Raw genomic sequence first — 288,358 nt, 5'->3', positions numbered from 1 at the left:
CTATGATCATACCCCCCACAAAGGGTGGCAAAGGGGCCATTGCTCCTACTGGAAATTTTTATTTCAAAACTATTGTTAATTTAACACCACACATATTAATTGTAACATCATTTTATTGAGATACATTTATGACGTTTAGTAAAATTTATTATATTTCTAGATAATTTAAAATATATAATTTTGAACAAATATATTAGTTTATAATGTTTACATATGCATATCGCCTAAAACTATAAATTCTCCCGAGCATCAATTTCTATGGTATTTGATTTTGTTCTCATATATTTTTAGATACACGTTGTTTTGGCCCTTAAAATTTTAAACTTGCCCTGGGTGAGATTTTATCCAGTGGACGCGCTTGGCTATGATATCTCCTAAATAAATAATTTAATTACATTTTGATTTATTTTGTATTTTAGAGTATTGCTAATGTTACAATTTATCGTCATGTTTTGTGTATCTTCTTTTTTTGAAGATAATATTCTAAGGGATTTCGCATTAAAAAATATTATTGTTCGGTGTTCCGTGATTTTAAAGAGTGACAAAAAAGAGAAACAAAGAGAAACATTGACCTAACGGGTCATATGTGACCCGATATATTTTCCGTAGACTACGTTAATTTGTCCTTTTCTCGCTCAGTGCCTTTGTGGTAATATTTGTCTTCAGCGCTTTTCCATGTAGGCACAATAGGGTCGGAACAATGACTATATGTATTTTAATTCAGTTTACGAGAAGATCGATTTTTTTCGTTCACCTCACAAGATGAAAATTTTTAATTGGAAAGATAATTGCAATAAATATGAATATAATTTTACATGTTTAAATTATTATTTTATATGTTTTAATATGTTTAATTATGATTAGATGAAGATTTGAAGACAATTTCAAATCAGTTATTATTTTCGGTAATAGTGTATTGTATTGTAAAATAAGAAAATTCACATTTTAAAATATAACATTTAAGAAAATATGATACATGATTAAATTACCAAGACCCTTAGATTTAGCATTCAGCAGCATACCCGCCAGTAAATAGATTAAAATAGTTAATTAGTACCAGTAAAATGATTTAATCTTTAATTTTTTTTCACTCCATATTCTAAAAGCAGACATAGCATATATTTAAATTTCGAATAATTACCATACAATTTTACATGATAAGAGAGGGGATATTGATAATGTCGTTAAAGAATAACGCCGTCTCTAAAATATTTACGTTGAATCCCCTTAACATGGACAATATCCGTTTATATTTTTTAGGATTTCAGTTAATTACTTTTATATCTAACCATATGAGCAATTATTTAAAGGAGTCACGTTTTTGATGTCAACAGTTTCAAGAATTATAACATAGCGCTCCACAATCCACATTGCTAAAATCTCGCTCAATGGAAAATTTCCGGAGTTGGCCAGTCGGCAGCCAATCAATAAACTTCACCACGCTATTCAAAACAACTAATATCTATTGGCAACTAATAAAATATTTTGAAACAAAATATACTGATACGTTTATTTAAAATAATGACTTTTTCTACTTGTCATGCTTAATTGTTAGTTATCCGTACATTTGTATATTTATATTAAAATAAATTATCTTCTTCTTTCTTCTTTTTCCTTGGTTTCAGCCAATCAAGACCATACCTCTAGATAAACATACTGTCATCTATCTCTATCTTCTGCTACTTCCTGCCAATGACTCTCCGGCTTTACTGTTTCAGTTTCTCTCTTAATACAATCCTCCCATCTTAAACGTGGTCTTCTAAGAGGTCTCCTTCCTACTGGGTTTTCCTCTATTACTCTTCTTATTAGTGAATCATGCTTCCTCCAGGCATGTACTGCCCAAACCAGCCTTCTTTTTTTTATCTCTTTCAGTATATTCGGTCGCTGAAAAAGGGATTGCAGTTCATCATTGTATAATTTCCTCCATTAATTTGTGAGAACATCAATGTATGCGCTATAATATTTCCTGAATACTTTTCTCTCAAACACTGCTATCCTTCGTTCTTCAGTCTTTCTCAGAAGTCATATTTCTGCTCCATACAGGACAATTGGCCTTAAGAAAGTTAAGTACATCCTAACTTTTAAGTTCTTAGAGATTGCTCTTAATCTAAAAATTATCTAAAATCTAAAAGTCCAAAGAAACATTTATTAGCTAATATATAAATAATATCAATTATTGCTTTAACAAATACTTGTCCCGTTGGAAACTTGGACATAATACGTTTTATAATACCATCCCTCAATTGATCATGAGCGATAAAGAATGCGATTGCTCACTAAAAGTCTCAAATAAAATCGTACACACAACATAAATGGTGGATACTAGTGTTAACATAAAGAGATACATTTACTATTAACATTTAATCATAGAAGCGTGCACACAACATGTGTCTGGATAAGACAGAAGTTAAGTCTTCGGGCTAGGAACCTGCATGTTGTTTGATATAACTAAATAAAATACAATTATTCCTAAATTATGATATTAAAAATAAACTGATGTTTAGAGATATTATACATAAAGAAGTATAATATGTTACATGTACGCGTAAAAAAAAATATTGTTATTAATTGAATGGTCACAAAAACAAACCATGAACTTACAAATTTTAAATATAACTAATTTATTGGTATAAATAATATTAATTATCGGAATTTTTTAAATTTCCATACAATTAATAATTAATACAATTATTGACTTCCTTTATTCGAGCTACTGACTTATTTCTCAATTGTGTAAATTTAAATCGAAAATATATGCAGCGTAGTATAACGTGATAATTTTAATATTTGATGCAAATTAAGCAATTAATTAATTATTTATATTGTTTGTATTTATTCATTTTATAATTTCTACTAATTATTGTATTATACTATAGATAAAAACACATTCTAAAGCTGAAGGTTTATTTAAATTAGCTAAGCCCAATACGATAATTACATTTTAACTATTAGTAACTTATTGTCTATCATAAGTATAAAACAATTATTTGGTAATAATAAATTGTAGAAATTCATATTCATATTGTCTATGTATAATTCTATTTGTGGATATACTAGCCAAATAAAATCAAACAGCCCAAATCAAGAAACTAAAAAATCAAAGTCAGACAAAGACAAAATTATCTACAACCGATTTAAATATAAATGGTAAAATGAATGGTTATCAATGAACAAAAAATTAAATTAAATTAAATCAAAAGAATAACAAAAAAATAAAATATCTTTAAATCCCTTTAATGAAGAGAGATGCAATTGTATTAAATCGCCCAGAATAAGTCATACATACTATACACATATCTATCTTACGGAAAAAGAGCCACTAAAAACATGTCAAACATACGGCTACCAACTTCAGTCAAACACATTATCTCAGAATGTGTTTGAAATTGGATATTATATCCTATAAGCAATAGAAATATAAATACGTATTTATTGTGTAAAATGACCAAGCACAGCTAAAATGTAATATTATTGAATATTATTTATTTGTCTATGTATAATTTTATTATTAATAATAATTATGTTATCAAAATATCGGTTGAATATAAAATTTTGAACATGAAAATGATTTATTTTATACCTAGTGCCGAGACCATGTACACTTTGGTAATAAGCGTCCGGTCCGGTCCGAACCGGACCGGTCTAGACCAGACCGTACAAAGCTCTAGTCGGAGCACCTTCACGACGTACTGGTCCCCGACAAAAAGAAACTACCAAAAATGTTTATTGTTCATAAAGTACTATTATAGTTCTTCATATCGTTACGTAATATGGCCTATATTTTTCTTTTAAATATGGTTTCAATAAAAGTAGTTGCTTGACCGTCTGGGGATAACCAATTTCTTTTTTTGGTAACGTCTTGAACAGCTTTACTAAATAAGAGATCGTATTGCTCATCGCTTATATTTAATCGTTATTTGAAATTGATTCACTTACATTACAAATACCTACTTTATTTAATAGAAAATGGAAATTTCAAATTTCAACGAATTGGTATCGATTTTCGATATCGTTATCGAAATACGATATCGTTGTGCATCACTATGTTCATCATTCCGTCATGCTACTGTTGTCCGTAATTAAATCAGTTACAATATAAAATATGAAATGTTTTTTGGTAGCTAAGTCTTCTACAGAAAAAAATAATTCAATAAATACTACTTTGTTTAAAAGTCATACAATGCCAGATTAATTGAACTGGAAATTGTCATTTAAAGGTATGTTTTTAAATTTTCTATCTAATAATTAATTTTTATAATAATTATTACTTATTAAATAATAATTACAAGTAGATGTATATCCTCATTGATGAATTATGAATGTTCTGCTAACTTCATATTTTAATTTAAAACGGAATAAATAATAATTTTGGTACCAACGGCTAACATTATTTTCAGTCTTTGGAAATAATACCGACTGTTAAAAAGAAATACATAATAAAGGTAATTTAAATTGAAATTCATATTTCACAATAACTGTTGAATAAAAACAATATGTACAATCATGTAGTCAAATATTTATTACTCGTAATATTTATGTTAACAATTTATAGATTATAATAACCTGAGTCACAGGTTTGCGTAGAATTTCAAGTCGGGAGCAGCGAATATTTTTACCGGCCCATACATGAGTATTAAGTTAACATTTTTAAGCTCAAATTTAAACTTCAAAGCCTATTTAAAGTCTAAACACAGAAAAGATTAGCTTGGTAGCAATACACTTTTTGGATAACCAACTCATTTTGTATTAAGAATTACTGGTGTGGTGGCCCAGCTTGGACTAGTTCGGCCCTTACAAATATATTCAAACCGTCCAGGGGCAGCAAGAGCACACCTTGCTGCCTCAGTGCGCACGCCTATGATCTGAGTCATCACAGTTTTCTTTTGTTGCGCTCAATATATCTTTATTTCTATTTTTTATATTTATTTGAACTTCAATTAATAACCTTGATAAAAATAAAAATAAGAAAAACGCATTTTAAATACCAAAATATGTTATTTGGTTTATTTTAAAAAGAACTGAAATATGAGTCACCTATTTTCGGTGCTTGTTTTTTTAGTACGATCGGTCTTACACCGGAAAGCATCAACGCTTAAATGAGATTTAGAAATAAGTGTATATAAATAAATTTTTACTTATATTTTTTAATTTTAAAAAAATAAAACACTTTAAAATTGAGACACATTTCAAACGCCTCAAACGAATACAAAATGTTTTACTAATGATAGGTTTGATAATTTTTTTTGGTTTTTTTTGTAGATTTAATATAAAATCGTTTTTTAAAGATTTATGTGTTTTTTATCTAGATAAATGATGATTATTTTTCATCTTTATTCAGATAGATTTTTGTTTACTGTTTTTATCTAAATAAAAAAATATTTATCTGGGCTCAACATAGGCTATCGAGGCTTTAACTTTAAACACTTTCTGACGGTAATGAACATTTTAACTATCCATTAAAGGGATATAAATTTTGAATAAACTCAAGAGTCAACTAATAATATAATATAGTAATATATTATATAAATATTATAAATTATATTAAAATATAGCTCAAAAATAGTTTTAAATCTGGTTTCACCAAACACGAATATAGTCATTAGCCAAAATTAATTTCAGAGCAATTTTTTCATTTTGAAAGTTGATAAAATACTGAAGAATGTCACTATAGTCATCTTTTATATCAAAAGTGTTGTAATCACAACAATAGGAAGTATAAAAATTAATTTTTTTCGAATAATCTTATAAAGTAAAGGTATAACACACCTAATAATTATTACTTTTCAAACATAAACATAGATGAGAGAAGTATTTAATACACACCCATGGTATTGTATTGTGGTAATAAATAAAATACAGCTTAACAAAGCTTTCTTTATTGTTCATTTTTTTTTTATTTTATTTTTCTGTTACATACTTTTAGAATTTATTTATTGTACTTTAAATAAAATTAAAATAAAAAAAATATATAGGGAAAGGTCATGAATACAAAATACGTGAAGTTATAGGTATCAATTTCTTCAGCTCGTAACGGTAGCGCGGGGACTGGAACCGAACCGAAAAGAACCAGTTCTGAAACCCAAAAACCCCTAAAATATTAAGAACCGGAACCGAATTTTTAAATTTTGAAATAACCGAAATCGAACCGGAACCTATACTTAAAATAAAAAATATCGGGTTTCATAAAAACTATCCATTTCATTTATTCTTAAAATATTGAATTTTTAGTTTAATTCTTACTTTTATAATATTTTATAATAAAAGTAGGGAATACCCATTGATAAGCATCGATCGACGTATGGCCATACTGGTGGTGTTGTAATGCTTCGTGGTAATACGTGGTATTATGAAAATGGCTCTGAACCTAATAATAGTATTTCAGTATGTTGAATTATTGTTGTTTTTATATTTCTTGTGAACGTGATTGAGTTCTTATAATATATTATACAAGTAAGTGGTTTTAATTGATAAATTTTGAAAAATTGTTTTCTTATTTATTGATATTAGTAAAATTAATGTATGAATCACGATTTTGAAAATGATGCCTCAACTTATGTATTTTTCATTGCTAGCTTTTAACTTTAGCCAGCATTGATTTTGATGTAGCAATAGAGTTAATGAATGTTATTTCGAATTACATGTGTTTTTCATCCATATTATATGCCATATCTATTGCTCAGTCTAGGGCATAAACAATAAAAATTATTATTTGTGTATAGGAATGTATATATTATTTTCAGATATACATTTATTCATTCATAAATGAATTGGTATTTTTGTACCGTACTACCTACTCTGTTTATAATTATGGCATATTATATAATATCTTGACAATTTAAGGATTGACTTGTGAATGGTTATTGTTTATATTTTGTATACCTAATTCGTAGACAATAGACATGATGATGGTATTATCGATATTGCTGATTGGTAACACATGTAAAACTATTTTATGTATAGGTACCTACAGTGGCGTAGCCAGGATTTTTAAATGGGTGGGGGCTAACCACTTTTTTTGGATAAGTAAGGTAAGAGAGGATATGAGAATTCACCCTTAACCCCCCCACCATCTACCACCAAGTTTCTAAACGTAATTCAAGCATTTTAGTATAGTTTTAAAAATATTTATTAATATATAATTTATAATAATAATAATAATTTTAGTTTCAGTGTTCAGTCACTTACTCCACTCTGACAGCGATATCCTCTTAGGCGAATTTTTGGCAAATTCAGTTATTATTTCACTTTCATCGAATTGCTCTTTTTTATTTATATTAGCCATAGCTAACCCATTCAGTCTGTTTTCCAACATGGTGCTTCTTAAAACAATTTTTAAGCGATTAAGTGCTGAAAACGTTCTTTCCGGAGTGAAAGAGGTAACTGGTAACGTGGCGAATAATTGTAAAAGTATTTTGATGTTAGGTTGAAGATTGGTGCGATGTGAATCAAGAGCAGAATTCGGTTTTGGAATAGTATTTTGACTCCATTGTTGCTTCCATATGAACAGGTCAGTTCTGATTGTAGATGAGGTATCATCATGGAGATCTTGGACATATATTTTAGCAGCTTTTATAATATTTTTATCGTCATACATATTTAAATTGGCCGGAATAAGTCCTTCAAGTGGCATAACATCAATAAGCCTTTGATTAAAACGAGCATCTATTGATTCTATTAAATAGTCAAGATACATTATACATATAACCACGGCCCATGGGGGGGAGCTATAGCCCCATTAGCCTTCTCCCTTGGCTACGTCACTGGGTACCTATTAAAAAATTAAACACGTCATACTATAAAAATTTCTTTTTAAAAATAACTTTTGGAACCCTATTAAACTCTAACCCTTATTTTGAATTTTTCAAAAATCGGAACCAGAACCAGAACCTTTAAATAAAAAAATTGAGTACCAGAACCGAAACCATAACCGAAAAAACTAAAAGGTACCAGTCCCTGCGGTAGCGTGCCTTTATAAAAACTATATAATTACTTTAATGACAGATTAGGTTAGGTTTTAACGTCTACCATGGGAAGTGAAATGTCAATGAAATGAACAAATATATAACATATATCTAATGTCTAAAAGTGAAAGCTCTTGTTTTTCAGTCTTCATATCTTCAGTTACTTAAGGTCAAAGTTAAAATTGTTTAAACCAATGTTAGTCTAAGAAAATTTAGCTGTGAATGAAATGTATGGGTGACGAAATAGTAGAATATATGTTTTATTGCCTCAGGCTGATACAAGAAATTATGGATGTATAAGTAAGATGAAATCAGGAGCAATACAATTATTAAGTTTTATCATTCATTTTGTTGCGAACAAAAATATTAATCAAGTGTTTAGAAAATGTATAAAGATATGGTGAATACATACTTGTAATAGACGCCATGGCCAATTGTACTTACGGATAAAATTTCATCTGCTCTGTGATAAAGTTAAAAATAATAATATAAGATGTGATTAAATAGGTTGGGTCTGACTGAGTAATTCACCAGTCATTCTCACTAATAAATAATTATAATCACTTTTACACTTATTTATCAGTTCACCACTCATCAACATAACTACAACATTTACTCTATATTTGAACATTGAACCCTGAACTTCTAACGAAATAGTTAATAATACATAATATCATTTGGTAATTTTCGTTACCGGTGTTATTTAAGAATTCAAATTTGTATTTTACTTTTTTCTATACAAATTTATCTATATAAAATAATTTTTTTATCCAAGATAATTATTTAGATAACGTGGAACTATTTATCTAGATAAGATAAAGATAACTAAATAATTATATAGATAAAACTCAAAACTGCTTATATTATATTGGATATAAATATTTTTATTTTAATTTATAGTTTGATATAACTATAAACCTCACAAAACAATGTTTTTTTAATTTTTAATTTTGAAATATAGTTCGATATATAACTATATTTATATATAATATAAATAATAATTAATACTTATTATTGTTGTTTAGAAAAAATAACTTTTCACAATAGGTGTTAGAACATTAGGTAATATAAGTAATCGTGGATATTTTTAAAATATGTCTACATAATTTAATTTTTGAGAAAAGAAAATGAAACATATTACCAAAAATTAAAAAATATATTTAAGTATCCATTAATTTACATTCATGTTAGACTACATTTTTAATATTGCTTTTGTATACGATATAAATTACAAATTTCCCATGACCCTATGTAATATAGTATGAATAGTTTCAAAACTTCCGAGGGTCAAATTGGGGTGCTGTCTGTCAACAGATATTTGAATAGCCTATTATAAATATAAGATGGATAGGGGAGCAAAAACGCTACATCATTCTGATTTGAAAATACACATTTCATTGTGAATTTGTATGCATGTAAAGTAATTCTTGAATAATAACAGTAAAATTGTGTAAAAATCGGAAAATAGTGGTTTTATCAATTTTCTTTGGTAATTAATATAGTTGCTGTACAGTGGCGCTGAGAACACGTACTACGTATAGTTCAATTGAACTGCCTAGAAAATTGGAAAACTAAAAAAATGAAAATTGTAATTAAATTTTTTTTTTATTACTTAACAAGTATTTTCTATTTAAAATAGTATATTTTAATAATTTAATATAGTATAACATCTTTAATTATTAAAGATGTTTAAAATAAATGTTTTGGTTTTTGAACAGGTGGTACATCGGAAGAGTAAATCTAATTATTTGAATTGGTAGTTTCAATTTCATTCGGTGCCATTATTGCCGAACATTTAAATAACGTAGGGTTATGGTATCAGGTATAGATATAATAAAGCTCTTGTTTCATTTATTTTAAGAACCATCTGTTTTCTTATCTTTTGATTGTTATTTTAATGGAGCTTTTACTTGTAAATATTATATGAATTTATTCATTATTCAGACAAACACTGTGATTCATAATTTATTTTTATAAGATAAAACTCGAAAGTTTTATTACTATAAATAATAAAAAATTAAAAACTAGTTAGTATATAAATTATTACAATTTACTTGTTGGTCTGAGTTCAAATAAAAACATTTTTATTTTACTGCAAAACTAATAAAGTTTAAAATAGCAAATATATTTTTGATTATTGCATGAATATATCAGTAAAGTGGTTGTGCGTAGTAAAATCTTAGCATAACCTAATCTATAGGGATTAAATTTAAGTCATGATTTATTTTATTTATTAAGTATGTTTGAAAAAATACTATATTCTTTTAACATATACTATTTTTTCAAACATACAAAAGGGAGGGTTTAATCCACGAATATCATGCAGTCATGAACTGGATAGTAAACAGTATAGATGTACACTGTGATGTACATTTATAAATATGATTATAAATTTGCATTTTCTAAAAAAACTTGATGTAAGATAACTTAGATGACTCAAAACACTTGATCCGTTGAAAAAAATACTACCTATATAAACAAATGATGCATTAAAAAATCGTCCACACTCAACAGGTTGTACGATTTTTATTTGCGTTTTCATTTCAGTTGTATGTGTTGAATAAAAAGTTTCAATACCTCTGTACGCAGTACACAGTACCTAGTCAATTTGATGGAATCGATAGTAATAATTTTTTTTAGTTTTTCTACCGGGTGCCGTACAGATCGTTACTTACGCTCATTTCCCCATACCGCGTAGGATAATTTTCGGATTGGAATAAGTATCGTAGTAACGTGAAGAGCTCGAACTCAACGCTTGTAGGCCGTAAGTAATGCTCGTGGCACGTCAACGCATAGTGTACCCACCGATACATCACAACGCGGATAGCTGAGTAAACTTGTCGTTTTTATGATGCACGTCTGCCGAGAACCTGATGCACTCGATATAGGTGTCTCCGTGTCCGAAATCGCCGTTCACACGGCGTGCGTTTTTTATTGTTTTCTCCTGACACTGGCCGCGGAGTCATACGTGCAGCTCGGACACTCGGTAAAATTACCCGCGATTGTTATGGAAATGGCCTACGTCCACCGCGAACCATATTATATCCAAATATACACGCACGCACACGCACACGCACACGCGGGATAATTTATGCGTGAGGGTTGAACTACCACCACCGAAACCACGTCGGAAGCGCAGGTGATGCGAACGTGTGTTTACCGTAAGCGGGTAACGAGTGCGCAATAAATACCTGAGAAATGCGTTGTACGACCGTAATAATCGTCCTGTGTACATTCGATAATCCTGGCGCACGGTATACCGTCACGATGACTGCGTACGCGACGTCCCGACGGCAGTCCGAAGCCGACCGTAAGTTGTCATCGGTACACGAACGTGCTTGCGAAAAAAATAAAAACAATAATAACGATAAGTAAAATAAACGCTTACCGCACGCGCCGTCGGCTGAGAGAGGGGAGGGGAATATAGATAAGAAAAAAAATAAGGACGGTAGTAATAACGGGAAGACGACGAAAAAGAAGCAGCGGAGCAGGACGAAGAAGAATAGGTAAAACAAAGTTGCCCGTTTGCCAATTTCACCTCTCCCGACCGGCCGGCCGGCCCCACTCCGGTCGTCCGCCGACCTTTTTCCACCCGATTGGAGCGCACGAGACCCGCTCCGCCCCGGCCGCGCGCCGCCAGACGCGCGGCACCGTGTCTGCCGCCCGAGATCGCGGCAGTCAGTCTCCGGTCCCGTGCATCATCGTCGTGGTCCGCGCGCGAGCAACCCATATACACGCCGCTGATAAACACCCGCCGCGCGGTAACCTACTGGTAGCCTAGTGTCGTACGGTTTCCGCGGTGTTCCCACGACCGCTTGTTATACGCGTGCACCACAACACCTCGCTACCGTGCGTGACGACCGGGTGTTCGCGAAAACAGTGCGATGTTCGTCTGGCGTTCGGCCAACTGCGCGTAAAAATACGAAAACGCTATCGAAATACGGACGGACCGCAGCAGCAGCAGCAGCAGTGTTTGTGCGCGAGAGAGAGAGAGTGAGATAGTGAGAGAGACAAAAGCGATCGTCGTCGTAACCGCAGCCGGTTAAATGGGTGTTTTTTGCCGATCGCGTTGAGGTGTAGTGAAACGCGCGGTTCCGACGTATAGTACACGTTTAATAGCAGAACAACAGTGCGTCAACACAGTTTCCGAACACGATACGATGACGCGTCCCTATCGAATGTACGTGGTCGCCGTGGTTCTCGCCCTGTGCGCCGCCGTCATTTCGGCGTCCGCGGACTCGGACATGGACGTGGACCCGACGGACCCGTGCTACGACGGCGAGCGGGCCCGCCGGTGCGTGCCCGATTTTGTGAACGCCGCGTACGGCGGTCACGTGGAAGCGACTAGCACGTGCGGCGTGCGCGGTCCCGAGCGGTACTGCGAACTCGGGCCCACGTCGCAGGGTGTGTGTCACGTGTGCGACGACTCGCAGGCCAGACGCCGGCACCCGGCCGCCTACCTGACGGATGCCAACAACCCGTACAACACCACGTGCTGGCGGTCCGAAACGCTGTCCGCGCAACCGGTGGACCCGACGTCCGCGCTCCCGCCGCCTGACAACGTTACGCTCACGCTGTCGCTGGGTAAGAAGTACGAGCTCACCTACATCAACTTGCAATTCTGCCCGAAGGCCGCGAAACCCGACTCGATAGCCATTTACAAGAGCATGGACTACGGCAAGACGTGGCAACCGTTCCAGTTCTACTCGGGCCAGTGCCGCAAGGTGTACGGCCGGCCGAACCGGGCCGTCATCACCAAGGCCAACGAGCAAGAGGCCCTGTGCACCGACTCACACCGGTTCAACGGTGCCGGGTCGTCGGCGTCTCGAGTCGCGTTCAGCACGCTCGAGGGCCGTCCCAGTGCTATCGACTTTGACAACAGCCCCGTGCTCCAGGACTGGGTCACTGCTACCGACATCAAGATCATTTTCAACCGGCTGCACTTCCCGGTCGGCTCGGACCCGCCCTCGGCCGCGTCTGTCAGCACCACCACCACCAGCACCAGCACTACTAGCACCCCTAGCACTACTGGCGAAGATATAGGTATCAGGTCGGATTCTGAAGAACTGCTGAACGGTAACAAGACTAGTGCGAACCTACTGATGCTGAACCCGGACCAGGAATTGCAAGGACACGAACCCGAGAAGACTACCGCGGTACCGGTGATCACTACCGCGTCTTCGTCCACCGGTCGCACGTACCATTACGCGGTTTCCGACCTGTCCGTGGGCGGTCGGTGCAAATGCAATGGACACGCTTCCAAATGCGTACCGTCCGGTCCCGGCGGCACTCTGGTATGCGATTGCAAGCACAACACCGCTGGACGAGACTGCGACCGTTGTAAACCATTCCACTTTGACCGGCCCTGGGCCAGGGCTACGGTTCGCGACCCTAACGAATGCAAATGTGAGTACCACTAAATTCGTTCATCGTATAGGCCTCGCGTAGATTGTTCGCTTACGAGCAAAATTGTCAGTCGAGTATACGTTTCAGACGTGATACGACTGCAAAAAGAGCAGTAGACGTTCATGTGTGTAGAAAAAATTAAACCTGAAAACTGTTAACACGCCATTATTAGGTTTAAGTATTCATTTGCGTTGTGTACGCTGTATATGGCGGGTTAGACGCGTTCACATTGGTTCCACAGTGGTTACACGCGTTTGCCTCGACCGAAGTATACCGAAGTGAAACGCATGACATAGAAGGATATGTGTAAAAGATGTAAAATAATTTCAAATGTTTTTTTTTTTTCAAAACAATTTTTATTGATTTTAAGCATGCAAAATTACATTTTCAATATTCTTTGGTATAGTTCACGGATTCGGTCTGATTAAATTAGAGTTGATTATAAATATTCATGTAGGATTTTATAGTTTTATTTAAGATGCAGAAATCGATAGCTTCATAATAACGTGATGCATTTAAATTACAACATTTACGAGGCTTTTTTATAACCACTGATTAAACCATTTCATGAAAGTTGTGCGATTTCATCAACGTCACGACAATGACAAACGTTTTAATTTTAATAAATGTTAGTGTTTTAACGGATTTACATTTGATTTGATACAAAAATTAGCAGCTAAATCGATAAATATGAAATTACTATATTTATATTTAAACATTGAATTTAAAATAATTCAGACCGTATTGTTTGTATTTTATTATTGAGGTTTAAATGTACCGTAAAAAACCATCAGTAATCGCGCTCTATTAGTAATCCACAAAGGCGGCCAAATCGAATTTAGTTACTTTACCTATACGGTTTTCGATCATGTTATGTAGGCTGTGTTGACTGTTGTGGACGCCAACGTATTAATAATGTGTACGTAATGTTTATGGTCATGACCATTGTTGTTCGTGGTGAGTATTTTCAAGGTGTTAAATTTAAATACACTTCAGGTTTCGATGACGTATGTACCTACAGTGAAATTATAAGATAATAAGACACATGTTCAAAATGTATTGACACCTCCTTTCTCGGAAATTATTTTGATATTGAAAAATAACTGAGGGGTCGCACTGTAATTTGTCGAGAGATCAATAATAATAATGTTCATTAAATTCCCGACAGACCTCATGTAGAAACTGATGATTACAGGTTAACAATACACAATGGTGATCCTTTTTTTTTCTATTTAACAACTCTACAGAATTGTATTTCCTAAACTGTTAACACTTATGTTTTTCGTTTTACGATGGTTTGACTTTTAAAAGAAATAAAAATATCTAATACCATAATATCTAATACCATAGTAATCTAATACCATAGTTGTGTTAATTTGACAACGGTCAAAAAACATTACAATTAATATTTCATGAATTAGTGATTCTTATTATACATTATAATTCCAAATAATTATATTTTACGACACGCAGACGCACACATACATGTATTCACATAATGTATACAGTTTGTTGTATAAAATAGCTACTATATACGAATTCCTACTACCGTCTACCTACATATATTATGATGTTATCGGTGTGAAAAAAAAAACCGAAAAAATGTGTTTACGAAATGCATAAGCATAAAAAAAGATTAGTAAGGTAGTTAAAATAGTATTAAAATCACGATCATAATAGTTTTGAACCCGAAAGGCTGTACCGTTTATCAAATTGGCGGCTGTATAGTTTGATCTATATATACCTAATATTTCGATTGTAATCGTTCAGTTTCGTGCAATCGACTAACGTTGAGATTTAACAATAGATGGATTGTTATTTCTTTCTCTCTCTCTCTTTTTGTCATTGACCCCCGTGAGTTAGCTGACGATACCCCATGGTACAGCATCACAAACGTAGACGGACATAAGATAAAAATCTGTTTTCGTGTTATTTTTTTCTCTTCCTCCTTCCCGTCTTGCTCGCTCTGTCTCTCTTTCTCTCTCATATAAACGCGCGCGCTCGATCGCAGCACATGCACCATCACTATCCTCTTCCCATCTGGCCCAGGGTGTTTTGTATAATGTTATGTACCTACTCCTCGTTTTGGAATCTCTTTATTTATGAATCGATTCTGGTCACGCCGGCTAGCGTGAACCGGTTGCATAGGTGAGAAATAACAGGGCCGTTTATTAACGACGACGTCCGCACGTGCGTAGACTTTTCAATTTTTACCCAAGATAACAGTTGTCTCCCAAGATGTGTATACTCTTTGATGAATCACATATTATTGGAAATGTATTGTAGGCATGATCAATGTTAATAAATAAATGAATATCGTCAAATATATCGTTCGTCATCGATAGAATCTATGAAATATGTAATATATTCTTAGGAAAAAATCGTTATTTTAACGTTTGGTGTACTCAATATGATATTATTAGATACATTTAAAATTATAAAAACAAAAGATTAATAAAGATAAAAATTAAATTAAAAACATTTTGCGTGTAAAAAAAATAAACAATTTAAAAAACGATTTTGTAATTTATTATGTCATTCATAAAAAGTGATCGGTAATGTTAATAATATTTAATAAGTACTTAAAAATGTAATTTGTTACGTCTGTGGTTGACAAACGAACACCAACCTAGTAAATTTATTTTGATAATCCCTATTTTTTTTTGGCACTTATGTTTATGTTAATGCCTTACATCTCATTATAATGCATAATGCCTTGTTACTATTTAAAATTGCCATGTTTATGTTAAGAGTAAATGTACAAATTATCTTATCATCATAATACATTTTAATTAATACAACAGTATAATAATATATACTTCTTAACACAAACCGTTTAAATTTAGCTATCTTGGATTTTTTTTGACATTTAAACAATAATTTAACAATTTATGAGTAAAATTAAAAACAACAAAATTGTAATAATTTACATAATAAAACATAACGGATTTAAAAAGTTTTATAGCTGGTATTAAATTTGTAGAAAAACACGATTAACAATGTTTTCAATTCGATTTCATTTAAAAACATAGACTTTTGTGTTGTAAATTATTATTTTGTTAACATAGCTTTATCTTATACCACATCAACAATTCAACATCGCATAGTTCTACGTGCGCATGATCTTTTAAACATTTAATGACGTGGGTCTCAGACAAGTTAAGGGGATGATAATTATTTAGGAATTCTCTTACTCGTCAGATTTTTAGGTATAAATACATACGCATGTACGTAGTAGTACCTTGACTACACCGTTAATACAATATAATTATTAGGGTCCGTAATTTATTGCTTGGAGCTATTGTAACATACATGTACATGTTCTAAATGTTATCCAAATATTCTATTTTTCTTCTTGAAAAACATATTGTGTTTATTTTTCGTGGGTTTAAACACAAAAACGAATAACTAGATAAATATATTTTATAATCTTGTTTAAATTTAAAACTTACGCATAATCTATATTAAGATTATGGATAACACATTTAAAATTATTTTTTTACATCAAATTTTAACTACAATTTGTTCATTCATTTAATTTTAGTTGAAATTTTAATGTTTTATTATCATCATATTTTATTTTTAAAACTTCATTGGGACATTGTTCATTTTATGTAGATATTAATAAAAATAAATCTTATTTAAATGGCTTCTACCCGCACGTTTATTGTATAGACTAATCAATTATAAAACTAGTTTTAAGTTTAATTTTAAAATACTTAAAAATATATTGTTATAACTGTTTATTATTACTATTTTAAAGTAATTAAACAGTACCAATGAAAATAATTTAAATTGTTCAGTATTTAAAATTATTGTAATGTATTACTTATATTTATGTCTATCATTGTATTCACCAGTAAGTGGGTAATGATAATTATTCTGTTTACTTATTTTAGGAGAGAGTCTAAAAATTAAAATATTTTTAACGAGTTTTATTAAAATAAGTGCTTGGAATTCATTCACGGTTAATTAATCACTACTGTTTCTATATAAGTTACAATACACAGATTTCAAATATTTAATTAATTCAGATAATGCTTTATCGATAAGTAAAAAGAATAATTATATTTAATAAATATGATACAAACAAATTTAGTGATTGCCTGCTAATTTTGAGTTAATTCAAAACATTAATCGAATTCTTATTTGATAAACATCGATATCATTGTTGTACCATACTATATATTTTTTAAAAATAAATATTTGGTACGGTCATAATAAACAAATAGTAAAGTTATTGAATATATCAAGACTTACAAATCCGAGTACTGTGTGTCGTGACTGCCGCCGTGTGAATATCGTGTCGGCAAAAACGGATTTGCTAATTTGCAAACAGGATCCTGTCCCCCAGTGCATTTTTGCACTTATCCGGACGCCGCCAGACAGTTTTGTGTGTATACAAGAGTTGACATTGAAAGCTGTATAAATCTCTATACACTTCTCCCCTTATTGGATACATTGTTTTAGTAGGAAAAAATGACACGACACGATCCCTATATGAAGAGATGGTTGGTTCAATGAGATGTAATTTGATATCGGTGTACGCTAACGTAAGCTTTTTAATATTTTTCTTGTGACACTCATTAAAATGTTAATCGTTTATAAATGAAATTATTATTTTACACCAATGCGGAGTAGGTACCTATACAAACAACATTTAATTTGTTTATTTAGTCGATTTTAAATAATTACAATTAAAATAATATAATAATATAAGCAAACTAATTATAACGATTTAGTTATATACAGTTAAATATAGTTATTTCGTGTATGCAATTGTAACAACAGGGTTGGTTAAATCGTAAAATGAGATATTAAATTAATATTAGATTATCCAGACGTTTTCGTTAGTTGAATATGTTATATTTATTATTTATTTTGATAATTTATAACTTAAAACGGTGTTTGCGTATATACACGAGTACTTGTTTAATTGTATTGATAGCAATAAGTATGTATTTGTTGTCAACACTAGGACGTCGTAAAATTTTGTGTAAAGGTTTTGTTTTTGATCGTATTGAATCAATTTTTTAAAATGGTTTTATTTATTAACAGTTGTCTCGTAATGAAAATGATCCGTATATAAGCCCGAGTATTGTGAATGTGCGATGAAATGTTATGCCAATTATCATAATAGGTGCCACCACTGACAACACTGGCCACTCCCATTTCAATTTTCTCGATTGCTCGACCGAAACGTACGCAGTGTATTGATGTAAGGTGCTTTTTTGTCAGTTGTGTCAATAGTTACATTTAACATGGGAGTGTTAGAGACATGCCAGCGGAATTTATCAGACCAAATACAAATAAATATCGTGATTTAAAAAAAAAAAAAAATAATTAAAAATAATATTTTCGCATCTACAAACGTATAAAAATTATAATAATTCATGTGTACGTGTTGCGTAAATTAAATATTGAGTACGTATACCCACTCCGCTGAACAAACTTAACTGTGCTGTCGCATAATCAAAGTAAATGTCGTTGACAAGGCGTTTTCTGAACGCAATAATTGTCCAACGCCGTTAGTGAGTTGATACAAAATAAAACTTAATTCGGTATGCGGTTTAATAGATTTTTCCAGATGAAATCGGGGTGTATGCACGCGCGGGTGTTATGCAGTACGACTAATGAGTAACTCGTTCCGTTGCGAGATTGAATTATTGTTGTTATTAATTTCGCATCGTTATGATAAGCGCGCGCACAATATTATATTCCTTTTATAATTTTGCATGGCAAAATAATAATCGCAAGATTGTGAAAACGTATCAACTACATTATCGACGAACGCCACGTGTGTACACGCATACATAGTGTATGCGTAAAGGTACAGCGCACTCGTGTTACACGAGCCGTGTAGCTGAAACGTGTTGGGAATTCGAAATGTTCGAATCCGAGATTGAACTCCACGCGAGATTAGTTAGTTATTCATTGATGTGACATTTCGAGCGAGTGCTGGAGACTTTTGCGTGCCCGGTGTAGTCGCGCCTACACTGATGTACGACTACGCAGAAAGGAAACTTATATTGTTATACCTGGGGCGGATTAGAATAATAATAATAATAATAACAACAATAATAATAATAGTAACAACAGCAACAACGGCAAAACCATATTGCATTGTTATTTCGTTGCTCAACCTTTGGCCTCCGGAGGATTCCAGACGATCAGACGACCGCTGCCGAGCACTGGACGGGCCCAGTGCTTGTCCGATTGAACTCCGATGATGTAGCACCAACCAGTAGCAACCTGCGTCGTGTACATAGTTTGTCCGGCGAACGCACATCTGCAACGAGTCGTGCGGCTGCACAGGGGCGGAAACGGAAAACGGTTTATTTTCGACCGTTTCAAATGTTATAAATTATAACACTTCAGTGCCGAATCCATCGGGGATGTTGGGAGGGGGGAATTAAATGCACCGGGGCCTCTAGAACCAAAATCTAAAAATTACATTGTTTCGTTATTTTTATTTTTTTGCTTTTTCGTGCTCTTATTTTTACACTCATTCGTTGTATTTCATTCAACAACTTTTTATAGTGCACTTATAAATCGAAATGTCTAAACATATCTGTATTTGAAAGTGGTTCATGAAAAAGAAAAAGGAATTAATTTTATAAAAAAATGTTTTAAGAGGTTTCTTATCGGCATTTGCACACCGGACTCAGATCCGGCACTGTAACGCGTACACGTGTATTTAAATTATTATCATTATTTATCATTATTGTTATTGTCGTATATCATGAGAGTAGTAGTAGTAGTTAGTGATGGGAATAATCGAATGATTAGTAATAGAAAAAAATAATAAAAAATAATTAAACTGTATAGTTTTATAAATTTTGATACATTTTTATCGTGCAATATATTCGTGTGATTCGATAAATATTTCTATAGACAGTAGAGCAGTATTGTCAGTGTACTGTTCTTCTATTGTTGTCGATTCAAAAATATAAAAACATTTTTGTAGCTATTTTATAATTTAAATTTGGATTGTCAAAATCATTCGATTATTTCCAAAACTAGTGGGTACTTGCTCATTTCTTATTACGGTATAAGGCAACGTTTTCCGATTTATGGGTCGGAAAATATTTTTGACGAGTTGCTGTTCGTAAACTAATGACGATAAAAATATCTTAGTTTTCAAATCATAAATGAATATGTCGGAATTTAGTTTTGCAGTATTGCATTAAATTATACGATAAAATTCCTTTTAATAAAACTGTTGGTAATGTTATCATATCAAAGCGTTTTAGGTTGTTTTTTTTTTTAGAAGGTTCGTCCACCCAACACAAATAACGTTTTTGTGCCACGGTAACGCAAAGGTTGGGAAACACTGGTCCAAGGTATCGGTATAAATAATTTAATAAACGTACGCATCCGAGTAGAGACGAGCACGAGACGCGGTCGCAACGGATCTTCCGTCGAAACACGCCGCGCGTATCCGTGATCGTTTCATCAAACCGTTCGTATCGTCGTCGCCCGTCTGAACGCAATAGCGACGCACGTGAATCGCTCTAAAAAAAAAACTGTTAACTGCTGCAGTACAGTTGCCTCCACCGTTAAGTACCTTCGCCGCCGCCTCTTGTGACAATCGTATGGCAGCCGCGGCGTGTTTGTTGGCAAACGACTCGCGCGGGCGGCGATCTGGGTTCAGGCGCTTACTAAAACGACCGCGCGAACAGTAAACAAATCGGTTTATTCGCCGTACCCATTAATGTGCCCGCGAAACGCTACGGCATCGCACGGCGACGTATCTACGTAGGAAAAGGAGCCCCGGTGCGGTGAGTAAACCAGGTCCCCTGACCGACGTTATCTGTGCATGAAAAATTCAAAGTGCTTATATTGCACATCATATTGCGAATACTTATTATGATGAATCGATAAACGAAAATAATTAACGATGAAATTGACAGTCGTGCAAAGTGAAATGTGAAAATCAATGTTTATCGCTGTAAACAAACATAACGCATATTGCATCAATTCATTTTTCTATCATAATTTTTCCGCTTTGTAACTGGAATCACCACTTATCGTTTGAAAATTTAAATCAGTATTGTGAATTATTTTAAGGATTTTGTTTCAGAAATGTCTGTGTCCCGGAGCATTCCCCCACTTTGCCATTTTGATAGTAGCGCTATTGATATCGTACTGGTACACGGTCGTGTTACTCGTCCATCAAGTGATTTGTTGCGCAATCGACAGGACAACGAAAATGACTCGTTTTGATTCTTGATAACAACATTGTCGCACGTAAATTGTCAATTGTGTTTCAATAACATTACACGGGCGCACGTCATTACACCCGTCATCCGTTTATTTATTAACCTCAAACCGTTTTTGCATATGGTCCTTATTGCGTTGCCGAGATGTCGAAAACGATCTTTTTCCCCCCTCCTCTCGGAACTTAATTTTCACTAATTTTTTTTTTTTTTGTATTTCTTTACGGATCGAACTGATCGCGCGCATACACATTTCGTCGATCCGTATGATCCTTGATTCAGCAAACAACGTAGTGGCTTGTACAGCCGTTTAACAGAAACACGCACATCTGATTTGATATTTCTTGTTATTGCGCTGTCACGTAAAATGGTAGAAGCAACAATAGACTGATGATATCAGTGTTCAAGAAATGCTCGTTTTGCGAACAATTTTTACATGAAATTTACCCCCGGTTTTTGAGATCTATCCGTCCGGAAAACATAAGGAGTCCCTATCCCCGACAAAACAGTCCTGTTAAACATTTCCCTTCCGGTAGCTTTAGTATGGTTAACTACAACATTACGGACAATCGAGAATCCGGCTGGATCCGGGAACATATGCGGAACGTAACGACGTCGGGGCAGACAGACCACCGATCTCTCCGAGTATCGTGCAGAACGGTGTGTGACTCCGTAATCTCCTCGTTCGAACGCTGTCCGGCGTCACCGATATCCGCATGCAGCGCCCTCCCACCTCACGTAATGTATTTTTAATGTATATAATAATAATTTTAATTTCTTCTTCATTTAAAGTTCTGGTTCAAGAAATATGCAATATACATCTTTTTTACATAGATTATTACTATAAATTACTCTACACTAAGTTACTATCCTTTTTTTAACAACAACACGAATATCCACCTGCACACCGGCTCGCACAATTACGTTCATTTGTGAACAACACGTCGCGCAATTACACTTTAATGCGATCATGTGCGGACACTGCATGCGAACACGGTGAGACGCTTCTTTTATTTTTGCGTACCGTTTCGCAAGGCACACTCATTTCTGTTATTTATTAGAAATATGTGTTATATATTTTTCATTTTTTTTTCTGTCAAAAATAACGCAGACGAAATTAATCCTTATGTTCTCCCTTCCCCCTTATTCTCACATCAGCGCTTTTGGCAAACACTATTTAAATTAAATATATAACGCTTATTCGTTTAAAAAAACAATGGTCGATTACGTATTTTTAAATGTTTTAATATTTCATTCGCTGTATCGATGCAATCCGACGAATATTTCATCGAAACGCTTTTTTTTGTTCAAATGTTGGACGAATTACTATTTTAATCTCGCGTGGTACATTTCCTTTTGAATCTCACATTTTTTTCTCGATTACTTATCATGTTTTATAAATTTATCGTATTAGAATTTATCAATGTCATTTATCGAATCCCGTCCTGGTGAGATTTAAAAAATAACCATGTGATGTTGTCATCAATAATTAAATCTTGAGAAGAAATATGATGTAGATGTCTGTCAATATAAGCTAGTAAGTATATATACTTGAACTATATGTACCAATTTTTCCGAATTTATTACCTTATCTTCTAGGTTTTTGTAAGACATTAAAAATCTTGGTTATTGGACGAGGTAAATTTCATACCAAATTGTATAATCAAGTGTTTTGTATAAAATCTGTTAAATATTTCACTCAGTTTTTTTCGTTTGATTTATACTTGAGATTATGTCGAAACGATACTGAATATGTTTGGAGTTGATTCTCATTGATAATTTGATTCGCTTAATTCTTCAAGGCTTATGAGTTATGACTTTTTTTTTTATTTCTGTTTAATCTTGTATTATAAAATAAGAAGTAAAAAATAAATGTATAAGATAAATTAAATATTCTAGTTTTTGATAAATATGATTTTGGAACAATCTCACAAACGATTACATTATGAATATTTTTATCTGTATTTTTCATGAAATATAATAATTATAAATTATTTTAGCTTTTATCGTTATTATAATATTATTTTGTATGTTTTCATTATTTGATTTTTTTTTATGGCTTTTTACGTTGTTTGTATTAATTGACAACCAATACAACTTTTCGTGTTTATTAATTGTATACATAATAACTATACGGTTTTTACTACGGGTATGTAAAACTAAAATGCATATGTGTATACAAGTTTAATTATATTTTTCATAATGATGACTCCTACAGGTTTAGACACATGTGGTGATACCTCGGTCAGTTCTCACATGCACGTCAGTTCGATTTATCATATTTACTTAATGGCAGCTGGATTAGAGAAATTTTCATTATATGGCAATTATTTGTTGAATGAAATTAATGGAAAACCATATCTTGTACTTGCGTGACCCAACCAAACATAGTTGGACAGTCATAAATATTTCAATTTTTTACCTGATCCTACACTTATTATTTTGTGTTATGGTGAAATTTAATCCCTAAAAACCAATCATAAACCAACGGTAAAGTGAATAAAACGTGCGGCACTTTGTACGTTTATAATTTATGAACCGGTATTTTTAAATTTACAATTCACACCTACGGACCTGTCAAAGAGACCAAAAGACTCACTTGGTTCCGAATTATGAGTACGTCCCATTTACTTTGATACGTTCAAGGTACCAATTCCACGATACTATTTTTTTTCGTTTGTCCGCTAGTACCTCTCTCTTCCTCTATTTCCCTCTGAACCTATTTGAACTCTATTATAGCAGCCTAACGATTGTATGATACTAGAAATTATGAAAATGAAACGGAAATATATATATTTAATACATTATACTTTAAAACTTGCCATGCACATGTAAATAACAGGCCTAAAAAAGTATTTATATGATTTTGATTATTTATTATAACCAGTAACCACTTACATGGATCAAAAATTATATAATTCAAAGTGGGTATCGATACGTTACATGGTTAGGTATTAAATTAATATTGTCAATTCATTTTTCGTTTAATTTTAGTTGTTAATACGTTTACAAATGGTAATAATTTTTATGTACTTGTACGTACAATTGATTTAGTTCACAAAGTTGATAAACACTATTTTTATCATAACTAAGAAAACATAGATTTAAAACCTACATAAATACTAAATTACATTATTGTTATTGAGATTATAATTTTAAGATTTATGTACTTGTTAGGTATAATAAAAGTGTATTAGTTATTTATATAAAGAGTAGATAAGCGTGATACTTGTGGTATGCTCAAATATTGTAACTAAATATAATAACCTATTATAAAAGTTTTATTTCCCTACCGTATTTTGTGTTAAGATTTATTTTCTACTAAAGCAACAACTATATATTACACAATATACCTATTAAAATAAATATTATTAAACTATTAACAGTTTAATATCCATTTTTTAAATGTTCACAAAGAAATACATAGCATGAGAAGTAACATTTTAAAATTTAAATAAGTTTACAAGACATTTTAAATTTAAATTCGTTTAATGTAATATGAAGTACTAAAAATTAAATGGTAAATAGCGAAATTATAATAGTGATCTACAGTATACACGGTATACTATTTATTTCATTATGTAGTTGTGAGGTTTCGTTCACTTTGGAATTCATCCGATAAGTTTTCTCAGAACTATATCGTATCGTGCGTTATTACTGTTATTACAATGAATGTTTCGTTTTGTGTTTAATATTATTTTGTATTTATACATTGTATAATAAATATAATAATTTAATATAAATACATTTAAATTCGTAATTATACTTCGTAACTGAAAATTTAAATACTATAAATTATGTGTTTTTATGCATTAAAAGTAAACCATTTAATAAAGATATCGATGATTAAATAAACTTCCTTAGTGCCGCTATAATTACCTATACAGTTGTAAATATCTGTTAAGCTTAAATTATTATTGTGAAGGCTTGTTATTTATTCAAATATTTTATACTACACTTTTTTAGACCATTATTTTTAAGTAAGACATAGTAACAATATGTGTTAACCTTTAAGTTCAAATGTATGCAGTTATGCATTACCATTATGTCCTCTCTAGTGTGTGAAACCGGGAAAACAAATGATTCTTGATAAAGGAAAACTTGAAGTGGGGAAGAAAATGTTGTGAATAAAAAATAAACTAGCCATGTTTTTGTGTTACATTTCACTTTTCGGAACGTTTAATTAGAATGGGGAGACAAGTCTCTTCCAAACCTTCCAGCTTTGAAATTTTTCTACTAGGGTTTATTCTCCAAACAATGATAATAATAATATTTTGATAATCATAATTATTACGAGGAGTAAATGTAGCGTTAGAAACAGTTATTTTAATTATACAATTTTTAAATGAAAAATCAATATATCTTAAAGGAATAGTTTTTATACACTTTGATTTCACTCTTGAGTGAATCTCAGAAGTTTGTATACTAATTTATGAAATAACTTATTCTTGTATTTTCTTAGCGAAAAGTTAATAACAATATGATAATTTTATTGGAAACTTGATAATAAAATTATAGCTGTCGAAATATATTTTAAAACTTATAATTTTTAAGTATACAATTATTTTGTATATGAAAATCTTGACATGCCTTATGTAAAGAGTTATAATCATAGTGTTTTCTTACTTTTTTTATTTTTTGGTTTTTATTTATTTTATTTTTTATTATTAATTTGTTTTATAATGAAAAGTAAATTTACAGTATTTTTAGGTTGATTACAAAACTTTTATTTAAAAAAACTTACATGTCGTGAAAAAACTTTTTGTTTGTACTAAAATGCAATATAAAAAAATATATGAAAAGTATCCAAAAATAAAATATTAAAACTTTAAATTCTAGTTTCAAGTTTTATTTATAATCAACCAAATAAATTATCCTTTTCCCAAAAATTAAACTGTAAAATCAATCAGAATTCAGTATTTATTAAGCTTTTAGCCAGTATGTAACATACAATGTAGCCAGTATACACTTTGTTCTGTAAAAATTAATTTTTTTATTTTTCAAGAAGGTTAATTAAATTTGTTATTTTCTTTAACTTTCAGAATAATTATTGAAATGAATTATCTAAATTATCATATAATTTTTATTTTTTTATTTATAGTATCTAGTACAATTTATTATAAAATAATATCTTTTTTCCTTTAGCGATATTTTTCTGCTTATCGATGTTATCATCTTTATACATAATTTTTATTTAAAATCTATACTTTTTATTAGGTAAAAAAAAAAAATATTTATAAAACCTTTAAAACTAACATTATTTAGATTTTAAACCAGCAATTGCATAGATTAACCGAAAATACTTAAAAATAATAGATTATTATTTCCGATTACCACCACAGATATAAGAAACATGTTTTTTTACCCTTCGGGGACTACGATATTTATGCGTGAACATAACCTATTCTTATCAAGCGATTTCATTATTTCTAAAATAGTTTTATGCTAGAATAAATCATAAATATTAAGTTTATCAAGGACGATTTAAGATATTTGAAAAATTATCAGTAATATTATAGTTCAAATTATAAACGCAATAATTGTTTTAAATATATTTTTTTTTAAAGCCTATGCAATTATTGTACAATATGTTATTAAGCGTTTTGGTATTATTTGTAATCAAAAAACATTAGCAAAAGAAAAGGATGAATTAAATTTTTATTTTAATTTATTCATTATTTTAGTATTTTATACAATGGTTACCAAAAGTAATGATTTATTGATAGTTTCACTTGATGTGAAATTTAATAATACATTTTTTTATATAATGTTTTTTTATCTTAAGTAAGTTAATTATATTCAATTCTGTATGGAAAAAATAATTATTCGATACATATGATAATCAAGTAAAAGTCAATTATATTGACTCTATATACTATATACTATATATACTCTATATAGTTACTCTATATACTCTTTATACTCTAGAGTATATTATGTTTGTTGATTTATATCCCGGGATAAATATCTTTCCATTACGAATGCAATGTACTCCTTGGCGATTTTTGAACTAACATTTCATTGTGCAATTAATTTAAATATTGGAAAAAAACAGTTATTATTTCTACATATCTATTACTATAATTGGTTGCGTTGCTTTGTTGATCTGTTTAAATAGATTCCTATAACCAATTTATTTTGTAAGTCTTCTAAGAAATCGGGAAGAAACGAATTGTTATTATTTTTCAATAGGGTTTATATATTATTATTATATGCTACTTATCCCGTGCATCAAAGAGCCTCTGGACCTCATGGGGTAATTATTCCAAGCCATAATAGTAGTGCTTGTGTTAGTATACGTTTATAGCAAGTACTCGCAGAGGGGGTTTTTCTTGTCTTCAATTTTTATTTATTGTTGGCGTTCACCGGTTTTGACAATCAACATTTTCCCGGTGGTGGTGTCTTCCTTGGGATAAAATGGATATTCTAAACTCCCACACACAAACGCTTCTACGTCCGGTCATAAACATATCGGGTTTGTTTTGTACACATAAGCGTGTAAAATACTATTAACAAAATACTAAATAATATACTATGTACTCCAAAGGTACTCTGGGAAAATTATATGTTCGACGGAAAAACAACGGTATAACGTAAGTGTGATCTCTTTGCCTGGATTAAATAACGTGATGGTATTTTATTTCTGTACCAGTAACATATTTGTGTGGTATGAATACTTAATAACACCTAAATTTGAATAATCGAGTTAAATTATATTTCAAGCAAAAGTATTAATGACACTACAGTACAGTATGATGTTGTACGGAATGTTTTATGTTTTGATAAAACTAGTTAATAAGAGTATAAAATCAAGTATAACAATTTTTTTTCTTAAAATCAATAAATAAAAAATATTTGATGAAGATATTTCATTAATATTAAGTTATAAACATCTTATATTCTACAGTAGATAGGTAGTAGTTTTAGACAACATTTTAAAATATAATCAGTACTTGATATCTTATTTATACATACGATTTTTATGATTAATTGGTTTGAAAAATATTGATTAAATTATATGGTAGTTATCTATAAATTAACACATTATAAAATGTTCAATTAATTATATTCTTTCTTGAATACCCATTTAATAAAACAGAAATAATGTTTTACAATTTTTTTGTTGTTTATGTCTAGTTGGAATGTTTTTTTTTTTAACTTTGACATTATTAAGAAATGTTTTACGTGTTTTCAAGTGTCAACCCAAGTAACTTATATTGTTTTCTTTTGGTCGTTGTTTACACGCATATTTTTCTAATATGTACATAAATTATGTTAGGATTTATTTGTATCACACTAATCAAGTGTAGAACAAATTAAAACATCACACAAACTATTTCAATTTAGTTTGTGTCATTTGGCTGTGGTATTTTCGTTGTTCTTAAAACTGATTTATTTTAATCTCAACATCTTATATTCTTAGCGTTCTATATACATCATTTTGTATTTCTTTAATAAAGAAATTTAAAAATAAATAATCTTAGAACTAAGAGGCCGATATTTGGTAAGATATATTACTATCGAGTTCAGTGTGATAGTATATATTATTTTGTATTTGTCTTATATTATTTGATTGTATTTTAACGAATAAATATTTGATTATGAAAAATGATTCTAGATGTGAGTTGATATGAAACATGCGTAGGTAATGACCATTTGAAAGATAAAAAAGAAAAATGTTCATCAGAAAAAAAAATTAATATTTAATAATCGCTAAAAAAAAAATTAATCGTCAATATTTATAAAAAAAATTAGTTTTGCTGTATTTTGAAATCAAATTTTTTTTTTCATAAAAAAGGCTAAATCTTATTATTTTTTGAAATAAATAAAAGGACTTAGCGATGTACTAAGATAAAATTATCAAGTTCTTTAATACAAAATTATTAATATTATGTTTATAAGAAAAGTATTTAAAAAATCTAAATACCATTCGATTCAAATATCACTATTTAAAAACTGTATTTCCTGTAACTGTATGTGTGAATTTACAATCCAAAAGACAAATACCAGAAACACAAGTATCATAAAAAAATCAATCGGTCCATCTGAAATCATTATTTAACATAAAAATTAATTTTAACAAAAATATGATTGATATTATGGAAAAAATGATGATTTAAACATAGGTACGAATTCTTAAAAAAAAAATCGTAAAAAAATGCATAACCCATATTTGTACATTTTTTCTATGCTGTTTTGTCCGGACCGTTTCCTCACAAATATTATTTTACAACTAATAAAGTCTGGTTTTATTTTCAACATCCTGACGTAAATTCGTAGGAATAACAATCGTAAAATGCGTTTTTCTCCCCGTTTCAAACACACACACATATGTCTATACTCGATAATTGCAGAGACACGTTGCTCCTGGAGAGGAACTCGTATTCAAATTTAAGGATAAATAAATATGCGTATGCAATTTATTATAAGCATGTATAATGTATATAGGTATTATACATGTGGATATTATTGCATACACCGCTTGGATAATGGGCTCGTATTTATCACATAGTGCGAATATTGTCATTCACGGACAATGCAGCCCTGCGGATACTCTATTAATAACGTCCGTGTTTGACAGCACTGTAAAATATGCGATATGGGGTCGTGTTGGGGATCGAGTGAGCACAGAAAAAGACGGAGTGCAAGAGAGACGGAGAAAAAACAGTGGCTTTGTAGAGATTTTTATCGGCTGTGAGCATACGTATACACCGGTACTTGGGGTTTTGTAAGCGGCAAGATATTATAGTAAACCGGCGGACCACCTGCGCTACCATATTCTTGTCCATCTGATAGTTCTACAGTTCTATACTGAACCCGACGGAGAGAGAAATCTCAAACAAAATCGAATGGTTTTGAGTTAGAAAATTAAAGCATATTTACGCATACCAATATACCAACATAAATTATATAATTAATAACAAAACATTGGTATAAAAAATATTGGTATTGAAAGAAAAAATAACACATTTTGTTATATTGCTTCTATTAATTTATGCTGTTGTTATAAACGATTTTGGAACAGAGATCAAGATTATTTTCACACATATAATTACTGTGTATAATACCTATGAATTCATAACGTTTTTAAATTATCACATTTCCAATCATGTAGGCAATATGGATAAAAATCAATTTTTTTTTACAAATATGTATGAAATATATTACTATACAGTTGTTTGAGGTTATAGCCATATGCGTATTCATGCATATTTTATGTATCTACAGATTATGGATGAAAAAAAATTTGGTAACCAACACTTGAATAAATTGCAAATTGTGGTCCGTAAAGAATCTCGTAGATATTACATTTATTATTTCAGACAAAATACCATCATAAGTAATTCAACCTCTGTGCACGCTGCCGCATCAAAGTGTACAAATGATTCTATTTTGGATTGCATTGTAGATATGATTAGTAGAAGGAGAGAGAGATTAGTAGAAAATGGAAATAGCATACACCACTATTATACCGCCTACACAAATTGCAAAATATACCGGCACGAGTTTTCGTTTTTAATATTATCACAATTCGAATATATTATACGAGTGCCATAATGTACATGTACATGTATGAAAATTATTTTTCTTCGTTTTTAAACCTCAATTTGTTACTGAAAATAGGGTTCATTTTTACAGAAGTTTTTTCGATTTATCATGTTGCTTAATTGTTTACTTTTTTCATCCTTTTTGACATGGAGTGATCTATGGTTGGTTTACTTTCTTAAATTTAAAAAGTTCAGTACTCTTTAAATCAAGGATACACGCAATCTAAAAGTCATTCAGCTTCTATATGAAAAGTACCTATAAGTATTTTAATACACTTGGAAAAACACAGTTTAGATAATAATTAAAATTATATTTTCACTTTTTATAAAATATTTGATATAAAAGATAATCATTAAAATATAGTAATAATCGATCTTTAAAAATATTTGAAATTTTTATTTTTAAAAATACAGCTAGTATCTACAAGATGAGCATATTGTGCATATGTCATACGTAAATAATTTTAACGTTATAATTATTTTTTAAAATGTTTGTCTACAATTTTTATATTAAAACGATTTTTAGACAAAATTTTTTAAATGTATATATGAATGCAAGGAAAAACTATATTCAACAAGTACCTGGATTTTTTAACTATAGTTGAAAATCTTAAACGCTCAACTACTGTTTAAGTGTAATTTGTTTGCTAATTAGGTAACTTCTTATTTATTATATATAATTAATTTTATACATTTAAATGCCGAATTATATATATATACATATAGAACTCACATAACTGCGTTTACAGTTATTTTTTATGAGTATTGTAACAATTTTGTTTTATTTCGTTTAATTTTTAGTGCCAATTAAGTCTACAAAAGACTTAATCTATATTGAACGGAGAAAAAACATGTTAAAAAATAACCTTCTATGTATATATTTTACCATGGATCAAAACCGGCCGTGTTCCAATTTATATTCAACAAGTATTCAGACGTAAAAGCTGTTTTTTATTTTTACGTTTCATTAGCGTCTCGCCACTCTTGTTGGCGATTCAGATAGCAAAGAAAAATAACTTATTCTAAGTATACTTCATGCGTCTGAAGTCCAAATACAAAATCGAATTTTTTTCATCCAAACAATTCAATCGTCGGGGTTAAGGTCCAGCACATTCAGGATTTCGTAGTTTTGTCAGCAAAACAAAACTCGTTAGTTTCATCATAAATTTTGCTCCAGCCGATCGTTTTCATCCTCAATACATAAAACGCGCGTTCTAAATACACTGCAATGGATGCGTGAAATCAACCATTTCGTCATGGAACGAAGTTTTATACATATGGAATATTCATTGGTCGCACATGTGTTCAAATACATCACGTGTCTTATTTTACTTTATTGTGTTTAAGACAAACGCTATAGTATCCTATTCGTATATGTACACATAATATTATAAACATGTACAATAAACGATAAATCAACCATTGTTATATGTCGCGCCAAGCAGTCTAGTCCTACGGTCGTTTGTGTTGGTGATCCTTTTGACCCTATGGTCCACAACCAATAGGCGTCGATTTTTTTTCTCTCTTTCTCTTTCTCTATTTATCTCTTTCTTTCTCATTCTTTCTATTTCATCATCTTGACAATATAATCGCAACCCAGTAATCAGGGATGTTTTTCGGAAGGATACATTGTTGTAAAAAACATCAGAACAGATCATGGTCAACGCATTGTTGAATTTAATGTTTTTATACTAAAAATTAGTTTTAGTTTTTAAGACATTATATCTGAATATAGAAAATATGTAAGAAAAATGCAAAAACTATGGATACTTATAAAAACAGATCCTCAACAATCCGTTTTTTTTAAATTTTACTGTGATTTTAACGGTTTTTTTTTTTTTATATATATATATATATAATTATTCATTTAACTTTTTATTATAGTTTAATATGCATAAAAATTATACTTTAAAGAAAACTATTAGTAAGTTAATGATGATAATATTATTTGTGAAGGAATAGTTTTTATTTATATTCAAATTTAAATTCGAAGTATGATGGTCTCTATTTAATTTTTCATTTGTATGTATATATATGTACATAGCAAATTCTTAACATTTGATTGAAAAATAAATATAATTTTAAATAAAAATGTATTTATTTTGATTAATTTGATAAAATTAAATAATATCTGTTTAAATAAACTCAACATTATGTTATGTCATGTAGTTTAACGTAGGCCACTAATATTATTTTTGAACTTAAAACTACAAATACTGTTCTAGATATTTAAAATTAATAAGCTATAATATTTATTGCAATAGTATCCATATGTTAAACAAATTATCGTTCGTATACATTTGATTGTTCTTTGTTAGAGAATTTAATATACAGATTTTTTATTCAGAGAAAAAATATTCGACAGTGCATTGTAAATTGACCGTCACAGTTAAGTGTAAAAATGCATGTTCTACCTTCAACGTTTCAAAGGCTTACGGTTTATTTTCAAAATGATTATTATAGACAATGAATTTCTTAAACGTTGTAGCGACACTAGTAAAAAATTACTTTTTGGTTCTTTGAGATACAAATCTATATAGACCACTTTCATAAAAAAAAAAGAAAAACAATTGACTACTTCCAAATTCCTTAAATACGTAGTCAGTGTTTTTTTTTTTAATGAAAACATGTTCTCTTCGTTAGTGATTCAAGTATTGTCCACAGCGGCTACTACATATGGACTTAAAAATATATTTATCATTTTTATAGTTAATTTTTTCCAACGGAATTCCGATTTTATTATCATTTTAAAGCAGAAAGTTTCAATGGAATTTCATTCCCGTTTCGTATTTTAACAATCTTTCATAGCAATGCAATATTACGTGTATAATGAAGTTCGAAAAAAAACAAATGATTTATTAATAATCATATAAATATAATATATATTCTTTTAAATGGTACTAAAAAATTAATTTATATCTTGTTAAAATCCGTCCATTTGTAGAAAAAACCGTATTATTAGTTTACCAAAGTAGATACCATATAATGTCGGAAGAAATGCAATATATAGACACTCATTAGTTTTAATTTAAGCTCGATAAATCTTAGTTGACACAAATATAAGCACATGGAATTTGTACTGCTCTGTTACTACGTTTATGACTTAAAAACCTTTATATTTAATTCGGTTGTTTTTAGACAAAACTGGTATAAAATATTTTGATGGTTAAATAATCAAATAATTAATAATAATCAAAAATCTACGGATGAGATTAAAACAGTATTAGTTGAATATTATACAAATTATTTACTGACATCATCTTAACAGTAGCTTATATTTAGTCGCTGTTAACATTCCCACACAAACTAAGCATAAATACCGAGTATTTTAATAATTAAATAACAAAAACCTATTTCAATATTTGTAAAATTATTTTCCAACAAATTATAATAGTTCCTATTTTAAGTTTGTTAACAACCGACGAGTATACCATAGAACTAGAAAACACGAAAATCGCGTCTCACCGTTTTTTTTTCTTTTTTATAAAAACATATTTTCCCTTTTTTTTTGTATTTATAAGTTAAAGACTGCCATCGTAAATTTAAAAAAACGTAACAAGCGAGAAGCGAACTTTTTTTTCTTACTTTGTATCTGAAACATTCTATTTATAATGAGTGAACGGGCGGATTTCGCTCCTTGGTACCGAATAATAAAGAATTAACGAACTGGATACTAATTTAGACAAAGGGAGTCGTAGGATGGATTTGAAACAGTGCAAAATACTTGAATGTTTTACTAAATTTGCGGGCCGCAAAGACATAGAAACACCTTTTGGTCACATAGCGGTAACCAACGGCCGGATGCTTGTAATATTTTTGCTCCACGCCTGTTAGCCCTCATTCACCTGTCCTCGCAGGCTGCCTATTGTTTCAAGCAATTACAACTGGCTGGGATTTATTTAATTATATTTGTCCGGACGAACGAGCCTTTTGTGGTTCCACTTTGAATACTTGCTCGCCCTAATGAGATCTACACTTCCTATCGACAAATCAATTCCAGCCGAGTTAATGCTTTCGTTGGTTTTGGTATTTATACAATAATAAAACGCAACGGGTGTGCTCAGGTGGAGTAAAATTTTTTGCAATTAATCGCTTGGTATTGCTTTTAAACATTTATGAATGTGTGCTAAATATTCAAAGTACGAATTTACGCAATTTAATTACGACTTATATTATAATATAAGTATAATATAATTATAATTATAATAATAGTATAATATAATTATAATATGTACAATAATATATATGTTGAGTGGTTGTTTAAAAAAATTTATTAAACTGCTAAGGCAACTATAGTAAAACATAAAAAAAAAATGTATCGTTTTGTAAAAATTATTGCAATGGCAGTTGGTATAACGAATTTATCTTTTCATTTAAAATGCATGTATTTATTCAAACCTACGGGCGAGATGATTGATAACTCGTACCTATTTGTTCACCTATTGTTAATATACGAGATTAGGATTATAATATTATTACTGGTTACATGGTCCTATTCATGTTGATACTTCTATAACAATATTTGTATGACATGCACACAAATTACCGACTGTTAATCCATGAACATAAATATTTAAATGTTTGGATCAGTGTAGGTTATATCGATGATTTATGGCTGTTATTAAAAAAATAAAATGTTAAAATAAAAAAAACATATATTAAAAATTCACGTTTTTAAATTATTATGTTTTCTATTGCTTTGGTAAGTGACACTTCTGAATGTTTTACTTTTAGTTAATCATCTATATTTAAAAAAAAAGTTATACAATCATTTATTTATCTGAGACAAAAATAATAAAAACAAATACAATACGATTTTTGAATGTAATACATACATATAGTATTAATTAATATGTTTAACAATAACAGTAGTTAAAATAAACAAATTGTTAACTTCAAAATTCTATATAATTTTTAACATTTGTTATTATTCAATTTAGATTCTGTTTCGTATCAAATCGTAGATTATACTTTAAGTACCACTAAAATAGTTTAAGTAAAAATAAAAATCAGTGAAAAATCCTCTGTAAATAAATTCGATTTACAAATATTGTATTTGGGTTTTATCCAAAATTTTAGCATCAGAAAATATAAATTCTTTGATTCTTAACTAATAAATTTCATGTGTCCGGAAACGGGTCAATGATTTACGAACAACCTGAGAGAATCCCAGTGCGAGCAAGAAAATGCTTTAAACTATATACTAGAACAGTGCTTCCCAAACATTTTCGACTCACGGCGCCCTTCTCTAAGTCATAGCATGACTAATCATAAGGAAAATGTTAGACCCGATAGTATTTCATGACGGCGCGGTGCCCTTATACACACATCGCGGCGCACCGGGGGCGCCGCGGCACACACTTTGGGAACCTATGTACTAGAGGTTTAATGGGTTTTTGTAGTCTCTAGTTTGGTCAGGTTTTTGACTAACAAATATCGTTGGGATAATGCTGCAAGGGATGATCCAGAGTTCTATCGTGCAGCTGTATTTGTATTGTATTTTAATTTGTATAATATCAACACGATTACCGTTTGACGATAGAACACTGGTCTGCATATTTTTATAAAATTATCCTCACAAAACTATGTTTAAATGTTGTGAGTCAAAACCATTGATCAATGCATTAACTATTTTCCTTGATGGATGGTACCTATGTATTATAATACAGTTTATATATTTTTTTCCATCCATATCGTTTTTTGAAAAGGGCGAAAGCAATATTACTATTTTAATCCACACGATTTCATCCGGGTTTCTACGTATTATTAGTATATACAACGAGCCCGCGGACTGGGGAGGCAACCGATTCGATTTACATGTTATTGTATTTCAACTGAATTAATTAAAACGATATTCGTCGGGAAATGCGGTTGTGTGTGTGTATGAGCACGTGCGCTTGTGTACGTGTTTGTGAGTAAGGGCGGTACCGGCTTCTGCTGGGGTGAATTTTGAACCCACCCTGCGGCCAAACATGCCCTTATCCCCTTTTTTGATGAACGCAGTGCCTCCGCTGTCGGGAGTACGACCCTCACCGGATGAACACAGACGTCTTGGAATCCATCTCCCGACGATAATTATAAAGGCGGCATAATTGAGTCGTTACATTATGACTCCCCGAGCAATCTCGACCGGCACAATGGTACTCTTAACACGGACACACAACGTTTATCTGCCTCGTATATATTTCGTTTCCAGCTCCCCCTTCTGTACGATTTGGTTTTTCGTAAACACGATTCGACAATTGCACCGGTGAATAAAACTTATTAGTTTTTATTTTTATTTTTCGAGATTGCAAAATCCCGCATGATTGCTTTAATTTGAATCGACACTAATCTTTTAACAAGTATTGCATGGTACGTAACATGTCGAGTCATATTGAAGTGATTCGCAAAAATGATATAACACACTGTTGACAAGTAATAATATAATATTATACTTAACTGACACGTTTTATTCGAATGAAAAAACGGATATAATCGTTGAAACAGCTTTTCTTGATGTACCAATTAACCATGAAATTTGTAAAGAAATATCACAACACTAATAAAAGATCTTATTTCTTAATTATAGATAAGTGTAAACATTTTTATTTTCGTCTTTAAAATCTAAATATATTTTATCGATAGACACACATATTATGTTTAAATAAACTATAAAGATGTTTCTTGGAAGTACGAACGATTAGTTTTGTTATTCATACGATGCATTGTAGCGGCAGTAAAATGTGGGTGTAGCATTCTTTTAAGTCAACTAAACTACTAAAATCAAACGAACTATGTCCAGATTTTAAAATTTATATCAATTTTTAAATTTAAATTTTATTATAACGATGTAACTTGTGAACCATTAAAAGTACATTAATAATTTTTATGAAATGTTAACTAGTTTATTTTAAGACTGCTAGAATTTATTAAAATTAAAGCAAAGTTGTAATTTTATTTCCATGATTTTATAAACGTTCTTAATTTGATAGATAACATTAAAAATGTATTATTAACCTTATATTTGTTTTGCCTTTTTGTTATAATAATAAATTATTAAGCTTTTATCTCTCTCTCTCTTTCTCTCTTATTTACATAACTAAACATTTATATTTTAAGCGTAGAGATCATAATTCTTTGTAACCAGTTTAGATACACATCTATAGTTTCTATACCACATGATAAATTGATAACGTATAGAAAACTTCTTTAAAGATTTCTAACCAGATATCATGAAATATAATATTATTGTATAGGAAACTTGAAATTTCGCAATAAATTACAACTATACATCATACGAACTCGCAACCTCGTACTATACCTAAACATTAAACATACGTAAAATACTTTCAATAACATATTCTATTACAATAATATTACATGCGATGATTTTAATTCGAGTATATTCGTATCGTTCATGTAGCAGGACCACACCTGAAGTCGTCTTCATAAATACTCATTTTTATCTTTACTTATACTTCTCTACGGCTTTTTGCATATTAATTGGTCACATAGACTTAGCAATTTAATAACCCAAGGAAGTGTCGAGATTTATCGCTATAGACTTGCCAAAAACTACAACCGTAATCATAACTATATATTATGCATATTTTAACAAAAATTAGACTGATAATAAAGCACATATTGTAACGGAATTTATCTAGGAATGAACATATTGACATTACAGTTATGTTATGAAATTATTAGAAATAATAAAGCCAATTCTAATGGTGTTTGAAATTAATAAAGATTAATTTTTAGGTACTTTTATTATTTATTATTCTTAATATAAAATGATTGATTGCAAATCAAACTTTTAATATATTTATCATTGAATTATTCATATTTTAAAATTAAATGTTTAATATAATTTTTTAATCAACATTTTTTTTTTTTTTTTGGTTTCAGGTGAGTTTGATGAAATTTTTTTCTTCGTACCAGTAGTAAGTTATCGTAGTTAAGTTTGGATATGACATTGGATTTAATTTCTTTTATGAATCATCAATCTTTTGTTTTTAAATATAAAATGAGAAAATTAGTTTGGGCTAGTGAATTCATAAATGAGTTTTTAATTAAAATTAAAAAAAAAAACATTATATTTTATTGTTTGATTTAAAAATGATCATAAAATTAATAAAATGAATGCATTTTTGATAACTAATTAAAAAATAGAGCTAAATTATTCATTCAACTGAAAAGATTGTTTAATAGCTATTATTTTTTCAATAAAACCATATTTATTTTTTATAATTATAAATAAATGAATGTTAGTTATAATTTCAAATAAAATTTTAAGATTAATAATATTTCAGCTGAAATATGAAAATTATTTTATTTTTAATCACAGAATTATTTATAAACAAAAATCTTGTTTAATTATTGACAAAGTTGATTTTAAATCATTTATATTTGACGCATTGATTGCACTTTAAGAAATTAAGTTTAAACAATCGTAAAAGAGTATCATATAAGTCAGTGTAGTTTTTAAACTAGTCAGCTTGGCGACACAAATGTCACCCAGTAAAAATATTTTGTCAACTAGTTAATTGTATTCGTATTTTAATCGTATTTTAAAAGACCTGGTGGAATTATATGAAGTGAACCTGAAATACTATCATCCTTATTTAATTCATTGAACATTTCGAGAGAAACAAAATGGTTTTTTTCCCAGTAAGAATTCCTTAAAAAATACACTGATGTAAGTAGTAGTCGTAGTACAGTTATTGTTAAAGAACTATAAATATACAAAGAAACATTTTTTCAAATCATTATTTCTTACTTTTTTTTGTCATTTTTAAGACGGTGAAAATTCAAAATATTTCCAAACATATGGCGCCTATTATGACATTGGAAATAGCCAAAAATTTATCGTTGAAATGTAGTTTTTTGGTTCAAAAAAGGTATAAAATTTAAAGAACCAACCAAACTTTAATACAATTGAAAATTAAATAATTTCGAAACTGAAAGAAAGATAACTCCAATGAAAAATCTGATAGAAGTTTACTCTTAGAAATAGTTTCATTAAAATTTCATGGCCACCCTGTAACAATACGAAACATGTTATTTTATGAATCAGTTATTATTGTATTAAAAAATGTATTCAATAGTGATATGGTAAATTATAAGAGTTTTTAGTATATTACTTTAGGTAAGATTATATAAAAGTAAATATAATACTCAATCAGTGTTGGGAAAATCGTAATCTGATTAATGATTAACGATTACGATTACAATTTATAGTTATTAATCATAAGATAAATTAATGTAATCAATAATCACAATATCCAGTTATTTTAAATTATTAAAGTAATAATGTAATCATAATATTGATTACAATTACAAAATTTGTTAATTTGTAATCATGACTAATTTTAATTACTCATGATACTTCAACAACGGGTTTAAGTTGAATAATAGCTATATTTTGAGATCAATATTTAAAAATATGCAGTGTATTGACCATTATAGTATATTTTATATGTGTTATCAGTGACGCCCACAGGTTTTCCATGAAAAAGTGCAGTTATAATTATAGGGCACCCAAATTTATTTTGGTTTACATCCATACAACCATATTCGTTTGATTGAAATAATTTTTTTTCCACATGTATTTTCAAATACGTATTTACCTTAAATTTAAAAATATTGTACATTTCTGTACAACAATTTTTTAATAGGGGTTTGAATTTAAAATGTTATAAAAAATTTATCTTCACTGATTGGTATTGCTTAGGACTTTTTTCAAATACAATAACTTATTAATTATGAAAGATTTCAAAGATAATACTACAATATACATAATGATTTTGATCAGTGATTTAATCTAAGGCATTGAATATGTGTTAACTTGTTTTACAAAATTTATCCATTACTTCATCGTAATTTATTTCTATATAGTAGTTACATAACATATTAACTTAATAGCATATAACTCTTGGGACGGCTTCTGACACTAACTTCAAACACAATCAACATTATTATAGTTATCTATATTAGTTATTATATATTTATATTATAAATCGTATTATATATCGTATTTGGCACTGCCAACTCTTTATATTTTATTCAACGATCTAAAGATCCAGATGAATAGTTATGCATTTATAGTATTTGTTGCAGAGACCAGAGTGGGGCCCCCAAACGTATGTAATCCCCACGAGAAATCAGTGCAATTGCATCACTTGGTAGGTACCCTTCGTTGGTGCCACTGAATATTATACTTATTGGTTCTAAGTAGGATATTAAAAAAAAAAGATAAAACAGATAACGAGTAAATATTGTTATATATTATGGAAAAAAATAACGATTAACAATACAAAAACATATTATTTTTATAACTTTTTATAATAAATTTAATTAATTTAGATAGGTGGTACCTCAATAGTAATAATTTAACAATAATAATATAAGTATAATAATGAATAATGTAAAATCATAGGATTACAGATAAATTCGGATAAAGGAGTATTAGGAACATACATATATAAATGTTAGCTTATCGGCAGGTAATAAGTGGCTCGAAAATGTATAAATAGTTGACGTTTTATAAGTCTCTAATTTTAATAAAATATAGTATGTTACCTAATACAAGATTTTAGTTATGTGATATTTTTTGCGATAGTGATTATCAATTACGAAAATGTAATCATGATTACTGTTTACTTTAAAAAATGATTGAATGATCATTCATCGATTACGATTCATTCGATCGTAATCGATTACATAATTTAATTGTAAATTATTCGATTACGCCCAACACTGTACACATGGCATTATTTGTATATAATAATGGTCGGTGATAACAATTATACGACGTATGTAAGTAATATCTTTAACGCAGAATTTATATTAAATGATACTAGTATTTCGATGAAACAAAACAGCATTATCGTCTTTCATTGATATTAATTTATTTTGTTGTTGGAAAGTTTCGTTTTAGTCATTGTTGCTGCACAATACTTTATCCTATATCTAAATTCATCAGTACAATGATATATTTAAATGTATTGCGATTTGAGAGGTTCACTATTTTATTTACATAGTTCGACGTCGATCTTGTATCCAGATGTACACTTTGTGTGGTAAATTATTCTTTCTACAAAAGAGGGTCATTTACTCGTAGGCGCTTGTATACTTAAAAATAAAATGTGCGGTATCCACATCTGTCGAAATCCCAATTTGGAGTGCACGTCATACAACAATGAACACTCAACGATATCGGTCAAGTGCGAACGTAGGCTCGGGCGATATGCTAATGAGAACGAGAAGCACCTGTATGACGGCGCATAATAATTTAAAGCGCACTGCGAAATAGGCGTCAGCCCTCCAGGGGAGGTTAGTATTCGGCCGTTAATCGCACCCCGAGCATTTACCAGACTTTTCAATTAACGACCGTAAACCTTTGACCGTTTTGCCTCGAGGTCCGCATCTGAACCCTTTATGGGAGGTCTATTGCCCTGATAATTGACAAATCATTCCGTGTTTCTACAAGAAATATATCTATTGCAGTTGTATAATGTTCCTTCATAAACCATAAAAATGAAGAAATACGAGTTAAACCTTCTGCCTCGTAGTTCTCACGTTCAATTTGCATGATAATAATGTAAAATTTACTATGAATAACCATCTAAAAGTACTTAATGGTTGATTTCGGAAATTAATAATAAACATTAAGCGATGTACAATAAACGTACACCCTTCGTTTGCTGGATTCGATTATGGAGCCATATTTTTTATTCATAAACTGAAAGTTGAATTTAAAGCTGTTGATGAAAAAAACGTCACATGAGCACTAATCAATTTACATAGGAAATTATGGATAGTAATTATTACATTTGTTTTTAATAATTACACTTGATTCGTATATTTTATAAGGTTGTAATGCATTTGCAGTATTTTTGTAACTCATGAATGGTAAAACTAGTGAGTATTTATTACATTTACTTAAATTGGCCATTGATAAAATCAAAACGGTTTATATTTATATAGAGAAAATAGTGGGAATACATTAATACACATTTACAGCCAAGTGGTAAAAAAAAAAAATGATTCGATATTTTTCATACTTACATGTAAGTAGACTTAATAGTTTACTTTAACTTTAAGGGGGTGGCAAATAAACATTTCTAGTTCTTATTTCTGTGCTCACACAAAAGGGAAATATTTCCCCCGGCAACTAATTTCACCCTCGAATGATCTCGGAAATCCATAAAAATCTTTTTACACGCATCGATGTATCCTACCGCACAAAATTCACCATGACCTCCTCTTCTTACCCTTTTACATCTATGCCGAAAACAACTTTTAACTATTTTATGTATAAACTAATAATGTGCGCAGTTTTCTTGAAGTTTTCCATTGCCCACTAGATATATGAAAAGCTATTAGAGTCGATTTGGTCATATGAATAAACGTATTCCATTTTTTGGAAAGCTAATATATTATTAAAAAGAAAATAATAAACATTTATGATATACTGTTTGTTCCTAAAAAAAAAATACTTAAAGTTAATATATTTTCACTCAAATTGTTTTTTTTAATGTACGAAGCACGCATTAAGTATACAAAATATTAAAAAGTTTATTCAGCTATTAAAATGATAAATAAATTATATCTTGTACCTTTAATTTAAACAGATAATGAAAAATATACTTAAATTATATTAATATGTTGTTTTTGGTAATTATTAGAATAAGCCTTATTATTATACCACCAACTTATAAATATAAGTAAAATATATTCATTAAAAATTATACAGATTTTGGTAAAATGAAAAATCACAATAATTATGTTGTTAATATATACGTATAAAAGTAATTAGATTATAAAGTGTTGATGCATGAAAGATATTTTGAGAATTCTTTTATGTATATGGTAAAAAAAAAATATATATATATTTTATTTAAAAAAGTATTTTTAATATTCCCAAAAAGAAAATTATAGGACGGATTTTTATTTAATTCTAAATTTGAACATTTTACACATATGCAACTGTCAAGGGACTTGCCTTAACAGATGGTAACAAGAAGAATTCCTTATATTCTGCATATAGCTTATAAACTAAAACATATAAAAATAATCGAAGTGCACTGTTGGATAGTACTGTTGATAGTACTATGGTTCACATTAAAGTTTTAAATGTAATTTAGTTTCATGTAAACTATCGTTATTGAACTTCAACGGTAGCTTAAGAGCGAAGAAATATTTTTAGTTTTTTAACAATGATTACGTTTCAAAAAAAAAAAAAAACAATTAGTTGTTTTGTTGAGCTTTTTCATTTGTGTTACTTTTGAATAGGTAACATCGTACTTGATGCGATTGGCTTTTAATCTTCGTCAAATAAATTCTATTGTCCACCAGCTGTCCAAATGTTATGGAATTTTAATTGAAAAAATATATTAATATCCCCGTTCATAAAGTGTCAAATGAAGTTTTTGACAAATACCATGTTGACAAATAGCCTAATAACGCCGTCTGTCTTGTTTCCGGGACCAAAAACGAAGGGCGGATATTTTATCGAGCTTTCGAGGGTCTCCCAAACCTCTATTTTTTTCCTAGGTCATTTGTTGTTCTTTGGTCTCTATATTCTATAACAACTCTTGTGCATATGATGTTATCATTAATCAAGATCAATGCAGATGTCATAAAAGGGCCCAAAAAGAGTAAGAGAGGAAAGAGAGAGAACGGGAGTGAGAGAGTGGGAATGGACAAAAAGCCACACTCTCTGTTTCCTCAATGGAAGATAGCCAAGCCAGTGTCTCGAAATAGATATGTAAGGATTTTTTTCTGTATCCCAAGTACCTCCACCCGACGTTTTTAGCAACCGCCATAGACAACAACAGCCAATGTTCTGCCAAATAATTAATAATGACCATCTTTTGTAAAGTTTGCTAACATAACGTAGTTCTTGAGATGATGAAAACATTGAAAACAAAATTTAAATGGATATATTTTAATCCCCGGGTACACGTGTAAATGTAGATATATACATACATAGATGCTATGTTAAGACATTTAGCAATATATATATATATATATTAACCATGACCTATAAAGAGTAATAATCCGTTTAATGATAATTCGTGTGCCTTAAATTAAACTAAGGAATAAAAAAAAAACAAATTTTTCTATTTGTATAATGTACCTATACGTGTATACCATTATTATTTATTTTATTTATACTTGATAGGTTGATGAATGTGTTAACAACAAATCGTTTTTATAATGGGCTTATATTATTTTATTCACAAAAATACTCAAAATTTGTATGCTCTATACGCAGTGTAGGACATTATTAAACTCATACATTTTTTCGAAATTGTAAATAAATATCGGTACTCGTTTAATATATAATATCACATGTAAATATTATAAAATTACAATATAGTCTTATATCCAATATATCAGATAAGTTGATAATTTCCAGTTTAAATATGATATTTGTAATATACTGTGTAAGTGTGTACAAAAATCTTGGGAATTTGTAGTAGAAGAACTTACATTTTCTGAAACAATAAACTTAAATTAGTTATCCGCCTCGTGTATATACTGGTTCTTTGAACTGTGTCTTACAATATTTTTACTCTTTAGTTAGTTTTGTTTATATTTATATACGTACAAACCTTTCGTTACTTTCAGCACTAAAATTAATAAAATATTGTTGCTCCACTCCAGTTCTTGAATATTACATCCGGAAGAAAAAAACGTCTATTACCAAATATAAGCGCATATTGTTTTACAAAAATATAACCATAACTTTGCTGATACATAACAGAATTCATAACATCAAACTTTACTCTTTTCATGTTGTTAAATTTTATTTGAATAAATTTAAATAGTATGGTTCAGAGGTATATTGGTATAGCTTATACTTAATTGCTATTACTATTAGTTTTTTTTCTTTCAACATTATATATTATTTCAGCTTTTTTAATAATTTACAAAATAATATTGACTCAAGAGGCAATTAAAATTATTAATTATTCAACTTGAAAATGTTCAATCAAAAATGTACTTCATAATTAATACATTATTTTAATAGTTTTAATTTATAACTATAACAATATTTCAGGTTTATTAAGTATAGGAGAAAATTACTTTTAAAATATATGTTGGTACAGTAATATTTGTCACAAATAGTAGAGAAAACAGATGAAATTACCAATTTTTTTTTTTTATGTATTTTTTTGTAAATCTCTTTTAAATTTTATTAAACCACAATTTATTATTTTGATTATGAAATCCGTGTAAGTATTTATTTTTTAGATGTTTAATATTAAATTCAAACGAAGCAAAACCTTAACATATTTTTATATTACGAGTATACGATAGTGCAATTAATACAATTATCTCAACTTATTTCAAACCCTATATGATTAAATGTAGAGTCAGTTAGTGATAATAAATTTTATTGCTTCCGTCGCAATTTTTCGTATTTTTAATGTTCTTCGAATAATTTCTTATACTTGTTGACTGTACGATGGATAAATAAATTAATTTCGTCGTCGGAAAAGAGGGTCAAACATTCAGTTTTAGTTTCGCTCTCAAACTTAAGTCCTTTTGGTGTTTGATTCAATTTTCCAAGTACTATACATACATACATATATATATATATATATATATATATATATATATATATATATATATACTGCTGTGTCACAGCACTACGTGTATTGCAATTTTGATTTGAGCGAATGTACAAGTAATCCGTTTCCTTGCCTCCAGCTTATTTAATTCTCTTTCTATACGGACATCACTTACCGTGTTTTGAGTCAAAGAAGAAGTCAGTTTCCGCTTCACGAGATATTTGTCACTGCACTTCATCTCCTTCTGTCTTACCCATCCGTGCATGTCGCCGTTGCGCAACCCACTCGTTGTGCATTTTTCTATGACCGTTTTCAGTTATGGATATATCCGTACCGTATTATATTACTGTACTCACTGTTCTACAACACTCGCAGTCGTAATATAAATAGTAATAATAATAATAATAATAATAATAATATATTGATTTCTACGGTTTAGTTTCATAACCAGTAACACGCATCCATAATTAATTTGTATACCTGGAATGTCTGTACATTGTGTACGTATGGTGAGGTGTCGTGTATGAGTATGGATTTTAACGTACCTATGGGCATTACTTTTGAAAGTACCAGATAGTAACATATTCTGTCAACGGTTAAACTATTATTATTATTATTATTTCGTCACATGTCCCCGTTTCAGTAACAAATAAATCAACTATTAGTGTAAATCATTTAGTTTTGAACATATTTTTTCAAAATAAAATATTGAACAAACAAATAACTCCGGTTGTTTATCGTTTAAAGAAAAGAAAAAAAACTATTGAACACTATAATTTAGTATCATTCATCTTATATTTTGGGCGATCCATAGGAATTCTCTTTCATCCGATGTCTTGTTTATTATTTCGACTTATATCTATATAGGCTTTGCCAAATGTAATATTTTATGTCGTTTTCGAGGCACCTAAAGATTACAATTTTAACTTTCTTAAAAAAAAAAAGTTTGAATAAAAATCCAATAAATTATAATGTTTATGTGTCATAGGGATTTTAAAATACGAATTTATATATTTGTTTTTGTTTTTTAGATTAAATTCCTGAAAATAAATTACCGCTAATATATAAAGCTTAGTATACTTTTTTTAAAATATACAAAAACGGTCCTTTATTATAAAATAAGACAATTTCATTGTTAGTATTTGATAAGTAATACAATTATATTTGTATGTTTATTGCTGATGTATACCTACGTCGTGTAGTTATTTTTTTTTAACAATTAGATAATTCCACGGGCTAATTATTTTTGGTGATTGATTATAAATGAATGCATATTATGATACTAATTTTACCTAATTTATTAGTTTATTAATTTTAATAAAATTGTTTTCTTTGATTTAACGCATAGAAACATTTTCTAAGTTGACTAAACGTTTCTTGAGTAAGTATATCTACATAAATAAATAAAAAATTGAAAATAATTTATGAAAACGATACGATTATCTCGTTTAAATTTACTATTATTATTAATAATAATAATAATATATGACATTACCGTGTTGGATTAAGTGACTGAGCAGATGATAGATGCTTAAATTACATTGTTTAAAAAATGGTTTATGAATCGAATATGATCGGATGTAGTTCAAATCATAAACTTTTCGGTTTGATATAATATTTTTCTTCGTTTGATTTTCATGATTTTAATCTCGAAGCATTATACCAGCAGTGTAAACATTATAAAATGCATATCCTGCTTCCTGCGAAGTTAATATTTATTTTAACGATTTTCAATGGGTAAAAACCGAATCTCGCTTGTGTTATTCGAACGGTGTCTTATTTATTTATTGGTTTACCGTTTACTAACCGTTGGCGCAGATCTGAGCGATGCGATGCGACAAAACAGTCACATATTGGCACGACCACGCCGCCGTACCTAATATCCGACTACGTCTTACACTGCGCACCGTCTCGATTTTAATTTATACGTTGCGTTTGAAATGTAGTATCGGACACCCGTACACGGATGTTTTTACCCGTTAGTACCCGTCTAGTACGGCCGACTATCATTACAATCATATCGTGTTGGCCGAGCCGTCACTAGAGAATTCAATTACACGGAAGGTTCGATACCCAGAGCGATTGAACCGAGACGTTATTGACGTCTGTATGGACTAGAAAATACGTGTTGACCTGCACCGCGGATTTCGCTCCCGAAGACTTGTACTTCGAGTCATTTTTCTCTCGTCCACATCACTAGCGCATGCGGTACCGTTCTCCTGTTTCGCCGTATAAACGTATACGATTCCAGAGGCTTTTTAAATCCTACCCGAAATCCTTCCACTACGTTTCAATTTAATTAGTTAATTGACCATGATTTCGTGGTATTTTAATCCGCCTCCGAATAATAAATGTACGGTCGTATTGATACCTTCGGGCCATACGTGTCATAGCTGTCCAGTGTCGGCGTCGACCATGATGATTACGCACGTATGGTCCCGGATTACCAAAGATACATGCACGCGCACACATCGGACATGGTTTTGAGTAGGTGCGATATTACACAGTGTAATCCATTTTGCATTTTTAATTTCCATTGTACCACCATTTACGATCAGGTCTTTATTTCGACGGCCGCAATCCACATTAGTGTATGGGGATACTTACCCACTTGGTACCACGACAGTGTTAACGGATTTCGGGTTTGTCCGGCACAAAGATTGTACGATTTAATTTCAAAATTTTGTCTGCCGCATGGTATATACGTATTAAGCATAATAACATATACGAGCTTTGTTTCGTTATCTGCGCACCGTTTTTTTACCGATCGTGTATTATTTGTTTTTTAACATGATCTATTCGTTCTAGTTTTTTATATACCTCTATGCGTAGGACGTTGATTATAATACTTACACGAAATACCGATACAGTTCCAACGCGTCTATAGGCTATGGCCTATACCTAGTGGTTTTCGATACATTACAGATAATATTTAATTATACACGTCGGAAACAAGAGTTTACCGGGAAACACCAATGCGAACTTTCGGCCCTACCGTTATCGTTAACAATCATTTCAGTAACATTGAATACATTAAATACTAAACATTTCGTCCTCCGAACTGCTGGGTTACAAAAGTGTTCTGATATGATCTCATTTCGGATTACGTTTAATGGATATAGTATGTTTTTACCTATAGAATAATTTCAATACATTATGATGATGCAAAAATACACATCTTTAATACAAGTAGGTAATTGCACTGTTTATCATAAACGATTATTTAGCTCTGGTATTGTTGATAAAACTTAAACACATTGCAATGTTTCAATATCCAGCTATAATGAAACTTAACAATGAATATCATTTCATTACACTCAAACATACTGCAATGTATACAAACTTATTTTTGGATGAATGTATAACTGTGTATTGTGAATTACCGGGACTCTTTAAACCTTAACCCTTACAGTTCCATTCATTAACCGACCCCAAATACCATGTCTATATATAGAAAGTATATTAATATATGACAACTCTTGACTTTTCTCATCATCTTACGCCCGTCGTCGTTCTTCATAAACGTTTTATTCCTTTGAGTACTGCCCGAATATTTGTGTTTAATTATAGATCTGATCGAATTAAAAAAACATTATTAAAATTGATGTTTTATATTTTTGATATTGGTGTCAAAGATTAAAATATATCCAATCATAAATTATTATTTTTATTCATAAGCTCTATAAATAATAAGTTATAAGTTATATATTGGATATAAGCTCTACCTGTTTAATTAATAAGTTCTAATATATTTGAAATGAATATACATCCCTTAATGGTAAGTTAAAAACTATAAGAATTGTTTATATTAAGCCGATTAGTTCCCATATTGTATGATAAATTTCGAAATATTTATTAACAGGGTTTGGAAGTTTTAGCGAATCCATATTATTCTTGGTTCATCCTAGAATATCCAAAGTAAGATACAAATATGTTTTACGTTACAAAGATATCATACACAAAATTTAATTTTGCTATTTTTTGCATATTTACGGGTTTTACGTATTGCTATTTTGTTAATTTAGGGTTTATAGTGCTATTTTCGGGTATATAGGAGTACATTTTTACAAATATATTTAATTAATTTAAAATTGTTGTTAACAGTTTATAATTCAACCAGTCCAAACGTCTATGAGCCCAAACATTTGTAAAATTACATTTAATTTTTTTTCTAATAAATTTTTAATTTTTTTCAAGTTAAATGCATATTTAAGAGCTAAAAAGTAATATTTTCAGTGCTACAACTTCTGATCCCTGTTTATTAATTATTTGTTTAGAAAATTTAAGACTCATGTATTTTCATTTAAATAATAAATCGCATAAAGTATACTTATAAGTTTCATATTTTAAAATATATGTATAAAATAATATTTTAACTGTTACGATTGTGTATGTATAGATTAATAAAATTATAGGTTGAAAAAATAAAAACCTATGTACCTATTTACCATATTTACCCCATAGTCCATTTACAACATAGGGTAAGAAAAACCAATTGTTTTGAATTTGAAAAAAAAAGTGTAAATCGTATAAAAATTTAATCATTTCCAATTACTACATTACTGATGTTTACGTAATATAATTTTCCTGTAAACTTTTAGATCAAAGATGAAAAAATAATTTTTTTATTCTTATGCATCAGTAAATATTTAAGGTAAACGTGAAAGTAAAAACTCGACAGTAATCGTTAGAAGTTCGTTTGTAATGATTATATACCACCAGAAAGTGTAACAAACCATAAACGTGAGTCGAAAATTAACGACCTAACGAAAGTAAATTTGTCAAGAAGTCAGAACTTTTTGATATGTGAATTTACAATAATTAACCTCAAAAGCAACTGCGTACAATTATAACAATTAGCCTTTTTGGGATAAAGATTATAAATACAAATTATTCACATAAACAAATTTAAAATGTAAATAATTTTACCTTTTGTCATTTAAAATAATAACAAAAATAAAGTTCATATATTTAAAATTTCTATACATTCTTACATATACGCTAACATAATTGTGTGTGTTTTTTGATCTGTATTTTCAATTTCTGTAAAATTTGACTAAATAATATCTACGAATGGGTTGTAGCAAATTTAGATATTAAAAACTCAACGAAATATTGTATCCCTCAAAATAAATAAGTTTGACAATTTTCTTTGCTTTATAAAAATAATAAAATAATTAATAATTCAACATTGTTTATATTATTATAATATTGTCTAGTGTGGTATTATATTTATTGTCAAATAATATCTTGACAAATATTTATTCGCCGATATTAAATATTGAAGAGAAATTAAAACGTTCTAAAAATGAGCATTCAGTTAAAACATTGAAATTATAATTATACCAACCGCAAGAGTTTGAAATAATATAAATAATATTTTAAATACAGAATCTCTAAATTGAATCGATCATTTCGAAAAGGCCATTTCTTCACACATTTTCAAAACTAGTTTTATATGATATATGTTTTTAACCAATAATAATGCATATTTCCTGTAATACCGCCATATCATAGTTGGTTTTATTTAAGGGAATTATATAATTTAACAATTTTTCAATTTTTATCTAAATTTAATTTTGATCTCTAAAAACAGTTTCTTATGTTTCCTGACAATTTTTATTTTATGGAGATATGGCCTTTTCGAAATGATCGATTCAATTACGAGGTCTGTTCAAAAAGTTCCCGAACTATCGTTTCTAAAAATAGAAAAATTACATTATTGTAAATGTTATTATATCAAAATAAAATACAGATAAGCAGCTATCTTTTCCATTAAATCTCAAATGTTTATTGCTATCGAATCATTAACTGTGCGCGTTCAAAGTAGACGAGTCGTGTGTATTGTGCGATTTTTAAGATGAGTAATTTTCACGAACAACGTATTAATATTAAATTTTGTGTTAAACTTTGTAAATCTTTTACTGAGACTCACAAAATGTTGCAAAATGCTTATGGTGATCAGTGTTTAGGACGTACACAGTGTTACGACTGGTTTAAACGCTTTAAAGACGGTCGGGAATCAGTTGATGACGACCCACGTTCAGGACGTCCGTCGACATCGACAGACGATGCTCATGTGACAAAAGTCAATGAAATTGTGCGGTCTAATAGACGTTTAACTATTCGAGAAATCGCGGAAGATTGTAACATATCGGTTGGTTCATGTCATGAAATCCTGGTCGAAAAACTTGGAATGCACCGCGTTGCAGCAAAATTTGTCCCTCGGTTGATGTCGCAAGATCAAAAAGACAACCGCGTAACAATCTGTCAAGAATTGTTAGATCGCGCTAACGATGATGACATGTTCATGAAGCAAATTATAACGGGTGATGAGATATGGGTCTATGGCTATGATGTTGAGACAAAAGTCCAATCATCACAGTGGGTTGGTAAATTTTCTCCAAGACCAAAAAAAGCTCGTCAGGTCAGATCAAACGTCAAAGTTATGCTAACAGTTTTTTTCGACAATCTGGGAGTTATTCATCACGAATTTCTACCTGCAGGACAAACTGTTAACCGATGGTACTATCTAGAAGTATTAAAACGTCTTCGAGAAAAAGTGCGGAGGAAAAGGCCTGAAGTGTGGAAAAAAACTCATGGTTTCTTCATCACGACAATGCTCCGGCGCACACTTCCCTGTTAATTCGTGATTTTTGCGTGAAAAATCACATGACCGTACTTCCTCATCCACCATATTCTCCCGATTTGGCACCAGCAGACTTTTTTTTATTTCCAAAATTAAAATATCCGTTAAAAGGACAAAGATTTTCTACGATAGACGAAATAAAAGAAAATTCGCTAACGGAGTTACGAGCAATTCCAGAAACCGCTTTCCAGGATTGCTTTCAACAATGGAAACGTCGTTGGCAAAAGTGTATTAACCAAGAGGGAGAATACTTCGAGGGTGATAAGTCTCAATAGCTTGTAAGTAAGCACCATAAATAAAAAATTGAAAAATTCGGGAACTTTTTGAACAGACCTCGTATATTTTCTTTTAAATACTAGCATATCTTGAATACTCATATAATACGATTTAAATTTGCTGATGCTATATTTTTATTTTTACTTCGAGAATTATATAAGTGCTTATTAACACTTTTTACCTTTTATCTATTCTTTCTTCTTCAAAAATTTAAAATATTGCCTTACCGTAAAATTGTTCCTCTTCGCCCGCACGTAAATATGCCACTGATTATTAGGGGTGTTTTTGTTTTTATTTCAAAAACAAAAACCTTTTTGTACCACTACGCAGCTTTTGTTACGTTGTTTTGAATATGTAGATAATAAAAATAATAAACATTAATTTGTTTTCGCTTATATGTGATTAGTGTTATGGTCATTATTATACTGATAATACAATTTTATTATTATGCAGTACATGGGTAGGTACACCGTACACACAACTATCTATGTTACCGACGTTACCTTTGCAAATAAATAATGTGTACAATGAACGTGCTAATAATATTTTGTTATGATTGCAGCTTGTAATTGCAACGAGCACGCAAAACGATGTCGATTCGATATGGAGCTATATAAACTGTCTGGTCGAGTGAGCGGTGGCGTATGCCTCAAATGCAGACACTTCACGGCTGGTAGATACTGTCATTACTGCAAGGAGGGATACTACAGGGATCCTACTAAGCCCATGACACACCGAAAAGCTTGTAAAGGTAGATAATTATTTTTACTTCTTGTAACAATGACAATGACGATGATAAAAGATTAATGTTACAGTTGTAAGCAATCCAGTTGCTCGTTTGATATCAAGTGAAATTCGAAAGCAAAACATAATTTTATACAAATTACGCTTAGGTTGAAAAAAAAAATTACCCATATAATTATTAAGTTTAACAGTTTTTTTTTTTCCAAATTTTTCTTGAGTTAATTAAAATTGAATATAAAAGTTAATTTGTGAACACATTTAGTGAAAACGTTTTAACGTTTTAACAGAGTTATAAAGAAAATCAAGTAAAGTGAGAGCAAATTTTTTTATGGATTAGATGGTTTTATTTGATCTACCCTGGTAATATATTAATGATCAGACATTATCTGATCTTGTACATGTCGTATTATAACATACCCGCGTATAGCATGTGCACACTCGTTAACAAACATGCATAAATATTTTTTTTTATTTTTTTTTTATATGCAATGTAAGTTTTAATTTCTTCTCGACTTCACTTACCTGTATTTAGAAATGCCTGGAATTGTAAAATATATTCCGTTCATTATTTTAGTTATTTTTTTAATATAGAATTCAAAGAAATTAATTACTTAAGAAATATATAAAAAGTCCAGCACAATATGATATGCGTATTAATGGCTTTAAGATAAAGTTATATATTGATCGATAAACATATATAATAATATATAATTGATGATTCCATTATTAATATCATTTCTCATTGAAAATGATTAATATATTATATTGCATGATCGGTTTTTTAATTAAATATATATATTTTTTGCGCGTTGCCTTTATTTGCAATATGTTTTTAACACGAACGTCGGTGAGATTTTGTGTTCGAGTTGGTTCATCCAACACCCTATTATGAGTTGGCAGAACAGTTTATTTATGCAGACATCTCTTGTGACTTTAAATAAAAAAAAAAAATAATATAATATAATATTAATAATAAAGAATGGAAAATTGAAAAATCGTGAGGATTTAAAGATACGGGGCATATAATATGATGGCATGAAGAGCGATCCTCGCATATGATTCACGAACACGGGTGAAACGCTATCAATAAACCGGCCATGTTATTCGGGTGAAAAACAGTCGGGGGGTTGCATTATTGCCTAAACGTGACTTATAGCGTGAGATTAAGAGGCTAAAGTCTGACTACAACGATAAAGGATCAAAGTAATCGAATGACATACAAAAAAAAAAAAAAACGGGCAATAAACGAGACAATTAAAACTGTGTTTTGCATACGAATTAAAAATAATATTACATTGGTATTACATCATATTGATATTTATAATGACCAACATAAGCACGTGATGTTTGCATTTTTTCGACGTTCATAAATGTATGACCTATGTATTTATTTATTTTATACTATGTGCAATTTATAACATTCATTATAATTACAATACGGTTAAGTCTAACTGGCTCAAATATTAGACCTAATAATTTTTTAATTTAGTAAAAAATGAACCAAAATGTAATATAGTTTAAAACAACTAGACCCATTTTTGCACTAGTTTATTATTTTCTATAAATCTATAAATGTTAAAATATATTGAACACGAGTAAATACTTACAAAAAGAAGAATATTACTATTTATTTGCTTGCAAATTAATCGTTAATAATCTTAGAACGTGATCTTGGGACGTGTTTCTAAAATTTAAATTTAAATACATTATTAGAAGAAACAATTTATTGGATTATATAGTATATATTTGAAAATGCAACGATAAATATAAGTGTAGACATCGTAATTAGCATATAAAGTATAAATGCGTAATTTATTCTATTTTATATTTAAAACGCCTCTTATAATAATTTTTGCGCCAAGAAACTAAAATTTAATTACGCTTTTTAATTCATTTTTATTCATATATTTTCTTGTATATTTTACAAATTAATCCAAAACATTTAAAAAATTAAACTAAGGTTAAATAAAACAAAAATAATTTTAGTTTTATTTCATCTATGTAATAAAATAATGATTAGTAAAATATACTGTATATTTTTAAAAATAGTATTAAATTATTCTATGTTAATATTTTAACCTATAAAGTTGCATCACTAAAATATGTAATTGGCTTTAATTCATCCATAATAACAAAGTTTTGAAAGCATAATGGCAGAAGACTTCTTGAAGTTTGATTATTAATAATATATTACCGTATCCCCTTCTTAGCCTTTAACATTTTAAACCTCTGAGGTGAGTCGGTGAGTCTTTCCGTAATTAAACACGGATTATTTGATTAAAATTTAAATTAAGAGCTTTGAGCTGATAATTAATTTTGTTTTCTAATATATTCCCCTGTTAATCAAATTTAATAAAATATCATATTATACCTCATAATTCTGTAAACCGCGTTTAGTATATAGTTTATACTATTACTAATTTTTAAATTTGCATGTAATATTTTATTAATATTTTTATTTAAATAACCCGAAAAACCATTTTACAATTTAAATTTGTATTATATTTTTTAATGTTATTTTGCATTGAATAATTTTATGTATATTTCTAAAATATAAATATTTTGTGCGTTTTTTTTCTTTTTTTAAAATCTATAAAATATTATAAAACGTTAGCTCGTTCAAATCAATATTTAATATAAACTTGTTTTACTTTGTTCACACTCAAACAAGGTATACATATTCTAAATATGACAAAAACCAATATATAACCACTATTTTAAAAGTTATAGAATTATAATTATTAACCAAAAAAAACCTATTTATTCTGAAATATTTCTACACTATTCAATTTTATTATATCTAATAATAAATGCAACACAATATCTAAAAATACTGATTTCAATACAATATAAATAAGATATATTTTAAGAGTATTTATTGAATTTGAAAATCTACTAAGAAACGACATGATATGACTGAATCGTCTTTCTCAGTTTATCCTTTCAACTAAACATTTACTTTTTCCGCAAACAGGAAAATTCGGTTTTACTCCGGAAGTTAAGACTTATCCGTTTGTTACAAAACGGATATTGCGTAACAAAAACAAACGAAATGTCAATCGCCGTGTGTCTTCAACGTAAAATAAACGTATTTCTGGGTCCTCTGGAGAATTCAAACATCTCGACAAATCCTTTCGCTGTACGAATGCGCAGTTTTTGGAATCCGAAGCGATTTATTTCGACCGGATGTATCCGGCTGTGCAGGAGTGAGAGACCAAACTGGACGATATTTACCGTGTCCCGGGGCAAAGGTTAGACAAATTGATCCGTTTCCAGTAAAAACGGATTACCACCCCCTACTCCATCACTACCGCACAACACTACTTTCTCTCCGATCCCTATATATGGCCACCGGCGCTATGTACCCTGTGTATACGGGCTTCTTTATCTCGAGGGGGGTCCCGGCCATTGGGCCAGTCAAAATTGCCTTCCTCCCGTCCTTTTTTCTCAACACACGGTTACATGTGATATATACAATCGTTATACTATTGATTTGAGGGGGCTTGCGACTCTGATGGATGTGTGCAAGACCTGGGTGACTAATGGACTTCTACGCGGAAACAGCTATAATACTAGGTGCTTAAAAAGGAAAGGGATATAATATATATCGCTGCCCTCTGGCTTGTTTTTTTTTTCGAGTGGTCCACTCATCCACAAGCACCGGTAAACCTATATGTAGGACCTATATAAATAATAAGTATTCCCAACATAAAAAAATGCATTTATATATGTATTTATTTTATTTATTTTTGAAATATAAATCAAATTTTAATAAAAAATATTTTTACCGTTGAATAACTAAATATTACTTTTTAGTGTATTCTAATAATGTTAATTATTGGAATACCTACGTAAAGCATATTTTATTTATGGAAATCATTACAATATTATATATCAGAGGTGGCCAAACCGCGGCTCGCGTCATAGACTTTTGCGGCTCGCATCTTATCGCAACATTTAAAAAAAAAAATTTTAATATGAATTTATGTATTTGAAAAAGTATAATATTTTATTAAATTTAATTTAATTATTAAATTACAGTGTATAGAAAAAAATTTGTAAAAATAAAGTATTCTTGATATCATGTTTCTTAATTGACTATTTTCTTATTTGTTGCGTGTTTATTTTGCTTGTAAGCTTTTTTTAAAATCAGGACTATATGTTGTTAACGCTAGGACTATAAGTCCTTAACAATTCAGTTAAATGATCATCCGTTAATGTTGATCGATGTTTAGATTTAATCATTTTCATGGTTGAGTATAAAGACTCGCAAGAATATGTTGTTCCAAAAATCGATATTAACTTTTGAGCGCAAAGAGTAATTTTTGGATATTTAATAACAGGCACATGTTTCCAAAATTCCAACAAAGAATGACAACTGTATTTGAACTGCTTCAGTCCTTCATCTTCCAATAATTCCAAGAGTTCAATTTCTAAAGCTGCCGTATCCATTGAAATTGATTTTAATATTGGACATCCATTTTCAATAACGTTAATTACAAAGGGATTTTCTAGGAATGCAATCGAAGGTTTAAGTAATTTCAAGTCTTTAAATCGATCTTCAAAGTGAGTTGATAAACACTCTAATTTTTGTACATAATCTTCACAATTCAATTTTGTTGCTATTCCAACCAAATAATCCTCAATTTTTTTTAAATACGGAAAATGGTTTAAATTATTTGTTCTTAAGTCTCTTTGAAAAAGTTTAAGCTTATTTTGGAAACTAAAAATGTCTTGTACTAGGTTATTTATAAATTTATTTTTACCTTGAAGAGACATATTTAATGTGACTAAGTGATGCACAACGTCAGTACAAAATGACATATCTCTTAACCATTGTGGGTCTGAAAGTTGTGGAAAATTTTTATCTTTTTCTTTTAAAAATGTTTTAATGGGTTCTAATAAATCGAAAAATTTTATTAAAACGTTATTTACCGATAACCATCGAACTAAACAATTCCACGGAACATCATTTGGAATATCATCCTCTAAACTTTCAACAAAGTTTTTAAATTGGCGATGTATTTTTGAACCTGAACGTATGTAATTCACAATTTTAAGAACAATTTTTTTAGTTAGTTAAATTAGTTAGTTTTAATTAGTTTCGTTCTATGAAAAAGAACTCTTCTTCCCATTGTAATTTGAATTCTCTGTGTTCTTCATACTTGCGTTTCTTAGACATAATAATTATTTTATTAATGTTGTGTTGTTACACGCATGACGTCAAAAAACACTATGAAGACATAATATCCATTATCCATGTGTGTCTATGTCTGTATGATATTTTGATATTTATGGTATTTATGAAGATAAAATTTAATTTGAGATTATTGTACAATTATTGTTATCTTATTCTTCACATTTTATTAAATACCATACCTTAACTTATCTTATTTACAATAATACAATATCATATACATAAATCATATAATAAAATGACCTTTTTTTTTTTTACATTTTGGCTCTTCCATATTTATTAATATATTTGGTGGCTCGCAAGTCTTTTCTCGCTGGCCACCCCTGCTATATATGGTTTTAAAATTATTTGTCATATTGTCATTGATTAAATGAGTTTTTTGAAGTTATTACAGACACAATAATTCAATATTATTATTCATTGATGGTAATCGGTCAAATGTCCATGTTTTAAACTCATTGGATAATATTTAAAGTGCTATAGCAGTATTATATGCCTGATATATAATACTGGTAGGTTAAATGTATAGTGGTATGTACACTAGGTGTGATATATTATATCATAAACATTATAATTAAATCATTACCAACAGCTAGTTATTTTTAAATATTGTTTATAATTTATGCTAGGGCTTTCATAAGTAAATTAATTTACTGTGTAGCTGACGGAATTTTGTTTAGTCTGATATTCAGATCATAAAGATTTAACGACTATCATCAAAATTGTGTGTACTAAATTTGGCGTTAATGAACATAAAGTTAACACAATCAAAAATATTTATTCATATTTTAATTTTTTTTTCTCAATATTTAAAACGTTCTGTGTATCTCAAATGTTTATACTGCATATGAATTATGTGTTTCATATTATTTAATTATTTATTGGTGCTTATAATAAAAATGTAATAAATAAATAATAAATAATTTTAATGTAATCTGATATTTTCATCTCCGTGATGCATTTAGTGTAATGACCGTTTATAAAGCGATTGATGAAATAATTACTTATACAAGAAGTTTTCAGACTGAGATAAAATTTTTAAAAAAATTAATTTTAACAGATGTTTCCAATGAAAACGTAAGAATGTTATTAAATAATGAATTTGTTATAGCAACGTAACGTACTTCTGACAATACTAAATATTTGTTATCCTCTAAAGGACGGTGAAATATCAAAGGATGTTTTAATATATTGTTGATCACATTGTAAATGACAAGTTGTTAACACGTTACCTCAATTTGAAAACCGTTAACTCACTACTTTTCTGTATAACGTTCAAATACGCTCAACTAAATATGAATAAAGAAAAATAATATAAGATTTATTAAATTTAAATTAAAATATCATACTCGAAAAATATATTATCTTTTATTTCAAGAAATTTATTAAAAAATTATTCAACAATTTTATAGGTTAATTATATTTCATTTTTTCCCTTCCGGTTAGGGTTAAGTTGGTATTTTTTTATCTTTTTCATATATTTCAATCATAAATACGCTATTAAAATAACATGATGGTTTTGATCATAATACATCAGTGTCAACGTTTAATTGAATTGCGTATAATATTTTTTAAAAAAATATTACAAATTATAGTAACACTCATTTTTACAGTACTCGTGTATAATTCTGTACTGATCTATTTACCCATTAAAACGAATACACAATAATGCACTTTAAATACATAAATATGAGTTTGGCTGCGTATGAAATAAAAATCTGTACATAAACAATGGTTCATCGTAGAATATTTAAATTCTTATAACGTAAGTTAAACAGTTTTTGAATTAAAAATCATGCACATCATGCGTTGTTATTCAAAGCGCGCGTACCATAAAAAGAAATATTTTTATTTTTCGTTTTCGTTTCTAACGAGCACGTGTGTGCTCGTGTATGTGTAACTTGTATAATACGAGTGTACGTTTTAATCGGGTTAAGATTCGTTATTATTAGGTATACATATATTGCTGTTATCGTACACACGATCCGAGGGCAGTTACCGGATTTTAAAAATTCTATTTTTCACTTTTATGTACGTACACGGAGTGCATTAGTGCCTCCGGCACGTCCACAGCGCAATGTGCTACGAGGTATACGATGAGTCCATTTTTTTCCGTATAAGCAAAACTTCTCTTAATTTTTTCCATAACTCGGCACAATCATTTTGTCCTTCAGTCTAACACACGTTTTCTGATTATCGGTTAAAAAAAAAAAAATTAAAATAAAAAAAAAATTAAAAAAAAAAAAACCTATAATTATGTAAAATATGAAAAACGGCGGTGAGCAAATTCTGCATTTTTTTTAAAAACATTATTACTACTAAACGAAAAAATATCCATTCATCAATATCGAGTCCATCGATCGCACCGAGTGTTTCAAGTCCCGTATATTTTGTTCACACACACACACACACATCATGTATAATTTAAATATTATCAACATGCGCCTTATAGGAGTAGAGTGTGGGCTATACAAAGGTACCGCCGTGGCTACGTTCGTACAACGCAACACATGGTGTAGTATTATAATTTTGTATTTGATGTGCGTGCGCGCCAAAACTGATAACACCTACGATTCAGCCAGAAGCAACTTAGCGCTACTCCCTCTTGCAGCAGCCGAATCGCTGCTAACCAAAACCCGTTTTATCTGGAGCAATAATTATACATAATATAGTCACACGTTAACATCGTCATTAGCAATAAACCACTGGTCATTATTATTTTCTTTGCTTTCCGTTTACGGGATGATGTGGTTTTTTTTTAAAAAAACATTTTTTAAACGATTCCTACGCAGAAATTTGTTGTTTACATACATGCGTTTTCTATTGTTGTGTGTTCGACTAATTAAACGCAGGGGACGAAAGATAAATGCGCGGATACCGCAACGTTAATATTATACAAAAATCCATTTTACCGTAAAATATATAAAAATAAAGCTGGTAGTGTAAAGAAAAAAGCTCTATTGTTCTTTATGTTAAAATTAGAGATTTTTTTTGTTATTTATGATATCATATACTATATAGTTTTATGGCAAACAGAAATTATTACCAACACAAGAACTTCATAATATTTATGAGGTGCACAATCTATTATATAACATTCCTGAAGAAGCTTTGTCCAATTATTGCATGCCAAGAAAATAAACATAAATTGGATTGTCCGAATTGCATGCTACGTCTTATAGGAGTCTGTCCGAATTATACTTATGTATTGAACTTAAACTTTATTTTTTATTTTTCTAATTTTTTAAAAAAAAAACATGAATAGAAACTGATAAGTACACGAACGTTCAAAATAAACCCACCTTTTAATATCATTGCACAATAATTTTTGAAAACAAAATTTGAAATCATCAATTACAAAAAGGGTTTAGTTTTTTTCGCTTAACATATTTTGAACTTGTGGTTCTATGATCACCCTACAGTAAATTTATTGTGGATAAGTTATCACAAGTTATTACAAGTTAGTATGTTCTAAAACATATTAATATTATAAGACACAGAAAAACACACAGGTTATATCTTCATTTTGATCTAAATTATATTATTATTATTATTATTATTATTATTACTATTATTTATGATCGTAACGGCGTAGATCTACCTTTATTATCTTAATATTATTTCAGATTAATATAATAATGCTTATAAAATTGAGCAGCAAATATTTAAGTGACCAATACGTATGTCTATGAAATACCACAATACACATACTAAGTACAGTTTGGTAAAATTTTTACTCAGATGTAAAAAATATTTCAATCTAGAAACTTATCAGTTGCAACAACCATATCATAAAGAACTTAAGTCAAAATAAAGTTAAAATTGTTCACATAAGTGTATGATAAATAAACTTGTGGGTACACGGTATACCCATATGACATGGCATACAATTCGGACAAGCTCCTCTATAACGTGGCATGCAATTCGGATGCAGCCCATTTATTATACTTGAATAAAATTACAGGCAACATTTTATTTGCAAACATACAATTTTTATTTAAGAATTCTACGATCATGAATACAATAGGTATAGCTTTTATTAACACTCCTCACTAGCATCCAGCACTTGTAATGTTATTTATTATTATGTTTGTATGTATTCAAAAAAAAATGTAAAATGTAACAATTTATGCATAAAACTTCAACACATTTATATTAAATCAATTTTTTCTTTTATATTCAATAAAATAAACGCAAAATTAAGAAACAATATTATTATTAAAATTACATTATTGAATGTTGGATATATCATACAACTAATTTTAAATAATACTAGAGAACATAAATGTATTAGGGTAATAGTCTCGACTATGGATTTTTATCGTATCAACGGATTAAATATCGATATCTTAGTAAACAGTTAAAAATAAGATAAAAGGAGAACCTAAGAATAATTAATCTCAAAACCCTCGGGTCCAAAAACCGAACGAATCATGATGCATTGACAATTGTATTTATCATAGTTGACTGCACTTTTGATGAATGGGGAAAACGGGAGTGAAAAATCGCATCAGTTTCTCGACTATGTACACTCCCTAAACCCAATTTCAACTTATTTGGTTTTTCAAGTATTCAACAAATGTATTTTGCACATGGCCCTCAGTGAAAAATGATACAACAATGATGGATTACGAGACGTGTGAACTCAAATGTCTTAAGGTTAAAATGACATGGCACTTAAATTTAAATGGGTTTTTGTACACTAAACATAAAATGGCTTTTAAAATTGGTAAAACAGCAGCAGAAGATACTAAACTCTAGTTTTAACACATATTCTCCATCATCCCATGTACATAATTACCGTCATTTATAGGTAAACGCAATGTCCACTGCATTAAAACAATTCTGTATTACATATTTGTAATATACTTTATATAGTTTATACTTATCTCACCACGACAACTCATTTAAGAAATTCGATACCTAAGTTTATTTGACAAGAATATCATCAACTGTTTTTTTTTTTAATTTTAACCATATTCAGATAAATTATTATTCTTTCTGAAGACTAAGTAAAAAAAAAAATATATATATAATTTATATGCATTTTTATGTCGTAAATAATAAATATACCACAAAAAAACTTTCTCTCATTAAATGCATAAATATTTCCTTTAACTCGTCATTACTGTCGTTATCATTGTACAATTTATCTTTTAAAATAATTGTGTATCAATAGATAATTGAATTAAAGATAAATTATTATTATTATAAATGTGACGATCCAGTGAACATCATTGCACCAAATGATTGATAGTCCGTCAACACTTGTACAAAGTATACGGTTTATTTAATTATAGCGTCAGTTTGAAAAAATAATATAAAAATCGAATATTATCTTCCGAGTGTGTGCGTTTTCACGAATAGCTTTTTTGTTTAGATTTTTTTTTCTTTTTTTTAGTTGCTGAGAACTCGATAAGAACATAAACTCAATAACTTCTATGATTCTTTTTCGTTCAATATATTTTCATAAAGAAATATTTAAACTTTTGATGCTTTATTTATGTTTATAGTACTCGATAGATCGAGTTTTAATATTTTTAAAATGTTTCATTTTAAAAGTTTATTATTCTTGCTCTTTTGTTTGAATTGATTTTTTTTAACCTTAAAATAAAATACATAGATATAGCATGTTATATTTTAAAGGAAAATAAATGTGTAGATGAAAAATTTAAATAAATAACGCGCAAAAATATAGTTATTTAAAAATTAATATTAATAACAAATGAAAAGTTTACCTATGGTAGTAAAGTACATCCATATATGAGTGAAAAATAATAAAATTATTATAAGTACTAGTATATAATATCTTATGCAATATAAGTACAGTTTATGGATTACTATATAAGACGTAAAAAAGTTAACTGCTTTTTGTAACAAACTATCTCTTTGATGTTTATTAAACACCATTACAATCAAACATTAAAAAGTATTATAAAATGATATGCATTTAATGGGTATAGTTGGTTTCTCGTAATTATAATTATTAATTAACTCTACTTTTATTGTGATATAAATAACACTATTTATTAATATTTAATTGTTATGATAGTATTTTTATACGGTTTTTTTTACTGAATGGATATAGTTTTAATTTTTTATTCTACGGATAGTCGATTTTTTTTTTTATTAATACTAAACTCATTAGCTTAAAATGAATCATTAAAACAAATTGTTAAAGCTGTTAAAATGTTTAATAATAATTTAACAAAACTATTTATGAATATCTAATAAGTTAATGTTGTAACTTATTTGGAATTTCATATTCGTTCTTTGTGTTTATAAAATTAAAAAGTAGTTAGACGGTGTCCAAACAGGTTCCTTCTATTATTTTGTAATAAAATTTAATATTCACAGAAAACCTGATTCAACTTGGATTCCTATTTTAGAATTTTTTCGTTTTGTACACCTACCGTCATTATAAAATTGTCTTTGGGTATATTAATTACCTAAAGAATATTTCAAAATTATAGCTACGTAATTGTATCACACATTAAATATAATATTTCTATGCATAATGGACTTAAAAAAGGTAAAATTTTAAAATAATCACTCTTCAAAAATCGTTTTTTCGTTTCTTTTAAATTGAACAGAAAAATTTTGTTCACTCATTTTGTTAGTTTAATACGATTTTTATTGATGCTCTTTACTATATGATTATACATATAAATATAACAGCCTTAAATTAGGTACATGTTTGGTATTTTATTACTTGAAAATGTTTATTTTATTTACACAAATCCTTTTATTTTGAATGCTTTGTGGTAGTACTTAAATTTATTAACAATCATAATAAATATAAATTACGCCGTGAGTCGAAAAAAAATAAATGAATAAATAAACACCTCGTCCGGCTTGCAGCGGCAATGAGATACGCTAAAAATACCTATTTCGAATGCATATTCATCAACGGTGGTCCCGCGGTATTATTAAAAAACATTTCGATCCGTTTCCCTAAATGATATTCAACACCTGGGTAACAGGGCTCGTGGATGGAGGAGGGGGTCATCCATCAATGGTGACTGTCACGTAGCATACTTCCCCTCAGCGATTGAAAAAAACCGGCAACACGATAAGCGGTATATTAGAACCCCAACAGCTTACACCTTGCATAATTATATGTATATAAATTTCAACACAAAATGTATATACTTATTTATACACCTAAAAGTAATCGCGAGTGTATAATAATAATATATATATATATATATATTATTATATTATGTATTTTTTTTCTCATGCTTTGTCACGCGGATCCTAATTAATGCAATAACAGAAGTTGCTATCCGCAGTGTCAAATCAACGAAAATAAATGATCATTGTCCGCGTGTGTCGCTTTGGTCGAGCGAGTGCCACGTTCTGAGTTTTTTTTATTTTTTTTTTCTTCGGAATTTATGAGCCAACGTTCATTCGTTGAGGCGGACGACGCGTAATATCTTCGCGATGGAAACCAGTAAACGGCTCTCCCGGGACAATTTCCTGCCCGGGGTAGACTGTTGACCTACACGTACGCGTATACCGTTCGCAGTATCCCTTGGAGAAATCTTATACTCGGCAAGAATGGCCAGAAAACATTATCGTGGTTTTCGCGATAAATCGCGATTCTCTCGTTTCTCTACATTTTATTTTCCTCTTCCGACTTAGTGTCTGCAGGTCTTTTTCTTTTTTTGACAAATTGAATGTGTATAATTTAATATCAATAAGTTTATTTCCGACGATAGCGAAATTGACAAGGGAATACGCAATAAAACTTTATAATAGTTCATTAGTGTTGCCGGACCATGGGTATGTACGAATTGCCGAAAAAAAGTCCAAAAATCCGACGCGTTTTGATAGCTTTTTACTATAAATATCACTATGGTGTGGAGTTAATCAGCTCAGAAAATTGTGCTATTCCCATATTTTACATAGGATTAAGTATATAGGTACTTATTCGAAAAACGATAGTATTATTATGTAATATCTATAATATATATATACATATATAAATCTGAAAATTTTAAATTATATTATCTTCGTCGAAGACCGATACTTCACTTTAATATTTTCAAAAATAATAATACTTTTTACTTCTAGGCAAATAATGCATACCTCAATAATTTAATTTTTTTTTTAATGATACACAGTGAATCTGTATAACACTAAATAATTACAATAGTTAGCTGTAATCTAAATTTATAGTTGTCAAATGTTTTATAACTGTATTTGTGTAATAAAATGGTTGATGTACTAAATGAAACCATCAATTGATTCAATCAACTATAACGATAAAACATTAATTTATTTAATTGTTATTTTTGATTATTTCTATTTTATACACAATATGCATATCACTAATTTTATAACCTTTTAAATTCTAATAATATTATACGTAAATTAAATTACTCACAAAACGCTTAATATTTGCCTTACCGACTTTCAAGTATGTATAAATACGTAAATGTATTAATCGTGAGTATAATTTTCAAAACAAAAACATAAAATCAAAAAATATATATATATATATTATATGAATTTACAACTCTAAATATACTCGAAAACATTTGTTCGTGGGTTTAATGTGTGTACGCAATCCTTTTCAAATGTCTCCCCTTCTGTTGCATAAAACTGTCGAAGCCCGGAAATACACTCTTACCGGACGTCCCTTCACAAATATTGGTGGGGGCGCATATAAAGTGGAATAATATTTGGAATCGAGAAAAAATTACTGAAATGGTGTAAAGCAGCACGTGCTCCGATTTTGCGGTCCGATAAGTTCAATATAAATCGGCTTTTTTTCATTTCCCCCACAACGTAAATATTAAAATGTGGCCAGAATGGGGGAGGATAGGGGGAGCAATTTTGCTTTTATAAACGCGCTTATGCTTCCGTATCCCCCCCTCCGTCTAGTATACCTGGGTACCAACTACTATTGTGTCGCCCTGGTCCGACTTAGTGTCATTCACAGGAACGGGCCCCGATCACCGGCAGATGTTCTCGTTTTGTTCAACCCGCAATAGCCTGGTGATTGGCTGATTTCAAAAGTACTGTTTATTTATAATAAAATCGTTAATGTTATTTCGGACGTTATTTGGAGAGAAAAAATAAACCATCATTACTTGGATCCGTTTTAAATCTTTCTTTAGTCTACAAACGACTACTATAATATAGATGTAATGAACTCATTTGTATAATTTTCATTATCAACAACTCAGGAATTTTTAAATATTGTGCGTTTAAAAATTATATTTTATTATTAAAAACTTCTTACAATACAGTGAACATAACCTTCGTACAGAGTATATTGATGTAATTACGTAATATTAAATTTAATCATAAAATTCAAAAATTAAATATCAATCATTTGTATAAAATTAAAATATTATTTAAATATAAGTGTTTATATTTTATATATTAAACAATAATCGTTCATTGTTATAGTAGATATAAAAATAAATATTTTATTTTATCTTAATTATACAATAATCATAAATATTTTTTCTTATGTATTAAATTAATTAATTTATCAACATTTTATAAATTTGCAAAGTAAACAGATTATGTTTGAAAGGTTCATATACAACTTTAATTTACATTTATTCTTAAATCGTCCGTTTTAAATTAGTTAATATTTATATAGACTATTAAATCTGAATAATTTCTAAGAAGTATTAAATATTATACTGAACAATAAATAATACATAACTATTATAGAAATATAGAAACAGAAAGTAATGAACTTATGTATCATCGGATGATAATATGTAAATAAAAAATGATATTAATTTATTTTTATTTATAGCTTTAAAAAAGCAAATAAACAAATTTGCATGTTTGTTAAATGGGTCAAATCCTTTTAAAATATTGTAATACGTTAGAATAATTATTACAGCCGTAATAATATTTATCTTTTATGTAAATTATACGTTTAAATTGTTTTATATCGTTAATGTTATTTTATTTGTTTTTATTAATTACTTATTTTTTTTTTTTTTTTGTTAAATTGTTCTTATGAAAACATGTCATAAAAAATAATCGTAACAATTATAAAATATGTACAAGTGAATATGTTATAGTCAATAAATAAATATAATTCGTCTATGAAATGCAGCTGCAGTAATCGTTTATGTACATTATTAAAACGTATCTTCGGCAAATTAACCAACACTGTACACGCTGTGCTCAAAGAGCTGCAACAAAAGACTATAGCTAAAAATCTATAACTATAATGCCATAGTGCAAAGATTATTAGAATAATTTATGATGAATACTCGTTGAATAAAAAATACAGCCCAGCATATTTCTTACGAAAGAATCGCACTGCAGGAAACCGACGGTTTTAACCCGATGAAAACTTAGTGAGTCACCTCTCCCTTGTTTACACCGTGTTTGGGGGCGTCGGGGATTAAGCGAGGAACTCAATTACGATTCAAACTCCCTCGCTCTGACGGGGAAGGAAAAAAAATAAGGCGCAACAACTCACACTATACTATATATATATATACATATAATAGTATATTGTACATCACGATTTCTTATTAAATATGTGGCTGTGGCCTGACGGCTCGTCCAATATTATGTTTAACGTTTGACAAATGGTGCGACCTGTATTGAGCACACGTAAATTGCTGCAGTTTGCGTAAAAATTGAACTTTGTTGGCAGATTTTCATTTTGTACCAACTAAGTGGTTTTTAAATTCCGTGCACGAAGATTTTCCCTCTCGCGAAGGTCAAACGGTTTCCATTTAACCGTTCTGCAGTCACTGTTATAATATAATGTATTATGTACTCGTGCCGAAAGAATAATAATAATAATATTAACTTACTCCCTTCTTATCTCTCTCTCTCTCGCTTACTCTTTTTCTCTCTCGGAATACAAAAACGACTTTTTCCTATTAAGACGAATGCGGGCATTGATATTGCCGGGGACAACAATAGTAATAACAATAATAATAATATATACTTGGACACAATGATTTATTGGCGTAGGGTAAAAGCCGTATCAATAAGGATAGGATCAACGCGCATCCCATTCGACACCAGACTTGTATATATGCATATTATATAGTTTATTGTAGTAAGAATAATGGTTGACAGTTGACGAGACTGCAGGCGATGTACGATTTCTCTATTACGCTAAATAATAATTACACAATTTCAGTAGGCTTTTTACGATTTTACCAATATGTTTTATATTGTTTTGTTAAAGAGTAGTGTGAAATGTTAAAAACAGTGTTTCGCGACGGGTATGTAATGTAAAATAACATTATAATGATCAAACGAAAATGCGTCTAAAAATACGATTTATTTATATTTTCAGGGATTCAAACGTACGAACACATCATACGTAGTATACATTTTATAAGGAATCTTTTCAATATTGTATACGAAAAATATTTATTTTTTTCATCTCATATTTAAATATGTTTACGTAAATTACTTATAATACATTTGAATAAATAGTGTAGGCATGTATGTTTCATCATACGCTATAATTATTATAATTACGAGAGGGATATTCCATCAAGCGTTTATAAATGAATTGCGGTGAATTTTTACTAGAGCATTTCGTAAATCTTTGATGGGTACGAATGGGGTTCGATCATAGAGATGAATGGGAAAAAAATCTTAGATAAATAAAATAATAATTTGACATTCAATTGAAATTTCGAGTTTTTCACGAGTTCGGTATTTGATGGGTATTACTAAACGAATAAACTTTTAAACTCCAATGCATTCGTTTCAATATTATTGACTTATAAAATATAAAATGTATATCAAGTTATTTATATTTTGAAATATTTGAAAATGAATTTAATAATTTTATTAATTTTGAAAATCATCTTTTGCAGTACCTATACTAATCAATGAATAAATACGTTTTATAAAAAATTATAAAAATGTTGTAGACCGTACCTAAATCGCTGGGAAACTCTGTACGCCGTTATGGATCCTATTCGAAACGTTGAAAGTTTTTACTCGAACGATTACAAACGTGCACGTAAAAAATACGCATTAACCGCGTAAGACCCGTTGCGTGGGGACTTTATGCCTCCGAAACGGTCGCCGTTTTTCTGTACATTTCTTACCCGCCGTGCGCATTTATCGTACGGCTCGTCGATTCGACGCGATTTAAATCGTATTTTCGGACGCGGTTTCTGATTGCTATGCGGCTGCCGGTCATCTTTTACAGGCCCGTCCAATTTCGTTTATCGCCGTGCTACGCGGACGGAGAAAAAATACGTGTAAAACCGGTAGTGTGTGTGCTTGCACGTATGTATTTGTATACGTACAATAAATATGCATACGTGTGCGTCGTGCACGCGTGCTGCGTATACGTACGGACAATAAATCGACAACTTATTAATGAGTGCGCCCTCGTGCGTGTGATAGTTTGTCTGCGTCGCCGTACGCCGACATTCCGGCGTGGGCTATTATGTAGGCTCGTTTGGAAATGCAGATTAACGTTGGATAGTGCGACGGGATAAAATACGTTTGTTTTTTTTTTTTTTTATTTACTTATTTTATTTTTATTTTACTTTTTACCACGGGGTGCGGACGAGGGAGGGGGCCATCGATTACGGAAACCCATGTCCGGAGACGTGTTTGAGATTGCGGTGTAGGTTCCTTTTTACGGTTTTATTTCACTCGAACGCGACAAGAGATAGTAAGTAATATATATAAATATATGTACGTATCGTTATAGCAAGTGAAACCCGCGCCGCTGGGCAACGTTCTATCATTCAATAATAAAATACAGTTTTATGTAATATTGTCGTCGCACGCAACTTATATTTTCTTTTTTTTTTAACGGATTCGATTTAATAATATGCGCATATAATCATCGTGCATCAAGGCTATGAGCAATGGAAGCTGAACGTGTGTAATAACTTAAAACTTATTATTATTAACACGTATTATGAGACTGTGATCGGTAGTGACCAAATTGTTACGAAATCAAATTTAAGAGACCCTCTTTTTTCCTTTTTTTTTTTTTAACTATCTTACATAGTACATCAAGTCTATTGCTCTTTTTAATACCGTGACAATTAGCCATCCTACGAAGATAAATACTTAAATGTTTATACCATCATCAAACTAATCGTGTCGATTGAGTTAGAATGAAACCTAACGCGCGCGTATTATAGGCGTGACTGCGTGAACATGATAATTGTAGCTGCATACCCGACACGTAAATTGAACATTTATTTGAATAATTTAATAATTTAATTACAATAATATAATAATAAAATTTCTCATTTTCATATTTCTTATTCTTAATACGTCACGGTATAAATGTTGTTTTGTTGTATACAAAATCAAAAATTATAAAATAAACTTAATTTATACATGATCTATAATACATTCAATGTTTAATTTTCACAGTTTTCGGTTGGTCAATATTTTGAATGACAAATCAATGATTTTAAAAGTTCTATGATGTATAAAATTATATTATTTACGAAGATAATAAAAGTAAGGGAACTTTTTATTTTGTTACTTGAAGCCGCTGCAATAAAATGCATTGTAAAATACTCCACTCCGATTAGTTAATTCTTGAATTATTTTTTGAAAAATTAAACCAAAAATTTAGTTAGTGAAATATATGTTTATATGATACATAATTATATTATAAATGGTGGGAGGAAAAATATATTTTACTCTACTTACCAATAAACAAAAAGTATGCACTCGTTTATGATTATTATTTATAAATGTATTGAAAGAAAAAAAACTAGAAATTATTTGATTTCAAAACTCATTTTATATAACAAATACATGTGCACATTATTATAAAACCTAAAGAGGGAATAACATTTTTTTTAAAATATTAAAAAAACCTCGATACAAATTTGAATATTGAATAAAAATAACATAAAAATATACTACTCGATTCACTTGAAGTAAATGTAATAATATATTTTCGATAATAATATGAAGAAATGAGTGTAATCATAATTATTATTTTATTTAAATGAACATAAAATATTTTTATTTTTAAATTAATTAATTTATCGAATTTTTGAAAAAACATAAATTTATGTTTATAAAATAAATATATGTATAGTTTCAAGAAACGATATTCTGGATGAAAACCAACTTCAATATTTTATACCACTTAAACAATCAGATGGTCCATGCACTTAAAATACCAACGTTTATGCCATTCGTTTTTTCTCTTAATGGTGGTGTCCGTTATACGAACTATGTAAAATGTAATAACTTATAACATTTAACGTTCCCTATAATAATTCAATTTACATATTTCATTATTGTTCCCAACACCACATTTCTGCATTTAACAAACCAAACGGTTTGTTCGTTTGTACACGCAATAGTAAAACGATGACGTAAAAATGTATAGATAATATGAATAAATTCGATTACGTTCCGCCGGCACCTCGCGCGTTCAACGGATACTCTCCGAATGTTTCGGTCGCACGTAAGAGCACGGTTATTCTCTTAAAGAGCCTTTGGGGGGTCAAAAGAGCCCGTCTGCAGGATTTAGCTGATTTATGGAAGTTGCCCATCGCCAGAACACCGTTATTTACGCACTCGTGGGGTATACCCCGGCGGACGCGCGTAGCCGTAGTCTTCCTTAAATCTTTCAGAAAGGTCGAAAAGTGATGCGATTTTTCACGAGCTTTAATACTTTGCGTCTCGGTCGGATTTACGTGGTGGTATTATGATGCGTGCACCACTACCACCGCCGCCCAGCGGCATTGTTATAATAATATTAATAATACTATGCGCTGTTGTATACTTCGCAAATGTTCAAAAGCAATTAGGCAAAATATCTCATGCGACCCACCAGCACCACGTGCGTTGTACAGCAGCAGCAGCAGCAGCAGTAGCTTAGAATCGTTTCAACGGTTTTAGTTAGATGTTTTCCAGTAATCAGCCGCAACGGTAATAACGAGGGTCGTTAGTTGTTCAACCGCTGTGCGGCGGCGTCGGCAACGCGTCCCATTACATAGAGTCTTCTTCGCCGTTAGATTAGGTGTCGGTCCGCGCCTTCGGGGGGCTATATTAATTTCCACCGGGTGGGTTATACAGAACGGTTTATTAAAAAAAAAAAAAAATCCCCAAGCCCTAAGTCTATTAACGATAAATTAAACGAGCTTCCCGTAATACTACACACCCGTCGTTGTATACAGCCTGCATCTAAAGACAAGATGGTCTCGGATGTTGTCAATGCATTGTTTATTTACACTCATTATACACTTATTTCGTTATATGATAACCGATTTAACATTATCGTTATCACTCTAATTCAAATTTTTATAGATTGATTTGATTTGAACATCATAAAACATACTGAATTAAAACATATAGGTATATCTATCATATCACGTTTTTATTATAATACTAGCTAAATTACCCGGATAATTATTACTGTCTCGATGTGAAAAAAATATTCGGTTGAACAAAGTGCATAATCATCGTAATAATCCTATTTTCTAATAATATTTAAATGTAATTTATTTCAACACATTTAACTAAATTACGAATTTCTTATGTTATAAAAAAGTGAACAATTACATACATTTTACCCAAAATTGTTTCAACCTTTAAAATTGAGATCTTCGAAAAATCCTTTCTTATTGCATGTCTAAAATATTAGAAAAACCATTTTTTTGATAAATTTCAAGAGATGGGAGTGAATGATATTCGAATTATATATATATATATATATTAGTGATGGGTCGAACCTTAGTTTTTTAAATCGAACCGAACCGAACTGAACCTATTATGATTTTAAGTCGAACTCGAACTCTAACTCAATACTTTTTATCATGTACATTGTACTTACCTACAAATTAAATCAACCATAATTATTAATTACTATTGTATTTTAAGTTTTCGTATTAACTATTTTACATTTTAACTTTTAAGTCTAAGTAATTGTATAATTTACAATACATTTAAATTTTGGATAATTTCTTATTATTATTATTTTTCAAAACCAGTATTGTGCTCTCTCGTGTTGTCTTGTAGCATATAAAATATTCATTGAGTATTGAGTATTGAGTGTAATATGAATACAATCAATACATTTTAATAATGTATAAAAAAAATAGTAAAAATAATTATAATTTACAAATATAGAATGATTAGTAGAATTTATAATGTAAGAAGTAAGTTTTAAACATGTTTTTATTAACAGCACAGTCGCGATATCGGAATATTACCATGGATTTACCCAAAATAGATTTTAACTTCTATAATAAATATGATAAAAACAAAAATAGCTAATTTGTGAATGTAGATACACTGCCTCTATTGGTGATAAACAACTTATTAATTTTTTGGTCGGCGGTGGGTAGATGTATAACATGTCACTGGAAAAATAACATTATTATTATAAATAATGCATAACCTACCCTCTACAGATTATCACTTTCTATCGCCAATAGTCTAATTATTTCTAAATAATCATTTTCAATTTTTAAAAAAATAAAAATTAAAAAATTAAAAAATAACTTTTGAAGAATTGTACAAATATTTGGTTTTCGAATTATCGTGGCCAGTAAGTCTGGTTTGACAAATATTTTCAAGTTCGATTTTCGAACAGTAAAATATGCTTGATAGTTCGGTTCGATTTTTTTCACGCCGAGTTTGAGTTTCGAACCGAACCGAAAATCAAGGGTTCGGTTCAATTCGATTCGAAATTCAAACAGTTCGACCATCACTAATATATATATATTTAATGATTGTTTTGGTTTTAGTACACATTATTTCAAATACGTTTAAATAGATATTCTATTATGTATTTATGAATTATAATTTGTAACCATTTTTAACAACACATTAGCTTATCTACTAGAAAATAATTACATACCCAATATATTTTGTATTTTATTACGCTGTATAGGGACCGATATCTCCTCGTTATTAACATCATTAAAACCATATAGATCTTCACCGTGCGTATATCCTATGGATTACCTTGTACGTTTATAAATATAATCGATATATTGTACCAGGAACAAAAGAAAACCCGTTACGCAGTTGAACGTACGTGCAGTGGGGACGAGAGGAAACTGCAGCCGGGTAAGAGGACCAATAAATATATGTGTAATGTTTCTCGAAGTGGGGATTAAGGGTGGTATACGACGTGTGCGCGATCGGTAAATTTCATTAAAAAATAAACGTGAACGTAAATTATTGGATCCAAACGACCCCCTACGCACGGGCTTAACCCGATTTAAGACTAATTGGATAACATTACCGGCTGGGAAATAATAATCGATTTTTATCCGTTTAAAAACTTTCGAAGAGTTCACCGCGAAACCGAGGATTTATTGGTCGAACGGACTATACTACCTTTATGGTACCAATACATAGTTAAACTGGTAAACGAAAGTGTGTTTCGTGCTCTGCGTCCCAAAAGAGACACAAATGAAATTATTTAAGTACCTATATACTTCTTAATAATTGAAACGCCATGAAAATGTATTCTTCTCGTGCTTTTCTTCTTTTTTATTATTTTTTTTTTTTTTTTAATAGAATTTCATTAACACTTCATTATTTTAGCCTCCGGTGAATACTGCAGGCTATCGGTAGCACATCGCATTGATTATTATTATTGTTCGTTCTAATTATCATACCAATAAAATGTTATATTTATTATTATCCATGAAATATCTCCAGGCGTCTAATCTGTCTGACGCGTAGAGAAAAAGTTAGTTAAGAAAAACATGAATTTTCGATAACCGTTTATGATTGATTGCGGTTTTAAATGTTAATGGTCGTAGAGCATATAATTTACATAATCATATTTTGACATGAAAATAAACTTACGGTAACATAACAATAAAGATGTGGTAAGAAGACTACGCCATGTATTTCTGTAATACGCCCAAATATGTGTAATGAACTTCTCTTAACGGCTGATAAACAAATTTAAATATAATATAACAACTCCGAAAAGTCATACGCGCGCGTAATAAATGTATTATATTATAACTATACTCCGTATGCATATTATTATGTTTCTGTATCGTGCGCAGCACTTGAATATTAAAGAAAAAATGTTAAACATCTTTCACAACCTGTACCCAAAGAATTGGGTAAAACCGCTTTAGGCGATAATGAAGTGTTCAATGATGCAATACTACTTTTTTTCCTTTTTTTTCACCAAAGTATTTGCACGTAGTCTTTTTTTTCCTCTTAAAGGATGAGTGGATTTATTAAAAAGCCCTAAAGGTCCGTTACACTTGTACCCAATCTCTTTCACCTTTTCGTCGTATGTTTGCTTTGCTACTGAAACCTTTTGAACTGTAAACTAATTTTACTGCTTATGTTTGTAGTTGTGTCTGCGCGCATAATCGTCTCAGACGTCTGCCTGCAACCGGCAGCGACGACCCTTTTTCGAAGTATTCGAATTGAAAATTCATTAAGAAAAAAAATAAAAATTATTTTAGTATTTCTTTATGCAAAACCTCTTTGATAAAAAAAATTATCTTCAACAAAAAAATTCTGTCAAGAATAAACCAAAAAACATTTTGGTTTTTTATTTATTTTTTTTATTAAATTCGAATAAGAAAAACGATGAAATTATTACACGAACTACACGACTGCAGACAATTTATTCTACTACCTATTTATATACTAGCTATTTCTATTGACACAATGTTATTATGCCAGTAAATCAATCGCAGTTAGCAACGGGGAGTCATGACAGTCGACAGATCGTAGACACTCTATAGGTGCAGTCCATTAAACGTTTCACACTGTGTTTCGTTTTGAAACAAATTGGTTTCAAAGTTTCGAAAAACAATACGTACCTACCTTAGCTAAAAATTTATATTTTTATAACTCGCACTTGAAAAAATTTCAAAATAATATTTTAAACATTAGTTTTATATTTTAAGTAAAAAGTTAACACACTTAATTCGTTCGTCATGCACAAACTAACATTAATATCGTACATGGTTTTAAATTAAAATCAATAAATATTTAACAATGTGATACTCGGTATCTATCTATACATTTAAATAATGGTCTCCATGCGAGTGAATTATATTGATTAGAATGTTTGATAGCTCTAAAAGTCCTAGTTGTAATTGATAACATTATTAAAAAACAAATTTTCTCAGGAGGTAGTTATATTCAAGTTTTAGTTAAAGTACAATAAAATTGGATAAGCTATTTGTGCATTATTCTTTAGTTTAACCCTTTAAAAAGCAACCTTGGAATATGTAAATGCACCTCAGGTAGCAGTTTTGCATTTCATGAAAGCAGTTCATAGAAATATTCCGAATAATCGTTAAAATTTCAAAAATTCGTTGAATTTATTTATGAAATTATTTTCAAAAATAAATCACCAATAAAATCAAGATTCAAATGAACAAACAAAAATTGATTGAACTATTTAATAGCAGTAACTAAATAATGTTGGTACATTAAGATTCGGTAAAATTTTAATCCTCAAAAGAGTTAAAAACATCCTTTTTCGGCTGATTGTACTATGTCGCAATGGAAACAGCTCTCGATATTTTGACACAACCCTTACACGCACTTTTATTGTTCCCGTTATCCTCGTGACTATATATACAATGTATGTTTTAATTTATGTGTTATACAGTCAAAACCATTAATTTTAATGCATACATTTTATAAACTGATAATTTATTGATTATATAATGTGTCTAAATAAAAAGTGTTCAAAAGGAGCACTACTTATAACAACTATAAATACGACAATATATGATCAAAAAAATTATAGTATACAATTTAAAAAATAGACCATTTAGTATACATATTAGATTATAATATTTTTACCAACTAGTTTATTACGTTTTATAATTATGTTGTAATACTTTTAAGTGTAAACTAAAAACAAGACCTAAAGCGAACCAACAAAATTATGTTATTGTTGGTGTATATCGTAGGCAGTATTATAATAAATATTAAGTAGTTGTGAATAAAAATAAATTATAATAACTATATAATGTTAAAAGTCTATATACAATTTATTATTTATTGTTATTTTGAAAGACAACATCATTATTAAAAAATGTTCGAGGGTGTTTGATGGGTTTGTCCCTAACTAACCGACGGCGGCTCGGCAACGGGATTATAGGAAATTCTTACAATAATTAATTACATTCGGTTCATAAAATCACTATAATATCCTATTTATTATGGTAATTTTCCAGGAAATTAAATTCACCAATCGTCTGATTGGCAATTAAATATTTAAAAAAATAAATACTTTTGAAACTTTTCCCCAGGATTTGTACAATAGGAAGATAAATTTCAGCTGTAGGAACTAATTTCACAGTACATTTATATCTAATATTCTAGTTTATCTGGTCATAGTAATACAAATTTATCCTTTACCAGACCCTGATCTGTATTTGGACACCACTAGCGCAACTCTTCTCGATATACTATATAGCCACCCTCCGTTTTTTCATCCCTTGAGGCACCACCGGTGATTTAGCATCTCCTTAAAAAACTTCTATCTCACTGTACGTATACTTATCTCAGGTCCCCTTTGAATTTACAATTCTGTAAATTTATCGCTAAGAATATATCGATTTCAGTTAAGACTCTGCAGAATCGCTTTCCTAAATTTGTTTTTAAATCACTTGCTATATACGCATCGATGATATTGCAATCACATAAATATTTAATCTAGGTATTTATTTGTAAATTATTCCATTTCATTTGTCGTAAACATACTTTTCGCCTAAATTTATTATTTTTAATATAACAGTTTTACGTAAAATTTAACATATTAAATGTCAGAACTGAAGTAAAATATAAATTTTTTTAAAATGTAGCTTAAAACAATTGAGGTATTTTTACTACCAAATAGTGCATTGATTATTGTTATCTAGTTAAAAATTACTAATAATTAGTAAATGTTCATTGCTAAATTTTTATCTTGTAATAATTTTTCTTTCTGTGATCACCATTCATAAAATTAAATAAATGTCTAGCTATCTAATAGGTATATTTTTATTAAATTATTTTATTTTATTAAAAACTTGCAGCGTGCAATTGTCATCCAGTGGGTGCATCCGGAAAAACATGCAATCACACTACTGGACAATGTCCTTGCAAAGACGGCGTGACCGGAATAACATGCGACAGATGTGCCAAAGGATATCAACAAAGCAGATCACAAATTGCACCATGCATAAGTAAAATTTTATATGATTCATGTTTATAAAATTTGGTATTCATCTGATATAATATATCGAATATAATTTTTACAGAATTACCATCAAAGATTTTTGTGAACCAAATGTCGGCAGATGCTCGTGCAGCTGAAAATGACAGAGGAGACGAGGGGGACTACGATGAAGACGATGAAGATGACCATAGAGGTATTTTTAAAAACAGTAATATTTAATTGTATAGTAGTAATTTTATATTACATCGGGTATGATTGTGTTCTGGAGTAAAGTTATTTAATCTTCCCGCAGTTTGATTTGAAACTTTTTTTGTGTGAAATATATAGTCATTATATTTTTAATTGATCTCAAAATAAATAAGTGAAAACAGAACTAAAAATTAAGGAAATTGAGGAACAAGCATGACGAGTCATAAACATAAACATATTTTGAAACGAATAAAAACAAATCTTTTATTATACATCCGTTAATCAAGTTATACCGATTTAATTTTATAGTTTTTTTATTTATATATATAAAAAGGAATTCGTTGGTTTTTTGGCCACCAGCCACGTGTTAATTTGAATAAAAGCGTTCAAAATATCGTCCTCGAGGGATTTAGGAATTCATGGGTAAATAGCTAGGTTCGGATCGGGTACGTCCAAATTGTTAATGGATTACGGGCTTGTTCCGACCAAGGGGTTGTGAATTCCATTTATCAAAGTCGTATTCCTTTTCTTAAAAAAGATAATCGACCAATTTAACACGCTTATCGCGATAATACTAACACGATTATTTTTCTTACGGACACTCATTACACGACGGAAGAATGTTTAAGGACCTCTGGCGAAAAAAAAATACAATACATTGGAACGTGTTTCGTGTTAATGCATATATTTCCTTCTAAACGTATTGACCGTAAATAAATCACTCATTACATCGGATATGAATATTATAAGAGATTCTAATGTAGACACTTGACCGAGATAATTTTTTTTCAAAACCTCAGAATCTGTAGCACGTGAAATCAAATTTTTATCTACACCTTTATATTAGTAATCAAACTTGAGGTTTCGATCATGTGCGTATCAGTTATCAAAGATAGATCGTTAAAACTGCTACAGTAGTTCAATCAACAGCTCATCCGCAATAAGAAAAAAGTACGGCCGATAACGCGTTATTGAAGAGCAAGAGGGTTAACTTATTCTTGGCCGGACGGCCAAATAAATAAGACCCTTACGCAATTTAACGTAGATGTTATCATCATTAAGAGGAGGCGTATAATGACCAGCAGCTATCAATATATATATAGCGTAGTGCTACATCTCACCCCTCTCGACTTGAATGCGTTTTCGTGCGGAGAAACTAGATTCTTTTCCGATCTTTTGCAATGCATTACACAGATACGCTACGACATTTTATCGCACATCGTACTGGTTACTGGTGAGCACTCAGAATAATAAATATTTTATATGTATATACTATTCACCGGTAACAACGTTCTTTGAAAACGCTCTCGGGGGACGCATATTGTTATCACAGTATACATAACTTGAGAGAAAGTTGGTGGAAGAGAAAGAGAGAGAATGAATGAGATGGAAATGTATTTTAAATTTAAAACATAGGTATATTATGTGCCGTGAGTAATTGTGCGGAGACAATAAAAAAATGAATAAACTCCTCGAACGTACAACAACCACGACAAATGACTTTTGGATGTTTATGTGAGTCCTCGCGCGCGGGTGTGTGCAGCGTGTATACGTAGGTCAAGTGCTTTAAGCGGAAACCTGACACCGATTCGACAAGGAGATTGACAGTTATTATATGGTCGTCCGCGACAGTGGTGCAATATACATATACCGGGTTAATGTGCGTAAATTTATATATGTATATATATATATATGTTATACCTACCGCGAAGGTGATAACTGGACTATTAATTTATCCTCGTTTTGGGGTGGTCTCCGTTTAACAGGTTTATGTGGTTCTTCATAAATTATACACTGCCGAGTGGTTGGCCTGAATAATTTCTACTGCCTACGTGTATGTGCACACGCGTATTTGTACTTATTGTACTTGCCGATGATAAAACGAAATAAAAAATTGGGTACAAAAAATAAAAATAACGAGTGCGGGGCTCGCAGAGATTGAAACTCGTAAATTCCCCCATTCCCTCTCAACAATTCGGCGGCGCAGGTTTTCGGCAGAATTTTTACCGTATTTACCGTCCATAAACGTCCTATGACATTATTACACAGGGTACTTAGTGTTTGCACTACGTAAAATATATGCAGGTATATTTACCCGGAAAACGAACGACTCTTGTCTAGAGTTGAGTTTATTTTTTTTTTTTTTTGTTTTTATAACGACCCCATGTGTAGAAGATCGTAATATTATTCTATATCGTAAAGTATGTACAAACATTTTTTTATTTAACAGATCAGTGCGGAAAGTGTCGATCCGGAACCAGGAGACTGAACTTGAACAAGTACTGCCGTAGAGATTACGGTACGTATATTACATTAACCGGATTTTCCGAGTGAGCGGTGCGGGGGGAGGCGTACTGTTGGTTAAATAACAACGACAGATACGAAGTCAACATCAAACAGGAATCGGGTGTTCTTGAAAAAGACATAAGAGAGATTTTTTTTTAAAGGTCCATAAACAAAAAAAATCGAAAAACTGTTCTATGTAACTCCGTAATGCAACTTAATAACTTTTCACGCATTTTTGAACACGACAAGTATAAAGAAAAAATATATGGGAAAAAAATGTAAATTCGCTAAACGTATCCGTATATTATAATAAATTGTACGTTTATATATTATACACCTTGTCAAGTAAGTATTTGATATGCCATGACAACAAGAAAAAACTATATTTCTGTACAGATGCACCTTAAGCTAGTCATATCGCTTATTTTTATCCAACTTCAAAATAAATATAGTTAATCAAAAATGAATAATAAATACAATGGGGACTTTATTTTTGTATCACTAGTGCACGCAACAATTACAGTTGATAATAATTTGATCTTTGCAATTAAATGAGTGTGAATATGTTAATTATTATATATTATTTATTACTATTATTGTTATTATTTGTTATTATTATTACATCGTTATAAGAGTTTACCTACATATATCAATTATTGGTTTATTATAATATTTTGGAGTATAATTATTATAGTCATTAACACTAAAGCCATGTCGACTTTTACATATAAATTACAATCTTATTGGATATAATTAAAATTCCGTTATCTTTATAAATTTAATTAACAGAATCATTTTATTTGCAATAATTCAAGTGATTGTGAAGATTTAGAACATAAGAACGCTCTTCTACATCGTTTAAGTTAAAATATAATTACCGGTTATGGTAGCTGCAGCACTATTAATTAATACAGTAAAATGCTGAACTTAATTTAAAAAGTTTTTTTTCTTTTCTTCCAAAAAATATAATATGCCTATTTCAATTAAAAGTAAAGTTTATCTTTGAAAAAATTAAATAAAAATTGGAGTATTAAGACAAAAACAATACCATGTTAAATAACATGGTATTGATTTAACCATTTTCCAGATTATAATCATTTAGCAATAAATAAATAAACAAAAAATAATGGACCTGTTAATGCGAAAAAGAATACAATATAATACTTATATGGCAATCTTTTAACTGTCATTAATGATCTACGATAAAAATGACTAATTATTGAACTGCGTATAGTTTTATTATTTGCAAATACAACTGCAGTTAACGTACATTTTTTTCACACTAAAATTAATGAGATTTCGAATAAAATTTTAATATTTTACTATGTATTAAATAACCCTAGGTCATCATTAGTTAAGAAATCCAAAGCGTTAGTAACTTACATCATATATAAGTATAGATACTTGTTATTACAAAATTACTCTAATAACTTATAAATAAATCAAATACTTATATAAATATTATTTTTCCCGATGTTGTCACTGCTAAATTCTTTATACCTGATGTTTACAGAAAACTTAGTAATTCATAAAATGCCATTCGACTTCGTTATACATTTAGCTACGATTCGAAAATGTTTTTTTATCTTTGCGACTGTATTTCATTTAAAATGGAAACGTGTTAAATTTTCCCAGTCTAAACATTTTTTACAAAAATCAATCAACTGTACAACATGTAAGATAATAAAAATTCAATAGGTAACATAAAAATCTATTTGACAAGACTCACATATTGAATAAAACACTAAAAAGTTAATAAACTGCTACTGCGTAAAATATTGATTTATATACGTCAGACAATTATTAGACTAGTTTGGAGTTTGGATGTCGATAAAATATAGAAATTCCGACGATACCTCGTTGTAGTTCAAAATGTTCAAATATAAATTAAAAATTACTTACCTAACAATTAAATAACACGTACCTACGTCCAGTAACGTTCTTTAAGTAAGTGATTGCAAAACGGAAGCCACTGCATTCGAAAACAATATTTTTTTAATCGAATAGATGGTGCGCATGCAAATGAATATTGTGTAACGTAATAATAAACAGTATACAGTACTATGGGATTTCATTTGCAGCTATTTTGGGGAAAATGTCGGAACCAACCATCTCGAAGAACTGGGCAAAGTTCACGATGAACATACAGTCTATTTACAAGCGCGGTCATACGTCGAGACTTCGTAGGGGACCGGCCACGCTTTGGATACACGATAACGACCTGAAGTGCAAGTGCCCTAAGATCAAACCCGGAAGGTACGTGCAGTTGAAATAATTTCGTTTTTCTGCGTTTAATAATAATTATCAATGCCCGGATGTTGACGGGACGAGTATCGTATTGACGAAGTACAAAACTCGACCTTAAAATGCACATAAATCGATCGTTGAATAATTCCATTCGAAATCGAAGAAAATTTATTTATTTTAAATCGTAATTTTTTTTCATCGTATTCATTATAATTTTGAAGTTAAAACACTAAATCTTAAGTATTAACATCGTTGTGATCAGGACGAATTAAAATTAATGTCAGGAAAAAAAAAATACTCGATGATTATGCGCATCGTCTAAACACATATTTCGTTATGGAAAACGTGGTTTGAAAAATTTTCGCAGAAACGGCGCAAAAGTCGTAAACAAAAAAAAAACCATGCCCTGTACTGTACGGAAGCGGTCACAGATCACGCAGTGGCTTGTCATCAGTTCTTCGTATTTTATTTATGTGTGTGTGTTACACGTGCCCCCAGGTTGTACCTGATCCTCGGCAAGGAGAACGACGGCGATCGGCGCGACGGACTGGTGTTGACGCAGAGATCGATAGTGATCGAGTGGCGGGACGAGTGGCACAACCGCATGCGGCGATTCCAAAGACGGGCCCAGCACTGCGATTGAAGCACGCAAAGACAAATTCAACGAACCCGCCGCCCCTCCCGAGAAACCACCGCCATCCAATCCCGACCAAATCCTTTTCCTCCGGTATATACGTACAACATACGTGATGCACCACGGTTAACTCGCGCCCCTTGCCCGCGCGTGCGGTCCTCTTCGTCCTTACATTACAGGCACACCGTATACACACACTTTTTTTTTACTATACGTATATACACGTATACATCATTATAAAATATAACACACACACACCCCAACAATTGGTGCGTGCACGCGTACGGCCGGATACGATCGAACGCGCGTTTGTGCGTTCCGTGTTTCGGTCGGTCGCGGCGTGTGCTGATGGTTTCCGTTAGACGCGTGTAGAGAAACGCACGTTGTATAGACGCATAGATCTTCTACGGCGGGGATCGAGCGAAAATCTTAGCGGACGGTTACGATTTCTTTCTCCGTGCACGAGCGATTATTCGGTCGTGTTGCTCGTGACACCCAACCGCCGTGCCAGCCTGGACATTTTTTCGGCAACCCATGGCGCGACGATGTCCGCGAGTGACTGCGCGAGTGGCTCCGCTACCCGATCTCCATCCGTGTGCGTAGACACACCGTTCCCACTACTTCCCTCGTCCGTACACCGCCATGTACTCATAACATACTTTATAACATGACCTATTACGTATTCTATAGTTCTTAAGTCATTAGTTTAGCGTCCAGTACGTTTTTCGTTCATAATATTCGTACATTATAACATAATATTATATTAAACATTTTTATTATACAAAAAAAAAAAATTATCAACTATTCTATCAGTAGAGAAGCCCGAGAATACATAATTAATAATAGTATATAGCAATAAACGATTCCATTATCATATGAACACTATTATTATTATTATTATTATTATTATTATTATTATTATTATTACTATTATATATCATATACTATACGATAATGTTTTATAAACTATTACAATTACCTAGCCAAGTGTTCTAGAACTATTCAACTACCCTTCCTACCCCATCCCCTTCTTTTAACAATCATCCATCAATCTCGACTTCGTGTATATAATAGACATACACGATGTGTGTTCGTTTTGCTAAGGTAGAGATTATAATATTATTATGAAGTGTCCCATACAAAAGACATCCACTACCGCTTTCACCATAGTTATATAAAGTACTCTTCAATTCGGCTTTCGACCTTTTAATGTTTGCATATAGTTAAGTATACATGACATGAACCAAAAAAAGATAAAAAATAATATCTTTAGAGTTTTTTATGTTCGACTTATAAAATATAATATATAATATCTTATTTATAAAACATATATTATATTTATATATATTCATATCGGGTATTACGGAGATCTGACATTTTTCAATGTAAAACTGTCATATTTTTATGATACGCCCGATATTATAATATAATTATACACTACAGTCCTTATTAAATTATTATTATAATTATATCATAGTTATAGTAATCCATACATAGTGATTAGAATTTTATGTAGAATCGGTAATTCCTATTAATTTACATTTTAAGACACCTGGAGTTTAATTTTTTTTTTATTTATATATTTATATATATGCGCTTATTTTTTTCTTTACTGCGTATTTGATACTTGTAAAGTGTACGATTATTTTATTTTTGTTTATTTTTATTTATAAATTAAATGATGTTTTATTTAACATATTTTATTTTATATTTCTTGAAAAATTATTTATTCACATATACACCTCCTTCTTGATACAATAATGTAAATATAATTATTATAAAGATACAGCTATTTAATAATAATTTTTACAGAAAAAAAATATGTATTAATCATTTTTTTTTTTTATATTAAGTATATTTGTTATTTTATTTTGTGTTATGTACATTTTAATTACCCTTCCCATCCACTCTAATTTATTTGTAACATTTCACTGTAGAATTATGTATAATCTTTTTTTTTTTTTTAATTCAAGTAATAAAAGTTTTTCGTGGTTACTATACAGTTTATTAATTTTTAATAGTTTTTTTATTATACAACTGACTAAAGAAATTAAGTATAACTTACAAAAATGAATACTTTTTCATTAAATTTTTTAGAGAAAAGTGAAATACTGAAATGTAACCTAACACTATAAAGATTATAATTATAATATTAAAGCCGTTTCATAAATAATTATTTGATTTTTCATTGTATTATAATAATATATGCTTGTTTCTGAAAAAATTAAAAAAATTTATTTTCTGAAAATTTATTAACATATATAAATTATGAATAATCATCAGTTATTTGATATGTAACATAATTTATTAAAGCAGCAAATCTATAGTTATGCCGTTTTTATAAACGTTTTAACAATTTTGTTGATCATTAACTGATCAAAACCCCATAAAAATTATAATTCTTTGATCATATTATTTAACACCTTGGTGGTTATCCAGGGGCGAGAAAAGGTTCGCATCCCATATTCTGGAAAATTATTTATCACCTTATTATATGACATTGTGACTTGACAAAAAATAATTTCATAAAAACAAAAAAAAATTCTCCGACGTTAAAATATGTCCCAATCTAGCATTTTTTGAAAACTTACGGTTAACCGAAAAATGTTTTAATACATCTGATACACGTTTGTTACATAATTTTTATACATGACCAATTCTTGAAAAAGGTATAAGGTTCAAATAAAACTTCGGAAAAACATGTTAAGTCTTAAAAAAAACATTAAAAGTAAAAATATAGTGGAACTAAAATTATTTAATTCATAAACTAATATAATCATTCATTCAATCATGTATTGTAGAAATAATTCAACCAATAAAGTTTTTCAAAAATTTTATAATAAGTGACAACAATAATCGGACGTATTTTCATCGCCGTGTTATATTCTATTAAATGGATAATAAATCAAATGCAGAGGCTTATGAACGTAAATTTAAACATTTCATCTACGGAGTAAATTTATTTCAAATTCTTATCTAGTAAAAATAAATATTTAGATATTTAAAATTGTAATCGAAAGTTGTATTCTAATATTTACTTTACTGGATCAAAACAGTTAAATAGGCCACTTCATATTTTCAAGACTAGATAAACAGATTTTAATGAGACTATTTAAGACTTTTTTTTTTATATTCTCAGGAATGTTAGTATTAATTTTTATTACAATAACAGTTTTTTAAATCATTCTTCGTTCAAATTTATAAAGTGTGTGTAAAATATTTTTAAGATTATTATAAATTGAGTTGTGAATACTTTAGGTTCACGACAATATTATATTGGGGAGTTTGTTTTCCCAGAGGAGAGAACCGAATGAAAACTACTTACAATAATTTATAACTGAATTTTCGTTACAGACAGAATTTGTTATAAGAAAACATTTACATTGTTATTTGGTTAACATTACTGTGAGCATTATATTCTTATTAAATCACTCTCTCAGCACTATCATCAAATAAATATCCCTCGTTCATTGTTTGCAGTCGGTCGAATGAATGTTAACACATTGATGGTTTAAAAAAAAATTCATTTTCATTTTAATACTAATTTTTTGATTTATTCGTAGATAATAAAATAATGGCATTTTAAATAAAATATTATACTTTAGGTTATTGCTTTTTAATAATAATTGTACATCTTAAAAGTGTTAGTGTTTCGTAAATATTCAGAGTTCCAATACAGTAAGCAATGGCGCGTCTTGTAAAAACATAAAATGGACCGCTTCATTGGAGCCGAAGTTGGCTGTCAAAATTTAAACATCAAAATTTTTTTTATAGTGAAAACTAATATCCCTCTCCACCTTCGATATGCCATTGAGGCCGATATTTAGTTACTGTAGTATTTTTAAATATTTTTCATCCGACTAAAGTTTTAGGACTTCAACGCCACTTCCCACACATATAGCCTGCAGACAGTTTTTTATATGCCACTATAGTCAACTATGGAGTTGATGTCTTTTTTTCAAATCCCATCAAATTCTTAGTCGATTTTTTATATATTTTAATGTTGAAAATAATCTTTCACACGCAAATTGTGTTACGGATAATTTCAATAAGAACTGGTATGCTAGCGTCAAAGTTGGATATGTGTTGGAAAATAAACTATATTTAATAAAGCCCTCGTAACAACAAAAAGGACAATTTTGACAACTTCTGTATTTTTTTATTTTATACGAATTTGAATCTTCATCATCTACAGTATCTTCGCCATCTTCACAATATTTCATATTATATTCGTCATTTACTGATTTTTTTAAATATTTCCATGAGATAGAAAAATGTAATAATTTTTCATACAAACTACTTCAATAAATGATTTAAGTTTTGAATATAATGTAGATAAAACATCATTCGGCATTCCATTTTTGAATGACTCAAAATTGTTTGGCGATAAAAGAGAAAGATCAAAATACAATGCATTATTTTTAATAAATCTTGTAATCATACTTTGTATAATAGCATCAAATACTTTATTATATACTTCAACTACAAATGTTTTTGCAGCATTAATGATTGGTTTGTATTCTTTTTCATAATCGGCCATCCTTTTTTTTTCTTCTTACACGTTTATTTTCACACGTTGAATATCACACATATCTAAATCTTCTTTAATTTTTTCATCGTCAGTATTTTCAATCTCTAGATCAATTAAGTATTTTGCCTTTTCTATGAACTTATCACATAAAATTTTTGTATTTTCCATACCTCGTTATAGTTTCTTTATTTTTTCTAAAATCCCTTCGACCATTTATAGACATTTTAATAAATTTAAGCCACATATTTGTAAATATCTGGATTAATGGTCTGTTATGGAAAATATTTTCATAAACATATGTACAATAAACATATGTACAATAAGAATATTTTCATACTTCAATAATGAAGATAGTAAACCATCAGCTTTAGATCTAATATCGGGTATAAAACTTTCATTATTGGATACAAATTTTAGATAGAGCAATAATCAACTCGGTATACAAAGCATCGTCTAATTTATTATAAGTACTATGATGTATATGATATGTATCACCCTAACCTAATGTATGCTGTCAAATTTCAATAGTCAATTTTTTGGAAAGGCTAGGCATGGTTGTATAAAATATATACATTAATTTTTTAACGATAAACCCGTATTTTTATTAAAAAAAAAAAAATTGCTTTAATCAACCTCAGTTTTATTTACAAAATATAAAAATTATAAAATTAAAAATGTTCTGAAATAGTACAAGTCATATTTATAACCGACATTAATACATCTACTATCTTTATCATATATTAACAATAAGTATTTAATTATACATTGAAAAATATATTAAATGAAATTTATTTTGTTAGCCTTTTCTTGTGCAAAAATAGACAATACATTTTTTAATTCAAGACTTCATCACTTATTTTTCAATAGAAATTATCACAAGATCACTTAACTTTTTTGGATCATAGAAGACCTCAAGTTAGTTGTTTATTATTTTTAATTTGGAAAAGTTTCGTTCACCTGATGCGACCGATACAGGCATTGTTAAAGCAATTCGGAGTGTTACAGCTACGTTTAATATAAAATGTGTTTTAGCACATTTAACAATAATTATCTGCTTACATAATAATCTTGTATTTTAGTATTTTATCTATGTAAACAAAGAAACATTAAACGAAGTTTAAGCCAAACTCAATATACATTACATTATAAACATTATTTGAAATAAATTATGTTGATTCGCATCATGTATCTACATACAATATTCATTTCAATGAGCATTAAATATTATTTTTCTTATAAAAAAAGTTAATTGAAAAAATTGATTCATAATAAAATACAAATTATATCTGGTGAGTTATATACAACATTGAGGTAACATTAAATGAAAGATAAATGTCTAAAATTGGGTTGAAACAATATAAAAAATGATTTAATGACATCTAAAGAAATTAAATCTAAATATATTTTAATGTATGGCTCAAATTAAAATATTATTTACCATCAATATTCGCGAAATTGTCCATAGCAACGGATTATTTATATTATTTATTATTCGTTTGATCCTTCACTCTTATTTTAGCCTTTAACCTATAAACATACACTCCATTATTTTTTGAAAATTTTTTTTTTTATTATAAGAAAACAATTATGGACACTTATACTACGAATGAATATTCGAATAGCATATTGTAAGTATTAATTTTGAATGTTATTGGAATAATGTTTGGAAAGTACATTTTGTAAAACATAAATACAGTGCAATTAGTCTAACATTATGTCTAAGATGGAGTCTAGATAATACAGAAGCCAGTCTTCTAGATCTTGTATGTTCAGCACTAAACCAGACTCAAATTGTCTATTGTTTTCAGTGGCGTAGTCAGAAAATATTTTTGAGGCGTTTTAAATTTTCAACTCCGATATTAGTAACAATTTTTTAATTTTAACAAGTCGATTAAACATAAGTTAAAATATAAAATTTTTTATTATTTAATTTATCGAAACTGAAAATTGTTATATATAACATACCTATTTCTTAAAAGTATTATATATTTTACAAGATAAAAGAGACTTTTAGGGGAAGGATTCATAATCCGTAACCTCTCCCTGGTTATGCCACTGATTGCACTGTATTAATTAATTAATTGAATATTATATGTATGGTTTTATAAAAAATTGATTTTGCCGTTTTTAAAAAATTAATTATTGTAATTGTAAATAACTTGAAACTAATCATCTATTGCATCGGTTCCCAACCTTGGGTACGCGTACCCCGAAGAATACGTGAGATCAGAGGTGATATTAGGGAATCTGGATCCCCTCAAAGGTCACGCGTTTAGGTTGTGATGTATTATATTTTATATATTTTGTTTAGTAACTAAAATGCTATGCTATGCTTTTTTTCTTAGTGTAAGAATTACATATTAAGACTTAAGATTATTATTATTATTATTATTATTTAAGTAATAAATTATTAATGAGTTAAACATTGTTTGTCTTCATATATTATAAGATAATGTAAAAGGACAACCCCCAGTAGGTAAAAAAAAAGGTTAAGAACCGATGAACTATTGCGTTCACAAGTTGTTGTCTAACACGCGTCTCAATTATGTCTATATACTATAACCGTACCATGGTCAGTGCTGGATTAAGGGCCAATACCGCCCTGGAGCAAACAATGTTGCCCTCTCCACCTCAAAAAAATAAGGTTAAGTGAAACCAAAAAAAAAAAATCCTGGTTTTTATGTATTAATTAAAAAAATAAAATACTATTATAAAATATAAGTTAAATATAATAATTAATCTACATAAACCCAGGATTCATTTAATGGGGGTGTTTTAAAATTGAATAGACTTATGATAAGTGGGGGCTCTCCCCTTCCCGTATTACATTAATGAATACCATGTATTTATATAAATTATTATATAAATGAAAACGATTATATTAAGACTGTATAAGTAAAATCTACAAGTTGTATACAACGTTTCTTCAAATTACGCTGTAAGTAATTAGGGGGTGGGTGTTCTAACACCCATATCACTCCCCTAAATAAGCCCCTGACTTAAACTAAAAAGTATAATTAGGTATATGATTAATGTCACAGAATAGTTTTGCAAAGAATTTTTTTAAACAGAAAATATTGACAAAATACAATTATAATATTTAATAGTTACAAGTTTTTATGTTTTTCATATTAGTTCTTCTCACTTCATTTCCTCAATCAAATCAGATTCTGTGCATAAAATTGATAAGTTGGACATTTATTCTTATATTAATGACGATCTTAAATAATTTTTATGAGGCTATTTTATTTATGCCGCCCCACTAAATTTGCCGCCCCGGAGCAAATGCTCCTTTTGCACCTAGGTTAATCCGGCCCTGACCATGGTGTTATATAATAGTTATTTAATCTGACAGAACACCGTTTTCGTGTTTTCATTTTTAGGATGCCATGCGAACATGTTTTGGTGAAAACACTCAAGTGCACCAAAAAATGTTCCAAGTGCAAACAATTGAAGTGGCCGTGGTCCAAAGCTGTCGGCTGCATCAGTGAGTATATATGAGTTGTTATCGGCCGCGCTCAGTGTTCCGATACCGATCATAAGACAACGTGCACACTAACCATAACGGTCATTTTTTTCTTTTTCGCAGAATGCATGAAGGTCTGGCACCGGCGGTGTCGGCCAGTCAAACACGAAGTCGTCGACCGCACGGAAGAACCGGTCGTGGTCGCTTCTGCAGCAGTCGCTGAGGAATCGAAGGGGTTGGAAAACTCGATTTCCAGCACAATCAAGGCCGTAGTTAAGTTTTCGGAGTACCCGCGCCGGCGGATCCGCAGCATCCAGACGGCCGATGTCGCCCAAGAACCATCGCTGTACGCCTCGTTGGATCTGTGCCCGGCGACCGCTCCCCGCCTGATCGTGGCACCCGCAACGGAAAACGTCCGCATCGCACGGGCCGTTTCGCTGGACGCGTGGTCCATGTTCGGCCACCCGATCAACTGGCCGGGACGAACCGGCGCCGGCGTATGTCTGGAACGGCTCTTTGCGCTGAGATTGTGGCCAATAGCGGTTCGACCGGTCGCACCACCAAAGTCGGAAAACGATGTATTATTCGCACGATCCGTTCCGGACGAACACCAAGTCCGAGTGATCGTACGGACGGCAGACGTCGAAAAGTCCGTGGTCACCGCGGACACAGTGGTCGAATTGTTTTCGCACCACCCTCGGACGACCGCAAGCGCCTTAGATTGGTATGGCCAACTGTTGCCGGCGGGCTGCTGGTTGCTTCCGGCCGTTTTTCAATGGGCTCGGCCAACGATCAACGCCGCCGCCACGGGGAACGTATTGCTGGCCACCGTCGCAAGTCCGTTGGCCGCACCACTGGCTGGTCCAAAGCGCAACTAGTGTCATTGTATGGATTGCAAAAGCCGTCGATTATACATTGCGGCGTCTGATAATGCGGTCAACAGTTGTTGGTTCAGTTATTTATTTATTTTTGCATTAATTGCATTTATTTTTTCATTTTCCCATCATAATATGGGAAAAACTATTTAATTGTTGTTTCGCATTTCAGTCATATCGACTATACAAATTTGTTTCCTTCGTTTTTTTTTTTTTGTTCGAACTAAACAATTATAAAAATATATTTAGTGTTTATGTTTATTTTATGATGTCTTTATTCGTTATTAATAGGACCAACTTTTAACTAAAATACATATAAACAATATAGCGTATTGATTGATTTTGAACAACACTTTCAGCCATTATTCAATTTGAAACTAAATATAAGTTAACCAAAGCTAAAGCATGAACTTAATGTTTAAGAACAGGAACGTTTCTGTAATTAGTGGCATAAATTACCTCTAACCAGCGCATTTCGGTTTCGAGTATCCAAGTGATTGCGTACAATGGACGGTTTTGTTAAGGTACAGTAAAGTAAGGGGACACATTTAAATTAAATCAAAATTAATTTTTTTATATAAAATAAGGTCCAAAATAAAATTCGCCATAAACACTATGGAGACGGCAGTTTGTATCAGCTCAACCAAATTTATATATGGGATTAATACATACATGCATATAAAAAAATTGAAATGTATACAAAAACTAAATGTTTTTCCTTCAACAACATACCATAAAAGTATAATTGAATGCATAGAGGGCAGGAACACGCATAAAAACTTATTTAAAATATTATTACGGCAGAGTAATATAGTTGAGTATTAGTACATATATATCTAAAAAACAATGATTATTCATCATATTTAAAAAAAGATTTTGAGTTAAGGTTAGAGTAATTTACATTTTGTGTATTTTATCCAAGTAAAAATAAATAGTATATTTATTTGCTACCATTATACCTTAATAAGAAATATACTGTAATGTTTCAAAGATATTTTATTCATATTAACATGTATAAAAATATATAATTAAATAATACAGTTTATACTTGAATTATTATGTATGTGTGAAAATATAAAATTAATCATTGAGTAATATTAAGATTGAGTATTTCCAAAATATGAACCTGTCGGAACTTTATTAAAAATTATCAATGCACTAATAGTTACATAATGACTAAACTATTTCATTCACAATAAAAATATTTTATCAATTGTCTCACTTAGGACCGTGTTAAGGGGAGGTCAAAGGAGGCAATTGCCCCCTGGCACTGTAATTTTTTAAAAGTAAGGGGGCGCCCTTAGCTGCACTTAATATGCTATCTGTGCCCAGTGGCCCCGTAGAAAAAATTTTGCCTCGAGGCGCTGAAATGTTTGACACGGCTCTGGTCACACTATAATCACCCATAAATATTCATGATATTTCAAATATAAGCATACAAAAAAATAAAAATTTTAAACACACATTAACAGAAAAATATAATTGTAAACCAATAAGTTTTTTGATTTGCTTAATTTAAAATAAATATTAAGTGATTATACACATAGATTTTTTAATTTTGATTTATTGTAATTGATATTGGTAGTATTTACTGTAGTAGTAAATGTATTGAAATACTTATAACTAGGGAACGGATTTATATGTAATAAAAATATATAAATATGTACATATTTATGTAAGTATAATTTATAAAATATGTGCTAAAACCATCCAAATATGTAGGAAAAAAATTTAATAAAAAAAAAAAAAATTATAATTATTAAATTATCAAAATGATTTGTTGCATTGAATTATTACAATTTTAAATTATTAAATATTAAATATCGCCTATTAGATCTGAAAATATTTTTAAAACTGCTAAATGATCATTCCACATCAACCTACATTGGTTGATTTAAGCATATTTGAAGGGCATAATATTAGAAGGCGATAATTCCAAAATTTTAGAAGGACGTCTGCCACTCTATGTCATTGATTGATTTATAATCAATATGGCCCGAAATTTTTCTCTGTAACAACATGAATTTTCTTTTTTACAACTTCGCCTATTGGTCCGTTTACGAGTTTTCATTATGCAATCGTTGATTCGACAATTTGCATACTTTCATTCAAGGACATATTTTTGTTTCTTATTTTGTAAATGTATGTGCAATAAAACTAAAATTCACTGAGATGAAAATTAAATTAGTTTTCAATGTTTCATTTTGCATAATATTTTGAGCTTTTCTAATAGCGATATAAGTTCTGGATCTAAATTTGAAATAATTTCTTGTATTTTTGTATGAAGAAGACGTATGAATGATGAAATAACAAAATATGTTTAAAAATATTTACAAATTAGTGATATATGTAAAAATATGGAATTATACCAAAATATGTAAAAATATGTAAAATAAAAGTAGCATCATATTAATAGAAATGATTTAAATCATGAACATTTCTTATCAAATTTTAAATATCTCGTTTTAATAAAAATATGTATTTACATATAAATCCGTTCCCTACTTATAACACTTTTTTTCAATTAAAAAGGAAAGATTTTTTTTTTCTCCAAATGATTTATATGTATTTTTACTGTGTAAAATTCTATCTTAATTTTTACATATTTTTCTGTTTTATATTAAAATATTTTTTTATTTTTATTCTTTCTTCATTAATAACATTTTTACAAAATATTTACACAGCATAGCTGCCTCATTAACCTGAAACATATTACATCTTACTGAGTAAAATCATACATAATTTTATTCATTTATATTATAATATACTAAAGTTTTAATACGAAATCATAATATTATTAATAATTTATCTCTCACAATTTCATTCATAAACAATATTAAATAATAATAAAAATCTTTACCTGTAATTAAAAAAAAATTATCAATAAAAAAATAAAAAAATCCTTTATGTAGCTTCATACTAAAAAAAATAGGAGCAGCTACAAAGGATCATCATTTATAGGTAAATTGTTTAATTGAGCTTCAAAATGATAAACTAATAAATTCTTAAAATAATATATTTTTGAAATCTATTTACTATAATAAAAAAATATATTTTTTAAGTGTAAAAACATTTGTTTAATTGATTTTTTTTACAAAATTACCAACTATTAACAATAATTATGAAATACATAGATATAAATATTTGAACAGATATCAATAATTAATTATAAATTATACTTATAAAATTTATGATTAATAATTAATTGGAATAGTTTTGTCGAATATCATGATAATGCAACAAATATATTTGCAATTAATAGAAGAATGATTATCACCCAAAGTCCTGCAAATTAATTTAAACAAAATAATATTTTTTAACATTGATTATTTAACATATACATACCCCGAGTTGAATCTTTTTTCAATATTTGACCAACATTCTTAGTCTCATTTTCAATTCCAGCTGTTGTTTTATCCATTTTTACCAATAAATCATCAACCATCTCTACAATATATTATATACATTTTAGTAATCAAAAGTATAAAATAAAGTTACTATTTTACTAACCGTTTTGCATATCGACTTCACTGCTTATGGTAATAGCTATATTTTTCTGTCTAGATACAATTGATGCTAATTCGTCTAACCCATCATCTTGCTCTATAAAGATACAGATTAAGTATAATTTAAAAACCTTACAATATTTTTAACTCAAACCTTTGAGCAAGTATTGTTGCTGTTGTTTAAGTGCATTTTCATTAAGCAATGGTTTTTCATCATCGTCACTATCCAACCAACCAGTAATTGGTGTTTCAACTTTTTTGGCTGCTACCTTACTGGTACTAGGTCTCATTAATTCCTGACGCTCTAGCATATTACTATTATTTCTAGAAAATATATTAATGTATTTCAACAAAATTGACCATTGATGATTTACAGTTATAATTTTGAGGTAGCCATTTCAGATATTTTAGAATGATGGATGCATAATTCAGGGTAATGGGTAAATACTGGGGAACTAAATCTAATAGATCTTGATAAATTTGAGATATTTAAGCAGGACAAAATCATGTATAAAAATGTATAACATTTTTTTAATCATTTCTATTTATATCAAATATTACTATCTATAAAATAATTTAAACAACCAATATGACTTCATTGGCTAAAAAATAAATAGGCCTTGATAGTCTTATTGTTTATTCAGTATTGGTTACAAATTCCATTGCTTCTAGGTAGTAAAGTTAGATGGGTGATAATAATTTCAAAGAGTAAATACAGAAAGAAAGTAATCCTACTAAATACATTTGTTACCATACCACTGAACTATTTGAACTTTGTTTTACAAAAATAACACCGACAATATATTTTATTAGTACCTATTCTGAAAACGTCGATTTAATAAAATATTTCTACTTTGGAGCAGCTCAATCATACGTTCACGTCGTTCTTCTTCATCCATTGTACTATGTTATATAACTCAGGAAAATGTAATAAAATATTGTTAAATTACTTGGAACAATTTATTGTATACAGCGTACTTTGATAACAATAGATCTATAAACACCCTCCGTATTAATTAATAATAGTTTGGAACAGTCACTATACGTACAAGGAAACAAATAAATGATTAGTGAAATAACCATGTCCACATTATTACACAAACATCATTCAAATAAGGAAATGATTATCACATTAAACACATACGCCATCACACACACAAAATTCAATAAAGATTATCATTTTTAATTATAATTTTGACATACACACATACTTGCGTCCATCAGGTATATAAGGGACCTGGAAAAAAGGGCAAATCAGATGAGTTTTTGATATGCGACATTGAGCATCTTCATGCTAGTGTATGTTATAATTTGGATTAGAATCTCAACAGTTTATTTAATTATTAGAACTTAGAATATTTCACCACAGTTTAAATAAATCATATAACCACAACTAGTAGTAATTATTTTACAACATCCATCTACATTCAAGCGTTGAACAGACTAAGCGAATAATTGAAATACGATCAATCGGTTGGCACGCAACAAATTTTATATAATAAAGGATACATGGCCATAGATGTAGAAAGTCCTCTTAGTTTATGTAACAACTGTTGAACTTCATCAGCATACTGTTTAAGTCTAAGCCGAATTTGGGATGAGTATAAAATATATTTTTCAGAAGACTTATGTTCCAAATCTCTTACATTTAACAATCCTTCAATTTCTCTGTATAATTTTTCACATGATTCATGTTCGATCATCCTAAAAAAAAACCAAATTAATTAAATTTCCAGAATTAATTTAAGTTCTATTGATACAAATACTAACTAGATAAATAATAAGGTTATATTAAACGATTCATATACATGTATAAAAGGCTTTATATTTTTATTATTACACATAGATAGATATATCTTCATAAACATAATCAACTGTCCATGATTATCACGAGGGAAATAGAATAAGATAAGGGTAAAAGAAAATGACTAATATAAATTTCTCTATTTTTCACTTAAATAAACATAAAAACTTGACAATTAATAGTTATTCCGAAAACTATATAAGACAACATAATAAAAGAATAATTTTATTTATAATTGTCGAAAAAATTAATATTAATAACCTATATATGAATAGTTGAAGTTATACCAGAAACAAGAACATTTCAAAACGACAGTTCATACGTGCAAACTATTAATAATAGAAGATAAGTATAGTACAAATTAAGCTTCAATGTGATTTATAAAGAAATAGGGTTTTCTAAATATAATTGTGCTCATTAATATTATATGTAAATTTTCATCTAACAAAATCATTTATTTTCACGATTTAGTTTTCATTACAAGGAATGCTAACATTTCATTTTTCCATATATTCTTTATTACAGAATAACAATTGTTCAGCCTCTAAGGCAGTGCTCGAATTGGGAAAAATTAAGTAGAGGAGCTCAGTTCAACGATTTGAAAACTGCGTTCTACGTGCGCAATTATTTAACACATATCCGTGGGGGCTTCGCTCCCCCTCCACCAACCTTACATATATTTTGAATACCACTTTTCAGCTAAATAAATATTTTAATTCCAAATATAATATATTTTGATAGCAATACCAACATCCTACAAGTTACAATAGAAAATAAAAATAAAATAATAATTAACATAATTTTAGGCGATTAGGCAGTTTCATGAATCGGATGATATAATCATATATTTGGTTTTTGTTTTTATCTATTTTTACTCTTTAATGCGGGCCACAGCCGAAGATTAATCGTGGTGCGGGCATTCATTTTTTTCCGAAATGCCGATATCATCGATCGCCAATATCAATAACTGCGCAATGAATAAAGTATAATACACCAAATTCACAGACATTGCTATTTATATTTTTCTAGAAATAACGTTGTCCCTTATCATTACCACCATATAATCTTTAATTATGAAAATAATTTTGATAATATAAATCGTAAAATTCGTTTTCAAATTGACGTAAATTGAAATTGACATAAAAATTATTTTGGACATCAATTAGGATGAACGTGGCGTCACCCCGTTCCGGTGAAAAAATATAGTTGGGGTACACAAAAAAAAAAAAAAATAGTAGAGCTCCGTCACCTTGCGCACCACCCCCCCCCCCACTTCGAGCACTGCTCTAAGGTGAGTACGAAAATATAATCATGAAATATCAATATGGACATACAAATTTGGACGACCATATGCAAATTAATTCCGCTGTAGATCTTAGACCACTGCGTATTTAATTAGGCCATAGTGCCATGATGACTGAGAACTAAATCAATCGATTTTTAACGTTGGATAAAAATGATCATCTTACCAAGGATCATTATCACCGTTAGCGATGTTTATGAGCGCCATGATGTCGTGTAGCTCGATCGTATAGTCTTAGGCAATAATCATTATGTTCCCACCGACGATACGTTGGATAGTTCACGGAACGACGGACAATAATAATCTGGCCGTCGAACGTACACGCCGCAACGGTAAAAACAATAACAACGTTGTTACGATTTCATTGCATAATCTTGAAACGACACGGTCATGGGGTATGATAACGACTGGATGAGCGAATCATAGATAAGATGCGTTATCACCGTTGATAAGAAGCGACTGTTATGTTCCATGGTCGTCATCTGTTGCCTCCCGCTCTGCCGGTACCCCTGTCGCACCTCCTCGCTATCACCCACCGCGGGCCTTCGATCAATTGTGTGCGTGCGCGCGTGTGGTGCGATCGTGTTTTTGGTTTTTTTTATATATTTTTTCTCCTCTCCTTCCGCCACGTTCGTCGTCGTCTTCACCCGTCGCCCTCGTCAGTTCTGCTCAGACCGATCGTTCCGATCGTTCTGCGTACGTGTGACACTCTGACGGCGCCGCGCATTGTACCGTATCCGTGCTCCGTTTTGGCGTACATTCACTTTTTGCGTCGTCCGTGACGTGCCACTCACCGAGTTAGAGTTAACGGACGTGTCGCCTCGCGTCCAAGCCACGTTTTCGCGGGTCATGTGAATGCCGGACATCCGACAGGAAATCGACCAAGCGAACATCGCCGAACAATATGTCAGTTTTGCCGCGTGCACTCGCCGCAACAACCACTAATAACGCCTTGGCCGCTCTTCGTCCCGACGGACGCTAAACGGAGTAATAACAACGATTACCTCTGCTCTGCCTGTCGACTTCATCTCGCCATCACCTTTGCGCTGTCACTAGCCGAATAGGTGAGATATTCAAGTCCACTGTCACTATCGACTCAAAACTTAATCGGCCACAGCAGGTCCCCGATGGACCACTCATTTAACCGACTGCTGTGTCTTTGTCCATCTGACCCCATGATTTATCAACCTACACTTTTGATATGTTCCACCCGCCTTATCTGTTACTAACTATCATCATAGCGATATCTCCTTAATCGTCTGCTTATTAACTATAACACTATTTAAAACTCATATGTGTATCAAGTTGTTTATCAATGATTTAATTATGGTCTTGTCTATTTATTATGCAAGTAGGTTTTTAAATAATCAATCTCTTGAAGCAACGTGTACTATTGGTGTTTAAAATAAAATATCTTCTGTTTTCAATCAAAACAAAGTGTTCCATACACCTACACTTGTTAATAAATATAAGATTTTAATTAGTGTAACTTTAACCATTAAAATGTCCCATTTGCCTCTTTTTCCTTAACATTTTAATAATTTTTAATTTATTATATTTTTAAGCAAGTTGATATTTACTTAAAAGAACATAATCATCTGTAATTTATAATATTTTCCTATAATATAGATATTTTCTATTTGAATTTCATAAACTAATTGCATATAACACTTACTCGGGCTTTTACAACTTTACTTAATTTTATATGTAATTATATTCTTATGTTAAGTACTATTTTCAAATTGTATAAAATAATAAAGGTAATTAAATCTTAAATCATGTAAAATAAAAATTAATTTCAAGTTGTCTTTACTACTAATTACAAAACTATTCATCATTCCCATAAGTGAATTTAACTAATTCTGCAAATTATGCTAGAAATTATGTTATGTAATATACTATTGATCTGTTGATAATTTTGCAGTTACATAAAGTATTTAAATTAATTGTATGTTCAGAAATAAATGCAACCTGATAATGAAAATAGAAACCAATTTTTGAATTTACCTTCTAACATTTTTTTACGAATCATTTAAAAAATTTGAAAATATAAGTTTGTCTTTTAATTTACACATATGGTGTTAGTTATAGTGTTATAAATATGTACTTCATTTTAAACAATATGAGGATATCAAAACAATTTAAATTGATTAAATAATTTTTTAATAATTTTGTCCTTAATGATAAATAATTAATAAGTTAATTGAATAAAATATGTTTGTGTTATTATCAATTTTTTTTAAATTGATATTATTTGCTTATCACTAAAGTCACAATACTTTTATGACCTATTTTTAGGTGGTTAAATCTGTATATTATAAGTTTGAAAGTATATGAGTAAATTTATTGAAATCTTGGTCTAAATTAATTTCTTCACTATGATTTAATAATAGTACCTATTTAAAAAATACATTGAAAATAAATAAATGAATTAAAATACCTTTTATTGATGCGTTAATAATTTTTATACGTAAAAAATGTCTAAATTACTTTTTGTTAGTAAGAGTTCAGGTAATATTTTTATATGTATTTATTTTGAGTTAGTCTATTCCTAATGAGGCCTAGATATTTAATATTAATGCTGAGAGAAACATAATGGTTGTTTATAGTTTATAGTGCATTTGTTTATCTGGTTTTTATTAAGTATACAATTTCAGTGTTCTTTAGTAGTAGTTGTATATTTGGTATAACTAAAGTTATAGGACAGTATTAGTATATTTTGAGTAGTATATCTTCTTATAGATGAGCTTGATTACCAAGATGATTACTGAAAATGAATTTAAAAATTATATATAATATAAATAATTGCATTATTTAAATACTCAAAAAAAAAAAAAAACTATATTTTGGAATAATGTAGTAAAATCTTAAAAATATTTGATTAAAAAGTATTAAAACTATATTCTTATAGGTATAACATACAATTTCACCAAACTTAGATTTATGTTGAATTTTTTTATTTATTTATTTATACAATTAAAAAGGACACTTCCTTTGTTACTAATGTAGGTACTTCACTATTATTATATCTTTTTTTGATACAAGTCATTGATTCAATTTTTATAATTTTTAAATATTTATCTATTAAAGTTTTTACTCTAATTTTGAGACTTTCCTTTTTATTGATCAAATAGTAATTTTAAGATATGATTTCTTTTTAAAAATATCTGAACTTAATTTCCTTAGTTATAATTTTATAATAAATTATTTTAATTTTATGCCTAATGAGTCTAAAAAAAATACATTGTACAATTATAAATATTAAAGGCTTAATATATAAACAGTTTTTTCAAGGTTTTTTTTTAAACAAAATAATGGACCAAACCATCTTCTCATAATTAATTTTCCTACCATTTCTATTAATTGCCAAATCCTTAAAGTTTACTCCTAATTCTTCTACATTCCTCTTAACTATACCCTCCCATCTTAATTTTGGTCTTCCCAAGAGTATTTTTCTTACTGGATTCTGTTCCAATACTGCTCTTAATACAAAATTCTTACTCTTCATTGCATACTCTGCTCAGCACAGTCTTCCATTCTTGATATTGTTTTCGTTATACATATTTTGTGATTCTGTTTTTTCTTCTCCTCTACTCACCTATATTATTATCTTTTATTGGTTCAAACATTTTCCCCAATATTTTTCTTTCTAGTATCAGGAATTAATTTTCATCTGGTTTCTTTAGTGTCCAGGTTTCTGACCCATACAATACCACTATTAATATTAGGATGGTATACAATCGTCAATTTCTCTTGTTAGTGACCTTGTACTTCATAGTTTCACAAGTTCATAATACACCTTTTTTCTTACTTGGATTCTCATGACTACTTCTTTAGTTATATGATTTTTTTCACTTACAGTTGTGCCAAGATAGAATAGATTATCTTTCTTAAAACTAAAATGATCCACTTCTATTGTGCAATCCACCCAATCTTGTCTTCCTATAATAATATATTTTTAAGAGCCGTTTTACCCCTTGAGATTTATCCATCAATATTACATCATCTTCTTATGACAATAGAGAAATAGCTGAGTTCTGGTGTTTTATTCCTTCATGAAGATCAATTTTCATATCTTATTTTTTCCAAAAACAGTTTAATAATATGGAACTACCCTGTCAAATTTTATTGTACCAGGATTTGACTTCATGCTTCAGACTTTCATTTTAACCATGGTTTTCATAATGTATTGATTATTTATATGTTATCTGAACTCTCAAATCATAAGAGCAAAGTAGTTCAAAATTATTGTTATATTGCCAACATAAAAATAATTAAAAATATTATCAGTGTCAGCTTTTTCTATATAGTTAATGGAAAACTAAAACTTGATTTAATTATTTTTCCCTATTCTTTTGAAACATTGCATCATAAGAATATATTTTCAAGGATTGTTTTATTAAATTTATTAATCTTGTAAACCTGAGAGTTAAAATAATGCCCTGCTTAAAAAGTGAAGTAATATAAATATCTTGTAATGTTATAAATATTCTTTTTTATCGCATTAATGATTTTATAAATGTATCAAATTCTATCAGTTGTTTTTTCAAATATATTTTAGGTTAAAACTATTGTGAGATCATTTTTAGTAACTTGTTAACAATTTTAGGAACAAGGGAAAAGTTTTTAGGATATAATAATTATTTTCAAAAAATGATGTTATGTGATTTATGCTTAGATTTATGTAAATATTATAATTACTTATAGACATAAGTACCTATTTGTCTTAATCAATTTTATATATATTATTCTAAATCATATTTATTTTAGTTAAAAATGGCATCCAGTAATAACACAGAGACAACAACTGATACTGTAGAAATTATCACTCAGTGGGTTGCTCAAGCCCAATCAAATCCAATATTTTTACAAACAACTGCTGCCCAAGTAATTGCTGGATTATTTGTTTGGACAGCCGTGTTTGTTACATGTCAACAGGTAAAATATATTTATTTTAATTTTATTGATAAAAGTCAATCATTATAAAATATGCATTGTTTCTGTTTATAATCGTTTAATATTATACAAATAAAATATACAAGTAATTTATGAAAAACTTAATTACTAAACTAAATATAACCTAAGAAAATCAATTATTTTATACTGATTTGAGTTATTTAACTATAATTAAATCAAGGTATAAAAAAATTTAAATTGTTATTAAAACAAAATCAATAGAATATTCTAAAAAATAATGTTTCAACCAGAAATTCTCAATTAATTTAGTCTTTAATATTTTATTATAAATCAAATACACCTTCTACGAGTTCTCAAAATTATGAATGGCCTATTTTTGTATACGATCCAGTAAAATAACCATTGATCCAAAATAAGCAGTTTAACAGACATATTATATAAATTTCTCTTTATGTAAATTATACTTTTCTTTAAACCTCTTCATAAACAAATTCATAATTTTTATTTTAATAAATACATTTTTCTTAAATTTTAATATATTATAAAAATATTTCAAGAAAGAGAAAAATGAAGTTATGTACTTATTTAATTTACTATCATAGTTATGATAATATAATTATGTATACAACAAATATTATTGATTAATAACAAGCTATTAGTTATTACATTGTTGGGTTACTACATATTTAAAGCAATTATTTCATTACTAAATTAATTTTTTCTTAACTTCTATATAGTTATTTATTTGAATAATAATATTTTTCTAGTTTCAATATAATAATATCCTACCCTTATGAAAACACTAATCAGTTAAGTATAACAATATTTTTAAACATTTAACTTATTTACTAAACTGTATTGTGCCATCATTTAAAATTATTATAACATTATTTCTTAGAGTTCCATTAGTTCAATATTATAAAATTTAATTGATATTTATAAATTTCAAAACATACCTTTTAAGCATTATTGTTTCCTGTTTATAAAATAAGAGGATTAGAAATTCTTATTTTTTTTATTTTATAGGAAAATAGTTTTGAAGAAATCAAAGTACATATCACAATAGAGGAAAAAAATTTGTTGTTGACAATTTATACTTAACCAAGTTTTCACAATCATATTTTGTAATATTTATAATTAAATTAAATTTTCTAATCATTCTTACATAATATTTTATCCTACAAAAATAAATTAATACATTTTTATTTTCCACAATTATATTATAGTGATTGATGTTTTCAAAAATATTATAAAAGAAACATTAAATTTCATAAATACATTTTTTTTTTATTAACATGTCCAACATTAAATTAAGTTATTATAATCAACACCTTAACAGTATTTAAAAGTATATAATAACCTGTAGGTAATAAGTAATCATAATGATAGTGTATCTAATCATAGTAATGATTCAAGGTTTTGAGTAATAACTGCCAAGGTGAACTGTGGCTCAGGATCCTTTTTCTTCATGATATTCTAAGCAAAATACTATTATGTTTTTATTAATATAAAACCACATAGTATAATATTTTTGTCTGAATAGTATTTATTTATTTTTTGCTTTTGTAGCTATACTTACCTTAAGTAATGTCATTTACTGTAGATAAATATCAATTGAGTTAAAAAAAAATTGAAAAAAACAAATTGTATTCAACCTAGTACAGTTACCTACTCTACAGACTAGACATTACTACTGCTTGCATTCTAGAATTAGTTCTGGGAAATAAAACGAAAAGTACAGTTACTTTTTACTACAAATATATAGCGTTAAAGAATAATAAATATAGTTTGAACATATTAAAAAAATATACTTATAATAAATGGCTTTATTACATTTTATTATTTATTATTTTAATTTCCATTTAAAACAAATTCAAGAATATTGAATTAAAAAATTGAGTGTTAAAAATTCATCTTGAGCTTGTTTTTGTGAATTTCTTGACTTTTTACTATAATCTCTAAAAGTGAATTTTGCAATTTCATAGAAAAGAAAATGATGTTGCTGTATAAAATTAATTAATCAGTTTCATTAAAAAAAGCTATGCATTTTTATATTAGGACTGTTATCTTACTTTTAAGTTCTTTATTTAAAAATTACTTTTTTCATTGTTTTTACTTTAAGCAAGTACGAAATTAAATTCTAGGTTAAATAATTGTGTTAATACAATTTAAATTTATTTTTATTTTTAGTATTTCTACAACTAAAACAAATAATAATGTTTTTACAGTTGTTTTTTTTCAATTACGAGTAGGTGTTTATTATTTTTTTTTTCATTATTCATCTTCTGGAGAAAGTATTATATTTTACCTAGCATTGTGAGTATCATTTAGATACACAATATTATATGTTATTAAATGTTGAGTACTTTAAACTTCATGGAAAAAAAAAACTTAAAATAGTTTAAAACAAAAGATTTGTCTACTCTATTATTAGACTAATTATGCACTATTATTGAATTAAAGTTTTGTTTTTTCTGTATTTTCATGATACAAAAATTGTATGTTTATCTCTTTTTTCAGTTTTTATTCATAAGAAAATAAAATAAGTTTTTAAAATGTACTTATTATCTAATTATTTCTAACACAGTTTATTTAGTTCTCCTGAGTACTTTTATAAAATAAAATATATAAATACATTTCATTTTATGTATGTCAATAAAAAAAAGTTTAATTAATTAATATTTATGTGACTGAAAATTTGCTAAACGAAACATAAAAATATAATAGATCACTAAGAGACCAATGAACTTCATGATTAACCATAATAAAATTCCAATTATCAAGTACTATAGTCTGTATTATAATAAATATTTATAAAACTTAAACTTGTAAATTACCCTTATGTTACAAATTATATTCTACATACACTACATTATATCGCTATGTTAAAAAAAATATATAAATAGAATAATTAACACCAGAGAATAGGGGTCACTAAAAAAAAAATTCGCATTGAGTTCGAGTTTAATTAAATATACCTGTATAAAAATTATAAATGTGTTTCTCTCTGAAAATTAAAAAGTATGTTCTCATTTTTAATTTTAATATGCACAACTCTTAATAAAAACTTAAAAATACTATTAAAACGTATGTATCATATTTCTTAAGAAACCATAAATAAATCAACCTTTTCAGAATTTATAAGACGACATAGAAGAGCTGATCTGGTACTTGTTAGAATTTTATATCACATTTCGTTTATTATGCTTAGTGTCCCACTCGAAAAGTCCCACTCGACAGTTACGACTTTCTGATTACGTCAATAAGTAATTAACTGCGTTCCGCAAGGGAAGATTTTGAATTATTACTGCTTTGTACGTATACACAAATCGAGACGATGTATATTCGTAAATACTCAGTAATTGAACCTATCAATATTTATTTTTATTATGTTTCGTAGACTTAATTAGATGTACCCGTACTGACCGTGTATTTTTAATTATATACTAATGCACTATGAAGTATGTTTTATGGAAATATATTTCTAAATACTTTCATATAGATACAATACATAGAGTGATAACCGAGGTGATTACATTCTAGCGTTATACATGTAATTAGACGTGGATACCATTCTCGTTTCACACGATTTCATTAGTATTTACTATACATAAATCATATGCTTGTATAAAGACGTATTCTAAACGATGCAATATTATCATGACTTAGAAAGTTTGAATTTTTTGCGATGCATATGATTATTAACGATTGTTTTTACTGAAATTCGCTTTGTTATCGTGATCATTGGATCGTAACATTTGAAATTTACTTGTGTATCAAACTATTGTCCATAATTAAACATTATTTTTAATTTACAGATATATCATCACCTCCAATGGAATACGAATCCGGCCGAACAACGATGGATCATCCGAATATTGTTTATTGTACCCATTTACGCACTTCATTCGTGGGTCAGTTTGTTGTTCTTTAACAACGAACACTACTACGTGTATTTCTTTACAATTAGAGATTGCTATGAAGGTATATAAACTACTATTCAACAAACAAAAAAAAATAACATACACCGACCTGTTAGTAACACAAATTATATTTTATTTTTTATTTTTTCAAATAGCTTTTGTGATTTACAATTTCATGAGTCTATGCTACGAATATTTGGGTGGTGAAGGTAATATAATGAGTGAAATCCGTGGGAAACCCATTCAGTAAGTGGCAAACTTATGCAAAATAACGTCTTATAACTTTGTAAACATTCTACAATGTACATGTTATGCTAGCGTAGTATTTGTGGGTAGATTTCAACAGTTTCAATACTTATATTTAAGCAATCATTTGCATAATTTATATTTTACAATTGTATTCGTCGTTTTTATTAGGTCTAGCTGGCAATATGGAACTTGTTGTTTAACAGGACGTACTTACACAATTGGATTCTTACGTTTTTGCAAGCAAGCAACTTTGCAGTTTTGTTTGGTAAAACCGTCAATGGCTTTTGTTATTATTTTCCTACAGTATTTTGGACACTATCATGATGGTGATTGGAGGTAATATTGCGATTAATCCAATGTATTATACTTAATATGTGTCTGAATTTGTTTAACTTAAAACTATTTTTACAGCATGAATGGAGGGTATTTATATGTAACAGCCATCTACAATTTATCAGTCAGCTTAGCCCTTTATGGACTGTTTTTATTCTATTTCGCTACTAGAGATCTCCTTATACCTTATGAGCCTGTTCTAAAATTTTGCACCATAAAAAGTGTAATTTTCCTATCATTCTGGCAAGGTAAAATAAAATTCTCCTGAGTATTAAGTATTTAATTTTTAACTGGTGGAATTTTTGAAGGTGTATTACTGGCAGTTTTAGAAAAAGCAAAATTCATTGATCCTGTCATCGATGCTAGTGGTCAACCCACAAGTGCTGGTACAGTGTCTGCTGGATACCAAAACTTTTTAATCTGTATTGAAATGTTATTTGCTTCATTGGCACTTAGAGCTGCCTTTCCGTATGAGATTTATGCTAATAACGCACAAACAGGAACAGGACATCCCACTAGTTCGCGTACTGTTACCATGCAAAGTATTTCCAGTAGTTTAAAGGTATATTTAAAAATTAAATTATACTCATGAACTATACTGATGTGTGTATATGTAAGACTCAATAATTGTATGTGACTCTTATTATATTGGTTTCTATGTTTTAGGAAACAATGAATCCCAAAGATATAATGACAGATGCCATACATAATTTTCATCCACAATATCAACAATATACACAATATAGTTCAGGTAAGAAATTTAATCATTACATTGCATATGTATGTATTTAATTTTATTTATTACATATCTCTTACTAATAATTATTATTTTAAAATTAGTTAATTTCTGTTTTGATTCTGCTTGTCAGCATGTTTTTTGTTAAAATTGTTGTACGCTTTATAAATAAAAATATTCTTATATTTATATTGAAAAGTACCTATTTTCTAGCACATTTGAATATTTTATAATGCCAAAAGCTTTTAGCCAAGTGGGTATGTCTACAAAAGTTTTCGTATAGGGTATTTTAGTTTTTGTTTATAGTTATTAAATTTTTAATTTCACATATACATAATGGAACATTTTAATTTAGAGTGAGTGGAGGAGGGTTAGAGGTCTAAGGTTTTAAACAGCTGTTTAAACCGTGCAAAAGTATATTTTTATAATATTTCAGATTTTATTTCATTTTGGAAATACTAAATTAAATATCCATGTTATGTATTATAACATACACATTTAGAATATTACTATAATTTTTAATATATTTATAACTTCTAAAATAATACAAAATTTTAATCAGCCATATAATAATATAAACAACATATTATACATACATTAACTTAAGAGAAAATAATCATATTCTGTTTTATAGTGAGTGCATTAACTATTGTTTTTAATAGTATTTATTGGGGTAGATGTTATGAATTTAAAATGTACATAACTTACAAAGTTAGTTTTATTTTTATTTACAGACGTTGGTTCCTCTCGGCCTTATGAAAAGTTATAAGCATGGACAGTTGTTTTAGTTGTATTCTGCTCTCTTTATTTTATTTTTAACCATTAGTAACCATTTTTATTTTTTAGCTATCATTATTTAATTTTTTTATTTTTATTTTTAGATATTTTTCATTATCATGTTTAAATGTTTTTATATATATAGGTATATATATATATATATTGGTATAATATATTACTTATTATTTATTAAAAAAAAATATATATATATATATATTAAATATTACTTTTTTGTAATACAAAACTATAAAATCACTTAATTTTTCATAATTGGGTTGTTGCAATATTATTTTGTTAAACATACTATGTTCAAATATTTTTATTTTATTTTTTTTGTTATTAAGTAATTACTCTAATTTGAATATTTTCCTTGTTTGTGTCATTTTTTTCTACTTACTATATTGTTAATTATATCATCAATATATATTTTCAATAAATAAGTAGGTAATTTTCCCCTTGTTCTTACTAGTCAACATTTTATTCAAAATAGTAAGTACATTGTCTTGTTTTGTAATATACTAACAAAAACTTGTTAACAAATAATTTTATATGCATAAATTATTTATAAGGCATTAATATATAAGCCTGTGATCTGTATTTAAAAAAAAACTAGTAGTTAATTCTTAAACTATAATAATATTATACCTATTTAAAGTATTTACTTATCAGTTTTTTTTTTTTTTTTTATAATATACTAATGTAATCAATAGGTATTTATTTATATTAAATTAGTTTTATGTGACTTAAGTTGTTTATAATATGATAAGTTTTATTTTAAGTTGAGCACTTTTTTATTACATATAATAATAAGTGTTTGGGGAACGATCCTCGCAATTTGTATTTTATTTTTTATTAAATGTAAAATTTGATTAAACACTGGAATTTCTAATTACATTTTATACTTCACCTTACAGTATGCAAAAGAAGTTCGATTAAATACTCTATGTTAAAAATGTATTAATAAGTTTTTTGATAAGTTCTGCCCATTTTGTTTTTTGTCAGTTTGCTCCATCCTAAAAAAAAATCCTGGTTTGTATATAGTGTGTAGACTGACGACTAAATGTCTAAATTCATTATGATATGTTAGGTAGACACAATCAGGTTTGTTGATATAAATTTAGATTTACTTTTTACTTTTAAAACAAAAATTCCTCATCACTGTTTCAATTATTACAGGTGGCCAAAAAAATTATGGATCCAAAAGCAGTGGAGTTAATGACAACAATGGAAGATCAAAGACAGCAAAAAAATCAACTCCAGTGTATAATGAAAAGGCAATGCTGCTGAGCTCTGATGAAGAATTACCTTGAATTACCATAATCTAACATTAATGTATACGTATAATATTCTTTTTGGTTTTATTTCATTGCTTTAAACTCGTGTATAACCGATATTCTGAAATGCCATATAGCCTGTAACAATTGTGCAATTTTCTAGTCTAATACCAATCGCAGTGCAATATTTTTGAACCTAAATTTTTGTTTCTTGTTTTTGTTACTCTATTTTTAACATAAATTTGCAGTATTTAAGCTTAAAAGATGATCAACTATGACTAAATATATGCACATCTTGTCCTTAATTATTTTTGTTTTTTCAGTTATGATAAAGTTTTTTTATGATTTTTTTTTTTTTTTAATATAATTTAAATTAACTCATGCCGTATCATTCTTTCATAGAAAGACTTAATCTTATACTTCCATAAAATAATCTTCTGTGATCACTGTGTGACAGTATGATTTCATAATTCTAGTCGTTTTAACATATTACTATTATTTTGTTTTTATTTTATAAAAATCACTTATAGACTGTAATATTGTATGTTTCTAGTTGTCTTAAAAACAAATTAATATTATTAAAAATATGTTTACTATTCATATTTAATTATTATATTATGTATTAATATCTAAAGTTAAGATTGACTTATATAAAAATCCTATTCAAAATACTTTAAGGTATAAATATTATTGTTCTATGCATACTAATGCAATGTGATTCAACTGAGTATTAGAAATAGATATTGAGATTCATTTCATCTTAATTCACAATTATTAGTATAACAATATGAACATATTATGCCATCACAACTGTTTATGTTATATTCATATTTAAAGTATATATAAAATTTTATTATTATTAATAATATAAATATATAATAATTTTAATATAATGAGTGTTTAACATTTATTTTTATTTTTTGTAATATAAAAAAAATAAATATAATATGTACTTTTGTACCTAGTACACAAAATATTAATACACTGTTGATATTTTGAAACAAAAGTACTTTAATTTACATTTATGAACTGCATACTATTAAAATCATTGATTTTACCGATTATATGATATTGAATAATATTTATGTATTACTGAAGACTTTTCATTTGAAATATACAATGTACAACAATAATGATTCAATCAATATTTATTTACAATTATTTTATACTTAAAAATAATACTCTCTACAATAATAAATGTATTAGGCTATTGTAGTTTTTAGCATAAGTGAACTGATATTATTGATTACATTTATGAGAAATTAAATATACATTTTATTCTCTTGTAAAATAAACATTTTGGACTACATTTATAGTCGTATGTCTTCTTCAAGACTTTAAAAATATAGTTTATTAACTCCTTGTTTTGAATTCAACTGTTTCTAATGAAATTGTGACAACAGATTCTATAGTTTTTAATGGAATAAACATATCAATGTTTTACAATAACTGTCATTCAAGAGCCACAATTTTTTATCTACTGATTTAATAAAAGTATAATAAAACAATCTGCCACAACTGTCATCATGGTTATACTTAACATATTAACATGACCATGGGCATCCTCAGGGGGGTGGGAGGGTAAGACGGGGCAATTACACCCTCCCTAGAATTTTAAATTAGTTTTCCAAAGCATTATCTGTAACGCGACAATTTAATAAACATAGATTAATATAACATATATATATATAGAAGGAAACTATCTTTAATAATAATTGGATTATTTTAGTTTTTTTTTATTTAAATTGGTCCAATAATCAGTCCTGCCAGTGGCTTAGCTACACATTTTTTTCTGGGTAGGCCCAATATTCTTATGAAAAAGGTTACCAAATACCAATGAATATATTTTATGTTATGAGTAACATATTGTTAGGTATTAAATAAAAATAAACAGAATATCACATTATTTATGTATTGAATACTTTGAATTCAACAAAATAATGTTGATTAAAATGTAATTTAATGATAAAATAAAAATGTTTCTTTAAAAACTTATAATATAAAATCTGAATACTGGGACTACCAAAACATATTCAATTATTTTTTTTTATTCTTCAAATTCAATTTTAAATTTTTTTACTTCTTGGTATAATTCAAAAAGAACAGATCCAAAAGAAAATAAGGTTTTACTTAAATGACATTGAAATATTAATTTGGTAATAAATGCATTAGATCAATAAGTTGGAAATGTTTCAGCATACCTAATGTCAAATTATTTTATCATCTAAAAGTTTTGTTCTAAAGCTTCTGAAATAGTGTATATATTATCATTTTTATTAAAACGCATGTTTATTTTAGAACATATTACGTCTAAAATGTTATAAAATATTCTTCAGATCAATAAACTTTTTTTTACCAGTAGGAAGTTAAGTAGTTACTTACATTTTTTCATGATCTATTTGACGATGAAAAATTCTTGCTTGACAACGTATGAATTAAATTTGTCACTGACATCCAGTGTCTTATTTTAATATGTGTATAAGTACCAAAGAAATAATGTAATCGCAGTCATAGTTATTCCACAGACTAAATGAAAATAATTATTTATAGCCTATGGGTCTTTCTTCAAAATATTTGACAACTTTTTAGATCAATATTGTAGTGTTCACTTTATTGTAGACTCGTTATAATTACACAGCTTACGCTATTCGAATGCAATTACCGCACAAATGAAGAACGTTGTGCGCGCGCATGATTATTGCGATTGTTTTCTTCTTACTTTCGTGCGCGTGTACTTTGACGAGTAACCATAGGCGGATCTACGGAGTGTGTCTTGACACACCCTAATGTGAATAAAAAAATTAAATAATAACAATATGCATACACATTAATTAAATTTTAGTTATTTTAAGTAATACTGCAAGTGTTCAGAATAAGTCTGAAATAATAATTACCTAGATGTATTTTTTACCAATTATTTTATATTATTAACGAAGCTTTTATTTTTAGAATTTAAATCATTTCATGGTCTACACGTACTTATTTATTGTTATTGTTAAATTATATTCAATGTTAGGCCGTATCTAGAAATTTTTTTCGGGAGGGGTCCAAAACATGTATATTGTAATTTTATTGAATTTAGATTTTAAATTTTGATATTTGGTTAAAAATTAGACAGAAAAAGATTTAATCTTTGTTTATTAAAATTAAAAGCAGTCAATGATTAATTGGAGCTTAAGTTATTTTTGACTGAAAATATTTATGTTGGTATTAAAAATAAATAAGTATTTTAAACATTCGTAAAATATTGAAGAAATTTCGAGAGGGTTCCGTACCCCTCTCCCTAAATAAGGCCTTGTAGGCCGGATTCACATTAGCGAGCAACTGGAAAGGGCGTATTTAATAGGAGGCGAAGGGGATATTCACCCCCCCCCATTGCTTGTATTTTTTTTGAATATAATACACTGATTTATTTAAAAAATGTAATGTAGGTATAAATAATTAAGAATATAAATTACTAGTTTATCATTACAATATGATAATAAATTCAATAATGTCAATTTGATCACGAGTATTAATTTTTGTTTATCTTCATAACATTTTTGGTTATGGAACGAATAGTGGTATCTTCCACAGATATTGCTACGGTTATAGACATTTACAACTATAACCGAGGTATTTATCAAATAATATAAAGTAATTTAAAGCAACACTTTTTTTACCACATATTTACTAGTTAGTAATTTTATGATGCATTTATGTATATTGTATATTTATTTATTTATTAGAGCTATATATATATAAGGACTTATAAGTCCTGAATAATTTTATTCACCTATTTTCTTTTTACAACATAATATCTGGTACTTTGTTGTTATGCATAAGTTAGTCATTTTTTTGTGCACAAATGCATGCATATTTGTATATTTTATAGCTAGAAGTCCCTAACCCAAATAATAATCATAATAACTGACAATATTTGTTTCCCTATTCTTGAACTTGCAAAAATCTTCTATAAAGATCTTTACACCCATATTAAAAAAGTTTTAAAAAAAAGCAAGCATGGTAAGAAAAACATTACTTTAATTTTTATTATATTTATATTAGTTTTAATAGTTATAATTATAACTTTAGTTTTAACATTTTTTATTAGTTTTAATTTTACAGTTTTTAATAATAATATTTTTACTAACATTAATTATTATTTCAAGTGGTACATTTGTTCTGAAAATGTTTACCATTTTGGAATGTAATACATTATGTCGAATGTATTTGTTGTGTTGTGCTTTTGACTCGGTAGGTACACATAAAAAAGCCGTTAACAAGTAAACAAGGGAATTCTAAGATTTATGTTGTTTGTCGAGGTTTTAAGGGATTGCAATGTGTAGAATCTTTGATACATAAATTTTTCTGAACTTCTAATCGCAATTTAAGTGTTGAAGAATACCACAAAGTGTCAGTATTTATACCCTACCTGGACTTTTTTATACAACAACTAGGAGAAAGATTTTCAATCCATTCTGAAATTTTTAAAGGTACCTATATTAAATTAAATCATTATTATCATTTTTAATTCAATTGGTACCTAGTTTTTATAAAATTAAAAACAAATCACTGAAATAAAATATTCATATAATCAATCTATATTATCAAATTCAACCTTTAATGGTTTATGTATAATGTATATATATCATATTTTATAGGATTTCAAAGTCTGTTTTCCTATACATTAACTTCTAATGAGGAGGTATCATTTAGAAAATTACTTTAATTTTATTCACCTTCTTTGGATGTGAACAACTCAATTGCAGAATTGAAATTGTGGAAAATAAAACTTGAGCGAATAAACAATATTCCGAAAACTGCAATTGAAGCATTACATGTGTGTAATGCCAATATTCATCCAAATGTGCATTTTATTTTAAAAATACTATGCATACTTTCTGTTTTTACAGGTACGCATGAAAGAATGTGTTCCAGTCTTTATAAGGATAAAAACGTATCTTCGATACAGTATGTCCGAGGTTAGTAATTATAATAACTGTGCACTAGTGCTTAATAAAATACATTTTCATAATATCTAATGAGAAAAATGTTTTAATTTTTTTTGTAGAAAAGACTTAATGGTCTGGCAATGTTGGCAATTCATAATGATATTACATTTTCAAATGAAGAGGTCATTAAAGAACTTGCCAAAAAGCCTAGGAATCTAGACAAAATATTGTAAAATATTAAAACATTTTAAAACATATTTGTAAATATATAATGTTATGTAATATAGAATGATTATATTTACATGTGTTGAGTTATAAAATTATACAAAATATAAATAAGGGATGTGTGGGCCGTGGGGGCAAAGGCCCCCCCACAAGTTTACCAGACAAATTTATTTTGACCCCCCCCCCCCCCATCAAACATTCTCAGTTACGCCACTGAATACGTATAAAGTACTTATATTTTTAACAAGATTATATCTTGAAAACTTAATTGACCGTGATATAATTAAACAAATTGATTTCAAAAAAATAAATTTTATTACCTACCCGTCAAAACGTAACTTTTAATTTATTTGCTGGCTACATTGAGTAATTACTCTTATGACCAGCTGGCATGCTTGTAACCATTACGAATCACACTCTCGTTGGATACAAAAATAGGTACAACACTTTCTTGCATTGAATACGGATATTGATAGTTTACAGCAATCTGAATTCGAGAATTCGATACAAAATAATATTATCGTTTATCAAATCAGACTTGGATAATAATATAATTATTTTCCGTGACCACAATCAAAATAATGTATGCGTGAGTATAGAATTTAGTGAAGTTATTAGTTACTTAATTAACTACAACGTAGCCATGGTGTATGGTCAATGAAGAAATCATTTTTCGGTTCAAAAATATTAGATACATCCATTTTATTGTTCAGTGATCCACGCTAAAAATTGGTTTGTTCATTTGTATTTGATATATTGTATCTTATAAAACATATTTTCATCAACGATCAACAATCTCAGTCGTACAAAAGACTGCTGTCAAGTACAGATTACAGTTGAAAGGTATTATTTAATTAATTTCATTGTTTTCTAATTAAAATATATTTTTTTAAATTGTTTTAGTGATAACTATTGCTAAAGCGTATAGTTGTGCATGATGTTATTTTAAAACTAAATATTTTACTTCACGTATGAAGTAATTTTATTAGACCTGTTGGTTTTACTTTAAGATTTGTTTAATTTATTCAATAGTAAAGTTTTGCCTCCAGAGTCGTTTTATATTCATCCATCTACTGTTAAAAGAAATTACACAGAATTTAATTTATAAATAATTATATTAAGGTTATAAATAATATTTTTTTGCGAGACTATAATTATATAATTAAATCAATTATAAGTAGCTAATAATTATTTTTAAAACAACATTTTTGCCCCTCAAATTTTGGCCTTACCTATCCCCCAAATTGATGGTTAATAAATAGTAATTACATAATTTAACTATAGATCCCCTGTATTAATTTATGTTACTTATAAAAAAATTGTATTTTCAGAAATATTTATTTATTCAATTAATAACAACTATGGAAGCTAGTCTTAAACCAGTAGTAAGTATTAAATGTTGTATAATTTAAAATATTTGAAATTCGATGTAATTATTAATAATATTAATCATACATTCAACAATTATTGAATCTTACTAAAAATGTGTATTATATATTTATAAATATATATCTAAGTTTATAAAATACAATTTATTGTACTGTTGTATATTTTTTTTTAAGATATGTTTCATTTTATTGAATTAATCTTATTTTTAGAAAATATTTAGAATTATTTTTTTAAACGATTTTACTTTAGGAAATATTTAATTTGGTACGATCAATTATCCAAAATGTAAATATTAACAATTTTGATAAAATGGCACACACAATTATTTCCATACCACTGAAATCAATTTATATATTTGAGAACATAGTGGATATAATTTATTTTCTGGTATATAAATATTATTAATAATTATAATAGTTATTAAATTTGTTGTTTTACTTATCTAGGCTTTAAATAGGCCCGATTTTACAGTTTTATATGCAAAGTTATGTGCATACATGGCCAATCATACTGCATTTAACAAACTTCACAATTCTAAAACTACTTTCCAGAAAGTTTTAGCACAAAAAATCTTTGATATGTTCACCTCATATTATACTCGTACTCCTCAGAAAGAAGTACATAAATTAAAAAAAAATTTTATGAACAGTAATATGGTAACTAGTTATAATTTTTTAATATAATAATAGTATTTTTGTGATTATATTAGATTTTATAATATAATCTATAATTATTAGTCTTAAGTCATTTCAAGCTTAAGATAAATCTCAGTACTGATACTTGCATAGTTAATTTTTATTTATAAATAAACTGATTTGTATCATTTTAAAATTTTAAATCAAGACTTATTCATACATAATATGATTTAGGTACCCAAATGTATATTATATAATTAACAATAATAGCTAACAATTAAACTGAGTAGAATTACTCAACCAAACTACTAAAACTTGACCATTCTTATTTGCCTTTGACTAAAACCATATTATATTCAAATACATTTTCCACCAATTGATAATATATGTTTTTTAATTTAATTATCAAATAATATAAATATTTTATATCTGTTATAGACCCCATCTTTTTTCAAGAATATATTGAATAGTTTTCATTTCCAATATTATAAAAGGTCTTTAGCCCATTGCAAGTATGTTTTCAAGTAAAATTAATTAATAATTTGTATATATTGTACGAAATAATATTTTTATAGATTTATCGGTGAATTATTCAAACAAGGGGCTTTTACCGAAAAAAATATATTGTCCTTCATTCACGAATTAATGAAAGTGAAAGATATTCTGAATATTCATTGCTTATGTATAATATTACAAATAGCAGGACAAAAATTATCAAAAGTAATAACCAAAATAGTAAAGTATTAGGAAATTATTGAATAAATAATCTCTTATTTCATTTTTTTAGACTCATAATTTGGACGGTATAGTACATCATATTTTATTATTTAAAAATGAAAACACTGTCCTCATAAAAATGTCACCAACTCTTCAGTCTTTGATATTCAAAATACAAAACTTGCATTTAAAATGTTGGATACATGAAGGTAATAAAGTCAATTTTTAAATTATACTGTATAAATATTATTATTCATTAGAAAAAATGTACTATTAAGTTACTATATTATGCATTTATTTTAACAAATTTTTTTTTAGATTTAGTTAGGTTTTATAATACGTCATGTATAATTATAATTTTTTTCGTAATACAGTGAAACCTCGGTATCTCGAAGTCGTAAGGGACCAAAAAAAAAAATTCGACATGTCAAAACTTCAAGTTAGAGAGGGAATTTAAAACATAAATAAAATTTGAAATAAAAATGTTTAATTATTGGGAAAAATGTGTATTTATAATATAGAATGTATTTATACATTGAATACATATTATGTATTAGTATTCGTCATTTGGATAAGTATACATTATTTTCTATGAAAGTAGAAAATCTGACATTTTTGTTTGTTTTTGTTTAGTATTAGAAGTATTTTCAATAAAACTACCTAAAATATTAAGTGCAGAAAAAATATTGTTAGAAACTCCTGACTGTTGTTGAACGTACATTCGAGTTCATGTATGTAGTTTTCAGCTTGGGCACCACGTATGAAAGGTTTAACAACAGCAATTTCTTCTTCGTCGATTGCTTCATCGGCAGAATCTGTCTCTGGCTCACTGAGAAAATCAGATGTTTTAAAAATTTCCGCATCGGTTAAACTTTCTGATGTGCTCAAAATAGAATCAATATCCAAAAATTATTACATACACCGTTGTGTGTATAAGCTTTGTCATTTAATCTTATATTTAATAGTCTGGGCATTTTATACGTTATCTAATCTGTCATATATTCGAGTTAGTGAATCATAATAGGTGGTAGGTACCGGATAATGACTTTGACTTATAGAAATATTCGGCATATGGAAATTCGATATAAGGAAATAACTGAGTACGTAAGTCCAATACTGAATGATGGCGACTGAAAAAAAATTCGACCTACAGAAACTTCGAGATACCGGAGTTCGAGATACTGAGGTTTCATTGTAATATATTCAACAATTTGAATTTTAAAATCTTAAGTTATGCATTTTATTTATGTTTAGCAGTTATACAAAGTTGTAATATTACTTTCAAATTGTATATTATAAAGTAGGATAAAATTATTTTGTAATTTTGTATTAGTATAAATTTTTATGCAGTAATAAATAATTGCTTTTAAAAATTTTTCTTAACAATGATCAGTTTGCAATAATGATTCCTTCAAATTTTCATAACGAAGACGTCAAAATCGTATTTTATTAAATTAAATAAATAATATACAAAATAAGGTACATGATATCTTCTGAACAGTTTTAATTTAATATATTTTTGATTGAATCTAAATAACATAATTTATTAACTATTTTAATAACTAATTTTTTACAGAACCTCTTAAGTTAATTGAGGACAATGAACACTATATTTCCTTTGAAAATTTGCCGGAGCAATTAAAAAAACTATATGATCTTAAATCATATACAGTAATGGCCCAATGTATTATTGATGAATGTATGGCTGTTCTTAACGGTTTTGACATGATAAGTATCAATGTATGTAGTAGGTTTATTTATTTTATTATCAGTATTTTAAATATAAAAAATAATAAAATAAGAAGAAGAATACATTTTGATTATTGTAGTACTATTAGATTGTTGTTATGAAGAAGAATAATAAATAATTATTCCACATTTTTTATAACTCATCAAACAAATCTACTAAAACATCCTAGATATCGATCATCAGAAACTTAAAATTTGAAATATTTATTTCGTACTAATATTAAACTTTTTTTTTACATAAATATCATAAAATATATAACTATTTAACCATCAAAGTTTATATTATTATTCATTATAATACCAATAACTTTTTGATTTCACCTTATGTTTATTTATTTAAAAATATTTACAGGAAATAGTACATTCGTTAAATAATATCAACTCGTGGATACATTACGATCAAGTGTCATTCGTTGCTTCTATGATACTTATAACACTAAATGAAGACCAAAGTATTCGCCAAAAGGCTGGTATACTTTTAAACATATTTATTAAGAAAGACTTGTTATTAATTGGTTCGGTTTTATCGGGGTAAATACAATAATATAAATTTTCTGTATTGTACATTTTATTAATTATTATTTTATTTTTATTTCATATATTAGAATTGACAAAATAATGGATGACTCAGAATTGAAAATAGAACTTCCAAGATTATCAGATTTATTATTTGACATCACTAGTAGGATTACATATCTAACATAAATTCAGCTTAATTTTGTATAACTTAATCTATACTGTTTTGTATTGTATATTCTAATTGTTTTTTACTTGAACTACTATTTTTAAATCGAGGTTTTGTCCAAAATTTTTTTTTTGAGTTATAATACAATTTTCGTTGGTCTAAATGTGAAATAAATTATTATTGTTAAATAATCCATATTTTAGTCATTACTAATCTTTAATTTTGCATTTTTAGAATACTTTTGGCAGAATAATCAAAAATATTCAAGTGCTTACATAAACAATAAATTTAATTATTAATTTTTTTTTTTTTTGAGATTTCACATGTCTCGGTTTTTTTCATTTTTATTGCTTGTATCTCATAGGCATTCTTGGCTGCGATAAATTTCTATAAACTTAATCACAACAGTCGATCAAACATGATTAAATTTGCCATCGTTTTTATTTTATTAGTTAACTACTCAATCTAAAAATTAAAAAAATAAAAGCACAAGTTTAAATTAAGATATATATTTAAAAAACCACAAAATAAGAATATATCATAATAATCGACATGAACGGATTCATACAAGTTTCGAATGTTTGATAAAAATAAACGCCCAAGAGATATGAAAAACTATGTACATTTATTGATACTTTAAGAAGCCAATTATCGTACCAAATAATCTCGATACGTATGACAAAAAAAAGCAGAGCTTATCGCTTTCAAAAGTCACCATGCATTCTCGAAAACCGTGTGAGTTATTATCATGGTGTAAATAATCATGATATGACTCGAAAAAAAAATCTTGTATTCGATAATCGCATGAAAGATGCTCGAATGGTAGAATGGTTGGTACGAGAAATGAGAAACTCTTTCCGTGTAAATACGTTTAGACTTATTAAAGTATTAACATTTCTAAAATATAAATAATAGTACACCAGATAAGAATAGTAATAATTTTATAATCGACTAATTTACTTTATAAACTGATATACCTACCAACATATTGTAAAATTATAAAAACCTATTTGATAATAGAAACGAAATCGATATTCGGCAGGTCGGTCAACGGGTGGAAGAATAATAACATATCAACTGAAATTATAATATATTTTTTTTTTAATACAAAACTATATGAAATCTTGGAGTACTGAGAAATAAAATGTGCTCTACTCTGTGCTTGGAAATAATATATGATAGATTTTATTCAACCATAATTACCTTGACTTATATCTCTTCTAGTTTTTTTTTATCCACGAATAGATCAACTATAGAGATATAATACTAGTTAACAAGCTTTTCTTCCTATAATTCTAAGAAAATTGTATAATTATATAAATTAAATTCTAATTCATTTATGTATACATTATTATTATTAATAATATAAATTAAGTTAATTACAATTCATTTAAATTTAAAAAAAATATAAGTATTTATGCTTTTCATTGCGACATTAAACTTTTTGTAATTATTATAAAGATGAATTATCACAAAAACAAATCAATTAGGTAAATAATAAATCCTTATCTAAATATATTCTAAATGTATAATTCAATTTAAATAGTAAACAGTATGTTCGAGGTTAGTAATTATAATAGCTGTGCACTTGTGCTTAATAAAATACATTACATGTGTTGAGTTATTAAATTATACAAAATATAGATAAGGGGTGTGGGGGCCGTGGGGGCAAAGGCCCCCCACAAGTTTACCCTACAAATTTATTTTGATCCCCCCCATCAAACATTCTTAGTTACGCCACTGTGAACGAGTTACCAAATGATTTCTTGTCATATAAGTGTTCCAAATATTTTAGTGAATTGTAAATGCAAGTTATAGAGAATAACTTAAAATGGTTTTACCAGAAAACTGAAAATGAGATTAAATCATTAACAGAATTACAGTATTGTGTTGCTAAAACATATATCAATAGATTTCAAATAGAACCAATTGACCCTCTCAGGAAATTGTTGCACTAAATAAACTTAGGGTATGCTTTATAGTATTTCATTTTTTTTTTTTTGTTAACTTTTATTGATTTATTACCTATTGTGCATTGTCTTTTTGGAGTTAAATCTCAAAATTTCAAAATAAATATTTTATTTTAATTTAACGTTAAAACATTTAAAAATTAAATTATGATTAACACAAAATTATTTATTATCGAATAAGCCATTCAGTTCGATCTACCAAAAGTTTCGACAACGAAGACAGATATGAATTGTTCATTTACCGAAAAATGCGTCGAGTAGAACACCGATAATTAGATGAAGTTAAATTACTTCAAGATCAAGTGAATAGTTATAAGCAAACTCCATAGAAGCAGTGGCGTAGACAGGATTTTTAAATGGGGGGGGGGGCTAACCACTTTTTTTGGATAAGTAAGGTAAGAGAGGATATGAGAATTCACCCTTAACCCCCCCACCATCTACCACCAAGTTTCTAAACATAATTCAAGCATTTTAGTATAGTTTTAAAAATATTTATTAATATATAATTTATAATAATAATAATAATTTTAGTTTCAGTGTTCAGTCACTTGCTCCACTCTGACAGCTGCATTCTCTTAGGCGAATTTCTGGCAAATTCAGTTATTATTTCACTTTCATCAAATTGCTCTTTTTTATAGCTAACCCATTCAGTCTGTTTTCCGACATGGTGCTTCTTAAAAAAAATTTTAAGCGATTAAGTGCTGAAAACGTTCTTTCCGGAGTGAAAGAGGTAACTGGTAACGTGGCGAATAATTGTAAAAGTATTTTAATGTTAGGTCGAAGATTGGTGCGATGAGAGATTGAATCAAGAGCAGAATTCGGTTTTGGAATAGTATTTTGACTCCATTGTTGCCTCCATATGAACAGGTTAGCTCTGATTGTAGATGAGGTATCATCATGGAGATCTTGGACAAATATTTTAGCAGCTTTTATAATATTTTTATCGTCATACATATTTAAATTGGCCGGAATAAGTCCTTCAAGTGGCATAACATCAATAAGCCTTTGATTAAAACGAGCATTGATTCTATTAAATAGTCAAGATACATTATACATATAAACACGGCCCATGGGGGAGGCTATAGCCCCCTTAGCCCCCCCCATTGGCTACGCCACTGCATGAAAGTATGATAAAAAAGTTTCGTGGTTTATCGCAGAGGTCAGTAGAATTATAAAACTTATATATATATATATATTTAAATATAATATAATTATATAATTTATATAATATTCATATTATTTAAAACTAAATGATAATTTATTATTTCGTTTTTTTTTTATAGGATGCCAAAATTGACTTGTTGAGTTTGAATATGCAAATGGGTAAACCTGTTTCTATAATTCGTAACTCAAAGTTTTGTGCCAATGAACATATTGATTACAACAATCGAGCAAGATCATTGTTTGCTGTTCTAACAGATGACGCTATTAAGCGTAGAAAGTTTTTAATTTTTCAACCTATGTAAATAAAATTATATTTCAACTTAATAATAAATATAAATATAATATTAATATTTAATTTTTTCTCTCTTATTTGTTACAGATATTTTCGGCTTAAAATTCCAAAACAAGCGATCCATGGTTGATTATTGTTAGTTATGTAACATCGATTTATGCCAATGATTGTTTAAACAATAGTAGAAAACAGCTTGAATCTCTGACTTTAATTTTAGAATCATTGAAGAAACTAAAAGCTTCTGACAGTTTTTTGTTAATTGGATATCCATTACTTTCTCAAGTTAATGTTGGTGTTTTCAATGTGCTTGTTAATATGTTCCTTAAGGTATTCATAATTTATGAACTAGAATTTTTAAATTATCTATTCCCATTTTTTCAATGTAATTTATATTTAATTTTAATTTTCAATTTCTTTCAGACCGGAGTGATCAAACCTGTTGAAATAGGTCATGCTTTTGTGTTTTGTTCAAGACTTAATGGCAAAAGTATAGATGATTTAATGTCCGTTTTATCAAATGTAAAAGAACATATTAAGGATCTTAATATTAAATAAATTCTTGAAAAGCAAGGCCAATCCTTACTTTCCTTTTTTCCGATCGATAAACTTATGTGCAAGTTTTTATTTTTTATTTTAGATAAAACTAATTTATTGCACATGTTTTATTATTTTAAAGCTATAACTTAAATGTGATTTTATACTTCAGATGAACCCATTTATAAAGACATTGTTGCTGTTAATTGTTTGGTTATCATCCATGACGTGAAAAAAACTATTTCTTCTTATTTGCAACAAAATTGACCATGAATGTTGTTTTATCATTATTTTATTAATTTTTTATTTTTTATTAACATTTTGTTATTTTTTTTCTTGTTGTTTTTTGAAGTTGATATTCTATTTATTTTATTAATTATAATTGTCCCATTTGTATAAATTTCAGCTTTTTCAAATTTATTGATTATTTATTGTATTTCATTATTTTGAAAAAAGATTTATATTGTTAAAGATTGAAATTATTACTTTATATAAAAACTACTTTTTTTTTTCATATTAAATGATTGTAATGTGATGTATAACAATAACTTTTTTAGAAATCTGTAACTATTTATTTTGTTAAATATAAAATATTCATATCATATAATTATGTATGTACTTTACTGTACTGTACAGTAAAGATAAATGATTAGAGAAGATATTTACATAGACAACTAGAGTTGTTAGAGAAACCGCCCGGTGATGAAACTTCTTAGGGCGTTTCATTATTCGTTTGTAGGGGTTAAGAGGAGAAAATAACGCGGCAACAATTTCTTTTCAAACTTTCGGGGCAGGCACAGGAGAAGGGATATCAGAAATAGGTAAATATAAGTCTTTTTTGAAGTTGTTTGAATGATTATTTTAGGAATTATGGTACCGAGTATAGTAATTTGTAGCGAATGCTGTGCACAAATAATTTGTAGCAATGTATAGAACGCAAGGCCGTACCGAAGGTGGGCTTGGGGGGGTGTCTCACAGTTTTGCCCCCCCCTGGCCTCAACGCAAATACGCCCTTAACGACGGACGACAGCGAAGAGCGATTGGCGATGTGCGATGAGCGACTAAAACATTTACATCTAGTAGCGATTCGCTAAAGCTATGTTATATAAAATATTTTATCAAACAAAATATTCCTCATATGCCAATATGTCGTCGACAAGCATAGTTCAGCTAACGATACTGTTAGAAAACCCTATGCTAAACGATATTTTTTTGAAAATCGGCTTTAATTGAACTTCGGAAATTAGTATTTCTCTTTGCTCAGAAGTAAATTTATTTTACTGACTCGTAATTTATTTTAATAAATTGTAATTAAGTTCAATGAATAAAATGAGATAAAAAAAGTGAACACGCTTGAAAATAAAGTAAATATCGCTCTAAAATGATGACCAAATATTAAATATGATTAATATTAATCGCATCGCTCGAGAATCGCCGGTCGCTGTCGCCAATCGTTCAAAACCAATTTAAACACTTCCATTTGGAACTATGTGTTAAATATATTTTAGGAAATTCCGAGTCACTCATCGCTTGTCGCTGTCGCCCGTCGCTCGTCAATGTGAACCCGGCCTTATTGTCGTTGACATGAAAATCTCGCTCTAGTAGTGGTGGTAACTATTTTTAGCAAAAAATATTGCCTTTTCTCAGAAACAGACACTGCACTGATAACGATGATTAACAAAATAATAATTTTGGTATTTCTGATTTCATAATGTGAATTAAGTAACTCACAGACACTATATAGGTAAAATTACATTATTATTGTTAAATTTGTGTTCAATACAATTTGAATTTGTTTAAAGCCTCCCCTTTATATTTTAATAAAATTACTTGTTCAAAAAATTACAGGGCACACTCAAATGTAAAACTCTGGGTCCACTTATCATTATCATAGGCGCAAATAGGGTAAACAATTTAGTGGGACTACAGCCATCCTACCAAAACTTAAAATAACCTGTAGATTACTCCTACACTCCTACCATGTTAATATGTTTTAGATTCTAAACCAAATTGGATTTACTGTAAAGTATTTTTTTTGTATGTGACACTATTGTGAGTTAAGTATGCTGTATGCCATGTATGACATGGAATATTCATAGGGGGCTAAAGCATGGTATGATGGGAGAGGGGCTAACCCCCTCTAGTTGCGTCTATGATGCTAATAACATTTAAGTTCGTATTCAACCTCGCTCGATGGAGGATTCTGACATAATCGCAGCTTCGGCACTCTGCTGAGTTAAAATATATATATATATTTGTACGACTCTTACTGTCTCATAAAGTTCTAAAAATTATATTATTGATTCATAGACGATCATGGACTTGTATTTCAAGGGATCCTACAATACTTTTGGGCCCTATCAAAACTTATATTTAATTATAATGCATAAATAATTTAAAAAAAAACATATTGTTAATTTTTTATTTAATATTGCGGTGTCCCAATGAAAATGTTTTCTATGAATCTATATTTTTCTTAGACAACATAAATTTAATTTAATTAATTTAATTAAACTTATCATAAGTAAATATCGTATTAAGTTTAAGAAATTTCGTTTTACTTTATCCATTACGAAATATCATTTATTTTTTACCAAATATTTTCGAATAAATCTGTCAACGACAACGCAATAATAAGGGCGACGTGACTGTCATTTCAGTTGCCCATATTCTCTCATCAAAATAACTGAAAATTAACTTAATTTATCTTTAACTTATATTTATTGATTGCATATCAATTATTATTATTTTAATTTTATTTATTTAAGTATAATATGATGTATTTAATATTATAGGTATGTCAAATATATTGAATACTAGCATGTATAAAATAAATTAGGCATTCATTATTTCATAATAAAAAGTATTATAATCATTAACTTACTAGAATTATTTATTTTAATTGAAATTTCATTCCACACTTTTTCTTTAATATCTTGTTGGGTATAATTATGATTTTATATCATAAAGACGTGTATGACTTTTTATAATTTGTACACGTTTCATTTTCTTCTTATTCGTTTGCCATTTTAAATAAACAATTTGAAAATACAATATTGTATCTTATTAAAATAAATTATGATACAATAGCCACAAGCAAATGGTAGAAAGAGACTGACATGTCGAGTTGCTTAAAAATAGTTTTTAGCCATTGAGTTGCTTTATAGTCGTGTTGTTGCTAATGAGAACATATCGATTCGATAATACATGTCGCGTTGCGTCGAAGTCTCGTTGTCGTCGACAGTTGCTTTTGATGAGAACACGGCCTTAGACTTAAATTGTAGGGCCCTATTTACAACATTTAGCGGGAAGGCTTCCGTTCTTACGCCTATGGTAATGTGACTTCCTTACGTAATGTAACTTCAATGGTTACTTCACTCCAACGTTTTGACATCACATTTTTTTTTTTTTTTAGATGCTCTTTTATATGTTATTGTATAGCTCGGCATGTTTTTTTAATGTTGTGCACGAATTGAATATTAAAATTTTACTCCATATTAGACATAATCGTAAATTTTATATTAATTTATTTAATTAATTTTTCATTTAATTTTTATACAATTTGTAAATTATAAATTTGATACAAAATACAAAGATCAATTTCAGGTACCGTTGAAGCAACTCGATCAACCAGAGTAGCGAGGATACTGACAAGTAGTTGCGAGTCGACTAGTTTATTTTTAGAAATTTATCTTTGGGGAACGAAATATTGGAAATTGAAACGTGCATTTTTGATAATTATCCGTTATCGCCAGTGGTAGACTGTGATTTAACTTAACCTAAAGGTACGTCCTCACTGCATCGATCAGCAAAATTGCACTAGTGTGGACATGATTGTCGGCTTCGTTATCAGTTTTAACGTTGCCGATTGTTACCCGTGCGTGGCGGTCTACATCAAAGGAAACCGAACCAACATGCGTAGTGAAGACGCTTTTCGGCTCAATCTCAGTCGGCATTTGATGTTTGTAGTAACCAAAAATTTAACAGTAGTCAATTTATTTATTAATTTTTTTTAAATTGCCATTTTTGAAAATTAAGTGGTATGAAGAAAAAACTTTAAATGCGAAAAAAATTTCTAAAACCCGCATCACATCGATATTCTAAATTTAATTCATTACATCTCCCAAAATTAAATCTTTCATCAAATCACTATACAATTTTTGATTATTTAAGTTTGGTTGGACCCAAAAACGCTTTTTTTTGTGTACATTAATACAAAAATCCATAATAAAGCAGCTGGAGCTACCAAATGAATATCTTTTTCACTACTCATCTCGACGAAACCGAATACTGAACGTGACTGAAAAAAAATGTATTTGTACGTATGTCGATTTCGAAGTGGCCGATTGGATTTTTCACTCGATATTGCCGTTCGGAATAGTGAGGTATAAGGGTCCGAACGCACTGCGGTATTTTCGCCGTCGGGTCCAAACGGTTTTACCCGAACGGTTTTTACGTTCACACCAAACTACTATATTTAGACGGACTGCACCGCACTCGACGGTTTCGCCGTTCTCCGCCGTCGGTCGCCGCAACATGCTGCGGTTTGACGGCGCTGCCGTTGTACCGTTCGTAAAGTAAACACATTGTTTCGATGGAAAGGAACCCACTGTGACTATAGTCAACGGTTAATTTTGTAATTTTTCATATACTTATAATTTTTTTCTAATTCACCAAATGCTTCTGCGACAGCAATCACTTTAAATAAATTGTCATAATCATCTAACTCCATTCTAAATAAATTAAATGTAATATAATAAGTAGGACTATGCATTAAATTAACTAATAATTTAATTTATAACTTACTTACATGTATTTAGGTGTTTGTGTACAAATCGTGGTAGGTAGGTATAAAAAATTTAAATTTACAGTATTAGATATAGTGAAATATAGTAAATACAGTAGATCACAGACCATAGTAGTTGGTTAACCAACCACTGTACTATCAACTATCAATATTCAATTTTCTTATGGAAATTAGAAATTGATATTTAGCCAGTTTAGGCGGGAAAATTGAGTGATAGCACCTTTTGTATTAGCGGTAAAAAATCGCAGTGCGGTGCGGGTCGTAAAATCCGCGAACGGTAAAACCATTTGGACCCGACGGCGAAAATACCGCAGTGCGTTCGGACCCTAAGTGACGTACCTTAATGTGCGTTGATACTTGGAAATTCGTTATCTTTATTATATTATTAAAACGTGAAGCGAATTCTTATGACAGTTATATCTGAAGTTCCACTGAATCGATTTTCATGATTTTTCTTTCTAATGCAAGTACTTGATGTGCAGATGAGCAATCAAAAGAGAAAAGTCCAAAAAATTAATTATTTAAATAGTTATTAATAATTATTAAAAGTATTAAGTTTGCCGTATTTTTGGGCCGTTTGCATACAGTCCGATAATATCGGTGATTTTGTCGGTATAAAGCGTTATTTTAAATCAATCGTTTGCATACTAGTTCCGATCTAATGAAATGTTTGATTTATTTCACTGATATCGTTGTGCATGTCGGACCAGGGGCGGAGAGGCCCATCTGGAAATCTGGAATTTTCCAGATGGGCCGGAATGCGACAACAATTAAAAATTAAAAAAAAAAATTTAAATAAAAATATAAGTATAATTGGCGATCAATTGTTCAACATTTCAAATAATATTTAATGATCATTATTACAAATAAAACTTCTTCTTAAAGTACGTGATGTTATTATATTTATTATTAAGATGATTTATAAATACTAATAAATTAACATCAGATAATTAGATATCGTGAAAACATGAAAATAAAATATTGAATGTCGATAATTATTATTATCAGATGTGGTATTTCTACTTTTTCGTACACTCGAGTAGTGATGGGCAAATACCCGGTAAATATAATTTCAGGTAAATACCGGGTATTTTCCCGATAAATTGGATAAATTTATTTGTAATACCCAATTTATGGGTATCACAATATTTTTTATGTTTGTTTCCTAACTTTTTCATGTTTTTCCAAATCTGATGATTAGAGTACATAAATTATATTTATGAAGTTTTTGTTAATTTTATTCACTTTGAAACCATTAACAATTTTAATGGGGAAACAAATAAATCTAAGAATTTAAAAACTAACCAAAACGCTTCAAATTTTAAAATGAAATTTATTTAATAAAAATAATTATGTTTGACAATAAAAAAATATATTTACCCAAATTTTTGATAGGTAAATATTATAGTGGTAAATACCCAAAATATTTTCCTACCCTTCGGGTATTTACCCACGGCACATCAGTACACTCGAGTGTTCGATTTACGCTTGTTCTTATCTATCGCGTCAGTTTTAAATTCTAACTATAAAATTGAATCGTATGTTCCTAAGTTGTAAATATGTACCTACATTATAAGAATATCAGTTGTCACGATAAACGATTGGAATATGTTGGAATACCACAATTCTTATATCATTACAAGGGCTGTTTTCCATATCCATTGTTACTTGTTTAATTTTTTTCTCTACACGACGACGCACAATTTACCTATATCTACAACTTATTTTTCCATTATGAATAATTCACACACGATGAAAAAAAGATAAGGAGGCGCAGAAAAAGAACGCAATTAAAAAAAAAAAAAATTACTTCACAAGTCTGCTCAAAATTGAACAAAGATTAATTCATTATTTCATACAGCTGGTAAGTAGTTAATGTTTTTCTATTAGATAATTAAAATTAAAATAAATAAATAAGTAAGTAATTGTTATATATTGTAATAAGTAAATTATTGTTTATTATTTAAAATAATTAATAAAAATCGTACAATACTCATGTAAAATTTGTTTTTATTTAAAATAGATCAAGCTGCAGGTAATAATACAGCAGAACCAAATCAAACATCTGTCAAAACTGATACGGAACTGCCTACTGATTCATACACAATACTTGAAAGTAAATTATTATTTATTATTTAAAATAATTAATAAAAATTAAAAATTGTCCAGTACTCATGTCAATTTTGTTTTAATTTAAAATAGATCCAGCTGCAAGCAATAATAATACAGTAAAATCAAATCAAGAAGCTCCTGATGATACTATTTTGAATGTTGAAAAAAGTTTACGGTTGATTAGGGTTGCCATACGTCCCGGAAACCGGGATTGTCACTGGTTTTGGACTTCGTGTCCCGGAGTCCCGAAAAATATTTTTGGGACGTCCATATGTCCCGGCTTAGACGTCTAGAGGAAATTTAGTATTGTTTAATTTTTAATTTCGACCAGTTTATCTCAAAGTAAATTTTTAATCGTAATCGATTAACAATATATAAAAAAAAACATAATTTGTAATTTACACAAATAATATATTTTATTTTACAAAAAGATTTTTAAATATTATATTGCCGGCCATTAATGGTCTTCTTCAGTGTCGTATATATAACTTTTGTATGGGGGGAGGGGGTGATAATTTGCAAACAAATCATAATCTTTATTTTATTATTATTTTTTTTACGTTTCTAACGCCTTCACAATAAGAACATTATTTTATAACATTTAAAAAAAGGCCTAAGGGGAACTGATCCCCACATCCCCACCTTGTATACACCACTGGTCCTCTCAGTATATTAAAAATTATATAAAAAGTATATTACTCCTTTTCTTAGTTCGTTGATGTAAACCTTTATAGTCAGAATCTGGAAATTTTTCTCTAGCGACAGTTTAATACTTCACACAATACTTCTAAGTAAAATAAATCGAAATAACGATAACACAGTGCATGTCAAAATTATATACGTGTGTACAAGAAATAAATCAAATTGTATTATTTAGTATTTTGATACAAAGCTAATTTTAATATTTTTTCGTTCGAGTCTATGAGATAAATATTAAAAACATTTTAAGAAAAACAAAATGTAAAATTATGATATTTTGTAAATAATGTAATCTATGTGAATTTGAGGCCCTTAAAATTTCGGGGCCCCGGACCCGAGCCCTACAAGCCCATGCCTTAAGACGGCACTGACCCTACCGTTGATGTATATAACAGAGTATTTGATGCAATTATAATAAGTATGGAAAACCGATTTACAAATAATAAAGAAATACTTGTTGATTTAACATTATTATCACCTATTCATTTTGATTAATTTGTGAATGGACTACCTATATAAATTATAATACTGAAAATTTAAATACTGAATTATGATATAACAAGTGGTAATTCACAAATCAATGTTTAACTATAAAAAAAACATGAAACGATATTTGAAACAGGGTAGTCGTGACGGTGATGAGTATACTTTTACTTAATTAGTCCTAAGTCCACTTAAGTGATGGTAAGATATCTGGTTGAAAATTGGTATTAACCGCCGTAATTGACGCTAATTAACAGTAGTTATTTTTAAAAGAATCGAAACAGAATCAAATTTTTCTCACATTAGAATAATACCAAACTTGAAACTAATTTTTTATTTTATAAGAACCGAAAATAAACCGAAATCTAAATTTTTGTTATTTTTGAATCGGCATCAAAACCGGAATCGATTTTTTTTTCTAGGAACCGTACAATTCATTAAGGTTTCGGTCGCTGATTCAAACTTACTAGCATCTGACTACACCCAACAGTGAATAAAAATAATAAAGTTATTAAACAATAAAGTTGGTAACCATAACATTGATATAACTTATATTACTAGTTATTACTGTAATATAGTAATCAAATATGAGTAATAAAAGAAAAAATAATACTCATACTTTCATATTTCAATAAAAGTACAAAGTCAGTGGTCGATATTATCTAAGTAAAAAGTTTTGAGAGGGTGGGGGATTTTTCCAATTTCCCCCTCCCATTTAGCTATATCGTTTTCTTTTTTTGATCCCACCTTTCATAAATCATGTCTACGCCATTGCATTAGACTATAAGTTTAATTTTATTTAAATTATTGAAGATACAGTTTTTAGAGCAATAGAACATTTATCGAGTGGTAATGAATTAACGTAGATCCCTTTTTTTTAAAGAATACAATAATTTTCTGTTAATAACAGTTGAATTTTCGTTTTTGAAAATGCCAGCAATTAGACATACAAACTTATGTCGCAGAACTCACAATGCTGCGAGTCAAAAATATACAAGAGCAAGTCTAACTGACGAGCAACGCAAAGCGCGGAATATGTATCACTGTACCTATATTAAAATGTATTTACAGTAAAACAATATTCCATTAAATAAAATGTAAAAGTTCAAGTTCTTGGCCCGCCAAAATGTTTCCTTTTTATGAACATCGGTCAAAAAAAAAGGTTGGGCACCACTGGTCTAAACAATAAAGCGAGATGGCTGTCAATGAACCGTAATCCGATTTTCTTATAAATACTTATTTATTAAACGAGGAACTTGGTGATAGAATCAATAAAATTTACATAGTATACAAAAACAGACTGCAGCACCGGGTGTGTACAAATACGTACATACGTGTATGTACGTCCAAATGCATTCCCCGATCATATGATCATATTTTCTGTACCAGGTCTACTTTCCGTTATAAATGTGTAATATAACGTATACAGATGTACGATTCCGGTACTAAACACCGTGATTCGCATAGGTTTCATAAACGACCGGGCTAGAGTCTCTCCTTCACTCGAACACGCACGCATTACTATTTGGTAGAGAACGGCATACATAATGCACATAAAGAAACAGCTGTGAGCGCGTGTAGCTGTTTAAAAGGCACGTGTCCGAAAATTAGGTCACTCGAAACACGACGGTGGCGGGTGAAACGTGGAGGAGAGAAGAAAACAAAGAGTTAGAAATAAAAGGGGTAGCTGCGTCGGTCTCTCGTTCTACGCACGGCAGCGGTAACCGTATAACGTGTGACGGAGCTGCCACCTATAACAATATTAAAACGTATACGGCAATAGTTCCGTGTACATCTGTTCGACGGGTTGACGGGGTAGAGCGACTATCGCGGCCGACCGGACGGACGTTTGCGCGCCATCTGAACCCCGTTGTTGCAGATGTGCGCGAAATTCAAAAACACAACCCGTTGGCCTTGCGGCTTTCACGTTTCAAATATAATATCTTGTATATTTGACGGTTTTTTTTCCAACGTACAGTTTTAAGTGGAAAAAAAAATAATAAAACATTATTTCTTACAACGGAAACAACTACAATAATAATAATAATAATTAAATCGTATACGCACAACACTATGTATTGTATACGAGTTTATATATTATTCGTCATGTATACGTATAGAAAGCGCGCCAATATAAATATTTAAAACTAACAGTTTCGTAAATGGTAATGACTAGAGCCATACATAAATATATATATAAATATAAATCACGTGCTAAAAACTTTACCCTTATAGACGACAAAAATAAACATAATTATACATAGTAATAATACATAACCATTGAATTTCAACTACCGAAAATAGACCGGTGAAAACAACCGCGATAATTGATTACAATAATAATATTAATAACCATATTGTTATTACTTATTAGCATTATAAATCTATCGCGAGTACATAGAATTTAGACGGTAAACAATTTTTTTTTTACAACTCCGAATATTTCATACACTGTTTTTTTAGTATCATCGTAAATATATATATATATATATATATATATATATATATATATATATATATAAATAGTTTGAAATTAAAATTTATTCAATTAAATTTAAACAATTATTATACGATAACGGTTTAATGGTAATAATAACAAGGTAATTTCGAAGGGGTCGTCGAGGAAGCTCTCTGAGGTCGGGATGGTGATCAATTTAAAAATGTAAACATTGCAACAATAATATACGATCGATAGGTAAATAATTATAACAGCTCAATTCATAAAAACGTAAGAATACAAATACTTAAACACTCAAACATTGTTCACGAAACAATCATTTCAATTTTCGTCAACATATACGATTAACAAAAAAAATTTAAAAAATTATAATACTAGACACAAAAAAAATCAATCTTTTCCCAAAATAATAATAGTAATATTATGTCGTTCGCATTACCTATACATAATACGTATAATATATACGAGTGCATATGAAAATATATTAATAATAATGTGGCTATAATTTGCAGTACTTAAATGTTTTAATTTTATTTTTCTGCGTGCTAGAGAATGGTAACGACAAGACCGCGGCGAACGCGACCGGGGAAAAGAGTACCAACAATAAAACTATACTCTGCGTATAATATTACATAAAATATTTACTGTTCATCATGTATTCACACACGTTGGTGTATTGCGATTTATTTTCTTACGTCAATATGGCACGATGCAACAAATAAAACCGACGACGGATATATACATATATAGTGTACGTCTTCGTGCACAGGATAATATAATAATCGATGTCTCTCTCCCGGTGTCGACGTTTTAAAGAACAAAATAAAAAAAACGAACGGTATGCCACAGTACTTTTGAGATTCAAAAATGTTATTGCAAACGATTTAAATACGTACTGTTCGTGGACACGTTCACTCGGATCGGTTACATCGGACAGTATAAATGATCACACGAACACGAATATTCGCAATGACATTTTATTGAAATAGCGGTGAATTACATCGATTCGAGAAAGTACGAAACGAGTCGAAAAGCAAGAGCAGGATACATATATTTACTTATAAATCCTAAGCGTGTACGATAAATTGAAGTAATAAGCGAGAGTAATAAAATTAAAAATTCGTCAGACTCTGCATACATTATATACAAATATACATAACATACGTATATCGTTATAATTGTACGCGATTAATATTGTTCTAGATATTGGTCGGATTCGTCCGAAACGGTTTGCCGGAGTAGCCTCAATAGGAAGAGAGGGTGGTTTAGGGGACTTGCCACGAACTCTGGACGTAATATTATATATATATATATATATTATAAGTGTACATGTTATGAAAAGCGAAACATTATATTATTTTGAGATCTTTTTTTTTTTTTTGTTCTCCTTTTACTTTGAGAGCTAACGGAAGTAAATTATAAATATACTATCGTATTATATGCATGTAATATATTATATTGTGTTTATAGACGTATGAACGCGCGGCATACGTTCGAAGAGGAGAATAGGACAGGAGGGCCGGTTTCAGCCGAAACACACGTCCAAGCAGTACACAAGATAGTTGCAGAAACAGCTGTTGGTGCACTTCTTCTTGTTCTTCTTGCCACCGTTCTTCTTACCCTTCTTGCCACCACCACCGCCCGAGCAGCCTAGCGAACGCTTGGGCGAGTCGAACTCGGACGATTGGCTGCCATCGTCGCCGCCGTCGTGCGGGTCGCACGACCCCTTGAACGACGACGACCGCCGCTTGATGACATACGACAGACCCGCGCCGCCCGCCTGGTTACGCTTGGTCCGCGGCGTGCTCATGTACTCGAGCGTCTCCTTGGTCAGCCGTTGGCACGTCCACTTCGGGTGCTTGGGGTTCAGTATGTGCTTCATCAGCACCGCCGTCTCTTGGGCGTTGAGCAGGCCGCTGGGCATTGGGCCCGACAGGAACTCGTTGGCCGTCATCTGCAGGTACCGCACCGACAGCAACACCGTGTCGTCTAGCACCGCGCGCCGGTTGGGCACCGTCAACTCCAAGTGCTGCTGCTTGCACTTGTGCGTGCACCACCGTTCCAACGTCGTGAACAGCACCTGCGAGGCAAACCGTTATTGTTAGATGTGATCCGCATTACATTATCGCGGTCCGTTAATGTTTCTATTGTTTTTGTTGCATCTTACGCGCTGGGAATAATAATCGTAACGCACAAAACATGGCCGACGGTGCCAGAGAAGGTGCGATACGGTAGAACGCTGTCCGACTGGCAGGGGACGAGCTTCGCGGGAGTTAGGGAGTCCGGGAGTCGGTCGAACGGCGCTTTGCAAAACGCGCAGTATTCGACGAAACCGTGCGTGCGGTCTGAAAAGAAAAAATGGTAGAAATGGTAGAGGGGACGAACGCGAGCCCGATCGAGTCTCGGTGCGGCACTCGAGGAGTCTATCGACGATCGCTAGGACAATTTGGAGGGAAGGTGGGTGAATATTTTCCTAACCCTACTGCGTGAGGAACAATGCGTGATTACGAGGTTCTATGCGTTTTTCTATATTTTAATATCGCGCATCGACGCTGGGGCTCGATCGCAATGCGGTCTCGTTTTTATTACTCACCATTTCGCTGGAGACGGCCAGCCCGTCGCGGCGTAACAGCTCCCGGAGCTCGACCGTATCCAGTTCGTCAACGCTCTCGTCTGTCATCACCCGGTCGGCGTTCCGGTCGATGAATGCGCCGCAGTGGCCCAGCAACGTGTCGTAGTGCCGCACCATCCGGGCAAACGCCTCGGCGTGCGCGTCGTCCGCCGCGGCTACAGGCATAAGGTCCTGCAGAGGCGGCGCCGTGGCGCGGGTCGCGACCGGCGAGCACGTCGCAAGCTGTTCGGGGCGCGGCGCCGTCTGGTCGCCGTACAGCCTGGCCGCCTGGTACACCATGAGCACGGTGTCCACCGTCAGGTTTCGCGTCAGATAAACGATGCACTCGTTCACCAGGTCCACGCACATGTACTTGTTGGCCAGCCTAAGCGTCTCCAGCGCGGTTACCACCGATTTCAGTTCCACCGTGTTCTTGTACATGAACCTGCAGGACGCACACGATTTATGTAATACGCAATCAAACAATAATCTATTCGATTTTCGTAAATGTGCGAGAGAGCGAACGTGTGGGCACACGTGGGAGAAAGGAGAGTGAGAAGCTGCCTGTGTGCGTGTTCGAGGAGCGATGTCTAGTATTCGATAATGTGGCAAAGGATACGATTGTATATACGAGCAAGGATATGTACATGTATGTACACGCTTGTGCCTGCGGAGGATATTTTTTTGATTTCGATAATGTGTTGACTGCCGCCGATATTTGCATATTTCGAAACGTCTCGTAAATACTTTATTATTCGGGAACTAATTATTAATATTTATCCAATTGATTATTTACATTTCTATATATACAAATTACGAGTATGGGGTTGTCTAAAATAGATTTTGTTGAAATGTTTGCGATTCATATATTTTAGAATTCTTCAGATTCAAAATTTTAAACTTCTCAAAAACAAAATCACTCATATAAAAAATTTGGTTGAAAATAACGAGGAAAAAATAAGAAATACTAATCATAATTTTTTGTTCTAAAAAATATTTATTTTATTTTTTTATTTTACCCTTTTTACCATTCAAATATTGCGATGTACATTACTCAGTAGATACTAACAAATATTCGAAAGATAAAATGTACTTAAATGTGTTGGGCAAAATATTTATGACGTCACTTAATTTATTGTATTTTAAAAATATTTTAAGCTATCAGTATCCATCTCTATATAAAAACTAAAAATAAATGTACTTATTAAATATTATTTGATTACCTCATCAGTCTTATAAATCTCTAAACTTAATCGGCATAACAATTTTTTAAACAATGGCGTTATGCCAAAGTATATTGACCATAAATATGATGAACTTGAGTGATTAATGCACAGAGAAAGGAAGTATCTTTAAAATTGTTGTTATTATCAGCTGCATACAATAAATTTAATATTATGTCAAAAAGGCAAATCGGCATTACTTGCAAAAACTCTTCTCAAATAGTCTACTGACTTTAAACGATATAATCTAACTTTTTAATTTATGATCCGTTGTTATTAATCGTTAAAATATACTCTCGAATTAAAATTCTTTCTAATATACATTATAAATATATAATAAAAATTAATTACATCACTTATTTGTCTTTGATTGGCGGTAATATATTTATTTTCATTTTTTTTTTTTTTTTTTTTTTTTGGGCCTTTACGAGCCATTTAGACTCTTAGCCGCTAAAACTACTTCTTTCCGTCGCTCTCTGTCATATGCGGGGTAATATATCATAATAATTAATTAGATATTATTCAAATTTATAATTTTTAAAGTAGTTATAAAAGTCATTAAGAATATACTTAAATGAAAAACAAAATTATCCTTTATAATATAAGTATAGTCATTATACTATAGTATATTATAGTCAGTACAGTTCATCACTTAAACGAATACAATACGAAAAAGTTTCCGTTTCTATAAATACATCGTGCTTACTCACTGGTTGACTCAACATAATAAGAGTTGTTCCAAGTTTTCAAATTTATGTTTTACATGTGTTACTATATATTAACGGGGAAAAAACATAACAGATACTGCGTCTGTAAAATCGTTATAAATCTTGGCATTGATTTATGCAAAAACAATTTATTTAGAAAAAGAAATAACTGGTAATCAACATCGCCACTCGAATTGAATATTATATTAATTTTACTTTCTTACTCCCCGGTGATTTTTCACAATTCAATTTATCGTGAAATATTCATATAAAATTAATTAAACCTATACATTTTTTAAATGAGTCTTATATACTAATAAGATATTAGACAAAGTACCTTTCTAAAATAATAAATCTATATGAAATTAAATTTTTTGAAAGATTGGTTAATAATATAATACAATTTTTTTTTAAAATGTTTACGGTTTTACGAACACGAAAAAAACACTTGATTGTAAAACTAATACATAATGATAAAAAATATCTTTATATATCAATAAGTCATGAAATTATAAATATAAATAAATAAATAAAAAGATTTAATAAATACTTGATAAAACCATATTATAATAAGCATGGTTTTATTCAATTCGAACACAAACAAATTATAGGATGACATTTTATTTCCATTGCCTACGTTTTTTACTCACATGACGCAATATAAATTACAAAACTGAAGTAGTATAGCAGGGAAAGATTGGCCAATAAGGAGACTGTATTTATAGTCTTGCGTCAAGACCCAACGCGTATTTCTATACCGTGGTTATTTGAAGGAAGTGCAACCGTGTTGGTTTACGCGCAGCAAATACAGCATAAAAGATTGAATCATTATTATCCTTTGTAAATATGCAACCGATTATATTAGATTTGTTTTGGAAATGATGAATTTTTTTTATTGAAGAGTTAATTATATATTGCACTTATTTTATAGTATTTCTTAGCAAAAATATTTTAATTAAATAAATAAGAAAATATATTATATTATAAACAAAAAATGCATTACATTAATTATTCAAAAAAATATAAATTTTTTTAATTTGAAACTCGTAGCTATTCAAATCTACAGTTCTTTTAATATCGTATTATTATTCTCAAATACTATAATCCAAGGACAATATATTATTAGTTGAAGCATTTGCGAAAAATGGGTTTAGACTCTTATCATGACACGCCATAATAATTTTTTTTTTAGTATATTTATTTTTGTCTTATCTCAACAGGAAAATGTAATCGCAAACCGGATGAAATATATGAATAAACTATCGTTTTTTTCAGGGCAAATAAAATAAAAACAGTTTAAGAATATGAATTTTAACTTAATTAAGTTAAATGAATCAGTAAATCAATATTGAAGAAAATAAAGTATAATTTAGTATACTCTATTTTTTTATGCCTTTAATTTTACTTTATTGACAATATATTGGGTTTCAGAGCGATAATTTTTTATCGATTTCATTGTTTACGTACAATGTGCAAAGATAAAAAAATCAGTGGATGAATCATAAAGAATCTGTATCTATTAACATTGCTATCGAGATCATTTTATCAATCTAACCAATCATACATTCCAGCGTGCGGACCCACACTATCCGCGTAAATAAATAATATCAAAAATCTAAATAGAAAATAAGACAATAAATATTCCAGAGTTTCAAATTTTTAAACAAGTAAGTAGAAAAGTACAACGCGCGACTTTTTCGTTTATTCACTATATTATTGCTTTTTCGTCAATATAATATATTTTTATCTTTTACATTAGTTCTTTATAAATAACTACATACATTAGTTGGCACTGTTTTTGTATATTATGTAGGTTACTATGTTTAAGCTATTTATATTTTATATTTTCAACTAAATAGATAAATCTGTTCAAGACGCACGAGTATATTATAAGGTATTTAACAATATATTGATAGATTGGCATTAGCTCAAAAATATTCGATATTCCAGTACTTCCTGACTCGCGATATAATTTGACGTGCATATTTTTGCATTTATAATTTACAATTCGTGCAAGTCGTGAATGCAAAAAGACATTTTATAAGTATTTCAAGTAAAATTTCAAGTTTTGATTCAAGGAAATGCACTGTGGCGCCCCGCTATTAATTGTCCTTGTCCAAACAATAACATGCTGTCTCATAAATGGCAATTAACTGAATGTAAATAAATTATGAATCTAACTACTACACAGTAAGCATTACAAATCATGCTAATTTAGGAATAGTTAATTTGTATATTAAACATTTAAACAAATATTATTAATAATTATATCATACATGTTCACTACACTACTAAACTGTCAAGAACATGACACATTCGTTTATTGTTTTTAATAACTGAATTTCGGAAATAATTTTTCGATTTGAATGTTTTGAATTCCAATATTCATGGTCAACACGTCCTATGCAGATGATCGAATTCAACGTACAAATGATGTATTATAGTATCAACTCAACTACGGCATTATATGTAAGGTATAAGAATGACAGCTGAATAAAATTCAAGATGTAAAATATTACAAAAAAAAATTAAGTACATACAAGTTTCTCAATATTTACCCAACGCAAATATAATAAACTTCTCACTAAAAAAACAACTCACTTTAATAGGTTGTCGAACGCTCTAGGGTCATCATCCGGTATGTGAATAGGGGTGCCTTTTTTTGACCAAGGTTCACGAAGCATAGCGTCAAACACAGGGTATTGACATAGCACGTTTATATGCGCAGGGAACCTCCAACATTCGGGATCTCCGACCAAAAATATGACGTCACTACCAGCTTCATTGTTGTACAGGTTTTTCCACCTAAAACAAACGACATTTTATTAGTGTACCTACTCGTATAATAGTACACTAGTTCATCGATAAATCCCTTACAATATTCAGCAAGTGAAATATAAGAGTATATACATTATAGTTCAGTTCAAGGACCGCGCGATCACCAAAGCTTTTTAATAAAATATATTCATCATTGTTAATTTTTGTAGTTATCTCGACTTTTCAGATTAAGTTTTTAATAATAATAAAAAAAAATTGGTAGCATCTACGGCAAATAGATACCTATATAGTATATTATACCTAGTTACTGCACACAAATATCGTTATTATGTGATTAATACGTCCAATGGCATCCATTAATCACGGCCGAGGTCATACCGCATTGTCAAAAAATTAACAAACACATTTTATTATATATTTGTACAATTAAAAAATAATTTCACATGTTTTGTATATGTAAGTAAATATTTTTTTAGATGTAATAAAATGAGTGGCACCCAACCAATATATATATATATATACATTTCTATATTCATATTCTATATTCACATTCTATATTTCATATTTCTAGATACAGACGGGGACCATATGCTTAGGTTGTTCCCGATAAATTGAACGTATAGCCTCAACAAAAGAACAAACGTCGATCTCTTACTGTCCACACTTCAGAATACACACAAAGGTTCTTTTAAACATTTCGAGAAAAAACGATTACTGCAGTGATGATCAAGGTCCGAGAAAACGGAATATCTAGTAGAAACATATTTTTTGTGTCATCAGATGGGGATTACCACACGCACGTTTGGGTGTTTTTTTTTTAACAAAAAAAAAACAACATTTTTTTTTCTTAACAAATACTGACTATCATATTTTGTAAGAATCGAAAAGAAGTCCAAAAGAATGACCACATGTAAAATAAGCAGTCACTGTTAACACATATATATCAGACAATTGGATCCGACGGAAGAATTACATAGTTTATGCACTGTTATACGGGTACTTTTCATGTATTGCTCCGATTACAAACTCAATAAACACATCGTCTTATTATAATGCGACGCATTGTATACACATTGCCCATAAGGATATTATTGTGAGAAAATTTAAATAGTATAAATTAATTAATTATTCGCGTGTGGAGCTATAGAGCTACTCAACAGTGATATATATAATTAATAATAATGGTGTGTTTTTTTTTTTATGTAATTTTTCATATTAATTCATTAAATACTGGTTATAGTGATAAATTATTTGTAAAAAATAAATTTTTCGTGCAGCCTTCAGTTAAAGTCAACATAATGAAAACCATTGAAACGGTTAAGAGTAGTCGTGCATTGCATACGTGACAATTAAAAACCGAATTAATGACTGCCTTAGTATCTTAATGGTATAATAGATACATCATATATCGGTACCTGGTACGTCATATGTCGGAACTTGGTACACCATAACATAAAATAATAAAAGTTAATACATTAGTAATTTATATTTAAATTACATATAACTATCATAACATTTTATTTATAAATCATAAACCATTAATGTGTACATAATCATATTATAAATATAACTCATGTAACAATAATACTATCAATTCCTAGGCCACCACTTTATTTAATACTTCCTTGATCGAAAATGATGTTGTTTGATTAAAAGAATGACGTGACTTGTTTGAATATCAAGACCACTTTTCATTTGTTAAATTAAATTAAATCGAGCAAGCACAACAAGTACATTTTAAACGATTGAAAAATGATTTATTATAAACACGTTGAACAACAACATAACAGTTCGAACTGTATGAGTAAGCATAGGTACTAAAAGATTAACATTTTAATTTTTCATCTATTATAGAAAATTGGAAAATATTAATTCAGTTCTTTCAGTTCTTGGAAAAAAAAGGTAAACATATTATGATAGTTATATTATAACTACGTAGTTCATGTAGTAGATAAATAGTTATGTCTGCTACATATGTACTTCGCGCAGGATAAAGAATTCAAACAAATTCAACAAGATTTTTCGAAATGATCTATCCAGTTTAAGAACATTTCACGAAAACATAAAACGATATTTGTGTGAAAGGTTTTTATGGTATGGGTACCATCTTCGTTATACTGCGATAATAATTGAACATAAAATGGGAATCGTATCTATATATAGTCTATATACTATAGTATACGACAAAAAGAATGCATTATAATGTACACGCTCCCGGATAAGGGTGAAGAAAAATCAATTCATTATTGACAGATGGAAAATAAGATGTTGTTATAATACGCGTTCATCCACATTATAATATTGCTGCCGTGTACCTGCTACTACGTGATCCCGACACCCACGTGTGAGAAAACGTCGTGCACAATTGCTATACCGCGAGCGAAGTACGTATTCAACACACCGGTCGCTAATATCACGCATGGCATGTGCAATTTCTTTGAAAACCTTTGTGACGAAAAGTAAAAGGAATAAATAATAGAGACCAGCGTTTTACCATTATACATTGTCGGTCCCGTTTCACCCCTTTTTTTTCCTTTCCTTTTTTCTTTTGCTCACAGGGTGAGAAATTTTTGCAGTCGACCGCCGGGCATGTGCATGTGCGCACTTGACCGCCAATTTCTTACATAACGGTATACGGGGGCTGCTGTAGCCTGCAGAGTCACACCCAAAACGGGCAACAATGGACGCACTACGCCATTTGTTCGGCGGGCGAAGAAAAGATTCTCAAAACGGTTAACACATTGCCTTAGAAAAAATATATATAACCTTACCTGCAGTCTTTGGGCGCGTTTTGCAAATACATGATTTTATGCGGCGATCCACGGGTTTTGACCATCGAATCTCGATCCTCTTTTGCCGAAGGGGATGTTGGTATTCTAGTGGTACCGCTGTAACAATAAGAAAATAATAAGAAAAAAACGTCTTATTATAATATCAAAACGTATTTCTATGTGCTTTATGTTTCGATGAGTATTCATCATTCAAAGCGATTACAAAGATTACCCGATCATTTTGACAAATACATCAATTTTAAGCCCACAATAGTACATACGATTAACATAACAGTTACCTATAAATAAAGGATTTATTTATAGTGCATATTGTATATTCTGAAATAGAAAATCTGAATTGCATTTTTTAAAAAAACCTAAATAATTGTTGCTATAAATTTAAACAATTTCGAGACAGTTGTCGAAAAATGTGATGCTTCATCTAACTTATACTATTTCACTTCATTTGGATCTTACGTAACACAACATTAAAATTCTGGTAATTTATTGTTATTAAAACTATACCTTCCTGTATAAAGGCGAATGAATAACATTTTTACGTTGGAAAAAAATTCATAAAGTATCCATTACGTAAAGATAAGCAGCGTTGTAATATGTTAATTTACTATACGTTCTATATCATTTTCTGCGATTTAATTTTTTTTCCCTCAATAAAAATCTATTCGAGATAAAATAAGTTCATATCATATGTTTATATATATATATATATATACAAGCACAGTATATGATGTATTTTTATACTTATCGAATAAATATATTTATTATCGGAACTTCACACCAAAACATACACGCGCAGAACGGTTGTTCTTTCCTGTGCTACGAAATGATAAGGACACGTTGGGGGCAATGCACAGGAAACCTCACCCTGTAATTTTTGTCCACACACACACAAACATATAACACATACGCATAATTATGTCCTGAAATATAATAGCAGCAGCCAGCCACCGGGAAACGATTTTTCATCACAAATAGTATACAGCGTGTGTTTGTGCATGTGTGGATATGTGTGTGTGTGTATAGCCTGTGAGACTGAGTTGCTGCACATATTGACGAGATTTCATCTGGATCGCGATTCACATGTATGTAAATAATACAACTATATATATATATATATATATATATTCCAGATCCTTGATCATAACAGTCTGAAAACATACACGCATACACTGCTCTCTTATATAAACTATTTGATTTGCTAATGCGTCTGGTTCTAGTGACTGCTGCGTTTGCACTGCATATAATATATATATATATATATATATATATATTACGCATATGTGCTATAAATGCGTATGTATAATATGCGTTATAAGTATACTATATAGCCATTACGGAAATAAAAAAATGACGAGTATAATCTCAAATCAAATAATGATCGAATTATGCTAGATAAAGAGTTTCGTTTTAAAATAACGTATTAAAAAGTAAACCATCTTGGAAAAAGCCCCGAAAATATCTGGTTCGGTTGAATAAGAATAATAAAACGTAAATAGAAGAGCCTGAAATAAGATAGTAAAAATCAAATCGATTTTTCAAATGATATAAATTTCATTACTATAAAATTTAATATTCAACGTGGATGAAAATATTAATATAAGTAGCCAAACTACTCATCTTATTAAACTAATTTTTTGTAAGAGCTTATGTATGTTATTAATAAAGCGCTCAGTGATACATTTTTTTTTTTCATTACCCTAAGCTCAGTAATGTAACTATATTATTATTTAATTTGCATAAAATAATGATACCTAGTTGATAAAATAAAAGCAATAGGTATTATATTACAATGAAGCATTCTGAAAATATTGAATCCTCTAAATATCTTTTGAAAATATTATTTATATTTTCTAAGAGGCACTATTAGATTTTCAAGTACCTACTGAATATGAATAATGAACATTTCTAACAAAAGAGCAATATCAAATAAATTTTTAATTAATATAACGAAATAATATTATATAATAGAAAGGTAATGATATAGCGGAAGGAGCTGTATATAGAATCTGAGGATGAAAAAGTATTATATCCATTGATGATATCGACGCTTCAGTTCAAGATTGCAATAACTCAAATTATGAAACTGCTGGTTCTAGAATAAAATAAACTAGGTACTTCTATAGGTGAATAATGCAACTAAAAGTTATTGCGTTATAGAATAGAAATCGTCGTATTTTGCAAATAATATCACGTAGATAACTCAATTCTGAATATTTTTGAGTTATTGCTGTCTTCAACTGAGGCGTCGATATCTCAATAATAGTGTTTTTGAGTTATTGCAGTATTGAACTGAGGCGACGATATATACCTTGAAACAAACTTATTTGGTGATTTATATATTTTAAATCAATCAATAATTAAAAGTAGTTATAGTAATAAGGCGCGAGTTTTATAAATTGAAATTAAAACAACAATACCTATTACTAAAACATTGATGACTTTTTATTTTAACAATTTGTTAATAACTAATATCTCAACATAGTATTAAATATATTTTAGACGTTTTATGTTTAAAAATATTTATATATCATACAGAAAATACTTATTTTTCCAAATTATAAATGCAATTTAATTTAAATATATAATGTTTAAATTAAAATAATAGCGCCGATTTCACGCGTGATGGGTAGTCTGGAGTCGGATTAAAACTGTTGACACTTAAGGGCAACCATAGTATTTGTAGTATATTGTGTCCTTGCCCATTGCTTTACCTCTATCCCTCTGCATCGTTAATCTGACACTGACCTTGCACCCTATTTAATTGACGTACTTTTATATTTAAAGGACATTTTAATTTACAACTTAACATTTAATTTTTTGCAAGAAATATAAAAATAATGCATCTGTTTAGTGGTTGTTAATTTATGCATTACAATTATATACTATGTTTCTTTCACGAATATTATGTAAATGATTGTTAGCACGATTATTGGTAGCATTTACAGAGTTCTTATAATGAATGTGGTGTTTCAACATTTCAACTGTATAAGAAGAATATATATATAATATAGGTATTAGATAATATTTTTAAACCTTTAATTTGAAATCAATTTAGATGATTATCCATATAATAATATAATTCCGAGTGGGGAAAAAATGGATTTATACGTTTTTACTAATCAGCTACTTCTGTTACGACTGTAAAACCAATTTTTTTATATCAAGAACTTTTTGTATAATGCCCATAAAGTGATACTTATATAAGAATTGTATTATAAAACAATCTTTTAATTATAATTTAATTTTTTTTTACTTAATTATATACGATTAAAAACAGTTTTAGGTCGATTTGAATAGATACACACGTACACGTACACGTCGGAAATATTCGTTTCGTTCGAACATTATACTTTGAATTTTTAAACAGTGTCACGACATTAGTATCAGAAATTATTCGTTAATTATAATCGTAAAATCGGGGATAATTCAGGTCATAATAATAAACACACATGTATTACAGTAGAACGGACGTATTGTGATACAACGTACTACACGAAACAACACATAAAATCATAATAATATATGGTCGTATGAATAGGCCGTTTGAAGAAAAAAAAAAGGTGCAACGAATAATTAAATCGGTGAGCGCGCGCGTATATTTGATACGTTGAAAAATAATTGTCCGTATACGAATCATCACACGTCGACCACGTCGTGAGCGTAACCATAACACAGTTGTCATCGCGTGTAATCCAACCGACTCGCCGTAGACGCTAAGCGCAAGAGACTCGTTAAACATCGTATGGCCCATATTGTATGGAGAATACTTAATTTAAACGACAAGTATACATCATACACACTCATCGGGTTTCTCTCCACGCATAGAGATCGAAAATAAATAAAAAAAAAACTAATATCAAGTCGTCTTGGCGAAATTAAAAATTTCAAATTGTTAAAACACAAACGTAAACTCTCTCAATCTAATGGTATCGGTATAAATATAAAAAATTGTAAAAAAAATAAATAAATTGGCCGACCACCTCCTGCGGCAGCCAACACACAGCGCGTACACACACACCGATACACGTGAACACACGCGGCACAAATTATCGCACGCGACGCGCGAGTGAAATTAGTGCCAAATTCTCGGCGGCTATTTCGGAACGTGCGCCGCCGCCACCGCCGCGTGCCGAGCTAACTTTGCGTATTTTTCTATCCGACGCGCATATCGCGTAGCCGAGACTTTAATCCGAGACACGCGGACGATAATCGTCGACAATAACATCGTTGCGGACGAAAACCGCCAGAGCAATCGGCGAGCGAACAAGGGGGGGGGGGGGGTAGAATAAATAAATAAAAATCATTACGACATGCGTGTACACTTATTGATGTGCACTACGGTATAAAGATCGATCTCCCGAGCGATCTTAACCCGCGAGTGGGTTTTTTTTTATTTTCATTCGTCCCGACAGTACCACCGCGCGTGGTATACAAACGGTACGCGCCTAAATTGTAATGCGTTCGTATATTTACATACGAAGTGGTTTTTAACCGAAACGTATACATTATTATTACACGATGAGCGTGCATACGCTGATGATAAAATGTATACAATATACAACACTGCACCGGTCGTCTCCGGTATCGCGGTCGTCCGAGACGACGGTGAAAAACACCGCAAGAAGCGCGCTCGCGTATTTCCCGTGTAATAATTATTTTTATCTTTTTTTTTAACCCTTTACCTCTCCGTCGGTTGACGGGGGAGGCGTTTAATAAACGGTAAGGACGCCACTGACGATGTCGAAGAACACGATATAATAATATGCAACGTGTTTTTATTTTCATTTTATAGAGGCATATACATATTATTATTACCGGACACGGGACGTAAAAAAAAAAAAAAAAACGGTTCACTATGTATAAAAGGCGGCGACGGTGGCGATGAGATCGAACCTCAGTCGGAGGCGGGGAGGAAACAAGAAATCGAAGTATACAACAGGTATATTCGAACGTTAATCTTGTATATAGGGTGGTAAAAAGTAAAAACGCTAGTAGACCGAATCGGATAATACACGTATAATATTATAACTCAAAAGTCATGAATATTAAGCACCTGCTTTTTGCATACAAATTGAAAAAGTTTCGTAAACAGTACCCGGGGTGTTAGCACAATCGCAATATTTTAAAATTTACGAAAAAAAATATTTTGTCACAGAACCTACAGACTCGATATTTTCCATCGTAAACATTTATATATATAGAATATTTTTAACGTCGCGTTAAAGAACATTTCTGTTTTTATGATAGAACTGTTATGATATAAGCGTCGAGTAATATAATATATTATAAAGTCAAGTATTATGTACACACTGTCGAAGGCGAATTCAAGTTTACATCTATAACAATTTTTGAAAAAACTCCAATTATTATTACGAGATGGTGAACCGTTGTTTCATGGATCGAGTATAAAAGTAAAGAATTTTTGTGGTTTGGACGTATCGCGTTACACGCGCGTTATACCAAAAATAAACCGCAAGAATGATTTTTAATTATCTGATCTTGCTGCAAATACAATATTAATAATATAACTTATTTTATACAAATATTAAATACGTACATGGTCACATAATAAATATCATCCGATGTTCGATTTGAAAAAAAATAAAATAATATAAGAAAATATAATATATATATATATATATATATATATATATAACGTAATATATAGTATTTTAGTTTATCAAACGAATTATTTACCAGCCATTAAATAAATCAATAACCGTTAACCGACCATTAATCAATTACTCACATAAATAATCATAATAGTATACATGTAGGTATTATCGAAGTGTAGCAGCCGCCGACACGTGCACTTTGTTTTGTACGAAGAAACCGAAATCGTCGCCGTGTGAAATTCATCAAAACGGAAATCTAACACGAATTCTCAAAATTCGATACTTCATAGTAAAAAAAAATTATCTAATTAAAATCACTATACACTTTGGCGAACAATGATTAATACTATATCATATTTATGTAAACAATGCAGTATAGTCATGCGGCAGACATCAGCGATAACGTACCCGACAAAACGATATCATTGTGATAGAATAAATGAACATTATCGCTGACTTAAAGTCGCACATTATGTAGTTGACGATAAAATACTATTCCGTTTCGCTAGAACAGTGTTCCTATGGAGGGTTAATTTGTTAAATAATATCCTAAAAAAATCCTATTTCAAAAATCAATAGGTTCAAATATCGTACACGGCGACGACGAAGCAAGGATACACCAGTACTCGCTCGTATATGTCATCATAAAATAATATATTTGTGTACATCTATGTGATGTTTACTGATGGGAGTACATTTGATGTAAACTCATTAATTTGGCAATAATAATGATGATCATGATGATGAATATCCGACGATTTGCGGGAACACGCGCAGTTAAAATGACGATGATGATAACAATTATATAATATTCATCTCACACCGGTTCTTTCGACTTTTAACGAATCAATTAAAATACCAACAGCGACAGATCTAAAAAATCGTAATATATATAATATATTGCATGTGAAACACGATTGATTTACCAACGTATTTGACCTGTAAAGGAAACGTAATCACAAAAATGTCGATAATTTACGGCAACGTTGAGCAAAATAATTGTTAATCATAACCGCACAGGGAAACTCCTTTTCGCACGCATCCCTATTGAAATCCTACATAAGTATGATGAATACTGAAAAGACAGCATTACCTCACCTTCCCCGAAATTTCAAGAACTATTTATTATTATACTACTAAACTATATTTTGATATTAATGATTATTAAAATTATATCTTAATCTAAACAATTTAAAATGCACTGGAACCATACGACGTGTTTCCACAACTAAGCCCTATCGTAAAACATAATCTTCATGTAGGCATGTATTTAAAAAAAAAAATTTCTCAATACTGAAAACTAGCTATGCCGTTATCATACGGTTTTCTGGTAATGTGATAATCGACGACCAGCCCGAACTGCTGGATACACCACCGGACAGACGCGTAATACAACCGAATCCAATGGTGCACAGACGCTCTATCGGGTCGGCGGACACGACTCCATCATACCTGCACACCTACCTACGTAGACACTACCCTGTACAATACCTCGTACACAGTTTGCCGCCAACCCGTCGTTGGTCCCGGGGTTGCTTTAAGAAGCGCGAAGAATTTTTCCCGGGAACGAATTCACGCGTACGGGGTGAAAAACTGTTAAACTTAAACGTTATACTGCCTAAATGCCACGTGCCCAACGACACTCACCGGAGTCCCATGACAAATGTGTAGCAGCAGCAACAGCACAGCAATGGTAAAGCGTGTGTATTATTTATTGTTATCAACCACACTCTACGGCGGCTATTGTATTATTATCTACGGATAACAATTGATAATCGCGTGCGGAAACGCAGGATCAGCGACGGTCGGATGACGATCTCGACGGACGGTCCGGACGGTGGACGACGGACGTCTTGCGATTGGCCATGGCGATCGCCGCGGGTTGGTAAGGAAAAGCGGGCGACCGACGAGCGACGCACGATACGGTTTGCGGAAGTCGGACGCGATCGGTGCACACGATTTTCGCCAACTCGAGGGAACGGTGCGAACTCGCGAACACTGGCGCCGCGCATGTGCGCGCGTGTCTGCTGCTTGGCGGAGGAGCGAGACGGCGACGACCGACCGATGATGACGCGCGCCGTACGAATGCCGGCGAACGCACTGAACGGGCCACGGGCGGCGGCTCGGATCGCGCGCGCGTGTCCGGTAGACGCCGCCGCCGTGTGTGCGATAAGGGTGCGCGCGCGGCCGGTGAAACGGTTGCCCCACTCCGCCTCGGCCGTCGGGCCGGGAGGCCGGGTACGATCGGCCGCGGCGCGTTTTTTTTCCTTCTTTTCTTTTTCGGGTTTTTCTATATAATAATAGTAATGCGGTACGTACATCATTACACGCTGTACCGTACACCGGGTAACCGAATCAACCGACTACATAATACGTTGTTGTTATGTGCCTATACGAGACAGCAGGACAAGACGAGCGACGACCGCCGAGGGTCAACGTACACGCCTTATTATTATTATTACCCATTACTCTTATTATTATATTATTATTATTGTTATTATTATTATTATTATTATTATTATTATTATTATTATTATTATTTGTATTATTATTATATTATATTATCGTGTGTTGTGTATATACAGGTATTTATTATTATTAGATTGAACGCGGTACTCGAGTTGTGTACACGTTTAGTAGATCATGTGCATTATCGGAATCGCTGTCCCCCATCCCTTGACCGAGCATATTAGAATCACGTCTGGATTTAGCAGGGGTGAGGGGGTGCAATACACCGGGATCTCAAGCTCTAACGGGATTCTTAAACCAAAATCCAAAATTTAAGATTATTAGTGGTTGCGTTTAAATTAAATTGATTAATGGTATATATATATATATATATATAATTCGTATATTGAACAAATTTTTTTTAATGGGTCTTCAATTGGTATTTGCACCCTTGCCTCCCGAGACTCAGATCTGGCAGTGTATGTAGGCAGCCCTGGATTAACATTATCATAGGCCCTAGGTCCTAGGTCCCTTGCCCCAAAGCACAGTAGCTTTTAGTACTAATACGACCCTACAGTGTCCGGTATTTAAATGCCTTAACCTTATCTTTGGCAGAGGAAGAGTTGAATCTCAGTTGTTTATTTTTATACACAAAAATATTTACAGTATAAGTTTAAAATCTAAACTTTCATTTAAAATAAAACGATTATTAATTATATGGAAAGGCGCTCATATTATTTTATTCACCCAGGGCACTAATGACTACTGCCGGCACTGCGTAGACCCTAGGCAAAGTAACTATATTGTCTATGGGCTAATACGGCTCTGTATATAAGTGCATGTGACAATTTCGATTATCATTCAATCCCTTTTGCCCAGCATCGGCAACAGGTCTGGATGATTGATTCGTATGGTTTCACGCGACTCACAACGCATCGATCCTTTGACGAATTTCTTCCTGTACGTTTTATTTCCCATCCCCGCACTGTAACGTGTACTACCCACGTACAAATGTTGTGTGTAAAATTCGCGTTCATAACGGCATTTGTCTAAGCGTGACCGAACACAATAATAGTACGAAAGACGTAAGAATATATAGTAGAATAAATGATGGTGCACCCGCGAACGTACAGAATATTACATTTAACCAGTCCGATATACTCATATCACAACTTCTTCATTATTCCATGCCATATTATACATTTTCCAAAATCTCACGTCCCCTTCTCAATGAGTTTGAATCAAACTACAAAATACTGTTAACTTTATTTTATTTTAATGTGTAGCATAGCTACAAATTGAAAAACAATTTTTTTCTTTTAATATTTGATTTCAATTTATATTCGTAATATATAGAAGAAAATGTAAATAAAATAAGATAATTCTGTTCATTTTTAATTATTTTTCTTTTGTCCCCGTTTATGTAAATTACTTCGAAAATATTTTACTCCGCGACGAGAACTGCTAGACAAGGGATCGGCAATTAATTTCTATTGGAGTCCTATTTTGCCGATCCTTGTGCTAAACGAACGCCTCCCCAGCTATGTGCACTCACCGAATCGGGAAACGCCATCCTAACCGGTTCTTGTCCGTCATCTACAACAATTGCGATACACATACATATAAACAATTACTTCATGCTTTCGATGTGTACAATGTATAATTTAATTATAAATTACATAATTAATATATATATAATAATAATAAACATTAATATATACCATGTCTAATGGGTAATACGGGATTCTATGTGGTGACCAATTTCCTGAAGTTTCGGCTGTATAATGTACGAAACGCGTGTGTGATATTTTATATTATAATGCGACGTGTTTATTATTCACGATGTGCCCGTGATAATAAAGAAAGTAGGAGACACTTGAACTCCATACAACCACCCTCGACCCGTAAGACAGACCATTGTTTTTAAACGTCGACATCAATAATCACACGGTTTTACTCGTTTCGTCTTTGTCAATAAACTCATCATAAATTGTAAGCACCTGTACGTAATACAAATATTAATAACATGAATAATCGTGTAAAAAATATTGCTTGTGAAATAATTTTTTTGTACATTCGCGTTTCAACAAAATATACGCATCTCAAGTCGTCAAAATTACCGTAAATACCATGTATACGACAACACGCGTTTCATTCAATCGGAAATTCACCTCGTTACAATACTAAATGGTAAGTACCTCTGCGGCAGTGGTTTAAATTTAAAATTATTGTTGTTTCAACATCAACAGAGTTCAACGCAAGAATAAATAAGATACCCCGAGTGACCTGTTAAAATGTACATTGGACTAAATTATGGTCCGTTACTATCATTAAAATGTATGGGTATGAAGGTACACCGTCATAAAGTCTTAGGAAATCACCTGGTACGTTTCGAATTCGGTCCAACAATGAACTAGGAATGATTTTTTCGTGTAGAAGATATTATACGATATCGTTTATCAAGTATACTCAACTATATATATATATATATATATATATATATATATATATATATATATGAGTGGTACAACTATGATTCGTTTAATGTTTTATTCAAACATCATATTCATTCTTTGCTAATCATGTACCGGAAGTATATGGCGCACGTATGATTTTATTTTTATTTTATTGGATAGTTACGGTCTCCACATGATATTTTTCTTACCAAAATAATCACAATAACATTTTTTACAGTTTAGATTACTTGGAAACTGACTACTCCATAACCAGTAATCCGTAAACAATCTGTCGGTCAATGATATGTGTAATTACACACAACCAATAACGATAGACCTTAGAGCCGATAAACCGTTCACTATACATCATTTATATATATATACATTTTTCTTTTATAACTCATTATTTATCGAATTCTTATTGTTTATGTGACAATTATTTTGCATCCCTGTATGATAAATACAAACATTCAATTTTCTACATTAGACTGTTTATTTTTTTTATTTTTTTATATATATTTTTTTAATTGTTTAACAAAGAAACTTGTTCACAATAAAAATTATTCCCACAGTCCGTAAACGCAACGTAAACATATCATAACAATTATAAATCTTAAATAAGTCATAACAAGATGATACGTTTAAAATATTAGGAATAGTTGATCCTTGATAATACATATTGTAATGAATGTTATGTGTACACCATATCATCCATGTGTTGTTTTTTCACACACATAATTGAATTATTGTAATATGATATTACAATGCACATAACTCTGATAAAATATAAATGACCATTTATGAAAAAACACCCATAGTAAAAAATAAGATCGTTTGTCGACAAATAAAATCAATCTCAAAACAATTCCATATTAATGCAATTTTATATGTGCATATAAATATAATATATTCACTACCACGGAATCGCACACTTGGTTGAAAATTACCTAGGTATACAATTTTACCTATAGTATTTTGATTAATTTTTTTACATTTATAATACTTGAATTCACTTCAGAAAAGTTGTCCCTCGAAAGTTACAACACAAAAATCTAATAATATTTTTTCTATTCATGGTTCAAATTAATAGATGTTCAAATAGATGAACAATTCTACACATTTTATCCAGAAAATGTATTTAATTAAAGAGTACACCATAAGGCTATTTGAGTTTTAATTTTATTATTTAAATTTTATGAGAAGAAAACATGTTTATTTAAGTAGGTAAAGAAAAATTGATTATACACCAACTTATAGCTGTAATTTTTTAAATTAATAATTATATTCAGACGGTTTATATTACTAAATTAATTGGCGACCGGTGGGTAATTAAGTAATAAAATAGATTGACATTTTTATTGGTTATAAGTCTTGAAAACCCATTTCGACCCTTCGAACACCAGTTCAATGCTATATTTCTATATACTCTTATATTATATAACATAACCAGGCATTTTTTTTATGTGCACCAATTGAAGAATTAATTGAATCAATGATGAGGGTCATTTGCTGATCTAAAAACAGCACATTATTGTGTCTCTTTGGATTTGCATCATTAACAATGTATTTTTTTTTTAGCCCCTATGGATTTATTAAAACCAAACTCTTATATTAATTCTGTCTCATACTACGCTAAAATGATTTTAAATTTAAAACATGACTCATTATTAACAAGCAGCACTTCAATAATAAAATCGCATAGGTAGTAGTTCCGTATACGCTATAAGAGGAAACGCGGTTATTGAACAATGGACGAAGCTGGTACAACATAGAATTATAGAAATACATACATTTGTGATAAGAATTTTTAATTAACCAAGATACGCACATCGTCATAGACTTGAAAATCAAATTTTATATAGATTGTATTATATTTATTAGGACTAAACTTTAAAAAATTTTTTCGACGGACTTTTTGGATATTGATATTCTAGTGGTAATTGGAACACAATAAGCTTAAATATAATCTAGTAAAAAATTACAATAATTTTACATTGAAACCATAGGAATTAAAGTGTAGTGGTTTTTATAGTTTGCTGATTATTATTTAGTATCCTAACTAATTATTTGAGACACCATCAAAATAATACGTATACGAGTTGAGCACCTGAAATAGTTTTTTTCAGACATTTAGAGCTCTGCAATATTATCAACATTTTTTTTTCTCGTAATACAATCGTCTTATTTTGTATATAATTCAATTTTGATTTTGGGTCACGTACAAATGCGTTTGATGATCAATTATGTACCTATATACGTCGAATAAAATTCTGTATAATTATTATTTTCACTTGAAATTCATATGGTTAAACAATTAAATATTTTAAAAATAGAACCACACGACTGCCTTGTGTTTATCACTCAGTAATAAGTGGTGGCCCGAAAACTTAGAAAATACATGTGTACTATACGGACTATTCAAGTGCCGGTGAAAAAAAGAAATGATCGTCGCATACTCACCGGTCGTCCTTTTACCATAAATAATAAATTAAATAACTTTAACTATATTCTGATCAAGGCCAAAGGATATAAACTGGTACAGGGCGTGAAAACCGCAATATTTAATAATCTCATACATGCGCTGCTATATGCACATATAACATACATATTAAAACTAAATGAAAAATCAAACGTGTTGTAGTTAAATTTCTGACGATTAACATTATGTATGCGTACGTAATAGATATGTGATGTATTTGATTTAGATCTCCTCTCGAGGGCTTATTATTGCTCAACGCATTTGACCCGTTTTTATTTACTTGAAATACGCGTCGAGGCCTTGGAGATAAACAAACTCACAATGGATCGGTGGAATTTATTCAACATATACTAAAGATTTAAATGTATATATTTTCCTTATGAATACGTTGAATGGCTGATTCTGTTCGATATCGGTTTATACAAAATCTCAGAACCGTATACAAAGGACGATGAAAATCTTTATTTACATAAAAATAATATCGTATAATTTTGTTGATTCATTTCCGTAAAAATAAGTCAAAAATTAAATGAATATATATTTTATGTAAAGATTTATTTATAGTTCCAACCTACACATCGTTACGCTATTGTTTATATGCAAGTACACGTCAAATATCAGTAGACAAATGTGTATATTTATTATTTTTTTTTAAAAAAAAAATATGTGTTAACCATTATGCATTAGAAACTTAAACGCAATAACTTAATGAGAAACTTCAAAAAGCTAAAGAATATTAACAGACCCGCATTGAAATCGGTTGTCATAATCGAGATGTTATAAACAAAATTCTCAATATAAAACCATGTTGTTATAATGGACCTATTATTGAAATAAACAGTGACTTATACTTGATCGAATGTACGAATAAATTATGAAAAAATACCCGGCAATAGCATTCCTTTAAGGTGTAAAAATAATGAATATTTTGGTCACCCGTTTATTATAAATAATACCGTAAAAAAAAAATCTAATTCTTATCGATAAATAATCTTTCACTGCACTGAACACGTCGATTATTAATATATATGACGTGTACGGTAATTATTTACATATTTCATGTTTAAATTCATATATCCCTTCGTAGTAGGATTTAGTTTTTGTTATTTTTACATCACAGTTTTTCACTCTCACACTTCAGACGCAGTATACAATACTTATCGATTTTTGTATTCGCGAGAATAAAATAGCTAATTATTCGACATATCCGACGCATTGAATAAATTGTTTTCTGTACTACAACAATCTATATATTATTGTATGAGTTCAGTTCTCTGGGCTATATATTTATTTAAATTGATCATACGATAAACACAATTAATATTGTAATATTCATCAAGTCACGTCTAAAACAAATGTTTATTTAAAACTATTATAGACAATAAAGTAATGTGCACGAATCACATTTTGTACGTTTTGATTGATTATATATACTGCTGGTACTCGCGTTATCTACCGTTGTGATCATCAGTTATAAAAATATGACTAAACCAAAAAAGATGCCCAACAGATGTTGAGTGATTTCCGACCAGTCCTCGGTTGCAATATTTTATACAGACAAATTATAGTGCCCATAATCGATTATAAACATCCAAGTATGTGTAGGCAATAACAGTACGTGCAACTTGCATAGGTGTATATTTCATGTTGCATGTCAATGCATGGGCATTGAGCACGCAACTGTGGCGAGAAGATCGAACTACCGAGAGACTCCGTCCGTATGGGTTTTGTCATCATCATTCGTCATTTTTCAAATCAAAAACTTTTTAGCACTCTTGAAACTTACGACTCATCGATTTCAGTGATACCGATTTATTACTATAAAATTTTGGTAAGAGGTAACAAATTTGAGGTATTTTAAAAAATGTATTATGATTATTTGATAATAAATATAATCTTCAAAGCATCTATCACGTGTTTATATATAGGATAACGGCAGTGTATCACAAAGTTTGAAAGTCTTTCTTGGACATAACTGATATTATACGGTACTTTCATTTAGAGACTTCGAACAAAAATGTTTAATACTTTTGGATTGTCCATGACAAATATTTTTCACTATGCATAATTCATTACGCAAAACTCAACAGCGATTTTCTCAGCCGAATGAACTTATTACCACAGAAACCTCGTATAACTTGACGATAAGTAGATAATTATTCATACGCGTATATACGTCCATCATATGTCAACCGTTATGTATTTTTTTTATTTATTTTTTTTTTTTTACCGTAAAATATGTTACATGTAATCTTATATTTTGGACCAGCACGCACATAACCATCAATAATTATAATAATGAATACAAATCTACACGATCGCAGTGGTAATTTTAAGGATACCTATTAAGTGAACATTTAAAACGTTGTACACTCAAGCGTATTCACATGTTTACGGACCAATAACCGAAAACAAAGTGACAGATTTATTGACAATTCTACACTTAGTACTTACACTATAGTGTTTGTATATAAATAGCAAAATATAATAATAATATCAATAACTCTCTAAACGTATAGTCATATAATATTATTATACGTAAGTCATAAACGTGTAGTACCTAAACCGTTTTTGTGTACCTAATCGTATAAAAATTAATTTTTATTTTCCCTGCATGAAAGTAATTTTATAATTACCATACTTATCTTCAACTGGTTTCACATATCTCGTGGTATTAATACAAGTACGCATAACTTATGGTATGTATATTTAAATTTATACAGAGGAAGTCTTTTGTTGTCCGATAATCTTTCCGTTTTGTAACCGATCTCAATACGTAAATAGTGAAGTCTGAAAACGTTCACGACGTAGTTTTAGTACTGGATTTAGGGGAAAAGATATTATTATACAACATATCATTCAGCACTGAATTTATTTTGTCAATGAAATACTTGTAAACATAGAAACATTTAGCCTTTTTTTTTTTAAAAGAAAAAAATCGATAAAATAACATTATCTTATTTCGACCGAATTCCTCGAGCCTAAAATTCCCACAGAATACCCCGTCATCAAACTTTATCGGTATTATATTTCATCCCCTTCTGATTTAGTGCTGTAAACATATATATACAATGTAATTTTGGCCATTCTCTTCGACAAACACTAACCCGATGTCCCGATGCCTGTTCGATATATTATTATTATATACCAGCGAACAGGTGCGTCTCGAAGAAAAAGAAAACGAACTGAAATTGTCAGGTGGTCGGTCGCAGCGGCCGCGTATTTATAAAGAGACATTCGCGTAGGTTATTATTTTAATATTTTCGTGTTTCGCGGCGGATTTCATTTTACTCTTTTTTTTTTATTTTTATTTTTTCTGTTTTAAACACGTGTAATTTATTTCGAAGTTTAAAAGTCACATGCACGTTATCCGGTAATTATTCACCTGGACTCCGCCACTGTTCTAGCTACCGGATTCGTCTCTTTGTCCGTGATCTACGCGTCACCGGAGGCTCCGATGGCGAAGTGCGCTCGCTCGTAAATTGAATGACATAAGTCTTTTGTTTTTTTTTTTTTTTCCAGTGAAAAGCCACTATTTTTGTGCGTTTTAATTACTGACGATTTTTTTTTCTTTTCTTTAATAGACAAACGCGTTGATGACACTGATACGCGCGATACTATAGCACTAAAGCAGGTAGTACCTATAGCTTCCCGTACGTGAAATATCATGTATAATACTATTACTTGTGCAACATGGTATTACGCGCACGCCGCACTTACACCCTGAGGAACGCGCGATAGTGTTTTTAATACGCGCTACCTACCAACGTCTCTTCGTTTTGTTCCGATCCTTTGTTTTATCAGGATGATGATATTATATTCTCTGTTGTCGGATATACGTGGTAAATAAAAGACGTTCATCGTTTGCGACGAGACTTCGTTATTGTTTTATACGCGCGAAACCGTTCAAGGTGATTAAAAATATTACTCGAAGGAACGCGCGAGAATGAAAAAATATTTTGTCATGCGTTTTACATACACACAAACACACAAACATACACACGCGCGCGCGCGCGCACACACGTACGCACGCACGCCCAACGGGTGTTTCCATTTGCGGTGGAAAGTGTTGGTATAAATTTAATGAATATTCTGGCCCAGTGTTTCTATATTAGTCTCTTCGTATGTTGTACGAGTCAAGGCTTTTGTGCAGCCATTATTTTACTGGGTTATCGTATTTTTATAAACCATTGGAAATCGACAGTATATGAAGTATATTGTATTCTAGGATACACTCGTAACATTGATTTGTTTAATGTTCCGTTCTGTTAAACAGTCACTGGTACTGATTCATTCCTTCCCAGAAATATTTTACTAACCCGTACAGTTTAAGTACAGAAAAACGTTTTTTTCCAGTTCATTTAGTCCAATTTTTAAAGCTAATGTTTTCTTAACTCTTTTTAAAAATAAACATAGATAACCAATGAAATTTTATTCTAAAACTGATTTGGTTAGTAATATTTCAATTATTATTACAAATTATTATTAACAATTATTATTACAATGTTATTCTTCAAAAATCTATTGTTTTCGTTACTATTCTTTTTATACCGTCAAAAGACATTTGTTTATTAAATATACTACAGATAAACAAATAAAAGTGTACATACAGATTTCGTGTACGGCGTACATAAATAAAAAAAATAATTAACCACCAAACAAAAAGTGTTTTTCTGTAATAAGAAACAAGTGGAAAAAAAATTAGCACTAATTTTTTTTTTTTAATCAACTGTTTTTATATTCGCTAATCAAATTGTAAGATTAAAATTAACCATGTATATAACAATAATAAAATACTTAAATGTTTAAAATTATTGAACCATCAAAAAAATAATATTCATATTAAATTGTTGTTAAAACAATGAAATTTTAATAAAATTAACTATAAATAATAAATAATATAATATATAATACAATTCTGTATAATTTTGACACAGATGAAATTAATTGAAAAAAATAAAAAATAAAGAATAACAATCGAAGTATAGAATTATATAGATAAGTGTAATGTTTTATGTATATATTATAGAGATGTAGAATTTACGTAAATTTATTATAAAATCTATAAATTTGGTAAATTTTAATATTTTTGATTATGCAGCCACAGAAAACCTCCTAAAACAAATATTCCTTTTTTCATAATTGTATAGATAAGTCATTATTTATTTTCATTATTTATTAACATTGTAGGTGTAGATTGTAAATAATTATTTTTAGAAAAATCAAACCGTATATTTTCGGTAGAATAGTACTTTAGACAAAACATTTCAAATTAATTAATCTATTAAAATCAATTATAAAATCAGTTTTTATTTATGATATTTTATGACATTAATGTTGCGTGTAATAAATGTAATAAACTAATATACATGCCATCTAGTAAATTATCTAGTTCTATTGTTTTGAATGAAATTTTCATTTTTATCCATTAATAATTACGAACGAATTTTTAAACACAATAATATTTTTAATTTTATATTTTCGGTTAGTTTTCAAAAAACAATATTTTATTTTTTTCTCAGCGAAATCTTTTATACTATAAATATCTTATAATGTTTATATAATACCCTTACACTTGAGTACAGATTGTTTTGTATGCAATTTGTCATCGTTGACAATGATAAAAACCTTTTTAAATTTATTTTTAAAAAATATTATGTATAGGTGTGTATAATCATGGTCGAGAGAATTTTTTTTTTGTAAAATACGATAGTGATTTGTCTGCAGGATCGTAAAATTGTCCTAACTGTACCCGCCTATTGAATTCCGACGGTGTCGTATTGTAAGGATCGATATATTTTTTTCCTTACCCCTCGCGTTGACCTTGTCACTATTGAACACTGCATTCGTCCCCTGTACAGATAAATTATATCATGTACAAGTGTTTTTTGTACAATAATTTTTTTATTTTATTTTTTCTTACTCGCGAACAGACGATAATAAACGTATGCTTACACACGTTTATAGATAAATCGTTTGTATAGAGGTACCCTACGGCCGGTGTATTTATTTATTTTTTTCAACCGTGTGCACGCGTAGTTCTTCTAGGTAGTCCAAATGGATACATCATAGGTCAGCCGAAATAATGAAGGCGCGCGCGCGTACGTTCGTGCGCGTGTGCGTGCACACACTCGTTATTATAATATTGTACTTTGTGTATACATTTTTATTTTCGTTATTATTTTTTTTGTCCGGGATCAGCATATTTTTTCGAAACCATTTGGGGCGAGGTCCCCGACGATTGTTCTACTCCCTGGAACCCAATAACAATCCGTGCGCGCGTGTACTCCCAACCGAATAGTATAATATACGCTGTACAGTGAACGAATCATTTTTTTTTTTTTTTTTTTTTTCTAATAATTCAGAACGATCGCGTTCCCATACAAATATATTGTATTTACGTTTACGCTTGTACCGAATAAAGCACGATCTCCTCATCGCGGTACAGTCCGTATCGGGTCGCCAGTGGTGATGGCATACGTCATGTATATAATAATAAACGCACTACTAATGTGTATAATTATGTGCTATATACATATATACACATATATATATTATATATGTTATACATCGCTCGCGTATTCGGAATCGCGGATGTACGAACCAAAAGCCACCTGTTTCAGGGCACGGCAATTATATTAGTTTCTAAGGATATCCGGACGATTTAAAAAAAACAATTTTCGAGGTTAACAAAACTTAAATATTATTCAATGGATTTATTTATTTTTATATCAAAAACAGTCCAAGGGAAATTATGAAATATAATACGATACAAATTATAAAGTTTTATAATAATAATAATAATAATATACATTTTTATTCCTTAACAAGAAAAATTATACACCTTGTCTTAAACCATTTTTTTTTTATAATTCATTAACATTCAAAAACAACTAATGCGTAAAATGTTTTCGCAATGTAGATTAGTTCATCTTGAATAATATTTTATCTTTAAAAATGTCATTTCAGAGAACGAAGTTTCACATACGAACGTGGGGTCAAATATGGTAGCTAGCTAATTATGGTGAGTGTTATACATTTCATATACTTATCCAAAACAAGTTGTGGCCAAAAATCTTCTGTAGATGAAATTTTGTATCCAATGATATATATCCGAATCATTTTCGAATCGATCGGTATCGGGGTAACTGATGTGTTTTCGATAAAATTATTGATTGTTTAGGTATTGTACATTATACACCGTGGATTAAGAGCGTATTAGAGGGGTAATGAAGGGGGGAATTCGCTTTCCCCATGGCTCGTATTTTTTTTGAATATAATACATTGATTTATTTAAAGAATTTAATGTATAAATAATTAAGAATATAAATTACTAGTCTATCATTATAACAAAAACATGAGTTCTAGGTAATGAACTGTAGATTATTTTTAAGTTTGTATTGAAGAAAAATTAGTTTCGTCCTCCCCCCCATGGCCTCAACTCAAATACACCCTTGCCGTGGATTTAAAACTATCACATTGGAATAAACACATCAAAGACAATTCTGCCTTTTGAATACTCTATAAAGTTTTGCACAACTAATTGAATGAAAATAAAACAAAAAATATTTGATTCAGAGACAAATAATATCGATATATTGTTCATATTGTACTAATTGATTTAGCGAGGACTTATAGAAATATTACATGAATGTTTTTACATATTTGTAAATATTTCAATTAATTACGTATCATATACTAGCAAGCTGCAATAGATCAGAGTTGATCTGATCATTTAAATTTTACATCGAAGTAGATCAAATCAAACCACCCATCAATTCTAAAAAAATTGTTCACGTTTTGTTCGATTTACTATATAATTCTGTTTAAAGACTGTTCATGAGCCGATTTTGCGATATATATATACGCAGGGGTTAGTGGCGGACTGGCCCAGGTGGAGGGTTGGAGAACTGTCTCACTGTCGTGAAAGGCCCCTTCGTCATGGTACACTTTTAATAAAAATATATTATATTATAATTTTATATTCAATTATGCTATAGTTACTAAATTGTCAATAATAGATAATAACACAGAAATACACAATCCTGGGGCTCAAATTTTTTTACATAATATTTTTATTTACTTGTAATATCGTAGATATATCTACATTTTGCTAATATATCTAGTAATCTATAGCAAGATCTTGATCAATTAAAACTGGAACTTCAACATTTTTCAAAAGTCTACCCAAACATATCTAATTCGGTAGAGAAAAGAACAAAATTAATATACTCAGAGTTCGAAACCGAAGATAAAAGTTACTAAAGAAAGAACTTGATGGGATCTATAAGAATATGATTCCTTATAAGATTGATAGTGTAAATATTCGTTTTATATACAATGTTTATTTAATCATGATCAATAATATTGTTGTTTATGGTTTCAGGTAATGGTCCCGGGCCCACAACGAATATCAAACAATAGTAGGCCCTGGTGGATAATAGGTTTTTTCGTTTTTTAAATCTTTTTTTAGCTCGTATAAAATCAAGTATATAATAGTATATAGTTTAATGGTTTTGTGTTCAGAGAGTAATATTTTAGAGGTAATTAATACCGATGATATAATTAAAGGGTTTGGTTCCCAAAAAGAAAGAAAAAATTATTTATATAAATAATATTTTTATTTTTTGTACTAAAAAAAGCAAGAAATAAATTTATAAATTAGAATATAACTTTTTTTTTGTCTCTGAAATATATTTATGTGTAGGTCATCAATATTTTGATTATGGTTATGGGCCTCTAAAACTGCTTGGCCCCGGGCCCCAAATTATCATAATCCGGACTTGGCCAATCATAAGCGACATAGGCGCAAATCCATATAGTAATCTGGGGGTGCTCAAGTCCTTCCAAAATTAACTTATCAGTAACCCGTGAGGGGCTTTGACACTCACACTCCCCATAAATCTCAAATACTCTGCCAAATCGTTAAAACAAATATTAAAATAAACAGAAACAAATTCGTGAAAATAAAAATTTACTTATAAAATAATAATAGGTACATAATATAATCAAGAATTTTATTATATAATAGTAGGTCTAAACAGTACAAATACACAATGATCACTAGTATATCATTAGTTATCTGAAAAATAAGTACCTAATAAACTGTTGTCTCAGTAATATCTAAATATAGACATAAAAGATTTTAAGTAAACGATTTAATATAATATTATGAATGATGATAAGTATTATTTATTTCTAGAATATGTTGGCGGTGCTAAACACCCTTTTAGGAGATTTTAGCCTATGATAAGCGAGCACAGTTAGCTGCAAATTTTTTGATCATACAAAAAAAAAATGTAAGCTGCTCAAATCTTCTCCGACCGGGCCGAAGTACTCTCAGTCCACCCCTGGCAGGGGTGGAACTAGGGGGTAGAAGATGGGGATTCATCCTGGGCATAAAATTTTAGAGGGTATAATTTTTTTAATTATTAACAACTAATTTTATATTTTTAAATTTGTTAAATACTAATATTAGGTAAAAATTCAATAAATATGATTGTATATTAATTATTAGAAAAAAATTGTCAAGAAGAGTATTTGATTATAGGTCTATGATAGGGCGTAATTTTAAAATTTTCACCTCTGTACTTACTGTAGAAAAATATTAAATATTAAAGTTTTTTTATAAAATATAATACAATAGAGTGTGTGGAAATCATAAAATAATTTTTTTTTATTTATTTTATTAATTATTTTTATTTAATAAAATATTACAACCTGTTTATCGACAAGAGGAGGATACAGTCTTTAATAGAACCTCAGAATTTAAGTTTAAATATTATAATTATTTTTTTTTACAAGGTTTATTTTAAAAGGTTTCTAATCTAATTTCTTTTTAATCTACGGGAAATATTTTGAGACAGAGAGAGGACATTTTGTTGATAAGAGAGTTGGTATGGTTACTTAATTTAGAAAGAAATGTATTATAGTGGCTTTTGGCAAGTGTATTTATTGTCTGTAGTTTTAGGTTAGAGGTCTATATTTGTAATGTACCACGGAGCACCAATTATAAGTCTTAAGATGATTGACTGGAAGGCTTGGATGGGACGGATCTTTGCTGGTTTAGCAAGTTAGGTTAGTTTTCGTTAGGTTAGGAAACAAAAAATATAATACGTAATTCAAAAAACTGCACACGAGCGAAGCCGGGTTATTCAGCTTATTATATAGGTACTATAAATCAAGGCTAGGCAAGTTAACGATTTTTTTCAACTCGTTAAGTTATTTTAAAATAATTAAATTAAGTTAAATTAAAAGTTACTTATATTTTTTTCGTTAACTCGTTAAGTTAAAAGTTAACTTTGAAAAAAAAAGTAACTTAACTTAGTTTAAAGTTAAAAATTCTTAATTTGCAAAAATAAAAAATTGTTTACATAATACTAGTTATTTTACGCTCAAGAAAATTACTAGGGAAATTTAAAATGATGCATAAAAGCATTAACTAGCTATCAAAAAACCTACTTTTCTAAAATAAATCTTAGACCTGAACTCATACTCATTAGAATTTAAGTAATGAAATTAAATTGGAAATTATCCACAGTTGTTTTATGATTAATCTCCCATCGACACTCGCTCTCATGGTATTTACTATTTTCACAGAATATTCTTAGAATTTCCATGGGTTGATAGTGTTTATATAATAACAATTTTATAAAAATATAATGATAAAATACAGTCCATATAATAACTATTAAAGTTAATTTTCATATTATTTTCGTCTATAGGAAATTCATATTAAAATAGTAAATTATAAATATACTAAAAATCTCATTTAATAATTTGCATTATTCTTTGCACTGAAATTAACTTAATTTAGATACTTTTAAATACAATTAATTTAAAGTTAACACGTTAATCTTAAAAAAAGTAACTTATTAAGTTAAAAGTTAATTTGTAAAAAATTAACGAGTTAATTAACTTAACGTTTTAACTTTATTTTAACTTTTAACTCGTTAACGCCCAGCCTTGCCATACATTATAATCAGTGCCATCATTAGTAGACAGGCAACTTGGGCAATAGCCTAGGGCAGGGGTCGGCAACCTTTTGAACCACGCGGGCCATATTTTTTTTTCAAATGTTTATCAAGTGCCACATTAAAAATTTTTTTTACATATGATATATACTAATAATTGTATTCCTATTATATTTGATTATTTTACATAGAAATATGAGTGTAAAAAATATGAATGTTACTGGAAAAAATTGCTTTTGAGAAAAAATTTAATTTTTTGACAAATTAAACATGATGGCTTACCTTTATTTTCGACGAAAAAGTATAAATCAACCCAAGAATTATTATAAAAACGATGTTCATCACAAATTTTTCTTTTTTTAGTCGCCATAATGTTTGGATTTACTTTTAAAATGAAACTATTACAAACGCAAACAGTCACACGTACGAGCGTAGTACTAATTGCTACAAACGCAAAGTAACTATAACCATAGATTAGATATATTTGATACATATGTATTAAATACATAGATTAAATATATTTAAAATTTTAATTTTTAAATATATATAAGTATATTTAATTTATCCTATGACTGAGTAGTGCAGTCATCATTATCTTCAACTCCGATTAAATAATAATAATAATTTCATAGATTAAACTGACTATATAACTATATAGAATAAACATCAACTATTAACGATTAGATTAGATTTAATTTATAAAGAAATAAAGAATTGAATAGTATTAAAAATTGTATGAAAAATTTTATTGAACAAAAATTAACCAGCTTTGTGCGGGCCATAGAAAATTGCTTCGCGGGCCACATGCGGCCCGCGGGCCTCGGGTTGCCGACCCCTGGCCTAGGGCCTCGCATTTAAAATAAACTCGAGGGTCCACAATTTGTCAAGTTAGAATAGTTAAATATATTTAGGTGTAAGGAAATTGTACTGCTTTTGTCTAGAGTCTCGTAAAAGCTTGCGAAAACACTAATTATTATATATACTTGTATATTAACTATCGATTTAAGTTTTCAGAAATAAAATATACACTTTATATTAAAGTATTTTTTTATTATTGTTATTGTTACCTATTTACGACCAAAATAAGCACATAGCCCTACGGTCCTATAGAAATTCTGTTCGCATATAGAGAATATGCTTATGCCGGGGTTTATGCGAAAATGTACTTAATGGTATACTCTCAGCTCACTGGAATCGCACTTCCAAGTCTATCGACTATGGGGTTTATTACTTTATTTATCTTAACAGCTGTTATTATTATTCTAATATTTCCTGATTAACCAATCACCCGAAAGTCCCAACAACAATAAAATATTTTATTTGAATCGTACATATAATTTATGTATTTGACAGTGAAATTTTTATATATGTATTTTTGTATTTTTATTTATTGTTGTAAAATTTAAATCTATATAAAATTATAAGAAATACTTGTATTTCTTAAAATATGCGATGCTATGAAATGTTTTTCTTTATATAAAATGTTTAACAATCGTTTCGTCCGTGAATATCATTTGAAAAACTGCTTTATAAATTTTGTAGAAGCTAGTACACACTGTGTATTATATAATTAACTCGGAATGTTAAAAATAAAAAGGTAAATTTTTAGTCTGAATGTAAATTGTTTGTTATCATTCAGGTAATTTAGTAATTTAATCATTTTTTAGTTAATTACAATTTTTTCTATATAATTCCACGTAAATTGTCAATTTGTATGATAAAAAATATAATTAATCATACCAACGAATTTATTTAGAAGGCCAATATTGTTACTGTTTCCATATGAAATAACCGTAAAGTACTAAAGTATTGCTAAGCTATGGGTTACTGATTACTGTAGGAAATTTATTGGAATTAATGATTAATAATATTTTAATTGCTGCAGTACGTTTCTTATTACGTAAATAAATCGAAATAAAATATTAACACGGATAAAAAAAAGTAGTAGTTCAATGTAAACCTTTTTTATCTTCACCCAATCATACTTTACAATAGTTATTATTATTTTTGATAATTTATTAAAATTGCATTTTGAATGTGCACTGGCTCCTAATATTTAAGTACTTATTATTTTATAATTAAAAATTAAACTGATAAAAAAATTTACAAAAAAGATAATAATTATTTATTACGAAGTAATGAAGCCTCAACCAAAACAATTTAAGATATTATAATAAAATTACAGATGTTAGCTAGTTATGTTTACAATACGTATACACAGTATCCGTGGAGATTGAGCAGATCGCATAGTTTTAAACTTGAAGATTAATGGAATTTACATTATTTAGTCACTTAATCCATCTCCCAATGGAATTCGTATGGCTACGTTATATTAATTTTTAAAGTACTAGTAATAATAAAATAATGTATTATTATAACCGACAAAAATAAGTTATTAAAATGTGTTATTTATGCGATAATATTTATTGAGTATGTACTTAAAAATGTCAATGATACTTATTATATACCATAATATAAATATTTAACCCGTGTCAACAACTATTAAAAACATTTATGTATATAAAACTACAGATAATTAAACTAAATTATTTAATTTAACATGAAGTATAAATGGTAAAAAATGAATAAACGCCAATAAGGGATGAAGTATTATAGTTAATTAATAGTATTTGGGCTGATTCAGTTTAGAATACCCGGCATAAATGTATATGCAAGTACATTATAATTACAATATTATTATTATAATCACTAGTTAAAATGTATATTTTGGTAATGAATTATGATTAACATAAACTTTGACCTAAAATTTACTATTGTAATTATTTTTAAGAATTATTACAAAATATTTTATATTTATATTTAACAAAACACTTATTATAAACGTATGTATAAATTGAGTACAATTCAGTTTTTTTTTTTTTTAATAGTCTTAACCTTTTAGCAGTGCATTTTTTGACTAGTTAACTAGGCAACACAAATATCGCCCAGTGATTATACTCTGTCGACAGTATTTTAAGATTGGGCGAAATAATGCGAAACAAACGTGTAATACTATAATCGTACTATGGTATTATACATTGTCTATTTTGAAAAAAACATTTTTTGTCGCCCAGTGAAAATTTTTTATAAAATGCACTGCCTTTTAGGTATAAAAATTACATTTTCAAGTAGGTAATCGTATACATTGTGCACGCTACAGGATTATTGCAGACCAAACAACAGCCGAAATTGCTGGTTATTTTGTTGATTTATTTGTATATATTCTTCGAAATGCGATCCTGTTGAATTTATGATCTCTAACTTATATTTATATTTTGCCACCATTTTCGTAAAAATACAACGTAGTAGGTAAACAATAACAACAATAATAATAATATGTACCATATGCATTACTCTGTAACGGTCTCGTCGTAAATAAGTCACTTTTCAATGCCTTAGAAATCCATTACGATAAAAACCTATAGCTACGTTGGACGGAAAAACAACATAGTAAAACTGAAGAAAAAAAATAACAAAATACAAATATATTACACAACAGCGAACCGAAATACTCGTAATATCGGTTCACTTATCCGACGTTCAAATACACATATAGTTAAACACCGCACTCAGATCAAATTACTAAAATATGATATTTGCGACGTTTATACAAAACGAACATTTTCAAGCGTTAATTCTACACAAGGATCGATCTTTATACTCGTCTGTATACATAATCGTATATAGTGTACTCCTGTTTGAAATATTACACTTCCGCGAGTTCATTCAGTAAAACCCGGCAATTATAGATGTTATACCGTCTCCACACACGGGCGAGCATTAGTTATACATTCTGGTCGTTTGTACCGTAAATGGAGAAGGAGGGTAAAGGAAATTACATACCGATGATAGCGAGCATTTAATATTGAAATCATTAATGGATATTTGAATATTCCGAGAAGGATTAAATTTAAAAATCGATAAGAAAGTTCGAAAAATAGAAATGGAGTCAATGAATTTTCGGTTGAGCACGTTACATGCGCGCGTCATAATAATATTATGTTTTTGTGTACAACACCGCTTAATGTACTCGACGCGTGACACGGCCAACGAGACTCGTTTTTTAACGCTGATTATGCACAATGCCTATTTATTATACCTTCGTGTTTACGATCCGATATCGTGTATAAAATTTGAATGGGTTTCCGTCTGCAGTGATTTGTGCGATATAAATGTCTGATGATAAAGCGTATCGCGGGACAAATAATCGCTATTAGTCACAATATTTACCGGTAAAATATGAATAAAAAATCCAATCCGATTATCATCTTGCATCGGTTTATAATAAAATTAATTTGAGTTATTTTCGCATTATTCAAATACATAGGTCATGGTTTTATTTTTGCCACTTTCAGAAAGTTTTAAACCGTTAATTTTGTAATTTTTCAAGGTTTTTTTATGTTATTAACTTCCTAGCCCTATTTATAAAGTATATATAATCGTGGGTTTTTAATGGTCATATCGAAAGCTCAACCGTTATGTTATAATATTGTGGTAATAGGTATTTACTAGTGATGGGTCGAACCCTGATTTTTTAAATCGAACCGAACTTGAACCGAACTTTAAATTATTTTTTCGAACTCGAACTGAACCGAACCTATTATGATTTTAAGTCGAACTCGAACTCGAACTCAATACTTTTTATCATGTACATTGTACCACACACTTTATAAAGTTGCGTGGGTTATCTATGTATATTTAATCAATGATTGTTTCTACCTACAAATTAAATCAACCATATTTATTAATTACTATTGGATTTTAAGTTTTCGTATTACCAATTCTACATTTTAACATTTAAGTCTAAGTAATTGTATTATTTACAATACATTTAAATTTTAGATAATTTCTCTTATTGTTATTATTTTTCAAAACCAGTATTGTGCTCTCTCGTGTTGTCTTGTAGCTTATAAAATATTATTTGAGTATTGAGTATTGAGTATAATATGAAAGTACAATCAATAGGTACATTTAAATAATTTATAAAAAAAAATAGTAATAATAACTATGATTCACAAATATAGAATGATTAGTAGAATTTATAATGTAAGATGTAAGTTGTAAACATGTTTTTATTAACAGCGCAGTCGCGTATTGGAATATTACCATGGATTTACCCAAAATTAATTTTAACCTCTACAATAAATATGATAAAAACAAAAATAGCTATATTATGAATGTACATACACTGCCTCTATTGGAAATAAACAGCTTATTAATGTTTTGGTCAGCGGAGGGTGGATGTGTAACAGGCGACTGGAAAAATAACATTATTATCATAATAATAGCAATATTATTATTATTATTATGCATGACGTGCCCTCTACAGATTATCACTTTCTATCGCCAATAGTCTAATTATTTCTAAATAATCATTATCAATTTTTATTTTTCAAAAATAACTTTTGAAGAATTGTACAAATATTTGGTTTTCGAATTACCATGGCCAGTAAGTCTGGTTCGACAAATATTTCAAGTTCGATTTTCAAACAATAAAATATGCTTGATAATTTGGTTCGATTTTTTTCACGCCGAGTTCGAATTTCGAATCGAATCGAACATCTAGGGTAGGGTTGCCATAAATTTATAAGGTGAAACCGGGACAAAACAAACACATTATCGAGTAATATACTTTTTATATAACTTTTAATATATTGAATGGACCAGTGGAGTATTCAAGGAGGAATCAGATCCCCCCCTCCTAGGCCTTTTATTAAATGTTATAAAATAATTTTCTTAGTGTGAGGTCGTTAAAAACGTAAAAATAAATAATGATTTGCTTGCAAATGATCCCTTCCCCATACAAAAGTTATGTATACGCCACTGAAGAGGATCATTATTGGCCTGCAATATAATATTTAAAAATATTTTTGTGAAATAAAATATATTATATATTTATATGTGTAAATTACAAATTGTATTTTTATTATATATTGTTAATCGATTACGATTAAAAATGTACTTTGAGATAAAATGGTCGAAATGAAAAATTAAACAATACTACAATTTCTTCTAAACGTCCAAGCCTAGTCTAACCTATGGACGTCCCGAAAACATTTTTCGGGACACCGGGACGCGAAGTCCAAAAACGGTGACAATCCCGGTTTTCCGGGACGTATAGCAACCCTAATCTAGGGTTCAGTTCGGTTCGATTCGAGATTCGAACAGTTCACCCCACCACAAATATATAAGCATGAAGAAATTCTTGAAAGACTTTCTTCAATAGTTTGTAATAATAATATAATTTTGATGCATTTTGGCGTATAATCAAATAGTAAGTAGGTATTGAATTGTTCAAAATACATTTTGCATACGATTTAAAAGCATGGTTAGTCGGGCGCCATCTATACGCCGTTAAATTCTTTCATGTTGCATTATACCCACGTGCCATTCAAGCTTTTTTTTTATTACTACGTGGTCGTTGTTGCAACAGATTATATACTCTCGAGTTTAATCTCGAATCAAATACATTTTATAAACTAGTTAACTAGGCAACAAAAATTTCACCAAGTAAAAATTTTTTTGCGCCTAGTTGTTGATGTTTTGAAAAACTGGGCGAAACACATAAATAATTGGTTGTTAAAAGAAGATTTTATTGATTTTATTTTAAAATTATGTAAAAAAAATAATTAGGTAATGGATAAATTTGTATATCTATAGTACTATATATTTTTATATTATCTATATTTGATTTTTTAAAAATTTATTTTAAATAATTATGCGGGTTATTAAATAATAATTATCCGAATGTGAAATACTACCATCGTACTTTGAGAGAAAAATTGGTTTGTCGCCCGGTGAAAATTCTTTGAAAAATGTACCGGTCTCAATGTACGTGGAACTTAATATGAAGATTTTATATAAGTATACGAAACGAGAGATCGTAAAAATTATAGTTTTAATATTATTTGTAACAATAGTATAGTAACGTTATAGCATAGTTATTTTAAATTGAATATGTTTATTATTCAATATACTCTAATAAACGGAAAGATAAAACAATTTTTAAATCGAATAAATCATTATGAATCATACTTATATACTCTAATGGTGATCAAACTATTAATATTATTTAATATTCATGGATTGCAACCTCAGATGAATATTAAAAATCAAAGTACATTATCATTAAATATTATTATGTAATTGTATGTAATACATATGTACTATGTGCACGACAGAATCAGTAAACATGCAAAAAAAAAACACCTCCAATTAGATATATTCTGTCTAGAATGTTGAGACTCTAGCCGGCTGTTAGTAAAGAGTTATCATTATTTAGTAAGGTTTTATGTTCTTATACTCCTAGGTCGGATGAAACGATAAAACGGATTCGTTGACTTCACATGATAAATATTTTAAATGCCTCTGGTTTAAAATTCAACTAAAAAAAAATTCATGAAAAAACACTTTTACATGTCTACTTTGCCAGCTGCCAGTATTATAATTGTCTCGCAAATAATATAAATTGTACTTTCAAATTAAAAACTGAATGAAAATTAAGCATTAGGTATAAAAAAAACACGATGGATAACATGTAATATTGAATGTTTGGACTAGTGTAAGGTTAATGATTGTAATATGATTCGAACTATTTGAAAACTCACATAGGTACATTTTTATATTATACTTGTTATACTCATATAATATATAATCAAAATATCAATCGCAAATGGCAGACACGTAGTGACATTATTTCAAATATACTCCACCACTAGAAAATCCATTTTTATTTATACTCATCGTTTGTGTATTTTATATTCAGAGTGAAATAAAGGACCTTATGATTTTATAATGATGTTTATTTTTTTTTTCTGTAAACATTTTTTCAGATAGAAATATTGGTTCAAAAGTTTCATCTGGTAACTTTTTCAGATTTGAAATTGGCCTGCGATGGTACTTTAGAGAGGTCATATTTTACAAAAAATTTCAATAGTTTTTTTCAGTTGTGAGGAAAAATTGCCAAAAAACCGAATAATAAAATGTTAAAAATGTACTATAAATGAAACTTTCAATTTTCAAATTTTAGTTATTTAACACAAAAAGCAATTGTCTGGAAACTTAAAACTTTCTTCTTGTATCAAAGACATTTTTCATATTTGCCAACATTTTAAATTTTCATTTTTAAATAATTATTAAAAAGAAATGGCCCTTCCAATTATAATGAAAATTTGAATACAGATAGAACCAAATATTTTTAATATTTGGTTAAAAAAAATGTCTTTTTCGTCCAACAAGACAATTTTAACAGGTTGATAAAAAATAGAACCTACCGATAATTATACAGAAAATGGTAAAATATACAAACGGTATATTTTTATACTGAAGCTTTGCTTAGAATTGTTTTACTAAAGAAATGAGTTATAATTTCTTTAGAACTCAGTACACGAATTACCATTATCCATTTCGAGAACTGAAGGGATGAAGGACAAATTCTGCCATCATTATTTTACGGGCCTTTTTTTTATTTATACACTAGGCAACGTGCGGTTTCTACTTTTATACATCCAAGTGAATAAGTATGATTACAATATATTATTGAATTCATATATTTTATAGCATAGTTATATGCTATACATAGATATTAATAGAGGATTCGTCTACACTAAATGTTTATTGATATCAATTTGAACTGCAATTTAGTTTATATTGTACATACATGTATTTTTTTAAGTTCAATAATATAATAGTTAACATATCGTACGCTTTTCGTATTTTGAAAAAAAAAAAAAATGTAAAAATTAAAAATAAAAATGCAGTGAAAATATTTAACGATTTTACAGTGTTAAGCCGTATACTTCAGTAATACATTAATACAGTCGATGCAAAATGTACATAACAAATTGAAGCTCATGGAAACCCAATTACAAATAATTATCAGTACTAGTCACGGTTATCTACGAGTATTAATGGTGTTAGTACGGTTTTACAATAGATATATTATATATAAACAAAATAGTAAATTATATAGGTGTGTATGATTACGGGCGAACAACCCAATACTTACAATACATGTCAATAATCAATATTACTTCAAAAGATATTTATTATAATAACAGAAGGTTGTAGTCCTTATAAATGTGTACTGTAGATTGCAGAATTTTAAAGCCTCTCAAAACTATTTTGGGTATCTATTTCCTTTTTTAGTAAACAAAAATTCTTTAGTTAAAAAAAAAACAAAAAAAATTATCTTCGATTAAACCTTAACTATCTTCAGTCCAAGCTTCACAATTAAACGATAGCTGCTACGATTTAGTATATTTTTAATTTTATTTTATTTTTCTAACAAACTATATTATTGAGTAAAATACAATTTTTTAGGAAAGAAAATAAAAACAAAAATTTACTAAATCGTAGCAGCTATCGTTTAATTGTGAAGCTTGGACTGAAGATAGTCAAGGTTTAATCGAAGATAATTTTTTTTTTAAATAAATTTTACTTAATGAAAAAATATGAATTTGTGGTACCTATATTATAACAGTAAGATCGCAAAGTAGATAAGTTTACTAGTATCTGCATAGTCTCAATTTTAATTAATATGTTTTATTCCCGGTATTGAATAAATTATATTATACGTCAAGTATTTCCACGTAACAACTAGAGCTTACATTTTGCGAGTGCTTTCAGTACCGAGATAACATAGACCCGGGCGTCGTTCATAACCGCACACTTTTATATCTTAATCCCACATATTTTCGCCAAATTAAACCATTCATACCGCACAAATTGATATATATTTAATTACGTATACATTTATCTAAAATAACATGAGTGCACCTCGAGACCGAGCGTGATCACTCGCTCGCTCGAACATTTAAAAACGAAAATATCCCCCGATTTGCTATGTAACATCACCCCGAGTAGGTCCCAGGATAAAAAAAAGATTTTGTGTGGGACTCATAGTTCACGGCAACGTGAACTGTACATTCAAAGTATGCAGAGAGAAAGGAACTGTTAACCAAATGTGTGCGGTTTTGAACTATCGACCTTTTAAATTTCCCTTTTTAACAATAGAATAAATATGTGCGATATTCAACGATCTAAAATGTGCGGTTATGAACGGTAAGTGTGCAGTTTTGATAACCGCCGATAGACCCATAGAAACTACGCCCCCAAACCCTCATCTACTAATCTACATACAGGCATTTGTAACTACACACTACTACACACGTATGTTCGAATTAAATTTTAACAAAAAGATGAGGATAAGTAGATGAAAAACCGCGATTTTGTGAACCGAATTTTTATTTTGGATATTCCGAAGTACGAGTATAGTGCGACCGGTACCTATTTAAGTTGTTGAAGGTCTGGTGCTTGGCCAGCACCTTCCTAACGTCATGTGGTCAGGGGCGTTATTATGACCTTTCTTGTAGAGTCAACACATTTTAAGTTAGTCAAACAAAATGTCGGACCACCAAAAGTATGATTTATTCATACGTCATGGACAGGAGGTTCAAGTTTTAGGATTAAAAATTTGTATAGTATACAGGCGTCCCAATTTTCTGTTATATAGTTGAAAAATACGAATTTTATATTTTAAATTCAGAACTATCCTAATTTCCATTAAGTACATAATGATTATATGCCCTTGTATGCAGTGTAGGGTTAACAGAAGTCCTCTATTCCCGCGTCAACTTCCATGTCCTGTAGAAAAAACCGTACACTAATAATTATGACAAAAGTTATTATAAAAAATAAATACAAACCGATTTTATGAAAAAAACAAAATACCAATAGAAAATAAACCATTTTGTTCAAACTCAGAAATTTACTGATTTACGTTAAAGTTGTTCTTTATTTTTAGAGCACTTATTACATAAAACAAATTCATCATACGACATTTTATTACATCAAACATTTTAATCAGATAAGGTAATTTTTTGATTTTTTTCGCTAAATAGTAATAATTACTATTTATTAATTATCAAGCATGAATACAACTCTGGCCTTCACTCATAATAATTTTTGATGCGATGATTGATCATTGCTTTCGAATACATATACTAATAACAATAGGCAACTATAACTCATCCGTCCTAGTGACCTATGCAAAGTTCGAATTATGTCCCATTATGTGCTGGTCCACCATACGACTAGTCTTCTTTTTTTGTCCGAGGTCCATAGAAGCCAATAATGACTAAAGACAATCACTCGGTCCCAGTTTCCCAATCAATTATCTATTGTTATATCTGATTGAATGGCTTATTTATTTATTTCTTATTTGTGAGACTATATTTTATATCCTTTGCCTACAACTGCTAAATACATAATTTATCCTATTGAAAATGTAATATTTAGTACCTAAGCAAATTCTTATTAGATAATTAATATAATTTAAACGCTTATAATTGAACAAATATATTTTTATAACTATGAAACCTTTTTTTTGTCATGGTGAATATTACTTAATTATTCATCATAATAATGTGTCCGTATATGATTTAAAAAAAAATAAATAAAAAATTATAAGTTATATAATATAATATAATGATTACGTGTTTATTATCGAAAAACTAAAAATTAAAAATTAATTTATATTTCATACCGTTTAGTTCAAATGAAGTTTAGATAATAATCAGTTAACATAAGTTTTTTTCTAACCTGCACCAAGCTATGGACAGATTACTCTGAGACTTTGTCGTAACAGTAATTATTACACAACTCGATATGATTAATTATCGTTTTAAATATTTTATTTTTTTTTAATTTTATTTCAACGAATCCTCCTGTACTAGCGTATTCGTTAACTTATCGTAGTCCATGAGTCTTCATCGGTCGTATGAGCTGTCCGATTATCGACGCGTTAAACACGCGATGTACATAGTACATACGACAGTTGTTATTATTAGTGTATTAAAATAATATACATAGAAGATTTGCACATGCGTATGACAACGTAGCGGAGACGTACCGAAGAAAAATAACGATGACAAGACGAATTTTTGATTGAACAGTCGTTTGTTCTCGATCGCACGATTTTGATGACGAGATAGCCAAAACAGTAGATTTGATTAAGACAACTTGAAAGGGAAAAACCAACACGACGATCGTGTGTCGCGGTGGATATATCCAACAATGTACATACAACATGTAACCTACCTATGCGCATAATTTGATATTGAACCTTAAGGTTATTACTTATATTATATAATTTGCACGCGGCGTTTTTTCTCGGATTCTTTTAATGATTTTCTATTTTTTTTTTCACGCTAGATAAAATTAATAATTACCAATACGTTAAAAATTAAACGGACTGTCACAACCTGCTGGGCGTCCGGGTCAAGTCAAGTGACCCTATGAACTCGAAAAACACACGGACAAATAAATAATATTTTAATAAACATGTAATATATATATATATATAGACACAGCAATGGCCATTATTATTCAAATCCACACACACAGTGTTCGATTGTTCGTATTTTTTTCACGGTCAAAAAAAGAGAAAAAAAAAAGATTACACCTATAATCGACACTTTCACGAACATATAGGTGTTTACACCGCATACATTATTTACTGTAGACACGGTCAATAATCACATTATATTCTCCCCGAACGCAATACTCGAAGTGTCTTCGAAATAATATTGCGACTAACACGAAAACCGAATGAATTTTAATATATTTCGTAAGTCTTACCCGTGGCGTGATGCGTAGACGTATCTAGATGCAGCTGAATGCACAGATGACGGTGCCCAACAAAACTCGCGTGCACAAGCACACAGGTAATGCAATGTTAATGATAATGCAATTCATGATGGTGTTGCGCAACTAATGCTATAGGGTTGTATTGATGTACATGTGTCGTGTATTGTTATCGTGACGAGCACCCTAGCCCGTAAGAAATACAATTACATAATCATCGATACACGTCGTGAAAGTCCTCGGAAGCTCGCGACCCCTTCCCGTGAGGGAGGAGAAATCAAGACTACCCGCCCCGGACTCTGCAAGTATGAAATACACCCGCCGAGCCGTGCGATCGACCTGAAGAAATCGGAACGCTAGCGCTTCCAGCGAATCCAATCAACAACGAAAGTTTCGTCAACTTTCCATAGAGAGTGCTTGTGTATAATTTATACATTATACGTTCGTGAACTTGACTACGTGAATGTGTATATCATACACTTGGGGTTTATAATTTTTTTTTAACGCGAGACATTCATTTTATTGGTCGACAATACTATATTTTAATCACCCGGTCGATATACCTGTGTATTTATTATGATTTGAGTTTACCTTCTGCAAATATGTGTATACATATACAACATTTATACATGATATATAATTTTACGTACATCGAACATTTTAGTTATATTTTTATAGTACATCGTTTTTGATTATCTACTTATAGCAATCCTTAATTTTAATTTCACATATATCATACTAAAACATATTTTTAAAACCTTGGGTATTTTTTAAAGCCCAATATTTAATCAATAAAATTTTATTAGCTGGCATGTAAACGTACCATTGGCGAAAATTGGTTAGATGAATAACTGCTCCAAACCGTAACACTTAAAACTTTGAATACTATTAAAAATACAAATACCAAATATAAGAATTTTTATAAAAAAAAAAGTTATAAAAATAAAAATTAACAATAATTTGATTAGGAAGAATTTGATTATAAATTGTACGTATGATCATAATAAAAGTATTTATATTTTACATGTTTATAGTAAGGAATGTATCATATAAATTTCACAAAACTATAAATCAGGGACTAAAATTGTGTACAGTATGACACACTTTGTACAATACGAAATGTTAAGTGTGTAGTACGAAATTAAAAAATGTGTTGCGATTCTATTCTTTATACTCGTATTATATATGTTATAATATGTTTTTAATTTTACTTTTTTTTACTAAATTATTTTACATATTTTTAAAATTCCAAGATTAACGAGTGCCATCAGCAAAATCGAAAATACTAACTATTTTAACTGTGTTACTCATTACTGTTAACGTTTGAAAGGGGAGTATTACAAAATCCTTAAGTGTGCAGTACGAATAAATATATATTTTAGCCTCTGCTATAATGTAACTATTAAGATACAAAATATAGCAAAATCACGAATGTAATTTAATTTTAAAATTTAAAGCATGATTTTGTCAACAATTCTATAAAAACAATAGTTTTGGAACTATTTCATGCGCATCTTGCAATGTGTACCTATTTAAATGTATTTAAATTTATAATTTTTTATAATTCCTATTATGTATTTCAGATCATAAAACACATATTGATATAATATTATGTATAAATATATTATACTCTATGTATAATTATGATTTATGTAACATGTTCAATTTAAATTTAAATAAATAAATACATTTTTTTCACAGCTTATCACCGTGTTTATTATATAAGCCGCTAAATTAATAATAATTAGTCAAAAGAAAACTAAAATTACTTTTTAAGTCATGAATATAAAACAGTAAGTAATACATTGAAATATAAAGAGGAAGGGGAAATTCGCAAAGATACAAACTATAAAATTTGGTAATTATATACTGACATCAAATTATATATATTTATACGATTATGATGGATCGATCGGTACGTTGGAAATAGAAAACGTCTAAATCCCTACATTGCGTGTGTGATAGAAAGAGAAAGAAAATCATGGCTTGTAATTCCCTTAAATAAATATAATTTGTAAAGTCGGTAGACTATCTTTAGAGAAAGTTTTTCTTTCTTTTCTTTAGAGTTTCCCATCCGCCGAGTTACGTCTTGGTTGTCATCCGTTTTCGTTTCATGACCTATGCAGGACGGTTAAAGTTTGCTTCTGTTACACGTGTATACGCCAAAATCAATACATTATGGCGACAGGCGGCGGTAGTGAAGGCAGGCATTTTTCTGGCTCTACCGAAGCCTGCCTAAAAGTGAATATTGAAATGAACGAATTTCACGATGACGTAAATATCATATCTCTGCGTTATTTCTAAATTAATTTTAAACGCAAATATAAAAACTATGTGATAACTGCCAAAACAACTTTTTCCGATTTTTGAATTTATGTTTAAAATTATGTACTTACTTATATGAGTATCCATGTTTTCAGTTCTTAAAAGGTACAAATATTGTTATTTTATTAAGGGAAAATAGAAAATTAATAAATTCAAGTTTTCAAAATGTTGTATTTTATACTTCAAACTATACTTAGAAATTATAATTTATATATAACATAAAACAATAACTATCAACGATAATTTTAACCATCTAAATAATATATATTATATATATGCTTATAGTATATACACCTAACCTATATTACAACTTACAACCCGTTTAGTAAATTGTTTTCATACTTCAAACAAAATACAGTTATGTATGCCATTTTCCGATACTACAATATTAAAAGTTATTGAAACTCTTTCGATGATTGGAAAATTTGAAGGCAAAAAATTTATCATTATTTATTACAATATTATAAATTATTTTTTATAATTATTTATAGTAATTACATTTCATATTCTTGTCTAATATTATTTATCGTTTTAATCACTGTATCATTACGTTTAATTACTTAAAATTTACTAATTGTGTTTTTATATGAACTGCGTAATTTTAATATTTTAATTGTTGAACTGAACTGGTTGTTACAAAAAGTTTTAAAAGAAAAATGAATAAGTATAAATTGTGATTGAGATCAGTGTAGAAATCCAGGTTCACACGAGGACAAATAAAAAGCACACACCGTAAAATGAAGTAAAAGGTACAAACGGCAATTATTTTTTCGTTCTAATTTTTCACCGTAGTGAAAAAACGCATAGGTTATAATATAATATATATACATATATTATAATTGTATAGAGATACTGTTCGCCGAGCAACACGCATTTCAAGACAGTTGAGCCGGTCGGCCGACGGGAATGTTTCCGGTTTACATTACAGGCGCAGGGTCGGCGGCCAGGCGCCAAAACGCGAATAGATGTGTCAATTTCTGCTGGCACCGCCATTATGTCCCCCGCGCGGCCAAAGCACAATACAGTATAGACGCGCGCCTACATACGGAATGTAAAGCGTCTTGTGATCGCATATAATACAACAATAATACGCCACAAATAATGGTCATCGTCTCCGTGTGCGTACAATCTAGGTACGCGTTTTTAATGAATATAATATATTTTATTATATTATATGGGTACCTACCACGAGTATAATAATATGATCATTATACACATGAACAGGTAAAATTCGCTTGCACACAAACATTATACCTATTATATTATAAATATAAGTATAAATACAAGTCTTGTGTATTAACGTGTTCGTGTGAATGTGTGTAAAAACGGTCTCCGTTAGCGATTTATATATATAAGCCGGCTGGCGACTTGAAAACAAAACGTTCTCAGCTGTGCTCGCGACAGACGGGTTATATGCACTATATGCACGAAGACCGCTACGGGAGTTCAATTATCTTATGATTTCAGTTATTTTCGCCGCGCGAAGCTTCAGCTCAAACCAAGTACCTGCTCCTCGTCTCCAAGACAGACTACCATTGTATTATTGTATTGTAAAACTATTATTACTGTTCTCGCTAAAACCTACATACCCCCGTACATGTATACGTATTATTTAGACGGTAAAAACTTTGTTGGTCTACTGTTTTGATGATACCAAGACGTTGCTGCTGTACCGTCCTCCGGTTTTCTTTATTTTACCAAGGTTTATGGATATTTTTATGCCTTTATTTTTATCCATAACACGATAACGATAGCGATAGTATTATCGTCGTGTATTGTAGTTTTCAATAAAAATCGTACACAAATTCAGACAATACCTGGAAAATGTTTGTTACAAATATTCATTATAAAACAATTCGGACGGCTTAACAATATACGTATAGTATAAACTTCAAAAGCCATTATGATTTGAAATATCAAAAAAAAATCATTCGTTAAAGTAAACAATTACAATATTAATTTACTAAATGCGCACACCGAAGTAATTCCTTTGGAAACATTCCGAACGAAGATAACGAAAAAACCGATGGATTCGCCCATAAATATACGACTAACTGAACATGCACCGGGGCATTATTTAAAGTGATATGTATTTGATACTTGATGTTTTGTCAGCTGCGTATTTAATTTTATTATAATATACCATTTTGTTTTCTCTTCGCAGGTGTATTACAGAAAATAGTATAGTTTGAATAACAGTTAATTATGTTTCACTCAGTATTTCAAAATACTACCAACTAAACGAAATTCGTATCTCCTAGTTAACTTGTTTAAAAAATGCACTAGTGCAAAGGATCTAGAATAATATGATGTTCAACCACGACGCGTTCTGGAGGAGTAAATTACAACGGATCAGTGATCGGAACGTTCATGTTCATTTTTTTTATTTTATATTTATGAATCGCTAACCTGCACTCTGTATAAATGGGACCTTTGCAAAATGTATACGGTATATTTTAATTTATATTTAAAACCTATATTAAACATATTATAATCCATATTTATAATTAATACATATATTTTTAAAATGATGATTTGAACGCCCCAAAAATCGTTCACATTCTATTTGAAAAAAGCGAGTGGCGTTCACAAAATATAAACGTGAACGTGTGAACGCGCGTTCAAGAATGACATTCTTTCCAAACATTACAACGGACCGACGGCGAAAGTTCTTCGTATGGAAAAATCGGTTATCCACAACAGTGGCGTATCTAGGATTTTCTGAAGGGGGGGTGTTAATTATAAATATTAAATATTATATATAATACGTACAAACTAAAACTTTTATTTTAATTAATTAATGTGTATACATAATGTCTGTAATAGAGAGTAATGTATATTCGAATATTCAAAGTCGAATAGCTTCGCCGTAAATTATTCGACTACTTGACTATTCGAATATCAATATTCAGTGCTACAATACATATTATTATTAAACGTTTTGTGTTGCGCGAAAACTTAAACGTATAATTTTCGTCACGAACTGTCGCAATCGCGATAATGTTAATCTGTATATATGTAATTAGTATTGTGCATTATTTTATATTTCATATTGTATTATCGATTTACCTATGTTCCTATAATAATGTAATATATGATACGGCTCAAGGGGGGTGTCATATCCAGCAAACACCCTACTTATATACGCCACTGAACCGCAATACACCTTTAGTAATGCTTTAGCAGTTTTTCGCATCAACAGATAATAGAAAGATTTTAAATTTTTCTTGTAAGAGTTTTGATGAAAACCGATGAAAATAAATAACAATGATTCAATGAAAATACTTAATTTTTACGTATTACATAACTCCATAGGTTCAAAATCATACTAGGTTTTCTTTTTTTTTAATGAGTGATTTTCAATAAAATTAGGATATTTTCAGGATATTTTCTCGCCGATACAAATATTAAATTAAAAATTTAAAAACATTATTCATTTCAATTCAAAACAAGTTATTTAATAAGAAAGCCATCTCCTCGTGGTTTCCTCTGGAAAATGGTAAATACTACTTATTATCTACAAAATCCAAGAAAAATCAGTAATTTTCACTCTTTCGTTCGGTGCCATTCACATTTCAGTTTAATCATTATTAAAAATAAAAATTATCGAATATTAAAATATTAACTACATATGAAATATACTCGTATTACGCGTGATATAACAATAAGTTTTATACCCCTTTGGTCGTTCACCATCGCCGACCACGCGACCGGATAAAAACATGTGCATAAAAAAAAAATAATTGGCAGTGAAAAAATGACTATCCGTTTTTAGTTTCGAAAGAACTGGCAACCGTTACAGAAAACGCTATAATAGTTTATGAACGGAGGGGAGACATGTGCGAATATAGGCACGTTTTTTATACGCACGTTTCGCAGCGTTATCTTCCCGCGCATTTTATCTCGTTGATCGATGCGACAACCATAAGGCCGTTTGCACACAGTCCGATAAAATCGGACGATATTATCGGTGATTGTGTCGGATACACCAATAATACGTTATTTTAAATCAATCGTTTACACACTAGTTCCGATCCGATAAAATATCTATTTTTAATTCACCGATATCGTTGTGCATGTCGGACAAACGACCAAAATCGGACGATACTTTATCGGTCCGGTTTTAATGATTACTAAAAATAAATGGTTCGTTTGCACACTCGTCGATATTATCGGAATAATGAAATAAAATGTAGTTTTAATTCCTCGCGCATGTATCTAATAGGAACTTTCAATATTTAAGTATTTACATCAGATATTTTGTCTAGTATTAAGGTAAAAGTAAAAAAGCTCATGCGGAAATAATTAAAAAATTTTTGTTCATCATCAATTAGTTTTTGAAATAGTGTATAAAAAGCACCTTCAACATATTTTGCTGTTAAAATAGGGTGCACCCAAAAAGTCCTCTTGCGTTTTTTTGCTAATAATTCACGTTTTTGTTTAATGTGTAATACCACTAAGAGGGCGATTTTCTTTTTAGAATTCATTTTAAATTATTAAACACTAGAAATGGTAAGAAATGTCTGACAGATACAAGCCTAATAACCGTAATAATATGATTTTTATTCTTTTATCGGACCGATAATTTTGACTAATGTGCAAAATATATCCGATATTATTATCGTTACCGATTTTATCGTCCGATATTATCGGACTGTGTGCAAACAGCCTAAGCGTGCACACGGGGTAGTCAGGGTAGGTACTTGACTATTCTGTGAAACTTCCCACCCTCACCAAAATATTCAATATGATCACAATAATAAATAAACATATTATTTTCAACCACTTCGAAACATTAGTTAACATTAAAAAAATTTAAGAATACTGGAGAAATATAGTTTTTAAGTTAAATGAAGTTACGAATGCAAATTTTTTGTTAATATTAAATGATAATGTGTTATGTTTGACTACCCTGCCAGTTATGTCTGCATACGCTTATGGCGACAACGGTTACTACATGGAGCAAATGATAACTGAAATCGGGCTGGAAACGAGAAAGAATGATTGACATATATCGTTTCATCGGCAAAACGCATTTTATTATCTAAAAAAATATATATAATATATTTTTTCGTTCGCCTAAGCCTGGCAAAAACCGCCATCCGGCCGTGGAGAATTGAAGAAAACAATGCGCGCGCGTGAATCGGTTCTCAGCCACGCGTTTATATCAAGAATCGTGTTTTAAATATTATTTTAAATATTAAATATTAATATTAATTATTAGTCGAACGGACTCAATGTAATTTATTCGGTGATATTTTCTCGTAACACATTTTTTGTAATCATGCCATTGGTTGTAGAATACGCATTTTTCCCATTCGAAGATTCGTTGAATATTATCGACGTTTCTCTCGTACTTCGTGAACATGATGTGTAAACACGTATTAGCACATAACCGCATAAAAAAGTGTAGTGGATTTTGCCAAAGATTATAACTAATCTTTAATTGTTATTAAGAATTTGAGTGGTATTATCAAGCGAAAAAACCACGGTCACTGCTAGAGAACGACCACCCAGATCTCTGATATCGAGGCCACATACTTGTCGTGAGTCGTCGGACTTACAATTACCGAAGTGCACGCTGTTCGTTTCGCGCCGTCCAAGAACAGCAGTGAGGCGGGTGGGACGCTCTCGATTCGCATTTGGTCCGCTCTAGGAAAAAATCCTGGCGCCGCCACTGTTAAGTGACTGCTATTAATTTTATTGAATTTTCATTTTATTTTTTCTTTCATTATATTTTATTCTTTCAATTTTTTTTTTTTAATTTTAAAAAACGCCAGTAAGACAAATGATTGAGTGTTTAAAAAAAAAAATAGTTTGAAAATACTTTTAAAAGTATTCTTAAAACAAACATAGAAAACAGAAAATTATACAAATGATTTGTTCTAAATTACACTTTAAAAGTAACAGATAACAGTTCTAATTTATTTTTAAAAATTTTAAAAACAAAAACCTAGAACTTTCTTTGTTAGTCAGGGGGTGGTAATGAGAGTAAAAACTGTTTTTTTTTGTTAAGAAATTTACCTATATTATATATATTTTTCAAATAACGATTATGCCCAAAATAGTTAGTATACTGGTCCTACTCTTTATAATGTAAGGATTTCTTATTATTTAAAAATCTGTCCTTTATATTCAGTTTCAAATCCACTATGACTACCTATGTATAGTCACTTTTACTTGGCCATAATTATATACTAGACTTTTAAAGTATAGTCTTGAATGTTTCAATGTCTGTGATATAGACCAACGACTGTAAATTATTTATCAAGATACCCAAATAAAATTACATACTAATAATTTATATCAGAAATATAAGTTATGGTACAGAGTTCAATATAATTTAGATAAAATGAAATAGATTTAAGCTGTTAAACTTATTATCTACTCCTTTAATATACTAGAAAAAAAACTTTATTTTTTCATTAATATGTAATTTAACTTTTTAATTAATACTGAGAAAACGGAAAATAGTCATTATCATTTTAAATAAATATAATACTTAAAATATATTAGTGTCACGTAGACATAATAAAAAAGACAATTTAAATATATTATATACAATACATGTAATAAAATATAATATATCAATTTATCTTTACATTAAAAAAAATAAATATATTACATACATACATATAAATAATGAATAAATGATTATCTAACATGATCACTGAAAAAGCGGTACAAGTTATGTATCTTAGTCATTATAATTTAAAAAGAAAGGAAATTAACTTAACTTCACATTATTTGCTCTTTATTATCTTCACAGTCTTATTGAACAACTAAAAAGTTGTTTACATGGAAAAAAAAAATATATTAAATAACTTTTTTCTTCAAATTATTCATAATAATGTAAAATTTCATTATTAACATACAAGAGTAATGAGTTTACAAAATAAAAAAAGAATTTTAAACAGCAAATAATTTATCTCAAAGATGTTTTAACATAAAAGTAATTTAGGTGGTAAGTCTAAGTTTACTTATACTAAAAGTAGATATGTACAAAATTCAGCAACTAAATTTGCTTAGAGTAAGTTTTGATTTCAGTCATGTTGTTATGTATTCATAACAACATATTACTCCTGAAAATTAAATAACACCAATCAATGAAGCAAATAAAATTACAATTTATAAAATGGCAATATTAATAAGAAAATATTATTTAATAGTTATTATTGGAAGTCAAAATTATTACTTTTAAACAAACATGTTAATAATAATATGGTCATTATTGTATACATTATTAGGGATGGGTAGTGAGTGAGTTGATTCATTGTGTCATAATTCTATAACTCAACAATTCAGTGCTACCTACAGATATATATATATATACATGAAAGTGAATTGAATCATTAAACTAAATTGAAATTTTTATTTCTATTAATTTGTATTTTAGTTATTTTGGTTGGGATAAATCAGATTTTAATGGTATTAAATAATGAAAAAATAGCTAGAGTATGCATTCCTATTGTTGATGAACATAATAATATCCTTAATTAAAATGTTTTTTAAAATAATTACCAAACAAAAATGAATAAGGAGAAATTATTTTCTACTTGATGTTAATTAAATAATTATTTAAATTAATTGAACAAATATCCAATTTTTATAATATGTATTTTATACATTACATATATATATATATATATGTCAAGGGTAGCCAGTGTGAAAATTCGTAAGCCACCCAATATATTAACATGTTGACTGCTATACAGCTGCCGGAATTTTATCGTTATGAATGATGAATTTTAGGCTGCTGGCTACCGTGACTTATTATTCCTGTGAGGCCATGTAGTTGCATGTCATATATTATTTTTAATTTGTATAAATATTTTGGCACTGTAATGCTTTATACAATTATATCTTGGCATAGAGCAGAAAATTACCTTTAAATTGATATGTTATTGACAGGACTTGGAACTTATAGCAATTTTAATATATTATATATATTTAATATATTATAATATATTTATTTTAATCATTAAAATAAACGCTTAAAAAAACGCCTAACAACATCATTATGAGCACTAAAATAATCATTTAAAAAATTTAAAATTAACCAAAAATATTTATATAAAAAAAAAAAAATTAAAAAATTCTAACTAAAAAAAATCAAACAAAATAAAAATAAATCTTTACTTTTAAGACTAAGGATTTTAATGGATTTTTTTTAAAATAAAATGTGAACTGACTTTTGACACTCTCGGTTCTATTTTCAGCGTTGGAATATTTTTGCTAACCCTACAAATATACCTTGGACGATGACGAACTACGTGATAACGTAGATAAGATAAAAATTATTTTTCATTTTAATTCTATCAGAAACGACTTTGCAGTATAAAACTATAAAAACGAAAAAAACTGGTCAAATAAGTAAAAATAATCAGAAAAACTGGAAATAAGGATTTTTTTTAAAAATTGCTGAAAAAAGCAAAAAAAAAAAAGCCATTTTCAAATTTCATAATTGTACGTGTTATAACTTGACATACACTTCTATTGCACGTTACTACATTTTAAGTCAATCCATAAAAATAAGCAAATGATTTAACTCCCAAGCCCTGGTTATTAACCTTTTTACAGCGTTAAAATGTTTTTTTTTTTTTTTTGAAATATTTACCTATACTATCAATTATTATGTTAAACAGAAGCTTTTCAGGAATCCTATCGATAATAACTAATGGCATCATAATAATAAATAATAATACGGTAACTGTATGGAAGTCAATGTGTTAATAAATATGGAAGAGCTGAAATTAAAAAAAAAGATCATAATATATATATATATATATCACCATCAATTTTGAATGTAAAAGATCAAAAACATAAACACATAAAAAAAAAAAAAAAATAGCTTCAGATTAAATAACCATGCAAGTAAAATAATAACATGTATAGATTCTAAATAGTTTTATATAATAGTGAAATACCTAGTATTAAAAATGTAATAACTACAGGCAACATAATATTTTAACTTACTGTCTTAAATGCTTATTTTATGTTTATTCGGCATAAACAATAAAATGTTGATGATCAACTTCAGGTATATCAACATTAACATACTGCTGGTTTAGATCATCTTGTACCTGGTTTATTGATCGGTTTGAACTAGGTCTTGGTCGTGACATATGCCTGCTAATAAAAAATAAATAAGTATCATAATATTTATACTAACATTACTAAATATACTTTGCTTTAGCATGAGTTAAGATGTGAGATTTCAAATTAGTTGATTGGGCAAACTTTTTATTGCACGCATCAAATGGACATACATATGGTCGGTCACCTGTATGTATCCTCACATGTGTTCTAAGATTGAAGTCCAATGAAAATCGTTTACCACATCCTTCAAATGTACACTACTCAAACATTTTTAATTAGTAATTTTATAATAGCTACAGAATATTAACTTTAATTAAACTATATATAATATAAACCTGGAAAGGCTTTTCTCCAGTATGTACTAATTGATGACGTTTTAGTTTTGAGCTCTCAACAAACGCTTTACCGCATTCTGCACATACATGAACACGTGGTCCATGAGTATGCAAATGTTTTCGCATTGCTGAGTTGTCACGAAACATTTTTGAGCAGTTTTTATTAGGACAAGCAATAGTACGGTCTATTACTTCAGAACCAAAGGATTTTTTTACTTTTGACTTATGACCTGGTCTAAAAAATATAATAATATTGTATTATATATTCATTTAATTTACATAATATCAAATAAATGAAAAATGGTTACTAAACTCTAAATACCTTGCAAAGTCAGCAAGTTGTTTAGGATCACTAAGATTAATTTGGGGTATTTCTTCAGAAATAGTCTGCTCAGTCATATATTCTTCATAATCGGGGTCTGGTTCAGGTTCAGGATTACTTACATCTTCTGAAATGTATTTTACTTTATATCAAATTATTTTTTTATATTATTATGATAATTTTGAAATAAAATAACCAAAATAATAATATAATTAACTAAGTATTTAGGAAAATTGGGCAAAGTTTGAAGTAATATATTCTTCTTATTTAACCATGTCTTTATTACAATATAGGACAATTTACAGACTGCCCAATCCATAAGAACAAAAATAATATTGTTTAACAAAACAGTAAAAAATTAAAATTACATAAAATTAATAACTAAATACTTATTACGTATTTTAAACAATTATATTTTATAACATAAATATTTAGAATTGAAAGTAATATAAAATAATGTATGTACAAAAAAGGCTATATTGTTCAAAAATTAAATGTTAGTTAACGAAACTATTGATGAGCCGAAGTTGATTCCGAGTTTGAATTTTATAAATGTATTATCTAACTAGAATTCTTCAGATTCTTTATATTTTTTTTGTAGTACTTGAAAATTATAAATTTCCAAGAATTATTGTTAAAAAAATACTCAACATAGACTGAATATAGCAAGAAATAATTTTATATTTCGGAGTTCTGGTTTGGCCCAATATGACAGGGTACTTTGTGAAACATATGTTCTAATAAAAAATCACTAAAAATAATATTTGTTTACCATCATCTGTTCCAGAGGCCCACATAGTTACTGAAAATTCTCCTTCTAATGTTCTGATTTGTACTTGCTTTTGTTCCCATTTTCTTGGCCGACCAAGTGGTATTGGATCAGGTGGTGATGGAACTGTATGCATTAAAAAATGGTCTTCAGCATTTTCTTTTTTGAACCTAATGAAAATATTAAATCTATATTAGAAATAAAGGTAAATAGGTCACAAAAGGAAATAAATATTTATAACAATAGAAAGTCAACACATTTCTACATGCACACTTAAAAAAAAAATGGAGAATATTAAATAACAAAATATTGACCAATTTATGTTTAGGTAGTTAATAATAACAATAATTATTAAAAATCTATAAGAATGCTTTATGTATCACATATTAAATTAAAAGAACTCATATCGATATTTAATCAATGTAAAATACTAAAATTCATATTTAGCAAAAATATATAGTAATTATTAGAGCACGAATTTGTATGCATTTGCATATTTATTCTAGTTGATCATATGATATGCTAAGTAAGCACAAAATCTGTTTCATAACTTAACAATTTAAAAAATGAAACTTTTTTAGCTCATATTTTTGCATATTTTGACGTTTTTCTTTTTTAAGAGCTTATTTTACAATTTTAATAGCATAGGTATTTCATATTTTAGCACATAATTCAATTTTTTTGTTTTTTTTTAGACATTTTTGAAATGTATAGTATTATAATATAAGAAAAAAATATTATATTTTTATAGCTTCCATTCATATCAAAATAAATTAATAGGTATACTTGTAGGTATAAATGATTTTCCCCGATATAACCTTAGATCAATAATCGGGGAAATAAAATACGTATACCAAGATAAAATAAAATATAATTTTTTTATTTTTCATGGGTATTTTAACATTTTAGTGTATATATTTATGCATATTTAGTTTTTTAGCGCACATTTGGTTGGTTTTTAATGCATATAAATCTGGGCTATAGTAATTATAAATTTATTTTATTGCAATTCTTAAGTAGTAGACATATAAAATAGATAATATCCTTTTTTCACATGAAAATTATAATTAAATAATTGATTCAAATTGAAGAATATAGGTACTGCTTTAATTATATAATATTGAATTGAAAAATTTTCATTTTACCAGGTTATAAATTAATCAAATAATAGTTTATTATAAAACAATTAAATTATATAATCATATTTAAAGTTACATTGATTATTATCAAAATCAACAAAATAATTTGCCAAATCTTCAGTTTGTAATTATATTTTAAATTTTTAAAATAAAAATAAGTTTTAAAAATTATTAAAAAAATGAACTGTAAACTAATGTTTGATATCAAGTAAACATTACAATTAAATACTAAAACAAAATAAAAACTGATGGACCATTTTTAGTTACACTATTTAGAGTTGTATTATATATTATCATTTGTAAACATTGATTGATTTCATCGAATTGATATTACTTTAATAATATAAATAGAATTAATTGGTACAAGTGTCAAGGAACTACCCAGAATAAAGGTGATTTATGGTTGTTAATTTTTATTTTTAGTAAAAGTTCTTTCTGTAGATAGTTATATTGTACTGTACACACAACAGTCAACCGGTTTCAACGCAAACCAAATCATGTTAATATGCACAGTGATAAGACGGTCAGCCCGCCGTTGTTACCTGGACGGTCCAGGACTTTCGGGTTCTGCATACAGCTCTTGGGGTACTACGCTCTCGTATACATAGGTGAGTGGACCGTCTTCAATATCCTGATGGTGGTGATGGGCCGTTGCCTGTAGCATCATAGTATTGTTGTCGTTCTTCGTCAGCCCTTGCACCGGCGCCATGATTATCTGGCGACCGTTCTGATCCACCACGGTAGTCTCAACTATCTCACAAGGCATCTCCACAGGTATATGCTCCACCAGTTTCACATTGTCCTCATCGTCTTCCGTTTTCATGTAATCTGCCGGCGACGCCATTTTGTTTGTTATTGTTTATGGTACAAAAAAAATATGTCGCACGCACGTCCGAGCAATGTACGCGCGAGGAAAATGGCGACTGACAAGAGCGTGTGTGTGTGTGTGTGCGTGCGAGTGTGTAGGTGGTCGACGGATGGACGGACGGGTAGACGAACGACGCCATTTAATGTGAGAACAAAGTAATAATTGTCGGACAGAGAGCAGAATGTTTGACGGAGAAACCGTCTTAGAAACAGTGTAGCCAATAGAAGCGCAAAACAATCCCCTCAAGAAAAACGGTTTTTATTTTTATTATCAACGTGTCAACAACCACAACTACACTCCGTGATAGCAGATACATTGATATTGGTGATTTCAATAAAAAAAACTATCATTAAATTGAAGCACCTTTCGGAACGTTATGTTTACAAATTCTTCATGACCTCATAATTTCAGTAGTTTATTTTTTTTTTCTAATTTATTTGTAGATCAGTAAAAACAGTAACTGTGAGTGCACTGCGTATATGTCAAACGATTAATAATCAAATGGATAAACATATTTTTTATGATTCAAAAGAGAAAACAAAATCACACAATTCACTCTCCCTGCAGCTGTTATGTTCATGAATAAGCTTTATTCTCATCAATATATTTTTTTTTTCTTTACTGCCTTAAATTATAATTTTACACCTCTGTCATTATGGACGAATCAACATTTCTTATGTTACTGTCAATTTTGATGTTGGTGGCCAGTTACTTGGCAGGCAGTGTTCCATTAGCAATGCCCATGTCTGAAGTAAGTCCGTATGTATACAAGTCATCACTGTAATAATATTATGTTTTTATAGGCTAAATTGGAACTTATATCATTATTTGGGGCTGGTCTCCTAGTCGGTACTGCATTAGCTGTGATTATACCTGAAGGAATTCATTCCCTATATTCAACTATTGTACCTCATAAAAGTTTGTTTAGTTTAATTAATATATTATTGTACTAAAATATAATACTTAGTATAAAAATTTATGATTTATTATGGTTTTATTGAAAATTCTATATTTCTATTACTTCATGTAAAATAATTTAAATTTCAACTAGTGTGTAAGTTTTTAAATATATAGAAAGTTAAGGCATTTTCTGTTATTTACCATCTAATCTGTAGCTCTAGTCCCGCAAGATAAGGTTATAAGTTCAAATACCAACTACTATATAACCTAATTATAACAGAGTCAGGACTAATTTTTAGCTTCAGGTTGGTGAAATAATAAATATAATTTAATATAGAGGCAATTATATTCCAAAACAGTGGGTAAAAGATAACAGAAAATACCAGAACCATATTTTTATTATTCATACTTGACAATAACTATTTCATTTATATAATTATTACTCTTATTTCCAGCTGCTGATAATATAACAGTTGAATTAGATTTTAGTCACGTAAATTTTCATTCAATAATTGGAGTGACATTAGTATTAGGATTTACACTGATGTTATTAATTGATCAACTGTCTTCAAAATATACCAGAGGCATGTATCTTATGTCTAAAATTAAAAAAAAACTTTTTTAAATAGTTGAAAACTATAATAATTTTATTTAGATGTTGAAGCTGGATTAACCAATCGAAATTCTGGTAGCATGACTGCTACACTAGGTCTTGTAGTCCATGCAGCTGCTGATGGTATTGCTTTAGGGGCTGCTGCTGCTTCAACTCAAACTGAAGTTGAAATGATTGTTTTTATTGCAATTATGTTACACAAAGCACCAGCTGCTTTTGGTTTAGTCACTATCCTAATACATCATGGTCTTGACAAAAAAAGAATACGTAAACATCTGTTAGTATTCTCCATGGCAGCGCCAATTGGTGCTCTACTTACTTTCTTTTGCATAGGACAGGTATTTAATATACAATTAATATTATTACTTGATATAGCTAAATTGTAATTAAATATTTATAATACATTTCAGGAGAGCAAAGAAAAATTATCATCTATGAACGCTACTGGAGCTGCAATGTTATTCAGTGCAGGTACATTTTTGTACGTTGCTACAGTTCATGTACTTCCTGAGTTAATGATCAAAGCTTCTAGGGGTGGCAGTGATACTTTTAACTCTATTGAATTACTATGCTTAGTGTGTGGCACAGTGACACCATTGTTTTTGTCAGTACATCATGGTCACTAAATAATATGACCAAAATCATAAATGGATAACTATTTCTTGTTCAATTGTTCAATACTATATGATGATATATTAGTAGTTAATGAATTTTAACATTAACGAGCTTAAGAACAAGAGGTATTTTCGACAACCTATAATTTGTTAATCTCTTCATTTGTTAATCCAAAAAACTGTATAAAAGATAGAACTCAATAAAAAAATGTATACATTGAATGTATTTTTATAATTATCAATTTTTTTTTATTGATTATTTTTTACATTTTTAAGAAAAAATGTATTACTGAATAAAAAACCATTTAATCATTTGATATATTCAATAAACAATGAAAGTTGTAAAAATTCACTGGACTTACAATATTATAAGTAATTATTTTTACTTACCTAACTAATTATTAAAGTTAACTAGCATTTAAAAATTGTTTTAATTTTTTTTATTAATTCATTATTATGGTTTTTATATTAGACTTAAAAGTTTAAAATGTATTGATAAAGTTATATTTATATTTTATTTGTTTGTATATTTTTTTATTATTATGAATTAAGGCTGGGTTAAAAATGTTTTTATTTTTTTTTTATACAATTTTTTGTGAAGAAAATTATATTGTTAAATTATTAGTATAGTTTAATATTTTATAATATATTAAAAAAAAAATATTTTAATCTTCAGCTTCTAAATTGATATTGTTGCCAAATTTACCATACAAATGTGTTTTCAAATCACTCATTGTAGATGTGGTTTCTTTAATTTTTGATTCAATATCCTTCATCTCTTTTCCACTAGTTTTTTTAAATTCTTCCAAATTATTCTAGGTAAATAAAAAAATTATTTTAGTTAATAATTTTAATATTTTAATATTTAAAATTATATTATACCTGTGCTGTTTCTAAATTATAGTATACAAAATTTTCTCCAGAAAGATATGGCAGATTTGGACAATCATCTTCATCTAATAACATTAACTCTTCAGATGCATCTTCTAAGTTTTTTAATATTGCCTAAGAAAATAAACCAACATTAATTATTATTTAGATTTAACTTAATAAAATCAATAAAAATATAAATGTATATTATTAAACTAATGTTCAACTAATTAAATATAAAATTAAACAGAAGATTATTACGTATTCGTGTATTATGAATAAACAATCACTTGCATACATAAATAAGTATGATTGGCTAAAAGAAAGTTATATTTTGCACATTAAACATACTTAAATTAATTTATTAAATGTTGAACAGATTAGGTAACTTCTAGTTCATTTCTTATCGTTTTTTTCGACTATTATGCCGATAACTTAAGACTTGTCTGATTTTATCTCGCCAATTATATTCATCGTTGTCGTACTATAGTGAATATTATTATACCTACATTTTATTATTTTTTACATGAAGAAAAGTTTTTCCAAATATAAATATTTATAAACAGATAACCGTCATTTATTTACTTTTGATAACATTAAATACGCTCTAAGTATACAATGCAATAATTTTGATTTTTGAGTAATTTGATAAGTTTTGATAAATTTATATAGAATGTTGGAATAAAATATTGAAAAAAAATGTATTTTTATTAATTAAAAACAAATATTTATCATTTTTTTTTTTAAATATTTTCAAGGTCATCAACATCCAAGCCATAGTAATAATACATTAAATATGATAAAGAATCATTTGGCAACTTTACTTTAGTAATTTTGAATTTTAAGCACAACTAACCATTGATTGAATAAAGTCCTAGCAATCCACCTCCAAAATAAACAGCCTGAATAATAATCATTATGAGAAAAAAAACAAGCAAACATATAATTTTAAATTATAAAATTAGGGTTATAAAGGAAGCTAATAAATAATATTTATGTTTGTTAAATAAAACTTCTTGATCAGAAATATAAACCAATAATTTGTAATTATTATTTTATTGTTAATATCATATGCAAACAAAAAATTAGATTAACTTTCTGGTTTGAATAGAGTGTGTTCTTAAGTTAATATATTAAAATTCTATTCTAACAATAAAATATATCATTTTTCAACTTACTTCTTTAGCTTTTAATTCATCTTTATATTCCTCAACTCGAGCGTTTAGTCTGGCAAATTTATTGATTTTTTGTTGGTCTTCAAATGTAATGTGAACATCAGAATCCTATACACACATAAGAAATGGAAATGAATACAATAAAATCTAAACGCATGTGATAAAAAAAAAATATCTATACTTAACAAATTTTTGTTATAGACTAGATCAGAGGCGGCCGAACTTTTTTCGGCCACGATCTACTAAAAATATACTTCACTTTTGAAGATCGACTTCATTGGAAAATTTTTTTATAAACCAGAATAAAAGATATAAACTATACAGATAAAATGTATCAACAGTTTGTTCATAACTACCACGATTAATTTTCGTGCACGTGGCCTAAAAATAAATTCTAATATGATTGACTCTGAAATCGTCCGTTTGGGCGCCCCTAGACTAGATCATTTATAAAAAAAAACAACTCACTGGATGAAAAGTTCCTTTAGATACTGCAGCTGAAGACATTCTAACAGCTTTTTATAGACTAATTTTTGAATAATTATACTTGAATTAATATTTGCAATTTAATAACTTCTACTATGATTTATAATAAATATTTTATTTGTTATATTTTTGACATGAACACATACACGTGAATTCATCAAATCTGAATATTGATAAAAATATGTGATAAATGATAATCAGACTAGTGATAATAAAAATTCCAAAGGGTACGTATACGTATGATGGAGTAAGTACCGGTACCTATATAATTAAAAATGGTAAAATTATTCGACGTTAAAATGACCCACTGTAACATCATTATTGATGTTTGTCAATGGATATATAGGGTATTACGATCAGGCCCGATGAGAAGGGGGGGGGGGAAGCCGGGCCTGACCAAGTCCACTACGTCTCGGTCATGGTGTCGAGCTATTTACGCATCACAAACATGAATCGTGCTAATAACCTACCCAAATAATTATAGTGTATGTTGTATAGTTATAACGAGTCTACAATAAAGTGAACATTACGATATTGATCTAAAACGCAGATCAATAACATTTTCAAGAAAGACCCATATGCTATAAATAATTATTATTTTCATTTAGTCTGTGGAATGACCGTGACTGCGATTACATTACCTATCTCTTTGGTATACATATTTTAAAAGACGACACTGGAAGTCAGTTGTAAGTTTTTACCTCGTATGAGAAGGGCCAGGATTAATTTGTCCCTGGGGCCCTTGATTTCTCTCCATGGCCCTGATTATGATTTGTAGCAATAACAATAATTGTTATTTATAAGGTATAGTCACAAAGTAAAATAAAATCTATTGGGTGCTCTTTTACGTGGTTGGGTGGCTTTCTACCTTCCTTTTTTACCAGTGGCAAATTTTCAAATTTTATGTGGGGAAGGTTTACAATTTTTCTAAAAAAAAAAGTGATTTTATCATATTATAAAAATACTGGTTATGAATTAATAACTATATAATTATATTATTATAAATATAAATAAGAAGTTATTTATAATAAAAAAGGTAAGCGTTTTTTTTTTCCACAGTTCATCAATAATTTCTTCAGTTATTATTAAGTAGCTATTAAATAGTATTTATTTATTGATAATATTTTCTGAAGGGGAGGGAATATCTAAGACCCTCCCCCCAAAATATGCCACTATTCTTCACTTTAGTTAATTTTTATATCGTGCAATCTGTCTATTTACATTTATTAAAAATGCTTATTATTGTATCGATATTATAGATTGTATACAACATTAAAAAAAAAATTATTATAAAAACTAATAGCTTCCTCCCTTCAAAAAATGTACCCATTTCTTTTTATTAATTATCCTACATCCGGCTCTACTGAAATAAATAGGACAAATCAAACAAAAATTCGTTTTTAAAATGGTTAGTTTTCATTTCTTGAACCATTAGCATAATTTAAAAAGTGCTGGCAGGCATCCACGTTCATATAATAATGAGCCTATTTATTCATTTATTAGTTGGTTGTTTAATAAATAGGTAAATGAACCCATAAAGTATGTTATTTTGATGGTTGATATTAATGTTTATGCCATAAAATATATTTTCATAAAGGTTTCATTATAACCTTGAAATGCATCAGTCTAATTCATATTTTTTATATTCTCAAAGATATTACAACCGAATGATAATGTTAGATTTTTTTTTCCTCAACTCTAATCATTATTTTAATTATAATAAAAAATACCAAACTAAAATAATTGATTGTTTTTAGTTTACTACAAGTATGCTTAGATACCTATAGGTACTACAGATAATAAATATATATTTATTATCTGTAGTACAATATTTTGTTATACATATTTGTACAAGTGTTTTTCCCTGCAATAAAACCATGTGTGATATAGTACTATTAAAGTGTTAAATAAACAATAGGATTTGTGCATTATTAAAATTAAATACACAGATGAAATTGTTTACTTAAGAACCCAGTTGTGGATTAATAGAATAAAATCACTTGCAGAAGTGTATAAAATAGTGATGGTAAATAATAAATATTATATGCACGTAATAACTTTATAATACCACAATCTTGAACAACAAACAAATATCAACAAATAAATGCATACCTATTAATAATATTATATGTATATAATGCGTATAGAAATTAGAAGACAGTTTTTATATTTATTAATCAATTATTAAATCATAATTATAAAAGCAGAGTCGCATAAAACGAGGTGCACATAGGAGTGATACCCTAGAGTGGTAAATTTGAATTTATTTTGAGGCAAAGGATTTAAAAAAAAAAAAATAATTAAATATACAATCAAATAAACAAAAAAATTCGTATTAGATGGATTATAAAAAAAAAAAAATTAAAAAATTAAATATAAAGTTAGAAATATCAAAGTACCATGAATTTCACACCTTAAATATTAATCGTTTTCGTGGGACATTATTATATGACATACAATCACTAATCGCATGGGCATAGTGAGGGTGTGGCAGGGGGGCACTTGCTCCCCCCGCGCCTCAAACAAAATTCTATTTATTTATACCAAACGTATAAGTCTTACATTAAAATAAAAAATGAAATAAGATATGTCTAAAAATAGTTTAAATTGTTTGATGAAAAAAAAAGAAGAGCTGCAACAGAAAATTTGTTAAAATTGTAAAACTGAAACTTGAAACTTGAAAACTTGTAAAAATAAAAATGTGTTTTATTTTGCCCCCCCCCTGATTCAAATCCTAGTTACGCCCATGACTAATCGAATTTTTTTTTTTAAATAATACTGTGTTTATTTTAATTATTGTACTTAATAATGTTGTCAACGTTTTACAGAGTTTTATGAGAATTAATAATTCATGGTTCATCTACATTATTATTATTGTTGTTTTATTGACACAACCCATATGGGCCATGTGGATAAGCAACTATCGTTAGTATCCATAAATAAATATAATTACAGTTATAGTTTACAGACAGTAGCGGATTATAGGGTGGCAGAGGGGCCTAATTAAATAAAAAAATAATAATTTTTTTCTCATTTTTTAATAACTAATACAATCTATACTAACAAAACATTTATTTCAGTATATATATTAAAATAGGTCAAATGCTAAAAAAAATAATAATTTCATATTAATAATAACAATTTCTTTAATCACTAAAAATACATCTTAATTGGCTTTGTTGGAAACCATTAAAAAATTCAGATTTAAATTTCTTTGTATCGTTTCTTAACACTTTATTCAGAGTTCTTTCGTATTATTTTGCTACACTTCCGTTTAACAATCTATCGGAACATCGATATTTACCTACTGGTTTTTATACTCATTGGATAAGTGCATTGTGTCGCACAATAATTATTTTAATAATTTATTACATCAAATTTATTGGATTTATTTCTTATATTTTCTGGTATCAATGATATTAGACGAATGGCTTTGACTCTGTTCTCATCTGGGGAACATTTAAATATACGTTTATCGCGAATCTAGAACGATGTATGATGGGCCGACAACAGGAACTGCAATTCCAGCTATACCTGCAATAGTCGATATGGTTTCAAAGTTTGTTAAACAAATCCCTGTAGCAGCGGCTACAACGACAGCTGCTTCGCTAATGATATTTTTTGTTGCTGTTGCTGGATGTTTAGAAGCAATAGGTAGCAGTAGCTAATTCAACATTAAATTTCCATGCTGAAAAATACTTGATTCAAAAAAAAAAAAAAGATGAAACTCTTAATTAAAATTTGATTGTCATTCGAAATCATACTTAAATATGTATTGTGCGGAAAATGTACTTTTAGAATAACACGTTTCAATCATATTAATGATCATATTATTGCATATTTGATTTTACACCATTTTCATATCATTGAATGCAATAAATGCAAATGTTGTGATACTTGAATAATATGGTTATTCAATAACGAAAGTTATCTAGTTTATACCATACATCATAAGAAAATATATACAATATGTTTTATTAAAATGGCAACACGAATGATTTCTGTCTAATGACCTCGGATTGAAATGTGGTTTTCAGGAATAGATAAAGAATATTGAAATACACAATTTTTTGTTGATTTTTAAATTTCTAACCCCTTCAATGTACTCGTGTTCAATGAAACTTGTATTTTTTTAAATAGCAATCGGTATCTTTAACATATGACTCGGACAGACCAAATTTTTTAAGCATTTTTTTTTTTTTTTTAAATAAACTATATTTTTAGCTCAAAATTGGTTGATTTATTTCGAGTAAAAGTTGAAACAAAATAAATGTTTATTCGATTTTCAAAAATTAAATTAAATTTAAAAATATCTGTATTCTGTCATTATAAAATTATTTATACTTCTAAACATCGTATGACTTCATTTTGAGGAGCTTCTGTAATCTATTAATTTTTCAGTTGTGTGCATGATTCGGTGATTTGCTATTTTAAATTTTGGAGATTATTCAGTGGGTTAGCATAAACTATATATTTTAAATATCAACCCCTCCCAAAAAAAAAAAAAAAAATCAAGTGGTATTAAATCCAGTTAGGATTAAAATACATTCATTGGATGGATGAAATTAAATTCACAAATAATGGTGCAATAAATAAAAAAATATAATCGTTTTTAAGGAAGGAATAAAACACATCGGGCAATTGAAAGACAACTGACAAATTAACAGATTAAAAAATCATGGACAAAATTTCGTACAATTCATAAAATAACCAATTACTTGCAATTTTCTTTTCCGTGTACCCAGCTTTCAATCATAAATAATTTTATAATCACAGAATACAGATTTTTTTAAATTTAATTAATTCTTAAAAATTGAGTAAACATTGTTTTTGTTTTAACTTTCACTCGTTGTAAGTCAGTCTATTGTTAAGATAGAAATATAATTTATTTTTAAAAAAAAATTTGGTTTGTACAAGTCTAGTGTTTAAGGCACTGGTTGCAATTTAAAAAAATGCAAATTTCGTCACTGAAGGGGTAAGAAAATCATCAAAAAATAAGTGTTTCAGTACTCCCTACCTTCCCCTGAAAATCTCATTTCAATTTGAGGTTACTAGACAAAAATATTTCGTGTTGCCATTTGAGTGAAACACATTGTTTATATATAATTCATATAATGTGGGTTAATACTTTTTTTTAACTCTGAGAATCGTGTAGTTTATCCAATTATATTAATTTTTTATTTAGTTAATTATAATATATAGCTAAAATAAAAAAATTAAAATCTATTATTATTAAATGTTTGATACCTGTATATTAATAAATAAATAAATAAATAGCATATTTATTTCTATATATTAACTATTTGTTTATTTATTTATGTATCATAATATTTTGTATAAGAAAGCAACGTTATTGAAAACGTACATAATTAAATAAACTGCATTGTCAGTATAATGTATAAATGTAAAAAAATAAAAATAAAATAATCTACGTTTAATGTTTAAACTTATCGTGTTAACATTTCATTAATCGATTTTATTTATTTATTAACATGTTCGTTTGATCTGGAAATTCACATTACATCATCTTACGTTATAGCCATATGTGATAGAATTCCTAGTATTACTTTCCACTTTTGTTGAAAATAATTATTTATTGATGAAACGACATATTCAATTATTCATTAGATATACCGTCTAAAGGTGCATCCTCACTATGCCGATTCGCAAAGCTGCACTTGTGTAAACGTGACTGTCAACTTCGTAATCAGGCCGAATACATCGGATATCGTAACCCCGTCAGCGTGCGGTGTACATCAAAAGAAGCCGAACCGACTTGTCTAGTGGAGACGTGTTCCAACTCAATCAATATTTGATGTTAAAGGTAATCAAAACTTTCATAATAGTTCATTTATTTCATTTTTTCTTTTCTTGGTATTTAAAATATTTTTGAAAAAAATGGAGTGATGATAGAACTTTAAATTTAATAGAAATGCACCGCGGTGCACATACAAGAATATAAATTAATACCTTCCTTATCTTGGTAGAACCTAATATTGAATGCGATTAAAAAAAAAAAAAATGTATGTAGACATGCCGATTTCGAAGTGGCCGATTAGCTTTTCATTAAATTTTGTTGATCGGTAAAGTGAGGAAGTTTTCATGCGATTTTAGGTCTTCAGGTATAAAATTGACTGCGTTTGGAAATCGGAACAAATAATAATTACAATAAAACAAGGATAGCCAATCCGCAATCCTCGAAATTTATGTTACATTTGCAAAATATATTTATTTATGTTCAAAAAATGTTTGTGTGGTTAGAATAAAATATTTCGGAACGTCAGTGTTATTGAAAATGCCATCGCCAGTGCCGTAAAAACTGGGCGTGCAGAGTATGCCGCGCACACGGGCCCCAAGGTTTACATAAATTTGGGGGGGGCCCATTACTAGATTACTCATATTAGATTAATACTGTGTTCATCGCCAACAATTATGATAAAATACATTTCAGCTTTCCCCTTTTAATTTAATTTTTGGTTATCCATGAATTGTAAAATGTTTATTATTTTTTTTTGCAAAAGCGTTAAAATCAGTCTGGAGCTAACTATTTATAAGTCAAAAATGAAAAGTAAATATTTTTATCTCACCAAAGATCTATAACAGTAGTTTTTTTTTTTTTTGGAAGACAAAGTTATATAGGTAGATTATACTAAAGATATACTTATAGTGTATTATATTTAGCAGTTAAGGAACGTTACAATTGATGGTAAACTGCCATGCCCTTAACAATTGGTGTAATTTTTTTTTTAATTTGAATTTAATTGTTTTTAATAAAGGGTTTTCCCACAACTTGGGTGTGTTATCATTCCGGTAAAATGGTAGCATTATTATGTGGGTAGATTGAAATGCTTAAATACAAGTGACAATCATGACGTGTTTATCGTGCAAAAAAAAAAATATTATTTCTACAAAGAACACTGGTTGTCATTATATGTACGCGTAGGTTTTGTATAGAATAAATTTGTCACGATATTTCCATAAGAAAATACGAAGTAGACATGCAATCGGGAAAGACAGCTACGATAGAATAGATGGAAGAATAGAAACGATGGAATAGGATTCCATGTTAGCTCAAATGAAAATGATAAAACGTTGGACACGCATTGGAGTCATATCAGATGAATTCGTTTGTATATTGTTCACAGAAAATCATTAAAATTAATTCTATAGTTCTAAGTGTTTTTACTGTTTTTGAATAATGTTGTCCAATCTTTTATGTAACGTTTTGTATTTAGTGAAGATTAATAATTTATGGTGCATTTATATTATTATCGTTGTTATTTTATTGACACAACCCATATGGTTAAACGACAATCGTAGGTACTCGTAAATACATATAATTACAGTTATAGTTTACAGAAAAACATTTCGAATGTTCATTTATTTTACAATAAATTCTAAAAAACAAATATCCATAACTTGGCTGTGGCAATCATGACATACGTTTAATTTTTACGAAATATTTTATTTAAAATTTACTAAATATTATGTTTATACAATTTACATTTATCAATAAGAATTTATATGCGTATGACAAAATGTTGAAAGCGTATTATAGAATCTATGATATTAATTAAATGCGAGATAAAATTGATAGATATCCGTACATGTTAATTTTTCTGGAATTTTGCTAGTGAAACTTTTTTGAAAGAATCAGAAAATAAAATTATACTTAACAGTAGCAATTAGATATGTCCTATATGTTGTGTTGGTTTTCATGATTGCAGTTATGTATCTACACAACTTCTACAGTAATCGTTTGACCGGTACAATAATTTGCTGTCATTAAACCTCCGACCTAGAAAAACAGCCGTTTTTGTTTTCATGCTGCCATTTTTACATTTTACCGCGATAGACGTAATTAATACTATATACTCAACGATTTGTTTCTTTGAAATTATTATTAAATTATTATTACAAATTCAATATTTATGAAATTTATATTATTTTAATGCTCGTAATGGTGTACAAACGTATTCACATGAATCGTGCATATTTATATAAACAACATTCGATTAAATGAACCATTGACTGTGAGCATATAATAATTATAGATTTAGTAGACAAAGTATTATTTTATATGCACTTTTAAAATTAGTCGTGTCGAAGTTTACAAAAACCTATGATCGATGATATTTTCATTGTTATTCAGTACGTTGCGTTCAATTTTAATATTTTGTTTTATAAATTACAAGTACAAGTGGTATAATAATTACTTATTTGTATGTTGTTTGTATATTTATATTATTAATGATAAGAAAAATGTGCAGACTTTCTCAATTCAGTAAATTGATTTTTTTCAAAGCGTTAAAAGACAGCAAATAATTATAACATATAATATGTATTTACATCGAAATGTGTATTAATGTTATCTTAAATGATCTACGTAAATTTCATACAAGTTCATTGGAGAAATCGACAACTGCACACATTGCATCGCACGTCAGTCAAGATTTTGAACATGCAAGTGCCAACCGTGTAACTTAATATTGTAATTGCAATAACACAAGACTGTGCCTATGTATTATATGCACGAGTGCTTATGAGCAAATGTAGTTCACTTTTATCTACATACGTGTTATGATTCATAATTAATATTGTAATAACATTATTGAATATGATATTTAAGAATTGTACAGAATTCAAGACAAATATAATATGTGAGGTCAATAACAGTATGTTGAATTTAATTAGGTACGTTCAGCGCTGCAGTAGTAAAACACACGTATTTACTATCGATATTAAATCATTAGGTATACATATATTGTCTCATTAGCTGAGAAACTGTTCTATACTTAAGATGTATTTAATTCATTTTATGTTTTTTTATCTAATATCTACGTCAGAATTATAACAAATATATATTTTAAGCATATTTTGTACAATATATAATATTCATAAATAAGTATATATATATAATGTATTTTATATGACGGAGTGTTTAATAGGAGAATCTCATAGATTTAGTTCACGTATAAGAAATAAAAAAAATAATAATAGCTTTTGTACTCTTTTGATAACAGTAAATAATTCTATTAAAAATATTGTTCAATGCATTTCATAATGTTTTGTATTGGTATTAAATTGGACTATTTATATCAATAGAAACGTATGGATATTTTATCGTGCCGAAGGACATATCGTGCGTATTTAAGAAATGTATAACATACTATGTATTACATATCCTTTAGTGTTATAGGCAGGCACTGTATATATATTAGACAATAAGAATAAAAGAAAATTCGTAATGGTTTTTAAAATATTGCCGTGGAATTAAAATCACTCAATTCACGATGATAATATGTATATATATAGTACGTAATATTTAGTGTGTACATTTGTTGTTAATCAAATTACAAACTATTACTATTTCATACCATTGTAATTTGTAACACACTGCGACTTCAAGCTGCCACTTAAAATATAACCGATCAAATTACTCCACTGAGCACTACAGCCAATATTCAGATATTATTTTCAACGATAATTAATAACTTAAAAGCCTTTATAGGATGGGATTATTTTTTACATGACCTGCTTTTGCCGGCGCCTACTCGTGAATCATGATAATTTCGCATGCGGTGTGAAACGATTGATAAGATATGTGAACGACAATAAAAGAGGTGTTGCATAACGCATCAGTAATAAGGATTATTTATTATGCAAAATAATTATATTACACAAAACATGAGCAAACGTTGCAATACAGACACGAGACTCGCGCTTCAAACATATATTTTGAAACTATTGAATATCAAGTTTCAATGCTGCTATGCCCATAGGAATATATATATATATATATATATTAATAATGTAGTAGCAACAGTAGTAGTAGTAAATTAAATATTTTAATAATTTAGTTACATCGAGTAGCTATGTATTAATTATACGAGCAAATTTTGTAATATTTTACATTATCCGTCGAGGCGTTGACGACGACATGATATATTAATTATTATTTCATCATCTACGAATTAAAATAATTATTAATAATAATCATTATTTATGGAAATTTTTTCTCATTAACTTGTTTTCGACGTCAGTAGTCCGTATTACTCTAGAGTTCGTATTAGATATATACGAGTATATACCTAATTACTGTTGGACAAAGTTTGTGTAGAACGGATATTTTTCGGTTTCGCTAATGGATGTAGAGTGTTTTATGATACTATTGGTGCATGATTTGGAGATATTTAACGAAGTTCAAAATGGAAAAAACCACCGTGGCTTACCGATGTGCACATCATAGAAAATTTCGGCGTTGAAATAACTGAAATGTGAAATATCTAAAAATATTTATAATCTATGCATACTAAACTATAACAGTTAACTATAAAATCTTAAACTATAATAACTTCCGTTGGTCAAATAGTTTCGAATATTTTCAAGTGTGCTGTGTATTATACACCCTCTTGATTTTTAAATATAAAAATAAATCGTTTATGTATGTATATATATTTAAAAAGTAACGTGTTTAAACTGTTTTAGCTGTGAATTTGCCAAACCACTTTGAATGTTTGAGTGCAAGCAGCGTTTTACATAAAGCACTCGATAAAGTTATGAAGGTAAGACAACGTAGTTATTTTATTTGTTTGCATCATAGATACATTATTATTGCAGTGCCACGCGATAAAACATAATCCGCATCCGTATAATATAATATACAACACTCGGTATCCGAAGATAACCATTATACTTTCAGTGCGTACGATTTTATTTCTGCAATGACATTTAAAAGGATTAAACTCGACATGACACACGTTGCGCCGTTCAAGACGTTTCAGTTTGTTAAAAATAAAACAATACGCTCGCACGAAAATGCATACACGCAGCATGGTGTAACGAAATAGTACTACCGCGGTAAATGGACATGTATCCTAACACGATTGTTATAACGGTATACAATATAATATATTAGCAGTACAATATGTACACATATTGCGTGTACAGTTTAACTGTTACAGTGCACTATATGTATATAATATATAAAGTTATTATTATAATTATTATTATTATCATATACATATTATTATTGCGTACACACATACGTGACACTGAGTGCAGGTTACGGATATACGTATTACAAACACAATAGATCTAGTTCTCTCACGGCGGCGTGCAATGTTACGTACGATAATTTTTTCTCCTCTGCGAACTTTAACTCCTCTCATAGGTATACATTTACATACACCCATTTATCCTCCGGTGGTCTCCATGAACACCCACCCATGTTTTAACATAATATATACTAACTGTAATCCGTCCTGCGACTTCTGAGCTGTGACTGCACTAACAACGGCCGTTCACCGCCGCGGTATATGCAGTTTCAACACACACACCGATCTACATTATTTTATTGTTTATACGTTAAGGAACGTGTCTAGCGTGGTATTTAACTACCCCTCAGAAATGTAAAAAGAATTGATAGAAAAGTTCTGCTTAATATTTTTATAGAATTTATGTTTAATATCATCAACATTTGCAAGGCTTATTTGTATAATACATCGTCGATGTATCTAGTACTATTGAATTATTATCTTGTAAAATAAATCTATTTTAAATATGTGATGGTAAAAATATTGAACCCCCATCCCAAAAAATATCTAGGCTCATCCCTGCATACGTTATATTATTTCATCATCGATTCGAACATATTGTTGTATCATGTAGATACTTCTAGATGTTCATACGGAGGCAAAAATGGAGTCAAAATACTATTCCAAAACTGAATTCTGCTGTTGATTCACTCTCTCATCGCACCAATCTTCGACCTAACATTAAAATACTTTTACAATTATTCGCCACGTTACCAGTTACCTCTTTCACTCCGGAAAGAACGTTCTCAGCACTTAATCGCTTAAAAATTTTGTTAAGAAGCACCATGTCGGAAAACAGACTGAACGGGTTAGCTATGGCTAATATAAATAAAAAGAGCAATTCGATGAAAGTGAAATAATAACTGAATTTGCCAGAAATTTGCCTAATAGAATGCAGCTGTCAGAGTGGAGTAAGTGACTGAATACTGAAACCAAAATTATTATTATTATTATTATTATTATAGATTATATATTAATAAATATTTTTAAAACTATACTAAAATGCTTGAATTACATTTAAAAACATGGGGATAGATGGTGGGGAGGGGTTAAGGGTGAATTCTCATATCTCATTTTACCTTACTTATCCAAAAAAGTGATTAGCCCCTCCCATTAAAAAATCCTGACTATACCACTGCTGGAGCCCCTCAATATTTTTTATTCAAGTCACTCCTGAAATTTGTGATGTTCAACGATTAGACATTAACGTTGTATTTAAGTATGTATAGTGACTATTGTAATATATAATATATATAATAAATAATTTATATGTTAGTCAGTTTTTGTTTAACTTCTCGTATTACGGATTACACTTAGTTCAACAACTGACTACAACAAGTTTTCAGTTATTGATCAAGGCACTGAAACATTTTAAATTAAATACATTTAAGAACAATATTTGAATTTGAAGAAATCGGAAGATGTTCCGATCGTTGATGCCTAACTGGCAGTTATATTCCGTTACCTACCACGTTCTTGTACAGGTCAGAGGAAGTGCTATTCAGAACTATAGGAAACATTTGATTTGGATGATGATGATCGTTAGGCATAGAAGCATCAGACGGTCATTTAGATTATTGTGACACGCCTATAAGAATATCTGATGGAAGCGTCGGCAAAACAGTAACGTTCCTGGATCTTTTTATTGGAGTGGGAGGCGAAATTCATACATGTATTCAAATTTATGTATTTTCCTAGTAAGATATACATAATAAATAACAAAAAATTGAAGAATAAAAGGCCAAAAGGGTCACATTTGGCCCTCCTCTTGAGGACGTCTCTACGACAGATTCAACGAAGACACTTCTGGTAGACATTGTTGGAACATCTACTCCCATGGTTCGACGCAGTTTTGGCATGTTCGGACGCGAACGATTTGCTTGGATTTTGTGAAAATGAAAATAAAAAACCAATTGTTGAAACATTATGTTTTCGCTCACATGCATAACGGTGGTTTCGTGGGTTACGGTCTTGAAGATGGGATCGCGAAAGCTTCGAAAACCGCGGGCGCAACAGCAGAGCGTTGACGGTGGAGACGACCGTCGGCACCGGATCGATTGGTCGAGTGTCGCGGATGCATCGCGGTAGTCGTACCGACGACATGTCGTACGTCCACGGAGAGAAGTCCCCCGGCGTCGCGATGCCGTGGTTAGGATCGCGGTAACGTACGACCGCGCGTGCGGTGGGGGCACCCGGAGACATCCGCGACCTACTCTGCGTGCGATGCGCGGGGGACAAGGGGGGGGAGTTGGGCTATCGCAAGAGGTGCACGCGGTGCGTTGAAACGTGTGCACGCGCGCCCGCGCCGTCCGTCGAGAGCGGTCCAAGAATACACACGACCGACGGACACGCAGTTGCGCGGGCTCGAGTTTGCCGACGCAACCGAAACCATTCGGTCGTGCTGCCGACGCGTATCGTTATTACACGTTATTGTTGTTGTAATTATTTTATTTATTTTTCCATCCGGTATTGTTCATTACAGTTTAACATCGAAAACAATCATTACTGTTGCGCGGCCGTGCCGAGAGCTTACGGGAGAACATCGGCGGTTCGTCGGACCGACCGGGGGACTGCGAGACTTACCGCGACTGGTAGCTCCTCCACCGCATTGACCGCCCAGCGGTCTTCTGTCGACAGGTAAGTGTCGCTACGTACATCTGCACTACGTGCACTGCTGTGTTTTGCACCTGTACCGGCGACGTTACGGCACGACGAAATATCAGCTACTACCACCGTACCCGCGTAAATCGTTATTTTTTTGTTTCTCGTGTACGTTTTTCCGTTCGGATAGTTGAAAACTTAAAAATTACCAAAATCACAACGCAGTCGCAATCCGTAACATTTTATCGTTACGTGGGTTTTGCACTTGTATACATGAATTGAAATATAATTCTTAAATGGAATTTATTATAAATAAAAAATATTCATAGAAGTTTAAATGTATTACATCGGAATGTAATATTGTATTATTGTATGTCCATATTGCGAATTTTTCGAATTATATAAGATGATACTTCTCTGTTATGATATTTTTTAATTGCTGAGCTGTAATTATTTCACCTAATCAGCTAAGGAATAATAAAAAAGATTATACTACAGCTGGCATATACACTCTATATATATATTTATATCATATTTTTATCTTTGTGAATTTTAGACTAAATATTTGTTGAACGCCAACCATTTATGTTTTCAATTTAATCATTTTTAGTATCCTTAATTCTTTTCTCAATATTTATGTATCTCCTACATTTCAAGTAAATATATCAAGTAAAATTTTTGTAAATAATTTATTAAAAATAAATATTTATATAGTGTTAAAATTATGGTGTAGATTATAATCTACAGTGGTTAAGACGAATAGAGTGTGGAGTATACTATATGCATTTATTATCTCTATTAATATAAAAAATATTATGGTAATTGATATATAAATTAAAATTTCAAAACATAATTTTAATTGAATTACTAATTGAAAATAGTTCTCACCACGCTATTAGTTAGAAAATAATATAAAAAAAAAACAAAGTCGTTTTAATGGTTTTTGAGAAGATAAAATATGTTTAACACTAACTTGAATAATGCATAATCAATTTTATTATGTACATTTAATTTATTCAATAAATTGCATTCATTTTAATACAGGTTAAGTTTTCTGTACTATAAGTATACTTGTTTAGTATTGCTTATGACTCATAGCTCATTGTAATGATCACTTATTCATTATAATATTATTTACTATTATTAATATATTTTACTAATTGATTTTTAAAAATATATGAAATTAATACATTTTATTCAACATGTAAAATTATACAAAATATACTTGAAAAAAAAACTTCATGTAGGATTTTTAAATTAATACTTTCTTTATTAAAATACCTATGCATATCTAAATACGAGTACATATTCTTGCTTAACTGATACACGCAAACCGAACATTATCAATTTATTTAATTTCAGATAGCAAATAATGGCATTTATTACGGGGAAAATAATTAATCAAGTTTACTTTTTTATCTGTATTATGATAGTAAAAACTATAAATCAGAATTTTTAATAATACTATAATTACAAAAATTATTTACACAGTTAATAAATAATTAGTTAAAAAGGTAATTAAATTTATATCGGATACAGAGATAAAAAAGATTAAAGATAAAGATAAAAGTTAAAAAGATTTTAATTTATCAAAAAAAAAAAAAAAAAATAACTATATAATTGCATGACTCATATTGATATACATAATTTTCCGAGAGACGACCCCCTCTCCCTGATTACCAATAAAAAAAAAACATAATTTGGAGATTTAGTTTTAATCGTACACTAAATAAAGTCAAAATATATTTTAAGCTGTAATGCAAACCAGTTAACTTTAAATTATTAAAATTTTTCTTTCAAACCCCTCCCCTCCTTTATCATAGTCTGAATCTGCTCCTGATCTAACTACCAAATAGTTATATGGTGTCTTTATAAATAAGTTCATAACATCGCAGATATACATTTCTAATTATATAATACTAAGACAGCTTGGTCAAGGTTTAATGTGTGACGAATTGAATGTATTTTAAGACATTCAATAAAGTTAAAGTTTCGTATTTACATTTTTTTCTATTCGACATTTTTCAAAATTGTTACATCATCTTGTTGTATAATGCTAAATAAATAAATAAAACAAATATTACAGAAAAATATAATGTATTTAGTAATACGTACATATAAATTTTAAAATACGTGATCAATAATTTTATTTTAAACAGTTGTTACGATGGATTTTTCAAATCAAAGTGAAAATGCTCACATATCACTCTCTGATGAAGTGTTGGAAATCTTGGAAGCTCAGTTTAACAAAGTCAAAACTCTTCATTCTACTGATTTGGAGTTAATTGCAGCAGAATTAGGCGTTAGAGATGTAGACGTTAAGGTAAAATGAAATTATTTTCTTACTTAATAGCATCAAATATATAATTAGTTAGAAAAAAAATTATGAAGATTTTCAAATACAAATAAGTAAACCATATAGTTATTTATTAATTTATATAAAATATTTAAATAACGAATTCGTTATTACTTTATTAATATATTAGTAAATTACAGAAAAATATAAAACTAATAAACTACTAATATAAATACAAGGATTTTAACTGTGTTGTAATATTGCTTATTAAAAAATAATAAAAGTAAAGTGGCATCATTAAAATATATGCATTTAAAAGGTTTTAAAAACAATTGAATTATAAGTACACATTTAATCGTTAAATTGTTTTTAAATGACAACCTTGATCAGTATTAATATTTTTCTATTAAATCAATATTTTTATGGATAAGTTATTAAATAAAACCATATATGAATAATTAATAATGATAAGTAATATAATTAACATAAAAAAATGTGTTTTCATTAGTGCCAAATTTATTATAACTTTCAATAAAAAATATTTATTTTATTTAATCAGTAACAATGTACATAACTATACATCATGTTTAGTTGATTAGAATTTATGTAGTCGCTAATCGTGATCAAAATATGTTTAGAATATTCAGCATAGAGGAAAGTAAAATTTACGAGGATTTATGTTATATTAATTACCAAAAGAAGTAAGTAATTATCATATTATCTTGTACGTGAAAAAAATTAATTCAAATATTTATAACTAAAATTATAGAAACATGGTTTTAATGCAGTTATAATTTTTAGTATGATAATATTACAATATCATTTTAAAACCCTATCCTAAATTTAAATACATTTCAATAATATGAAAAGTATATAATGTATTGAAATATTTTCATATTTTTCCCGTAATACTCTTAGGTAAATAGTATATATATATATATATATATATATTTATGTGTTTATAGGATGAGATGCAAAAATTGCTAAAAGCTGGTGCTAATATTAATGTTTAAATTATCATTCGCTAAACAAATTATAAAATATATTAATTAAGTATTAAGTATTTATAATAATAAATTATATTAAAAATATATTGGATGTTGTGATTTGTATAATATACACTATTTAGTATTTATATATATTTACATATTATATTGAATTTAAAAAAACAAACATAGAATATATACTTGTTTATAATGTACTTGTGTGTAAATGTCTGTAGCAAAGAAACCTATCTAAATAGTTGCATATAGATATATTATGTAGTTAGGTACCTACTTGAAGTAAATCATGATTTATTATGATATATTAGCCTCTAATTATATTTTAGATCCCTTTATTTTTTTTATTGATTTCGATATACAATTTGCTTTTATTTAATTTCTTCGTGTTTTGACGGAATAAAATATTTTTAGCAAAGAAAACTTTTTTGGTTAAAGAAGAGTTTCTTAAATGTTATATAAGAAAATCTGTATTGAAAACCAAAGAACTAAAGTAGTTAGAACTCTGAATCCCCTCAAAAAATAAAGACTTTGAACATAAATAATTATATTATATATGGAGTTATTTTTTTAAACATATCGTTGTTGAGGTTGAAGACATAGTTTGGTAGTTTCTTCTGTATCATTGCAGTGATCTGAGAATTATTTTATTTCTATAGAATATGTAACTTATATTGCTTTTAAAAATAATTATTAAATTAAATTATAACTTTAAAAATTTTCTGATAATAAATAGTTATAAAAATTATCTACAAAAACTTTTTGTTGAATAATTTAAGAATTTGTTAATTTTAGTGTTAATATAATCTGACAGTTGAAACTTAACCTAATGTGATGACTAAAAATAACATATTGGAGCGAAAATAATCTAATTTAAGTATTATCGAACTAAGGAGAAATTAACAAATCACAATAGCTAATTGGACGCATATTTGAGATGTCAGTCAAGGATAAATGTATTTTATATATCATCATCATATAATTAACTTTGGCTTTATATAATATATAATTTATATTATGGTGACCATTGAATTGGCTCCCAATTTTAGGTAAATACTAATTCGACCCTTGAATTGGCTCCCGAAAATGTATTTTTTTAAATTGGCTCCCAAAACTGTTAAATATTATTATTTAACAAAGGGGTTCTCATAATATTATATGCGTTTACTTTTTCGACACCAACCAATCATAATCTAGTTTGATATAATATTTTTATTATATGTTATAACGACACTATAATTTTTTATGGGTTTTATCTTTTTTGTATTAATTTTTATTTATACAATATACATATTATATATTTTATAACAATGCGTTAAGCTATGATATTGCCTGTATTTTAATTTTTAATTATTGTTCGTATTTATTGTGTTATTAACTATTGTAGTAAATTTACTAAATAATTACTATGTCAATATTTGTTATGATCGAAAAGGGAATCGGCCTATTTTAAATTTGGTCGAAAAGTGAATCAGCTGAAAAGAGAAAGGTACGATTTTGGTCAAAAAATAAATCAACCTATTTTAAATTTGGTCGAAAAGTGAATTGGCCGAAAAGGGAAGGGTACGTTTTTGGTCGAAAACGGCCATGTCCGTTAAATAGTTATAATAAATATATATTTTTAATATTTTCATAATTTTTTCTAACATCGTTGAATTATCAAGGATGTGGTTTGTAAATATTCTTATATTTATTTTATGTATTGGGTCAGTAGAGCAGTAAAGGTATCAGAAGGTACACAATGATGTGAAGAGTTGTATTTGTGAATCTATGTGTTTCCATCCCATTATTGAAGTGAAAATCCTACAATTATGTAACACAAATCAAAAATAGATTCAATGTACATACAAGATACGTGTGTTCTAAGTTAATAGCTGAGAACTTCGTATAATTATGTAACATGTAATCTTTCTTTTTTATAATATATAGTTTTATTTTATGATTTCTAATACTTCATTAGAGACCTCGTAATGCTATAATGGGTTAAAATAAATAAATATAGTAAAACATTTTTTAGTAATAGTTTTATTAGTATTTGTTATAACGGACAAGAAAAATGAATATAGTTTATGAATAATTATAACTATAAAACATTTTAATTATAATATTATAAATTATTTCAAAAATATTTTGTATTTTGTAATAATATTATATTAATTATTAAGATTTAATAATTAAGATCATTATTAATTTTCATTATCCGTGTATGTTTTAGATTTGGTATACCAAACGACTTGCGGCATGGAGACGAAGTCAAGGACTTTCAGATTGTTTTGGGCAATTGTAAATTAAAACAAAATACACTAACTACACCTACAATGTAGATACTACATGTATTAATTATTGTTTAAAAGAGAACGTTGTTATTTTTCATAATAGAGATTTTATGATTTCTTTTATACAACATGGTAAAATTATATTTGTTGTTGTATTTATTTAGTTGTTATTAGTATTATATTGTTATATTTTGAATAATTTTAGTATTATGTTTTGCATAATTTTTTTTTTTTATCGTTGCATCGATTCGTAAAATACTGCAATAATACGCGAAAATGAACAAAATGTATAATATCTATATTTTGTTATTTATACAGTTTAATGAGTTTTTATTTCACTCGAGAAGTATACATATAGTTATTATGTAGTATGCCTAAAAATATCAAGTCTTATTTTTATTTAATAAAATATTTAAAGTTTTAACTATAAACGAGATTTGTTGATTTTTTTGGAGTTATTGCAGACTAATTCGCTTTTATCAGTAATTTAAAACCTTTATTATAAAAACTTTTCTGTTGTTAATAGTAGTATGTGTATTATATAAATGCTATTATATATGCTACATTTCTAATAAAAGGATACGACAATAGCTTATATTTTTTATGTTCTCAATAGTGGCAAACTTTTCATATTCTGTGATTATCCGTTATATATAGAAGCTTCAGATATTCTAACCAGGACTGTGTTAAAAATTGGAAATATATTAACATACTCTACTTAATATTTGTGTACGTGTACGCACCCATGATTTACTGAACTACTGTAGAATACATTTTCTGCTTTCAATAAATATATAAATAAAGCTATTTTATAGTAGCCGTTTTAATCATAAATTTTTATATTCTATTACTTGATTTAAAGTTATACGTCAGTCATTTGATTTTTAAATGAAACACGCTCTACGCAGTGTGGTCTGTTTAATTATATAAACGTGAAACTAATTTCTTTGAAATGGCTTATCTCAGAAACTACACGACCGATTACATAGATTTTTTTGTATCTTCCTGAACTCCCATCACACAAGTTTGATTTAAAAATTGTTTTTCCAAATATTTTAATTCGAAATTTTAATGCACAGAAATTGTGCTATGGCACAAGATTACAAATTAAGTCTGTGAAAAAGAACATTATTGAGATAAAAATAATTTTTATTTTATTATAATATTAATATTAACCACTAACATGGCGCAAGAACAATCGTTGAATATTACCGGCATCGATAACACAGATTTATGTTTCACCCATGGTTAACTTTATGATGCAGCGCATGCAGTGGCGAAATGCAATAAAGAGCTAACTACATTACTATACTTCATCAAATTATTACCTACGAAGAATATTATAATTGTATTGTATTATGAAAATTACTATAAATATTATAAATACTATAGATACGATTATAATACTATAATTGATGGTTATAAAGTAATACTAAAATCATTGATGATGCGGCGCTCTGTATAGGCAATTTACGGTCATAATCACAAAAGTTGAAGTATACAGACAGACCCAGTAGGTTATAGTTATCACAGAATAGATTAAACTAATGTATTTTTTTGACACTGTTGCGTTTATTTAAATATTATATTTATATTCATAATTATAAATTTTTCTTTTAATATAGTTACAAATTGTAAATGTATATCGGTATTGACTGCGCGGCAGTAGTTCAAAAAAAAGAAGTTAAAGTAGTTTAAAGTAAAGTAAAAAAAGAAAATAGTTAAAGTAGTTTTGCATTATCTGCAATACCCCAAGGATATCGTTCATAGTTTAAGACTCTTATCCATATATATGAAAAAGCAAAATATAACAGATATTAACGATTTAGACTAGTGATGGGAATAATCGAATCATTCGATTATTATTTTTCGATTATCAAAATTATCGAATGATTTTAGTAGGTGATCGAAATAATGTTACCAGACATATTTATCAAAAGAAAATTAATTTAATTATTCGAAAGAAATGCGTGTTTTACTCATTGCCGATTAGGTACTAAATTAAGAAGTCGGGTGTCCATCAATATTGAAATATTATTTATTTTTAATCATTGGTATAATTTCCGGTATCGGTAATCGCTAAACTAACCGCGGTTTAATACGTACACATATTTAGATTGAAAATGCAATTCACTTTCACACTAATAGATAATCATTCGATTATTTTTACAACCATTTCAAGCAGTTAAATCATGAATCATTCGATTATTCTGATTTCGTGTACTAATCATTCGATTATTCGATTATTTTAATTTCATTTACTAATCATTTGATTATTCGATTTTTTTTTCGATTACTAATCATTCAATTATTGAAATCATTCTATTATTCCCATCAATAATTTAGACTACATAAAATATTTGTCTAATTTGTTTAATGAAATTGAAATATTGATGTTTGGGAGATTTACTTGTGTTTTCTAAAAGCCAAAATTTATTAATTTTATAATGATGCGTGTAGTTTTTCTAGGAGACACTTTTTAGACCATGAAAATATGTATGGAGTTTTATGTAATACAGTACTAAATACACATCTTATATTATTAAATATTAAAGTAAAACAACGATAAACTCAGAAAAGAGGTAATTTTGTATTTCACTATTAATTGTTTCCCAATTTATTTAAAATTTAAAAATCAAATAATTAGTACCAGTAAGTTTATGAAATATTTAAATTTTAGAATAGCAGATTAGGTATGTTATTTCATTGGAATGTTAAGATTAGCAAATGTATGTTTTCATACAAGCTGGGCACATGTTGTTAAACCCATTTTAAAACTATTTTATGGTTTGATAAATTTTTCGATAAATTCATATATTCCTTTTTTTTAATTACGTCTGTTGATTTAGTTATGAAAGTTCAAAATAATAGTAATTAACTTAGTATAATTTGAAGGTTATTATAATATAATAACCTACATATTATGTAGGTATTTATGCATTTATTCGTATTAAATAAAATATCTGAGAAAAAAAAGTTAAAATTGTACTAATGTAGAATAATAAATTATCGGTTGTAACTTGTATCCTGCTGACATTATCAGCAGAATTAACCAATTAAATCGAATCTTTTAAAACATTATTTGCTTTTGAGCTTCAAACATTATCTAATATTTTAGATATACTAAATTGTTAGTCGTTGAAAATAATAATCTTATGACAAGCTTCCCGGAATAAGTAAAGGCATTTTATTTATTTCTCACTTTACCATTAACTATAGCAGGGACATATTTTAATGGAAGGGATGAAGGGGCAATCACCTCCCCCCTGAATCCATATTTAAGGAATCGATTATGAAAGATACACATTTAAATTTTTTTAATGTGGATCATTTTATAACGAAATCAAATTACAAGTGGCTGTAAATACTGAATTGGGCTTTTTGTCGGGTCCATACTTAGCGAAAAATCAAATAAAACACAAGCGTAATTTTCAAAATACAGACAGGTATTAAAAAAAACCATACAAAAGTCGATTCTAAGTGGATCCGGTATTAGAATAAAAAAAACCACAAATATTAAGTATTCACCAGATTTAAATATTACCAAAAATTTAACTTGGAAATTTTGAGCCTTAATTAAAGAAAAATTTGAGTCCCCCCTCCCTATAAGTAAGTCTAAATACGCCCCTGAACTATAGCCAGTGCTGAGAGATCGTTTTCAAAGCTGAAGTCAATACCGAAAAAACCGGTATTTTTAAGTTTTTTTTTTTATAACGGATTTGGCTTTTAATAATTTATTTATCAAGGGGAATATTTCATTACAGTTTGCTAAAAATAGTTAACATTGTAATACTAAATATTAGAGTACTGTATAACCATGGATTAAGATATAATGGACTGGAAACGAGTTTATAGTTAAAATATTTCAACAATGATTTAAATAAAAATGATACACTGTGTTTGTAAGTAATACTTATTAAGAAGTTACTAAAAACTGTCATTGTCTTAAAGAAAAATATTGTCATTATATAAAATAATGACGGGTACCAATAATTGGTCCAATAATTATTGTCCGCATGCCACATTTTTAATCGGGAACCAATTGTTCATTTACCGTTTTACGTGCATCGTGATTTCTAGCGGGACAACGGCTGTACGCAGGACCTAATGTATTTTAATATTGGAAATCGCTGGCCGTCCGGGGGTTTTTATTCCATGGAAACTATCGGCCGAGCTCGCAACCGGAAAAGTAATTCAAGGTGTACAGTACAACACAGTGGTGAATACAGAAAATATTTTCGGTATTCGTCACTGTGTTGTACTGTACACCTTGAAGTAATAGTCCATAGCTAATATGGACAGAGTTAAATGACCACTGCTATCTGAGAATTACTAACAAAACACATTAGGTACTTATCTACATTTCATTTACAGAATGTCCCAAAACGATTTGACGTTGGACGCAAGTTTTAGATTAGCGTAAAACACTATTAAAATATAACATACGTTTAAAATAATTTTTAAGTTTTTTAAAACATTTCGGAGGGGGGGCTGTGGCCCACTAGGCCCCCGCCCTATATACGCCACTGGAACAACAGATATTTCGTAAGTGGAATTCGAAACATTTTTCCTGGCAAAATTGTCGTGCATTCGACGGGACAACATCCGGTGCACGTGAGCACACGGCGGCTGGGCGTTAATTAATTTTGTTGACGGCGGCGGTCGTATAAACCAGAATAATAATAATAATATGACGGACGGTGTTATTTTGAAAACATTCTACGGAAACGATTCCCGCCAAAACACGCACAACAAGTGAACTATAATCACAAACTGGAGACCGTGAACACGAACGCACGCGCATATCGCCGCGGACTGAGGGCGCATGCGCACCCGGTGCGTACGCTGCGCGAAATCCCAGATCGGTTACTGTCGGCCATCTTTTGTAAACGGTTTTTTTATTTTTTTATTTTTCCCCCATTCTGTGGCATAACCATCGGTAGACAACCGTTTTTCGTTTATTTCCGTGGTCGACCGTCAACGTTCGTCGTCGTCATTGTTGTCGTCAGTCCGCGGTCTTTTTCACCAACTCCCGTCGGTAACACTATGGCGAACACGAATCGGTAAAAAAATCGAAAATCGATCTAACCGCACAACAGTACCCGCCAATCCTGTCACCTATCGGACACGGACTATCGCGTAGTCTGCGCATCTCGTCGTTCGCGCGAATTGTGTTTCCACAGTTTCTGGTTGTTATTACCATATTAATATCTCGTTGAAACGTGCGCCTGGACCAACGCCGGGCCAACTAGTTCTAAAGACTACGAATAAAATCGACAGGTAAATAGATTAATGACATTGTAGAGTTGTACTGCTACCAATCTTTCTATACCCGGGGAACGGCGAGGAATTACGACCGCGTCGATGTTATCCAGCACCGAAGTTCTTGTTCCATCGCATGTCTTGGCCGTTTCGATCTATTGCTATTCGTGTCGGCGCCATCCGTCTCCTCTTCAGTACGTGTGTGCTTGTTGTTACGTGTTTGTTTTCCTTCGATATGTTATTGTTTCTGTTTGTATCCTTTGGTGGTTCATTGTTAATTTTTGATAACATTTAGTTCTGTATGAAAATATACTCTAATTTACATTTCATAATAGTATCATTTACCTCTATTATTTGTTCTTAAAAACTTCATGTGTTATATGCTATTGTTGTTGGATCATAATTTTTTTTTTATTAAATACTTTTGTTTCAGAGCACTGTAAACAAAATTCGATAGCCAAAACTACTATCGCCGGTATGGCGTCCGTAGAAAATGGAGGAACACCTCCAGCACCTCCTAGGGCAAAAAAGACTGCTGTTGAAGAGATATACCAAAAGAAGTCGCAACTTGAACATATATTACTTCGACCCGATACTTATATTGGTAAGAAATTCAATTTTGATTTTATTGTTGACAAAATGTTTCAGTTACATATGTAATCAGACTATTTAATTTTTTTTTTTTTTTTTTGTAATTGTATATAGGCTCAGTAGAACCGGTTACAGAGTCTATGTGGGTTTATGAATCTGAACAAGATTGTATGGTCCAAAGAGAAATAACTTACGTACCTGGGTTATATAAGATTTTTGATGAAATATTGGTGAATGCAGCTGATAATAAACAGAGAGATCCGTCAATGGATACAATTAAGATTGAAATCAATCAGTAAGTACATTTTCAACATATTAAAAATATTAAGATCATGTTGTAAAATAAGTAAAGAAAATCGTCCTAGTTTTAAATATAAGGTATATCAATTAGGTAATAGGCTTTATTTTTTATTTAATTTTAGCAACATTTTATATTTTGATATACAAACATTTTAATTTCGTAGTTTAAATTCTAATTGGTAAAAAAAAAATAAAAATATTAGAAGTGTTTTAAATTATTTAAGAACTACTTAATTTAATTAAAAAAAAAATAATAAAAAATATATAAATATATATTTATTAAACATAAGTTTTCAAGTTAATTTTTAAACAAATTACTATCTAAATTCTTAGCAGTGTTTGTCGGGTTATTATATTTTGAAATTATATAATCGCTGTATTTTACTGCTTAAATTAATATCAATGAATGATAAATGTAAATTATTTCTACATGCCCTAAATTGTTAAATATAGGACATTATTAAATGTACATTACAATTAATATTTTATTACTTTTTAGTTTCAACATTAAACAATAACTTCAAAAATAATCACCACATTATGTTTTTGTTATTTATTTAATTATTTTAAAATAAATATTGAATTTCAGAAAAATTAAATTTACTGCAATATATAATAAATTGATACTGTGGTTATTTTCTTATTTCTTATAGTATATTATATTAATTTCTTTATAGTAACTAGGGTTTGATCAAGAGGAAGACTAAGGTGGAATGTCTATTCCCTCGGGCTGTAAGTTTAAAGTGGCTACAATGTGTTTTATAATCATTGGATTACAAATATAAAGTACTGTTTGATCAATTATTTGTGACTATACCTAGACAATATAAAAATATACTATACTTATTTTAATTAACATTAATTAGAAATTACCAAATCTGAATAATAAAATGAAATTATTTTGGGTGAAAAGGCCTTATCAAGATTAATAGCCCTCCTTATATTATGACCATAATCCGACCTTGATAGTTACAAGATTTTTCTAACTTTTTTTTTTATTAATACAATTTTCATTATAAATTATAATATTTGTTTGATACATAAGTATGCAACAGGATAATATTAATTAAATAATTATAATCAAAATTAATTTAATAGTATTATATAGTACTGCTTTATTTATATGTTTTTATATTTACTCTCATGTTTTAAATCATTAAAATAAAATATTTTTGGTATAATACTAGTGTAGTATACTGCAGTGTCAGACTTCAAGCAATTAAAATCATAATAAGTGTAAATAAACACTACATATTGGAGATAACGAACTTGTTGAATGAGTCTTGTAATATTTTATACTAGTTCCGAGTTAAGACTGATTTGATTTTTTGGTAATATTTGGGATAAAAACCCTTGTCTAATGGGTTAGTATTGCTTTTGTCAATTAGATGTTCAGATTTTCATCTTTTTTTTTTTACACATATACAAATGTTTTCTAAAACTCCTCCTTAATTATAAAATATAAATTATTTTTTTGATTTTTATATTTGTTTAAATATTTCTCCATAATTATGACCATGCACAATTTATATGAATTATCTATCAGGTTTCAAAACAGTAGAACATGTTATATTTTTAATAAAAAAAAAATTGATTGTCTTTATGGTTATTAGTCACTTGTATTTATGAGGAATAATGACCAATTAGACTATTTCTAGTTTTTATTTAAATGAATAAAAACAATTCGTAAAATATATAATATTTATAAACTTTACACTGGGTGGTACAATTATAATAAGATACATAGAAGTAAAAATAATTATATCTACAAAGTTACAAGGTGACAACAATTATTTTTGGTACACGCTATGAAACAAAATTTCTTGCGGGTGTTGTGACAGACGAAACGTGTAGACAACATGAGGCTAACATATTTTTATCATAAATTGATCTCAAAAAATATATATACAACAATGTATCAATAATTGGTTATTTCTTTCCCTAACCATATAATTATATACTTTAGACAACATTTAAATTTGATGTTTAGACTAATGAGTTTTTTTTTTTTTAAAATATTTGGTAATTTAAATAAAATTTAATTAAACAATAACTTGAAATAATAGCATACATATATTGTATTCAATTTTCAACTTCTTAATTTATCAAGTACAAATAATTTTGAATTTATTGTAACTATGAAGTAGAAGTATTTTGTATAAAATATTTATAATTTATACATCACTTGTGTTTTAAAGTAGTATTTTGTTTTTATTAACTATTTAAATCAGATTAGACAAGACTAAACCATAATTTTGTTTATGAATAATGAGAAGTTATATTATCACATTTTTTAATGATTTTCAATTTCAAATACCAGATAAATTAGGTTGAATTTAAAATTAGATAAGGAGTCCTTTTATTTATAAGTAATTAATTATCATTAGATAAATTAAATTGTATAAAATGGAGTTTTAATTTAATTTATATTTCAGGGAAGAAAATGTAATATCTGTTTGGAACAATGGTCAAGGTATACCTGTTGTTGAACATAAAGACGAAAAAATGTATGTTCCTACAATGATTTTTGGACATCTTTTAACTAGTTCAAATTATAATGATGAAGAAGCAAAAGTAACTGGTGGTAGAAATGGATATGGTGCTAAGCTTTGTAATATATTCAGTAATAAATTTACTGTTGAGACAGCTAGCCGTGAATATCAGAAAGCATTTAAACAGGTACTTTTTAATTTGAATAAAAAATGTATATTTACAATTTTTTTTAAATGTAATTTTAAAATTTGTAGACTTGGGCAGATAACATGGCAAAATCTTCTAATCCAGCTGTAAAAGAAGTTAAAGCTAGTGATTATACCAAAGTAACATTTAGTCCTGATCTTACAAAATTCCATATGACCTGTCTTGATAAAGATATTGTTGATTTAATGTCACGACGTGCTTATGATATTGCAGCATCAACTCGTGGAGTAAAAGTTTACTTAAATAAAAAATTACTTCCTGTAAGTTACAATGATGAATACCTTTTTTAAAAGGTCTTAAAAGTTTGATCTTAATGGATTCTTTACAAATAATTTCAGATCAAAAGCTTTCAAGATTATGTAAATTTGTATATCAAAGGAAAAGAAGACGAAATAGGGAATCCTTTAAAAATAGTGTATGAAAATGCTGGACAACGATGGGAAGTTGCAGTTACTTTATCAGATTCTGGTTTTAAACAAGTGTCTTTTGTCAATAGTATTGCTACAACTAAAGTAATTTAAATTCAATTAATTTAAGAATTAAATTTTAACAAATTATCAAATTAAATAATTTATCTAGGGCGGTAGACATGTAGATTATGTCACGGATATGATTGTGAAACAATTAGTGGATATTGTAAAAAAACGTAACAAAGGCGGAATGGATTTGAAAAATCATCAAGTAAAAAATCATCTCTGGGTATTTGTAAACTGTTTAATTGTTAATCCTACATTTGATTCTCAAACAAAAGAGCATATGACTTTACAAGTAAAAGCTTTTGGATCAAAATGTACATTAAGTGAAAAATTTATTAACTCTGTAAGTTAAATTATGTAATTACCAATATTATATTAAAAGTTTTTGTGGTTAATTTATATTAATTTTAATAATTTTTAATATTTTTTTTTTCAGGTATCCAAATGTGGTATCGTAGAAGCAGTTTTAACTTGGGCTAAATTTAAAGCTCAAACTCAATTACAAAAGCAAAGTGGTAAAAAGCATAGTAAACTCAAAGGAGTACCAAAATTAGAAGATGCTAATGATGCGGGTACAAAAAATTCAGTAGATTGTACATTAATATTAACAGAAGGAGATTCAGCTAAATCTTTAGCAGTTTCTGGACTTGGTGTAGTTGGACGTGATAAATATGGAGTTTTCCCACTTAGAGGTAAATTGTTGAATGTCCGTGAAGCTTCTCATAAACAGGTAAGTTATAATTTCTGCTTAATTTTGAATTGAAATAATTATATCACATAATATTTAGATTATGGAAAATGCAGAAATAAATAATATTGTAAAAATTGTTGGGTTACAATACAAGAAGAAATATGAAACTATTGAAGATTTAAAGACTTTGAGATATGGTAGATTAATGATAATGACTGATCAAGATCAGGTGAAAATTTACAATTTTTTTTTTATACGCTGTTAAATCTACAAATAATTAACAAAAATATGTTGTTATTAATGATATTTAAATATATTTAAATATATAAATAATTATAGTTGATATATAGAAATATAAAAATAAATGTTTGAAAATTTATTATTATGTTCGTAAAGTATGGTTTTGAATTAATAATTAACCTTTTTTTTTTTTATTATTTGCTTGTATATAACCTGTTAATGAATTTTTAATTTGAAATTGCTTTTACTTAACAAAAATAATAATACCCCAGACTAAGCATATATCTATATATTAATTTACAAATTTTAACCTTTTACTAATTTTTGATGATATTTGATTGATTTTTAGGATGGGTCGCATATTAAAGGATTGATAATTAATTTTATTCATCATAACTGGCCATCTCTGTTAAAACTACCATTTTTAGAAGAGTTTATAACACCTATAGTGAAGGCTTCTAAAGGCAAAGAAGAAATCTCATTTTACTCATTACCAGAGTTTGAAGAATGGAAAGATGCCACAAGAACTTGGAATAAATATAAGATAAAGTACTACAAAGGTTTGGGTACCTCTACTTCAAAGGAGGCTAAAGAATACTTTCAAAATATGAAACGGCATAGAATATTATTTAAATATGAAGATAATAATGATGGTGAACATATTGAAATGGTGATTGTTGCTACATTTAAAATTATAATACATGTTTTTGTTATACCTTTCATTGTATGATAAAATAATACGATTCTAATATTTAAATGTTTAGGCTTTCAGCAAAAAGTGTGTAGATGCACGTAAAGAATGGTTAACTAATTGGATGATTGAAAGTAAGAGACGTAAGGAAGCTGGGTTAGCTGAAGATTATTTATATGAGAAGAATACCAAGTCTGTGACTTATAAAGATTTTGTAAATAAGGAATTAGTTTTGTTCAGCAACATGGACAATGAACGTTCTATAGCATCTGCCATTGATGGATTAAAACCTGGATCTCGAAAAGTAAGGTTTTAAATAATTACTAATTAATTTTATTATTCAATTTATTCATAATAATTTATTTGTATAGGTCTTGTTTACTTGTCTTAAAAGAAATGATAAACGTGAAATTAAAGTTGCACAATTGGCTGGTTCTGTTGCTGAACACTCTGCTTATCATCATGGTGAAATGTCTCTAATGTCTACCATTGTTAATTTAGCTCATAACTATGTAGGAAGTAACAACATCAATTTGTTGCAACCTATTGGTCAGTTTGGTACCAGACTTCAGGGTGGCAAAGATGCAGCTAGTGCCAGATATATTTTCACAATGCTAAGGTAATTTTGAATTTAAAATATATATGATCTAATTAATTTAATAACTTGAAACTACTATAGTCCATTGGCCCGATCTATTTTTCATCCTCACGATGATCCATTGTTAACATATCTTCGAGATGATAACCAAAAGATTGAACCGATTTGGTATATGCCTATTATTCCTATGGTTTTGGTTAATGGTGCAGAAGGTATTGGAACAGGATGGATGACCAAAATACCTAATCATAATCCTAGAGAAATTGTTGCAAACTTAAAACGTATGATGAGGGGTGAAGAAATATTGCCTATGGTAATATAAATAAAAATTTATCATTATGAGTTAAATTAAATTGTTCTTTATTTTTTACAATTTGCAGAAACCTTGGTTTAAAAATTTTATTGGACAAATTGAAAAAATTTCTGAACAAAAGTTTATTTCTAGTGGTGAAGTGGGAATAATAGGACATAATAAAGTAGAAATCACAGAACTTCCTGTTGGAGTTTGGACTCAAAATTATAAGGAAAGTGTGTTAGAAACTATGTTATCTGATACTGAAAAATCTCCTTCTGTGATTAGGTGTGTAGAAAAATGAGAAAAATATTGTTTAAATATATTAATATTTAAATTTATTTAATTGTATCTTATAGTGACTACAAGGAGTACAATACTGATACTACTGTCAAATTTGTTGTTTCTATGAATCCCCAAAAACTTCAAGAAGTAGAAAATGAGGGCATCCATAAGTTTTTCAAATTACATTCATCTCTTTCTTTGACTTCTATGGTAAATTTCTATTCATGATATTTTTACAATTAATAATTTATAATTGAATATCTTAATTTTTAGTGTGCATTTGACAAAGATTGTGTATTAAAAAAATATGAATCTACTAAGGAAATATTGCAAGACTTTTACACTGTTAGATTAGAATTTTATGGTAAACGTAAGGCATATTTAGAAGGAATATTAGGTGCTGAAGCAGCTAAATTGACTAATCAAGCTAGGTAAGTCTAAAATTTTTTGTATCAAAAAAGTTCTATTTGTAATAGCCGGCTTATTTTAATAATTAGAAATTAAATTTGTTTTAAAAGCTTATTAATTTTTGTTGTAATTCAAAATTTTAAAAAATGACATTTTTCTTATGATCTTAAAATTCTTATGTTTACTACAGTAAAACCTCGATAAGATGGAAATCCCGGTATTATAAAACATTATTTTGGTTCAGTTTCAAATTATATACCTATAATTAACTAACCCTGTCAAGACGGAAACCCTGTTAACACAGAAAAATGTCATGGTCCCAAGCAATTCTGTCTTATTGAGGTTTTACTGTATGAACTATTTTAAATTATTATAATTAAAACTGAAAATAACCAACATAACTTTTAAAACACATGAAAATAATGATTTAACTATACAGAAGAAATATATAATTTATATAAATATATATTGTTGAAAATTACCATTTAAAGGTAAGAGTTTGCTAGAGCTGCTAATTTTGTGCAAGAATAGGAAGACCAAGTGATTTTGGAGTTTTCTCTCGCATTCATGTAATTTCTTATAGACGCAAGCCAATTTATACAGTTTTATTGAGAAATTATTGTCATAACCGCAATCTAAAGATAACTAAATTTACCTGATAATTCATTATACATAAAGTGAATATAGAAGATTTTAAAATAACCATTTCAAATGATTATTATTTATTTGTTCATTGTAGTATCAAATATTGTTGTATTTAATATATACAAACAAAAGGTATTAATTTTTTTTTTTTTAAGAGTTTGAAATAATAAAAATTATTAGAGGTATATTAAAATTGAATTTATTAAAAATTAAATGAGCAATTAATACAAAAATACATAACTACTAATTTTGGAAGAAAAATATGATTTAGATCATATTTTTTGTTTATAGTAATAGACAATTTTATAAAAATAGTAAAATACACTTAACAATTTTTTGAAAAGTAAAAACTTTGGTCTGGGGTAAAATATTAAGGGATTTAGAATATTAATATAATTAAATAATTTAAATCCACTTCATAATACTGTATTCAAACTAATAAACTTGAATATTTTGAAAAATTCAGAACATAAAAATGTAATCAATTACTACTGAAAAACCAATAAAATGCTGTGCATTCTTTAAAATATCTATCAGATATTAATTGTATTAAAGATATGAGAGTAAAAGTCAAAAACTGTTTATCATCTTACCTTGAGTAATATATTCATTTTCTGTGTTTAGAATTTGTCATAGTATTAAGTTTTGTAAATTTCAGCAAAAAATTTTGATGTTGATTTATATTTATCTCAAAATTCCTTACTAACTTAATATTTAGAATAGAACTAAGTTTTTACTTTTTAAAACTTTTTTTGGGGATTTCAAAACATTTGAATTATTTCGTAGTTTGTTCCTTATACATTTATTTTGGATGAATGTAATATGTTTTTTTAAATTCTAATACATTTTATAAAGCCTTTAATAAATCGAGTAAATATCAGCTTATTTGTAAGGTATTACACAAATTATTATTTTATGTTAGTGATATCAATAATATGTGGTGCAGTTGGCCAACAGAAATAAGTTGACTAACCTAACCTTGTAACTTAGTTCTTTTCTAATAACTTATTGCAATTGTCTTATGTATTTAAAAAGATCACCTAATTAAAGAAATTAATTTTATTATTTTATAATCCGAGTATATTTGTTGACAATTTATTTTTATTAAAATATACTTCTAATTAATATGTGGAATAACTAATATTTCATTTTATTTGTTTTTCTATCATAAAATTTTGCTGTAATAATAAATTGCCTAAATGTATTTTGTCAATATATCATTATTTTATTTTACTAATAATGTTATGATTTATATTTTTATTTTATTTAAGATTTATTGTTGAGAAATGTGATGGAAACTTAAGAATTGAGAATCGTAAGAAAACTGAAATGATTAAAGAATTGGTTAGACTAGGTTATAACAGTGATCCTGTTAAGGCTTGGAAGTTAATTCAAGATAGGGAATCTGTAATGGTAATTAATACATTTTATTATTAAATATGCTAAAAAAACAAATCGTTCATTTTCATTTATTTGTTATATTTTTATTGTGTTTTAGTTAGATGAAGCTCAGGAAAGAGTTGCTGAAGATACTGAAGAAGATGAAACAGCTCCATCAACTAGTGCTTCATCCAAAGATGATGAAAATATGGACTTTGATTATTTGCTTGGTATGTCATTCTGGCATTTAACTTTGGAAAAAAAGAATGAGTTATTAAGAAAAAAAGAAGAAAAATGTACAGAACTAGATATTTTGAAGAAGAAAACTCCAATTGATATTTGGAATGAAGATTTAGATGAATTTTTGATTAAAGTAATTAAAAATAGTTTTATCTTGATACTCTAAATTCTTCCTGTATTGTATGAATTTATTATTATTATTAATTGTAATTTTAATGTTTTCTCATGCTAATTTTTTATTTTTAGTTGGAAGAGGTTGAAGAAAAGGAGAGATTAGATGAATTAGGTGATGAAGGAGGAAAAACAAAAGGTGCTAAAAGTGGTAAGCTAGCTATAAGTAACAAGAAAAAAATAAATCTAGTTTCTGATTCTTTGCCATCACCTGCTGCAAGACGTATCATTCCTAAAATTGATGCTGAAATGGTTAAAAAAGAAGAGAAATTAATAGCTGCTAAAGGAAAACGTATCGAGAGAAAGGTATACTTTATAATAAAAGTTAATTATTGGCTGAATTTACCATTTCATTTACTTAAACAATTTTAAATCTTTTCTTTAGAAAAAAGGTGATGGTGATGCTGAAGGAGGTGAAGATGAAGTAAAAAAAGAAAAGAAAGCGGCTACTAAAAAAAAAGATGCTTTAAAACAAACCAAATTAAATTTTGATAAAATAGATGATGGTATTAAATTTGAAAATGATTTTGATGATATTAAAGTATTAGATTCACCTCCTCCACCCCCGAGAACAGTTTCAAAACGACAAGCTGGTATTTGTTTATAAAATATTTATATTTATATTCATGGTTAATATTTTTTTGGTACTACTTTTGATCTAGCTGCAAATATATCGTTTAAATTTGAAAGTGGTGATGAAGACGATCCAGGAAATATATCTGACCAAAGTGATGCTTTTAAAATTTCAACGCCCAAAATATATTCAGATGAGTAAGTTTTATCATTTATAAATAAGTATATCTATATTCTTAAATTGTCAAATCATTTTTCATAATTTCTGTTATATTCAATTCCTAATGTTTATTTTACTAATATTGTAAATGTGTTTAAACCTTTTAAAATACTCACGTTTTTTAATAGTGTAATTTGAACTTTACCTAGTGGAGGGAATATACATTATGCATATACTATTTGTTTGGCAATCCAATTTTTAATTATTATTTTCATTTAATTTTACGTACCAAGGTTATGTAGTGCTGGAATATTTATATTTATAGCCTAAAGATAATATTCTTATACCAATTTATAAATGTTATCAATTTTAGCTATTGTTTTAGTAATGAATAAAAAAGGCTCTGGTGTGGATTTAACCTTTCCTGTTGCACTACTGTTTTTGATGTAACACATAATTTGCCACAGGTGTAAGGCCGGCTGTAGTGCCATCACGCTCCCCACCTATTGGTGAACGCTGTGTATATTATTTGGTCGCGCTTCCCTCTTTCTGCTCCGTCACCAGATCAACACGTGTATACACGTATGTGTATATCAGTGAGCGCTAAGTGTACTCTGCGCATGTAATTGTATACTATAATATATATATATAACTAGCTGACCCAACGAACGTTGTTTTGTCATATAAACTATTTTGAAATATTTTGCTAGAAAAAAATAACTAATTTAATATAGGCATGTAAGGATGTGGATAAGGATAAGAATGTAAGGAAGAGGTATGGAGTACTGTGAATGGTGACGAAATATAAAATGAAAAAACATCAAACATTTATTTTTTTAATAATTTATTAAAATTGATCCATTAAAATTCTATATTTTGTTAATTATGACAATATTAGTAAAAAATAATATCTATCCCTTCATGCAACAGTGTGTACAATATTTTTTGCTATCCCATCTTTTGCCAACACAAATTGGATAGTTCGAGAGCATGTCACGTATAATTGTCTGTGTGAAAAATATGATGTGCTCAAATCTAAGCCACAGACAGACATTGTTTGGCCTTGAGACTTATTGATAGTCAATGCAAATGCCAATCTAATTGAAAATTGAATGCGTTTAAATTGTATTGGCACATGTGGGTATAATAAGGATTCGCGGTAATTTTCACCTCTGAATTTGCCATTTAAAATGATGGCTTCGATAACATTTTTCATTGATTTTTTAACGACTTATCGCATGCCGTTGTACAACCGTGGTGGGTCAAATTACAAAGCAAAATAACCGGAGATCAAACCTTCAATTGTATTTTATGCGGTGGCATGCCTAGCAAATCCAATGAGTTTAAAAACTCTGTTGGATAATTTACAGCTTCAGTAGTATCGCAAACTATCAAAAGATTTGTATAACACCAAGTCTCCTGGTAACAAATTTTGTATCTTGAGATTCAATTTGTTGATGTCCACATTTTTTGCTACTAAAATTGCTCTTTCTGCCAACCATTCATGATTTGTGTATTGTCTGTGTATATTGGGAAATATCTGGTCAATGAGAGCATCTTGCGAATAAATAATTGTGCAGAAATCGGTCGGTAATTTTATACATCCCATTTCATTTGTAGTAACTTTCCCATCTCCAATATCTAACAATTGTTTTGAGAATCTTCCGCATGCAGCTTTTTTTGATTGAATCACAAGTATTGAAATTATTCGCTCCCTATCTTTACATACATTTTGGCCATGAATTGTTGACAAAGCTCGTGACATCGTAGAATAACTTTGTCCTGATCGCGTCTAATCATCAGCCGATATGCATAATAATTCTTCGAACTAACATTCTTGTTTGTTTTAGCACCTGTTGCGGAATCTTATTGTTTAATATTTATGCAATACTCGTCATTTAATACCAAAAATAAAATTAATAGTTTTTAAATAGTCTTTAATAGTTTTATTTAATAATTAATTTGCGCAGTTATCGATTGGGTCAAAAATTATTAAATTAAACTATGATTTATTTAACAATAGCACTTTTCCAACATTTTTTTTGTAAAAACCTTCTAGCAATTAAAAAAAAATTGAGCCAAATCAGCCCAGCTGTACTCAATTCATGAAATGTTATACATTTTTGTATGTATTTATTTGAATGTGTTACTTATTATTAATATATATATATATACATATACATATTTATTTATTATTCTTATAAATAGCTATAAAAAAATTTCTTGTGGTTGGATTTTTAAATATTTGAATGTAATTTAAGAAAAATACTTCTGAAATTTTGTTACAATTTCAAATAAAAAAAAAGTAAATAAAAATGAACACTTTTATTTTATTAATGAAATTCTTTGAAAATCTCTCTATATCCATTTCTCTTAAAGCGCATCATATCTCTCTCTACACTCACATGTACATAAGCAGTATTCGATTGAATATTTCAGTATATAAGTTACATAAACTAATGTTATTATTATTAATATACTTACATATCAATTTATGTTAGAGTACACAAACGCCACAGGAGATAGTATAAATATATATATATTTATTATTTTTAATACTATTTTCCAAATTTAGGGTAGACAATAACTTTGTGCTGCTCAATCGACATTGATGTTTCACATCTTCTGCCCGTCCTGTGACAGGCTCATTTTTTTTTTTTTTTTTTTTTTATTTAGTCAATGTGTTAATATTTGTTTAAATTAGTACTTATTTTATGAATAATATTTGGAAGTTAATTAAATGTTTACAATAGCTGATCATTAATTTAATGATTTGTATTAAGTTAAACTGTATTAACACTAAATTACTTATACACTTTTTAGATCTTTATCTGATGATGAGTTTTTACCCAAAAAGAAAAAAGAGTCTCCAAAGAAGGCTGCTAAAAAGGAACCTGCTACTAAAAGAGCACCAGCTGCTAAAAAGATACCAGTTAAAAAAAACAATGGTACATCTGAAAACATTTTACCATCAGATGCTGAACCTCCAAAATCACTTCCTACTAAAAGAACAGCTGCTAAAAAGAAGCCCATAGTAGAATTGAGTGATGATGATGAATTAATATCTGAATCCAAACCAGAAAAAAAACCTAGAGCTGCTGTTCCAAAATCTAAACGTAAATTAAGCTCATCAGATTCAGATGATGTATTCAAATCTTCGTCCACTAATAGTATGTTGTTTACTTATACATATATATATATATATATATATATATATATATATATTTTATTGTTGTTTATTTTTTTCATTTTAGGTAAACCTCAAAAATCATTTGATGATTTATTTGGAGAAACTAATTCGAAAAAACTTGTGATGTCTGATGATGATGATGACTACAATATGTCTGCTGATTCAGATGAATCTTTTGTTCCTAAATCAAGTATATTAATTTATTTTGACCTATACTGTTTGTTTTCTTTAATTACAATTATTACAATACTACTAGGTTTGAGTGATAATTTAATCCCCAGTATTGTTCTAAAACAAACTAAAATATTATTTAATATTAAATAATTTGATGAAATACACATCAATACAAATATACTAATCATATTCTCTGCTTAGTTTTTTTTTTAATTAGAGATTAACCATAAAAAACTATTATTACTCAGAATAAAATTACAAATTTATATTATCAGATGGATTTATAGAATCGTTGTGATATGCAATTTTATTTTTTATAATTTTATTTAATTTAACATATTTATAATATTAACTTCATTATTTAAGATTAATAATCATTTTTGAAAAAATTAGCTATTCTAAAACTATTAATTCAATGATGGGTATAAATTGTATACCATATTATAAAGTTTTAACCATATTTTTAGTGTTTTTACTATAAACGCTAAAAGTATGTTATTTATTCATGTTAACAATTATTCTTTTTTTGGTTTTTTTTTATAAAAATAATCCCATCACTTGTATTAAAAAATTTTTAATTGCCACTAATAATCATCTGAAATAAATAATTTAAATAGATAAGTTCATCATATAAAATAAAGTAATTAATCATCTGTAATTAATTTAATTTCATTCTTTTTTATTCACTTTTCATAATTTTTTGAAAATTATGAACATATTTTTCTGATTTTACTTATAATAAATTCATAGTATATTTTTGTACGTAAAAGTAATATTTATACGCAATACTGACAGCAATGCAAGCAATATGAGTATAAATAATAAAGTTGAATAAGAAAATCCGACTTTTATAACACTCATAATTTCATTTAAGGAATAAGTAACATCCAAACATAAAATTAATATATTATAATTTCTTAAAATATTTATTTTTCTGCGTGAAATAAAATTCTAATAACTTAATTTGAACACAATGTCGTTATATACAAATAATTTACTAAATTAATATTTGTATTGTTGCAATTTTAAGACCTAGTTAACTATGCTATTACAATTTTTAGAATATTATATGAAAATTTGTGGCTTGAATTTAATAGCTAAACATATAAATATACTATACAGTGTATAATATTCAAAATCTAGGTCATAAAGTTGTGATTTTATAAACTTAAGAATAATTTTAATTATTTATGATCATAATGTGATCAACATAATTCAAACGCATATTAAGCTCAATGAACTATGTGAAATTAACTTAAGAAATTAATGTTAATGCTTTTTATTTGTGAAACTTATTCTCAATACTCCAAAAGCAATAATTAAACAGATTAAACTTTATCGTAGTCTAATAGATTTAGGTTATTCTAGTATATTTTTAGTATCAATTTGAAGGGTCGTATTAAACTAAAATTTGTGTCCACATTTAACTGTTGTTCTTTAATTATTTGTTTATCAATATCAGTGAAACTATGAATTATCATTCACATGATAGTAATCATCATAACAAGATATAAATATTAAACAATTTAATTTATTTTATTTTTTTGTTTCTTTCACATATTCTTTAGTTTGTAAGTTATATAGATTACTCTTACTTATAGTTTTCCAATTCTTTTATTGAATTTACTAAATCTGTATTCTCTTTTTGGATTATCTGAATTTGTGTAATTAAATCATAATGTTTAGATTTCAATATTTTCAACTCATCCTTCTCATGTATTATTTGTGTCATATGAGTACGAATGTAATCCAAAGGATTTATTGACTTTATTTCTAGTTCATAGAGATTTATTAATACTTTGGTTAAAGCTTCAAAAAGACCTGATTTATATAAATATTTTTTAAAATCTTCATGTTTATCGATAGCCTCTTTTGTAGCCATTTTAAACAAATTAATTGACAATTTGCTAGTATAAATATTAATATTTACTACTATTTCCATGGATTTTATTGTATACAGATAACCTATTTGTTACTATTGTAATTATTTAACTTTGTTTATTTTTATTAGAAATGAAGAAAAAGGTATCACCTAAACAATCTTCTAGAAAACCACCAGCAAAGAAGATTAAAGCAAAATCACCTTTTGAATCGGGTTCAGATTAGAACTAATGTATCTAAATAATTCATAATCTTTTAATATTATATAGTTATGTTCTTTTTTTTTTATAACCTTCATACATTTATTTCTCTGATAAGATATAAAACTTTTGAATTACGTTGTTTACGCTCAGTATATACTATTACTGTTTATTGCATTTTAAGGAACATTTGATTAATTTTAAAAACCTATGTATAAGTTCTACAATTATATGTATATTTTTATTATTTGAGAGAGAGAATTACTTAATTTTAATAAAATGTACTTTTTGTGAAGTTTTCTTTAGGCAGATGTACTTCTGGTAAGTTATTGGCATATTTTTAATTATATTGTTTTCAGACTTGCAACAATTCTTGTAGTATTAAATTAATATTTAGGTGCGATCAATGTATATTTATAAACATTATATTGTAGAACAATGAACAACACATCATTTTTTTTATACGTTTATTTTTACTTTTAATAAAATATTTACACATGTGTATCAATGAATTATGGTTTATTATTGTAGCATTTATGAATATTAAGAAAACAGGTTAAAAAGTACTGACATTATTCCAGGAATTAAGTTTAACCCGTCAAACTGTAATCAATGTTAAGGATTGTTGGTGTTATATATTGTAATAATTACACTACTAAAACATAGGAGTGCATTATTACTGTTAACAATTAATTTCGATCACAATTTTTCTTCAAAATTTTATTATTCGTAAATCACGAATCAATATATTTTTACTGTGATCTATTTGCATGCTAAGAAAATAATGTACAGCGACTTAATTTCAACGATTTGCTTGAACGATTCATAACATGCTTGTTTTAATGTTAATCATTATCATTATTCAAGTAATGTACAATATTTTTTTTTAAAGAAAAAAGAAAAAAAACCGCAAAACTTACATTTTTTTCAAACATTAAAAACGCAATCGTATCTCTACCGCATGTGAACCTCACTGTTTGGTTAATTCGCTGACCATCAAAAGGTCGACGACGCGCAACGCAGTATTTACACGACAAATTACAAGATAGGTATACAATAATAATAATTGTTATAATATGTACATCGGTCAACGTGAAAGATGCCGTCAGTATCTGTGGCCGTGCGTGTGCCGTCAGTATCTGTGGCCGTGCGTGTGCCGGTCGGATTGTTTGCCGATTGAAAACCGATCGCTGTACTCGTCGTGGTCCGAGTGATGAGGGTGATGGTGCATAGACCGCGGCGGATGTTTCTCCGTCTTGTAGTGTATTTCAGGGGCGGCACCGAAGCTCTTCTGCCAATGACGCGTCCAATAATGGTTCTGCATCGCCACCTCTTTGGGAGTCTTGGCATCCCTGCACACAGTCACGCAGTAGATCAAACTGCCCATGAGTGTCAGGAACCCGAATATGAGGAATACGACGCCCAGCACCCTGAAACGGAACGAGGTTTTTAGGTTTAAAGGTTTTTCTCCCCACACCAACTCTCCCAATTTAACTCCTAATTAGCGATGGGCGTAAACGAGAGAATCTCGAAAAATCACTCGAGATTAAAATTATTTATTCATTTGATAAAAATAATCCTCTATTTTTACTAATCGAGATACCTTATCGAACGAATTACTTGAAATATGAACATACTCGTTGTAAACAAATAATCTAATTTTGCTTTTTTTCATTTGTCACTAATTAATAACATTAAATCACATTAAGTATTAATTATATTATTATAATTAAGAATAGTAATAACCATGCATTAATACTGCATAATTAATAAGTGTTTTAAATAAAAGAAAAGTATTTTCTTTTTTTATTAAAAATTAATGTCTATTTTTTATTTAGAATAACGCAGTATTAATGCATAAATCTTTTATTTATACTTTGTTCATATTTCATAACTAGTGAGCAAGCCTGTAGTTCAACCAATTTTTGCTGAAGTAAATGTATATTATATTTGAAATTGTAATGCATTATTCAATGGTTTATTTTCATATTTTTTATTTGGTGGGGAGGGGGATTTAAATTTTTTCTAAAAAATAAATAACTTTATAGTATAAAAAATTATATATAAGGTATGAATTAATAATTATATTACTATACAAATATTTTTATATAAACATTTCAACCAAATGATATAAATTAATGTTTTCTTTCTCTGTACTTTCGTAACAAGTCGTCTATGAACTTTGAACTTTTTTTTCTTCTGTGTGGGGGGGGGGGGGGGGTTCAAGAACCGTGAACCTTCGATTACGCTACTAATGTTAAGTCTGTGCGTGTACTATTTTTCATAAGCAAAAAATATACCAATTCAATTATTCGGTTAGTAATTGAAAGTGGATAATTCAAAATGTTTACTACTATTTCGAGATCTAGTGAATAACAGATGAATTATTTTTATCGCAATCGAAATATTTGGATTGTTGACACATAATCGATACGTCTCGATTGTACCCATCACCGGTACTCATAATATGCAACGTCTGCGCTATCGGTGCGCGACTGCCGGTCACTCACCAGACAAACATAGGCTCGAAGAACTGAATGACTATGACGAAGCCCAACGTGACCAGTATTAATCCCAGGTTGAGCAGCAGCATCAGGCAACACATTCCCTTGGTGTTCGGGCAAAACGGATTGGGTGCTGACATGGTCTCGATGGTGACGCCCGGCTTGCGCGTGATCTTGGACTTGACCGCGGTCACGTCGGACGGGGCGAGACCATTGCTGCGGTACGAGTAGTGGCTGGGCGCTGGTCCTCTGCTCCGGTTACTCCTGCTCGTGTAGTGGGACCCGCGGCTGCAAAACGATGATCCGTTTTAGTGACCGCCAGGATTACGGTTTTTGGTGAATTAGCACTTTCTTCTCTCTCTCTCTTTCTCCCCCTCCATACCTCATCCATGGGGTTTTGCTCTACCAATGGTGTCTCCAGGACCGGCGTTAGAAGTATTGGCGCCTTGGGCGAAACCATGTTTTGGCACCCTTGACCCCCCCCCCCTCCAACCCACTTAGTTTGAGTAGTAGTAAAATAAAGTTTTTTAGTGAATTTAAATAAAATTAGTACATATTTAGTATAATAACTTGGTATTATATCAACGCATTTTTGGACAGGTTTTTGTTTTTTCGTTGCATGAATATAATAGTTTTAATTTTGAGCTTGGCGTTTTTTACTTTTTCATTTGTTTTGTCGGGGAATATATTATTTCACGCCACCACTGCCTACAATATAGGAATACTGTGTTTCACTAAAAACTCATTTATTAAGACCAGAGAACAGAGTTCATTGTAAGTAACTAATAAGGAACCAAAATATTATGTAAAAATTAACTAAACAAAAAATATGAATATTGATTACCTGCAGTGTTCGACTTGGCAAAATTAAAGAAGAGGGACTCTATTTACTTTAAAAAAAATGAACGTCCCCCAAAACTGGCTGAGCGTTATGATTATAGCGTAATAATAGTAGGGGGACGCTAAAATTTCTGAAAATTAGTTGGGGTACTCTATCCTCTGCGTCCCTCCTCAAGTCGAGCACTGATTACCTGTTAACTGTGACTTGTTAATTTGAACATTTGACATTACACAGCAGATTGTACGTAGCGAGCGCTCATCGAAAACAATAAATTGTGCGTGTATGTCGGGCAACTGTGTCTTTTTGATTTACGCCACACACCGCGGTATTTTCGCCGTAAGGTCCAAATGGTTTTACCACCGCGTTTTTTTTACGTAATCGTCTAGTTATATAAATTTATTTGTAAACGGGTAAATATTTTATGAAAATAAATATTACGACTATCTATTAATTTACACAGACAAATGCGGTAGTATGTTTCTATGCATTATTTTTACATCAAAATCAGCGCTGTATGGACGCAGTACCTATATGAAGTAGAAAGCACAACTGTTATATTCTTACTTCCTGTAGATCGTTAATGCGTATTAAAAGATAAAGTAGATGAAAACAATTTTCAGTTTGACACCCCTTTCGTGCTGGTGCCCCGGGCAATCGCCCAAATCGCCCATAGCTTTCACCGGCCCTGGGTGTCTCAAAAGTAATGCATAGCGCGTCGTTTCGTCCATCTCATGCAACACGACAATATGATCAGCCGGTCTACAGTGCTTTTGGAGAAATACAGATAGGAATATAACCTCAAACACCTACCGTGTTCGACGGATTTAAGCCCCCCGGACTTTGATTTATTCCCGAAAATGAAGGGATCACTTGGAGGAGTCCGTTTTCCCGTTATCAATGTTCTAAACGAAGAACTGTGCTGAAGGGTTCAACGAAGATGGTGTTCTACGCGACATTTAAAAGCTCCCGAAACGGTAAAGGAGGGTGATATTATCGAAAGGCTGTAATATTGTATTTTTATTACAATTTTATTATTATTTTTATTTATACTTGTATTTATCCAAAGCGAATTGTGCATTACTTTTTTAATGATCGCCAGGACTAGTTGGATTCAACGCATACACATCCCCCCCTTGCTACTCCGTACAATAAATATAACGGTTTCGTTTCGTTTTACTCGTATATGTTTTCCAAATTGGTGTGTTGTTTCGATCTTCGAAATGTCGGGATGGTTGACGATCTACCCCTCGGACGACGAACGTATAGATCGGTGATACGAGTCTCCGTTTTCGACCGCGGGTGTGTGCTTCCAGCGTTCGATCGACTTTTACCAAATCACCGTTACAGAGTTCCAGCCTCACGTATCGAATTCGTTCCGGTTGAAAAAATGGTGTTTTATAAAGTTGAGCTGAATCGATTCCCGTTTGAATTCGCGTTGTAGCCCATTCATTGTAACTTCTTCACGCAAGCAAGCTTCTCTCGATTTCACGTACGCGTGAACGCATTACGTTATGTCGAACTCACAATTGTCAATAACCAACAGCTATTTTTCCTTTTTCACAAAATGTAAACTCCAAAATTATTCCACGCTTAACTTTACAAAATACATTTTTTAAATGAGAATCAAATCGGCTACTTCCGTTCGATCAATACGCTACGCTCGTAGATCACTTCGTAGATCCTGTTCAAAGGAAAAACGGCATTCTAGTATGTCGAACGTTGCATTTCTTTGTTAGGACGCGGAACCATTACTCTTTCCTCGGTGCAGTTTTACATTTTTGTACTGCTCATATCGTTGGATCCCAATATTATTCCAAGCCCCTCCCACTCAGTTTTAACAAAGATGATGACCATTTTTTTTGTATCAAAAATTAATTTTTTTTATTATTTTTTATCTAATAGAAATTGCAAATTCGCACATTTCGTAATTAGATCAACGTTTCGCCCTTCACCTACATAGTACCTACCTCTTTAGCGAGAAATACTCATATCTCCCCTATTGAGGCTAACACTGTCCCATATATATTGTGATAACACAGTGTTGTCGCTCACCTCATCTCGGACGGTGGCCTGTACGCGGCGCTGGTCACGTAAACATCCGAATCGTGATGACTAGCCGCCGACCTGGCCCGGGAACTACTAGACGGTCTTTCCAGGCTCCGCGACCTCTTGGACCTGGGCGTCCGTTGACCGCGGGATGATGGCCGGTCCGTGGCGATCGTGTACTCGGACAGGGTTCTCTGACTGTCTTCGCCTTTAAGCATTACATACGGGTATCAAAGGTGGTACAATTATTGCCAGGGGGGTATTTAGGTAAGGTGATTTGGGTGTTAGAACATCCCCCCATCGACCGTATTTTATGGTATTTCACCAAATTGCAAACTTACAGTATAATTTGAATAAACGTTATATACAACTTTTACATTTTACATATACAATCTTAATGATATAATTTTCATTAATATAATAATTCATATAAATACATGGTATTTATTTATGTAATACGGTGGTGGGGCAGAGCTCCCCAATTACCATAAGTTGATTAAATTTTAAAATACCCCGGTTAAATGAATCGTGGATACTCCACTGATTATTGCATTATAATTGTATGGACGTTTCTCCGTAAAAATGAGTCTATTTCAATACTGTTGTTTAATTATTGGGTTATTAAATTAAAGCAACGCGCTGATTTGCAGAGAGACGATTGACCAAAAACGGAGGTGAGCGTAAGAAAAAATTTCGGGGGGTTTGAAAAAAAAATAAAATGTTGATAAATTGCATCTCTCATGGGGAAACTTTGAATCAACCATTGAATTTATAGGTCAGGTTATTTTTTTATTACATGTATTTCGAGAGGGGGTCAAACCCCTAAACCCCCATGCGTCCGCGAACGACTGAAAACAATCGTTCGCCTTTTGCAAATTCGTATTTTCAGAACGAAACAAATATAGCTTGAGGTAGCGAGCTTAGTTAGCGTCCAAGGTTCAACTAGAATTCGCATTATTCATGCGTGGTACACTAAGCGTTCAACGATGCGAAGTTGTCGTTAAATGAGAAGTTACGTGGAAAATCATTAATGGCATCATGTAGAGAGGAAGACGATTTCTCGCGATAATCCGTGTTTCAACGACATGAGTTTAACAATAGATCTTACCATCGGTGGAATAGCCCCTGTGCACGTACGGCAGCGTCTCCGAAGATCTGTGATGGTGTTTGCTCCCGCCGGGCGTGGCCACGTAATGATGTTTGCTGATGCGCTTGGCCATTATGCCAAGTTAAAAGGACCCGCCAAACAGCGCTCAGCACGACCTGTAACATAACCAACAGATTCGCGTGAAAATTTAGAATATGAATACAGAGCACAACACGATAATGTTGCGGTGAGCGAGATCGCTTAACAATATTGTCGTTGTATGCGTACATCATGATGTAAACGCATCAAGATATCGCATCATTCATATACGTACATGTATAACGTTTAAATCTAAACGAGCAGTGGAATGGAATGAAAACCAGTCAATCCTGAGAGTGCCGTTATTGCAGGAAGACCCAAAGTCTGCCCTTTTGGAAAAAATTGTTTTCCATATTAAAATATGTTCGATTACGATCATTTCACAATTTAAAAACCGTGTTAATTAATTGGGTACATGTTAAATGATATCAAATACATTTTACCACCGTTTATTTTGTGGAGTTCTCACACAAATCAATATATCACACCACGTTTCTTTAATACTGACGACTGGGGTGTGTAAAACGCGAAACTAGATCAAAAACGATGTTACACATCGAGACTCGTATGAAAAATTCGCAGTAAACAACATACGAGTATAAGTTTTGACATTTTTCGAGTTGTTCTCAAGAAGATTGGATAAAAATCGAGTTTTGAAGATCGAAAAAAAAAATTTCAAAAGTATCTTCTCATTAGGACCATGCTAGCAAGTACGCTTACACTCTATTGACGCTGGAAAATCTCTGAACAACAGTGCCGTGTACACACGCTGTGCCTGTGTGTATTTATTTTGCGATTATTTCATACAAAGAACCCAATTTTAATTGAATTCAAATACTCCCTTGTATTTTGCTGCGCCCTTGGCGATCGCCCATTTCGTCAAACTCTGGTCACGGCAGCTTTGTAGGGCATCGTGGACGCGAAATAACCGTTTCCATTCAATTATTACACCGACGAAATAATTGGTATATTTTGCAGATTCTGTCATCAACAACGAACTGTTCACGTGCGTAAATATTCTCAGTACAACGAAGAAATGTTAATGCGCGCGAAGGAAAATACATAGCTTACAACCGCGGTTACCGTTATTATATGCGGTCGTCGCGTTTCGTTTTCGCTTGTTGCAATTTTTTATTACCATCTCCGTTTACCACAATTATATTCTTGCGTTTAGCATATTTTGAAGAATCCGCACTGCACTGTAGACGCTCGAGGACGCGCAATGGACCATAAACGTTTCTTGTACACACGTATAGTGTAGTTGTCAGCAATAATAATAACAATGTATTCATCTATCGCACTGCAGCGCCACGCAACAAAAGTAGTTTGATGAATTTCGGTTGGTGGTTGTTCAGCAATAAGTAGTACCACTTCCTCGTTCCCTTTACCTTCGTCATCTCGTTATGTTAAAAAAAAAAAAAAAACGATGGCATTATTATGTCTACGTACTCATATACGTTTTATCTGATACGGGGAATATTTTTCATAATTACTCGGTCTTCGCGCTTATTGATTGTTTATCAGCTGTGCCGTATAAGTGCAAGTGACAGTCTATTGAAAACGGCACTTACCCCTCAATTTTTGGTGTTCCAACGAACCGTATATTACGCAATGTCGAGTGACAACTATGCCTCGCGTTTACGTAAACGGTTTTTTTTACATCATGAACCAAATGGTCGTAAATTGGCTACTGCGATTGCATTTTTTTTTTTATTATACGATTATATACTAATATAATATTACCTTAAAGCCTATGTGATGGCAATAATTTCCGATACTACACACCACGAGGACTTTAACACGATTGCTTATAAACAATGAGGAATGCCAGTTGGACGCACCTAATAACTACCTACAGCTAAACAAATAATAAAAAAAAGAAAAATACTCGAACGTTTATGATCAAAATTTGGAAACCTGGGGATGCCTACAACGAGGTGATCGGAACGGAACAACTGACCGATAGTGAGGCTCTGAAAGAGTAAAAAATCAACTTCGCTGACAATGTTACATATCTATATAATTGCAATTGTCATTTACGATAAGGAATAATCAGATGGAAATTTTTTACCATTGAGAAAAGCAACAAATAACAACAATCAGGTACGTGCGTGTACGAGAGTGTACGGAACGGCAATTAAAGAAAATAAATCGAATATATTTTCATTGTATCCTATTGAAAGGTGAAGAGATACTGCACTGAACGAGACGCGTTACAGTTTAATTATTACAGTTCATGGTAATTATCATACTTATTAGATATAATTTTGTATAAATGTAATAAAATCGACTATTATTAAATGTTGATCGTTTATGGTTTTATATTAGAGGCGATCAACATGAATATATTCATATAGATAAATACAATAATATCAAGAGCTGAAATGTTTATAAAAACATTTTATACAGGGGTGGACCGACAGAACGGGTAGATGGCCATACCCATCCAGGCCTTCCAGAAATGTTATGTTTGGGCCTCAACCTAAAATTGCTCATGTGGCACGAGTCGTTTGTTTGTTAGTTTTAGAGTTTCAGTCCTCAGTCAATTTTATAATTAATTAATTTTTTCTATTTTCTCTCGCGCACAAACGCAAAAACCGCAGCTGACGCGCCCTGGCGCGCATAACCGTAGATATTTCACGTCATAATATTATTGTTCTTCATGTCATTTACCGTTCTTTTTTTCTCTCTCTCTCTCTCTCTATTATCTATTACACTTTTGACTTATTCAGTTCACGTTGTCAATAATAACGTCCGTATATCGCACTGACTGTTCAATCAGCCATTGTTTAAAAACAGCATTTCGATTTCATCTCGGGTCGATCGTGCGCGTGCGCAGGACGCTCGCTTTGACACATTCATAACTGTCTTCGCGCGCACCGATCGGTTTTTGCGGTAAAAACGTGTACGAGGTACCGCTCGTACTCGCAGTGCTATAGCGGTTTGTCATTTTTTTCGGTTTCGTTTAATTTACAAATCGTTTATAAATAATTTACGTAAGAATTCTTAACTGTTTTCGGATACACACGGTTTTTTTTTAAAATTATTTTCGAAGCGTTTCCGTTTTTTTTTTTCGAAAGCATACCGTTCGGTAGTATACAACAGTTCAGAGGTTCAAGACTTGAATACCACTTGGACTTTCGGTATTTTTTCCTCTTCTTTTTTTAAATTTTTTTTTTGTTTTGTCGAAAAACACTTCTGGTCGGCTCGCTGCTGCCAAGGTGTAGCGACAACGTGAATATTCTTCCTATCGTCTATTATTTTCGTACGAATAGGGTCATACGGAAATTCCAGTCCGACGAAGATCATCACTTTAATACCATGTAATGTTGGCGGGAAAAAAAAAACCAATAAAGATAAATCATAAAATATTAATCCGCGGCGGACCGAAACACGTTGACCGAAAAACTTAGATATTATACATAACAACCAATATCGTTGACGACTCAACGGGTCATCGTGTCAGTTTGTAAAATGTATATTATTCCATCACAAATTTAATCCAAACAACTTCGGCATGTAATTCGATATTTTATTTTATGTTCACTTAAAACATTTTACTTTTTCGATATTATTTTCGTATTCGCCGAAAACGATCTATATTAACGGCTAACTTTAAATCTACGCTACAGGTTTTTTCCATTATAGTTTTCTAATAACAACCAATCGGTAATAGTTCTACGTCCGGACCGGAAAATAATAACCTTATGTGTATGGAATGTAATCTTGTGGAGTAACGCGCTACATCTCTTTACCAATTTTACGCGTATCAAGTCCGTGTGTTCGTGCGCTGTTACGTGATGAAAGCACGTAGTCCGCAACAGTCCCATAAAACCATATTAAAAAGTACGTATAATATGTTTACGTATAGTCGTTGGTCGTTCCCGTATAATACAATAATATGTCCATGCAATTAAGTATTAACTATCGTTTTCGTGCGTTATTTTTGTATTCTATTATATATTTTTTATTTTTCTATACGCCACGGAACTGTGTATAATGTGCTGTGTGATCCAGTCGTTCGAACACCCGACATTCCTGCTGCCTTCTTTTCGAAACCAGATACAATGATTGGTATGTTGTTGCGTGGTTTTACATTGTTGTGAAGCTCGCTCGATGATAATTGTGGACGAGAACTGTATATATCATTATTATTATTTACCGTATAGGCCTGCCGTTCTTGGGCGACCGTCCGTGTATTGGTATAGTATATATACACATAATACATTAAAAACGACATTTTGTTCGATAAGCTTGTATTTTTCGACATTATCACACGCAGTCATTATTCGATTAATCATAGCGCATTATTATTGTACAAAACTCGTTATAATTACCGGACGGATTTTGCGTCAGCGACCGAATCAAGTGTTGCATGTACTATTATTGTTATCGCGGCGTGTGTGTAGGCGTGTAGTTACATCTAATTTGCATTTCTGTTATATGTACAGCGCGCGTAAACGAATTAGTGGACAAGATGGTAACCGAACGCACATTATGCATTGTCTTATAAGCATTATGGCTTTATTTTATATTACTATAGATAGTATTTACAAAAAAAAAAAACAATGGAATTTCATTAAAAAAAAAAAGAAGATAAATTGACGTTTTCTTATTGTTTTCTCGTAAGCGGTTCGATTTTCGTTGACTTACTAGGTTATTATGATTAATGGTATTGCTCTCAACCGTTAAGGACGAAAAAATAATCTTCAACTTTAACGTACACCCATACACACACACACACACATACACACACACATACACCACGTAACATTAAAACATGATCATAACAAAATATATTTGAATCTCTAAACCTGTCTTCGGATACATCAACGAACGGTAAACGCGTGTTGTTTATTTATTAATCGGTTTGTGACCCACGATCGAAGCAGCGAGTTGAACTGTTCCTGTATACACACACGCTACGAGTTCATAAATCTTTGAACCTCAACCAAGTGCTCGTGCGGTTAGGTTACACGATAACCATAAGAACAATATCGTTATTGCGCGTACGCGTGCGCCGAGAACTAAATATGTATATTTATGTATACTATATGTATATTATGTTCTTCGCACTAGGAAATGTAACCCGTACACGCCTCCCGTTTACGTGCATCTGAATCCCAACCCGTATCGCGGGCTAATAGCTTGCGCTCGCGGTCCGACCTCTCATCATTCGCGCACGTCTGACAGATATCTCTATATTGTACGGACCGTACTGCGATGTACATTACACCGTTATGTTAACGTAATGCAGCCGTTGCCCGGAGTACGTTCGACAAGAATTTATCGATATTTATTTATAACGCGAACGTGCCGTGACTTTTACCCGTTCGAACGTTTGCGATAAACAAAAGATCAGTGGAGGCGACGACGATGACGTACCTACTACACACACGTACAGGTATAATTATGATCGCAGTGACGTCGTGACGGTGACGGGGCGTGTATGTCTGTACGTATTATGTTCAAAGACGAATGATGAGAACTTAGAATCTCCGGCAGCGCAGTGCACCTACGTAGTTGTTGCGATCGGGGTTAAAAACCCACCAGCGGTGCTTGACGGTTGTTACCGTAAATGCGCGCAACACGGATGGTTAATCACGCCGCGTAGGAGGGAGACGAAGACACCATGGCTGTGCGCAGTGAGTTATGAAACTAACTTCTGAAAATTCTGGAGAAAACTGTGTATAAGACGTGTTTTAGTGGTATCAAATAGGATCCTGATGATGATGGATTCCGCAAATGTTTTTGGACCGTCGTTTAGACGTTGCGAACAAATGTGTTTCGACATCGTACGAGTGTGTGTAGCTAACGTATTTTATTTTGTATTTTTCCGCATTTTTTTGAAATTGTACGTCATAAAATTTTTTTCATTTGTACGAAAGAAAAATGTCACGAGTTCATTATCATGTAACACTAATACGGAAAATGTATCGACGGAACATTTCTATATGGTTTTCCAGAATAAAAAAAATCAATTTTCAAACTTAAATCACAATACGGATGTGTAGAAATCGCAATAATTATTATTGTCAATTTTATTGATTTCAACAGTCATATGAATTTTTTTTTTAAATATTGACGTCGTTGGCCGTAAAAAATGTTTAGGGCATTTGTTGCGTCTTATGTATTAAATGGATTTTTTTTTCTAGGGCATCAACATCCGGGCCCTAGTAACAAACAACAACTGATACGGGAGTACACAACACGCGGTTGGAATATAAAACGCACGCGCGTCGTTATCGCGATTTACAAATCATACGTTCGTGTTTTGTTGTGTTACGATATTGTTTATTGTGTACTGTTTATAATATCCTATAGTATTATGTACTTTCACTGTGAGTATACACATATAATGTATAGGTAAACAATGGAGTCGAACAAGAAAGCGTTACTTGCGGTGGATTCAGCGGACGCGGTGATCTACGCGAAACGTAGGAGGAGCGCGGGAATAGAGAAAAAAAAATATAAATACGAGCGGCTATTACAATATTATTCGTGTACACCTTCGCGACGCAATCGGATTTTTGTTGTATATTCCTCCGGAAGGAAATCGCTGCGGTTTTTTTTTCCATCCATTAATTTCTCCGTCTCTTTCCGTCGGTCGAGGCGCATCATAATAATATACATAGATATAATTTTTATCACGCAGCAGCAGCAGCAGCAGCAGCAGCGGTGCGCGCGTACATACAAATATATACATGTATTATTCCTTTTCCCGATCGTTTGTCGGTCCGCGACGATTTTCGTGCGCGGCTTCAACGCTCATCGGTACATGTATATTATCGTTATCGTTATTATTACTATTTCCACGACACGCGACACGGCCAATTGATCGGTGCTGCTGCTGCGTGTGCGTGATCGTTACGCCGAGCGGTTCTCGAAAGAAAACCGGAGGACGAGCCGCAGAAGAAGACGAACGAATACGATCGACGTGGTGTTTCACGGTCACGGGATTCACTCCGGGACAGGACTCTCCGGAACGAAGCGGCGACGGGTGGGATAGGGGAGAGAGATAGGGAAAAGGGCGTCGACGACGAAAGTAAAATCTCTGAACGGAACGCGAGACGCACATCATTGTGCACATCGTTTTGCTCGGCCGCGAAACAAACGAACATACAATATTCCCGTTAACGTGCGTGTACAATTATTTTCGTACGCACGCGACAAGAACGCGTAACAGGAAATTACAAAATCTTTTTATCGCGTCGTATTGTGCATTCGGTACCGGTGCACACGCGAAATATTATGCACGCGCGTACGTGTGTTGTACGGCCGACGACAATGGTGCGAGTGAAAGTAGGTGTGCTCCGTGGGCCATATAACCGCCTACGACCGGTCGGTATACGCACACGCAGCTGTGGGCAAACTTGTCGCGCGCGGATGATGTCATTGCAGCTCGCGCACACACACGCGCATGTCGGTCAGACATATTCGTGCTTGCGCGTCTATATGAACGTGTGTATAAAATACATAACATAAACTATATTTGTGGGTGTGCGCGTTCAAAGTTGTCGGTCTTCTACGGAGACGGCGCAAGGTCGTCGTCATTGCATCCGTTCCCCCCCCCCCCCCCCCCGCACGTTCTCGGCCGCCGTTGTACACTTGTCGCACGAATGTGTAATACGTGCTAAATATAAAACCATCACCGATGTACACCTAAAAACTTGTTCTCGCTCCGGTCGATTCATATTTAGTGACAATACACATGGATGTATGTTGCATGTAAGGGGATTTCGAAAACCGTTTTAAACTGGTCGTCAGGAGTCTACTTTATATCGATTCGAACCGCTTTTTTCATCTCGACATTTTGCAGGACAATAAAACTAAGCAAATCGAAAACATAAAAATCAACAAAAATTAATATTTTGGTATGTTTAGTTTACATTTAAAGTAAAGTGGTGCAAAATCGACCCGACTTAACTTGACTTTGACTTTGACTAAACTTTACGAAGAATTCAAATAAATTTTAAAAATATTTATTGCATCAGTAGATCGATCGGTACCTAGGAAACAGAAAACGTCTATGTTGTGCGTGTGGATCGTGTGGAACATCATAGCTTCGAATGCCTTTGACGTTAAAACGTTCACAATCGATTGATTAACTCGCGGTGCGCGCGTTACACCTGTCGTCCGTCGTTACGGGCCCTCCGCTAACACCGCGCTTGTTACCATGTACACCATATACCACTATTACTATTAATAATTAAATAAATTATTATTTTTTTATTTGACGATCGCGATATACAACGAACGAAAGCGCGTACGTTTTACATAACAACGACGCAGGGTCGCCGAACTACTTTTTAGTAGGTGGTGCAAACATACATTTTTAACCATCCCCACCTAGATACTTTCAAAAATATTATTTCCATTTAGGTATAATGCCAATAGGGGTATAACCCTATTTGTCCATACAGTTACTTGGGCACCAATGATCGAAATATTATCATGTTCATATTAAGTATATTATATTAAGTATTAGGTATCTACTACTGAATACCTACAGGCTACCAAGTGTCAGTGTTTCAGACCCAAAACTCGCCCAAAACCAATTTTAAAATTTGCAACACCCTAAGTACGTTTTCGTTGCCATTGTAACGACGTATGACGTCTCCGAAAATGTTGCTGCACTTCCCCACGTATACCGCTAAAACTACTAAAGCTGTATAATCACGTGCGTTTATCAAACGTACAACGTGCAGATATGTGTTATAGGTGTGCGGAAGTTGCAAAGGCAGCGGATAGGGTGATTTGTTGTATCGCGCGTGGCGTACGTATACAAGTAATGTGTGGTCACGGTACCGTCCGGCAGGAAACCAACACTACCCGTCCAATGAAGCGATAACAGCGACGGCGAATTAACGGTAACGAATCGAGTTCCGGGTTGCGCACACTTGTACTGTGTACCACATTTACATATTTTATTCCACATTTCCACCACCTCCAACACTTGCGCGTGCATAGTGCATAGGGTCGGTTCGTTTGGATTTACACGCGAACAAATACGTACGATAACCGTGTAGACAAGCGTGTACACGCTCTATATACATATTTCGGTTGCCGTTCATTGAGGTTTTCTCGGTTCCCTAGACGATTCTGAGCGGCACATAAATCACCTAGACGCGGCGTACAATAGAAACATCTCGTTATTATTATATTATATTATCGTTATTAAAAAACGATTTGTCCTATGCGTACAGCGGCGTGTTTTGCATTGTGGACGTTATATTGTCTGCACCGGGAACTGCAAAACGGTCAGTGAACTCTTATTATTACATGCCTTTACAAAACAAACCCATTTCACGAAAGACTCGTAATCTCAGTGTACAGCGTCGGCTGGCGTGTGGGAGCGGTTTCGCGTTCACATATATATTCATAACAATAATAATAATAATAAAAAGAAAAAAATTAATAGAATAACAATCTCTTGCAGCCGCATCTGCCGCCGCCGTCAACCGTACGTTTTTATGTGTGCGTGTACGTGCACACCTGTGTGTTAACTTGGCATGTGATTAATATGCGATTTGGCGGCGCGCGCAAAGAGGATATAACAAATAGTACGTTAACGTTTAGCGAGGGACGCTACCGGGCCGGGTCCAATTAAAGTATTAAAATAAATAGGTACTACGTCCTGGAATGACGGCTGTAGTTCAACAACCATCGACTCCGGGTCACATGCGTCGGGGTGTTTTAAACGACACCACTCGTTAAAACCCGTATCTGGCAACGCGCTCGCATGCACCATGGATCGCGGTGTTCTTATACATCGCTTTTTCATGGTGGATTGTGTAGGTCGAAAACTTACAGCAATACAATAAATACGCGTCAATAAAACATAGATCGTTATAATATCTATCGCCTGCAGCTGCAGCGGTTTATACATGCACCGATGCGCGTATTATTGCTTGTAGCCACCACGAGTTCAGAATTGAGTTCAAACGAAAATCCGTATAGTTCGTCGAAGTATGTGACTACGTATCTCGAGAATAATATAATGATATCGCTGCCGTTGATTTCCTATAGTCATCAGAAAAACACCGATGGAACCGCTGCTGCAGGTATACGTTAGAAATAGTTTGTCCGATTGGTTTGACGATCGGTTTTGTCCTTGATTTATCTCGATTGTCGCAAAACCATTTTGTCGTTGTAACATCACGATACGAAATGAAACGTATTATTGTTCCGGCGCTAAAGATATTTATTTATTTTTTGTTTAAATGCGGCTGTTTTGATGGGTCGACCGTAGCTTTTCCTCCGGGTCCGGTACGCTAGCCTATGTCGGTTGTATCTCAAACACTGCGGGGCTGCGATATCCGTGTGCGTTCGAACCAATACTGGATTTGTCCGTCGTCAATATTGCACGCGGATAGTTAGCATTTGACGACCGACATCAGCGCATACAATGGCGTATGTAGTAGGGCAGTGTTGGTGACGATGAACAGTGGATTAGTTCCTCCATTACGACGATCATGACTGTATGAAAATGTAAAACGCTCCGGAAAAATAATTCCACCAAACGTAATACACGCAATATACGCATGTACGATGTATGACTGTTCCGGTCTGCAGTGATGGTGCGTGCGTTGCAGATCGTAGGTCCGAGACGACGACTACGGCATCCACTATTATACTAGCATATACGATTATGTCGCACCGCGGTAGCCGTGAGTCGTGAACCTAAACAGAAAAATAAACAAAGAGTAAAATGCGATTTTAGACACGCACGCGAGTAGCTGCAGCATTGTTCCAGAAAGACCGCGATTCCGTCCATATGTACTTAGCAGTTTCTCTCTGTTCGTGTACCGCTGTCGTTCAGGACGTGTAGTTATTATCCTCTAAATTCGATCTCTCGACCGGGTTAAGTCTGCGGGTAGATTACAGTCGAGACAGTGCACGAGAGTCGCTTCGTTTCCGTTCTGCAAGCACTGAGGTATGTGCAATATACATATCGCGGTTATAGGCGTTACCGAAGCCGTTGCGAACATTAACCGAGTTTACCGCCTTCGGCTAGGAGATTATCATATTATTATTATGCTCTTTGATGATTCCCGCGAGCGGTTGACAAACGATGGGCATTACGGTGCCATCGATATAATTTGCCTCTCTCTTCTGGATAGTATTATTATTATTATTATTATTATTGTTATGGACGGTACGTGTGTGCGGGTACAGTTCTGCGGGTGTGTCGCGTTATAATAATCGCGTCGACATAGTCATACCGTACGCCGTCGTATATCCTGTTTTGAGTTCCTTTTTGCGTCATCGGATGAAAAAAAATATGTGTTATTATTGTTATACGTACAACGCGTGCTTGTACACCTACGTATGCCTCGATAATGGTCAGCACACGTTTCGGGTCGATTGCTTTCCGCTGTCCGTTAATTATCTTTACAGGGGTTTTTTTTTTTTTTACTAATATGATTATTGGAATGGCGAATAAATTTACACGTAAACCTAGATTATATTGTTTTCATATGCTGTTCAATGTGTGAGTACGAAACCGTTCATGCGTGGTTACCGTTTTGCCTTTCAGACAAATCAACGTCTGCGAGGAGCCGCGATAAGTGACGAAATGTTTTCTTATTTTCGATATTACGTTCGCTCTAGTAAAATAAAATAGATTGAACATTTCATAACGATTGATGCGAAACGCGAGCGCGTGGCTTATACGTCGTGGTCAATCACGTGTTTCGTTAAACGAATCGCAGAGAAAAAAGTTTTTGCTAACACCATGGTTCGCATGATAAAATGAATTATTATATAGTTTGTACTACATGTTATAACAGTGACTCCCAAGGTGAACACTGCCTCCCTCGCTTTAAGGCTTTTTATCTAAGAGGGTGTTAAGTAGGAGGGGGAAAGGAACGATTCTTCTGTCACTAACATCTTTATTCACGAATTGTTTTAGATCCAAAGAAAAACTATGTACCCTCAACTTTGGAAAGAAGTGAAGTTACTACTCCTTCAACATGATTTGGTGATAAAGGCTTTAATGCGGTTTAATAACCTCACAAAATTAAGAAATTTATTAGAAATATGTGAAAAGGAATATTTAAGACTGGTGCTAATATCCATTGAGCTAGGTTTTATTTCATGAGTATGAAATCACCAACCTAAAGGTAGTCTTTAATCACATATGTTTATTTTGTGTAATTGTTTTATAGAAGCAAATTCAAAATCATTTTTTTAGTTGACATTTATAAGGTTATAAGGTTATAAAAAAAAGTTTACAGTGTAAAATTAATTTTTTTTTATATTACTTAACTGGTTAATTAAAAAAATTACACTGTTAGTTTTCTTTAACAAAAAGTTGAGAGGAGATGATGAGAGATTTTTAAATATCTATGACATGCGTTCAACTTCATAAGGTTGAAAAATACCGTTTTATAATATAATCTTCGTTGTCTCACGATCTCGAAATAACGTGTTATTGTGGATTGTGAAGACTATGTTACAATATTTTATTTATACATAGTAGAAGTATGTTAATAATTTAGTATAAATATTAAAAACACTTTTGAAACGTGTATATAAAATATAATTTACAGCTCGATTCGTTTCACCTTGTTCGCATCCACTCGAGTGGGCGCCGGAAAATCCATCATCGCCGTGGGATTACTCGTAACAGACTATTTTGTTCGTTAGTATAAACGCGTTCGCCAATGAAAAACTCATACCACGATAGCAAAATAGTATTATACCGGCCAACCCTCAAACGCATTCCAAAGGATTTTTTATCGTCATGTTTTGAAACGAAATCAATCCTTTAAAGGTGCGTCCCACACCTGTCACTAAAAAAAATAAACACCTAGGCGTGCCATCCGTTCGTTATTTTATCAATGCATTCCATGTTTCATCGCGTGATCTTAAATGATATCATCATCGGACAAAAAAGTATTTAGTCTAATTATTATTTTCTACGTTTATAAATTAATTTAATACTATTTGAGCAAACCCAATCTCTTTTTTTGGATTAATAATATCTTACGATTATCTCATCATATAGATGATGTTTATTCGTTTAGAATATGGTTTTTGTAAGCATCATATATACGCATAGGACGTGGCAGGGTAATAATACCTACGAAACTGCGTGTGCGAAAAACAAAAAAACGTACTCCATTTATATATTAAATTTTCATTATAAAATAATAAAAAAAATTTGATTTGTTCTTTGCACTTGTGATAGGTATAACTCGGTAAGAAATATTGCTATAATGTTTTGTTAGACAATCGTATAATATGGATAGTAAGAATATGATTTATAGATTTTAAACTACATAATATTATGACACGTTCACCTACACGATAAGAGGTTTTTGAAAGTTGAAATTTTAACAAAACCCACAATGGTCGTATGATTTTCAGTTAATTAGATTTTTGTACGGTAATCGACTAGGATATTTGTTAATTTCGATAGATATTTTGTGATTGCTCGGACGGAGAAAATTACGTTCACTACGTTCAACAACGCGCACGCATTGTGCGCGTATATTTACTGTGGTCAACCGAAATTATTTTATACCACGAATTTCTTTTATTCTAATTATTTTTTAAATTCTTACGTTTTACCGAATTCAATAACTATACAAGTTAACTCTAAACGTCGAACGCAACGGATTCATATAGGTTTTTTTGTCCGATCGTGTCTCAAAATAAAATAATATTATACGTGAACAGTGTGTAAGGCTGCGCCACCATCAGAGAATAGTAAAATGTTTAGTTTTTCTCAGCTTGCCTCGCGTCATAAACGTACGGTGTAAAATAACGATCGTTTATTATGGAACACTACCTATATATGTATCATATCGAAGACTGAACGCGCATGTAACCACAACCTTGACGTTGTGATTTCAACCGAGCGGTGATTGATTCCCCATGCAGTTGTACCGAAACACATAAATACATTACGGGCGACGATAAAGATTTTTGCTAGAACGAGTGGTAAGCACAACTTTATGCGTTTTCGGCGTACAGCAGTCGTATCACCGGTGCCCGAGTGTTGTTTGTGAACGAAATTTCCCTATTTCGGTTGGTTCACTGCGCGCACGTGCCATTTATTTTGTATTTTTATTAATGATGGTTTAAATTAAATTATGAACCCGTGCGTACACAATATTATAATGCACACCTAGTATATTAATAATTACTGGTCACCCGTAGGCTATATTTATATTGTTCACACGAATTCGATGATTTATCATACGCGTATGTATATACATTATAATTATATTTTTATGACGAAATCTCAATGCCCGTTGGTGAGATCACTAATAATATTTTCATATGATATTGCGATTAAGTGGACTTGCGGGTTGACCACGTCTGACCGTTCGCGGTCATTATTATTATTATTATTATTATAGTACTACAACACCACTGTTAATAGCGCAAAGCGACTATATTTTGACCAAATTCGGTCACGCTGTAATATAGTAACTATATGCGAAGGCGTGACTAGACTTGAGTAGCAGCGGCAGCCTAGTTAAATGTCTACCTTAATGAGCCGACATTTTTTCAAACTTAGGAGTTACAAGTTATAATTTTTAATTATAGTAAAAAGAAGATTATTTTTCTGCATTTATTGCATGCATATATTAAAGCGTTTTCGCTCATTTACAGCCCTGGTCGAAATCCATTTTGTCTTAAAACTCGGTCGACCGATGTCTTTCGAAAACTGCAGTGGTACCTTACTGGCAACCTAGGCTGCTACCGTAAGCACGCCTTTAATTATACATATAGTTACTATGTCACTTAGACCAGTAGAAGAGGTAAACATAATATTATATTTTTGCTAAAAATGTATTGGCAAATGGACAACTATGAGAATCGAGTGAGTACATAAGATTTCAATTATTATTCGTGACCACTGTATATGCGATTAAATTAGGTTACTAAATCATGAATGCAGTTTCTTTGATCGTTTATGTATGTGTTTCTTGTTTGTTATTATGTATAAAATCGACACATGAAATTAAATGGAAAAAAGAAAAAAAAAGTAAACGTTTAATAAAACTATTTTGAAACTAGAAGAATTTTTTATACGCGTTGCCCAAGTGTTCGTCGGGGGACTTATGGACTACATTAAAAACGTATGGGGCCCGACGTTTAAGCCGTCTTATTAGATTGTGATCGTGATCGATCGGATAAAATACACGTAAAACGACTTTGGAATGCGAGAGCTACCCTGTACTTTGTATACCCTCTAACCTGTCTTTACCGATAACCACGTGTATACTGTGCCATTAACATAAAACGAATCGTTTAGAAATGAAATTCGTGACTGCGGCACCGCGTTGGGGCTTAGCAAGCATACGCGTTGTTATGCACGGCAGTGTGCGCGATCGAAAAAAAAAATGATTATATTATTAATTATTATTATATATTTTACGTATGGGTAAGTGGCGTGCGCGGATTCGTATCACAGACGACGTGTATGTGTGTTTGCAGGTATTGGGCTTGCAACACGTGCGTATAGAAAAATCGATTTTCAAATCCATTACAGTCACGTTAGTTAAAATATTATTTTAGACGAGCGGTGCAAATTACCGGACAAAAGGAATACACGTCGTCGTGTATAACACATTTTTCTCATGACCGCACATCGACCGTGAGAGTCATCTTATACTTATGTATACGTAGTATACGAGTATACAGTGGCGTCGAACACATATCGCAAGTTGTGTAAATACCCTAGAACTTTTTTAGGTGGTGGGTGGGAGATTTAATGAGTGCTGGATATATTTTGTTATTTTTGTATGATAAAATATTCTGTAATATTATATAATTACAAGAGAGTAAATACTCGTAGTTCACAGGTATACAATACTTGCTATTTAATTATGATTTTTTGGTGAGTGGATGGGTACCCATAAGTAGAGTTTACTCCAATGATATAAAAAAGGTTCGGCACCACTGCAAGTATATGATGAATAAATTTGTCAACAGGTTACAACGCTGTTGACATCTCTCCGCACCACGTGAGGTGAGTGTAAGTTCCCATACAAGGGTAAGTATACGTAATAGTAATACGTTAAAAGTATACATAAGTTCTTACACGAAAAAATACACCTTTAACATGGAAATTCTTATGCGAATAAAAGTGAAGAGGAATAAGAATTTCCTCCCATTTTGTTAAAACTTAGGACTAATGATTTATAACACGTAAGAAATTTCATTGATATCCTATATTTTCATAGGTAATAGAGATGAGTCTAGAAATCAGGGGCGCTCGCTAATAGCTATAGTACCGATTGTAAAGTACAGAAAATACAATGCATTAAATTTTATCACTTCGCAGAAAAATGTATATTTATATATTTTTTTTATAATGGAGGAACTCACATACCGGTATATTTTTGTTCGTGTAGGAACATGCAAAACATGTAACCGTTCACCTGCTATGTTTTGTGTGGGAACCTAATCACTTGTCAAACACCAAATTTTGCGTCTGGTCAAAACGAGCAGCAACAGATGTGTGTAATAATAATACTTACACAAATACACTATACAATGACATCATATTTATTTATAGATGCATAAGCCAATCAGCTTTTACAAGTATGACATAAACGGTAATAAAATATAAATAAATATATGGTTAAAACAATAATAAAATATGACATGATTATGATACCAGAAATGAACAAAACTCGTATGTTGTAGGTAATTAATGAACATTTTATCGAACAAGATTCTGCCCGTTTTAAATGTAATATTATTACAAAACGTGTTAAAACTTTTGATCGGCCAGGATGCTTATTCCTTCCATTGTGGACCGTAGGAACTCGAATACTAATACGCTCGAGGTACGCTGCACGAAATATTAATAACGTTAAATAATTAAAAAATTAACGTCGTATACCACATGGGCATACTGAGCGCGTCACGTCCACAAATGGTATTTTTTTTCGACTCGTTCCCGATGATCCCTACAACATCGCGTTCTACGTCGGGATATTCTGTAATACGTTTGTTCAACAGACGTTGGAAGCACTCGAGGCCACGTTGTCGCGCGCACAAGACAAGATAACACTATCGTAAACACCTGTACTTCGCCGTCGTCGACCACTTCAACGATCCTGTACTATTATAACGTGTACAGGTTAGTTACCGGGAACGATTAGCTCGAGCTCCGCGGGAGGCCTATAAGTGCGTGTATGTGAGTAACTATGTGTATGTGTACCGACGGAAACGAGGAATTCCAAAGTTGCCATGTCAAAGATCGGTCCATATCGTCTCGTCTATACAATTATAAACGATATATACTACGAGAAATAAACAAAGAAAAAGAGATGAAGTATATATACGTAACGACTGACAAATTATTGGACTATGAAGACAAAGAAAAAAATCACGGTTCAATGAAGTATTTTTTTTTTTTTTTTTTGAGAGAGAAAGATCTCCTCCCTTATATATACTTGGACGACACGAGTATATTATATATATATATATATATGAGACTCGCGATCGTTGGTGTTCTGATTTGTTTATAGTCGCTTTAGGTAATCACACGACGCCGCGTATTCTTGTACAATTCAGATATTTAATAACACATTAAAATTGCTTGTCTGTGGGAAATGTTAACAATTTTATCTTGTTTAAAAAAATCGTTGGACGAAAGTATGTGCCTTCAATAATTCCTTTGTGTTAGTTGCAGCAGCATTCACATTATAAATGCAATTTACGCAATGCACAAGATTCTTACAAAAGTATAGTTTACTTAAAATTATAATTAAAAAACAATAATAAAAATTAGCTTGTTTGGTTAGATGTGAATATAAATTAAAATTCTATACGTTCAAATTAAGACAAAAACCGAGATCTTTCGAGCAGAATTTTAATTTATAAATTATTGTGTAATTAGTTAAATGCTTTCTAAGACAAAGGAAAAACGTTTTGGTGAAAGATTCGAAATTGCAACGTTGTTTATGGATGAAATCATAAATCTTAAATATACATAATTAATTATAGCGGATACGTCTTATTTGTAAATACAAATTATTATAATCATAATAATAATATTGTTATATTTTTTTTATTTTACACATAATTTTTGAAGCCTCGAAAAAATAATTAGCATCGACTACGTTATTAGTTGGATTTAATTTGACGTGAAACGAATTCACTCAACGGAGAATACTTATCTCGAACAAATATATTCTAAATTATATAAACATTGTATAGTCTGAAACAATATAAAATCAAAGTTGTTTGAATGCATATAAAATTAAAACACCATTCAATGATTGGCGTACATTAAAAATTACCATATCGATTTATTTGCAATGTTCAGGGGATGTACCTACTTATTCTTTTTTACAGGTGCAACGATAAAGGATTTATCAAAAATCACAATCTTAAAGGTCAAAATCGTTTTAGGATATGGGCTGGATTTATACATTTTTTTTTTTACTTTTTGGTAACTCAGGAAATATTTTATTTCGTTGATATATTGATTTCGATCGAGGTATATATAAATGAATGTAGTAAAAATATATTAAAAATAATCGTGCGCTTTTTTTAATGTAATTGTATTTATCTATTTTTGTATCGAAACAGTGTAATAGCTCCGATAGTAAAAAATCTCTACGGCGAGGCCGGGTAAATCTACTGGTACGTGTAGTCTCATATTGAAACGTAACGAAACATATTACAAACGTCACCGTAACGGTTTGACGTGCACGAGTTTACGGGTAGGCGTACGTAGAACACCAAAAACGGTTTGATGAATCGCCGAGAATCGTTTACAGAAACTTTGAATCGGCCATGCAATTTGCATTACGATTTGAAAAACGATAATATTTCGTCACACGTCGTTTTGCGGAGGACGCGACTCGGTACGGTTGAATATGTGTAGAGGCACACGTGTAACTATGAAATAATAATAATAATAACGTCCGTTGACGGTATTACGGCATCAATACCGACGACCGGTCTATCGGCAGGCGTACGTGGAAGTGAAGTCACGTGAAAGCATGCGCACCACACGGGTGATTAGCGCGCGAATTCACTCGCGCTCGTGGAACGCGTTGATGGAAAAAAAAAATCGTTATTATGTAAACGGTCGATCGAGAAACGACTTACGTTATTCGCGACGGAAGACATAATGTTGTTAGTGTTGTGTGCACGTGACGGTGTGTTCACAACGGTTTTTATTATTAACACATCATTGACGCGACGGAGAGAAATTAAATCGAATACAAGATTAACGAACAATTATATAATCCCGACGAAAATCTCACCGTGTCCGAAAACGGTCGTCAAAAATAACGAAGACGAGGTAATTAATAGGATGGTAATACGAGAACGTAGTGCAATTGAAATGCAATTGCATACGTACATGTACATTTACCGCACGGACACCGCAGCTGTACAACGATGTTCGTATACAAATATTATTATTGTTACTGTGGCACAGTCGCCGGTTAGATAGGTAAATAAATATACGCTCGACCGTTCTATATATCGCGAAATATACACATGCGTCCTTGGACTACCATAATCGGTATGCGAACGCATATACGTAGACGTATCGTACATGTATAATGATAATAATATGTATGATTTAACCTTAATTTGGCCTTCTTTTAAAAACACATACACACACCGAAACCTATTCCAGTGGTTTTTTTTTTTATTAGTTTTTTTTTTTCGTTTCATTCCATTCGAATTGTGTTTATTTTTATTTTTATTTTTCAAAACGTTCTATTATAATCTATTGTCTATAGGTTAATTGTTACTAACTATTGCTACACGTATATATACTTATCACGGTTCGTGTCAAACTTACGTCATTTTTGTTTTCGGTTTTTTTTTTTTTTTTTTTTTGATCTTGTAAACAAATTGTCGGCCGAAACTATGCGAGCTGTTGCACGGACACGAATCGGACACGTTCGTACCGCAATATCATTATTTGAACAAACACACACACACACACACGACGTCGATTTTGTTTTTTACGTTTTGGAAAACGAGGAGAGAAGGGAATACGAATGTTTACTGTACGTGGACGCGACCGCGAGAGACTTGTGCGCCGCGATCGACCGGCGATATTAGCGTGAAGCTCGTTACTGCGGCGGTTTCGAGCACAAACAGGTACGCTCGTGAACGGAGGAGCGCCCTACCTGTTCGTCCTTCCTGGTCCATTACTTCATTCACCGTGTTTACGACGCCTACGAGACGACGTCAAGTCTTCGAGCGGCATCGTGCGTACGCGCATTCTGCACGCAGACAACGGTCGTCGTATTATTCATTATAATCGTATAATATATGATTAAATATTGTTTTACGGCCTCGTTTCGATCCGTCGTTATTTAAATTAAATACGAACAGGAGAAACATGTGAACATAGCTTGCCGTTTTCGTATATTGTTTTACGCGCCAGTTACACTTATGTACGCGCTATAAAAAACACGTACATACGAATATAATATTATCGTTAAGAATGTTTTCTCTAAATCCTGTTATCGTTGTTGTATGTTTTAATTTTTTTCCGTCGACGAAGCGATTTCAATGGTATTAGAAAAATCGAGCTGGAAACGCATATATAAACAGTGCAAACGGTATTAACGTACCAACGCGAACAGTTCGTGCGGTACCTGTTAAACAGTATAATATTATACTATTATTATAAACCTATTCCGTAATTTGGATAAACAATGCACTACGCGTGTTAAATATTTAGCCACATTATACACGTGATTAGTATAAGATAGTATATAATTTACTCGGCTACAAACCCGAACGAATAACTCTTAAATGCTTAGCACGCTTTTTAAAGCATAGTAATAATTAGTCATTAGAAACAAAACAATAAATATATTGCGCGAAAATTTCAATTTATATAATTTCAAATCATACGTAAATATGGTACTCTACGAGTGAAAACATTCTGTTTTCATTAGAAAATTTTGAATTAAAATACTGTCGTATTCGATACGAGGTACATACTAATCCACTAATTGTGCTAGGCAATTTATGACTTGTTTTAATACTGTATAGGTACCTGCTGCAGTTCCGAGTTGAAATCAACGCGAACCTTATAGATATTTTCCAGACTACCATAGTGACTTGTTCGTCGACACCAAACTACGTCTCGCCAAGGGTTTTTTTTAAATATCTTTGGTTTACGGTTGAACGGCCACGGCTGCGGTGTGACACGTTGGTCGGTTTCCGTTCGCAGGTAACCGCATTAACTCGATACACATAATATGTGTATAATATTTATTCATATATATATATATGTGTGTGTGTACGTATATTATATCGTATGAATAACGTCGGCGCCAGCTGTCCAAAGATGACAAACACGTGAAACGACATTCGGTAAGTGTAAATGTGCAAGCGAGGCGCACGCGCATGCATAAAGGGCAGACCCGGTGAACACCATCAAAGTCTTATAAAATATAACAATGATACATTGCATTACGCGCGTACATTTATGACAGGGCTCGGGTTTAGTCGGAACGGAAAGCAATCGAAAAAAGTATCACGTGTTTACGAGTGGGGCCTCGGAAATAAAAAAAAAAAATGGTAATGCAGTGTTTGAAAACTCATCGGACCTATATATTATTTATATCCTATTATAATATATATACATATACATATATTTATTATATTTATATATTCGGATCGGTCGTAATTTTTTTATTTTTTCGTTCTTCTTTTACACGGTCTGAAAATTCGCGCTTTCTTGTGTGTATTCGTTTTTGAAACGCGGCGTACGTGTGTACACGGGACCGTATATTATTATTTTTATTATTATTATTATACGCTCTTCCGATAGCAACATGGTCGACAACCTGACCATGCAGTGATGGTATTCAACGCGTGTTGTGCGTCCGCGTGCACTGAAATGCGTGCTCGCGTACCTACTGAATTACTGACCTTTCTGTCACGGTCGTTTGCTCTAGATTCGATCCCCCTGTGCTGCAGCGTCTTCGTGTTTGTATAAGCGGCGCATCGCGTATAAGGATATCCGGTCCGCCGTACTGTACCGGAATTCACCCGCGGTTCGGAACCGAAAACTGTTCACCGGATCGTATTCGTATGTTTATGCGTACACGAATTGTGTTCACGGACGGAGATTTTTTTTTTTTCCCCGTCAGTACCGGAATGACTGTATTGCGTGAGCGACATGTGACAAGTAGTACTCTAGTATTTGAGTCGAAATAACATATGACGCACATCAATACGCGGCGACTACGAAATTTATCTACGTCGCGGGAGTAGAATTCGACTTTTGCGATTTGAGAGCAACACGCAAGCCTTTTAATTTTCTCAGACTTCATCTTGTTGCAGCGCGTTCGTTTCGGTCCGTGATTTTAATTAATCGACGAAGAATACTAATTTAAATGTATTAATTGTTTTAGCATATTTTCTCCTCCTTTGATTTGAACAAATCACTATTACGCACAGTAAAACAATTCTGAAGTTAAAGTTTTAAAACAAATTTTATATTATTAATGTAACGCTATTATGATTCTATTTTCCAAGAATGACAATCGTACGAATGACAAATGCAATTTCTTAACAACCTAACTATATTTTCATCTTTTCACGTTTAACCGAAAAACTTAACGGTAAAATAATTATTCATTATGTTTTTTAAATAATAATACTTTTGTACAACAATGTACACCCATCCCGTTTGTAAACGTAGCATACTTGTTGTATATTTTGTCCATGAACACAAATACACCATTTATTTATTAACTGCTGTCCATTGTTATGTACATAGCGGTTTTGTGAAAACAAATTTGTACTTAAATCTCAATTTCTATTATTTATTTTGTTGACAGGTATAACTCGGGTACATATTACTACAAAAAAATCTATTCCAATTGATATAAACTGTATTATTTTAATACAGCATCAATGCGCATTATTCATGTTAAATATTTAAAACGTAACATCTTTGATTCAATGACGTTTTTGTTGACCTTCATTTACACGGTTTAGAACCAAAAACGATTATTTCTCTGGGAAGATACGAGCAACTAAATTATATCGAAAAAAATAGGTGAACTTGTTTTTATATATTTTGAAAAGCGTGCATTATATGCATATACTTTATAAATTAGTATATCGGACTGAGAGTTGTCTGTATGTATACAATAACATAATGTATGTATTTTTTGATAAAATAAGGCTTTGAAATTGATACATTTATTGTAAAGTAATATAATGACGTATAAATTTCACTTATTTTCTGTAACGACTGTACTACTACTTACATTATATTGAAATATATGCGTATTAAGCTTAAACCACTCTTTTTGTACCCATTTGAAATACGTACAAGCTAGTCTTGGTAGATACATCGGATATACTGCATGCACACACTATTACACGTCGTGTTCGTAAAAAAAGAAAATATACGAGTATATATTAAGTTTATGGACTCAGATAAATCTAAGATATTGGCTATAATTCGTTTATGGTACGATTAACCGTTTACGCGTTGGAAAAAAACCCGTTCAATTATCATTAAGGTAAAACAATATTTCGTTTAAAAAATATGTATAGATATAATATGCTGATTGATACAACTGCAGTAGATACTGTGGGCCCATTCACGCCCCATTCGCTAGTGCTTAAACATTATTTTTATAAGGATCCGCACGCGCGGGGAACACGAAGTTTTTAATAAGATATATATTACACAAGTAGGTACATATTAATTTATGAGCATGCGAGGTAATCACAATTTATAAGACAACTATTATTGAAATCCGTCGGTGCGGCGTTGACAGATCTGCGGACTGAGAGTGTTATACGCATTTCGGCTGTAGGATAAAAATGAAAAACCAACTGAAATGAACGAATGAATAAATAACAATATTATTACACTATATTAATCGTGTATTATGTTGAATCGTTCGGAGATGTCGTTAATTCGGTTGGAAACCCCGGAAATGCGTTGAACCACTTTTGTTCTTTTCTTTTTGTGCACGGTACGCGTCAATTATTTTACTTTATTTATTGTTTTTATTTTTTTTTTTTTTTTTTATTATTATTATTATTGTTGTCGATGTCAATGGTATGAAATCCGCGGTCGGATGAACATGTCAGTAGTGAATCCGTTTAAAAATCCGTTTAATGGCATCAGCTGCTGTCGTCTCGTGGCCATTATCGGTGATTTATATTATATATATGCGACGGGATGTGATGATATATATTATATATATATTAAGAAAACGTGATATCCGTATAAGTACCTATATACCTATACAGAAAAGATCCCAAATGAAATCAAAATCGTAGTATCCATGTATATAGTTAGTACTATACGAAAATTGTTTTATAAATTTAAATTGTTAAAAAATATCCTCAACATCAAAACCTTGCGTACAGTTTATTTAGCACTTGTACAATCTATTATTAGCTATGGCATTGTTATTTGGCGAAATGCATCCAAGTTTGCTTTAAATCCACTTATTATTACATTAAACTCACTGTTAAGATTTATACTATTGAAACCGTATGATTTTCATGTAGACGGCCTTTACAATACATTTAATGTAAGAAATCTCAATGGCTTATATATATGGAATATCCTTAATTATATTTTTAATTCAGATTTAAAAAATAATTATCCGTCACACAGATATCAAACACGTCTTAAAAAATCAGTAAATCTGAATATGCCAGTAACCCATAAAGAATTTGGTAGAAAAATGGTTATTAATGTCGATGTTCGTTTATGTATTATGCTTAATATTAATTTAAAATCATATAAAAATAAGTATCATTATAAAAAATATTTAAAACATTTAAATCTAAATCATATTATATTATAAACAAAAACTTGAAATTATTTTTTCTATTATATTTATCTATATGAAATATGTTTATATTTTGCTTATTATAATTATGTATTTAAAATAGAAGTATTATATGTATATTATAAACAAATGGTAATATGTTAGTTTTGTATTGAACTAGCTGTACCCACCACAAGCTATGCTTTTGGGGCGGCGTCAAAATTGATTTACTTTTAATTATTGTTAATATTTATGTATGTAAAATATTGTTTTGACAATAAACTATTATTATTATTATTATTATTATTATTATTATATATTAGGTGTATATTATAGCTTAAACATTTGTCATACAATTTTAAGAGAAACATTTTTTTGATATTGCATAATGTTATATCTATTTTGTAAAATATTTTTATAAAAAAAAGTTATGCTTTATAGCCAGACCCGACTAAAGGGGTGGACAGCCGGGGCTGTAGCCAGTGCCGTAACTAAACTACTCGAGTGGTGTGTAAATCAAAAACTTGAAGCCCCTTATCATTGTACATTTTTCAATAGCAAATAAGAAAATTTAATTTTTAGATGGGGGAGGGATTTTTTAAATTAAAAAGTTTGAATAAAATACGATACAAATACCTAAATAAATATGATAGTTCATTATTGAAATAAATAATTTCCTTTAAAATATTATACCAAAGAAGCGTAAAAAAATGTAGCATATTTATGCTCTATCCATATAATTATACATAATACTTATGTTACTGGGCAAAAATTACTAAAATAAATAATCATTAAAAACATGTTATAAAAAAGAAAATCAATAAATAAAGTACACATTGTTTTCATATAATTTTTTATTAATATTTTTTATATGATTCAAATATGAGAACATAATGCAATAATCTAGAAGTATAGGGAGCAAAGGGTATTGGTAAAATTAGTAAATAACATTGAGTTAATTCAAATAAATTATATATTGATATTTTTATGTCAGTCATTGGACCTTTTGAGGTCATATAATATAGTGCGAAGCCCCAGGCCTGTGTGCCTTGACACTGTGCACACCTGCATTTTATGGCACTAGCTGTAGGCCTGAAGCCTGGTCCTCAAAGAAAAACCAAAGCATCTAGGTACTTTACCTAATTATGAATTTCGTAAAAAAATTATTTTTAGTTTATATTTAATTATTACAAATTAAAATTAACGTGGAAGTGAACAATTTAGACAGTTTGGTAAATGACTTGACTCATTTAAGAAACAAATGGGAAAAAATGTTGGAAGAGTCTAAGTTTGTTGGTGCCAATATAAACAGGGAAAATTTTCTAGAAAAGAGGTCTATTAGAAATAGACTAGCTGATCGATCAATTCAAGTAGATGACTCTAACCGAGAAATGTTAATTTATCTTCTGTTTGATTTTGTAATTATAAATATCACAACACTGTACACTACTTTTTGAAACATAGATGAAATGTTTAATTTTCTATAGGTATATCATATCTTTTCAATAGAAAACTTACTGAAAGATCAAAAAAATGTACCAACTTTTATAATAATGATGTTTCTGGTGGAAAAAATTAATCACTTGATACCAATTCAGTAGGCTAACTTCAAAAATGATTTTCCATCTCTTGATCTCCTAACCACAATAGAAAAACTAAGCATTTTTCTAAATACATGTATTGCTTTTCGGTTATTTTATACATTGTCAGTGATTGTAGTTGAAAGAGAAAGGTCATTGAGTATACTTTATAGCAAGATTGAAGAACTTTCTCCGATTAACCATGGCTCAAGATCAACTATCAAACCTTGGTACAATTGCAATGGAATCTGTTATTGTAAGACAACTAGAATATCATAGTATTATTGATACTTTTGCCAATAAAAAATGTATAAAAGCTAATTTTAAGCGAACTTGTAAATAATAAAATAAATAATAACTAACAATATAATAATTACTTCTTACCATATTACATATGTGTTAGTAATAACATGATTTTTGAATGTATTATGCCTAAAACCTTTAAAATTATTTTTCCTTCACACATTTTAAAGAATGACGCTATATGACGTGGGTATTAGTAGTTAGTAAGTAATGGCATTAGGAAGAGTCTGAATTAATTTTTACGTGGGGCCCTTGATTTTTCTTTACGGTCCTGCATATAGCGCTTAACGTTTTCATATACTTACTTAAATTTAATACACCATTATGACTTTTTTGTAAAACCGTATTGTGTGTTTTATTTTAAATCGCAATTTAATAATTTTCGACATATACGGCTATAAAATATGATTTTGACTGTGTGCAACTGAAAAAGAGTTTGACGATCAATGGGCACCGATTCGCACGTGTTCGTCACTTGATGATCGCCAAACTCATGAAAAGCATCGTACAAAACATAATATTATATAGGTAATTATTATAATATTACTGTGCCAGAGGTGTGTACGCGCGTTTCAAGACGAAACACGGTAGTTATGCGTCGTTTAAAACTCAAATGCAGTCGCACGGTCGAATTCCTGTACAGGTATATGTGATTTGGCAATTAAGGTAGCCGGTTGGGTACCGTTTGTTTTAAAACGTATAAATATACCTACTACTGTTATGAACAATTGTCGTGATCGACAGTTGATTTCATAACGAATTATACGTTTGGGCCGGAGTAATTTGTGTGTGTTTAAGGCAAAAGAACCGTTTACACTGTTCCACGAGAAAAGTTCTCACGACATGTTCAAAATGCGTATACGTTCAAGGGTTCCCGTGAGTAATGATAGAGCTAAACAGAGAGGTACGATTTGCTTTTAAAACATTATTTTGGAGAAATAAAAAATTAACTTGCCCGAGGTTTGTGTTACTTGTTGCAGATTATTCTTTCGTTTAAATTACATTTTCAGTTAAACATATTACGTCTTAACATCGTTTCGCAGTATTAATTCGACGTCATAAATAGGCACAACAAAAATATGCGTATATTTTATGTTCTCCAGGACTTATTATATTCTAGAACAATCAAATGTTACAGTACTGCCTGTCGTTGTCACTGCAGATTACAATAAACACTTCTTGTACAATGCCAGTCAGTAGACTGCATAGGATCTACTTATATCATTTAATTTATTGTTAATAGATACTTAGTGCACTGCTTTGTTCGATTTATTCCGTCCGAAAACAAACTCGGATATAATTTGAAATTACGTATTCACATATACTATGTAATACTTTATTATAATAGTCCGAATAATGTATCGCACGAATAACGTGAACAATAGGTTCGAACTGCAATTTGATATTTTTTTTTTTTGAAAAATCTCAAAACTATAATTTTATTGAACGTGATGCTCTTATTTATTATTATAATACAGTCCATTTCAAAACAATATTCATAGACGTTTCAAGTATGTCTTAATTGTGGTTTTATAATTACAATATGATGAAATCCGTATTTCTCTAAATCCACTGAACATTTTTCAACAATTAAATTACATTTAAGATCATGTGTAAAATTCAACATTTATCCCGTTTAAGTGATGACTGCCTGCTATCGTGTAGGTTAAGTATGTACTTAAATTGTTTTTATATAATGACAATGGGTTAACCATCATGAATATTATTGATTTACATGATATACGTTATACATTTTCGTTAATATATTCAGTATTAATCATTTTACTTTTATTTTTACCACTCTATACTTCGATCATCATTAAGTCTTAAAAATTTTAAATTACTTTATTCTATTTTGCAGAAATTCGATTGCTTACAACAGAATTTCATTGTTATTTTACTATTAAAATTAAAATATAAGTCATGGTGACATTCTACATATGATAGATAGCACATTTAAATTATTGTTCAGCATTGTACTAACTGTCATTATTTTAATGCTTTTCTATTAGTTTATAGTTATGTTATTAGTTAGTATTCATATTATGATAAATTATTATGATGAAGAGTAAAACACTAAACTAAATATAAATAATATAAATCATCTTGTATGTTATAATAAAATAAACTCACGAATTAAATTTGTATTTGAAAGTTCTTACTCCTTTAAAATACAACCTTTAAACGAGATCCATCGAAATATGATACGTATATTTTTTTATACTTTTTAGTGTTAGTCATCAAAAACACGATATTTTTATTTAAAAATCACGATACATTCAGTGTGTACATAAATATTAAGAAAATATATACTTGTCAAGATTGTTACTAAACATCATATTCTTGGACAAGCACAGTATATAATCCTGACCGGTGAAAAATGTCTCTTATATGGTCAAACGAGACAATTATATCAGATATGACCGCATTGATGAAGCAATTTAACATAAGCACTCCTGTGTATGCAAATTAGTAAGGTACAAAGTACTGTAATTAAGTACCAGTTATAATTATGGGTTATGATATTCAAGAATTCATCTTAGTGTCATGTTGTTATAAAATGTATTTTTAACGGCTTACGGCCCATTAATTAATGTGTAAATTTATTAATTAATATTGATTATAATCTAAATTATAATATTATGTATTGTTATTTTTAAACTGATAAATGAATAGTTGATCAAATGTTAACACAATTTTCATTGCAATTGATAAACTTACATGTCAGAACCACAAATACGTATGTGAATATGAGAAGAGACCTGTTATTCTCAAGCAGTGATTAAAATATAAGTTAATTAAGTTTTTGAAAATAATTTAAACATAATGTACGTATGTTTGAACAAAATGTAGCAACTTGAATTTTTTTTAAGTCTGACGGTTATACTAGTTTTTAAGAAATTTTTACTTTATTTACATGCACGAATGACCTGGTTAAAGCATTTTTATTTTTTTTTCCTACTTTGTAACATGATTATTTCGATCGAAAGAAACGATGCGAAAAATGGGGGGAGTATATGTAATTTATTGAAAAATATTTCATCTCGAGGGAAACGTTTTTTCCCCTAATGGTTACCGTTTGATAATATTTAAATTAGTATATTTTTTAGACGAAAACCCTTGATAATATTGCACTAGCTATATTTACGGCGTTAATAAGTATGGTTATGACGGGGGAGGAGGAGGGGTAGAAAACTTTCGGAAGAATCTGTTGGCGAGGGCACAGTAATGATGTGTAAGTACAAATGGGGTTTCCGGCTTTCTGCTGTACGAACACGTAGAACATTTTACGCGAGTGAATAGTGACATCTTCCGTATCGATGTCATTTTTGTTCAGCTGTTGTGCAACGGCGGCTCCGGTCGGGTTCGGAAAACGAGATCACGCGCCATGCCGAGTCGCTTCTTTCGGGCGGAATATATATTAAAAAAAAAAACTGCATGCTACGATGTCGTACGCGTCTCGGACCGAGAAACACATCGACGGCGTTAATGCAGTCGATAAACGCGTTTACCGCGTTGCACACGTAATGCAGTTGATACGGATCCGCGGCACCGTGTGACCCTCTCCTCAACAATTTGTATTTGTTTTCGTATGCATTAAAAAATGTTCGATTTCTGCGCGGTGGACGGAACCGCGATGCGATACGTTTTTTTTTCTTGTTTTGCACGTATTATATGCTTCATTGTTCATAATGCAACGCGTGTTCAATACTAATGTGAATTATTTGAACGGCGAACGCGTGGTATAACCCACATGTGCTGTTGTAGAACCAACGCTACGTGCTTTGTACGCGTAAATGTGTTTGTATGTGTGTGTGCGGGCGCGCGCGCGCGATTATTTTTAGGAGGAAAACAAAATGGGTTCGCGTGTAAGCCACCATTCGATCTGTTCAAGGGTCAAATGGTAATTGGTCCGAAACCAAAGAGAGAGAGCGAGAAAATGGATAGCAATTTTTTTAATTTTTTTGTATTTTTTTTTTTTTTTTACATAATTTAGTCCGAACACAGCTAGCGCATGTGTGAGAATATCGTCGTGTATAAAAAGTAATAAAAATAACGAAAAAACGATAATGTCCGTGTGCTGCTCCAGTTTTCGTGTCTCACGTCTAATCTCGTTAGAAAAAATAAATAAAAAAAACTAATAATAATAATACCGTGTAGTCTAAAACTTATTGATGTGCGTGTGTTATGCATTATAATAAACGCACCGTACACATAATACCGCGGTCCAGATCGTGCGAAGAATACGCTGGGTGTGGTCGGATAACTCTCTCTCACTCTCTCTCTTTCTCTCTCTCGGCCCTCGCGTTTACGGTTTTTATTCGCACTCGCGCGGGGGCCGACGTCTTTGGTATACCTACGCGACAACAATATTTCGAGATACGTCTAGAACGTTATGTTTCTTTGGCTCCTGCGAGGTGAATTGACATTGACACCCTGTAAAAAGAGATCCAGCAACAAAATATATTGTTCGGACGACTTGTCGCTAACACAGATTTTATTTACAGAACGTCAATAGCAATTGCTTTCTGATTTTTGGCTTGCTATTCATAGTTGAAGTATTTGACAAAGTTGGCTTACAAAGTTTACAATTGTTATATTAATATTATGACAATAAAACTGTTCAGAAGTTAAATATGTCATTTAATCGTAATTATATTGTAAGGCATTACAGTAATTTGCTTCAACATTACATGTGTAATCTTAAAATATATACATTATTATTAAATCGCTTAATTATAAGTTTATATCGATATTTGATATTACACCGGAAAGATTGTACGAATATGAATACACTATACTTACGCATACGTATATTCATTAATATAAATTATGCCCCTTTCATATGATTATGTTTTTTTACATTGGACGATTTATGTCCAATCTCATAGGCGAAACTAGACATTTCAACAAATTAGAATATACTAAAAGTATAACCCTAAAGAAGATCAAATTTTATTTAAAAAAAGGTTGTGGATTAAGTCACTTGCTTAAATTGTACAGCGTTCAACATTTTCCATATATTTGAAAAAAAAATCTTTAAAAATGTATTGTATTACCTAAAATGTTTATAACATTTATTTTAACAATGTATTAAATATTAATTAATTTTTGATAAGCAAGTTTAAAAGAAGTTAAAATGAAATCATAAATAATATCTTCTTTGACCAATTCTAACTTTAACATATTTCCACATTTTACTAGTTGTAATCCTAGATGTAATGTTTAATTACAAATTTTAACTAGTAAAACATAGACTATTACAGTTTTCTTATAAGTTTTGGTATGTTAAATATAGATTGATGTAACTACATGAGTTTTGTTAATTTTCAATATTCCATACATCGTTTATATCCGTACATAAAATGGTTTTCTGTTAGGTCATCAAACATTATTTATGTTACATATTTGAACATTTATTTTAAATCCATTACAAATATAAGGACTCTGATGTAAAAAAAAAAAAAAAACAAAGTTCCAAAATATATATAATCAACGTTTAATATAATACAATAATAACACCCATTTATTTCCATCGTAATGTTTCATAACGATAATTCTCCTAAGACATCATAAGATTGTGTTAAAAGAATTTTATAAGCGTTTTAACATAGTAGACTACGAAATCATTCCAACCGACTTATAAACGAGCTGTCCAATCAAACCATACCGGGTAATGTGTGTCGTCGGTTAGGCGTACCTGATGTCGTGACCAGATTGCCAGTTTGCAAAATTAAAAAGCAATAAAATAAAATAAAGTATGAGTATAGTGTCACTACCAATGGGTAGCTTCTTTATCGAATAAATTCTTGTAGATATTCATCTCTAACCATGATATATTATTATTTTGTGTTGAAAATAAAACACGTAATCGATTTTTTGAATATTATTTTTTATACATAATTTACAATCTGTTTCCTGTAGATAATTATAGATCTAATCATAATCTTGATTTAAATATCAATAAAATATGGTCAGAATGTATTATGAAATATATATTGTCGAACAAGGGCAAGAAGTTTAACTAAGATATTTGTAAGACACTTATACGAGTGATTATTGTTCGATTACCCCTTTGGCTAGGTCGCACTGCATGCTTTAATTTTGCAACACCATATGTGATGGGTATTAAATCTTTTGCAAAGGGATTATTATGGTCATGTATTTAAAAACATGTAATTATAATTTAAATTATTAATGTATGTTTTTATTTAACAATTAATGCTTATTACTTTCTTATAAATATTACTGTACTCCTACAACATGGGTTATTCATTGATTTCTTATAACAATAAATAAATTATTATTATTCATAACTAGTACTTTATCACCTTTTTTGTGGGATTTCATCTGTTAGTAATCGTTTTACATTTTTATCGGTTGATAATATTATTTACATTGTTTTATCTGTTTTTTTTTTTTAATGTTATGAATTTAGTTAATAGTTAAACAGTTGAAGGAAACTTTTTGTGTAATAATTGAGAAAAAATAAGATACAATATATTATATCCTACAACTACGGAAAAAATGTTGTATTAGTAATAATTTTTTATTCTTTATTTTATATTTAAAAGCTTATACGTAATAATTAATATATGTAATTCGGTATTCAACCGTTGGCGTAGCGGAATATTATTTTCATATTTTTCTCGAATCTCTTACGAGACAAATTTACGAAAATATTACATCAACGTCTTTAAAAAATAATATGATTTAGTGGATGCAACCAAATAGGAGGCAAATAGATTGATGTTATAATACGCTATAATTCTATAACTATAAGTATAGATTTAACATAATAATATGTATGCATTAGCAAATTTGCATCTTAATTCGCTGTTTTCACGACTCGGTGAATTAATTATTTTCCAACAAACAATAACGAAATTATTTGGAACATTTTTGTTTTCTTTATACAATCAACATGCCTTATAAGTCATGGAATCACTTAAGCATTTTCCTACCTACCAACTGATAAGTATTCTGTGTTATAGAATCGTCTTCGTATTTACCTTGGATTACATAACGTATATAAATATATGCAAAACCATGGTTATTGGTTCATAATCAACCCACAAATTCAGAGTTAGGTAGTGACACGCCCAAATATTTTTATTTCTAGGTCAATCTGCAGCTGGTCGAACCGTTTGCTAATAATCGTACCAATAATATATTCATACACATACATACACACACACATATACACAAACTCAAACTAAAAACAAAAAATAAAGAAATATTATTAGACTGTTGTTGTCTATACGATAACTTAGCAACCTATCATTCGCACATAAAGTTTGGTATTATATTAGTATAAGGAAATAATTATATTATATTTATATTGATACTATAATTATCAATTTGAATGATAATAATAATCGATTTCAGAGACTTTAACACTATGATACCGTTAGCCAGCATTTTAAATTTAAATTCACAGGAATCGCAGTATGGAAAACTAGCCATGCTTATACATATACTCTATATACACTATATATATTCTGTAAGTTACTCTTATATACGATGCTATTTAGTAATAATCAGCTATATAGTACCACACAACATAAAACGGAATGGCAATGTAAGGCCATGATTAAATGATGACGAAGGCGAATATATATCAGTATTTATACCCGGCCGGTGTCAAAATCATTTAAAGCTGTCAACCGATCTAAACAAAGGTAACAAAGATTTTTATTTTAACAGTTATTATATGAAATGTTGACCCATTGCTCTTCGCTTTCCCATTTTGACTTGTCTGCGGTGATTGATTATACGATTATACGATATTGTTTCGCAATATCGTTTCTGATTTTTCGTTTGTTTCCACCTGGTTGATATTAGATCATTTTCTTAACCTTTCATAAACTATAAGGGTTCCTTATATAATACCACCGCAGACATCAATTTAGATTTATTTGCATGAATCCTAATATTTAAAATTATATTACATTTTGTTACTCTTTAAGAATAAACACAAACTTGATTAAACTGGTTTGATATTTAAATGTTGTGAATTAACATTTAGATTATCTAAGTTTCAATACACACAATTTATATTATAATGTTCAATGCAAAATATGAAATTAAAAATAAACATTTTCATTGAAAAAAAAAAAATTATTAATAAAAAATCATTATAAAGATATGATTATATAGGTGCCAAAATGTTGTACATAATTTCATAATAATTTTGAATAATATAAAAATATTTCTATCAAAACATAAATTGACTAAAAAAAAAAAAAAATGTGTTGAATGTTGAAAGCATAACTTACGTGTAATACATTATGAAATTTCGTGTATATATTATTTAGGTTTTATAATATACATATATCATATGTATTATGTATATTATTATTAGCCAGCATTCTATATTACTTAACACCGTGTAAAAAGTACAAACTTGTTTAATTTTTTCATTATAATCGTGAAACACATGTTGTGGGAAATTATCAAAAAATTATATGAGTATACATGTTTTTCTTTTTAATTATACAACTGAAAGCTATTTTTAATTTAGATTATTATAAATATAGTTTACATATTTATATTTATATTTCACAACCAAGATGGTCTTGTGGAATAATTTCTAAATATTTTTATATTTATACATTTAATTATTATTCGTAGCAACTTTCTTTTTCAAATTTTAGCTTTATAATTATGTTTAATTTTCATTGAAATCGATTTATGACTAAGAATATTTGTTTTTAATTAATTTAAAATTGATGGTATGTTTCGTTTTGCATTGTAGTAAAGCTGCACATAAACATAAATAATTATAGATTATGAATAAACAATGATTAACTGATACTATAAAGCACGTAATACGAGTATATTAAGTAGATTTTTCGAAAAGTATAGATTGCAAAACGTTGTGCGTTCCTTGAAAAATCATACGTATAACGATAATTATGACATTATTAACATATGTTAAAATACAATATAATATCCCCATATATATATATATTTGGTCACAAGTTTGTTATTACAACAGTACAATTTTTTTAATTTCGCGTATTTGTTGCACATCAACATATAAGTTGAGTTTCACGAGAACATGATACAGTAATAATTTAAGCATAAAAATACTTTTTATGCGGAACAAAATAGTTTATGGTAAATTCATAGTAGAGGCTTCATTTTATATTCTGAGTGAAATGAGTGAACAGTGGTATAATTCATTCCCCTGTGTTTTGTCCGATCATGAAGTCTTACGAGTACCTGATCTAGGATATTCGTTCTATTTTTTTTAGTTTTTAAGAGAAAAACACTATCCATAATTGAACTTTTTATTTTTAACTAACAAAAATGGATTTCAAATTATTTATATGTTAACATTTGTAAGATTTTATATATTTTGTGTAGCGTTTAAAAATAATGAAAAAAGTTATTAAAATAAAAAATTAATAAATAAAAAAGCTACATCATATGTATGTAATGTTCTCTTCTTTAAAAATTAAAATAAAATATGAAATTCAACTATGAATTCATAAAGAATGTTTTTTTTAGCGCAATATGGTTCTTCTGACAAAAAATCGTAAATAAATGATTATTTAACTTGTAGATATGTAACGGACAAAGTATAAAATTTGTGTGATATAGATAACAGATGATATGATTTAATGAAATATGATAAATCAATGAATAATGATATGTATTTATATTATTGATTAATTCATCTCAGTAGATATAACTGATTGCACCATCAATCCTTGCCCGTAACCGATATATTTATACAGATTACAGTATTTACAGATTAGCGATCACGATCATGCATCATCCTCTCCAGTAGCGTAGATACAATTCTTTTCCCTGGGGGGGCGGGGTGTTTAAGAGTAAGTTTTTAAGTGTTCGTAGTA

General features: G+C 29.9%; 13 protein-coding genes and 3 long non-coding RNA genes across 23 annotated transcripts; 9 read left to right on the top strand and 7 right to left on the bottom strand.

Annotated features, from left to right (window-relative positions):
• Nucleotides 1-11,637: 11,637 nt before the first annotated feature.
• Nucleotides 11,638-87,645, top strand: LOC112683062 (netrin-3-like). Its single transcript, XM_025553922.1, has 7 exons — nucleotides 11,638-13,367; nucleotides 54,188-54,376; nucleotides 80,554-80,703; nucleotides 80,779-80,889; nucleotides 83,116-83,184; nucleotides 85,253-85,427; nucleotides 85,917-87,645. Exons 1-7 carry the CDS (start codon nucleotides 12,122-12,124, stop codon nucleotides 86,059-86,061), a joined length of 2,085 nt encoding a protein of 694 aa, XP_025409707.1. The 5' UTR covers nucleotides 11,638-12,121; the 3' UTR covers nucleotides 86,062-87,645.
• A 5,714-nt stretch (nucleotides 87,646-93,359) lies between these two features.
• LOC112683076 lies at nucleotides 93,360-95,181 on the top strand. The gene is made up of 2 exons (XM_025553942.1): nucleotides 93,360-94,070; nucleotides 94,173-95,181. Exons 1-2 carry the CDS (start codon nucleotides 93,968-93,970, stop codon nucleotides 94,925-94,927), a joined length of 858 nt encoding a protein of 285 aa, XP_025409727.1. The 5' UTR covers nucleotides 93,360-93,967; the 3' UTR covers nucleotides 94,928-95,181.
• Nucleotides 95,182-98,059: 2,878 nt separating this feature from the next.
• On the bottom strand, nucleotides 98,060-101,923 carry LOC112683069 (syntaxin-8). Its single transcript, XM_025553930.1, has 7 exons — nucleotides 101,704-101,923; nucleotides 99,940-100,134; nucleotides 99,247-99,333; nucleotides 98,585-98,754; nucleotides 98,435-98,527; nucleotides 98,270-98,371; nucleotides 98,060-98,209 (listed from the first exon to the last, which is right to left on the bottom strand). The coding sequence occupies exons 1-7, from the start codon at nucleotides 101,742-101,744 to the stop codon at nucleotides 98,151-98,153; spliced, it is 747 nt and encodes a 248-aa protein (XP_025409715.1). The 5' UTR covers nucleotides 101,745-101,923; the 3' UTR covers nucleotides 98,060-98,150.
• A 221-nt stretch (nucleotides 101,924-102,144) lies between these two features.
• LOC112683068 (transmembrane protein 184B) lies at nucleotides 102,145-114,051 on the top strand. 2 transcript variants are annotated; one of them, XM_025553927.1, is made up of 9 exons: nucleotides 102,145-102,601; nucleotides 106,308-106,475; nucleotides 110,273-110,438; nucleotides 110,533-110,623; nucleotides 110,795-110,962; nucleotides 111,038-111,207; nucleotides 111,268-111,521; nucleotides 111,626-111,710; nucleotides 113,649-114,051. In XM_025553927.1, exons 2-9 carry the CDS (start codon nucleotides 106,314-106,316, stop codon nucleotides 113,780-113,782), a joined length of 1,230 nt encoding a protein of 409 aa, XP_025409712.1. In that variant the 5' UTR covers nucleotides 102,145-102,601; nucleotides 106,308-106,313; the 3' UTR covers nucleotides 113,783-114,051. The 2 variants fall into 2 exon arrangements, with proteins under 2 accessions (XP_025409712.1, XP_025409713.1); XM_025553928.1 differs by lacking the exon at nucleotides 113,649-114,051 and adding an exon at nucleotides 112,430-112,568 and having other exon boundaries at nucleotides 102,149-102,601.
• A 4,429-nt stretch (nucleotides 114,052-118,480) lies between these two features.
• LOC112683078 lies at nucleotides 118,481-118,891 on the top strand. Its single transcript, XR_003148570.1, has 3 exons — nucleotides 118,481-118,568; nucleotides 118,642-118,710; nucleotides 118,800-118,891. It is a non-coding gene; the product is annotated as an uncharacterized LOC112683078 (long non-coding RNA).
• Nucleotides 118,892-121,567: 2,676 nt separating this feature from the next.
• LOC112683086 lies at nucleotides 121,568-124,100 on the top strand. The gene is made up of 5 exons (XM_025553948.1): nucleotides 121,568-121,649; nucleotides 121,717-121,855; nucleotides 123,223-123,386; nucleotides 123,748-123,926; nucleotides 124,001-124,100. Exons 1-5 carry the CDS (start codon nucleotides 121,575-121,577, stop codon nucleotides 124,098-124,100), a joined length of 657 nt encoding a protein of 218 aa, XP_025409733.1. The 5' UTR covers nucleotides 121,568-121,574.
• An 8,606-nt stretch (nucleotides 124,101-132,706) lies between these two features.
• On the bottom strand, nucleotides 132,707-133,042 carry LOC112683088. The gene is made up of 2 exons (XR_003148572.1): nucleotides 132,851-133,042; nucleotides 132,707-132,773 (listed from the first exon to the last, which is right to left on the bottom strand). It is a non-coding gene; the product is annotated as an uncharacterized LOC112683088 (long non-coding RNA).
• Nucleotides 133,043-139,427: 6,385 nt separating this feature from the next.
• LOC112683071 (BTB/POZ domain-containing protein 2-like) lies at nucleotides 139,428-185,623 on the bottom strand. 3 transcript variants are annotated; one of them, XM_025553932.1, is made up of 6 exons: nucleotides 185,321-185,623; nucleotides 158,329-158,369; nucleotides 148,690-148,806; nucleotides 145,742-145,945; nucleotides 141,193-141,655; nucleotides 139,428-140,679 (listed from the first exon to the last, which is right to left on the bottom strand). In XM_025553932.1, the coding sequence occupies exons 2-6, from the start codon at nucleotides 158,367-158,369 to the stop codon at nucleotides 140,125-140,127; spliced, it is 1,380 nt and encodes a 459-aa protein (XP_025409717.1). In that variant the 5' UTR covers nucleotides 185,321-185,623; the 3' UTR covers nucleotides 139,428-140,124. The 3 variants fall into 3 exon arrangements, with proteins under 3 accessions (XP_025409717.1, XP_025409719.1, XP_025409718.1); XM_025553934.1 differs by lacking the exon at nucleotides 185,321-185,623 and adding an exon at nucleotides 158,495-158,583; XM_025553933.1 differs by lacking the exons at nucleotides 158,329-158,369; nucleotides 185,321-185,623 and adding an exon at nucleotides 155,973-156,440.
• Nucleotides 185,624-194,537: 8,914 nt separating this feature from the next.
• LOC112683072 (transcriptional repressor protein YY1-like) lies at nucleotides 194,538-200,296 on the bottom strand. Of its 4 annotated transcripts, none has more exons than XM_025553937.1 (7): nucleotides 199,858-200,296; nucleotides 198,180-198,346; nucleotides 197,399-197,531; nucleotides 197,086-197,320; nucleotides 196,838-197,007; nucleotides 196,628-196,783; nucleotides 194,538-194,733 (listed from the first exon to the last, which is right to left on the bottom strand). In XM_025553937.1, exons 1-6 carry the CDS (start codon nucleotides 200,157-200,159, stop codon nucleotides 196,651-196,653), a joined length of 1,140 nt encoding a protein of 379 aa, XP_025409722.1. In that variant the 5' UTR covers nucleotides 200,160-200,296; the 3' UTR covers nucleotides 194,538-194,733; nucleotides 196,628-196,650. The 4 variants fall into 4 exon arrangements, with proteins under 4 accessions (XP_025409722.1, XP_025409720.1, XP_025409721.1 ...); XM_025553935.1 differs by having other exon boundaries at nucleotides 194,539-194,733; nucleotides 197,399-197,534; nucleotides 199,858-200,292; XM_025553936.1 differs by having other exon boundaries at nucleotides 194,539-194,733; nucleotides 196,628-196,780; nucleotides 197,399-197,534; nucleotides 199,858-200,291.
• Nucleotides 200,297-200,838: 542 nt separating this feature from the next.
• On the top strand, nucleotides 200,839-202,532 carry LOC112683074 (zinc transporter ZIP9-A). Its single transcript, XM_025553939.1, has 5 exons — nucleotides 200,839-200,934; nucleotides 200,987-201,101; nucleotides 201,539-201,667; nucleotides 201,739-202,034; nucleotides 202,107-202,532. The coding sequence occupies exons 1-5, from the start codon at nucleotides 200,839-200,841 to the stop codon at nucleotides 202,320-202,322; spliced, it is 852 nt and encodes a 283-aa protein (XP_025409724.1). The 3' UTR covers nucleotides 202,323-202,532.
• A 405-nt stretch (nucleotides 202,533-202,937) lies between these two features.
• On the bottom strand, nucleotides 202,938-205,010 carry LOC112683075 (prefoldin subunit 4). Its single transcript, XM_025553940.1, has 4 exons — nucleotides 204,824-205,010; nucleotides 204,359-204,463; nucleotides 203,193-203,315; nucleotides 202,938-203,125 (listed from the first exon to the last, which is right to left on the bottom strand). The coding sequence occupies exons 1-4, from the start codon at nucleotides 204,860-204,862 to the stop codon at nucleotides 202,976-202,978; spliced, it is 417 nt and encodes a 138-aa protein (XP_025409725.1). The 5' UTR covers nucleotides 204,863-205,010; the 3' UTR covers nucleotides 202,938-202,975.
• Nucleotides 205,011-210,567: 5,557 nt separating this feature from the next.
• LOC112683079 lies at nucleotides 210,568-216,317 on the top strand. The gene is made up of 3 exons (XR_003148571.1): nucleotides 210,568-210,665; nucleotides 215,330-215,406; nucleotides 215,462-216,317. It is a non-coding gene; the product is annotated as an uncharacterized LOC112683079 (long non-coding RNA).
• Nucleotides 216,318-218,231: 1,914 nt separating this feature from the next.
• Nucleotides 218,232-224,254, top strand: LOC112683080 (homeodomain-only protein-like). The gene is made up of 3 exons (XM_025553944.1): nucleotides 218,232-218,574; nucleotides 220,698-220,861; nucleotides 224,051-224,254. The coding sequence occupies exons 2-3, from the start codon at nucleotides 220,706-220,708 to the stop codon at nucleotides 224,120-224,122; spliced, it is 228 nt and encodes a 75-aa protein (XP_025409729.1). The 5' UTR covers nucleotides 218,232-218,574; nucleotides 220,698-220,705; the 3' UTR covers nucleotides 224,123-224,254.
• A 4,714-nt stretch (nucleotides 224,255-228,968) lies between these two features.
• LOC112683060 (DNA topoisomerase 2) lies at nucleotides 228,969-245,506 on the top strand. Of its 2 annotated transcripts, none has more exons than XM_025553920.1 (24): nucleotides 228,969-229,391; nucleotides 229,807-229,977; nucleotides 230,079-230,259; nucleotides 232,700-232,943; nucleotides 233,012-233,224; nucleotides 233,303-233,476; nucleotides 233,544-233,783; nucleotides 233,877-234,170; nucleotides 234,229-234,360; nucleotides 234,721-235,041; nucleotides 235,136-235,366; nucleotides 235,434-235,681; nucleotides 235,742-235,973; nucleotides 236,041-236,240; nucleotides 236,312-236,447; nucleotides 236,511-236,668; nucleotides 238,562-238,703; nucleotides 238,789-239,043; nucleotides 239,157-239,387; nucleotides 239,467-239,674; nucleotides 239,744-239,852; nucleotides 242,638-242,984; nucleotides 243,069-243,194; nucleotides 245,190-245,506. In XM_025553920.1, exons 2-24 carry the CDS (start codon nucleotides 229,851-229,853, stop codon nucleotides 245,282-245,284), a joined length of 4,644 nt encoding a protein of 1,547 aa, XP_025409705.1. In that variant the 5' UTR covers nucleotides 228,969-229,391; nucleotides 229,807-229,850; the 3' UTR covers nucleotides 245,285-245,506. The 2 variants fall into 2 exon arrangements, with proteins under 2 accessions (XP_025409705.1, XP_025409704.1); XM_025553919.1 differs by lacking the exon at nucleotides 228,969-229,391 and adding an exon at nucleotides 229,409-229,567.
• Nucleotides 244,722-245,181, bottom strand: LOC112683061 (c-Myc-binding protein-like). Its single transcript, XM_025553921.1, has one exon. It carries the CDS (start codon nucleotides 245,118-245,120, stop codon nucleotides 244,770-244,772), a length of 351 nt encoding a protein of 116 aa, XP_025409706.1. The 5' UTR covers nucleotides 245,121-245,181; the 3' UTR covers nucleotides 244,722-244,769.
• Nucleotides 245,507-245,761: 255 nt separating the features above from the next.
• LOC112683081 lies at nucleotides 245,762-271,933 on the bottom strand. The gene is made up of 5 exons (XM_025553945.1): nucleotides 271,635-271,933; nucleotides 251,759-251,913; nucleotides 250,657-250,858; nucleotides 247,770-248,051; nucleotides 245,762-246,689 (listed from the first exon to the last, which is right to left on the bottom strand). The coding sequence occupies exons 2-5, from the start codon at nucleotides 251,868-251,870 to the stop codon at nucleotides 246,392-246,394; spliced, it is 894 nt and encodes a 297-aa protein (XP_025409730.1). The 5' UTR covers nucleotides 251,871-251,913; nucleotides 271,635-271,933; the 3' UTR covers nucleotides 245,762-246,391.
• Between the last annotated feature and the right edge of the window lie 16,425 nt (nucleotides 271,934-288,358).

This window comes from Sipha flava, unplaced genomic scaffold (assembly GCF_003268045.1).
Source record: "Sipha flava isolate LNK unplaced genomic scaffold, YSA_version1 218_pilon_pilon, whole genome shotgun sequence".
NCBI classification, from domain to species: Eukaryota; Metazoa; Arthropoda; class Insecta; order Hemiptera; family Aphididae; genus Sipha; species Sipha flava.
The sequence above is the reverse complement of the archived record's forward strand: the minus strand, read 5'-3'. Positions and strand labels throughout refer to the sequence as shown.

Excerpts from the sequence above, each read along its gene's own strand:
- LOC112683080 (XM_025553944.1), top strand. The coding sequence starts at position 220,706 with ATGGATTTTTCAAATCAAAGTGAAAATGCTCACATATCACTCTCTGAT. Across the intron at positions 220,862-224,050 it reads TTAGAGATGTAGACGTTAAG|ATTTGGTATACCAAACGACT; the intron begins GTAAAATGAAAT and ends TGTATGTTTTAG.
- LOC112683076 (XM_025553942.1), top strand. The coding sequence starts at position 93,968 with ATGCCATGCGAACATGTTTTGGTGAAAACACTCAAGTGCACCAAAAAA. Across the intron at positions 94,071-94,172 it reads CAAAGCTGTCGGCTGCATCA|AATGCATGAAGGTCTGGCAC; the intron begins GTGAGTATATAT and ends TCTTTTTCGCAG.
- LOC112683071 (XM_025553934.1), bottom strand. Across the intron at positions 148,807-158,328 it reads GGATGGCGTTTCCCGATTCG|CGGTACCACTAGAATACCAA; the intron begins GTGAGTGCACAT and ends TTATTGTTACAG. Across the intron at positions 141,656-145,741 it reads GCGTTCGACAACCTATTAAA|GTTCATGTACAAGAACACGG; the intron begins GTGAGTTGTTTT and ends TGCGTCCTGCAG.
- LOC112683061 (XM_025553921.1), bottom strand. The coding sequence starts at position 245,120 with ATGGAAATAGTAGTAAATATTAATATTTATACTAGCAAATTGTCAATT.
- LOC112683062 (XM_025553922.1), top strand. The coding sequence starts at position 12,122 with ATGACGCGTCCCTATCGAATGTACGTGGTCGCCGTGGTTCTCGCCCTG. Across the intron at positions 80,890-83,115 it reads CGATGAAGATGACCATAGAG|ATCAGTGCGGAAAGTGTCGA; the intron begins GTATTTTTAAAA and ends TTTATTTAACAG. Across the intron at positions 85,428-85,916 it reads CCTAAGATCAAACCCGGAAG|GTTGTACCTGATCCTCGGCA; the intron begins GTACGTGCAGTT and ends ACGTGCCCCCAG.
- LOC112683060 (XM_025553919.1), top strand. The coding sequence starts at position 229,510 with ATGTCTTGGCCGTTTCGATCTATTGCTATTCGTGTCGGCGCCATCCGT. Across the intron at positions 234,361-234,720 it reads TAATGACTGATCAAGATCAG|GATGGGTCGCATATTAAAGG; the intron begins GTGAAAATTTAC and ends ATTGATTTTTAG. Across the intron at positions 239,388-239,466 it reads GAAAACGTATCGAGAGAAAG|AAAAAAGGTGATGGTGATGC; the intron begins GTATACTTTATA and ends TCTTTTCTTTAG.
- LOC112683074 (XM_025553939.1), top strand. The coding sequence starts at position 200,839 with ATGGACGAATCAACATTTCTTATGTTACTGTCAATTTTGATGTTGGTG. Across the intron at positions 201,102-201,538 it reads AACTATTGTACCTCATAAAA|CTGCTGATAATATAACAGTT; the intron begins GTTTGTTTAGTT and ends TCTTATTTCCAG. Across the intron at positions 202,035-202,106 it reads CTTTCTTTTGCATAGGACAG|GAGAGCAAAGAAAAATTATC; the intron begins GTATTTAATATA and ends AATACATTTCAG.
- LOC112683068 (XM_025553927.1), top strand. The coding sequence starts at position 106,314 with ATGGCATCCAGTAATAACACAGAGACAACAACTGATACTGTAGAAATT. Across the intron at positions 110,624-110,794 it reads ATCCGTGGGAAACCCATTCA|GTCTAGCTGGCAATATGGAA; the intron begins GTAAGTGGCAAA and ends CGTTTTTATTAG. Across the intron at positions 111,711-113,648 it reads ATATACACAATATAGTTCAG|GTGGCCAAAAAAATTATGGA; the intron begins GTAAGAAATTTA and ends CAATTATTACAG.
- LOC112683075 (XM_025553940.1), bottom strand. The coding sequence starts at position 204,862 with ATGTCTTCAGCTGCAGTATCTAAAGGAACTTTTCATCCA. Across the intron at positions 204,464-204,823 it reads CTAAAGGAACTTTTCATCCA|GATTCTGATGTTCACATTAC; the intron begins GTGAGTTGTTTT and ends ATGTGTGTATAG. Across the intron at positions 203,126-203,192 it reads ATAATTTAGAAACAGCACAG|AATAATTTGGAAGAATTTAA; the intron begins GTATAATATAAT and ends TTATTTACCTAG.
- LOC112683072 (XM_025553935.1), bottom strand. The coding sequence starts at position 200,159 with ATGGCGTCGCCGGCAGATTACATGAAAACGGAAGACGATGAGGACAAT. Across the intron at positions 197,535-198,179 it reads GGCCTCTGGAACAGATGATG|AAGATGTAAGTAATCCTGAA; the intron begins GTAAACAAATAT and ends AATACATTTCAG. Across the intron at positions 197,321-197,398 it reads GACTTTGCAAGGTATTTAGA|ACCAGGTCATAAGTCAAAAG; the intron begins GTTTAGTAACCA and ends TATATTTTTTAG.
- LOC112683081 (XM_025553945.1), bottom strand. The coding sequence starts at position 251,870 with ATGGCCAAGCGCATCAGCAAACATCATTACGTGGCCACGCCCGGCGGG. Across the intron at positions 250,859-251,758 it reads CAGGGGCTATTCCACCGATG|GCGAAGACAGTCAGAGAACC; the intron begins GTAAGATCTATT and ends TAATGCTTAAAG. Across the intron at positions 248,052-250,656 it reads AGGCCACCGTCCGAGATGAG|CCGCGGGTCCCACTACACGA; the intron begins GTGAGCGACAAC and ends ATCGTTTTGCAG.
- LOC112683086 (XM_025553948.1), top strand. The coding sequence starts at position 121,575 with ATGAAAGTGAAAGATATTCTGAATATTCATTGCTTATGTATAATATTA. Across the intron at positions 121,650-121,716 it reads CAGGACAAAAATTATCAAAA|ACTCATAATTTGGACGGTAT; the intron begins GTAATAACCAAA and ends TCATTTTTTTAG. Across the intron at positions 123,927-124,000 it reads ATTGGTTCGGTTTTATCGGG|AATTGACAAAATAATGGATG; the intron begins GTAAATACAATA and ends TTCATATATTAG.
- LOC112683069 (XM_025553930.1), bottom strand. The coding sequence starts at position 101,744 with ATGGCGCTCATAAACATCGCTAACGGTGATAATGATCCTTG. Across the intron at positions 100,135-101,703 it reads AACGGTGATAATGATCCTTG|GATGATCGAACATGAATCAT; the intron begins GTAAGATGATCA and ends GTTTTTTTTTAG. Across the intron at positions 98,210-98,269 it reads GAAAAAAGATTCAACTCGGG|GACTTTGGGTGATAATCATT; the intron begins GTATGTATATGT and ends ATTAATTTGCAG.